The following is a 216,631-nucleotide window of genomic DNA, read 5'->3' on the forward strand; positions in this document are numbered from 1 at the left end:
GCGCCTGACCTCCGCCCCTATCTGCGCCTGACCTCCGCCCCTATCTGCGCCTGACCTCCGCCCCTATCTGCGCCTGACCTCCGCCCCTATCTGCGCCTGACCTCCGCCCCTATCTGCGCCTGACCTCCGCCCCTATCTGAGCCTGACCTCCGCCCCTATCTGCGCCTGACCTCCGCCCCTATCTGCGCCTGACCTCCGCCCCTATCTGCGCCTGACCTCCGCCCCTATCTGCGCCTGACCTCCGCCCCTATCTGCGCCTGACCTCCGCCCCTATCTGCGCCTGACCTCCGCCCCTATCTGCGCCTGACCTCCGCCCCTATCTGAGCCTGACCTCCGCCCCTATCTGCGCCTGACCTCCGCCCCTATCTGAGCCTGACCTCCGCCCCTATCTGCGCCTGACCTCCGCCCCTATCTGCGCCTGACCTCCGCCCCTATCTGCGCCTGACCTCCGCCCCTATCTGCGCCTGACCTCCGCCCCTATCTGCGCCTGACCTCCGCCCCTATCTGCGCCTGACCTCCGCCCCTATCTGCGCCTGACCTCCGCCCCTATCTGCGCCTGACCTCCGCCCCTATCTGCGCCTGACCTCCGCCCCTATCTGAGCCTGACCTCCGCCCCTATCTGCGCCTGACCTCCGCCCCTATCTGCGCCTGACCTCCGCCCCTATCTGCGCCTGACCTCCGCCCCTATCTGAGCCTGACCTCCGCCCCTATCTGCGCCTGACCTCCGCCCCTATCTGCGCCTGACCTCCGCCCCTATCTGAGCCTGACCTCCGCCCCTATATGCGCCTCACCTCCGCCCCTATCTGCGCCTGACCTCCGCCCCTATCTGCGCCTGACCTCCGCCCCTATCTGCGCCTGACCTCCGCCCCTATCTGCGCCTGACCTCCGCCCCTATCTGCGCCTGACCTCCGCCCCTATCTGAGCCTGACCTCCGCCCCTATATGCGCCTCACCTCCGCCCCTATCTGCGCCTGACCTCCGCCCCTATCTGCGCCTGACCTCCGCCCCTATCTGAGCCTGACCTCCGCCCCTATCTGAGCCTGACCTCCGCCCCATCTGCGCCTGACCTCCGCCCCTATCTGCGCCTGACCTCCGCCCCTATCTGAGCCTGACCTCCGCCCCTATATGCGCCTCACCTCCGCCCCTATCTGCGCCTGACCTCCGCCCCTATCTGCGCCTGACCTCCGCCCCTATCTGCGCCTGACCTCCGCCCCTATCTGCGCCTGACCTCCGCCCCTATCTGAGCCTGACCTCCGCCCCTATCTGAGCCTGACCTCCGCCCCATCTGCGCCTGACCTCCGCCCCTATCTGCGCCTGACCTCCGCCCCTATCTGCGCCTGACCTCCGCCCCTATCTGCGCCTGACCTCCGCCCCTATCTGCGCCTGACCTCCGCCCCTATCTGCGCCTGACCTCCGCCCCTATCTGCGCCTGACCTCCGCCCCTATCTGCGCCTGACCTCCGCCCCTATCTGAGCCTGACCTCCGCCCCTATCTGCGCCTGACCTCCGCCCCTATCTGCGCCTGACCTCCGCCCCTATCTGCGCCTGACCTCCGCCCCTATCTGAGCCTGACCTCCGCCCCTATCTGAGCCTGACCTCCGCCCCTATCTGCGCCTGACCTCCGCCCCTATCTGCGCCTGACCTCCGCCCCTATCTGCGCCTGACCTCCGCCCCTATCTGCGCCTGACCTCCGCCCCTATCTGCGCCTGACCTCCGCCCCTATCTGCGCCTGACCTCCGCCCCTATCTGCGCCTGACCTCCGCCCCTATCTGCGCCTGACCTCCGCCCCTATCTGCGCCTGACCTCCGCCCCTATCTGCGCCTGACCTCCGCCCCTATCTGCGCCTGACCTCCGCCCCTATCTGCGCCTGACCTCCGCCCCTATCTGCGCCTGACCTCCGCCCCTATCTGAGCCTGACCTCCGCCCCTATCTGCGCCTGACCTCCGCCCCTATCTGCGCCTGACCTCCGCCCCTATCTGCGCCTGACCTCCGCCCCTATCTGCGCCTGACCTCCGCCCCTATCTGCCCCTGACCTCCGCCCCTATCTGCGCCTGACCTCCGCCCCTATCTGAGCCTGACCTCCGCCCCTATCTGCGCCTGACATCCGCCCCTATCTGACCTCCGCCCCTATCTGCGCCTGACCTCCGCCCCTATCTGCGCCTGACCTCCGCCCCTATCTGCGCCTGACATCCGCCCCTATCTGACCTCCGCCCCTATCTGCGCCTGACCTCCGCCCCTATCTGCCCCTGACCTCCGCCCCTATCTGCGCCTGACCTCCGCCCCTATCTGAGCCTGACCTCCGCCCCTATCTGCCCCTGACCTCCGCCCCTATCTGAGCCTGACCTCCGCCCCTATCTGCGCCTGACCTCCGCCCCTATCTGAGCCTGACCTCCGCCCCTATCTGCGCCTGACCTCCGCCCCTATCTGCGCCTGACCTCCGGCCCTATCTGCGCCTGACCTCCGCCCCTATCTGCGCCTGACCAGACCATCCATAATCAACCTCACAGAGGCACTGCCTTATTATCAGGATGACCACGGATGGTCAAAAGACATAGAGGTGGTGATGTTCCTGTACTGGCTGCTTCTCCAACCACGACTCAACCCTTGATTTCAGATGTCTACTATATATGAAAAACAATACTCTGTGTAGTGTGTCAATCAAATGTGTTCATAAATGCTATACTGATTTTCATAAACTCAATCAATTGTCAACAATTTTTATATTAACGCTTTCAGATTCTGCATTCATTCCAATGGACATAATTAACTGATATTAACTATGGTGGACTGCGACAGAGGGTATAACTAAATATATGTCATAATATATATATAGGCTATATATATAAATTATACAAGCGTCTGTCGGTCTGTTAACCGCATATCTCTCGAACCGTTAATCCGAGGGATTTCAGACTTGACAGGTGTCTCGCTACGGGCACGAGTAAGTGCAGTGCCAAGTTTGAGATGGCGTTGTTTAGATGAGAAATGCAAAGGATATCGTTAAATATATCATTTTTAGAGGGTTGTGGTTTAAAATAAACATTCTGACATTAGAGGGGTGTATCTGTAAAAGAAAAGTTGTGGTTTAAAAATAAACATTCTGTCATAAAGACTCTGTCAGCTTAACATTAAGTCAGCTATACTGTTTACTTCTGAATATTATATTTTTACTCAATTTTCCACATTTATTTGCTGTCATTATGTCAGGATCAGTATTTGCTTTCTTGTGCAGAACTTTTGCTGTGTAACAATGAGCACTCAAACACACCAAACCAACAATTACTAAAAACACACTCAAAAACTGATTTTGCATGGGCATTTTGCACTAGTATATATAAAATGTATATTATCAATGGATTTTACATTACTGTAGAATTAAAGAATGGTCATATTTTTGATCCTGGAATATAATTTAAGCCAGAACGAATGAATACCATAATCACTCAAACAGAATGAAAAATCATACCAGAGATGGTCTTAATTTACAATTTGATTAATTTATTAATTCATTATAATAATTGATTAACTCTTTATACAAACTGATTAATTAATTACAATTATTTATTAATTAAAGATTTTGTCAGGACCTCCATCAGATTAAGGAGCCTCTCTTCCCTACAGTAGCTGCTACCTCTCTCCTCATCTCCTCATCCCTCATCTCCATTCTTCTTCTCTCTCTCTCCTCTCTTCCTCTTTTCTTCTCTCCCTCTCTTCAAACTCTCGTTCTCTTCTTTCCTCCCGCAGCTGTGCCTCTTCCTCTCTCTTAGCCTCCCTTTCCTCCGGCTCTCTCGAATAGGAAAGAAGCTCTCTCTCTCCTGACCCTCTCTTCCCTTGTGTGCCTCCAGTGTTGGAAGGGCCAGGAACAGAGGGAGAGGAACCAGCCGCCTCTCCTGGTCACCAGACTGCATTAATACTGGTGGGGTGATGGATGGCTTTCAGCCTAATGCAGCATCCGTCACCCCATCCCATGTTACCAAGTATCACCCCACTTAATCTGCATATAGAGAGCAATGTGGTTGAGCAGGTTATCAGACTTAGGGCCTGTCTGTCCCAATACCTCCCCTTACCCTAGATTTCTGCCCTAACCCTTGTTTTTGCGCGTTCTCGTGTAGGGGTAGGGTGTCCCAGTACTCTAAAGAGCAAGGGGGAGTGCTATTCTCCCCTTAAAATCAACCCTCAAAACATAGTGCGGTCCGATGCAGGCTTAAAACTAAGTGGAAGATGAAATTACCCAGGATACCTTGCGGACTCAGCAAGCCGGTACATTTTTTAAACAAGATGGCGGACACCGCTGGAAAGGAACAATTGAATTGTTAAGTATATTTTCGCAGATAAGCATGTTAAAAATTCTAAATATGTTGGAATATGTTAGTTTAATGCACATCCAATGGACTGTTGAGTTTTGAACACTAATGTTAGAAAATATTTCACGAAGCTATCTATCTGACGATGTTCATGATACCTGAGTGCTTCGAGAGAGTCTGCCCATCAAATATACATCTTACACTCAAAAAAATGATTCTTGCCACTTATTGAATTTAAGCAAACAATTTAAATAAATTATATTTAAAAATGTATAAAATAACCATTATTATTGTGAATTATTCTTACACAACATGAATGTAATGGATCCAAGTCCAAACTGATCAAATTACATAAACTATACTTGATTTGTTGCAATAAGGGACAAATGCAGATGTTGCGCATGCGCACTAGAGTAAAAAAAAAAAACCTGAAGGCGGCAAGGAGTCGTTGGAGGCGCGATACAAGACTCAGTATCAGCGATTTGCTTGAACAGATGTGGAATATTCGACAAGGTAAGATATTTTCTATATTTATAAATTATTTGGACTTCAACATCAACTATTTTTTATAATTCAATCAATCTGATAGTCGATTTGTCTTATTTTCGCCGTGACTGCACTTCAGACGAACTTTTTCGGCCTTTCCAGTTATATAAAGAGTAACGTTGACTGATATTTTTTAAGATTTATTGTCGACTGACTATGTGCATCATATTTGAATGTCTTCAGATTATGCGTATGATTTTTGATAACGGCTCCGTGATCTCGACGTGCATTTTACTTTGTAATATGCCAAAACGTTGCGCAATCGAACGTACTGGCCTATATGAAAGTTATATACAGGTAAAATTGTATAGGATGTCTTGTTAAAACAAATATCTTAAAACATATTTGTAACTTTGATCATTTTAAGATATAGGTAGGCCTACGGTCGACTGACTAAAGTTATATGTGCGTCATTTTTAATAACAACTTCTCATCTCGACGTAAGTTAGGCCTAAATTTTACTTTGCTTGAATTTTTTTTTTGAACATGCCAAAACGTTGCACACACATACTTAATCGACCGTATATGAAAGTTATCTACAAGTTATTTATATAATATAAGTTATAAGTATATAAGTTATTTCATTTCAAAAAAATAAAACTATGTCTTTGCTATTTCAGAGTCCTCATCGATGTGACATAATTTCAACATTTCTGACTCATTCTGGCACAATCACTCAATTACGGTATGTGCATTTTTTTCTTTGTAATAAAATTAAACTTGACTTTAATTTCTTTGCAAAAGTGTGATGTCTGTTGTTTTCTCTCTCTTTTTGAATTTCAGATATGTGAGTTTGGGGAATGTGGCAATGTAAAGTGTGTGGCACAGAATTATCCAGTAGGTATGAGTTATTGAAACATTCTAAGCTTAAACATGGCCATTTTGGGGCGAGGTTCAGGCATCCTTGTGTATACAGTAATTGTCCTTGCACTTTTAAATCATGGAATAACCTCTTAAGTCATATATACCGTGTCCACCGTGATCAGTCATCTCCAAAACAAGAACAGTTAGCCACCTTTTCATGTCAGCTGTGTGAGTGCATTGAGTCAAATGAAAGAGATTATTTCAGTCATATAAATGAACATTTGCGCAAACATGAAACTGTGACTTGTGTGTTTAAAGTATGTACATTTAAAAGTAACATTTATAATACCTTTCATTCACACAAAAATAGGAAGCACAATCCTCATGGTCTAACTGACTTTAAATTAGATGTTGTCACAATCACAACAGACTGTCAGGAGTCAACCAGTCCTCCCATTGATTTTCCCTCATGTTCAACAGAAACTTTGTTAGAGTCATGCAGTGACGATAATAATGATGAAGATATTTCTAAGGCAAGTGTGCTGAATATTGCCCTTGTTTTATTAAAGTTGGAAAACATTTTGCATGTCCCAGCCACAGCAGTTGATGAATTACTTCAAGAACTCCATTATTCATTAACCTCAGCATCAATTCCAGGCACTTGTGGCATAATTTCTGACATTCTTAGAAATCACAACATAGAAATTGATGAGTCTGTCATTCAAGAGCTTACTGAAGCAGTGGGCAGGTCAAATCCCTTGGTTAAAGCCATAGAAAAAGGTGGTCCCCTTGCCACAGCTTTTAAGCGGAAGCAGTTCTACAAGGAGAATGTAAGTGTTGTAGAGCCAGTTGAGTTTATTCTTGATCATAAGACTAGAAAGACCTATCAGTATATACCTATTTTGCCTTCTCTACAGCTGCTGTTTAGTTGCAGTAATATTTTAAAGTGTGTAACCGGTGACCACGAGAGACAGACAACTGATTCAGGGGTAGAGAAAGAACAGCAGTATAGGTCCATAAGAGATGGTCTTTATTGCAAGGAGAATTCTTTTTTTTTTGTGGAGAGGAATTGAAAATATCTTTGTCATTGTACATTGATGATTTTGAGCTCTGTAACCCTCTCGGAACCTCACGTAAGAAACACAAACTTTGTGGGGTCTATTGGATTTTAAATAACTTGCCACCTGGATGCAATTCAACACTTTCATCTATCTATTTGGCAGTTTTATGCAAGAGTGAACATGTAAAGTCACATGGATATGACACAATTTTAGAGCCCCTTTTACAGGAATTGATTACTTTAGAGAGTCATGGTGTTTATGTTCCAGAACTTGGACGATTTGTGAAAGGTACAGTCCAGTCTGTCATTGCAGATAATCTAGGGGCCCATGGTTTAGCAGGCTTCATAGAAAGCTTCTCTGGTGAGTACTTTTGCAGGTTTTGTGTAGGGAAGAGGTTGGAAATCCAGGCTGAATCTGTTCAGACTGGGGATTTTTCCCTTAGAACAAAGGAAATTCATGACGCACATGTTAGATCTGCAAAGGAAAACTCTGCCATAATTTGTGGAGTAAAAAGGGGGTGTGTGCTAACAGAGAAATTATCTCACTTTCATGTAACTCAAGGCTACCCTCCTGATAATGTGCATGACCTATTTGAGGGCATTGTGCCAGTGGAACTTGCACTCTGTTTAAGAGAATTTGTTTCCAAGAAGTATCTATCTCTTGATACTCTGAACACATTGATCTTGAACTTTCCCTATAAGTGGGGTGATAGAACCAATAGACCTCACATTATTCCATGTACATATGCCTCAAAGAGGAGCATTGGAGGTAATGCACATGAAAATTGGAATTTACTGAGATTGCTTCCATTCATTATTGGAGACTTGATACCAGAGTCTGAGCCAGGCTGGCTTGTACTTCTTGATTTGAAAGAAATAGTTGAGCTTGCTGTCGCCCCCATTCATAACGAAGAAACGATAGCCTACTTAAACAGCAAAATTACAGAGCACAGACACAGATTTGTTGAACTTTTTCCAGCACAGTTGTTACCGAAACATCATTATGTGGAACACTATCCGCAAATGATTAAATGTTTTGGACCTCTTGTTGGGCAGTGGACTATGAGGTTCGAGGCGAAACATAGTTTCTTTAAGAAAGTTGCTCGCCACACAAATTGTTTCAGAAACATAATGCTCACACTGGCTACCAAACACCAGCAAATGATTGCTTATCAAATCCATTCCTGTAGGCTTAAGAAGTCCACACTAGAAGTTACACGTGTCTCCACACTTCCTGTGGATGTCTTAAACAAGGAAGTAGTAGCAGGTTTGAGACAGAAATATCCAGGAATTAATGAGGTCCATCTTGCTAAAAATGTCACAAACAATGGGATCAATTATAGAACTGGTATGCTCATTTCATTTGGGTCAGCTGGTGGCCTGCCAGAGTTTGCCGAAATTCTTCAAATGTGTATCATCAAGAGCAGTTTGAATTTTGTTGTGAAGATACTATGTGCATGGTATCAAGAACATTTTAGAGCTTTTCAGTTGACTGTCTCTCCTGATAGAGAGGTTGCCCTGGTTGATCTTGAACAGCTAACTGATGCTTATCCACTGTATGATTATATGGTAGGAGGAAGACGAATGGTAACCCTGAAGAGGCACATCCTCATCTAAGGTAAAGTGTTTATTAAGTGTTTTTATTTACGGTAATACAAGTAACAATGCTAAAAATTGTATTACTGATGTATGTTTTTTTTTCTGCTTTGTTTCCTATTTTAGAAAAGTAGAGAAAAATGTCAAGTCCGGCCATTCTGAGGGTTGTTTTTGGTGGGGATGACGATGCAAGAAAACTTGCACTTAAGACAGGAATCCCTAAGTCTGTGGATGACCTTGTCCTTGAAATAATGACTGTTTTTGGGGTGAAGCAAAAGTTCAGGCTCCAGTACAAAGATAAGGACTTTGGAAATAAATACATGAATCTCACGTCAACCAGTCAAATTGAAAACAGGGATACCCTGAAACTGATTTTTCTTTCAACTGATGACTCCAGCATGCAAGAGACTGCACCTGATGCACCTGCCTGCTCCACCATTCCTGTTCCTTCACCCAGTTCAAACTGTAGCTCTGATACTCCTGACATGAGAGATATTAACACGTGTGTTATTGACTCAGTCCAGGAAGTCAATTTATCTGATGACTCGTTTTGCAGCAGTGCTGAGACTGTCATAATTACGTCTCCCGAGTCAAGAACCAGTTCTTGGCCTCAGATTTTTGTAGTTCCTCGTTTTTCATGTTCTGCTGAAATTCAGCTTCAGAGAGCTGACACAGAGTTCAGCAAAAGTGGAATGCTACTTATTCCACCACCAAAACTAAGATCGGACATTCTTGAAGGCATGGCTGAGGAGATCTTTAGATATGCAGCATACCCCACCGATAGTCAGCTTGATCAGGCAGCTGAAGCCCTGATAAATGCTCATCCTTGCTTGAGGGAAAAAGGAACTCGCACTGGCCATGAAGGATGGAAACATTATCTAAAGATTAAGATGTCTAATTTTCGCTCTAAACTCAGCAAGATTGGACACCCTGAAATCTCTGTGAATTCTCTTAGGAACAAACGTAAAGGTCAGGGTAAAGCAGCATCAAACATCAAAAAGCCAAGAAAAGCGGAGGTAAATTTCCTTCCTTGCCTCCCAAAAGGTGAAACAGCAGAGAGCATGGAGAAGGAAAGAATTGCTCTCTTAACAGAAGTGAAAAAGAAAAATAACGAGGCAGTCATTAAGGAAAAAATGCAATTGACCTTCTCCTATAGACGACAAGAGTTGGTTGAAGACTTGGCAGTTATGTCTGATTTACAAACCAGGTGGCCTGCACTGTTCACAGTAAATGAAGTAAGTGTTATTGATATTTACACAAGAATAAATTGTAAATTATTATAAATTCCTCCACAGTAGGCCTATATTTCATGCTCATCTTTATTTCCCTTTTTCTTTTTTTTTCCAGATAAATGCAGAATTCATGCGGATAACAACTGTGCCACTTCTGTCAAAGTTCTTGGCACAGCTGGACAGATACACTGTTAATCTACAAAAGGTTTTCAGCAGTAAAGGTGGTGCTTCTGGACAGAAGATATCACACATTATGGCAATTGCAGACAAGGTGTGGTAAACTGCATTTCATTTTTTATAACTAATTACAAATATTGTATATAAAAAATATACTTTAATCAGGGTTTTTTATATTGTCATAAATTTCAGTGTGATGACATACACATCAAACGAGACTGTGTCATAAAAAGTCTGTGTGTGTACCTCAATGAGGACATTGCAACACTCGTCAAAGAATTTCAGGTTCGTATATTAACATATTATTTACATTAACATATTGCCAGCCTGTATGTTACCAATATTTCAGTTGGTGTTAATTATGTAAAAATAAAAATAAACAATTTTTGATTGTTTTTTGTTTTGGCTTAGGACTGCAATTCTGAAGAAGCTGAGAGAGGAATTTCTGAGACCACTCTTGGGCTTTTTGTGATCCGTAAAGAAGGTGTTGGTGCTCAGGACGAGCCAGAGGATGTTGGAGTAGTGATAGAGGGCGTGCAGCTGCTACAGCACTTGAAGAGTGTTTCCTTTGGATTGGTAATTCTGTTCGGACTGATCTACGCTCTCAATTTAAGCTACCCACAGAGTCTCAAATTCACGTTTGAATTCTTTCAAAAGGTACTGATGAATTTGGATGGCAGTAAGCTTTCCTCAAAGGTTCAGGCACTTAAAATTAAAATGTTTCAGTGAATAGGAGATTGAAAATATTTCAACTTTTAAGACAGGGATGCCCTGACAAGAATTTTTCAATTGACTGATGACACTAACTCCAGCATGCAAGAGACTGAACCTAATGCACCATTCCTGCTTTTGTAGCTCTGATACTCTTGACTTGAGATATGTTAGCTGTTGCTCTTGTCTCAGTCCAGGAACTTATCCGATGACTCGTTTTGCAGCAGCACAGAGACTGTTAAAGTCAGAAACAGTTCTTGGCCTCAGGTTTTTTTTAGTCCTTGTGTTCTGCTGAAATTCAGCTTCAGGTAGCTGACAGAATTCAGCAACAGTGGAATGCTACTTAATCCACCACCAAAACTAAGATCGGACATTCTTGGTGGAGATCTTCATTAGGTATGCATCATAATCCACGGATAGCTTGATCAGGCAGCTGAGGCACTGAGTAGGACACTTAGTTCTGGTCTAAATGTTGAAATGTTAAAACGTGTTATGTTAAAAAAATGTTTATGTTGAAACGTTACATGTAAAAAGTGTTGAAAACCTGTTATATGTAAAAAAAAAAAAAAAAACTCCTGCCTGTTATATGTAAAGGGAAATATAATCCTTAAAGGGTTACTTTCTCTTTTCTGTTTCAAATGTTTGTACTTTTTTATTTTTATTTTTATTTTGTTTTAGTCCAAGTGTCCTGATTGTTTATTTGTTCTACAAAAATTTAGAAAGATGGGTACCAATTACATTCGTGTTTCAAGTTCCAGATCAGAAGAAAGCACAAATTGATTACTGTACTATGCAGTGATATCAAAATGTTTACCTTGAAACTGTGAAAAAAAAAAAGTTTGATGTTCAAAATTGGATCCCTGTTACTTGGCACACTTAAAACTAAAAAGTGTAACATGAGTAATAACCATTGAAATTACAGTTTGGGAGGTTAACTAAAACAGTTGCAATAATTTGTAAAGTGCTGTATTATGTCCTGCTTGGATTTTTGTTTATTTCTTTTGTCAGACTGGACAGACAGTTTCTTTTGACTTATGGAACAATTGCACACAATAAATGTTTGAAAATTTAATGATTTTGACTGTTTATTCAATAGAATTAAGGAAATGTAAGATAGTTATATAAAGCAAGTAACAACAATGTATTTGAAATGAGTAAAGTTTATTTAATACACAATCTTAAATCACAGTTTATCAGTTTACATAACAATTATTTAATTAATTCACGTCAACTGAACATGATGGTGAAGCTTAAATAAAACGTTAACTTTTACGTTGGATTTATGTGATTAAATTGGATGGAAAATTGACATGTAATTGAAATACGTAAGTTTTAACTTTTGGGGTTAAATATTTTTTTGAGTGTATCTGGGTAGTTCATCTAATTTTATTTTTCGATTTTGGCTTCCAAGGATTATAAAAAGAAGATGTGAGGTAAAACTATAAAAAAAACTAGCCGCGTTCGTCTAGTGCTTCATCTTTTTCTTCACAGCGCGCTGTCACTTCTCCCTAACGTTAAACCCAAACAGCACTAAACACAATCAGTGATTGTTGTAAAATGCAGTGTCTGCTGATTATAAATTGCGGGACGTGTTTGATTGTAAAAAGAGCTAAAATAAGCACAATAATCCGCGCAGACACGTTGATCCTGTTCCCATGGCGGCGCGCGTTCGGAAACGGACTGCAACTAACGTTAGACAAGCAATACTTTGGGTTTCATGTGCGCGTCTAAACGATCAAATACAGACAAAAATATGGCTAAATGACCGGTTTGGAGATTCACTTTAACACAGTGTATGTCTTAAATGGGAGTTAGTTGTGGAATAGTTGGGAGAAAATGTGTATTAGATCTGCATTCGGTCTTAAAGTGGCAGCGTCTAAAAAACCTGCTAATGATTACACTTTAAAGGTGCATTGCGCAAGTCTCTGAGTTTTTGCAGAACTATGCCCCCTTCTGGCGACACACGGAACTGCAACCAGAGTTGTGCACGCGGTTACGTGGAGTTTGCGTTGGGGTTTGGGATGAACTAGAAGCCGGTCTCTTTGAATCCATCTTCTACTTTTGCCAAAGTCGCTTGAGTTGTCTTCGCTGATGCGGATAATGGCGGCGAATACACAAACCTGCCAGACATAGCCAGGTGAGCGTGAACGCGCATGACGTCACGCCCAGTCGATTCCGTCCCGAATCCCTCGTATTTATTTTACTGTACAGGATTATAGAGGCAATCGCAGAGATCATAGAACGGCTCATTCAGCCCATCAGGCAATTGTTTAAGCATGTATGGGTTAGTAAAACGGGTATTTTTAACATGAAGGGTTGCTTAATGCACCTTTAATGTGAATAAAACAACTAAAGGCAAAGAGAAAATACTCCCAGCTCTTGAATGAATAACTTTAGCTTTAATCTATCTATAATAAACTATGCTGTGTTATTTTACATTTGATTACTTTATTAGATTTCTAGCATATTATTATGGATACTTATATCCTGATCATAACTGGGACAGTAATTTGCATGTAGTGGTGTCCCATTTCATAGGGAAAGATCTTCAACTCCACTTCCCCTCGTTGAGAGGACTTTACTTTCGAGGGCACTCAAAACCAAGTGGAAGTTTTAAGGGGGGAGAAATGGGACAGGGCCTTAAACTGCTGGGTGTTAGACTAGATAATTCATTATCTTGGTCAGACCAGATTGACCACATTGTCAGTAAGATGGGCAGGGGTATTGCTATGTCCCGAAAATGCTCTGTATATTGTCCAACTGCTACATTGAAAAATGTCGTCCAAAGTCTTGTTCTGTCTCACTTATATTACTGTCCAGTAGTTTGGACTAGTGCGGCCCAAACACATCGAAGAAAACTTCAAATTGCACAGAATAGAGCAGCCAGAGTAGCTCTGCACTCTTCTTTTCGCGCTAGTGTGCGTGAGATGCATATTAAATTATCTTGGTTAACTGTAGAGTCAAAAGTGAAATATAATCTTCTGTTATTCATGCATAAGGTCATGGCTAATGAAGCATATAACTTTATAAAATAAAAAAATATTGTTTAGTGGATATGGTCATGAGCATGTGACACGCTCAGTCAGCAACAAGATAATGATTACTCCTAGTCCAAGATGTAATTTTATGAAGAAAACTATTGTATACAGAGGGGCTGTAGAGTGGAACTCACTTCCATCCAGCGTCAGGGAAATCAAAAGACAATTTTCTTTTAAGAAAACAATAAAACAGATTACAGGTGTGAAAGTATTACCTATTTTTATTTTTGCATGTTTTGTTTTAAATTGTTTAAATTGCATGTTGAATAGATGTTGCTTTTTGCATAACTGCATAATTTGTACTTCTTTAAAATGTGTGTCATGGTAGCTAATATATCGTATAGTTTTTATAGATCTTATTGATGTACTGATTAATTTAATTTTGTATTTTTGTATTGTGATTTCAGTGGACCCCAGGAAGACTAGCGACCACCATAGTGGGAGCTAATGGGGATCCAAATAAAACAATAAAACAATCCCACTTCCAGTTCCCCTCCCTCTGTGCCGACCCCTGACTGTGGACACTGACAGATCCTAGAACATTTGTGGGAAAAAGACTCACAATTACTTACATTTTATTTAACTAATTATTTGGTACTATACGATTATCCGGACCTCACCTGACCACACGTGACCACAACCGCTCTTGGTTGGTCGTAACCCCAGTGACGGGCAGGTTTAGGGGCGGGGTTGGGGTAGGTCATCACATGTGGTCTAGATAACCGTATAGTTCCAATTATTTATATTTATGGCAAAATAGAAGACAACATACAACATCACATTTACTTACTTTGTACTTTTGCTTCAGATTTTCCCACTTTTTCTTCACCCATACTAAGTTAAAACCTATGAGTATCACTTGTAGACCGTAAAACAGTAATAAAACAGACATTAAATGAGAGTGTTTAGAGCTCCAATAATTCTCACACTAACTTACTCCTTTCTAAAGCTATTTAAGTAAACACATGTCCATATCATCTCTCCTACTGAGCACACTTTTGGACTTAAAAACCCAGAGGAACATTTTACAGGAGTTGTACAGTGGATGTATATTTAATTACTCACTATAATATTTCTATAACAGAGGGATAGACATTGGGACAGACTTTTCCTACATCCTCCGATAACATTTTACACAAGATAACAGCAAACATATAAGCCTATGACACATAACAAATAAAGTAAAATACCAATTACTACAGCATCTACAAAAGCATACAAATGTCAATGGCCGCTACTTACTCAAAACCTTTGATTGCCGCGTTTCTTTTCCCAGTGAAAAGGGCGTCATTGGCAATTCGCCAGTTAATGAGGCGCTCAGTATCTTCATCAGACCCTACAAGATAAACACGGTACTTTTTTTGCACAAAATAAACCCATTAATATTATGAGACAATAAAATATAACTTTAATTAGGGTTAAATATTTGAATTCTTACACTTAAAAGCTGAGGGCGCATCTCCGCTGCCATGTGTACATGACCACAAAGCTCCTCCCTCCCGCACGCAATGGGTTGTGGGCAATATTAGCGTTAGAGTGTGCATTGATCTGCACTTCGAATTCTAACCGGAAATAGTAGACCATCCGGGTATCTTTGGAATACTCATTTCAACATACTACGATTTGGGACGTACTAATTTTCGTTTCGCATACTATTTAGGACGGATAGTATGCGAATTGGGACTCAGCATTAGCCTGCCTGTCTGTCTGTCTGTCTGTCTGTCTGTCTGTCTGTCAGAAAGAAAGAAGGATTTTAGCACACCTCACAGCCTGTCACTGCATGGTATGCTGAATTCCAAAATAAGAGTCCCCCAAAACTCATATATTAGCTGTTTTGTTTACACGTTCAGAAAATCATAAAAATAAAAGTCCTAGCTTCCACAGACCAATTTAACCTCAGATGGAGAGGACACCTTCTCAAGGTGTCAACTACAATGTTTCAGGACATTCTGATGTTGTCTTCCAAAATAAGAGCCGTTTTGTCTAACATTCAGAAAGTTATAAAAACTAGATGTACCGCATCGCGGTACAAAATATGACCGCCGCTCAGGCCTGCACTGGCTTTCCACAAAAATAAATGACGTGGAGTAATTTGGCTGTATTGCGTGTTTATGTATATACCTAAAAAAAGTAATAGTATGTGCATGTCTGTCTGTGTGTGTGTGTGTGTGTGTGTGTGTGTGTGTGTGTGTGTGTATGTGTGTGTCTGTGTGTGTGTGTGTGTGTGTCTGTGCGTGTATGTATGTGTGCGTACATGTGTGCGCGCGTGTGTGTGTGTGTGTGTGTCTGTGCATGTGGATTTGTATGTGTGTGTATGGGTGTGTGTCTGTGCGTGTGGATGTCAGTGTGTGTGCATGCTTGCGTTTGTTTGTATTCCTGCATGTGTGTGTGTGACAGTATCATCCTAAACCAGCAACCCTTCGCTCAACAGCACCATCTACAGGCCGATGAGTGTACAGTCACTAAATGTGCACATAAATTAATTTATTTTATACCCCCCCATGGATGAAATTCTACAAAACTTAGCAGAGGATACCCCCAGAGGATGTCAAGTTAATCATACACATGAAATATGGTGCAGTTCTGAACATCTCCACTGAAGATAGGGGCGATTAAAGCAGAATAATATTGCATTTTCATTTTTTATGGGAGGGGCGCATATCACAAATGAGTGATTATGGGCTAGGTTGATGTGGGCCCTTAAGAGCAACATACCATAACAATTACAAATGTTTACAATTACAAATTACAAAGCAATAACAAATGCATTTTTTTGGGTTTGGGGGGGCCCAGCGCGGGGGGGGTGGCCCCCGGGGACCAAACGAAATTTTTCCGTAGAAGTCTAGTAGACCAACATACCATAAAAATTTCTTCATCCTCGGTGCCACGGTTCAGGTAGTTATTTAGGAAACCTGCATTTTTTTGGGTTTGGGGGGGCCCAGCGCGGGGGGGGGAGTGGCCCCCGGGGACCAAACGAAATTTTTCCGTAGAAGTCTAGTGGGGCTACATGCCCACCAAATTTCATGTTCCCCGGTGCTTCGGTGTCCCTGGTATCGTTGACGAAAAAGTCCTAGCTTGTTTCAAAAATGGTGGGGACAATATCGACCTTAGCAAAAAGTGGTGGGGAAACTACACCCATGTTAAAATAACACTTGCCTGATGGGTTATGCTACTGACAAAAATAACCACACAGGTAAGTAAGATAACATAATACACATAAATTGCAATGAAGATATAGACATAACATAAAAAGCAACAATTAAAATAAAGATTAATGAAGATTAACAGGAGCCAAAAATAACCCACCTCTTCCATGCATTAACAATGCCATGAGGAAGAGGAGGAGACAAAACAGGAAATGATGTAGGCTCATGATGACATCACACCAATTAAAGGGGAAAGATGCTCATTCAGGCAGGTACACCAGATATATGAAGAACCATTTTGTGTGAATTATAACAACCAATACATATGTTTTAACAGAACGCTTTCTGTACCTGTTACACTAGTTTGGACGTCGACGTCACTTCTGTGAGTTGAGAAAAGTCAGTAAGAGTCCTGGCAGAAGGCGAAGCATAAGGATGTAGTGTGATGACGATCCGAGATCCATGTGTTTGGCATCTTGTCCTATCTTTTAAGTCCCGCTACAGTAGTCTTAATTTAAAATAATGGTGCTGATGATGTTTAGAGACCCCCACAGGTGTGTGATACTACTGCTCATCCTCGCTCTATAGGAGCTCGGCTCCCACGTAATCCGAACCATGGTTATCACAAGCGCAACCATTTAAAAGTTATGAGCAACAGGTGCATGACATCTGACTGCATCAGTACACCTAACCAGAGCGGGTTTCATCCGCGTCTGAAACGGCTGGCCTGTCTGCAGTAGTTAGAGGAGTGTGTGCACACAGGAGACGTCGGGCAGCTCTCGGAGATCTCGCCTTGGAGAAGACTGATGATTTATACTCACGCAAAGCAAGTATTAAGATTACCCCAGAATCAATTGCATTACTAGCCCACCCCAACACACAATAATAATGACAAATGCTGACCAACACTTAATTATATAACATTTTCTTAATTCTGTTGTATTGTCATATGAAATGGCTATGCATGAATACACACCAGACAAATGCAGCTGACATTTTTATTCAAGCAATGATTAATGCATGAATTCATGAAATTAATATATTTTATTTACTGACAACAATATGAAACATGAATAAAAATAAGTAAATGAATGAATAAAAGAAATCATCACAATAAATTACGTTTTTATTACGTAATTACCACCTGCATTACGTTTCTTGCCACATGTCATTTTATAGGTTTACAATTACATGCAGATATGTGTTAGAGCTTCACTCCCTCTGTGGTGTAGTGGGCTAAACCCCTGAACCGGTTAGCAGAAGATGGTCGATCAGCGAGGCTCTTTACTCCAGGCTGGTCCAGGGTCAGTGTCCCTAATAAATGTATCTAGTCACTTTGGATAAAAGCATCTGCCAAATGCATAAATGTGACTGATTTTTTGTAAAGCTTTTTTTGAAAGGGTCTCGTGCATAAATGCTCAAAGCTGCTTATTTCGTCAAGGTATTACTAGAATACAAAATGCATGCATACATTTACTACAATTTCTATTTGGTGGGTGAAAGGGTTAGTTCACCTCAACATATAAATACAGCCATTATTTACGTGCTTTCATGCTGTTAGATCCCTGTGTTTTTATTGTTTAAACACAAAAGGGGATTTTCATCAAGTTTGTTCTGCTGGTTTCATCCAATATCAGTCACTGGAGCCCAACTTTCAGAAGCGTACTGGCATTAGATGATGCTTTAGAAGCTTCTGAATGTCTGAAAGACTGGTATTGTATTAAACCAACAGTACGAACCTGACCAGAATCACCTTTTGTGTTCAGGAAAACAAAACAAAAACACAGAGGGATCAAACAACATGAAGGGGAGTAAATAATGACTGGATTATTTGCTTGTGTTCACTAACCCTTTAGTCACTGTTTTACTGTGTGTCGTTAATGCCAAAACTTAAGGTAGTGTGTGTAAACAGTCTCAAGTTCATCTTAGGTCATGGAGCGCTATTGTCCAACCCTAATTATACACACCTGAATCAATTTAAACCAATTAATAACTGAGAACTTGAAGATTACAGACAGGAGTGTTGGACTGAACCCTCCATGACCTGCCTTGAGCTCTGTGTGCAGTTAGAAGTCATAAATACACTCCAATAAAACTTGTTTTAAAGTGTTTTTTTTTTTGTTTTGTTTTTTTGTTTTTTTTACATTACACCACACATTCACTAATTATTCATCACTTCATAAATATTTAATTTATGAATTTGATCACAATCTTAAAGTATCACTACATTTCTAGAAGTCTAAAATGTACTGTGAATGCCTAGAAATTGTTTGTTTTATAGTATTGTAAGTCTTAGGCCACCATTTGTTGTTGTTGCACAGTACTGTGTATGTATGTGTATATATAATTTAATTCACATTAACCCAAATGTGTAAATGATCATAAGATGTTTTTGTCATAGAATTTATTTTTTGGCAAGGATTTCAAGGACATTAAGAAATCTTTCATCCCTTTCTTTAGTTTATTTTTCTCTCCTTTCCTCTCTCTCGCTTGCCTCCCGGTGCCACCTCTCTTCTCACTCTTCTCTTTACTCTCTCTCCTCTTCTCGCTCCTCCATCTCCAGGAAAGGTCCTCTATGTCTTTAGGCCTTTTCCTGGCTCTTGCTGGCTCTGGCCTCACTGAGGATGAATAGGCCACAGCAACATCCGGCCCACATGAGGCACCGAGGGCAGGAGGAGAGATGGAGTGATGGAGGAGTGATGGAGGGCCTCATCCATGGCTCCACTTCCAGGATCAGCTCCGGCCTCTCCATCCTCAGTGCTCACCCCTGTCTGCGGACATTTCAGATCCTGCAAAAATGATTTTTATTTTTTATTTTATTATAATAAGATTCACGTGACCTCTGTGATTTATGAGCTCAACACTACATTTACATGTTGATCATAAATGTTCCACAATTTCTCAACAGCACTAATGGACAAATGAAATAGATTACTTATGTTTAGTTACTTTATGTAAATGTATTAAACATTCGTCTAATGAAAACAGTGAATTCTCCTACACAATAGTACACATACATCAGATGTCTATTTCATATCTATTAGACGTAGTAATCTGCTATTCTTAAAGAAGATTTCCTTGCCAGATATTAAATAGACATTTAGTTATTTATAATATTATAAATATATAATATAAATATATAATATTATTATTAATATTAATTAGGAAAGTCAGGGATGACTTTCCTAATTAATATTCATGAGTCTTCCCCTACCATCCTGGGAAAAAAAATATCGCGCCCGGGGCGGCATTTTTGGGGGGGCGACGCCGGCACGAGCAAAAAAAAAAAAAAAAATAATAATAATAATAATTTTGCGCCGCGAAGCGGTTTTCTATTATCTATCATTTCACTGTGTGGGGAATGACAGTTCACCTCTGGGTCTCTCCCAAATGGAACGGACAAGAGGGGGGTACGGGGGATCCATATAGTTATCTAAGTAAGTCACACCTTTGTACGGGGGATCCATATAGTTATCTAAGTAAGTCACACGCACATTTTTGTTTTTCTGAATTGTCTGAATGGCTAACAAACATAGGTAATACAAAACGATTAGCCTACTTGGTCACCACCACCAAGGTGAATTGGTTTAGTCTTGACTTCTGGTCGTGACTCGTCGTGAGTGACCGTTGTTATGGGGGGATCAGGGGAAATCTGTTGATTGTCGATGTCGAGTGCCAAATAAGAGATGGACAAGAAAGGTCAAAGCCATCAGGTGCCCAATTTAGAAACGAGCGAAAGATAAAGGTATGCAACTATGTTTTCTCTGTATGATTACGGTATCCATGTAATGAATGAAGGGGCAATATTAATTGGTGGGTATAACTCTTATTTGTTAGCCTTTTTGCTATGATTCTTGCTATGCTTAACAATAATTCGGTTTTAACTCAAACACGAGATCTAATTTCACCATAATATTGTGCTTTGCAACAAAACTGTTACAAGTTAAGTTATTACACTAAAATGCTTTTCTTACTTAGTATTTTTGTCTTGTTTCCAGTCCAAATATCAAACATTTCTTAAATAAAGATGCATAACGTTATTTTACTAAAGTAGTAAAATGACATAAGATATTAAGTCTTGTTTTCTGGGGAAATAAATAAAAGCGCTCGAAGGGGGGGTCTCGCCCAGGGTGTAATTCAATGTAGAACCGCCACTGCCTTCAACAGTTCAACAGTTTACTCTACACTATTTCAACACATGCGATGTGGTTTGTAATACTCACATTTGAAAACACTCTCATCTATTTCCCATAGATGTAATGCCATTCCATTTTATGTAGATCGATTTTTATATAAACATTCTCATCAATAAAAAATGACAATTAAAATGAAAGAAAAGATGGGTTCACATGAGTCGAGTCAAATAAGTGTTTTGTTGCTTTTCAAAATTGTCTAAAACACTCAAAACAACACCGGAGATCATAAGTTTAACTGTAGGCTATACACTCAGTTTCAGAATAGGAGAAAGTCTATAGAGATTGAGCTAAATGTGGGCTAATTAATACGCTATATCATTTGTTATCAACTTATAATTATTATTTGTAGAGCATTCAACGCTATATGAATAGATATACAATGTCTTCAATCATTAGAACGTTGATCTCTCTCTAGGGGTTTAATTTGCATTGTAGGAGCCATTTATGTTTATTGTTTGCATAATATTTTATTTTGTTTGGATATATTTATATTAGTATTTTGGACACTGGGTGACAGTGATTCGATGCACATGGTTGTATAAAAGGGGGCATAGGTGACAGGAAGTGATAGCCACAGGTAGGGGGAGCACACACAGTTCTCACCAGACCACAGAGCATGGATTACTGATCAGATACACGGCACGCTAACAACTGGGAACAAGAAATCAACTGGTATGTTCATCTGTTTGTACAATTTATTACAATAAACCACAAACCTCAACTGCAATAATCTCTGGAAAAACTTTGTGTGTCTGCGTAGAAACTTCACCCCTACCTGTGTGCATGATGGCAAACTTGGTTTAAATAAGATACGGATTGCCAAAACATAAGTGAGAACTATGCTCTATGAGTGAAAAAACAGACCCCACTATGAAACTTTACACTTGTTTTCTCCACAATGTCACACAGTGCTTTGATAAATTTAATTAGATTTTTCAAAACAAGACACCAGTTCTTTTCAAGTTAAATGACATTGTAGAAGAACTCCTGCATGACATAGCAAGCAGATTTATTGTGCCAAAGGTATTGAGAGAACTGAAGTTGCAGGAGATAGATGTGAGCAACCCTGAAATTCACTGTCCAGATGAAGAACTTTTTGTTGGGTTCTTGGCGAGGAGGCATTTGCAAAGTGAGGAAGCACTCTCCTCTCACAAAACGAAGCAATTCTTCAAAGATGCCATAGCATTCTATGTCAGAAGCTTTCAAAAAGTAAAAGAAAAGTTCCCAATGAGAGACCAAATCTTGACAAATCTGTCAGTGGTCAATCCAGAGAACCAAGATGATGTGAAACCAGAGCAAATTTTGACTTTGGCAGAGAGATTTCCAAATGTGATGAAGGCAGATGCCAGAGAACAACTCCATTTAGAAATTCCGGATTATGTCTCAACTAACCTGGAAGCACTGGTGCCAAATTACAAGAATTTACCAGTTGATGAGTTCTGGGGGAAGCTGTCCAAAGTAAGATCTGTGAGCTCAGAGCAGTTGAGATTCAGGGAGATCTGTCAGCTGATGAAGGTGCTACTGGTGCTGCCAAATTCTAACTGTGATGTGGAAAGGGCATTCAGCATTGTGCGTCACATCAAGACAGAATTTAGGAGTCAGATGTCTCACCAAACACTTGTGAATCTGATGTCTTGCAAGATAAACAAATTCATTGACACAGAGTGCTATGAGGTTGAGGTTTCTGGAAAGTTGCTCAAATCTGCGAAGCAAGCAGCAACAAAGTACAACGAAAGCTTGCAACAAAAGTAAAAGGCAAGGAAATAGGCCTAGGCCTACATGTAGGCTACATTTGGCGTGTATGTAAATAGTTAAAGCAGCACTCAGTAGCTTCGGGATTTCTTCGCTGTATTCTCGCTTTTTGCTCGCAGGTTTCTCTCTAGAGCTCCCCCCACAGCTTCGGAATAGATATTTGACAACACTGTTGTAAAAACTCGTTGGTGATTCTCAGACACCAGAGGCTAGTAGATCAACGACATCAAAGCAGAGGGGACATTCTTTAAAACGTCTTCTTCCTTCGGGTTCGGACAGCGTGAGGGAGCGCAATAATGGCAGCATTTTAGCAGATTTCTTTTGGCCGTAAAGCAATTGTTTACATCGCGAGACCTGATATCACGCGATACTTCCTGCCGCGGCTGCCGGCGGCCCACCGTCTCAAAGTTGCAAGTGCGAATTTTCCGCTCACGGGCACCAGGGGGGTGCGAAACGACCACCATTCAACCCGAAATAAGTAATATAACCATTCCAATGACTCCGAAGCTGTTTAGTTAAGGTAAAAAAGTTACTTAGTTCACCTTTAAATAGTTATTTTATTCATTCATTGTTCTGTTATATTCAGCTGTATTTTGGTATACAAGTAAAGTCATGTTCTGTACAAGTAAAGTCATGTTCTGTACAAGTAAAGTCATGTTCTGTGGTCAAATGTCATATCCTTGTCCTCCTTCCTCCTTTTTTTTGGGGGGGGGGGGGGGCCTTCGGGATACCTCCCTGAAATGACTTTTTGCAGGTTGGGATGTCTGTTGTCACGAACCGATCAAACGAAAGATTACACCATGTAAACGAGCTGATCCGATTACTTTGAGCGTCTTTCTGCACATGCCTGGTTTTGCGCCAGATAATTCTGACAGCTAAAATAATGCCTTCTGTTTGTGATCCGATGTGGATTCTGATCACCGTAAAAGGTAGGAATATTTATACCCGATGCAAAAAACTATGCGCGCTAACCATTACCATAGTAAACATGGTAAATATGTAGCCTACGCTTGAAGAAATCAGACAAATCAATCCTGTTTTTTATATGTCTCGGACTATCCTCTTTTTCTCTGACTGAAAATATAACTGTATCATTTTGGGAGAGGGTGCTAAAGCTCCTCAGGTCATATTTTTGGTGGCATATTTGTAGAAATTAACATTCTTTCTAAATGTGATGTAAATACGTCCGTTACTAGGCTACCAAATAAACAGAAACAGACGCGAATAAGTTGTGTGTCCTCTTTCTTTTGTAAACGTTCACAAACGTCATAAACGGTAAACCACTTTATTTCTGTGTGACTAATGTGCAATTTTGACACAAATAAATTCATTATGATTAATGTATTGCTTTTTACTGTAGGCTAAACCTGTGGTAAAACATCTATTCTTGGGTTTTAAATATTCAATTAAACAACAAAAATGCCAGCAAACAGTCGCTCTTGTTGTTTCCAGTGATTTCTTTCTGATCAGTTTTCTGATAAAACTTCCTTTTTTTTATTTTTTTATTTTTTTACAATAATGATATATATTTAATTATATGCTATAATGAGTGTGATATGAGTATGAGAATGAAAAACTGATGCAAATACAAAACAAGACAATAATAAACACAGAACAATAGCCTACACAATACAATAAAACGGCCCGTTTATGGCTCGCACTGGCCCGACAGTGGAAACGCGGCTGATGCCTACAACTAACGTGACAATTAAGTGATGCACCATCTTGACAGGATTGAAAACGTGGAAATAATGAGCTTCCAGATCCGGAAGACAAGCTGTGTGCGCATGTCAGAAAATGATTTCGATTGAAAGCTTCAGCACATGTAAACACCAGATCGGTTTAGATAACATCCCATGTAAACAGTCAACCGGAATCCGTCAATCAGAACGATCTCAATCAGAATAGCACAAAAGTGTGCATGTAAACGGGGCTATTGACGCAACCTGTGCGGAGCTGATTGACGGAGATTGGAAACTCCGAATGACAACGCGCAGGCAGAGGGGTATGTGCAACAAAAAATATTGGAAATATTGGAAAAGCCAGAAACAGCTACATTAATGGACCTAGTTGACTGAAGCATATACTGTCACCACAATATCAGCTGTCTGAAACCTTCTGTGATTGCCGTGTGGTTTACTGGATCACGCTAAAAGTGAAACAGATATGTCCATTGTCATGTCTGATGTTCGGTCACAAGATGGCGATGTTGCACTGGATTCTGAAAAAGAAAAAAGGGTTATTAAACACACTGCTAAAGGTTTGGAAATGTTCATTGAAAACTGTCAGAAAATAAGAAACTTGAAATGTAAACAAGCTAAGAAGTTAATGGAATTGTTGAAAGAGCTAATGAAATCAAAGGAGAATGCAAATGAAGTGCAATCTAACTTGGTTAAATTAATCAACATCTGTGATGAAGCCAAAAGAAATCATGAGTCCTTGGTAAAATTACCACTGCCTGAAAATGAACTTGAAAGGCAAAATCACTGGTTTCAACAAAAAATGGAAACTTTTGATGGTTTTATACAAGATGAAATGTGTGGTTTTCAGAGGTTGGGTGGCATAAAAAACACACCATTGCTGAAAGTGTAAACACAGATGACATTGGACCGGATGACAGTGTTTCTAATGTGTCAAAACCTAAATCAAACCACAAATCAAGTTCTTCATCACGTGCATCTTCAACATCCTCTGCTCGCATTAAAGGGGTGGTAAAACACGATTTCACTTTTCTAACTTTAGTCAGTGTGTAATGTTGCTGTTTGAGCATAAACAACATCTGCAAAGTTACAACGTTCAAAGTTTAAAGCAAATGGAGATATTTGCATTTAAATCAATTTCTAAGAACTACAGAAACGGCTGATAAGGACTACACGACATTCCTGTGGGCTTGCTGACATCACTAAGCCCAATATTTACATAAAGCCCTCCTCTGGGAACACAATACATACCCACATAGCAAACAGACTTGGCCCAAATGTGGCCTCATCATGGCACTGCTGGCGTGTTGCCGGCACTGGCATACATCATGTCAGCCAACTGTGGGCCATGCGTGGCAATGGTGACACTGCATGCATGACGGCAGACAACATTTGGGCCGATTGTGGATAGGAGGTGTGTGGCCCAGATCATGTCAGCCAACTGTGGGCCAAGTGTGGCAATGATGGCACTGCATGCATGACGGCAGACAACATTTGGGCCAATTGTGCATGGGAGGTGTGTGGCCCAGATCAGTGTAGCAATTATGGGCCATACTTTGTGTACTGGACAATTATAAGTATTTAGGCCGCTACTGTATATTCAAGGATTGTCCCCCCCACTACCACAATTTTTCATGAGAGAAATAAAACAGTTTAAAGTGTTGTCCATGGATGGTGCAGTTATCAAAACTACGAAAGAGATGTAAAGATTGTTATAATTAATAACAATAATAATATGAATTGACTTATGAGTCAGTGAAAAAAAGCTATGTCCAGAAAAAAATTATAAATAATTAATAAATATAGCATTTAGTTTTCAGCAGTGTTCACAAAATTCAAAAATCATTTAAAAATTCAAAAATCCATTTGACCTGAACAAAATATACTCCTAACATGACAATTGAGTTACATTTTTTTTAATTATTTATTTTAATCACATACAAAATAGTCTAAGTTTTCCATACTCATTAGTTTAAGCACCACAAAATCATGTTAAAACTATATATATATATATATATATATATATATATTAAATATGTACAGTTAACTGTGCAGTGAACTATTGTTTATTTTGGTGCGATCTCCACGGTAACAGCAGCTTTCTGGTTGGTGGATGAGGTTCACGTGATGCGTCGTTTGAAATTTCTCCCGCTGAAGGGTGAAGAAGACGTCTGACAACCGAACCGCTGTTCAGGTAAGAAGCTAAAGTTATTTTGTGCACGACACTATTTTATTATTTTTTTTACAGTCTATATATTGTGTACGACCTAACATTAGATGTAATCCATACAGCAGATATGCAACCACATGGGTTCTCTTTTGCACTCATGCCGAAACAGATCAAGCCTGCGATGTGTACAGCTCTCTTAACGTTATTTTTTTAGTATTTTTATTTAACCTTAACCTCGATTAAAAATCGACCGTGGCGGGTAACGTTACGAAGGTTATTTTGGCAGGATATGTAATGGCAATCTTTAAAAAATAGAAGAACATCTCTTTTTTGGAGCTTTTGGAACGTTAACTTACATGAATTCAAACTCGGATGTCAACTTCTTGTTCTTTATTGAAGTGAACTTTTGCCTAGGCTAACAGTTATATAATGTTACCATATAATTTGGTTTTCATTATAACAACAATTATGACACAAGTAAAAAATATAATACAAATGTAATATAGTGCACATATTTAGCAAAATACTATATAGCTATTTTTTCTAGTCAACTATAGCAATTGTTTTCTGGCCCAGCTCCGGGCCACACAATCACTTTTCCCTCGGCCCAAGTACCGCAAAGAATGACGGCCCTGAAGTGGCCCAGAACTGGATTAAAGACAAGGGTCACACATGGGCCATAACTGGCCCGAATCTCAGCCAGTTAGTCACCCTCAACTGGCCCTGAACTGGGCCAAAACAGATTTTATTATTGGTACCAATTCTCAGCCATAAGTTAACCATATCGACACCATTTTAACCGGCCTGCGGGTCATTCAGTAGTGCCACATTATAAGCAATCATTTCCTGTATAAAGTTTTACCTAAGCAACCTTATTTTAATTTGTTACCTAGTGGGTGGATGAATATTTGTATATGTAGGCTATTTATTAATTTACTATTTTGTCTTTTAGCTGCTGTGAGGAAAAAATCATCCGACACATGCCACTGATCAGGAGATAGAAGCAACAATACAAAGATGGCTTCAGCTTGCTCCTGATAGAGATGGAGGAAGGAGCGCTTGAGGAGAAGAGAGGGGCTGCAGAGCTGTACTTTACTTCCTGAGGACAGTCCTAAATAGCATCACTTTCTTCCTCAAACATACAAACATTCTTATGTGCAAATTTGTTTTAAGTATTTTTTTTATTGCTCTATGTTTGTTGAGAGTAAAATTACATCATAATATGTTTAAATTTCAGTGCTAGATTCATTGATAGATTAATTTAGTTAGAATTGAAAAATGTTGTACATAGTTGGCTGTTCAGGCAACTAAAATAGTGTTTGTGCATTACAACTAAAATAGGGGGCTTGTGCATTAATACAATAAGTAAACTACTGTTTAAGACAGACCAGAACATTTTGAAATTAAATGCACTTTGAGGTGGTAATAAGATGTTAAGCTTTGAATGTACTAAAAAAATAGAAAATAATAATAATTTATTATTATTGGCTTGTGCCTATTGTTAAATAAACTATTTTTGAGAATTTAATTTTCTTGTGCCTTATTTGTTCACATGGGTTGGGTAAGATTAGGCTGGGTTATGGCTCAGTTTTGGGGTTTCTGGTTAAAGGGTGGCGTCGATATGGTTAACTTATGGCTGAGAATTGGTACCAATAATAAAACCTGTTTTGGCCCAGTTCAGGGCCAGTTGAGGGTGACTAACTGGCTGAGATTCGGGCCGGTTATGGCCCATGTGTGACCCTTGTCTTTAATCCAGTTCTGGGCCACTTCAGGGCCGTCATTCTTTGCGGTACTTGGGCCGAGGGAAAAGTGATTGTGTGGCCCGGAGCTGGGCCAGAAAAAATTTGCTATGTGGGTAGAGGGGGCGAGGCCATTTATGTTGCTGCGGAGAAGAGTTGTTGTGGTAGTAGAGTGCTGTTGCCGCTATGCCGTCGAAACGCTGTTATTTTCACCTAGATTGCAGGTCCACTTTGTTCAGTCTTCCTAAGGACAGTTACAATTTATTTTTACCTCGGTCCCTCATAATTATAATCCAAATGTCGCTCTCTATGCTGCACATTTTCCGGAGGAAAGCTTCCTCAATCTACACGAGTTACAATGCAGGATTTACACAACGGCTTGTCCTGAAAGATGGAGCAGTTCCAACTTTAAAAACAGAAGCTGTTGTTTTCGAGCCACAACCTGTAAGTATGATTTTTTTCGTTGATGTGTTTTCCTGTAATAGTTCGTATTGTTAATTGTACGTTGTAGCGAGGAAGTAAACGAAGGACAACGCTGTTCGTCTCCACAAAACAGTTTGGTAAATGCTAATTCATACTTATCCGACAAACACATACAAACTTGTGTTTATTGTCTCCAGCGCAACGAACTTGGAATGTTCGTGGTTGTTGTCGTTTATGTGATCACTGTAAATTATTCTTTGATTATAGCTTTTGTGTATTGTTTATCTACAGGCATGCTAAACATGGTTTGTGTTTGATTTTGCTACTGTTGTAAAGCCAATGTTTAGTGTTCGTATTGGGTTAATAGTTCTGGCGACAGATATTTAGCTACAATCGTTTTAAATATACAATAGTAACAGTGTCATATATAACGATCACAATAGATCAGGGGTCCGTTCTTCATACGTTGCTTATTACATCCGAAATCAAATGACACATCCAAGATGATATCATCGTGCGAATCATGATCTGGCTAACTCAGTTCTTCAAACACACTTGCCGGATATGATTAGTATCGCTGGATTGAGTTATCTGAGATAATTGCGCGTTCATGCGCTGGTTAAAAGGGGATATGTATCGATAGTAGAAACATTGATCAGCAACGCTACTATTGGCTGTTCAGCGTGGCCAAAGAGCGGGCTCAGTTTTACTCAGCAGAGCAAGAACTTTTAGTCGAAGTTTATTCGGAATTTTAATGTTTAATCAAAACGCCAGGGAACACCTCAAAGTCTGCAAAAGCCAGGAGAGAGGGCTGGCAAAAAGTAGCAGACAATTTGAATCCGTTAGAAGTGGCCATGTTAGATGTTTTATCACTTATTAGCCTATATTTCTGTATTTTAATAATTGCATAATTACTTTGTTCATTGTAATGTCAGAGTCCCCACAACATGGGAACAAATAAAAGTGAAGTACAAAAATATTCTACATAATGGTAATTTTTTGTTATATTAGAGTCTCTTTTATAACAGGCACTGTTAAATAAATGGTGTTCTGTTTATAAAAGAAACCAAGAAAAAGGCTGAGGAAAAATAGAAAAGATCTTAGTAGCCTACACTGTAAAATAATTTTTGCTGCATTAAATTAAGGCAGTATAGTCATTTCAACTGTTAAATCTTGAGTAATGATGAATTGCTTTGACTTGCGAAAGTGAAAACTGATAAACTTATGTTAATGTAAAAATATTTTGCCATGAGTTATTGATCACATTTTTCCCCAGTGTAGTTCATTGTAATGACATTGTGTTTTCCTCTTTTGTGCACTTTTACACAATACACCAACACTTGTATCTGTTCCCAAGAAAGTGGTGGCTGAAATATGTGCAGTAAGTGGACATTTTCTAACTTTCCAAAGGAAAGAAAGTATATAAGACTTTGTAATGTCCATTTGTTTCCATTGCACTGGACAGTGAATAAACCCTCTCAGATAACTGTCATATGGAGGAACTAGCCTACCTGCAAGTGCATAAATAACTTTACTTCATTTATACTTGTATGCTTTATGGCTGCAATATAAGTTGCAGGATTGCACATCTACAGAAAGGCCTACAGAAGAGTCTGCACAGACAGAGGAGACATAGGCCTACAGGTGGACAGTGGATAGACAACTTTTCCTTTTTATTTGTTGCATGAGGCATGTGTCTAATATCTCTTGTTGCATGCACTTGGCCACTGGCTTTTCTTTACAAAGAACAATTGAAATAAAACTCAAGGAACTAAGCATATTTGTCTTTTATCAAACATTGAATGAAAAGTGTTTTTTTTTTTCCAATGTTGTGTAATATGGCACATGCAGCAATGTCACAGGCCCTGTCAGGTGTGCAACCCTCAGACTTCTCAGACACTGAAATCTTCCCTTTAGTTAGCCAAAGTTAATTTCATTGTGTGCCCTTGTTCTGGCTAGAGCTGCATTGTAACTGGTTTGGGTCAGGGAATGGGGTCATAAAACACCTGTCTGCAGGAACATGTCATAATCACCTATGAAGAAATGCAGTTCTGTGAGGATCAGCATAAGTGTATGTAATACAGTGAGCTTGATATTTAATTGTGGAACTTTCCTTACCACTTTCAAATAATGTGCATAAGTGTGAATCTCTGAAAATTCTTAAGTCATGCACAGATCCTGGCCATTTTGCTTTCACATTTGTGATATGGAAGATTTTAGTCAACTGCCTTTTTTTATTTGATATAATATTACTAATCTGGAATATTAAGAATCCCAATTGTAACTGGGCTGCACATTTACATTGTGAACCCCCTTTCTGTTCACATAATCCCCTTCATTGAGGCCTTGATGGCAGTCTATGGTCAGCCTATAGTCTATGGTACCAATCACATTAGTGAAGCCAGAGTGACATATCTGTAATCGGCATGGTCATGATTGTATGATCTTCATAAAAAATTATGATAGCCTAAAAAAAAAAAAAAAAAAAAAAATCTTTACAACATTGTGTCTTAAGTGGCTTGGAAATGCCACAAAAAAACTAAAACTGTTTTTTAAACCTAAAAGCGACAAAAAAACGACAATCTCACGAATCACGAGAAAAATATATATATCTCAGAAAGTGCACAATCGCACTGCGTTGGACTTTCCGAATCAGCTCCGCTTATGAACCCGGGATCTAATCCTGTTAACATGAAATAAGCCTCTGCTCTCGAGCCGGTTTAAGTTTGCGCACATGTTGCTTGACAGCAAGTCCAGGATGAGCGTTGAAGAACCAAACAATCCAAGATCATGCCAAATCGCCAACAATCAAACCCAGCTAACTGAGTTAGCGACGTAAGAAGAACGGGCCCCTGCAGTCTTAAAAAAAACAAACCTTTCTGAAACGTCCTTTAACAGCCGTTCTTGAATATGTTCTGCTCGATCCTCTCCACTGACATTCTCTGGGTCTGATTCGGGCTCAAACTGGTAGCAGCTATGGCAATATTAACGCCGTTGTTTACTGAAGCACAAACTACCGGTAAGTGTAAGGGGCGTTTCTGAACAATGTGCACTTGACGGTTAGCGAATCACAACACACTGGGCCAGCTAACCAATCTGAGCCCATTACGTATTTTTGAGGGCGGGGCTTCATAGAACCCGGAATCCATCCGAGTGTTTTTACAAGGAGGGACAGAGCAGTGTAGAATAATGGTTAAATATGTGAAAAATAATGCGAATTTTTAAAAACGAAGCATGAACAGATGTTACAGTGAACCTCACAAACACATTCAAGCCTTCGAAAAAAGGTTTTACCACCCCTTTAAAGCTCAGGCAGAAAAGGCTGCTCTCATGGAACGGGTTGCCGCTCTGCAGAAAAGGCATGACCTTGAGGCACAGGAAGAACAACTGAAAAGGAAGAAAGAACAACTGGAATTAGAGACTGAACTGGCAGCAACCAATGCAAAAATTAATGTACTTGAATCAATGGGATCAAGAAACAGCTCAAGAGTATCTGATGGGATGAACTCGTATTTGAGAAAAGGAACTGCTCAAAAGGAATGGAGGAGTTGAATGTTGCTTCCAGTATGAAGACCATTCTTCTGAAGCTGCCTTACAAGCTCAGAGACAAGTGGAGGAATAGGGCATGTCAGCTCCAAGAACAACATGGACGTCGAGCTAGTTTCTCTGACTTGGTAGACTTCATGGAGAGACAAGTGAAGATATTGTCAGATCCACTTTTTGGAAATATCCAGGATGCTAAGACAATTACATCTGTCAAAAGCTCCACCTTTGTCAAAGCAAGAGAAAAGCTGAGACCAAGAGGAAGCAGCTTTGCAACTACTGTAACACCTGTAGAAACAGAAAAACAAGAAACAATTACAACAAATGGAATGAAGAATGTATCTGCCACTAATTCTCAAAATTGCTGTTTGTTCTGTGATAGAGGTGGTCACACATTGGTGCGGTGTCCACAAATCAGGAAAAAGATGCACAGGGAAAAAATAGACTTCTTAAAGAAAAGGGGAGTCTGTTTTGGATGTTTGAAGGTAGGACACATGAGCAAAGACTGCAATAGTCGTCTGACTTGTGACGTGTGCAATAAAAATCATCCTGAAATACTTCACATTGAACAAAAGGACATTGGAAAGAATGCAGAACTGAATGAGAAATCAATTGGGAGCAATGCGGTTCTCTCACCTCATACATGTGGGCATATTGGGGCCGGTGAAGAGGCCTGTCTCTTCTCTATCGTTCCAGTACAAGTAAAGACTCCCAAGGGAGACACAGTGTTGCAAACTTATGCATTTTTGGATCATGGAAGCTCATCTACTTTCTGCACAGAAAGCTTGATGAGAAGATTGAATGTTACAGAACAAAAGGCTAGTATTCTTCTGCGTACAATGAACCAAGAGAAACCTGTGACCAGTCATCATATCTCAGGTTTAGAGGTATCAAGTCTGGGCAAAAATGATTTCATACAACTGTCCAATGTATTTACACATAAGACCATGCCTGTTTCCAAGCTCAACATTCCAAGAAAAGAAGACCTGACTCAATGGCCTTACTTGAAGGATGTCAAGATTCATGAAATAGACGCCGGTATTGAACTGCTCATTGGCACAAATGCTTCTAAGGTATTGGAACCTTGAGAGGTGGTCAATAGCCAAGGGGATGGACCATACGCTGTGAGGACCCTACTGGGGTGGGTCATCTATGGTCCCTTGAGAGGAGACAACGACGTCAGGGATGAGAATGGCTGCCCTGTTGCTGCTGTCAATCGAATGTCTATTGTGAATCTAGAGGAGCTACTGGTTAAACAATACAATCATGATTTCAATGAAGTAACCAGCAAGGAAACAGAGGAAATGTCCAGAGAAGAGATTAAATTCTTGGATATGGTGAATCACTCAATAAAAATGACAGATGGTCACTACTGCCTAGACTTACCTTTCAAGCAAAAAAATCCCAGCATGCCAAATAACTGTTGCATAGCAGAGCAGCGCATCCAAAGCCTGAAACGCAAGTTTGGTAAAAATGAGATGTTTCACAATGAATATACAACTTTTCTCAAAGAAATGATCGACAACGGCTATGCTGAAATGATACCAGTAGATCAAGTGAATCGTAATGATGGGGAACTCTGGTATATCCCACATCACGGGGTGTATCACTCAAGGAAAGGAACCTTAAGAGTGGTCTTCGACTGCTGTGCTGGCTTTAAGGGAACATCACTCAATGAACAATTGCTTCAGGGTCCAGATCTTACCAACTCACTCATCGGAGTACTCATCAGATTCAGACAAGAGCCGGTTGCCCTAATGGCTGACATCAAGGCAATGTTTCACCAGGTCAAAGTGTCAGAAAAACATATAGACTATCTGCGATTCCTATGGTGGCCTGATGGTGATGTGCAGCAGGATCTCGTCGAATACCGGATGAAAGTACACCTCTTTGGAGCAGTGTCATCACCGAGTTGTGCAAACTTTGCACTAAGAAAGACCGCTGAAGATAACAAAGCTCACTTTCCAGCAGAGGTTACAGACACCGTAAAGAACAACTTTTACGTAGATGATTGCTTAAAATCCATGTCCACAGAACAGGACGCTGTTCTTATGGTAAGAGACCTGACTGCTCTCTGCCAGAAGGGAGGTTTCGTATTGTCAAAGTGGATCAGCAACAGCCGTAAAGTATTGGCATCCATTCCACAAGAATACAGAACCAAAGAGACAAAAGAGTTGGACTTGGACAGGGACAACCTGCCGATGGAAAGAGCACTAGGATTGCACTGGTGCGTTGAAACAGATGTGTTCATGTTCAGAATTACTGCACAGCCACGAGCATACACCAGACGTGGCATCTTGTCTGTGGTTGGCTCTGTATACGACCCTTTAGGATTCCTAGCACCATTTATTCTGCCAGCCAAACTGATTATGCAGGAACTCTGTAAAAAAAACCTTGGATGGGATGAAAACATACCCCAAACTGTTTCTCAGCAGTGGACAGGATGGTTGGCAGATCTGAACAAGCTGACAGAGTTTAGAGTGGACCGTTGCATGAAGCCCACAAGCTTTGGTCAAATCAGAAATGCAGAGTTGCACCACTTTTCAGATGCAAGCGATCGGTACGGTTTCATATCTTAGACTGGAAAACAATGACGAAGAGGTACATGTTGCTTTCATGATAGGGAAAGCAAGAGTATCACCATTAAAACAAGTAATGATTCCCAGATTGGAGCTCACAGCTGCAGTTCTAGCTGTCAAAGTTGACAGAATGCTTCGGAAGGAATTACAGCTTCAGCTGAACAAATTCATCTTCTGGACTGATAGCACAACAGTGCTGAAATATATCAACAATGAAACCAAACGTTTCCGAACATTTGTAGCAAATAGGATCTCCTTTGTAAGGGATACTACCGATGTGTCACAATGGAGATATGTTAGCACCAAGGAAAATCTGGCAGATGAAGCCTCTAGGGGGCTAACAGCAAATCGCTTCTTAAGCTGCAAAAGATGGATCAAGGGACCAGAGTTTCTCTGTCAACCAGACAGAGAATGGCAGAAACCTCATTTGGAAACTGTAATCTCTGCCAATGATCCGGAAGTCAAGCAAGACATCACAAGCAACCTCATTGTTAAAGGTCCATTGAACCCCACCAGCTCTCTGATAAGTTATTTCTCTTCATGGAGAAGTCTGATGACAGCTGTAGCTTGGCTACTTAAAGTAAAAACAACCATCTTACTGCTGACTAGAAAAAGAAAGGAGATTCAGACTGCTGCGAGTAACTTTAAAGATGAGTCCAGCCAACTAAAGGAGATGCAAGCTTTTAAAGCAACACTCCAAAGACAGTGTTTAAATCCTGAGGATCTGAGGCATGCAGAACGTGCAGTTATTTCCTTCAGTCAAAGACAAAGCTTTGAAGAAGAACTATCTACGCTAGAGGCTGGTAAAAATGGGGTTAAAAGAAGCAGTCATCTGTACAAACTGGACCCGGTGTTGGATGATGGACTTCTGAGAGTAGGTGGTCGCCTGAGTTAGTCTCGCGTAGCCAGACCTCCAGACTGACGGCTGAAGGTCTGGAATTCATAGCAGCTTTCTTTGGCCAAGGCCCGCCCATAAGGCCGTTTGACCGACATGTCAAACAACCAATTACAGTTCGTTTCATTCAGCGTCACGTTTCGGGGCATGGAAATGTCCCCACAACAACAGACCGGCGTGCAACAAGTCAGTCAGCATAGAAAATCAAAGAAGGAGAAGAAAACAAGCAGTAAGTCATTGATCTGTTCGTGCACGTATACTACGTTTAGCTGATCTTGATAAATGCTCATTGTCACTCATGTAAACACAACAGTTTTTCTTCCGCAATCACACGTCTGCGCTTTGTTTCCCGGCTGACCGAAAATAAACGCGACACTCGCGCCCCCCGGAAATCCGATAAAATTCAACCAATCAGATGACGACTTCGACATTCCTGAAGTGTTTCCAGTTAAGTGTACCATATGCATCAGACGTTTAGCCAACGTTCCGTGGGCGTGACGTCTGAGGCTGAGACTACGCCTGAGTAGACTAGCGATGCCTGAAGAAGCCAAGCATCCAGTTATTCTCTCGAAAGACCTGCACATATCCACACTATTGCTACGACATATCCATGAACAACTTGGCCACGGTGGAAGAAATCATATGCTATCTCGACTCCGTAAAAAATACTGGATTATCAAAGCTAACTCAGCAGCAAGAAGGATCATAACAGATTGTGTTGTGTGCAAACGACAGCGGGGAAGAGCTGGAGAACAGAAAATGGCAGACTTACCTCTGGAAAGGATTCTACCAGACAAGCCTCCATTTACAAATGTTGGAGTAGACTACTTCGGTCCTATAGAGATCAAGAGAGGACGAAGTCTTGTTAAAAGATATGGCGTAATCTTCACCTGCATGGCAAGCAGGGCAGTACATCTTGAAATCGCATATAGTCTTGACACAGATTCCTGCATCCATGCATTACGAAGATTTATTTGTCGACGAGGTCAAGTGTTGTCTTTAAGATCAGACAATGGCACAAATTTTATTGGAGCTGAAAGAGAACTGAGAGAAGCACTCAATTCCTTGAATCAGGACAAAATCCAGACTGCTATGCTTCAGAAGGGAATAAAATGGTACTTTAACCCCCCAGCAGGATCGCATCACGGTGGTGTATGGGAGCGTTTGATCCGCATGGTTCGAAATGTACTGCACTCTGTTCTTAGCCAACAAGTTCTGGATGACGAAGGGTTGCAAACTTTAATTTGTGAAGTTGAAGCAATTTTAAATGATCGACCCATTACAAAGCTTTCTGAGGACCCAATGGACCTGGAAGCACTCACCCCAAACCACCTTCTTCTGTTGAAAACCAAGCCAATACTACCGCCTGGACTCTTCGTAAAAGAGGACTTATACCTAAGGCGCAGATGGAGTCAAGTACAATACATGGCAGATCTCTTCTGGAAAAGGTGGACACAGGAGTACTTACCTTTAATCCAAGAACGTCAGCGGTGGTCAAAGGTAAAAAGGAACTTTGCTCCAGGTGACATAGTTGTGGTGGTTGACTCCACTGCACCACGAGGCTCCTGGTTAATGGGCAGAATACTGGAGACGAAAGCAGATGCACAAGGCCTTGTGCGTACCGTTCGGCTTCAGACAAAAAACAATATATTGGAAAGACCAATAACAAAGATATGTCTGATTAAAGAGACTGAGATTGAGAAGGACTGATGGTAAAGACCAGATCCCACCATGTGCCATGTTCTGGACACCTCTGGCCCAAACAAAAACAAAAAAAAGTGTATAATGTATATAGCTCCTTTCATTATTTTTTGGTAATTGTTATTTGTTATATAAGACAATTAGGGGCCGGTGTGTAGGAGCCATTTATGTTTATTGTTTGCATAATATTTTATTTTGTTTGGATATATTTATATTAGTATTTTGGACACTGGGTGACAGTGATTCGATGCACATGGTTGTATAAAAGGGGGCATAGGTGACAGGAAGTGATAGCCACAGGTAGGGGGAGCACACACAGTTCTCACCAGACCACAGAGCATGGATTACTGATCAGATACACGGCACGCTAACAACAGGGAACAAGAAACTGCAATAATCTCTGGAAAATCTTTGTGTGTCTGCGTAGAAACTTCACCCCTACCTGTGTGCATGATGGCAAACTTGGTTTAAATAAGATACGGATTGCCAAAACATGCATAAAAATATAATTGTTTTCATTGTATTAATATTATTACCTGACATTGTCCCCAACAGTTTGTGGATTTGTTGGACATTGGGCTCAGATCAGATACCAGACACAAGATCATTTCTCTTCTTTTTCTTCATTTATTAAATCTGGTATGGTATTAAAAAACGATGTATATCCACATATTTTAGTATAACTCTAATAATCTGTCACGTTGGCTATAGCACAGCGAGTGAGAGAGAACATTAATATATTTGAGTCATTCATTAACGAATAAATGCTACATTACAGAAATATTAAACAAATAACAAAGAAGACTATTTAAGACAGACTATGAGTGGAAAAAATAAAGACAATAGTTATAGATATTTTCAGTCTATTTGTATTCATAAAGGACAAAATTAAATGAATTAAACAAATAATAATAATAATACATAGGTTATATGCTATTCAAACACTATACCCTTGATGCTTAAATACTCTACAGCTAGTAGTGTCTTATGAAACAACCATTGTTGGAGATTTTCCTTTGCCTCATGTAAAAAGTCTGTATTTCTGTGTCTCAGTCAGAACCCAGGTTAAATCAGGATACATCAGGTCAAATTAGGTCAAGTGGTCTGTGAGGATGAAAGAGTACCTAACAAGCTCAGAGAGAAGATGTGTATGGGTAGCTGATAAGATGGTACTAAAAACGTCAATTAAAAATGATGGATGGTATGACAACACTGCAGGTGCATTGAATCACGTGACCAAAGATGTTCTAGAAAATGGGTATGACCAAAGATTTTTCCACCAATAGAATAATGTCTCCGGAAAGGTGACGCTAACGGTAGCGAGATCTCGATAGCTGATTGGCTACCTAGTGATAAGAAAAGGTATAAAACCTGAGGTTCTGACCATTGTAGATCAGATGAACAGCTGCATCTCACTTTGTTGCTTGTCAATAAAGTTACTTCTTCTGACACCTGGAAATTTGACTCTTGAGAGATTTCTTCGAGACCCGATTTGAGGACTTAGAATTTGCTACAACATAATTGGCGAGCGAAGCCAGGAGTGGCGAAGGGGTCGAGGAGTGACCAGGGGAGCTCGCTGGCAGAGGCCTCACAAAACAAAGGCGCGCCATAAAATCAGGTAAGCAATTTTTGCTTATATTTGTTTTGTGTGGCTCCTGGTAAGCTAGCGCCTGGTTGATAACGGCTTTAAATAAAAGACCCCACCAAAAAGAACCTAAAATTGATAAGGAATCAAAAGGAGGGTAGTTTCCAGGTCTCAAGAAGGAGCGCATGCGTAAGTAGGCCTAAGGCAAGAAGTGCCTAAACGCAGGAAGTGCGAAACGCAGGAAGTGCGAAATAAAGCAAGAAGTGCTTAAAAGGCAGGAAGTGCCTAAACGCAGGAAGTGCGAAATAAAGCAAGAAGTGCTTAAAAGGCAGGAAGTGCCTAAACGCAGGAAGTGCGAAATAAAGCAAGAAGTGCTTAAAAGGCAGGAAGTGCCTAAACGCAGGAAGTGCGAAATAAAGCAAGAAGTGCTTAAGAGGCAAGAAGTGCCTAAACGCAGGAAGTGCGAAACGCAGGAAGTGCGAAATAAAGCAAGAAGTGCTTAAAAACGCAAGAAGTGCGTCAGTTAGATAAGATAAAGCGCTTAATAAATTCCGGAGTATAAAATTGGCTTTAAGGAAAATTTATAAAAGGCCAGGATCCAGAGATAAAGTTTCTTTTGGTTGTGCTGTGATCACAGATTGCGCTGCTGTAAACTGCTCTGCTTTAACACTAATCGCGCTGTGTTAAACTCTTTTGCTTTGCTACTAACTGCTCTGCCTGATAAATTAACCGTGTTGCTTTGAGCTGTTTTGTGCTGGCACTGACCACGCTGCTTTGAACTGCCCTAATTAAGAGAAGTCATTTCTGAGATAAGACTGAGATAAGTGACTGAGAGAAGCTGAGACAGTGAAAGTGTATGAGAATATTATGTTGGATCTATAAAAATGGAGAGACAAGACTGATAAAATTCTATGGACAATGAAAAGCAAATTAATATAAAGAATATAAGAAAATATAGAATTCATAAAAACACTCCCAGATACTGGGTTTGTAGACTGTTTGGTCACGTTCCAGATTGCAGATTCTGTGATCCAGATGGTGAAACACAGCCCATACTGACCAGAAATTGAATGAATTAACTTTGTCTCTCCATTTGTTATAAGGGAAAATAACTGTGTGTGTGTGTGTATGCATGTATGTATGTGTGTGTGTGAATGAAATCCCGGGTGTATGAATGAATATACTAACAAACTAAGTATATTTGGATTGAGATAAAGAAGTAGGGAGGGAGGAAGGTGATAACAATTAAACAACTGATTATATTTTTTGAAGCTTGAGGAAGAAAACACATGTTGACCAGGGCACGAGATCATTATGATGAAGAGAATAGGAGGAAATCGAGAGAAAGAAAAGAAGAAAATGACTTTAAACAGGCATTAAGACAAACCAAAGGCATCAAAAATCATTTTTGGTTAGAAAAAGAATTCATAGATGATGAAGGACAGAGACAAGAATTGACGACTCAGAAGAAAAATGAATTCTTACAAAAATTGACAAAAATCACAAATCTGAATCATCTTGAGGATGAGTGGCCCTTAGTGGATTGGGTTAAAGTGATCAAAAGACAGATAACCTCTGAGGTCTTAAGACCACACTTGGACAGATTTGACCTTCCCAAAACTACCCTTTTGGAATCATTGCTGATTAAATCAAAAATAAAGCTGAGTCCATTGTATGTCCCATACCTAAAAAGAGATGTGTGGTACACTTGGCCTCGGGGTTTGGGAGGAGCCACAATTCTGAGGAACATGCATATGGTAGTGAGCTCATGTCTAAGACCAGTACAGTGGGAAAGTGACATAGTCGTTGAAGTTAGAAATGGAGGGGAAATCAGACCAGCACTGGTAGACAATTGGACACTGGAAAGGCTAGAGGTAGAGGTATTTTTGAGGAGCAACCTCAACCAAGCCAGTCATATGTTGGTAGAAATCTATGACAACGAAGAAGAGACAGAAGAGCAGTCAGCTGCCGAAGAAGAGCAGTCAGTAACAACTGAGGATGTCGCAACAATGGACAACTAGGAGGGGCAGGAGAGGAAACAGGGGGAGAAAAATTTTAAACAAAAACGAAAGAAAACATTTGATTAATTTATTTGAGCCATTACAATTAGAAACCTGCACTAGAGAGGAATTAAACATTTCAATCACCATGTGGGGAGGCCATGAAGTGAAATTGACCCCATCTCTCACTTATCTATATAGGGCAGGAAGTGTAACTGCACGAGGCCGGTGGGTGAAGGAGAGCATAATCTGGAGTTTTGAACTGATGTGCCTGGGGGAAGACATAATTTGGAAACGCAATATACACGATTGGCTAGGAGACGTGACGCCGAAGCCATTGACTGAGGTACAAATACGAGCCATTTTGAAGTATCTCCAAAAAACTAAACAGGTACCTGAATTTCTCAACATAAAAGAAAAGTTAAAAAAAAAAAAAAAAAAAAAAAAAAAAAAAAAAAAAAATCATAATTTTTTAGCTAATTGAGTGGGGATATAGACAATTGGATTTAGGGCAATGGCTTCGACGTCACCTCAACAAGAGACCCCTGTAGAGCAGCTCATATCACAGTATCCGATATGCAAAGATACTATTAAAAACCTGTCTAGAAAATGGGAAAAGAGGACCAAAAAATTAAATACTAAGTGGCCAGCAGAGGGAACATTTGATTTGGCTATGTGCAGGGAAATGGGAGCGATAATAAAAAACCACAAAGCACACGATAAAAGTAAGAAAAGAGATGAGAAAAGGGAAAAAGAGCAGGAGGTGTTGAATTTATTTAGAAGTCAGGGAGCAAAATTGTTAAAGGAAAAACAAGCTAATGGAAAGATAGAGGAGAAAAATGAAACAATAGAAACCCCACCCCCTTATGCACCACCCTATGATTTAACTGGTAAACAACTGCCACTTATAAATGCCAAAGTAACAGTACAGGGCAAGGTGGACTTTGAAGATGACCCAGATGAAGAAGGAGATGGAGGAGAAAGACGAGGGGGTCCTGGCCACAGGGAGACAACTGGCTCAATCTTTGACACTCCGACTCTAATGAATCAAGACATCCCAAGTTTTGAAAGACACCAAGACAGTAGACCAAGTATGAGACATCGGGCCAGGGCAAACACAGACCCCACCCTAAAAAATCCCTATCACCATGCAGACCAAGCCCTCCGAGAACTCAAAGAACACCTGGAAAAGGAGAAGGAAGAAGACAGCCTACGGATCACAGCTGAACAAGAACAGCTAGAAAGAGACATTCACATAACTGAAGAAGCGATTCGACAAGAAGCTGACTCCATGCGACGAGCCCTGAAAGAAGCCTCACAGAGAGATCGTCAGAGACTTCAAAGTCGCTCAAGGAGCAGATCCCGCTCAGTCAGCCCTTACTACAAGAATGTATCAGGAACTCTCCTTCTGGAGGACCCCTCCCACAACCAGCCACATTGGAGAAGAGGGCATAATTTGAGGAACAGGTCAGTGAGCGGATTATGCCTGCACAAAGAAGAAGGGAATCAACAAAAAGAAGAACAGAAACAATGCCCCATCCTGATAAAAGGACATCAAGGACAATATGTGCCATGGGCGGGACAGGATCTGGACGGACTGATAGCCCGCCTCCCTGACATACATGAGGGGGCTGGCAAATGGATTCGACTGTTAGAGGAGGAGACGATGGGCAAGATCCTGGCCATCGGAGATATCAAAGCCCTGCTGGCGAAATGCGTGGGAGGTGCAAAAACGAATGAAATCCTTGCCGATGCAGGACTTAACCGAGCAATTGACTCCATAATAATGGACGCCATACCACTCGACCATAACAGAACCACAATGTGGCAGGCCCTAAGGGAACATTATCCAACTCAAATGGATTTAAAACTGTTAAGAGGTGAACCAATGGGAGAAGCAGAAAACCCAACTACTTATGTCCAGAGACAATCAAGAAGATGGAAACAAGACCTGGAAAGAGATCCTGAGCGGGATCCAGTGATAGCAACACTGTTCAGGACTGCCATACTGGAAGCCATGCCTTCTGCCGTGAAAACCAAATTGGAAGATGTGGTGGGACTGAACTCAAAGACAACAAAGGAATTCTGTGACCATGTGACTCATGCAGTAGAACAATACAGAAAGAACGAACAAAAGTTGAAGAATCAAGAAAGAGAACTTCAAAGAAGACTGACTCAGCTGCAGCTGGATGAATTAATCAATAAAAAGAAAAAAGTCCAAGCTGCAGTAAAGGACGTTGAAGATCAATCTGCAGTCATGGCAGCTGTAAATATACCACACCCAGCCACACAGGCCGCACAGCCGGTACCAACACCTGTGGGCCAGACTGCACTTAACACTGCAGGACCACCGCAGCAGCAAAACGCACCAATTGTGATATACCTTCCTGAACAACAGGACAATAGAAGTGGAACAATGCCAGGAAGAGTAAGAGGAAGAGGAAGACAATACAACAATCAACAAAAGATTACTTACCAACAAGGCCTGGTATGCTGGGGATGCAACCAGCCTGGACATACCAAGAGAATCTGCCCCACAAACCCATGGCCACAAAATGGGCCCCCACAGGATCAGATGCATCAGCCATGGCAGCAGATTCACCAGAACCAGCAACATCAAATATCAGGGCCTGTCAATCCATGGCGTGGCCCTGATCAAGGCTTCTAGGGATGCCCAGAGAATCCTACAGGGAGGGGTCAGCTTCCAATGCTATCATCTAATGCTGATCAAGAACCTATGCTGCGGGTCAAAATAGAGGACAAAATAATACCCATGATGCTGGACACGGGGGCAACGTTCACGAGCTTGAGCTCAAATTACGCCTCTCACCTCCCTAGGTCTGGAAAATATGTCAAGACAGTAGGATTCTCGGGACTAACGCAGCTAATTCCAATGACGACCCCAGTCAGCATAAAAATCAAGGACTCAGAAATAAAAATTCCTGTACTGATTTCCGAACAAACCCCAATTAATCTTTTGGGTAGGGACGCCATATGCAAGCTGAATCTACAAATATGGTGCTCCCCAGATGGAATATATATAGACAACACTGGCATAAAACAAATGGCAGTCGCAGGAAATAGCTCCCTACAGGAACCACAAGCCAGTATATTTTGGATAGGGAATCTAGATAGTGGAGTGAAGGAAATACTTGAGAAATGGGGAAAGTACATAAAAGAACAGCTTAGAAAACCACGCCTACCAGAAACTGAGTTTCATTGTACTATGAGGTATGATCCCCTTAGAAGCCCAGAACTGGAAAAAGACTGGTTAGAAAAGACACAGGGACAAACTGTACAATTGACCTCAGATTATTTGATTGTAGGATCAGCAGGAGCAGCATTGCACATTGAAGAGTGTGATTTCACCAAGAAATGGTTTAAGATAGAAGGCTCAACCCCACATGTTACTCTGTACCTAAATGAGGGATATCAAGCAAAAGACTTAGGACCAATGATGTTAAGAGTCAAAGGAAAACAATGGGAAGCTACTGAAAACCCTTACATTTTTCAAACAGCAGATAGGACACACCTTAAAATCTTGTGCACAGCTAACATGATAGGGACTCCCAAATTAATAGTAGATATGAAAGAAAGACAGGAATCAAGGTCAAAAATTGAGGAATTAATGTTAGAGATGGAACAGAAAGTACCCATGCAATTATGGTCCAAACATGATACAGATGTAGGACTGGTAAAATCAGCAAATCCTATTAGAATTAGAGTAAAATCAGGAATGCAGTTGCCAAGAAAACAACAGTATCCATTAAAACGTGAAGCAGTAGAGGGAATAAGAAAAACAATTGAGGGATTAGTGAAAGCTGGAGTATTGATTGAAACTACTAGTTATTGTAACACCCCGATCTTGCCAGTTGAAAAAGCCAACAAGTCAAAGTGGAGGCTAGTGCATGACTTAAGAGCAGTAAATGAAGTAGTTGAAGATTGGCCAGCAGAAGTCCCAAATCCACATACGCTGTTGACAAATGTTCCACCTGCTGCTAATTATTTCACTGTGATTGATCTTACCTCTGCTTTTTTCTCAGTCCCTCTAGCGGAAGAAAGCAGACACCTTTTTTCATTCAGATACCAAGGTAAACAATATACATACACGAGAATTCCCCAAGGGCTAAAACACTCACCCCATATATTTAATCAAGTCCTGAAGCAGGATTTGGAGGATCTGAGAATGGATAGCACATTGATTCAGTATGTAGATGACTTATTAATATGCTCACCAACGCTTGAACAGTGCCATCAGGATTCAATCAAAGTGCTCACTAAATTAGCAGAAGGCGGTCACAAGGCTTCAAAAGAAAAATTACAATATTGCTTGTCTCAGGTAGAATACCTGGGTCGAATTATTGCACATCAAACAAGAGCAATATCACCCAATCAATTGGAGGGAATCAGCAAAGCACCACAACCGCAAACTGTGGGACAGATGATGACGTTTCTGGGAATGACAGGGTTTAGTGCTGATTGGATAGAGGACTATACTGTTAAAACAGCCCCACTGCGAGCTTTAATGAAACAGGCAGGACAGCAGAATCTTAGAGCATCCCTGACATGGGATTCTGGGGCACTGTTGGCGTTTGAGTCTTTAAAAAAAGGAATTGCAATCTGCCCCAGCATTAGCCACACCTAATTATGATAAGGATTTTTATCTATACGTGGCGAATAGAAAAGATGGATTTGCTTCTGCTGTACTTATGCAGGAAACATGTAGCGGTAGGAAAAAACAACCTATCGCATACTATAGTACAAAGTTGGATAATGTTGCTCAAGGCTACCCACCATGTTATCAACAAGGCTTAGCTGCTGTTTATTTCGCATATGATAAAGCTTCTGCCATTACAATGGGCTATCCAGTCATAATTTACACCCATCATAAGATTGTTGAATTACTTGAGCAAGGAAGATTTGTTTTAACTCAAGCTAGATGTTTAGAATACTCCACCCTACTGACTTATCCTGATATCACAATCAAAAGATGCACCACAACAAACCCAGCAAATTTTGTCTTGTTAGAAGGAGAGGGAACGCCTCATGAATGTGTTTCTGCCTCTCTGGCTTTTACTCGTCTGAGACCAGACTTGGAATCAACACCAATTGCTGATGCAGATGTAGTCTACTTTGTAGATGGCTCTTGTTTTAGAGACCACTTAGGCAATCATGCTGGCTTTGCTGTTGTACAAAAGGATGGGGAAAATTTCAAACCTGTTGTGACGCAGCATTGTGAACAACCTTGCTCGGCACAATTGGCCGAACTAAAGGCACTTACTGAAGCCTGTATACTGGCCAAAAACAGAGTCGCCAACATTTATACAGACTCTGCTTATGCCCATGGTGTATGTCACCTCTTTGGTGCAGTATGGAAACAAAGAGGATTTAAAAAAAGTGATGGAACCCCAATCCAACATGGGAACCAAATTGCTAAATTGATTGCCTCTATGATGTTTCCTACCAAGTTAGCCATCATCAAATGTCAGGCTCATAAAAAAGGTAATGACTTTGTGATTAAAGGAAATAATGAAGCTGACATCCTAGCTAAAAAGGCGTCAGGGTGTAAATTGGCAGTCATGGCCCCGTCTGTCCTCATCCAGCCCCTCCCCACTGTAGATAGCATTGCCCAAATGCAATCTAGAGCCTCTCCAGCTGAACTACACCTATGGCAGCAACGAGGGGCAACGAGAGATGCTAATAATATCTGGAGATCACACGAAGGCCATTTGATAGCCCCAACCCCTTTACTTAATATTCTAATTCCAGATGCGCATAGTTTTGACCACTGCGCAAGGGGGGAGATTCTGAAAAAGATTAAAAGACAAGGATTCTGGTCACCATATCTGCAAGCAAGAGTAGATGAATTTCTAAGCGAATGTGCAATCTGTGCACAAAACAATGTCAGAAAAGGAACGGCGACCCCAATAGGCTCTATCCCAGTACCTGAAGGACCGTTCAAACACTTGGTGATGGACTATGTGGACATGATAAAATCAGTAAGGGGAAAAAGATATATGTTAGTTATAATAGACCGATTTAGTAGATGGGTCGAAGCAGAACCCTCGGCAGAACAAGGAGCGCAGACAGTGATCAAGTTCCTAACCAGAGAAGTCATTCCAAGATTTGGTATCCCATCCCAGATTAGTTCTGACAATGGATCTGCATTTATCCAAAAGACAGTGAAAGCAGTAATACAACAGTTAAGAATAAAACAAAGACTCGGCTGTATTTACAGGCCGCAAGCGCAAGGGATGGTTGAGAGGGTTAATGGGACGCTTAAGGCTAAAATCAACAAAATCTGTGCAGACACTAAACTCAACTGGGTAGATGCGTTACCTCTTGCCCTGATGAGCTACCGTATGCAAACTAATAGAATCACCAACTTGACTCCACATGAAATGTTAACAGGCAGACCCATGCCTGTGCCCCACCTGAGAGGTCCGTATGAAGGGCCGCCGTTAGAACAATTGCAGATGGAATTAAGGACATATATGAGACAACTGACTGCTATACATGGAGCTATTCATTCACAGGAACAAAACAGGGGGCCCAGGGAAGAAGAGGAAACTCCATGTCCAGTAGTTCCTGGGGACCAAGTATATTTAAGGGTCTTTAGGAGGAAGTGGAATGAGCCCAGGAGAGAAGGACCGTATACTGTAGTAAGAGCAACACCAACAGCAGTGCAGGTAGAGGGTAGCACAACATGGTATCACTTGAACCACTGCACCAGGGTCCCAAGACTGAGGCCTAGAAAGCAGGGGGAGGAACTAGATAGCTCAGAGGGAAGCAGTGAGGAAACAGAGCAAAATGCCCAAGAAGATCAAAGAGCTGAAGGAGAAGGTAATAATGCTGCTGAACCTCATTCTAGGGAAACTGAGCACACTGGACCAAGAGATGAAATGCCAATACAGAATGATGCACTCCTTCCAGAGGATCCAGAGCATGAAGGTGAGAGAGCTCTTAACACTGATCCTAGTATTGATACATCTGCTGCAGCAGTTGCCTCAAGCTCAAGGCCTCCAGAGGAACAGTCACCTGAATCCGGGCCCTCCACCAGAGAACCACACCAGCAGCAAGAGCTTGCTAACCTCAACCTTCAGGACATTGATCTCCCCAACATTGATTTCCCCGACATCAATCTCCCCGACATCGACTTCTCCGATGTTGAATGGGATGAGTTACCATAACATGACTGAACCAACTCAAGGTAATAAGAGAAGCAGACACAATGTAAAAAGAGATTTGAAATGGACTTGGGCCACTGATGAGAACTATACCAAAATTGAATATGACTTTGAATTGGAACTAAGAAAGGAGAAACTATTAGATACAGCCTATCACAATGAATGGTACAGGTGGGCAGAATACACAGTAAAACAGACGACAAAGAGTACTTGTGTGTTGTGCTCACCCTCGCCTTTGAAAAAGTTAACAATCGTGCCAAACCAGTATGACAACGTAGACTGTGCCAGATTCTATTCGCAGTATTGTGACAACCAAACTGGTCAAATAACTCCATATTGCCCAGCGGAATGTCTAGCCATGTTGGGCAGCCAATATTACCATAAATTTTATAATCAGAAAGGGTGGGGAAGTGAATGCAAAAAACTTGATGTAAGAATAGACCCAGCCAAACGAGAAACTCCAAAGAACTATGTACTAGATACATCATTTGAATATGAATGTTTTAATAAGACTAAGGGGCGGCACGATATGGGGAAATTCCAAGGCAAGTGTTCAATAATATGGCATCTAGACCGAGAAATGTATTATGACCCAGATGTGTATAAATCTTTCAGCATAATATATGCCACAGCAACAGTGAACAACAACATGACGATAACGACTGTTAAAGACAATTGTAAGAACGCTTCATTGACTTTTCCTTTAATAGAACCCTTTGAAAGTCAAAATGAAGCAATTGCTGATTACTTTTGGTTGTGTGGAGGCGGAAGACTGAGAGCCACCTTAGTCGATTGGAAAGGACTCTGTGTCAGAGTAAGACTGGCTCAGGAAGTTGGGATTATAGACTGGGATCTAAATGAAACAAAAGACCTGGAGAGCATCAACAAACAAAAACGCAGAGTTAAAAGAGCGTATACCCCAGACCCTAAAGTAACAATAGATTCCATAGGACAACCAAGAGGGATACCTCATGAATTTAAAGCCAGAGATGAGGTAGCAGCAGGCTGGGAATCCATATTTGTGTGGATATTACCAAACAAGAATCAAGAATGGATTAATTACATTTATTATAACCAACAGAGATTCATTAATTACACAGACGACGCACTTGATGCCTTAGGCCATCAATTAAGGTATACTAGCAAAATGACATGGCAAAACAGACAAGCTCTGGATTGGCTATTGGCAGAAAAAGGAGGAGTATGTGTGATGTTTGGAACTGATTGTTGTACCTTTATTCCAAATAATACAGCCCCTGATGGAGCTTTTACTAGAGCCATGAAGAAACTGAAGCAGCTAAGACAAGAGGTTACGGAAAATGCGGGAAGAGACAGAAACATTGGATACTGGTTAGACTCTTTGTTTGGTTCCTGGAAGGAATGGTTCATTAAGGTGGGAATGATAATAGTTGTGGTTGTTGTTGTTTTCTTTTTGCTGTTCTGTTGTGTTGTGCCTTTCCTCAGATCTATGATAGCCAACGCAGCTGCCAAACAGATGATTAATGTGTCAGTCAAACGTTCGGGAATTGACATCGGGTGCACAAACTCAGGAGTGTACCCTATTGGGTCAGGTCTGGATGAGTTGGATGACTTCCTGTGAACAGTACTGATGAAGGAGTAAAGAAGAAAGTGCCTTGTTACTTTTATTTTCTGAATATTGATTTTCACAATTTGACACTGTTTTTGATAGAAAGGGAGGTAGCCCCACTGTGTATTTTATTTTTGGGGTAAAATTAGGTAGATCATTAGGAAATGGGTAGAGTAGGGAGTTAGTTAGAGGGGTTATTTTTATTTTTTGTTTTTGTTTTGTTTTGAAACAAGGGCTCCTTCCAGAGTATATTCTTACATATATTCCTACATATATTCTTACATATAATCCTTCATATATTTTTACATATAATCCTACTGAGTATATTTTATATAATCACACTAATTGTTCACAAAATATGAATATGTGAATGAGAGGGGACGATACAAGGTTTAAAGCAGGTCATTGCCCGTGGTACGAGGTAATGCAACCAGATATAAAGGGAAAAGATCAGAATGTTTTTATTACTTTTAATCACTCTTATCACTTTTTAATCACTTTATTAAAAAGTTATTTTTAATATTTTAAAGTTTTCTTTATGAAATAAATGTGAAGTAAATGCCTTAGGCAACTGGAAAATGTTTTTACGGGGCAAAAGAGGAATAAATTACAAGCGCGGTCACCGATTGCCGGACCAGCAAGGGCAGACTCAACTGGTGGTTTAAAAACCCGCTGTCTGCTCCAACACCAGATAGCGCCCTAGGCAGGACCAGGGCACCTCTGGCAACGATGGAGCAACCCAGATAGCACTCCAGGCCACCGGAAGCGCCTGTGCAGTTCCTCTGGCACCGTGGGACAACTCTACCCTCAAGCCTGTACAAGAAATGTTGATTAAAACTGGATAACAGATGCTCATCTCTCCCTCAAGAATGATAATAGAAAAGGAAGGTGAGATCTTTTACTCCGCTCTAGTCAAAGGGGGGCGGAGATGTTTGGTCTCACTATTCCTCCAGAGTGTACCTTTGTGACAAAAGCCTATTGATAAGAAAGACGGATGGTTTATTTTTGGCCATGATTGATAGATAAAGGAAGGAGGCTTGCGCATGAAGATACGTTCTGGGATAAACATGAAGGTGGGACTTAAATAAGTCCCAAAGGGGGGATGTGTTGGAGATTTTCCTTTGCCTCATGTAAAAAGTCTGTATTTCTGTGTCTCAGTCAGAACCCAGGTTAAATCAGGATACATCAGGTCAAATTAGGTCAAGTGGTCTGTGAGGATGAAAGAGTACCTAACAAGCTCAGAGAGAAGATGTGTATGGGTAGCTGATAAGATGGTACTAAAAACGTCAATTAAAAATGATGGATGGTATGACAACACTGCAGGTGCATTGAATCACGTGACCAAAGATGTTCTAGAAAATGGGTATGACCAAAGATTTTTCCACCAATAGAATAATGTCTCCGGAAAGGTGACGCTAACGGTAGCGAGATCTCGATAGCTGATTGGCTACCTAGTGATAAGAAAAGGTATAAAACCTGAGGTTCTGACCATTGTAGATCAGATGAACAGCTGCATCTCACTTTGTTGCTTGTCAATAAAGTTACTTCTTCTGACACCTGGAAATTTGACTCTTGAGAGATTTCTTCGAGACCCGATTTGAGGACTTAGAATTTGCTACAACACCATTTGTATCTATTTATTCTATCTTTAACTCTGCATTACAGTTTAAATTACATTAAATATGAGATTTAATGTAAATAATGTAAGTACAGGAGAGTTATGGCACAATTATCCCCTCTTAATGTAGTGACTGGAACACTGGCGTGTTGTTGTTGAACGGTCTGTAATCGGACTTTGGAACAATCGTCACTGGTTCACAACCCGCAGTTAACCCCACGTCATATTTATATGTTGCCCATCATTTCACAGGGACCGCCTTTAAGGCCGGATGAATGTTCTCTGCTGTAATGTCTGTCCTCAATGGGACTATTGTTCTCACAAATTATACTTTATTGTTCTCATTACAACAAGTAGAATATGCATTCAAAGTTTTGTTAAATATTATACCCTGATCATAATCTGTCCAATCTTCAGATTCAACACAACTCTTCACAAAAGGCCCTAACTCAGACCATCCTTGGTTCACAGCCTTAGCTAAAGATAATGCAGATCACTAAATATAAAGAGCTTGTTCTTCTGTCAGACAGATAAGGCACACATATGATCATTCCTAAACATACAGCTAAACACAGATTATCACTGGTCGGTTCTGCCAGCCCTTTTCCTTCACAGTGTTCATCTCTGTCGACCACATGTGATGTGCAGTGTAAGTCAGTCGGAGTCATGATATGCACATCTTGTAATTCAACCCTGCCCTTTGGCCCTTTTGCACATTAATGAAGCCCACTTTCCGTGTTTGACGCCCCATTCATAAGCCCATTTTGGAGTTTCTAACAAACAACTTTGTTCGTTTTCATCTTTTTTAATATCCCCAGAAATGGCTATCAACGTCAGGCCCAAACTACACATTAAATCTCTTCCTATCAACGGAATAGGACATGTTGGTAGTACGCCCTGACTTGGTCTCTCAAAGTAGAGGTTCAGTGTTCCTCTCAGTGAGCTGATGTCCTGATGCAGAAAAGCACAGGTGAACATCATCAGTCTCGCTGAACACTGAAACCACAGGGATGCAGCAATAGTGCCGAGATGGGGAATTCACAGGAAAATCAGTTCAGACGATGGACCACAGTTTGTGAATGACGCATATGTTCTACATGTTTGCATTTTCTTATATTCATAGAATCTTAGAAGCACGATAGTAATGAGATTAAGGTCATATAATGCACAAGGTTTGTGTGTGGAGTCCCATGATCCTCTGCCACATTATTACAACAGAGAACTTGTATTAACCCTTATGAATGTGTGTGTGTGTGTATGAGCTTGTATACGTGACTGTCAGAAAGTTAATGTGTGACTAAAGCCTGTTTTATGCTTCTGCGTCAACTCGATGGCGTAGCTACGCCGTCACTCCTACGGCGTCGTGGCCGTTTTATAGTTCTGCGTCGAGTTGCGTTGCATCGCGGTACATTTCTCCGCCAGAACGCTAGGGGGGTGTGGGGTTCGCGAATCTCTTTGCTAGTTTATTTTGGTTCAGTGCGTCGGTTCCGCTTGTTCATTTCCGATGGCGAGCGAAAGAAAGAGAGAGTGTTGTTGCAGCTGGAGCTAATCGACATTGAACAACAATGTTCCAGCGTCTTTCAAAGCTATATGTGTGTGTATCAGCCAGAGAGCTTAACGAAATTATAGTGCAGTAATAAAAATAACCATATAAGAATGAATATTCTCCTCACAGAGCGTGTTCCTCATCTAACGTTATATTTCGGATTCACAGTGCGTGTTACGCGATCCATGATAAACATCATAGAAGCCTTATATGTATTTTAACAAATGATTTTATTGCAAATGTTTAATCGCAGGAGAAAAAGAAGTCTCCACATGGAGTAGTGTCCCGCGGCAGACTTTGGTTAATAACTGTATATCCATGATGTAACCATGAACATTGTATTGTAAATAAACAACAATCTTTTTTGCAAAACAAACGTTGATTTATTTATTGATTGATTAAAAAAAGATAAATGAATATGTAAATATATACATATATATTAACACAATAAAAAATAATAAAAAAACAACATTTTATCACCCATACATATGCATATATTTTTGTGGGTTTTATACAAGAATTGAGCAGTATAAAAATCTAAATTTTAGATTGCAGAAATAATATATTTGTGTGGTCAAAATATCTCACCTTGTGTATAATTCTAACTGCTCGTTTTTGGAGTAGTGAACTTTTATAATTATTGCCCCAAATTTCTATACAATAAGTAAGAACATAGAAGAATAAGAGAATAAGAACAAAGGGCAAAGTTTTAAGTACAATTAAAAATATAAATAACTTTAATATATAAAATATATATAAAAAAAAACCTGATCCATCGTTGAACACAAACAGTGCAGTGTTCACTTTAAAAATGTCGCTATAGCGGGAGGGGGAAACCGGAAAAGCTACACTTCGGAAATAATGTATAATCTGACCAATCACAGCCCTTGGGGTCTGCGTCGCCTCGACGCGTAGTTACCATTTTTTGGAGGTGCGCGTCGAGCTACGGCGGAGGGGTTGGAGAGGGGTTCGCGTCGACGCAGAGGGGTCCGCGGAGGTACGGCGTCGACTCGACGCAGAAGCACAAAACAGGCTTAAGTGTGTGACCGAGACAGAGGGTCTCTATTCAAGGTTGTAATATGACAGACATATCTAAATAATGTGTTAGTTATGGCTGAGAGATAACTATTAAATAAGATCAAATAAGTGTGTGCATGACTAGTCCTCTCACCGCCACTGTGTGTGTGTGTGTGTATTGTGATCCACTATACCCCTCATGGTATGCTGTCAGTTTATATCCCCTCTGTTAAAATAAAAATGTTTATTCCTTTACTTATTTTGGGAATGTTTTCATCATTAGAATCGTCAGTATCTTACTCACATGATTGTAAGGGTGCTTTCACACTGCAGTTTAGTCCGGAACGGGGAACGGTTCGCATGAAAGATCGCTAATGTGAACGCTGTCATGTGGACCCGGGTGCGCACTGGGGTCCCGAACCCGAGACTACCTGGAGGAGGCGCTCTGAGTTCGGTTGCTCCCGAGCCGTGCCGCGGTTATTAATGGACATCCACTGTCTCCTCAAAAGAGTTCGTTTGCAAGCAGCAGAAAACCACCTTATGCGTCTCACACACACACACACACACACACACACACACACACACACACACACACACACACACACACACACACACACACAGAGTAAACCTGTGTTGTTCACTCAGCTGTGCATAATAGCTGATTTAGTTATTTTAAACTTTGATAATAGTATGGCGAAAAATCAATGACAAAATTAACGGAGCGCACAACTGATGCTGGCGCACGCAGTAAATGACATTCATGAGAGGAAATTGGAAATTGTTAGATAAATATAGAGGACATATCTCACCAAAAAAATACACAACACAACATAATATTAAAAAAAAACTATATATATATACTGTGTTTCTGACACAGTATACACAAATGTATTCCAAAACACAGATTTTACAAAAAAAAATAAGAATAATATTTTTTTATATATATATATATATTTTTTATATAAGACATGTACAACTTCACACAAATACAAATCAGAATCAACAATATATTCCCAATTCCAAAACTTGGATTTCACACAAAACTAAATAGATATTTATAATAATGCATTATTATATTTATATTATAAATAATTATTATACATCCTAAACCAACATTGATCATTCAATATCATGTTTCTAAAACGCATGCTAACACACACACTGCTTTATTTAATTGTTAAGTCTGAGTCTCTTCCACCTTTATGAAACACATTTGCACATTTATTTCTCCTCATAGACAGCAGTGAGACTCTTCTGTGGATCAGCTGATGGTTTCTGCTCCTCTCATGATCATTTCACACTACGATATAACACATCTGTCAGAGTCTGGTGATCGACCTTTATCAGGGATGTTTGGTGATCGATCTTCATCAGGGATGTTTGGTGATCGATCTTCATCTACTCTGTAAAGTGGAACAGAAGAGAAAACAATCAGAGTTCAGTGGAACAAAGTGCAAATTATTATATTTCAATTACATGTTTTTTTTTAGTAAAAATAAGTTAAATTGAATTCCTGTAATCAGATTAATTACTGACTCTACATGATCTTGCATAGATATCTGTGTTTTTAAATATAATAGATGTAAAGCATGAATCATGTTCATATGTGTGTGTGTGTGTGTGTGTGTGTGTGTGTGTGTGTGTGTGTGTGTGTGTGTGTGTGTGTCGGTGCGACTCCTATTGAGTCTCTGTAAAGGAGAAACTAATGAATGTACGGCGTATTAAATAAACCACAGGGAGCAAATACAAATGTTATTTTGAGTTCAAACACAAACCTTTAGTTAAAGCCGTTTGTCCTCTAGTTTAAACATGTTTGTAGGCTCTTAGTAAATAACTGAGAGTAAAGTAAGTGTAAAGTAGTGTGACGTGTGTCTTGTCACAGTAAAAACACACTAGAGACAGAGACATTTCTCATGTGAGCTGGACGCTGTGAGCTGAAGCTGGAACTGCACTGATTTTAGCAGGAGTGCAGCGTTTACTACAATCTGACCAAGTCTGTTTTCACACTGAAATGATTCACTTCTACTGACACAGTTAATAAAGCAGGTGTTGATGTATAAAGCTGTGACAGTGAGCTTTTCTTCTCTTTCCTCCTTTGTGTTAAACATTTCAATAACTTCACATTCTGTTCTCACACAAACCCTTTGTTGCAATAAAGCTTAATGATGATTTCCTTTCACGAAGGTTTGAAAGGTTTGTTCACATATCAGAGGTAAATGAAGATCTCTTTAATATCTCAGTGATGTTTCCTCACCTCAGGACACAGTTTGAGTCTCGTAGCTCGTCTCTGAGCCGCTGCCGTGAGTCTCCTATCTTATTGTCTCTCAGATCAAGCTCTTTTAAAAACTGCAGTGCTTTTGAGTTCGTCAAAGACTGAGTTAAAGAAGAAACATCTGTAATGCCACAGCGATATAGACTAGAAAGACACAAACAGAGGAAGAGAGATTATCTTACAAACAAATCATGAATGTGAAGAATTTTACACAAATATAATGTGAACTCAGACTCTTTGTGAGATATTGAGAATAAAGTGTTTTAGTTTAAAACCCCAGAAAGTGCACTGCTATAAACAATGAAACATAAGCCCTGCTGTCTTCAAATAAATAAACTTCAGTCACACTGTAATTGCTGTACAGTATAATGATACTAACTGTAGTTTCTCCAGCTTGAATTGTGGGTTCATCAGTAGATCACTGAGGTTTTTCACTCCAGAGTCTCCTAGTTTATTCCTGCTCAGGTCCAGCTCTCTCAGGTGTGACGGGTTTGATCTCAGAGCTGAAGTCAGGATGAGACTCTGTTTCTCTGTAATTCTGCATCTATTCAGACTGAAGACAGAGAGAGAAAATGACTCAGATCTATGATGATCAACTAGCGTGTTCATCTTCATCCAGCAGACTTTTGCTGACAAATAAACAGGAATATCAAGGTAAGGGTCACATGGAGAAAGACTACACATTGTTCATTTAAATATACGACCAACATTGTAACAATACAAAGGTTGAAATCATTGATGTATTTATGTTTACAGATTCATTTCATATAATTTTAAAGGGTCATGAAACCCAAGAAACACATTTTATGATGACGTGACGCGTGACCTTTCCAACGTGATGATGTAATACGTGGCACATCTCAGAGATGGTACAAGACGGGCATTTGTGGTTAAAAAGTATTTATACCATGGTCTGGGTGAATACTCGATTCTGATTGGCTGCAGAGTGTCCGTTAAAAGTGATAATGTACACCTAGGAAAGGCGTCCCGTCAGTTTGCCTGATGACAGTTTTAAATGATTGCGCTGGCTCAAACTCACTGGTCAACTGCTGCGGTCGGGTCGCTGTGGCCACGGTGCTTGGCAACGCCTGTATACGGGAGATATTAAATAGTGCGCTCGACTTAATAAATAAAAACCCTCACGATTTTTACTCTAAAACACATTAAAGTATTATTAATTGATTAAATATTTCTTTCTTTCGTAAGTGACCATGTTATAAGCGGGTTAATGCCCTTCGAGGTGTCCATTGTCAGGTATTAATGGACTTCGGCGGAGGCAACGCTCCGCTGCGCGTCGGACAGTTCACGCCTCGCCGTCGTCCATTAATACCTGATAATGGACACCTCGAAGGGCATTAACCCTTACATACTGTATATATATATAAACCAAAATACAGCGAATAGTCTTCTTGGCACGCCTACTTCTGAAAGTCAACATTTAGATTATGTGAACAAAGTTAAATGCATTGTAAAGGCCTAGGTCACCCTGAAATAAATCACAACGTGTTTCATGATAAAAACGTGACTTTAGTTTACAGTCCGGAAAATACAGCAGGTTATAGTAAATTATTGTACGGACCCCCTGGCACTGGAGGACTGAAAGCCTCAGAAGAAAGCCCTGTCGAGGCTCTTCCCCGGTGCGGGTCGTGTCGAGCCATTAGTCTGGGTGTTTGATGAGGAAAAGATGAAATGTAGAAGTTGCAATAAACGCGTTCAGAATCCGTAGTGGAGCTGAGGAAGAACTGATGACGGGACAGTTTGATCTTCGGCTGACAAATCAGAGGAAAGGTGCGTTTCATTCCCGCGCATGTGTAGAAATCGATTATTCAAGCTGTTTATAAATGTTTCTACCCGAGAACGAAAAACGAAAAATCAAACTGAATACTTGTTTTTAGTTTGTTTGAAAAAATAAAATGACTTTCAATATTAAATCAAAAAATGAATGAACGCAACGTACACGGTCCGTGTATCATCTGATCATTTCATTTCCTGTTTGGAATGGAATAACGAGAAATGAAAAGACGGATCGTTTATTCGGTGTTTCGTTTAGTTTAATAAACGGAAAATGAGATTTCGGCTCGATTTCTAATTTTTCGTTTGTGGTTTACAAATCGGATTATGGCTTTGATATTTGTTTTATAGATATATTGTTTGCACATGTGGGCGGAGCCGAAAAGGCCCTTTCATCTGATTGGTCAAACCGCTTCGTCTTCAGTACAGCCAGAATATGGGTGTATTCACACCAGGAAAGTCCGATAGTTCACTTGCTTTGGTCCGGACCAAATTTTTTTTTTTTTTTTTTGGTTTAGTACGGTTTGCTTTCACACTGCTCTTTTTGAAAGTGAACCAAAATTTGTAAACAAAACCACACGTGTGCTAAGGTCGTCCATTCATTGGACAAGGATTCTCAAGTAGGGAAATCAGGAAGTGCAAAAAAAAGGCTCAGCATGGAGATATTTCGTATTGCAATATTTGTTCTTTTACTGTTTTTGTGTTATTCTGTACAAACGCAATATGAACAAACTAATGAGTATCATATGATACAATGTCATCTATACGATGTTGTAATTCGGATTTTGAGAAGACGGCGATGTGCTGCAAGACAGTTCCGGCGGAGAGAACATACTCTCATGTGCGCCTACCATGGCATGCTGACAGTGGCACTGCGCAGAAGACGGATAAGGTATACAGTTTTCATTCATAGAGAGGGGCTATGTTCACACATTCAAATAATGAGATTCTTATTGTATATACTGCTAACAAGTGCTGTCAACGTTAACGCTTGCGATTAACTTTGTCCAGTTTAACGTAAATAAAAGCAGCCCCCCCCCCCAAACAACAACCTTGTATTGTAACTTTCGTCACATTATATGAACTCGCTCGTATTCATGCAAATGCTTTTAAAGCATTTATGTGCGATTAGACTAAAGAGAACGCTCTGTATGTGAATGTCCTGATGCACACACTCACTCATTCATTCATTCCATTCCAATGATCCACACACGACGCGCAGAAAGACGCGCAACAGTATCGTGTGGCCAGACAGCGCGCCGGAATGGAATTCTCTTTCGCACTTGAACGAACAAACACAAACCATTATGCCAAAATGTCCGTTGTGTTAAGTATCCTCATAAGAGCATAAGATCAGTCAAATAATTAAATGAACGTAAAGACTTAAAAATAATAAAAAATAAATAAAAACGATTGACTGCACTACTGCTAACATTACTGCATACTACTATGTGTAGTGCTATCCTTAATAAGTCAATAAGTCATGTATTGGCATTTTCATCACCCCAATTTACATAGTAAAAATATAACCATGTCACACTTTGCACACTGCTTTTTTCACCAGATTTGTCTGGCATAGGAGATAGTTATCAGTGTAAATAAAGACACAATCTGCACTCTTGAGTATTGAAAATTCTATAGACTACCTATGGTTAATAGATAGGCCTGTTGTTGTTTCAGCATGTGCCCCTCTATGTGAAACTGTCTGTAGCCTATAGGCTAATTTCTATCTTACATTCCTTTTTTCTGCCTTCCCTACAGGAGAATCTGGGTCAATCCACGCTCTCAGGATTGGTGGCAACTTATCAATAATAACTGGACTGACAGAGAGTGGTTGCTGAATTTCAGAATGAGAAAAGGCACATTCATTCATCTCTGTGGTATTCTTCGGCCCTATTTGACCCGCCAACACACCAGATACAGAAGACCACTCCCTGTAGAGATTCGTTTAGCAATTTGTCTGTGGAGGCTAGCAACAAACCTAGAATACAGGTCGATTTCCCACCTCTTTGGTGTTGGTACGTCCACTTGCTGCCTCATCACCCAAGAAGTAGTCACAGCCATAAATACAATCCTGAAACCACTGTACATCAAAACACCCTCTGATGCTGATTTAAGAACAACAGTACAAGGTTTTAGAGATAAGTGGGGATTCCCCCAAGTTGCTGGAGCCATTGATGGCTCCCATATACCCATCAAGGCTCCACCCATCACACCAGCAGACTACTTTAATCGCAAGGGGCAATATTCAGTCATCCTTCAGGCTGTGGTAGACAACAAAATGAAATTTTGGGACATAAATATTGGACAGCCAGGAAGAGTCCAAGATGCTCGTGTTTTTGCCCTTTCGTCTCTTTTTGATCGGGGCCAGAGCGGCAGACTGTTGCCACAATGGACTGAGAACTTTGAGGGAGTAAATGTGCCTCTAATGCTCTTAGGAGATGCTGCCTATCCATTACTCCCCTGGCTTATGAAGCCATTCCGCGAAGGCAGAGGAGTGACTGCTGAACAGATCAACTTCAACCACCGCCTGAGTCAGGCAAGGATGACTGTTGAGAGAGCCTTTGGGCGCCTCAAAGGTCGATGGAGATGCCTCCTTAAGCAACATGAAGCACACATTTCTCTGGTCAGCCAAATCATTTCAGCATGTTGTGTATTACACAACTTTTGTGAAGTCAACAATGAAATATTCAATGACGAAGACTATGAAGAGGATGAAGGTGAAGAGAATGAATTGGATGACAGACAGAATTGTGAGGAGACCGGAGATCAGAGTGGTCAAGATATTAGAAATGCACTGTGTGCCTATTTTTCAAGGCTGTAAGGGTAATGTTAAGGTACTTATATAATTGTCAGTCAAATTGAAGAAATCTTTTGCTTGTAATTGTTTTGATTCTGATTTAAATAGTTCAATTGTTGTTCATCAAAGCAAAAGATACTTAACCAGCAGCCAAGGTTGACCACTGACAATGTTTTATGTGATGGTTGACTTGAATGACTACAACAGAGTTTTGTAACAAAAAAAATAACTTTATTGCTGAGATAGCAAAGTGTTATACATGTTTTGTTATTTATTTTACACCACTTTTCATTCTCAAGAAAGGTTCTTTATAGCATTTTAAATAAACATACCTTTATTTTTTTACATCCAAAGTTTTCTTTACTGAGAATAGATTTTTAGAAAAAATAAAATTCTTTGTGGATGAAAATTTAAATGCTAAAACGTCTCTTCTTTGCTCATCTTTTCAGAAATGTAAACTTATTTATAACAATAAAACATAGTTTGCAACACTACAGATTGCTGTGCAACTACACTCACAGTAACACATGCAGACTCCTTTACAACAATGAGCCTAACGAACAATTATAATACAAACCGATAACAGTATGAGGTAGATTGCTGTGCACCTTCACCATCTACAAGTTGTAGAAATGCTCACTGTCATTCACTTGATGTAGTACAGCGGATATAGGCAGGTTGCCATGCGATTCAACAGATGAAACATTTTGAGCCTCTTCACCTGGTCTGACCATAGATGGTCGCAAGAGCTGCAGGGCCATGGGCTGCTGTGGTTGGGCCCAGGGTGGCTGAGGAATGGACCATGCACTGGTAGGGGTTAAATTCATTGGTGCTGGTGGAATCAACTGGGTTGGGGGTGGAATAAAGTGGGTTGGCATCAAGTGAGTTGGGTGCTGCGAGGGTGGGTGCTGTGACTGACCAGAAGACAATGCATTAGCGAGAGTGGCCACTAGCTGTGTAAACGATTTGCCTCTTGCTGAGCTTGCATAGCTTGAAATCTCCTTTCCTCTGCCTCCTGATGTGCCCTCAGCAAATTCTCAAGGAATGCGTTCTCCTGTGCTTGCCGTTTTTGCTCAGCTTCATACATTTCATGTAGCTGCTTGCTTTGCTGAGCCATATAAGCCTGCAGCCCACTATCATCCAGACAATCTTTGGCCTTACGCTTCCTTCCCAGGTGCTTCCTAGCTTGAGCCCCAGGAATGGCCAGCCTTGCACTGCTTTCTCCATGCTGCTCATCACAAATGGGTGTGGCATCGCTGTCATCCATGTCAGTGGATGTGGCAAGAGGAGAATCTGTGGGACCATTCGATTCTGGATCGTTGGGCGTCATTCCCTTTTCTCCTGTAAATAAAAAAAAATTGCATTAAACTCAAAAAGGCAACAACATGCTACTGAATGTCAACAAGAATTTCAGCCGTGATCATGAAGCTTCTGATGGCAACATCATGAATGGAATACGCATATTAACATATTCCATTAGTCTATATAGCCTAGTCTAGAGTCAGAGACAGAGGTCAGCATTTGTTCACCCAGTTCAGCCTATTCTACTGCAGGCCTATAGCATGTAGAATTGTGTTGCTTCTAGGTATTGTCACTACATCGTTCAAAAGCAAAACGGTGGTGGCAGGTAATACCGTATATTTTTTATGATGTGCGTTATTCACAAAAATGATGGTTCCTTTCTACATAATACAAAACTGAAAAAACCTCATGTATTCTATGATCTTAGACTATACCAATAATATATAGTTTGTAACAATTACTTCAGATAGGCTATAAAATGTAAAGATTATATATATATATATATATATTATTCTGACAGTTTGCCCACCTATGGAACAGTGACAGTTAACAGATAATATTACTAATAATTCAAACTTTGTTAACGTTATTCATCCTCTGCATTGTACCCATCCCTCTCAGGCAGGGAATGGCAAATCATATGAATGTAATGAACAATTGTCACTTTTCGACCAAAATCATAAATCATAAATTTATTGCATGTGTGTGTAGCCATTCACTCACCATTTTCATCAAACTCGATTTCTCCAGAGTAGCTGCTAGAAGATGGTTGAGTCATTTGGCTTGATGAGGTCTTGTCTGTAGGGCTATATGACTCGACAATGTCAACGGGACAAACTGTTGGTCGCGTTCCTAGGATTTTGTCCAGTTCGTCGTACCATTGACATTTTTCTTTCTCTTCTCCTGAATTTCCACTCTTGTTTAGAGCATCGCGCACTTTCATATAATGCTGCCGAAGTTTTTTTACTTTAACGCGGCACTGTGCGGGAGACCGCTCATATCCCCTCTCCTTCATCCATTCAGTAAACATATTGAACACATCAGTATTTTTATGTGTCCTCTCCAGCAGCTGTGCTACATGGGCATCTGCCCAAATGTTAATAAGGCAGCTCGTCTCTTCGAAGCTCCAGGTCAAACCACGACTCATTTTATCAAGTAAATCAACAACAGATCACTTTCCCATAACGCAACTACGACTACGGAAGCCTGTTAACTCAAAGGCGCAGTGCTTTCTTGCAATTGGGTCGGTTCATGTTCACACCGTAAACGAACCGTACCAGAGTTCGTTTGGAACCGTACCGAGACCACCTCTTCAGCTGGGTCTCGGTTCGATTGTTTGGTCCGCACCCGAGTTCGATTGCTGTATTCACACCTGCCCAAAAGGTCCGCACCAAGGGGGGAAACGAACTAGAGTTCGATTCAATCGAACCAAACGAGGCAGGTGTGAATACACCCTAAGAGTCCGTACGGCACACTCACATCCCACTTTAACCCCCTGTGAGCAATAGGGAAACCCAGAAAGTGCACTGCTATAAACAATGAAACATAAGCCCTGCTGTCTTCAAATAAATAAACTTCAGTCACACTGTAATTGCTGTACAGTATAATGATACTAACTGTAGTTTCTCCAGCTTGAATTGTGGGTTCATCAGTAGATCACTGAGGTTTTTCACTCCAGAGTCTCTTAGTGTATTCCCGCTCAGGTCCAGCTCTCTCAGGTGTGACGGGTTTGATTTCAGAGCTGAAGTCACATCAGAACAACCTTCATCTGTCATATCACAGCGGATTAAACTACATTAGCAGAGAGAGAGAGCAGAAAATAAGACAGAAGAAAAGAAAACTCTTTATTCTGTAAAGTCACATCATCTTCATCAGCAAATAAAACAGAGGAAGAGAGATCTTCATCTTTATTTCACCAGATCACAAAATACTAAGTTTGCACAAATACAATATTAAAGTGTTTTAGTCTAAATAGATTGGTATCATGATGGTATAATTGGTACAGATCTGGCCTTTAAAAACGCGCGTTTTCTCCCGCGGCATTCGGCAATTCGTCTCGTAGAGTCTCGCAGAATTCTGCAAGTGCTTTCGGGGGGCGCTACTTACAAATTCCCTCAATGTGTTTCGCTTCACAGAATATCCACCAGGTGGCGCATAAAAAACAACTTTACATTAGATTTTTTCTTTTAATTCACATTACGTCATGATTGTGAGAAAACATCCACAATAAAATATAAATTATAAATAGTAATAGACACAAATATTTACAGTAGGCTACTGTATTATACAGACATTTGAAAATATTTGTAAATGCAAAAGGTTCATTAAGACAAGAAGGGGTATTGGACAACGTTTACGAATTTTTATATGCTTTGTCATTGCTGTGGTTTCCAGGAGATGAGTGCATGCAGACTATTTAACATTGCTTTTATTAAAACAGCAAAGTGACGTTCTTGCCAGTAGCCTAGCGCATAACTTTTTTGTACAACTATTAAGATCATATGGGGTGGTGATGGCGCAGTGGATAAGACACACGCCTTTGGTGTGAGAGACCCGGGTTCGAATCCACTGTGAGACACCAATGTGTCCCTGAGCAAGACACTTAACCCCTAGTTGCTCCAGAGGCGTGCGACCTCTGACATGTATAGCAATTGTAAGTCGCTTTGGATAAAAGCGTCAGCTAAATGAATAAATGTAAATGTAAAATGTAAAAATGTAAGATGATTGTGCATGCAATGCGCATTTATATAAGTGCAACAGAGAATTTAGTGTGAGCATAATACACGTGACTCTGCCTGTAAAAACCCAGCAGTATTTTTTATATATATACACAAAATAATCCTAACATAATGCAATTAAATAATGCGACTTACCCAGATTCTTAATTCGTGCAGATATTTCTTGTGAGGTAATGTTGCAGCTCAACGCGTAGCATTTATATTTTGGGCGCATCTGATTTGCCATTACATTATTAATAAATATTTTAATTGAACTGTCTTAATGCATTAAGCATAAAGATTTTTCCCCGTTAGTCTCAGAATGTCCGGGGTTGGTTTAAGGTCTTGCCGACAGTTTGTAAATCTTCTAAATATTCATATTCACAAATTCCATACAAAGGGTGATCAACAGTTATGACTTCTAAAATAAAATAAAAATGACCAGATAAGAGGTATCTGATTGACAGTTTGACAGATGTTGTTTTAAAAAAATAATTACAACATTATGGGGAAGTGGTATTAAATATTCGGTAACACATGGCCTAATACAATTATTTTAAGTATGCATTTTGTTCAGTTTTGCTTTTACAAAATGTTCCCTGTTTTTTATATAATTAATTTAATCTAAGATGTGCGTTATATCGCTTGTTGATCATTATTTGTGTTGTCGAATTTTGACACAGTTTCATTACTTGTTCATAATAATTTGATTCATAATTATGTCGTTTTTTTCTAAAAGTAAAATTAAAAAAACTAAAAGTTTTTCTAAAAGCAATATTCTAAAGAGATACAAAGACAGTGTACGTGTACCCACCAGATTTTGCCATGAGTCATTTTGTACCCACCACTTTTAACGTCCGTTGACCGTTTTCAGTGGTTATGAGGAGCAATATGAGAGAAATTTTTTGTAATCATTGTCTGACACAACAAAAAAAAATTATAATATTCATTTTATTTTAATTTTCGTGTTCGCATTTATGAGGGAAAAAACAATGTGTCAGTTTACGGTAATGGACGTGAGCGCTCTAAAAGCGGCAATAAAAGACTGCTTTAAAACTTTCACAGAGACCTCAAACAGAACAGCTGCCTTTCTTTAAATCATATTTCGTTTTGTATTAATTATATCTTAATTTTAATCAATGTTTCGTGAACCAATTGCCTGGATTTAAGAAGTAAATATAGCAGACAATCACGACATTGGAGGCGCCGGCGATATCTCATAAATGAACCGAAACTCAGCGTGTAATGCACATTCACATTTACAGTGTATTTAGACACATTTAGACGCATTCATAATCATTACTTTTACCGGTTCTTTGTGGCAAGCTTTATGCGTGCGGTCGTGCGCTTGAGTGCGGCTATATTATAGTAAATGCTCATTACTTAAAACAAAGCATAAGCCTCTTCCTGGCATGCAATGGAATCTACAATGTCAGTTGGTTATATCAACATATGTCAAATTAAGTTACGCGATATCAACAAATTAAGCTATAAACATTAATTTGAAATAACTTAAAGCGTATGTATAGTATATTTGCTTAAATAGCATTTAAACAAAGGAACTGCAAGGGATTAAAACCCTGCCCACACGCTGGTGAAAACTGGAAAAACGTACTCGGTTACTAACGTAACCTCGGTTCTCTCTAGAGAGAGGAACGAGTACTGCGTAGAATACGCTAGGGGAAAATCCTTTTCCACGAGAATACTGAAGCCAAAAAAATTATCCTTTAATTTTGCATTAATGTAAAACGCGTTGCGGCAGCATACAGACATAGGCGAGGCAGCTCGCGCGCCTATTGGCTGGTCTGCTGGCAACTGCTTAAGCCTATCGAGCGAGACCTAGAGTGACGTCAGACCCAATGAGGGTGCTTCGCGCCCTCTGCGTCACGTCCCGCCGAAACGGGCGTGGCTTAGGTCTATAAATACCGCTCGCAAGCATTATTTCTCTGGTTTTTCATAGTCGAAGCAACCAGAGCGCGTGCAGGCACGGCAGGATACGCAGTACTCGTTCCTCTCTCTAGAGAGAACCGAGGTTACGTTAGTAACCGAGTACGTTCTCTTACGAGAGATACTCTCGTACTGCGTAGAATACGCTAGGGGAACCTAATGTAAAACGCCGTGCGTGCTGGGATCTGATACCATAGACTCAAGGGCGACAGCCCGGAGTTCATACAGTACATAATCACCCAGGGGACCCACAGGGAATCCTGGAAGAAAGGGGGGTTAGCCACTATCTTCCTTATAGCAGCATAGAGCAAGGATTGCAGTACTCAATAGCTGCATAACTGACAGCGCCAGCTATGAGATTTTGGCCATACTAGACCGACAGTAGTCTGGCCTGTAGTGCGGGAACCTCTAGGTTGTAAAACCTTATAAATGTAGACGGAGAGGCCCAGCCTGCCGCCATACAAATATCTTGCAAGGCAATCCCACTTGACCATGCCCACGATGAAGCCATGCTTCTCGTGGAGTGCGCTTTGACACCCAGCGGGCACTGCATGCCCTTGGTTGTGTAAGCTAGCGCTATCGCGTCCACTACCCATCTGGATAGGGTCTGTTTCGAAGCGGCTTGTCCCTTAGAACGTCCGCTGAACGAAACAAAGAGCCGCTCCATCTGTCTGAAAACAGACGAGCGAGACACATAAGCTCTTAACGCCCTGACTGGGCAAAGGGAGCTTTCGTCCATATTTCCTTCAGTGACCGGCAGGGCAGACAGGGAAATGACCTGTGCTCTGAACGGTGTATTGAGGGATTTAGGAACATAACCGTGCTTAGGTTTGAGTATAACTCTAGAGTCATTCGGCCCAAATTCCATGCACGTCGCGCTTACTGAGAGCGCGTGTAAGTCCCCTATGCGCTTCACTGAAGCGAGAGCCAGAAGAAACGCCGTCTTGAAAGACAGGTGTTTAAGATCAATCTCCTGCAAGGGCTCAAATGGATGACCTTTCATGGCTTCCAGTACCGTAGAAAGGTCCCATATAGGGACTGTGGGAGGTCTGGGAGGATTCAGTCTCTTAGCTCCACGAAGGAAGCGAATAACTAAATCATTCCTTCCAATAGACTGGCCGAGCGTGGTCGAAGAGAACACTGCTATGGCCGCTACATAGACTTTGAGCGTGGAAGGGGACCTGCCCTTATCCAACAGCTCCTGTAGGAAGGAAAGAACCTCCGTCACACCGCAATGCAGGGGTGACACACCACGAGCTGTGCACCAGCTAGAGAACACTGACCATTTTGAGGCATAGAGACGTCGCGTAGACGGAGCTCTGGCCTGTGTGATAGTGTTTAGCACTCCCTGTGGGAGGTCAGCGGGTACCCATTGATGGCCCACACATGGAGGGACCACAGCTCTGGGTGAGGATGCCAAATCGAGCCGTTGGCTTGAGAGAGGAGATCCCTCCTCAGAGGCACTGGCCACGGGGCGGTGCTTGCTAACTGCATCGCGATTGGGAACCAAGGTTGGCTCATCCAAAGTGGGGCTACAAGCAGCACTGAGCGTCCTTCTTCCCTGACCCGTTCTATCACCTGAGTCAGGAGGGAGACGGGGGGAAAAGCGTAGAGAGGACGGCGAGGCCACTCGTGGGTCAGCGCGTCCTTGCTCTTCGAGAAAAATTCTGGACAGTGAGCGTTTTCCTGAGACGCGAACAGGTCTACTTCCGCTCTGCCGAATTTCTTCCACAGCAGCTGGACTGTCTGTGGGTGCAAAGACCATTCCCCTGTCGGAACTTGGTTCCTGGACAGTCTGTCTGGTCCTATGTTTAGGAGCCCTGGCACGTGCGCTGCTCTCAGTGAGAGCAGGTTGCTGCGGGCCCATATCAGGAGGCGCCTGGTTAGCCTGTACAGAGACAGGGACCTGAGGCCGCCCTGGCGATTTATGTAGGACACCACTGAGACGTTGTCTGAACGTATTAGCACGTGGTGCCCCTGTATGAGGGGACAAAAGCGCGTGAGCGCTTTGCTCACTGCCAACATTTCGAGGCAGTTGATATGTAAGAGCTTCTCCCGCTTTGACCATAGGCCAAAAAACGGTCTGCCCTCGAGCAGCGCTCCCCATCCCGAGGTGGATGCGTCCGTGGACACCACCATCACTCTCGAGGAAGTCCCCAGGCTTACACCTGATTGGTACCAGTCTTTTGCCTCCCAAGGTTTCAAAGCTGCAATGCATGCTCGATTGACCTTGACGCGAAGCCGACCGGAGGCCCACGCTGAGCGTGGTACTCTCTTTCTGAGCCAGAACTGCAGTGGGCGCATGCGCAGAAGGCCCAACTGGAGAACTGAAGATGCTGAGGCCATCAGGCCGAGCATCCTTTGAAAAGCTTTGAGAGGGACTATCGCGCCGCAGCGGAACGCGCCGGCTGCGCGACGAATGTCTAGTGTGCGCTGAGATGACAGGCGTGCTGTCATTAGCAGCGAGTTCAGCTCTATTCCCAGAAAAGATATAATCTGTCTGGGGAAAAGTGAGCTCTTCTCCCAATTCACTGCGAGACCGAGATTCTCGAGGTGATCGAGTAAAATGGTCCTGTGCTCTACGAGCTCTGAGTGAGATTGGGCTAGAATCAGCCAGTCGTCCAGATAGTTCAGCACTCGTATGCCCCGTATCTGAGGGGTGCGAGCGCTGCATCCATGCACCTCGTAAATGTACGGGGTGCCAGGGACAAGCCGAAAGGCAGGACTGTGTACTGATATGCCTGGCCCTCGAAGGCGAATCTCAAAAATCGCCTGTGACGTGACGCTATCTGTATTTGAAAATACGCGTCTTTTAGATCTATTGACACAAACCAGTCCCCCTGGCGGACGTGCGCGAGGATTTTTCTGGTTGTGAGCATCCTGAACTGGCGCTTCATAAGCGCTCTGTTCAACTGCCGCAGATCTAGTATGGGTCTGAGACCCCCGTCTTTTTTGGGCACCAGGAAGTATCTGCTGTAAAGCCCCCCTCGCTTTGAGCTTGAGATAGGGGTTCTATAGCCCCTTTGCTCAACAGTTTCAAAAACTCGGCTCGAAGTAGATGGGCTACTTTCGATTCTACCGTGGTCTCGACGCGCGCCATGAAGCGGCGAGGGCGTCGGCGAAACTGCAGCGAATAGCCTCCTTTATGATGTTCAGCACCCATCTCGAAAACCCCGGGAAGCTTTTCCCACGCAGGTGCGCGAGTAGCTAGGGGCCGGATGCGAAGCGCGCTCTGATCGGCTCGCGATACAGCGGCTTTTGCGTGCTGTGACATAAGCGTCGCGCTCATGACATCTGAGGCAGGGGGCGCGCTGATAACAGCGGGCAGAATGCCCGCGCTCGACTCCTCCGCAGTGTTTAGCTGAGAGGAGGAGGGCTGGGCTAGTTTCATGTCTGTGTGTGGGCGTGGGCGCAGAGCAGCGGGCACATACACCACTTTTACAGCATTGCTCGCGTGAGCAGAGCGTATGCATACTGGTCCTGTATTTACAGAGACCGTGAGACATGTGGGAAGTAGCGTTTGTGGGCACTGGGTAGTGTGCACGTTTGCTACGTTTAAAGCGCAATCGATCTGAGTCGATTTTATGTGCGCAAGCCCTGTGTGAAGGGCTGTGTTTGTGTGTAGGAATGGGCACTGAGTAGTAGCCATTTTTTCTACACATGAAAACACCGTCGGCCGTGGCCGGGACACCAGAAAATACACTCTTTAAGGGATTTATCTGGGTAGCCATAAAAAGGCTTTTTTATGCAGGCAAGCGGGCAATGGAACCGGCTTGTTGGCTGCTAAATACGCTGGACCAGTCACATTTCTTGGAACTGGACGAGCGGCAAGGTTTGGGTGCAGGCGAGGGGGTTGTACAACGCACTCGTTGGCTGCAAAATACACATCTGCAGTCGCCTCTTCAGGGAACTGACAGAGCGAGCATTGGCGGCATAATTTTATTTGCCGGTAGACCCGGGATCGAACACGGGTCTCTCGTGCGGAAATCTGTGATTCTGCCACTGGCCCACAGGGGATGACACATAAGATTTCAGTCAGCGCGAGTTTTATCAGAGAGCGTCAACATGCTGGCGTTTGATTGCAGGCGTGCGTGTAACAACAGGCTCGCTCACTGCAATAAAGACATTTCCAGTCGCCTGAATATCAGAGGGGAATGAGAAATGTGTAAGAGATTGAGATCGGCCCGGCCACAGCGGGACTAAAACACTCTTTTCTCCTTTCGCCAGTGACGCACAGGAACCATAGAAACGGTGTCTGGGTGCAGGCGAGCGGGTTACACAACGCGCTCGTCGGCTGCAAAATGCACGTCTGCAGTCGCCTTCCAGGGAACTGACAGAACGAAGCATTGGCGGCATAATTTTTCTGCCGTTAGACCGGGATTCGAACACCGGTCTCCCGTGTGACAAAACCTAGGTTTCCGCCACTGAGCCACAGGGGGGGAAACACAAAAGCTTTCAGATGCACGAGCATATAAAAGAGCGTCAACATGTTTACTTCGGCATTTGCTTGCAGGCGTGCGTGTATAATAAACAGGCACGTTTGCTGCAGTATAGACATTTCCAGTCGCCTGATCAGGGAACTGAGACATGTGTGAGAAATGAGGTCAGTCCGGTCTCGACGGGACTGTAAACACTTTTCTCCTTTCGCCAGTGACGCACGGGAACCATAGAAACGGTGTCTGGATGCAGGCGAGCGGGTTGTACAACGCGCTCGTCGGCTGCAAAATGCACGTCTGCAGTCGCCTTCCAGGGAACTGACAGAACGAAGCATTGGCGGCATAATTTATCTGCCGTTAGACCGGGATTCGAACACCGGTCTCCCGTGTGAAAAAACCTTGGATTCCGCCACTGAGCCACAGGGGGGAAACACAAAGGCTTTCAGATGCACGAGCATATGAAAGAGCGTCAACATGTTTTCTTCGGCGTTTGCTTGCAGGCGTGCGTGTATTAAACAGGCACGTTTGCTGCAGTATAGGCACTTCCAGTCGCCTGATCAGGGAACTGAGACGTGTGCGAGAAATGTGTTCAGTCCGGTCTCGACGGGACTGTAAACACTTTTCTCCTTTCGCCGGTGAGTGACGCGTGACGGTCCGCTCCAGACATCCCCTGTGAACGGCGCGGTTGCGCGGCTCGAACAGAGGGCGAGCAGGTATCATCCCCCAAGCAGGCAAGGCAAGCGGGCGAACCGGCGAGCTTTGCGGCTTGGAAGGACGGAGGAGCAGTCTCGGAGAAGGATGCCCGGTGAGTCCTCAGAGTCACCATAGGCAGTACCTAGCTCAGTGAGGGCAGTCGCCGTCAGCGAGCGCGAGAACTGCGTGATCCTCAGGAAAGGGGCGTCTTGAAAAAGACGCCCGGCTCTTTTAGTGCAATGAGAGTGTGTGTCGCGGTGGCGAGCACACACACAAGGCATAGTAAAAGAGAAAAGGATACAGCACCGGATAGCGCAGCAGGAAGGCGATGAAGGCGGCGCGGCCAGCAGCTTCTCGACTCGTCCCGCTGAAGTGCTTCTTCAACAGCGCGGCTTCTTCTCGGATCCAGCGATGTGAGTTGCTTCGCTGAAGGATGAAAAATCAGAGAAATAATGCTTGCGAGCGGTATTTATAGACCTAAGCCACGCCCGTTTCGGCGGGACGTGACGCAGAGGGCGCGAAGCGCCCTCATTGGGTCTGACGTCACTCTAGGTCTCGCTCGATAGGCTTAAGCAGTTGCCAGCAGACCAGCCAATAGGCGCGCGAGCTGCCTCGCCTATGTCTGTATGCTGCCGCAACGCGTTTTACATTAATGCAAAATTAAAGGATAATTTTTTTGGCTTCAGTATTCTCGTGGAAAAGGATTTTCCCCTAGCGTATTCTACGCAGTACTCGTTCCTCTCTCTAGAGAGAACCGAGGTTACGTTAGTAACCGAGTACGTTTTTCCAGTTTTCACCAGCGTGTGGGCAGGGTTTTAATCCCTTGCAGTTCCTTTGTTTAAATGCTATTTAAGCAAATATACTATACATACGCTTTAAGTTATTTCAAATTAATGTTTATAGCTTAATTTGTTGATATCGCGTAACTTAATTTGACATATGTTGATATAACCAACTGACATTGTAGATTCCATTGCATGCCAGGAAGAGGCTTATGCTTTGTTTTAAGTAATGAGCATTTACTATAATATAGCCGCACTCAAGCGCACGACCGCACGCATAAAGCTTGCCACAAAGAACCGGTAAAAGTAATGATTATGAATGCGTCTAAATGTGTCTAAATACACTGTAAATGTGAATGTGCATTACACGCTGAGTTTCGGTTCATTTATGAGATATCGCCGGCGCCTCCAATGTCGTGATTGTCTGCTATATTTACTTCTTAAATCCAGGCAATTGGTTCACGAAACATTGATTAAAATTAAGATATAATTAATACAAAACGAAATATGATTTAAAGAAAGGCAGCTGTTCTGTTTGAGGTCTCTGTGAAAGTTTTAAAGCAGTCTTTTATTGCCGCTTTTAGAGCGCTCACGTCCATTACCGTAAACTGACACATTGTTTTTTCCCTCATAAATGCGAACACGAAAATTAAAATAAAATGAATATTATAATTTTTTTTTGTTGTGTCAGACAATGATTACAAAAAATTTCTCTCATATTGCTCCTCATAACCACTGAAAACGGTCAACGGACGTTAAAAGTGGTGGGTACAAAATGACTCATGGCAAAATCTGGTGGGTACACGTACAATGTCTTTGTATCTCTTTAGAATATTGCTTTTAGAAAAAACTTTGTTTTTTTTACTTTTAGAAAAAAATGACATAATTATGAATCAAATTATTATGAACAAATAATGAAACTGTGTCAAAATTCGACAACACAAAGAATGATCAAAAAGCGATATAACGCACATCTCAGGTTAAATTAATTAAGCTCCTCATAACCACTGAAAACGGTAAAAAAAAATCGAACCAAAAGTCAAATTAATATGGACTGAAGTTAAAAGTGGTGGGTACAAAATGACTCATGACGAAATCTGGTGGGTGCGTACCCACCGTCCCCACCGAAATCGACGCCTATAAGGGAAACATGATAATATAAAAAGTACTGTACAGTAATGCAGAAAAGCGCATTACAACCATGTTAAAACTATTTAAAACGTTAAGATGCAAAAATGAACTAAATGTAAAATTAGATAATGATATTGCGCAAATGATCTCGGTCTCTTTAAAGGTCTTCGCAAATTATTGTGTTATAAGACTCAGTTATCATAGCCTACATCACGTCTCTTCTACTGTAAGTACACAGGAAAAAAAATAAGACAAATGATGCGCGTTTGAGTCGGATTTTTATGAAGAATATGTGACTGTTTATGTAACTGGCAAAAGAAAACATTGTATTCGTCATACTTCCTCAACTCAGTATGGCCACATGAAACACGACTGCCATCTACAGGTTTTAGTATTTCCTGCGTCCAACACCTAATCCCCCTTCTGCACGATCCCGCAGAATTTCGGAAGTGCTCGTGGCATTCTTTTCTCTGAGACGCGCATTTTTAAAGGCCACATCTGTATAATGATACTAACTTTAGTTTCTCCAGCTTGAATTGTGGGTTCATCAGTAGATCACTGAGGTTTTTCACTCCAGAGTCTCTTAGTGTATTCCCGCTCAGGTCCAGCTCTCTCAGGTGTGACGGGTTTGATTTCAGAGCTGAAGTCACATCAGAACAACCTTCATCTGTCATATCACACCGGCTTAACCTACATTAGCAGAGGGAGAGAAGAAAATAAGACAGAAGAAAAGAAAACTCTTTATTCTGTAAAGTCACATCATCTTCATCAGCAAATAAAGCAGAGGAAGAGAGATCTTCATCTTTATTTCACCAGATCACAAAATACTAAGTTTGCACAAATACAATATTAAAGTGTTTTAGTCTAAATAGATTGGTATCATGATGGTATCATGATGGTATAATTGGTATAATGATACTAACTGTAGTTTCTCCAGCTTGAGTTGTGGGTTCATCAGTAGATCACTGAGGTTTTTCACTCCAGAGTCTCCTAGTTTATTCCCGCTCAGGTCCAGCTCTCTCAGGTGTGACGGGTTTGATTTCAGAGCTGAAGTCACATCAGAACAACCTTCATCTGTCATATCACACCGGCTTAACCTACATTAGCAGAGGGAGAGAAGAAAATAAGACAGAAGAAAAGAAAACTCTTTATTCTGTAAAGTCACATCATCTTCATCAGCAAATAAAGCAGAGGAAGAGAGATCTTCATCTTTATTTCACCAGATCACAAAATACTAAGTTTGCACAAATACAATATTAAAGTGTTTTAGTCTAAATAGATTGGTATCATGATGGTATCATGATGGTATAATTGGTATAATGATACTAACTGTAGTTTCTCCAGCTTGAATTGTGGGTTCATCAGTAGATCACTGAGGGTTTTCACTCCAGAGTCTCCTAGTTTATTCCCGCTCAGGTCCAGCTCTCTCAGGTGTGACGGGTTTGATTTCAGAGCTGAAGTCACATCAGAACAACCTTCATCTGTCATATCACACCGGCTTAACCTACATTAGCAGAGGGAGAGAAGAAAATAAGACAGAAGAAAAGAAAACTCTTTATTCTGTAAAGTCACATCATCTTCATCAGCAAATAAAGCAGAGGAAGAGAGATCTTCATCTTTATTTCACCAGATCACAAAATACTAAGTTTGCACAAATACAATATTAAAGTGTTTTAGTCTAAATAGATTGGTATCATGATGGTATCATGATGGTATAATTGGTATAATGATACTAACTGTAGTTTCTCCAGCTTGAGTTGTGGGTTCATCAGTAGATCACTGAGGTTTTTCACTCCAGAGTCTCTTAGTGTATTCCCGCTCAGGTCCAGCTCTCTCAGGTGTGACGGGTTTGATTTCAGAGCTGAAGTCACATCAGAACAACCTTCATCTGTCATATCACAGCGGATTAAACTACATTAGCAGAGAGAGAGCAGAAAATAAGACAGAAGAAAAGAAAACTCTTTATTCTGTAAAGTCACATCATCTTCATCAGCAAATAAAGCAGAGGAAGAGAGATCTTCATCTTTATTTCACCAGATCACAAAATACTAAGTTTGCACAAATACAATATTAAAGTGTTTTAGTCTAAATAGATTGGTATCATGATGGTATAATTGGTATAATGATACTAACTCTAGTTTCTCCAGCTTGAATTGTGGGTTCATCAGTAGATCACTGAGGTTTTTCACTCCAGAGTCTCTTAGTGTATTCCCGCTCAGGTCCAGCTCTCTCAGGTGTGACGGGTTTGATTTCAGAGCTGAAGTCACATCAGAACAACCTTCATCTGTCATATCACACCGGCTTAACCTACATTAGCAGAGGGAGAGAAGAAAATAAGACAGAAGAAAAGAAAACTCTTTATTCTGTAAAGTCACATCATCTTCATCAGCAAATAAAGCAGAGGAAGAGAGATCTTCATCTTTATTTCACCAGATCACAAAATACTAAGTTTGCACAAATACAATATTAAAGTGTTTTAGTCTAAATAGATTGGTATCATGATGGTATCATGATGGTATAATTGGTATAATGATACTAACTGTAGTTTCTCCAGCTTGAGTTGTGGGTTCATCAGTAGATCACTGAGGTTTTTCACTCCAGAGTCTCTTAGTGTATTCCCGCTCAGGTCCAGCTCTCTCAGGTGTGACGGGTTTGATTTCAGAGCTGAAGTCACATCAGAACAACCTTCATCTGTCATATCACAGCGGATTAAACTACATTAGCAGAGAGAGAGCAGAAAATAAGACAGAAGAAAAGAAAACTCTTTATTCTGTAAAGTCACATCATCTTCATCAGCAAATAAAGCAGAGGAAGAGAGATCTTCATCTTTATTTCACCAGATCACAAAATACTAAGTTTGCACAAATACAATATTAAAGTGTTTTAGTCTAAATAGATTGGTATCATGATGGTATAATTGGTATAATGATACTAACTCTAGTTTCTCCAGCTTGAATTGTGGGTTCATCAGTAGATCACTGAGGTTTTTCACTCCAGAGTCTCTTAGTGTATTCCCGCTCAGGTCCAGCTCTCTCAGGTGTGACGGGTTTGATTTCAGAGCTGAAGTCACATTAGAACAACCTTCATCTGTCATATCACAGCCTCTTAAACTACATTAGCAGAGAGAGAGCAGAAAATAAGACAGAAGAAAAGAAAACTCTTTATTCTGTAAAGTCACATCATCTTCATCAGCAAATAAAGCAGAGGAAGAGAGATCTTCATCTTTATTTCACCAGATCACAAAATACTAAGTTTGCACAAATACAATATTAAAGTGTTTTAGTCTAAATAGATTGGTATCATGATGGTATCATGATGGTATAATGATACTAACTGTAGTTTCTCCAGCTTGAGTTGTGGGTTCATCAGTAGATCACTGAGGTTTTTCACTCCAGAGTCTCCTAGATTATTCCAGCTCAGGTCCAGCTCTCTCAGGTGTGACGGGTTTGATTTCAGAGCTGAAGTCACATCAGAACAACCTTCATCTGTCATATCACAGCCTCTTAAACTACATTAGCAGAGAGAGAGCAGAAAATAAGACAGAAGAAAAGAAAACTCTTTATTCTGTAAAGTCACATCATCTTCATCAGCAAATAAAGCAGAGGAAGAGAGATCTTCATCTTTATTTCACCAGATCACAAAATACTAAGTTTGCACAAATACAATATTAAAGTGTTTTAGTCTAAATAGATTGGTATCATGATGGTATAATGATGGTATAATTGGTATAATGATACTAACTCTAGTTTCTCCAGCTTGAATTGTGGGTTCATCAGTAGATCACTGAGGTTTTTCACTCCAGAGTCTCCTAGTTTATTCCTGCTCAGGTCCAGCTCTCTCAGGTGTGACGGGTTTGATCTCAGAGCTGAAGTCAGGATGAGACTCTGTGTCTCTGTAATTCTGCATCTATTCAGACTGAAGACAGAGAGAGAAAATGACTCAGATCTATGATGATCAACTAGCGTGTTCATCTTCATCCTGCAGACTTTTGCTGACAAATAAACAGGGATATCAAGGTAAAGGTAACTGTCATGATTCCTGTCTGTGCTCTTCTTCTTCTTCTTCTTCTTCTTCTTCTTCTTCTTCTTCTTCTGTTAAGTTTTTTGGCAGTTTACAGTCAAAGTGTATTACCGCCATCTACTGGACTGAGGTGCAACCAAATGGATGTCATTCACTTACACACACACAAAAAACAAAAGCAAAAAAAAAATTTCTTTGATAAATGCTATCATAGCATTAGTGATGTTTTCTGATCTAGGCTCACTTAATAAAGTTTCTAAAGAAAATGTTTTATTTACTGCATTCACTTCCCTCTTCAGTTTCTCTCTTTGTCTGGAAAATCTTATGCATCTTAAAAGAACATGATCTACATCCTCTCTCACTCCACAATTCTCACATTTCCCAGATGGATGTTTATGTAAAATGTATAAGCTGTCATTTAAACCAGTATGGCCTATTCTCAGTCCAAACCTCTTCCTGTCTGTTTGAATAACTATATTTGCAACTTGAGATATATTTTTGTATACTGTATAAGTGTCTACCTTTTTATCCTTATCCCATTCAGCTTGCCATATTTTATTAACTTTGTGATTAATGAGTACCTTAACTTCTGATTTACTGAGTGGAATGCTTACTTGAACTTCCTCTTCTTTAGTAGCCTCTTTTGCCAGCCTGTCTGCTTCCTCATTACCACCAACTCCTTTATGGGCAGGAACCCATACAAACTGAATTAATATTCCCTGTTGACTAATTGCTAATATAATATTATTAATTTCATTCAATAAGTCCTGTCGGCATGATGATTCTCCATTTTGAATGGATGTGAGAGATGACATAGAATCAGAACAAATAACTGCCTTTGGGGGCCTAACTTCTTCTATCCAATGCAATGCGATATTAATGGCTGTCATTTCTGCTGCAAATATGGACAAATGATCTGATGTTCTCTTTTTAATTGAGATTTTATAATCAGGGATGTAAGCTGCAATACCTGTTTTACCCTCTGGATCTTTAGATGCATCTGTATAAATCTGTGTTGTATTATAGTACCTACTTTCTAAATATTGCTCTATGTTCTGATACACATCTATCTCTCTGGTTTCCATGTTCACCATAGGGGAGCAGAACAGCCAAGGTGGATTTGATACCAGGGGTACTGTCTTACTACAAGTGATATCATCTATTTCCATTTGATTTGCTAGTTTATTACCAACCCAACCAAAGCTACTAATCTGGGTTCTACCATACTCCCAACACTCATTAAGAACTTTCTTAGTAGGGTGTGATTCATCATGTCCATTTAAATTAATCCAGTACGCCATACTCAATTTAAGACGTCTGAGGCTTAAAGGTATTTCTCCTGTTTGTACTTGCAACGCTGGTATGGAAGAGGTTCTAAATGCTCCGCAACATATCCTCAAACTTTTAGCCTGCATTCTATTGATTTCACTAAGCAATGTCTTAGATGCAGAAAGATACACAATACATCCATAATCCAAAACCGATCTTATCAATGCAGTATATATTATTTTAAGGGATTTCCCTGAAACTCCCCAGTTGTATCCTGATAAACATTTCAGAACATTAATGCCTTTTTTGGACCTCTCAATTATTTTCTGAATGTGTTCCTTAAATGTTAATTTGACATCAAACCACACTCCCAAATACCTAATAATATTAACTTGCTTTAAGGACTGGTTATACAGCTTAAGCTCTAGTAAGGGACTTACTCTTTTCCTTGAAAAACAAATAAATTGAGTCTTCTCTACAGACAAATGAAAACCCCACTCACATGCCCATTTTTCTACCTTACTGATTGCTAGTTGCATCTTAATTCTAATATTAAAGGATTGCGTCCTTTTATCCACAGCTCCATCATCAGCATATAATGCTCTATTGATTCTAGTGTCATCAATTGTATCAAAAACATCATTAATCATAATGTTAAACAGTACTGGACTGCATACACTACCCTGAGGTATTCCATTTTCTATTGAATAGATGTTCGAGAAGTTAACCCCAACTCTTACTTCTATTGTTCTATCCTTTAGAAAGTAGCTAATCCCGTGAAAACATCTTGCCACCAATACCCATTCTATTCAACTTAATTAACAGTCCCTCTTTCCATAGCATATCATATGCTTTCTCTATATCCAAGAATGTTGCTAAAACTGATTCTCAATTGGCTTGTGCTTTCCTTATTTCATTTTCTAAACATACAACAGGGTCCATTGTAGTACGTCCACTACGGAACCCGCTCTGATATGGGGAAACAATATCTCTTTTTTCCATTTCATATACTAGTCTTCTAGTGATCATCTTTTCCATAAGCTTGCATAAATTGGATGTTAATGCTATTGGCCTATAACTTTTAACTTCAGTCTTATCCTTTCCTGGTTTTCCAATAGGAATCACTACAGAATGTTTCCAACACAAAGGCAATCTTCCTTGTTCCCAAATCTTATTATAAAGACTTAAGATTACATGTTTAGCTACATCATCAACTTCATCAATCATTTTATAACATATTCCATCTTTCCCTGGTGAAGTATTCCTAACCCTGTTTAACACTCTCTTAAGCTCAAATAATGTAAAATCCTTATTAAGTACATTTTTATTTATTTCCTTCTTTTCCAGTAACCCTTTATTTTCATCTATTACTTTAATTCTCCAAGATAATTCTTCATCAGTTAAGTTTTTTGAGCTATGGACCTTAACAAAACCTTTCGCAAGCATCTCTGCTTTCTCTTGATTTGTTACTGCCTCCACATCATTGTTTTTAATCACAGGTAGAGAAAATTCCCTTCTAATGCCTCTCATGCTCCAAACATCACCCACTCTGACTTCTGCCCTTATTTTACAACAAAAGTTATGCCAATATTTCCTTTTAGCTTCTTTTATGACTCTTTTAACTTTTGAGTTTGATTTTTTGTATTCCATTAAATTGGTATAGGAATGATTTTAGTAGTATATATGCTGGACCTTGTGTCAAAATGATTAATGACTTTGACCTTTGTGACAGGTTGAACTTCCTGTGACCTTTTATGATTGATAGGTTGAACTTCCCGAAAGGGGTTATGGGATTAACCTATTGACCTCTCCCACGCATCGATCATGTTTTATGACAGGTGCTTAATCCGTTTTAAACCTAGTTAGTCCTAAATCATAATTTTGACGGGTAGTTTTGTCCTATATTAATAGAACAGATGTTTTTTGACGGAAGTTTAGTCGGATAGTTTTGACGGATAGTTTTGACGGCTTCAAACAGCCGGTGTCATGTTATACGGATGTATGTGTGTGTGTGTGTGTGTGTGTGTGTGTGTGTGTGTGTGTGTGTTTGTGTGTGACAGACAACAAGCTTTGTGTCATATGTGTGTGAAGAAGGGTTATATGGTGTCATGTTGTACGGATGTATGTGTGTGTTATATAGGACATGTGTCACAGATGCCTTCGGCATCCCCCACCCTTGCATTCCAGGGCAATGCAACGGTGTGAAGAAAGGTCGCTCACATTTGTCTACTGGCCCTCAAGAATAACTGTTCGACCAGACCAATTGGCTAAGGCTGGTTTTACTATGTTGTTCGTCATGATGACGTGAAGTGCTTTTCTTGCGATGGTGGACTCAGATGTTGGGAGTCTGGTGATGATCCATGGGTAGAACATGCCAAGTGGTTTCCAAGATGTGAATACCTGCTGCAAGAAAAGGGCCAAGAGTTTGTTCATCAGATTCAAGAAAGATTTCCAAGACTATTTGAGCGGCTATTGACTCATGGAGACACGAGAGAATTTGTGAGAGAACAAGAGAACAATCCTGTGGGTCCTGGAGAAGACCGTTCAGAAGATGCAGCGGTGGAGTCTGCTTTAGAGATGGAATTTGAGCGTGGCCTGATGGCCCAGACAAATGAAGCTGCATCACCGAGTCAAGATCTTTCAGACTTGCCTATGGAGGAACAGTTAAGAAGACTTCAAGAGGAGCGCACATGCAAAGTTTGCATGGATAAAGAAGTGAACATTGTCTTTATCCCCTGTGGTCACCAAGTTGTGTGCAAAGAATGTGCGCCTTCTCTGAGCAAGTGCCCCATATGTAGAGGCTTGGTCAAAGACGCCGTCCGTACTTTCCTATCATAAAGTTTTCCTATCATTTGGATTTGCAAATTTACATTTAACTTGATGCATAAAAACAGAGGACAAGTTTATTATTTTCACTCGATCCAGTGACAACATTTTTGGATTTACAAACATTTAGAAAGTAGTTAGGATGCGTAGGCTTTAAGTTAATTTGACCATTGTTAAAGTTCTTTAGCGCATTCCAGCGTATTGAGTTAAATATCTCATCATTATCGAATTCAGGGGTGTTAATAACTTCAATAGCACCGGCTGAGTTTTTCTTCAAACAAAAGTAATTTTGTTGTATGCACAGATTTTGAGGGTCGCTTATAGAAAGAGGCGTCCTTGTCTTTAAAAACATAGAACCAGAGATATAATTAAAATATTAAAATATAAATTTTAGCGCTATTTATGGTATAATGTAAATGTCTCTTGTATCAAATCAAGATACAAATCAAGCCAATTCATGCGAATACTGTCGTGTATGAACAAAGAGATATATAAAGAGATAAAGAAAACGCCATACAAAACATTACAATCACAACCGGCAGTACGGTAAGTGTTACGCTGGTGAAGTTAAACCATTTCAAAACAGGGTGTTTCAGAAGAAATGCAAACAAAATCTTTTAAAGTCTTGTTTCAGAGTCAGAACGCTCCTGTGAAAACTATGTGAACTTTGATGAGGCCGAGAACAATAGCGCTTTTATTTAACAATTATTTTCAATAATATTGAAAAACGGTTCAATAACAATGTTCAATGTGTGAATCCTATGTTTCACATATAATAGTTAGATGATTTATCTAACGATTGAAATTTACGATATGTTAAAACATTTCGGCATTCTGCAGAATTAAAAAGAAGATCATAAAACTCTGGTGTCAAAGTGTGGACGGAATAAAAAAATGAATCAATTTACATAAAAATACCACTTGTCAACCGTAATTCATTAGCTTAACCATTGTTTAGCTACGCACACACAAAATAAGTGTAATAGTTACACGAGTTTAAAGCGTAATAGGTAACAGAAAAACAGCCATACTCATCTTTCACGTCGATGTTTCGTAGGCATCGCAGAAAGATTTAGTCTTTTTTTTTAGTCATATTTTTTGTTTTCTTTTTTTTATAAAACAAAAAAGAACCGGTTAAAGGCCTATCGTGTAGAAGGACCTATAATGTATAGGATACATTCCTAACGTGTTTGACCACACTCTATGTACTTTTTGCAAAGTGTACAAAAAGAAACAAGATGTCAATGACAGACATTCAAAACGGATCACTATAGTGGCTTTTCTGTATTTGTTTTAAATGGCTCATGATGATGAAGAATTAGAATTTACTTTTGTGGAATTTTACCTGCAGGTTTTACCAAAGTGTGGAACTTTGCATCGCTATGCTGTGTAAAGATACAGCCAAAGATTTAAGCACAACTACTTACATACATAGGAGAATATCTAACTGTAGATTGTGATCTGAGATCTCTTTATTTTGTGCCGGATGTTGAAGTGTTAGTTAATAACAAAAACTTTAAATCACCATAATCAATAAAATAAAATTACAGTTTGAAAATGTTTATTTACAACGTTTTGCGTTGTGAGTGAGATGTTAGAGAAATCTGGTTGCACTATGCCTGAAACATTTATGACTGTCAAAAAATCATCAACATCTAAACTAAACATTATCATGGTTTAGTTGTATTTTTCTTAAAAATGTTTTTTTTTTCTTAAAAATTATCTTGTTTAATCGTATTCATATTTATCAGGTTGATATTTAGAAATAAGCAAAGTACATTTATAAAACAAAAGAAGAACCGGTTAATGGCCTTGTCTCAGAACACAACAGGTTATTCTAACTTTGAAAAGTGTCATACAGTATTTGATTTTGGGTGAAAATCTGGAAAACTACCTTACACATCGGGCCTTTCGCCAACGGGCCTAAACCGTTGACCCCTGAAGTTCTGACTTCTGAAGGTCTCTCATGTGTAGATTGAAAAAAATGGTATTTTATTAGCTAAAATCATTGTCTTTATTCATAAATATGTCCTCATGGGTGTAAAATGATCTGTGCCAATGATCTGATTTTAAGAAAGATCATTTCTTATCTTTTATTTACATGGGGCGGGTAAGTCCAAGGAGGCTTCCGTGTCGTTCCGCCATCTTGAAACACTATAATACCAGAGAGGTACAAAAAGCACTAGCACGTTTCATCATCAACACTACTATAGTCAACAACCAAATTATGACTTAAAAAACGTTTTAAGTATTACATTAACAAGGCGTTATTGTAATTCTGAATTAAAAAGTTGAAGAAGGCCTCTCATGCGCAGATTCGCTCGGTTGAAAAATGGTAATTTTAATATGTGCTTAATATCTGCTAACTCTTTATTGTGATGCTCTCCAACAGATATTTTATTCTAATATTACTTATTCTAACCCTACCAGTCCACTAATACTCTACTAACACTAATGAGAGTTTACTTTACACACTCTTACTCCCACAAGCGAGTTAGTGGACATGCAGGTGCAACACTACTATAGTCAACAACCAAATTATGACTTTAAAACATTAAAAAGGCGTAATTGACAAAAATTGTAATTCTGACATAAAAAATTTAAATTATGACTATGCGTCATGATAATGAGATGAAAAGTTGAAATGATGACGTACTAAATTGAAATTATGATAAAGTATTCCATAGTGAAATTTTCTGAATTCAATATAATTGTATTTGTGAAAATGATTCAGTACCGAATCTTCAAGAAACTGCTTGTTTCTGCAGTTCGTGTAGGCCCCTAAGACTGTGAATAACTAAAAATGATCATTGATGAACTTGAATAACTTGAATTTTGTTGGCAATGTAAAAAATTGTCTTCCCATACCGGGAGTCGAACCCGGGCAGCCTGGATGAAAACCAGGAATCCTAACCGCTAGACCATATGGGAGACGTTGATATTTCCCGCGGCACATTTGAAAGGCTGCACTGCACGGTACAATATAATGCAGGATCATAGTTATGCCGAGCCACAGGAGAAGTTTTAATTAAATTCAAATTTTATTTATCGGTATGTAAATAAATATCGGGATAGCTTTTCCCAGGTGGAAAGAGGGACGCAGTAGACACCTACTTTCTTCTCGACGGGTAAGTCATGGCTTGGTTGTGTAAATCACTATATAGAACGGTAGAACATGTACGGTAGAACATGTAACAAGTACTACATCATAACGGTAGAACATGTACAGTTAAACTCGATGATGTGCTATTGGAAGACATGTTGTCCTTTATTCACCTTTTTCTCATGTTTTCTCAATAAAATTAATAAAAGTATAAAATATAAAAGCATATTTCTAATAGGGGCACATTGTAACGCAGTGTTACAAAATTCCCCCGCCTGCACAACTGGGATTTAAACCCGGCTAGTGTCTTCTGCTAGTTAGCGAAGCATTAAATAACTATCTCAACTGTTAAATAACATCTTGGAGATTACAATAATATCAGATTTGTCTGATTTTAAATAAACACAAAAAATAGAGATGATAAAATTAACTTAAGTAAGAAATTTACTTTTACTATGGTTTAATAAATGTCTATGGATATCTTCCCAAAAAAAAATAATTTTGGCGGAATTTTTTTTCTATATAGTGTTGATATGGCAACTAGTAAATACACAAAGTTTTGTCATCCAAGCATGTGCGGAAGTATTTAAAACAAGCGTGTTACAACTAACCGTGCGTTAGGTTGTGCCCCGCGCTCCCCTACATCATAACGGTAGAACATGTACAGTTAAACTCGATGATGTGCTATTGGAAGACATGTTGTCATAGATTCTTGACACATTTACCAAAGTTGAAAAAAACGAGTAGATGGGAGAACCACTAGATGGGAGAAATCTTTAACAAAAAAGCCTCCAAAATCGAGGAGGTCAAAGGGCATGCTTCCTGCTATAGCTCCCCCCAAAGTCTGTTCATACGGCCACCATCAACAAATGCTAACATTTGAAACTTCTACATGTATTTTGAGTAGATGGCCGGTGGTATATTCTCAGTAAAGGGTTTCACCCTAGTTCGGGAGATACGAGTAAAAATGATCTTATACGATCTTATACTTATACTTTGAATTAAGACGATGTGTGATTTTTACTTATCACAGATTGCATCTCTCAAATTGTGTGGTGATTTTCCAAATGATGCAACTTTGTCTAAATAAGAGCAATGTAAAGTCCTAGGATTTCTTAAAAAACATTGTGACAAACTTTGACAACATGTTTCATGTTGTATGTTGTATGTAACAATCTAAAGTTTTTGGACAGACGCTGCTTAGTAACAATAATACATAAATCTTCTAAGAAGATATGATTTTAAAGATTTGATTTAAACTTTTAAGGTTATGCTTTTAAATGAAATTAGTGTAAACTCTGGATGTAGTATGCTCTGAAACCCAGACTAGATTTACTGTGACATTGTCCACCGAGACTCATCTGGTCTGTTGCCCTATATCCTGAAGCTTCAGGTCACACTGTAGTTTATCTCTGAAGGGTCTGGGGCTGATATGTTTATGACAACTTAAACTATTTGCTTTTTTGGATCGTTTTTATCATTGCATAAAGAACTACTTCGCCTCTCTGGAAATGTAAGGTGTTTTTATTTAGCTAAAACTTTGTTTACATTTTGAAAATGTAGTTTTCTGTGATGGTCGTGTTTAGGTGTGCGGGATAGCTATGGAAAGCCTCCCACCATAAAAATTGAAACCCCCAGATGGACAAAAAATGCTGATTGAATCTTTTTCATATAAATGAGATTTAAGACGACCAAGTACAGTTTTTGAACAGACATTGTTTAATAACAATTATACTTTAGGTCACCGTTAAGCAAAATAATTTATATCATACATAAGTACAGATAAATAAAAGATGAGTATGTATTCAAACTTTAAAGATATAATTTAATCAATCTTTTAAAATATCTAATGTAAACGTGTAAGGTTATGCTTTGAAATGAATTTGGTATGGAAAGGCGTTAGCAGACTAACATGACATACGCTCTGACACGATGCACAGAGGCTCATCTGTCATCCGATATCCTGAAACTATCATTATTGTCAAGTAACTTCTTTCTCAGCGCTGATCGGAAGGACCTTATTTCTGGAAGATTCCCAGTCTCTAAATGTTCTCATGGTTGCTCTCTCTGAAGATAGACCTATGTTGTCATTTTCTCACAGATTCAACTTAAGAAATTATTGAACATTTCACAGGCGTGAGATGACTTGTGACGCTTCAAATTATTTTACATACCCATGATAAAAAAATATATACTTTAAGTTCAAGTCGAATTTTTCCACAGACCATCGTTGTAGAATATTTGTTTTTATTAAGACTTTTAATAATTTATTTAAATTTTATTTTTAAAAGATGTCATTTAAACTTTTAACACAACACTCACAATGTCTCATCCCATCACTGAATACACTCCTCTGAGACGCTGGTGTGAGAGAGAACATGCAAGTTCAAGAGTTGTAACTCTAAACATGTAAGATGAATTTTATTCTTTTTACAAGCATTTCAGTATATTTTTGTAATATATTTATATTATTGTATATTATGTTATTTGTGAAATATAAAACATTATTCTCACTTTAAATGAGATATACTTTACTGGCTTTACACTTTCACTGGGCTCAGGAATGTGGAGTGGGGTCCTGTTTCATATGTCAGAGCACACACACACACACACACACACACACACACACACGTGTGTTTTACTTTTGACGCACATACATTAGAGGCGTGCTCCCTATGTTTTGAGACGGTGCTTTGAGAGACATTCAGGAATGACTATGTGAATTCAGTTGTGTAAAACAATTTTGAATCCATTCATACATTACATTTTTGTGGACATCAATGGTATATCAGCTGAATGAATTGGTTTTAGTAAGCTTTTTATTTTAAAAAGAACAGAATATTTTTTTCAACCTTAGTAAAATTATTTTATTTTATATTATACACTTTTAAAGGCATGTTTTCAACTTTTGTTAGTGCGAGATTGGTATGCAAAGGAGGGGGTCAGAGCTCAGACGGAGAAGGGGCGCGCATGCAGGCACGCGCACGGCTCCCTATGTTTTGAGACAGGGGTAAGCTCATTCAGGAAGAAAGTCTTTTTGTATTTCCACTTTTAATAATTCATTGATTTTAAAAGCATTATTACAACTTTAAAACATTTTTAAACTTTGAAATAATTTCAGCCACTGATATCTTGATCACTGAAGTCAGAGACCGTCCAGACTTACAAACATGTATACAAACATATATTGTGTAAGTATTCCATTATATACTTTTTAGTAAGATATATTGTGTAAGCATTTCATTATATATTTTTAAAAAGGACAGAATATTTTTTCAACCTTGGTTAAATTGCTTTAGATTATGTATATTATATAAAGGATATAAAGGATGGAATGTTTATGTAAGTTTTTCTAAAACTAAAACAATTGGTTTTAGTAGGCTTTTTATTTTATATTTTTTATTCATCTGAAATAATTGGCTACAATTTATATTTTACTTTAAAAAGGATGTGAAGTTGTTTCAGCACATGTTCAGATGTCAGTGCCCGATGCTCTGGAATGCAAGGGTGGGGGATGCCGAAGGCATCTGTGACACATGTCCTATATAACACACACATACATCCGTACAACATGACACCATATAACCCTTCTTCACACACATATGACACAAAGCTTGTTGTCTGTCACACACAAACACACACACACACACACACACACACACACACACACACACACACACACACACACACACACACACACACACACACACACACACATACATCCGTATAACATGACACCGGCTGTTTGAAGCCGTCAAAACTATCCGTCAAAACTATCCGACTAAACTTCCGTCAAAAAACATCTGTTCTATTAATATAGGACAAAACTACCCGTCAAAATTATGATTTAGGACTAACTAGGTTTAAAACGGATTAAGCACCTGTCATAAAACATGATCGATGCGTGGGAGAGGTCAATAGGTTAATCCCATAACCCCTTTCGGGAAGTTCAACCTATCAATCATAAAAGGTCACAGGAAGTTCAACCTGTCACAAAGGTCAAAGTCATTAATCATTTTGACACAAGGTCCAGCATATATACTACTGATTTTATTTAACAATTTTGAAAGCTTTATTTCTAACTTTAATTGCTTCCTTACAATCAACTGACCACCAAGGTACCATTCTCTTATTCCTCATCCCAGATGATTTACCAAACATCTCCTCTGCTGTCTTACACAATATATTTGTAATTATTGAATTTAACTCATCAACATCATTACTCAAATTTGACATTATTCCCATCAGCCTAGCACTTGCCTTCATGCAATATAACCCCCAGTTTGCTTCTCTCATTTTCCATCTTGGAAACCAATTCTCTTCAAGGCACACATTTTGACTCCTAATACTTAACCAAATAATATAAAAACCAAACCAACTTATAATCATCCATAAACTCCTCAATAGTGGTCCCATTTCCATCTATCTTAGTACCTCCCCACAAAGTGTTATGTGCATTAAAATCTCCACATATTACTAACTTTCCATTTCCTCCCTCACACATATCATCTAGCATCTCTCTTACGATTTTTTTACAAGGGTTATAGAAATTAACAATTTTAATTTTAGTTTTACTTACCCAAATCTCAACCATAACTGCTTCAATCTCTTTATCTATATTTAAGTTTCTGTAATTAATCCCCTGCTGAATGAATGTGGCCACTCCACCTCCTGCAGTATCCCTGTCTTTACGTATTGCTGTATATCCATATATTATGAAATCAAGTGATGGCTTTAACCAAGTTTCCTGTATACATATAATGTTTGGTTTGACATCTTGTTCCTCAATAAAGTGTTTTAATTCCTGACCATTAGCAACTAAACTTCTAGCATTCCACTGCAGAATAGCTAAAGTCATAATTAACTGCCACATGATGCTTGACTATCAGATACCCCTAATACCATGTTATGAATGGAGTCCACTGATAAATCATGAATATCTAGATACTTTCCGGCTGCTTTTTAAATTATTTTAATTCTATCACTTCTACTTGTCACTTGGGCTGAACAATTAACCACTTCCACCATAAAAGCAATGAATTTTTTTTTATCCACAATTAAAGTATCTTCAGATACTTTACAGCATTTCTGAATCGTTTGAACTTGATTAGGGGGTACATCTACAGGTGCCATACCTACTTTAACCCTTGATTTTTCTTGGTTTCCTTCATCAACCTTTTTAATGGCTTCAGCATAAGTAATACTCTCTTTCACCTTAACATTTTGCACTTGAACTGCTCTATTATGCATCTCACACCCTTTGTAGGCCGCACTGTGTTCACCTCCGCAGTTACAGCACTTGATTTTTGTTCCTTTTTCACATTTACCATATTCGTGCTCACCTCCACATTTAGCGCATCTAGTTTTTGACTTGCACGCAGAAGCAATATGCCCATATCGCTGACATTTAAAGCATCTTATTGGTGGGGGAATATAAGGCCTCGTCAAATAACTTACATACCCAATCATGATTCATTCAGGCATCTTAACCTCATCCAATATTAACAGGACAGACAAACTTGGTCCTTTAGTTCTGTTCCTAAGTATTAGCAAGCGCTTAACTTTGTTGATTCTCACTCCTTTTACATTGTTTTTAACATCATCTTTCGACAAGTCGGTCGAAACACCTGATATCACCACCTTTATTTTGTCCCTTTCTTCCCAGTCTTGGGCTTTTACGCTTTTCCCCATTAAGGTTTTAAGCTTCATCAATCCCATTCTCTGATCTCTATCTTGACAAACAACTAACAGGTTACCATCTTTTAAAGTTCTGACTGATCGAACTTAACCTACTTGCTTATAAATGGCTTTATTGTACATGGGGTTTGAAATCGGATCACAACTTTCCGGAACACATCATTCCTTACTCTTTTCACTTCATCTTGTTTAGTTTTCCCTTTTCTTTTCTTCGATGTTCTTTGAACCAAATTCCATTTACCTGACTCATCATCATCTACAGTACTCTCATTGTCATTCTCCTCTGACAACTCCTCCAAATTATTTCCACCTTCATCTAATCCTATCAATCCATGATCGCACCTCAGTCCACTAAACGGCATTTTCCCAGGCTCAAACGCCTGTCAGCGCGTCGGCCACAGGTCTCTCTCAGGATCGCTCGTTTGTCCGCCAGGGAAAATCTCCTCGAAGTACTGTCACCGACTGTGTCCTCGCATTCAATGTGCAGCGCTCTGTTCCCCCATAAGTCCCTGTCTGTGCTCCTCTGTCTTGTCCCGTGTTATTCAGTTCCCCGTTATGTTGATTAGTCTCCCCAGGTGTTTCTGATTAACCACACCCCCTTGTTATCTTGTTTAGCTTGTTTGCCCATGTATTTAAGCCCTGTGTCTAGTCTCAGTCTTTGTGAATTCTTGTTTCTGTAACATTGCTGGCTGAATGATAGGAGGAAGTGGATCCACATGCAGCAAACTTTATTTAATAAACCTAAAACTAGACAAACTCAGACTCAGGAAACAGGACACAGGAACCAAACAGCCAACATACAAAAACAAGAATTCACAAAGACTGAGACTAGACACAGGGCTTAAATACATGGGCAAACAAGCTAAACAAGATAACAAGGGGGTGTGGTTAATCAGAAACACCTGGGGAGACTAATCAACATAACTGGGAACTGCATAACACGGGACAAGTCAGAGGAGCACAGACAGGAATCATGACAGAAACATGAAGAAAGACTACACATTGTTCATTTAAATATACTACCAACCAGTTGATCTATTTATGTTTACACATTCATTTAATTGAATCTTTAAGGTTATTTCATGTCAGTGTTACCCTTGGTTTGCTCACTGGGTCAAATGTGTTTATGACGGTTGTTTTCAGACACATTGTCTACTTGCTAAAACTTTACAGTAAGGTTTCATTGGTTAATGTAAGGATGGATTTGACTAAAACTGAATTCAAGAATTCTAACCTGCAGTAAAACAATAAAAACTCACTAATCTGAAGAAGAGATCTATGGGACAGAGAGCACAACACAACTTCTCCAATCTCGTCTCGCCCCCCCATGCTGGGGTCCTGACTCCTCACACTGTCCTCTCCCCTCCAGGTCTCATTCAGTCATGCAAAACACACACACCTACTGTCTCCAGTTGTTTTATGAGAGGTCAAAATAAATACTTCTGGTGCGAATGGTAAAGAAGTTTCATTCCTGCAGCAGCAGAACAGTCAGAAAAAAGAAAACAATGCCTGTTCTTCTGTTGTGGGAGATGCCCCAATAAAGATAATAGATAACCATTTGTGTTTATCCCCCAAACTCAGGCGTGACCACTTGAGCACGAGAAAGGGTCAAGCAAAAGATGAAAAAATATTTGGGTGCAAGATGTTTATTGTTCTTTTGTTCCACTTGGGTATTTAAAGGGAATTGGCAAACCAGTCAAGGAAGCATCTGTAAACAGAACTTCCCACACTGTTGCTGTGTGTCTCTATTGCCAGGTATGCTGACTCTTTGAAACTATTTTTGATATTGCATTTTGAATGTTGTCTCTATTATATGCTGATCAGTTGTGTATTATGTATTCTTTTTAATTCTTTTTATTGGATGTTTAATTCTGCCTGGCAAAAATAAATGTTAACCTTGATTTATTCTCCATTCTTCTGAAAACATTCATTTTAGTAGATTAATGTGTAGTCTGGTGTTTCCGCAAATCTTTGTCCAGGATAGATCAAACTGAAGGCACCTTGAATGGAGCATGGGGGACATCTTAGGAACTTCTGATTTCTGACTATCTCCTAGACTTAGCATGTTGTACGCTGCAAATATTATAAACAAGTAATAAAAACTCGGTGAGTGTTTTAGCGCAATTTTCTCACCTCATGGGATCACAACACTAAGAGATAGTAAATCTTTTCCTGGATTTTTTTTGTGCGTTCCCGAGATTAGACCTTCCTTAACATAATGCCGAAAACCCGAAGTCTCTAGGTGGTCTGGTTGAGGAGTAGATAGAAGTGCAAGATTGGTGCGCACAGACGCACAGAACAGAAATCATGAGTTAACAAATCGCAATTTGTCCGATGGAAAATTGTGCTAAAAATTACACCTATGAGTCTGCAGTGAGCGGCTGCATAGGGTAAAATACTTGCAATGCACCCTCTGACTATTTCAGGACTGGCTAGTTTGTGATCGTGAGGGCACATTCGTGACGTCTCAAAGTGACACTAGGGGCCCTATTTTAACGATCTGAAACGCAAGTGTCAAAGCGCAAAGCGCAAGTAACTTTGTGGGCGGGTCTTGACGCTGTTGCTATTTTCCCGGCGGGATAAATGACTCTTGCGCCAGGCGCGAATCTAAATGGGTTGGTCTGAAGTAGCTTCATTATTCATAGGTGTGGTTTGGGCATAACGTGAAATAAACCAATCAGAGCGTCATCTCACATTCCCTTTAAGAGCAGGCGCGCTTGTTCTAAAGCGGATTCCTATCATAACGGCGGATTTGCCAGGCGCGCGCCAGGAGCGGTTCACAGCCAAGGAGAGCAACGCTCTCGTCAGGGACGTTGGGGATGGAGAAACACACCCAAATTAACTTCGGTTAAAAAGGCGTATGATAATTTGGGTAAATGTGTAAGCTAGATGTATGCTTTTATAATAAATTGTCTATCTATCTATCTATCGTAATAATGTATGATTTGCAAAAATGAAAACTGCTGCTTCTGTGTAGATGAGAGAATCAAAGTGCGCTTGTGCACACGCTATATTGATTATGGCCAAGCATGCGCCCTTAAAATAGCTTATGAATAACATGCGCAACGCGCCACTGACTTTAAACTATTTTTTCCTGATTAGTGGCGCAATTGTTTTCTAAACCTGCAAAATAGCATGAAGGAACGTTTGCGCCGGAACACGCCTCCTTTTTTGCGCTGAACCACCCAGGGAGCACAAGTTCATTCCCTAGTTTACCGACGTGCTTCTGTGGAGGGAAAAGCGCGCTTTGCACGGGTGCAAAATAGGAATGATACATGCGTCGGTGTACAAAGTCAATTGCGCTGGGTGCAAGATAGGGCCCTAGGTCTGTAATGAACGAATATTTGAAATTATGAGATGCCCAGAATAATCCTTGATCTAAATTAAATCACAACTAATCCGAGGATCAGCTGTTAAGATAGAAAATTTGAAAAAACAAAGAGTCACTTAAATTTGGAGTCAGATTAAATTATTCATGGAGTCAGAATTAAAATTGGAAATCAACTGTTTAATAAATTAAAGTGATTTTTCCAGAAGCGCCCGAAAAGACATACACGCTGAATTCCCTTCGAACCAAGACACCGGACACCGACTTTGGGCCGGTGATTGGAGCTTACATTAACATTAACTACATTAGTTAACATGAACCAATGATGGACAATACAGCATTTAATAACCTTAAGTTTAAACATTTACTAATACATTTTTAAATACAAAAGTTTTCTGTTAACATTAGTAAATCCTGTGTGAACTAACATGAAGAAAGAATAATTGTATAAACTAACATGATCAGATTAAGGAATAAAAGTATTTCCTTAAGCAGAAGACAATCAAACAAGTTTTGTAAAAGGTAGTTCCTCTGCTTTAGTGCTCCACCGTGAGGCAGTGTCAGTGTATTTTATGGATGGCTCAGCTAAACAGGCCAATAAGAGACTATTAACCACTATTATTCCTTTTAATTATACTAATGTCTAATTAAAACGTCTTCTTTTCTTCTTCTTTAATCCTCTTGGCCCCCTTGGGAGCATAGGGCGTCCACCATGGATCTCCACCTCACTCTCCTCTGTGCTAAGGACTTTACTTCTTGTCAGGAGGTCCCCGTCTTGGTCAGTTCATCAAGCATGGACCGCCTCCAGTTGGATTTAGGTCTCCCTAACTTCCTCTTGCCTTGGGGGTTATAGTCCAGAGCTTGTCTTGCTATGTTCCTCGAATCCTTCCTTAGTGTGTGACCGATCCATCCCCACTTTCTAGATTTGATTTCAATGTGTATTTGCTCCTGGTTCATGCGTCTCCACAGTTCAACATTTGATATTTTATTAGGCCACCAAATATTCAGTATGTATCTGAGACAGTTGTTAATGAACACTTGTAATTTATCAATGATTGATTTGATGGTTTTCCAGGTTTCACAGCCATATAGCAGGACAGATTTTATGTTTGCATTGAATATTCTGATTTTGGTGTTTCTAGAGAGCTGGGAAGAGAGCCATACAGGTCGGAGCGTTCTAAAGGCATATCTTGCTTTGCTGATGTGCAGCTTGACATCTTTATCAGCTCCACCATCTGTGCTGATGTTGCTTCCGAGGTATACAAACTCGACCACATCTTCCAGGGATTTATCCTCGATTGTGATAGGTTGGTAGGTTTTGGTGTTAAGTCTCGTGACCTTGGTCTTCCCGACATTTATCCTGAGGCCTATCTGTTTACTGTGTTCATGCAATCTTGTGGTCTTGCATGAATGTGTGTATGTGTTTCTGAGATCAAAGCCAGGTCATCTGCAAAATCAAGATCTTCCAGTTGCTCAAAAGGGTTCCACTGTAGTCCTGTCCTTTGACCATCCACTGACATTTTCATTGTCCAGTCTATTGCAATGAGGAAGAGGATGGGAGACAGTAGGCAGCCTTGGCGTACTCCTGTTTTTATGCGGAGGGTGTTGGAGAGCTTACCATTTGAGGTGACTTGACCTGTGAATCCATCATACATGCATTTAATGATGTTGACCAGTTTTATGGGTACCCACAGAATGTTTCTGTCTAGGCTGTCAAAGGCCTTTTCAAAGTCAACAAAGTTTATGAATAATGATGACTGCCATTCGATGCATTGTTCGACAATTATTCTGAGTGTTGCAGTGTGATCTGTACATGAGTTGTTTATACGGAAATCTGCTTGTTCTCTCCTGAAAATTTTGTCTAGTGGTTCTTGTATTCTGTCTAGGATTATTCGGCAGAGAATTTTGTTGGGGACTGTGAGGAGCATAATGCCTCTCCAGTTTTTACATTCACTGAGGTTTCTTTTCTTGGGGACTGTGACAATTAACCCCTCCTTCCAATCATTGGGAATCTCCTCTTTTTCCCAGATGTCATTTAGGAGCCCATGGAGGATATCAGTGGAGGCGCTGATATCTGCTTTCAGTATATCAGGTGGGATGTTATCCTTCCCCAGTGCCCTGCCTAGCTTTAGTTTTTTGCAGGCTCTCCTTATTTCCTCCTTTGATATCCTACCACAGTTGATGTTTAAGTATTTTTCCGCATCCTCTATGACTGGGGGGCTGTCTGGGGGGAATCTATTCAGGACTTCTTCGAAGTGTTCCTTCCAGCGCTCTAATTGCTGGGACTCTTTGGTGAGAAGGTTTCCCTGCTTATCCCTGATAGGCCGGCTTGTGGTCTGTTTTTTCACCGACAACTGGTGGGTTATTCTGTACAGTTCCTTGGCATTTCTATCTCTGGCTGCTTCTTCTGCTTCCTTAGCCAGCTCCTCTATTCGTGCTTTCTTGTCCCTCTTGCAGCTTTTACGGACCACCCTGTTTTTTTCTTGGTAGTCTTGTTTGAGGCGTTTCTTCTTGTTATTATCTGTCTCTGTGTTGAGTTTTGCTTTGATATCTCGTCTAGCTTCGATCTCACTCCAAGTTGCATCTGTGACCCAATCTTTTCTTCTGGGGTCACTGTAGCCCAGAAGAGATTCACAGGTGCTTATAAAGGCCACCTTGTATCTTTCCCATTTATTGTTTATGTTGTCTCCTTCTGCTAGGGCTTGAAACCGGTTGTGGAGGTGGATTCCCCATTCCCAGGCATATTTTATTATCCTTTAGTTTCCGTGTTTCAAACCTTCTCTGAACCCTGTTCCCAGGTTTCTTCTTCACTGCCAGTTTCATTCTGGGTTCTCCCATGAGAAGATGATGGTCAGAATATCGGCACCCCTCATGGCTCTGACATCAAGGAGAACTCTCCTCCATTTCCTGTCTATTGCAAGATGGTCAATCTGATTCTCAGTGAAGTGGTCTGGTGATATCCAGGTAGTTTTATGGATTTGTTTATGTGGGAAGAAACTGCCTCCAATCACTAGCTCATTGAGGGCACAAAAGCTGGCAAAGAGGAGCCCATTTTAATTTATCTGCCCCAATCCTTCAGTTCCCATTGTTCCTCTCCAGTCACTGTTATCTTTTCCAATTTTGGCATTCATATCTCCCATGATGATCTTGATGTCTATTTTGGGATTCTTCTGAAAGACAGCCTGTAGTTGTTGGTAAAAGGTCTCTTTTTCTTCATATACGGCATTGTTGGTGGGAGTGTAGCATTGGATAACTGTTATGTTACGTCCTTTTGATGTAAACAATTTCGTTCTGAAATTTTTACCTGCATCTTTTGAAAGAAGTATTCCTACTCCGTGTGTGTGGGGGTCATCTTCTTTCGGGTTTCCTGAATAGAGAAAGGTCTCTCCAGTGGCAGTTGTTAATTTTCCAAAGGTATTCCATCGGCTCTCACATACACCAACAATGCTTAGGTTGTATCGTTGCATTTCTTTGGTCAGTTGTGCCAATTTTCCAGTTTGGTAGTGTTCTGACGTTCCAATACCCAATTCTCGTTCTTGACTCCAGCTTCAGCAGATTCTTCTCTCAGCTTCAGCAGACATTTCCCCCCCTGGGGTCTCTGGTGAGTTTGCCTCAGGCGGTTCATACATCCCACACGTGGGTCGTCAGTTAGGCTTCGTTCAGTAAGGGATAGAGTTTCCATAGTTTCGGTTTCTGTAACCAATTTATTTTTTCCGGGGATGGGTAGTTAGCTTATCGCCCAACCCCCAACCTGGAGGGCCAGTGGGATCGCTCTTTGTCTGGTCTCTACCCTTCGACCTGTTCGACTTGGGTGACCCTGCCAGGAGTACAAGAGAATACAAGACTCCTGCCGACATAGCTCTAGGGGTCATGGAGACGTGCACAAACCGCTCCACCACGATAAGGTGGCGATCCGTCAAAACGTCTACAAATGTATAAAACTGATCAGAGATCAGGTAAAACCCACAGACCCTTGTTCAATCTCAGTGAATCTGCATGATTCATGGGTTCACAGAGATCATCGCCCCCCAGTGGTGAACCATTGATATTTCCAAACGTTTGGAAACAGTTATGACGTAACAAAGCCTCGTTTACTGAAATCACGTGACTTTGGCAGTTTGATACACACTCCGAACCACTGATTCAAAACAAAAGATACGTAAAGGTTTCATAGCTTCATGAAGCGTGTTTCGAAAGCGCCCATCACTAGCGTTCAGTCAACTTACCTTTAGTGGATCTTATTACAGGCAGATACTGATCACAGACCTTTAAAATGCACTTGTTCAATTTTTACAAGTTACAGTATATGTTGCACCAAAATTAGATATTTGTGAAATACAAAGATTAAATTGAAAGCAGTTATGAACAGTTCTGATTCTGATGTCTGAAAAAAACATTGTTCTGCCTCTACAGTAACTGAAATAATTATTGACCCATGATCAAACTGTCTGTCTGGAAATATTATCATCAGCTAACATTACAACTAAAATGAAAGTAATATAATAAATAAATGAGCAATACTCACGTCAGTGTGTTGAGTTGACAGTGTTTATCCTGCAGTAGAGCAGCGATCTGATTCACTCTTGTGTCTCCTAGTTCATGTCCACTCAGATTCAGCTCTCTCTGGAGTAACGGGTTTATACCCACAACTCTATTCACATACTGACAGGCTTCCTCTGCAGCAGGACTCACAAACCTGCAGAAGAGGCAATTCAGTTAAATAAATGTCCATTGCATTACAAAAATGATTGATATGATAAAAAAAAAGATTGTTTTAAAGACAACTTAAGTTAGTTATTTAGATGTTACAGTTTTCTTTTAACATTTAAATACACAAATAACTATATATTTAAAAGAAACTAGAGCAACACTCAGTCCTAAAGCAAACTCATAAGAACAGAAACGTCTCACAGAGCAGGGGTGCGTTTCCCGAAAGCATCGTTGGCCAACTATGGTCGCAAGTTCCGTCGTTACCAATAGAGTTCAATGGACATTGCGATGAACTTGCGACCATAGTTGGCCAACGATGCTTTCGGGAAACGCACCCCAGAAGGGCAAAAGCTCACTAGATCATGATTTTCAGTATGAATACAGAGTGTGAAATTAAGATCATTCTGTCTTTAACCCCCTGAGGTCGACGGTATCGCCGGCGATACCAGCTCGCTTTTTTTTATCAGTGTAAAAGAAACTCATGAATACTCTGTTGACTTTGATTTTCCATAGGAGTTCTATACATCAATCGATTCTGTTAAATGTGTATTATTTTTGTGTATACTCACAATAAAAACATAGTGTTGTGCTTTTCGACAAATAAAGAAAAATAAACACGAAGCGAGTTCTGCCTTCTCTCTGTCCGTGTAGTCCATTCTGAAACGCGTCCGAAAATGAACCATAACTCAGTGAATACTTCTCACACATACACGTGATATATGTCTGTATGCAGCTTGAAATCTCTTCTTTTAAATGAAGTAATTTATATAAAAAACAAATATTCTCATCTTGTGAAATCTGTATTAAAAGAGAGCGATTCCAGTCGACCTAATTAGAGCTAATTCAAATGTAATGTGACTCCGCCCACGGAGAGCGTGCGCTATTCAAACGCAAATGGCTGAGGTAATCCGCGCAATCCTGTGAACGCCCCCATCAGCTCGAGAAAACCAAAACACAAGTTTATTCAGAACATTACTTGCTTACACCGTCTTGCAGCGCTGTGAGGAATAATGAGGAATACGAGGAATACGAGCTGAGGAATACTAGTAAGTTTTTCCTTCTCGGGTTTCTGTTTATTGACGAATGAACGGCATGCGCTCTGTTTTTTCTCCATTATGGACGCGAGCTCTAAAAAAAAACACTAAAAGACTTTCAAACTTTCACAGAGACCTCAAAACAAAAAGTACAAATCCTTTCTTTAAAACGAATTTCGTTTTGTATCAATTGTATCTTAATTTTAATAATTTTTTCATTAACAACTTTCCTGGATTTAAAGTAAATAAGCCTATCGTCAACGAATAATGATGTTTTAGCAAACTGTATTGCTATACTGAGATGAGTAAAAATCGACTGAAATATGTTGAAATAAAATGTTGGCTATTTGTATAAGCAACGTAAACTGCAAATTAACATTTATATGCCCTAATATTTCATGAAAACAACTTTACAGTCAGGCGAAATATGAAAGACAACATTTTGTTTAGTAGATTTGGGTACAGTTTTTACTGTAGAATATACTGCCTCGTCAAATAAGCTTTTGTTTAGCAATTTCTATATATAAAATAGCCTAATATTTTTGTCAAAAATAAAGTCATCAACTAAGATGTTAGCTGTTCCAATGTTGGCTATTTTCAAAGTAATGAATACATAGATAAAATGTAGGCCTATAATCTTTCTCTTTTTTTACAAAGAAAGAGTACACTTGAAATATTGTTGAAATTGTAATTATTGTTTTTTATTACCTTTTTAATAAAATAGCACAACATATGTACAAGATAGATGTAAGCAAAATCTTAAATGGTCAATATAAGTCTTCTTCTAAATATCTTTTGTCCAAGCATTGTGGCTCAGCCAGTTTCACACCTGTGTGAATGGCTCATCATTATACAGAGTCATTATGCAGAGTGGGTGGTAATTCAGGTGAAAACCACTCCTCGTTCACGCCTCCTCGCATATTGGCTTTCCAAGCAAAACCTGTTTTACATCAATTTAAATCAATGTATGGTTTTATTTGAACGATAAAGCAAGACTATTTTCACATAATTTTGAAGAAAAAACTATAGGCGACGACATCCATTGGTCAAAAGTCTTATTGACACATATTTACTATGTGTTTTGTGGCCTTATTTCAGAAATTTTAGTTTTTAGTTTTTTCAATATCCACGCATAAACATTATTCTCTCAAAAATTAAAACATGTACATACACGTGGCTCACATATTATGGTAGCCCTGTTTGTGCTTTATAGAGTGAATTTACACCTTTGCCATTAATATGTTTATAAGCAACTGAAAAAAGCACAAATGTCAGGGCATGTCAGAACATCTCAAGGGCCCAGAAAACCGCTCAGACTCCAGAGGGTTAAAGCAGGAGGAGTGAGAAATGTCAGCACAGAGAAAACTGGCTTGTGAAACTGCATGTTTGTGAACATCTGGAGACTCATGGACCTGATGTAGAGAGATGCAGTGAATCTCGGCTTGATGGAAAACTATTATTGTTAATTATCAAGATATACTCCTGAATGTCAGCACATATACTGACCCATAATGTCTATTTGACCTGTAACTCATATCACAACTAAACTGTGTTGACAGTAATCATCATCATGACAGAACCTGCAGCATCTGATCTGATCTTGATCATTTTGATGCAACTAATTTCCAGCTTATTATGTAACTAAAATTATTAAAATTATTATTAGTTATGAATATTTAGCCTGCGTATAGCTAATTTAGTTAATTATTTGATCCCGTCTCACCTCAGTGTCTTCAGGTTACAGTCTGGATCCTGAAGTAAATCATTGAGCTGCTTCACTCCTGATTGTCCAGGATCATTTCCTGTGAGATCCAGCTCTTTCAGGTGTGAAGGGTTTGATCTCAGAGCAGAAGCCAGAGCTTTATAACCTTCTTCTGTCACACTGCAGTTAGAGAGTCTAGAACAGAGAGGAAAACATTCAGCTGATTAATCAGTTAAACCTGAACAATATAAATCCTTAAACTGAATTTTATTTTATTCTTTGTACAAATGTATTGAAAGTCAGTTGCAAAAACTGACACCTGAATATGGAGGCAAACAAAAGGCTCAGATAACATCTCTTTCAAGATTGCAATTAATTAAAACTGTACAGCTCTGAAAGTCTCTGATCTGAATGATCCACAACAAGCAACCTGAAAATGGTCGGAAAATTAGAAAATTAAAGTTTGGGAATGGACCAATAAAGTCCAGACTTCAATTTCATTACAATGCTGTGGAAGTACTTGAAACACAGCTCATGCTGGAAAGCCTACAAATGTCACTGAGCTGAAGCAGCTTTGCAAGGATGAGTGAGACAAACGGACCAAAATACCTTTACAGTGGTGTAAAACACTCATAAACTACAGAAAGTGTTTAGTCGAGACTAGCTGCAAAGCTGAAAGCAGAATCAAAGATGCACAGCTTCCTCAAAAGCACTAAAATACATTAATCCTGTTAGATAAGTGATTTCTACCAGATCTCCCCCTCCTTTCTGTGGCAGATTCACCAGCTCTACAGAATCATCTGAATTCTGACTCAACACTAGGTATGGAAATAACGATTAAATCACTAAATTATAACTTACTATAAACAAAAACAGCACAATTTAAAGGAGAACTCCGGTCAATTTTAACATTGAGCTCATTTTTTTGTACATTTGGAGTGCTGTCAATACAGAGAACAACGACAAAAATCGGTGTTGCCTACACCGAGTTATTCTATTTTTAAAATTTGCACCCTGTTGACTTCAATGGGGCAAGTACTAAACCTGCTTTTAGCCTCTTAACATCCTTGATGTGTCATTACAAGTGCACAGAAAATGTGAGTGATTCCTTCAGAGTGAACACGAGTGAGTCTGACTGCAGTAGATGTGAAAGAAATGTATAAAAATGATGTTATTTAAGCCAGCGCAAATACATTTGTTTACATCCTGTTTTTCGGTTGAAGTCCAAAGTAGTCGATTGTCGAGTTCACGTGCGTGATCATAGGTATTAAACCTATGCGTGTGAACTCTGCAATCGACTACTTTGGACTTCAACCGAAAAACAGGATGTAAACAAAGGTATTTGCGCTGGCTTAAATAACATCATTTTTATACATATCTTTCACATCTACTGCAGTCAGACTCACTCGTGTTCACTCAGAAGGAATCACTCACATTTTCTGTGCACTTGTAATGACACATCAAGGATGTTAAGAGGCTAAAAGCAGGTTTAGTACTTGCCCCATTGAAGTCAACAGGGTGCAAATTTTAAAAATAGAATAACTCGGTGTAGGCAACACCGATTTTTGTCGTTGTTCTCTGTATTGGCAGCACTCCAAATGTACAAAAAAATGATCTCAATGTTAAAATTGACCGGAGTTCTCCTTTAAGTGTTAACTTATAAGAAGTAGAATATACATATTTAGAAAATACTTTATCCCCTGTAATTATTGGCGTTACAGTGCAGCACCAAATGAATGCAGCACAAAATGAATGCTTAATGTCACTTCAGTATTACTCAGTGAAAAAAACACAACAACAATAAATGACCACAATGACAACCTCGCTTATATTGAACATCAAACTTTTATCAACAAAACAAATAAGACAGATGGCATAGTATACTCCCATTATAACAGTGGAATGAAGGAATGAAGGTCTTTGGATTTCCCCCTAAATTTAAAACAAATTCTTAGTTGCTGGTTCATTAGTATTAAAGCTCCAGTATGCGACTTTGGTATTTGACCACAAGAGGGCGCAGTTTCAACAATAACAAAGGCGAAGCTTGATGATGCTATGAAGGAGGTGACGATGGGAGATGTCGTTTTTTTTAATGCGTTTTCACCATCTAGCGATATATCTACATGGAATTAATGAATCATGATCACGGATGAGGTAATTTATTCGTTTTTGTATTACCTGTATGTCTGATCGTATTATTTTATTTCATCATAATTAATGAACTGCAAGGAACGTGAAATGTTATGCTATATTATCCCGTTACAACATACAGCTATTTGTCAAATGATTTGTTTGGTTAATGTTGTGCAGTTTTACGTTTTTATGGTTAATGCCGTGTTGTGTAACGTGTTCAAACCAATATCTAAAAGTAAATTTGAACGAACATTTGCAAGTAATGACTAAATATATTTTTTTAACATCATATCCGATTGTATTTAATTGTACTGCCATAAGCTCGGTCACCACACGTGATAAAAAGCCTTACCAAAGTACAAAGAGCAATATAACTTTGTTTATAAGTGCTATTATTGAAAGTTGCATGTCTTACCTGTCTATCAATACACTCGCGAGACCAGAGTCTCGGTCAAGTCCAAGATTGACGCGCAGCTCTCTCCATCTCGAAAACGCCTGGCCGATATTTATCTGGGTTTTATTCCTCCGTTTGTCACACAGTCTGAATGTATCCGAATATGGACGCTTTCGTTTTGTTGGCACTTCCATACTCGCCAAAGAGTTCGTGATCCATAACAGCTATAACCATACAGTCTATGGCTATAACGCTTTAACCACCACTTCCGCATTTGACCATGCGATATTCCGGTGTGGTGGGTCATATTTTTTATTTTATTCTTTTTTTATTTTTTGTCAGACGTCTTTATTGTTTATTGTGATAAGAAAAAAAAACCTCAATAAAGTTGTTGTAAAAAAAAAAAAAAAAAAAAAAAAAATCCGGTGTGGTGGAATATCCTATCACATGGTCCACACCGGAAAAAAGGGATATTGCGTCACTGAGGCGCGACATTTCTTTTCCGGGACGGCCAGTTATTTAAAATCGGAATTTCTCTGAAATAAAAAATCTTTGGAGACTTTTGAGATATTGTAAGTACACAACTGGAGGAAATATATCACACTGTGCAAGTTATTTTTGGAAATTTTATTACAAAATTCCTACATATTGGAGCTTTAATGAAAATACATCAATAATAAAATAGTACAATCAAAAATTCACTTTTTTTAAACATTGGACTTTTATTAACAAAATTGATAAGAAGGATGATATGCTATACCCACATTGTAACAAATAAATCAAAGATCTTTGGATTGCTTAGTTTGTGGCTCATTATTATTTTGAATGAAAAACACAAAAACAATAGAACAAAGACAAACCTTCATCAAATTCTTATTCATAACTTTTAGCCTCCAGGATCCTCCTGTCAGTCATTGCACCTTACTTTAGTCATGTGACTCCTGTGGCTTAACTTACCTCAGTATCTCCAATTTGCACATTACATTCTTCAGTCCAGTGCAGAGCAGCTTCACTCCTGAATCCTGCAGATTATTATTGTTCATGTTCAGCTCTTTCAGATTGGTATCTGATCCAAGAACTGCAGCAAGAGCTGAACAGCTTTTGTCTGTTAAGTTACAATCATTTAACCTACAATAAATCACAACACAGAATTAGACGGAACACATACAATACATTTTCTAAGTACAAATATTAAATACATGTTCCATTATTATTTTTTACATAAACGGCATACAAGCATTCAAACAGCATTCATCTACAAAAAAATACTATTTCCTGTACATTAGTATTTTTTATTCAGTGACAAATTTAATAGATAAAATGAAGCATGTTTGAAAAAAATATTTTTATAGCTATAGGATTTCTTCTCTATTTCTGTCACCTGATGGAGTTTGGGTTTTTGCCACTGTTGCCTCTGGCTTCCTTAGTTGGAGACACTTAATATTCAACAATATTATTGACTTGACTGCACCGACACTATTAGATGAGACAGTTCACACTTTTATGGCAAGTTAAAGGCCTTTCACTATAATTCTAAAAATGCCTTCATTCACATGTAAATGTCTTTTTGTTATAAAATCTTTAATGATTTAAGTAAAGCTAAGATTACTTAAACCTAAGAACCTAAGAAATTGTATTTGTTTTTATTATTTCAAGATAAAGTTTAACCAACGACTGATGCCGATATCTTAGAGAGCAGGGTGATCAATAGGTGATATATCATTAATTTAATGATAGTAAAAAAGCATCCATAATAATTACTGAAATTACATTTATCGTTTATTTTACTTAATATTAACTAAATAAAAAAAATATATATTTTTTTAAAAAAAATTGTAGAAAAAACATCTTAAAATGTGTGCATCAAAAATTATACAACAGGCTTTTGATAAATGTTTATTTGTAAATCTCTCAATCTACATATAACATTACATTATTATTACATTAAACTACAGAATTACTGATAAAAAATAAGCATTTAAAATGTCTAATTACTGGGAGATACAGAGGGACTGTCACGGTGTGGTGCAGGCAGAAGAAGACGAAGGAGAATCAAAAGTTCCAATGCAAACTTTTACTGACAATATAAATAATACAGGTACACAGAAGACGGGCAGAAGGTTCACACACACTAAATACGACGGAGATTGGACAAGAACTGACTGAACAGAATGGAACTTAAATACAAACACAGATTACACTGATTAACAGAACACAGGTGAGACAGATGACGATTAGTGGTCGACCGATATTGTTTTTTTGATGGGCGATATCTTAGAGAGCAGGATGGCCGATAGATTGATATTTTAATCAATATTTTATAAATTTTAAATAAATTAGAAAACAAATCTTTAAAATAAACATGCTTATACTTTAGATGGCAACTTCTTGAATCTGCAATCCTATTACAGTATTTTTCACAAATAAAGTAATTGTTTAAAAATATATGAATATGTGAATAAAAAGTAAGCAAACACTGTAACAGGGCACTCAGTAATCTGGTAATATTGTGCGCACTGGTAATCATATTTTTTCAAATAAAGACAAGGTAACGCTAATATTACATACAGCACACAGTGAAAACTATATGATTATGACACAGTGGATATAGCACAGCATCAGAGTTTCCGCTAGAAAAAAATGGTGCTGGTCAAAGTGACCGGCAGAGGTTTCGTTTTCCGGACATTTAAATGATATGCCGGTCAAATATCGCCTCTTAATTAGTCAAGTTGAGGAAAACTGGAGGCAGGCTATGTAACTTAAAAAATGACATAATCAGGCCGAATGCAACATGTTTATTAGCCTAACTTTAAAAAAAAAAAAAAAAAAAAAAAAAAAAAAAACATGAACGTCCTTTTGGCGTCAATCAACGCCAATTGTTAGGGTTTCAAATTCATAGTTTAACAAACCAATCCCCCTTCTCCACATAAAATATCTGAAGCCTATTGTTTTTACTCAAGCGAACTTCCCAGTGTCACTCTACAACTTGCAGTGCGCATAAGCCGCATAACCTTGTTCTCCGCAAGGCGACTTCACTGCTTCGTCTTGATCCGATTCTGCAGCGAGAACCCCCTCTCTGCAGGAACACTCGAGACCCATTTTATACGTTTCTTCATTCGGATCTATTTGCGATCCATTCCATTCTAAACAAACAACGCAGTTTATATGCTTCGTCCTTGTTTCATTATTCATTAAGATAATAATTAGCCTAATAAATGCGCGCATAATTATCAGTGAACTTGATAAATGTTGCAGATATGTTTTGCTATCCATGCACAAACAAATGCCTTTCAACTTATGTGTGCAAAGTTCAGAATAAAATGAATGCGCAGCAATTTGTACAAATAGAGAGTCTGTCTACTATACGTGTTGTAGCCATTAAATAAGCTCATTTAGTTTAATATTTGTTAAAATATTCTAATGTTATTTTTTTAATTTATGTTGATTATGAAAAGTGAACAGCACGAGTAAGATAGAATGCGCAATATCGAGAGACATGCGGGTCAGACATGATTTTGACCACTTAATTAAGTTTGGTTTTGTAGAGACTTTTTTGAAGTGAATTTCGTTTTGTATAAATTGTAACTTAATTTTAATAATTTTTTTATCAACCAATTGCCTGTATTTAATATATAGCTAAGCAGCAAATATAGCAGACGATTGGCCTAATCATGGAGGCACCCGCGCGGTCACTTGCATTGCTCGTGAACTGGAGCGCATCTCATCGTAATTGAACGAAACTCAGCGTAGGCCTCACAGACATGAAATATATCTTAAGAAAGCTTGAAACATCTTTTAAACAATTTAAAACGAAAAGAAATAGGCTACTCTCTGATTATGTGATCCATGATGTGCATTTCTCTCTATAGGCGCGTTCATGGAGATGGCGATCGTCAACTTCATCTTTACAGCTGTTGTTGCTGTTAATAAACTAAAAATAATAGGCCTATAATTTTATTAAAAATATATTCAATGAAATTGTAATTGTATTAAAAAAAAAAAAAAATCCTGTTCAAGTTTTTTTTTTCGCATTAAATTCAGGTAGGCTACTGAGTCGCTGTCCTCAGTGCCAAAGCGCTGAAACGGAGATGAAGGGCAACCCGTTTTTATTTATTTTTTGGCTTATTTTAACTGGCCCATTTTCTGGAGGTGCACCTCAAAATCCTGGTGCCGCTAGTGCTTCGCAGCGGTCTGATATCAAGAAATAACAGACCGCATTCCACATTGGAATTCAACCAAGCCATGTAATAATGTTTAATAACTTTCAAACGGTAGAGCCTGTTCCTTTATAACATAGCCAAATGTCGGTGTATTTTTGCTTTATACATTTTAGGCTTATTCTCAAATTCAGATTGTGTTAGGGGGGCGGGATTATTAGGCAATTTTAATCAGACAATTTGACCGGAGAGATTTATTTTTGTCGGACATTTCATTTTTTTTCCGGTCAATGTCCGGTAATTACCGGACAACGGAAACCCTGCACAGCATATTTTAAAATTAAGGATTTAAAGTTTTTCGATCGCAGTGTTTCCCCTACCATTATATAAGGGAGGGGTCAAAATAAAAGTCCCGCTTCCAACACATCGGCCAATCAGAAAAACGTATCGGCCAATGCCGATATTTTAAAAGTGCCAAATATCGGCCTTGGCGATATATCGGTCGATCACTAATGAAGATGATGACTAAACAGGTGACATAACTGAACTGATAATGACGGTAACCATAGAAACAAAGGAGTGGCGGGAAAAGAACAAAGGCCAACATGAACCAAGCAAAACTCAAACTGGAAAGTCCAAACAAACGCTGACACGTGACAGGGACAACTAATATATGATGTGGTAATATATATGTAATCTATTTATAGGGCTGTAACGATACGCGATATGAAACCGAAATCGCGACACTCAGATCCACGATCCTGTTTCACGGTGTGAGAAGGCAAAATCGCGTTCCAGGAATTCCAAATTCCAACTCTCAGAGTAACGGCCGTTTCACTCATACTCCGTTTGCAGTGCGTATGCGGTGCATATTTTTTTCCGTACCCATGTTAACAGGTCAGAGCTTTCACTGCACGCGGTTGCCGTCCGTCGATCCGTTCCAGTTGCAGTGCGTATACAGCAGTGCAGAGATCGTTTCCGCAACGAGTCTATTTCTTTTGTGCTGCACGCGCTGAATTAAAGTGACAGCGCATGGTTCGTGGTCAAAACGAAGACAGATTGACAATAAATGCGATTAATTAAATGAAATGTAGTAATCTCACCATGTATTTAATTAAATACTACTTTTTTCACTTTAAGACAGGGGAAAAGCAAGAAAAAACACAATTTACCTCAACTTGGAAGGTTTGATTGGTGGTTTGCAGCACAGGCAGTAAGCCTCAGTTACCTCAGTGTGAAACAGTAGCCATTTAATTTGCTTTGTAAATGTAAGACAACTTGATTGAAGGAGAATTTTCAACATGCTCGAATCATCACCACAATGGAGTTTAGTTCTGTTTGTTTTTCAACAGTATTTTGTTACAAAGAAAACAGAATAGCTTTGTTATAGCTTTGGCTATTTATTTATTTTATATATGGCTATTTATATTGTTAATAATTTGCATAGTCAATCTTGTTCTTTGGTGTTCAGTTCATAAAGGTTTTACAAATGTTATTTAATAAAAAATATTGTTTTAATAAAAATCACCCCCCCCCCCCCAAAAAAAAATCGTGATACGAACTGAATCATGGGTCAAAAATCGTGATACGAACCGAATCGTGGGTTTGGTGTATCGTTACAGCCCTATTTATTTAAGCCTGTTTTATAAAAATATCAATGTTTTATATTATAACCTTTCAGAATTTAATATTACTTGTTGGCAATATAAATAACCTCTGTACCAAATTACATTCTTTCCCCCTAGTTTGGGTATATCAATAAAATATGTATTTTTTCCACAAATATGAACATGAGCTAATATATAATTCTATATAAGTCATTAAAGTCTGGTGTATCATATGATAACCTTTTTACATGGTATTTTATATTTTGTCTAAAGGTTTGATAAACTGTCTCCAAAAAAAAAAAAAAAAAAAATCATTATTTCATATGTCAGGCTTTACAGGGATAAGTTCACGTTCATGATGAGGAATCACTATAGAGTAATGTAGATAAAGACATTTTGCAGATGAGAGCAAAACATGACAAAATATATTAAAATACTTACAGAGCTCTTCTGGAGGTTTTGATGACTGCCGATAATCTAATGAGACACTCGTCTGATTTCTTGAATTTCTGAAGCTCAAACTCCTCCAGCTCTTCCTCTGATGTCAACAACACAAAGGCTAAAGCAGACCACTGGGCAGGTGAAAGGTCACCAGATGAGAGACTGCCTTTGCTAAGGTGGGTCTGAATCTCTTTCACCAGAGTTTGGTCGTTCAGTTTATTCAGACAGTAGAACAGATTGATGGATCTCTCTGCAGGAAGATCATCTTCTAATTTCTGCTTGATGTACTGAACTATTTCCTTGTTGCTCTGGTCATTGCCGTCTTGCTGTGTCAACAGACCTCGTAAGAGTCGTCGATTGGACTGGAGCGACAGACCGAGGAGGAAGCGAAGGAAAAGGTCCAGGTGTCCATTGTCACTCTCGAGCGCCTTGTCCACTGCAGTCTTGAGTAAATCAATCATGGTTTCATTTCTGTTTTCCTGTTCTGTAGACTCATGATCAAACACACTTGTCTTGTTGATGTCTAGAAACAGATGTGCATAAAGGGCTGCAATAAACTCTTGAATGCTCAAGTGAACAAAGCAGTACATGGTACCAAGAACGATCCCTGTTTCTTCCATAAAGATCTGGGTACACATGCCTGAGTACACTGATGCCTTATAGACGTCAATACCACAGGCTTCCAGGTCTGTGTCATAGAAGATCAGGTTGTTTCTTTCCAGCTGATGAAACGCCAGTTTCCCCAGTGAAAGGATGGTGTCTTTATCCCAGGAAACATCTGGTGTGTATTCTCCATCATACTTTCGGCGGCTCTGCTGGATCTGAAAGCGGAGAAAGTGTGTGTACATTTGTGTCAGAGTCTTGGGAGTGTCTTCAGTGTTTGATTCCTGCAGTGTTTTAGAGATCTCATCAGCCTGAGTGTTTTTCACATCATTATTTCTTTTCTCCTCCAGAATGTTCTGGAGAACCGTGGCTGAAATCCAGCAGAAGACTGGGATGTGGCACATGATAAAGAGACTCTTTGATTGTTTAATGTGATCTATGATTGTGTTGGCCTGATTCTCATTCGTGAATCTTTTTTTGAAGTATTCTTGCTTTTGTGCGTCACTAAATCCTCGTATCTCTGTCAGCCGGTTGATACAGTCAGGAGGAATCTTACTGGCAGCTGCTGGTCTGGTGGTGATCCAGATGAGAGCAGAAGGAAGCAGATTTCCCTTCATGAGGTTCGTTAGGAGAACATCCAGAGAGGCTGGTGAAGATACATCACGCCACGTCTCATTACAATCAAACTTCAGAGGAAGGCGACACTCGTCCAGTCCATCAAGGATGAACAGCACTTTGAACTGATTCCTTCTTGTAAGGTTCAGTCCTTTTGTCTCTGGGAAAAATTGAGTTATAAGGTTCATTAAACTCAGTTTTTCTTTCTCCTTTAAGTTCATCTCTCTGAATGGAAGAGGAAATATGAAGCTGATATCTTGATTTTCTTTTCCTTCAGCCCAGTCCAGAACAAACTTTTGCACAGAGACTGATTTCCCGATGCCAGCGACTCCTTTTGTCAGTACAGTTCGGATCTTCTTCTTGTCTTGTTCAGGAGCTTCAAACAAATTTGTGCATTCAACCTGTATCTCTTGTGCTTCATGACGCCTGGAAGCAATTTCAATCTGTCTCACCTCATGTTCAGTATTGACCTGTTCACTGCCACCCTGAGTGATATAGAGATCTGTGTAGATGTTATTCAGAAGTGTGGAGTCACCTTGCTTCGCAATTCCTTCAAACACACATTGATACTTCTTCTTTAGGCCACATTTCAGCTGATGAATGAAGAACAGCTCATCTAAACACAGGAACAGAAAATAGATATATTTAGTCTTCTTTTTCTCTCCTACATTTATAAGAGACAATCAGAGAGATGATCATGAGTCTCTTACCTTCTAATCTAGAGCATCAGCAGCTTCATCTTGCTTCATCTCTCTCAGGTAATGTAGTGTGAGATCAAGAGCTGATTCTTTGATACTGGATCTGTTCTCAATAAAGTCCTTCACAAAGTGTTGTGTGTTCTCATTTTGTAATATTTTCTTAAATTTCTCCAGCTCATTCTTCAGAAACGTGATTATTTTGCTCTCAAGATCCTACAAACAAAAGTAAGAAAAAAGACACAATTTAAAACAAATTGTACATCTACATTTGGTCAACACTATTTATTCAATAACTATAATATCTATAAAAAAATCCAGTTATAAGATTAACATGTTAACCAGCTGATATTTTTAACAAATAGAAAAATTTGTGATTTAAAGAAAAAAATGGATCTGGAGGAATTAAATAAAATGTCTTTGTTCAATAACATATTTGTTTGTTAGAAATATTAAACATTTATAAAAATGTGTTTTCCTACCTGGAAGATTCCTAGAAGATTGTCTTTGAAATGCTCGTGGTTCCTGTGAGTCTGAACGTCTGAGTCTAATGTCTCATATTGAAGCCTGTAATCAAATAAATAAAATAAATACTGATTTTCCAGGCAAAATTTCACAGAAAGAGAAAAAGCATTAGCTGTGAATACTCTGATAAATATTATCAGATCAAATATTTATCAAGAGTATTCAATAATAAATATCATGATAAATGATTCAATGACAAATAATTATAAATATTGGATCTAAAAATGTTTCATGATTGATATTCACTGATACAACTCTTAAACACTTCTGAAAAAATTAGAAACTCATGAAATACCTTTCATTAGATGATGGTGTTTTCTCACTGAAGTCTGGTGGATATCCACCTTTAGACCGATCACTCTTCAGAGACGCAGAGCTGGACACATGTGAGCCTGATCTTACACTGATGACACAAAGAACAGAGAGAAAACTTTACCACAGGAGATACTTTAGTCTCATTTGAAAATGTTTAATGTTGCAAATAGTAATTAAATGCAGTATAGCTGTGCATTTGTCCATTTATTACTACAGTTGGATGGATAAACATATATACGGTTAGTTGCATGATCTATTTTCCATAGTGTATTTGTGTCTCCCTGTGGCTGCCTGTGTAATTGTGTTACTGAATGAGTTTCATAAGGTTCCCAGGAACTGAGTTTTATTGTGGCTTATTGTTTGAAAGAAAGAAGAAAGTTTTTTATTCACATACACATACATATATTCATATGCACTTGAGATAAAACATAGAACAAAGGAATAATCATGCATGTGAACTGGTCCCCAAAGAAGCTATCTAAAGCTTATACTAGGGGGCCATGACAAACCAGGAGAAAAGACAGATAAAAAAATGAAAAAATGTGTGGCCTACATAATACATTTCATACATCTCATTCATACAACAAAAAGTAGGAGATCCCATTTAACAGATACAATTTTGTTTACCTTAAGATTTAAAATTTTATACTGACATACATGCAGAGTGAGAAATAGTACATACATCAGGAAGATGCATACAAGCTTAGTAATTGTTTTTTGAGGTTTTGTTTAAAAGAAAAAATAGAGCTTGAGTTTTTCAAATTTTCATCCAGCTCGTTCCAGGTCCGCGGTCCCCGGCACACTACACTCATACCAGTGCTTTTTAATCTCCGTTTTTTACCAGTAATGATGTGTGTGTTTCTGGTGAGGTAAGTGTGCCGAGGATAGCGGATGGGAACAAGCTCACATAGACTATTCAAGCCAAAGACCACCTGATACATAGTACATGCATTGTGAAATATATTATATTCAGTAAGTCTTAAAAAAACGTACCTAGAGAAAATAGAACGAGTTGGAGCATTGAAATCAGACCTTGATATGGCGCTAATGATTTTTTTTTGTAGAATTTCAAATTTTTTTAGATGAGTGGGATAGGTATTGCACCATATGATATTGCAGTAATTTAAATGGGGTTCAAAGAGGGTTTTGTAAAGAGTAAGTAGTATTGCGTGGGGAAGCAGGTGTCTAAGCTTAAAGAACAGACCAACATATTTTGATAGCTTTTTGACAAGGTATTCAATATGGTGTTTAAAGTTTAGGTGATCATCTATAAAGACTTTATAGATGAAGAATTTAGTCGTCTTTACTCTCTTTAGTTCCTCTCCCTTTATTTTGATCTGGGAATTTGAATCCTCGAAATTAGATTGTTTTTTATTTGGACAGAATATTATGTAGTTGGTTTTACTGGTGTTTATGGATAGTTTATTTACTTTGAACCATTTATCCACATTCTGAAGCTCTTTGTTGAGTAGTTGTTGAAGTTCAAACTCATTTTTGTGTGATAGGAACAAGTTACTGTCATCTGCAAATATTACTTTATGGAGGGTCTTTGAGGAATTTTCCAGGTCATTAATGTAAATAATAAAGAGGAGAGGACCTAATATGGATCCTTGTGGGACACCATATTTAATGTGTTTGTTTTCTGATGTCTGTTCGTGAATAGTTACATATTGTTGCCTCAGGTGTAAGTAGCTCTTGAACCAATTCAATGGTTGGCCTCTAGTTCCATAATGGTGCAATTTGTACAGTAGTATAGTGAAGTCGATGATATCGAAGGCCTTTGAAAGGTCTAAGAATACACCGATACCATATTCCCCCTTTTCAATGGCATCATTGATCTTTTCAGTAAGATCAAGGATCGCCATACAGGTGGTGTGTTTTTTCCTGAAGCCATACTGGGGTGGGTTGAGTATGTTCAAGGTATTAAAATAATTAATAAGTCTATTATAAACCACTCTTTCCGATATTTTGGAAAGAGTTGGTAAGATAGATATGGGACGATAATTTGTTATATCATTTTTATCACCAGATTTGAAAATCGGAATTATTTTTGCAATTTTTGTCATTTTGGGAACAGTTCCTGTGAGCAGTGAGAGATTAATACAGTGTGTAAGTGGTTCAATTATTTCTTTGGCAATACTTTTTAATATTTTACTGCTAATTTCTTCTTCTCCAGCAGAATTTGAGCTCTTCAGAGCCATTATGATATTCTGCAGTTCAGTGGCATCTGTAGGCTTTAAGAAGAAGGAGTTTGGATAGTTGCCTGACATATATTGTTTGTAAGAGACACTGTGTGGTTGAGTGATGTGTTTTGAGAGATTAGCCCCTATTGATAAAAAATAATTATTAAATTGCAAGATCAGTATTATTTATTGTGTCTGGGAGCACGGTGTCTTTATGGCCCCTATTCAAAACATTATTCAGCACTTTCCATGATTTCTTGGAGTCTCCCTGCGCGGTTTTTATAAGTTCAGAATAGTGACTATATTTGCTTTTCCTGATTATGTGTACCAGTTTATTCTTGTAAACATTGTATTTAGTTTTATTCTCTATATTAGTTTTTTTAACATATATTTGGTAAAGTTTATTTTTTTGTTTGATGGAGTTAGAGATTGCCCTTGTTAGCCAGTGTTTGTGTTCTGCCCTACTGCGTGTGACAGTTTTTATAGGAATGGAACAGCAAATGGAATCTGTTATTTCATTTACCAGGGAATCATATGCAGTGTCAGGATCGCAGCAACAATAAACAGTGTTCCATGCTTTAGCTTGCAGACTTGCCTTAAGTTGATGCATTGTTCTGTCGTTTACTACTTTAATTTTTACCGGTTGACATGAAGATAAACATTTGTAATCAAAATTAAAAAACAATATTGTTAGGTAATGATCAGTTATATCAGAAAGTAAAACTCCTGATTCAAGCTTAACATTTCGTATATTTGTGACAATATTGTCTATAACAGTTGTAGAAGTATTTGTGACTCTAGTAAATATATTTGTATTTGGAAAGAAAGAGGAGGAGTGTAGTGTGTTAATGAAGTCGTTTTTGAGTGCATCGTCCTAGGAGACATCAATATTGAAGTCTCCAAGGAGGATGCAGTCTTTATTTAATTTATTTATGTGTAATAAAATTTCTTCAAGTTTGTTATTAAAAATGTTTAAATCAGAATCTGGGGGGCGGTAAATTACGCCCACAATAATGCTTTTACCTTTGTCATTTTTTATCTCAATAAAAAGAGAGTCTGTGTGATTGTCATTAACAGCAAGATCGCAAACATCGGCATGCATTTTCGAACGTACATAGAGCCACACCCCACCACCAGATCTGCCAAATCTGTCCTTATGATATAATTTATAGTCTTCGAGGTTTAAGGCATCTATGTACGATTTGTAATTTAGCCACGTCTCACTACAACCAATTATGTTAAAGCAGCTTTTAGTGTTTGAGAGTAGGGAGACAAGCTCATCCTGATGTTTATTCAAACTTCTTATGTTTAAGTGCAGAAATGAGAAGTTATTTACTATATTAAGACATTTTACATGCTCAGGGTCATAGTATTTACAGGTTATGTTGTTATCAACATCAATACAGTGATGTATATCATCTCCATCATATGTCAAGTCTTTAAATCCCATAAAAGATAAAACAAAAACATTTTCCCAGGATCACACGAAAGGAGACAAGCACGCACACGCACACACACACACACACACACAAACACAAACACAGCCACACACAAAACAAGCATACAAGACGAACAAAGGGAGAAGTCCTCTTTACGAGGGGCATTAGAATAACGAAAAAAAGAGAATAAAAAAGAGAGAGAGAAAAAAAAAAAGAGCACTCCAAGCGCCCGCCCGTCATTACATCCTTAAGATAATTAATTGGCTAGATGAAATAAATCAACGTCTACATTTCAATCAATGTCCAAACAAAACAAGTAATAGTCCGAGGCTTTCCAGCCACATTCCGACATAACAGGCTACTTTGATTAGCAGGAATAGGCATAAGGGTATTTTCATGAGTCCACTTGCATTATCCTTTGCAGGAGGAAGAAGCAATACTGTTATTCCATGATGTTAAAATAGAGTAGTCCTCCTATTTCAAAGTTCACGCATAGAAAAGTAGGCTATATAACCCAAACAGGGGGTCCTACCTTTCCAGCAAAGACACCCCCTTCAATTCGGCTGGACATCCGTAAATAAGAGATGTAACGTTAAGTCTAATCCAAGAAGTGTAAAAATCAGCCCCATCAGCGGAGAGAAAATAAATAAATAAAATAAACTAGTCCTTGAGTGTGGTCAAATATTCACGTGCATCAGCTGGGCTTCTAAATGAACGGCGATCTTCTCCGTGTGACAGGCACAGAATTGCGGGAAATTTCATGTTGAATCTGATGTTCTTTTTGATCAGCGCCTCACACACCTCATTGAAACCCCGTCGTTGTTCACGGACAGCTGGGGATAAATCTTGATAGATGGACAGCTTCTTATTCTCTAACATCAGTGACCCCTTGGCTTTCACAGCACGCATAATCCTGTCTTTGTCGCTGGGATTGTGTAATTTTATGATCATCGCCCGCGGTCTATCATCCTGCTTGGGTCCTACACGGTGAGCCCGATCAATCTTCACCCTGCCCTTGCCAGTCTGGAGGCCCAATAGTTTCGGGAGCATAGATTCAAGGAATATTTTCGGGTCAGTCCCTTCAATTCCTTCTTTTAGATTCAGGATTTTGAGATTGTCCCGACGACTTCGACTTTCCAGATCGATCACTTTGTCGTTTGCTGTTTTCAGCTGTGTTCCCATTACCGCCACTTTAGTTTGAAGTATCTTAACGGAATCTTCCACAGTTGATATCCGCTCTTCTGCCGATTGAAGTCTCTGCTCATTTTGTGCCACTACAATTGTAAGTTTATCAGTGATTTTTTTTAGCTTATCGTCCATTAGTGTAGAAATAACTTCAGTTAATTCAGCAATCAAGGCAGCGTTGTCAGCCCTCGGCGTCCCCATGCCTACTTGTTCCTGAAGCGACGCGGAAACTTTTCCTTTTAACTTTTTCTTCTCTCCTCTTGTAATATTAGGAGCATCCATACGCTGTACTGTTACTTTAGGCTATATTTCAACTTGCCCATGTAAATGCCAACTATACCATTTTAAAGCGCAGTTTTTGTTTGCAGACAAGCAGGTGCTTCAGGAGTGTTCACCTAATCCGCCATCTTGCCCCTACTGGTTTCATTCAGGTTTCATTCAGTCAAGTTCAATCATGTACACCACTGTAGACAAATAAGACAAATAATACAACCCTATAATGTAATGTAAACACACAAAATACCTTTTATTAGATGATGGTGTTTTCTCACTGAAGTCTGGTACTTCTCCACCTTTAGACCGATCACTCTTCAGAGACGCAGAGCTGGACACATGTGAGCCTGATCTTACACTGATGACACAAAGAACAGAGAGAGAGAAAACACTTTAGTAAAGGAGGATCAACTGTGTGGGAAAAACATCTGTGTCTTTATCTAATCCTCCACAGAAATACACACACTCACACAATTTACTGTTTTATAGTTAATGATCGCTTTATTTACTGGCTCACATTAGTTTAACGATTTCTTTAATATACATGAGAGAGATTTAATATGTTAAAAATACTTCACTCTAATTTATGAGAACATGTCAAGTTTTTGTTTATTGACAGAAATAGAGAGCAGAGATGTCTGTGTGACACAGTTGTGTTAGCATACTTGAATTAAATTAAGTGTTTAGTTGTTTCCTAATGTCTGTCAATAATTGTATGATCTAAAAACTAAAGTCATTTATTTGGATTAATTCAGCGTATAGAAGGTTATCAACAAATTATTAACTGTGATATTTTCTATAGAGCAAACTGGGCTTTATAGATAATGTCAGAGTTAATTTAAGAAGTTAAAAATAGAAATTGTACAAAGCATGTGCAAATATAAAACAATTCTTAAAGTTGTGTTATTGACAGGGAAACACAAAGTCCAGTGGAGTTTAAACTGATGAAAACAGACGCAGTCTTACCTGTGTTTCTCTGAGAGACTCATCTGAGAGAGAGAGTCCTTTCCTCTTTCCTCTGACATACTGCAGCTAAACTGACACTGAAAACTGATCAGCACTGCTTTCTGGAAACACTCAATCCTTCAGCATCACCTGGAAATGACACCATTTTACACAGATGAAGAACATCTTATTTAAGACAATAATGAAGAATGCTGAGTTATCATCAACAACAGCAACAGCAAAAACTATCTATAAAATAAAGTGAGTTACAGACAAATATATTGCCATGTAAAATAACCGAATGGTCTTAATCATTTCTGATTGATTAATGAGTTTAACTGACTCTAAATATTAATTCATTGGAGAACAGAAATTGTGTTTAAAACTTTGAGTGGGAAAACTGAAGCTGATTTGTTATATTCTCTATTACAGTTTAATATAATTTTACAATCATATTTACCCAATCTTTATTAATTGTTGAATCGTTTGTCATTTATTCATTACTTCAAGTTCACAATGATGATTGATTCATTACTTTCAAATGATCCTAAAATAACTGATTGATTAAAAGTAAGCAGAATTATAATAGACATACTGTATAACTACTAACCATAATTGCTATATATGAAAGACTATATACATACTATACATATTGCTATATTTAAAGACTCCTTTTGTCCATTATTTATTTCTAAAGAAACACGACAATGTATAAAAGGCTCCATTACCTTGTATCTTACGTTATGGCCCCGTAGAAGCAGTTTTTGTAAAAGTATGCTAACGATTGCGTCATAACCAAGCGACTCTCTGTCGCACAGTAGAGAGATTACCGTATGGACGGGAGGAGAAGCTCGCGGGCGATCGGGGGGCCGTAGAGGCAAAATGACAAAGTAATTAATCAGAATACTTAGCAAAAGTTGCTCCTGCTCCAAGCTCATGGACAGCTCCTACTCACACTCTCCATCTCTGCAAGATTCGGAAGGGAATGATTCAGATTTCTCTTGGCACGGCTACTAGAAGACAGACAGGTAGTTCACGTCACATCTACGTCGTCAAGCTCAGTTTGAGTCTGCGCAGTTGCTCAGCCATCAGGAAGTCAGTGCTTCTAACTGACTTCACTTGTCTCCGTTGAAACCTATGGGGTCGCTGTGTCCAGTTTATATACTGTCTATGCGTCAGACAGACCGAGCCGCTGTTCAGGTAAGTGAAGCTATTTTCTGAACGACCCGATTTTTTTTACAGTCTATATATTGTGTACGACCCATAGACTGTAAAAAATATGGACAAAGCGCCTGTGACGTCACCCATAGACTTTCTGAAGAACGGGTTTGAAGCCGTTTATGGGGGGTATGGGCGGCGCCATCTTGGAAAATCTTGGGAAATCCTAACCCCGCCCCCCTTCTGACGCAGCGCGCGTCACTCCGCTCGCTCTGCTACTCCGGTTATCTCTGTGTGTATATCAGGCAACGAAATATGTTATAAAACACCATACTAACTCTTTTCGTTTTCATTTAAAGAAATCTTACACATTATAGCCGCACAAATGTGGTTCAGGCAACGCATATTGATTATATTCACTGCACATAACGTTTGCCTATTTATAACAAAACTAAATATAAAACACAACCCTGCCTCTTTTCGTTTAAATATAATATAAAAATATTAAATATTTTAATATGGTCCAGGCAATATGTGCATTTGTACTAAACAACAGATGTTGCAGTAAACAACATTACATATCATCTTCGTTGTATTAAAATTTAAAATGACAAAACTCAACCCAGTCTCTTTTTGTTAAATTTCAGTTTTATCAATATTAGCTATTATAAAAGTATAAGTAAAAGGTACAAGAAGCTATACAAATAAAGCAAACAATTCAGTCAAACATACAAAGTCAGCGCTCTAGTCTAACCATACAACGGTAAAGTTAAATAGCTTATAAAGTTATGAAACTTCACTTAGCCCTCAGCCAAAACGATTGGCCAGGGAACAAATTATAGATTCACGAGACCAAAAATCGCCCATTAGATATAGACAAGACGAATTATATCTCATGTTTAACCACTACAGAGACGCCAGAGTCCGCGGCAAATGTCAGAACGACTAGCCGAGGAAAGGCTGTACCCGGCGGGGTACATCGCGCTAAGCGCCCGGTCAGGGGCGTCACTAGGCCCTTTTTAGGGGGGCTTCAGCCTTTTAAAAAACTCATTTGAAACGGCGGCAAGCTGCGTCAAGTTTCGGCTCCTCCCCTTATCTGAGTCTGCTTGGATTTAGCGCATTTTTCAATCTGCAGGGGCGCCGAGCAGAGCGAACATCAGAGAGTACAAGGTGTGTCGTGAGTGCATTTATTGATAGATTGCTATGATATTACATCTGCATCGGTGCAGTTCTTTGTCATAAATGCATTGCAGTTTACATAATGTTATGTTACTAGAGCATTGGGAGCAACACGGGACGGTTCGGTTTCTCATCTGAGCGCGAATTTTACGACTGACGCTTCAGTTTACGGTCAAGTGCGAGTTAAGAATAAGTAGCTAAACTAAACATTTTATATTTGACAGTTTTTTAGGTCATAAATGTTAAACGAATGACAAAAATAATTAGAAAACTAATAAACTTTTGTCTAATTTCGCCATTTTGAGCTGAAAATAGGCCTATATAACGTGTAATTATGTCATTGTGAGGGGACAAGAAACATTAACAAAGCCGTTTTCATAGGCACAAGAATAATAATGCATGTGTACATGTTGAGAATTAATATAATACAATTTGTAGCCTTCAGTAAATTAAAAAAGTTCAGCTTTAGGAGGGGAAGAGACAGGGCAAGATCAGGAAAAAGACAGAGTAATGGAGATGAGGAGAGAGCAGGTTTTAAATCTATTTCTTATCCTTTTTTGGCCTTCAAACGTCTTGAAATGCACATGTCAGAGAAATAAAAATGTTTAACCCCATAACAACTTCAAATTTATGACCTCTTTGATTATAAAGCCCTGTCTACGGCCATGTATTAGGCCTAGATCAATAATGAATGTGTACATATTGTGAATGAATTTAATAAACTTAGTTACCTAGCTTTCCTGGTAGCTTTGTCTGAGAAAATGATTCTTAAATCAACCTATCAGTTGACCCTATGTTTACTTTCTTCACTGACAGACAAAAATGAAAAGCCTATATCAGTCAAAGCTCAGCTTTAGTAGGGAAAGAGACAGAGCAAGATAAAAACAAAGAGAAAAAGAGTGTGATGCTGATGAGGAGAGAAAAACAAACAGCTGCCCGCACATGGTTTTAAAGCTATTGTTATCCAATTTTGTTGGCCTTCAAAACATCTTAAAATGCACATATGTAGATCAGAGAAATCTAAATTTTCTCGGGGGAGCATGCCCCCGAACCCCCCTAAATACCTCACATTCGGGACCTCAGTGATTATAAAACCCTGCCATATGCTTGTTACTGGATGAATGAAAGAAACTAGTTAATAATGAGCATTAGACCATAAACTAACTTTTTTTTTTTTTAAATCATACCCTCATTGGGGGCTGAGCCCCCCTAAAATGAAAATCCTAGAATCGCCCCTGCGCCCGGTCATCACTGGATCTCACAACCTGGATAAAATTTTCATAAATCTTTAAATAAACCACAGATTTGAGCTTTAAACAACTACATTCTCGCCTGAAAAACTCTTAAAACTACATTTCCTGATACAGAAACAGTAGTATTATATTTCAACTGTGGTAAAAAATGGCGCTTCTTATGTTGTCATTGGCGCTGCCTTATCAGCTGTCAATCAAGCTGTCAATCAAAGTTAACCACGCCCTTATTTGTCATACATTTTATAACTAAATACGATCTAAACTAACGAGTTAGAAAAAAATTCACCCCCCTCACAGTTGTCAGGCACTTGGAACCTATCGAAAAATACAATAAAAGTCCATGGGACCAAACTGTAAAAACATGAATTTATGCTGTGAAAACAGACATTTTAACATGGGGGTCTATGGAGATTTGCTCCCTTTTGGGACCTTCCCCTAGCGGAGTTTAGATGTATAGCAGTTTTTCGCACTTCCGGGTAGGCTTCATTTTTCAGATTAGAATGTTGCCGCTTGGTACGACCTAACATTAGATGTAATAGATACAGCAGATATGCAACCACATGGGTTCTCTTTTGCACTCATGCCGAAACAGATCAAGCCTGCGATGTGTTTACTGCTCTCTTATTTTTTTAGTATTTTTATTTAAAAAAATCGAGCGTGGCGGGTACGAAGGTTATTTTGGCGGGTTATGTAATGGCAATCTTTAAAAAATAGAAGAACATCTCTTTTTTTTGGAGCTTTTTTAACCCTCTGGGGACCAAGGTGTTTTTGGGGCCCTTGAGAAGTTCTGACATGCCTTGACATTTGTGCTTTTTTCAGTTATTTATAAACATGTTAATGACAAAGGTGTAAATTCACTCTATATAGCACAAACAGGGCTACCATAATATGCAAGCAACTTGTATGTAGATGTTTGTATTTTTAAGAGAATAATGTTTATGCGTGGTTATTGGAAAAAATAAAAATGAAAGTTGCTGAATTAAGACCACAAAACACATATTAAATATGTGTCCACAAGACTTTTGACCAATGGATGTGGTCCCTTTGAGTTCTAGCTTCAAAATTATATGAAAATAGTCTTGCTTTATCGTTCACAAAAAAAAAATACATTGATTTAAATGGTGTAAAACAGGTTTTGCTTGGAAAGCCAATATGCGAGGGGCAGGAGCAGTTTACACCTTGTCCCACCCACTCTGCATAATGACTCTGCTAAATGAGCCATTCTTTCAGGTGTGACACTGACTGAGCCACAATGCAAGGACAAAGGATGTATTTAGAAGAAGACTTATATTGACCATTTAAGATTTTGCTTACATCTCTCTTGTAAATATGTTTTGCTATTTTATTAAAAATGTTACAATTACAACAATAATTACAATTTCAACAATATTTCAAGTGTACTCTTTCTTTGTAAAAGAGAAAAAGAAAAAAGATTATAGGCCTACATTTTATCATATGTATTCATTAGTTTGAATATAGCCGCATTGGAACATCTAACATCTTAGTCTATGACTTTATTTTTGACAAATATATATATATATATATATATATATATATATATATATATATATATATATATATAACGTTAGATATGAGCAGAAATTGCTAAACAAAAGCTTATTTTATGTGGCAGTATATTTTACAGTAGCCTAAAAACTGTACCCAAATCTAGTCAACAAGTGACTGACTGTAGCGTTGTTTTTATGAAATATTAGGGCATATAAATGCTAATTTGCAGTTTAATACGTTGCTTGTACAAATACATTTTATTTCAACATATTCCAGTCGATTTTTACTCATCTCAGTAGGCTATAGCAAAGCAGTTTATTCTTTCACACACAGACGCGCGATTTATATTTAGGCTAAACAGTCTTTACAAATATGTACCCTTCATTCATCTCACAGAAAGGCGAGTCATATTATAGAAATGCGATTCATCTTTTTGCGGTTTGCATAGGCCTACACTAACGTTATTCCATAACGTTATTCCACACGTGAGAAAAGAAAACAGCCTAGCTCACTCCTCAGCGGGATCTGCTCCTCATATCAGGAGATATTGTTCCTCATATCAGCACTGTTCTGAGGAATCTTTTCTCCATAAGGTAGGCTATATTATGCCTCACTCGATCGCGACGCGCTTTGTTTACAGCTGATGTGGGCGTTTCACAGATCTTCAATAGTTCTCAGAATTTGCGTTTGAATAGCACGCGCTCTCCGTGGGCGTGTCACATTACTGTGAATTAGCTCGTAATGAGGTCGACTGGAGTCGCTCTCTTTTTATACAGATTACAGAAGCTGATAATATTTGTTTTTTATATAAATGACTTCATTTAACAGATGCGATCTCAAGCTTTATGCCCGTGGGTCTGTTTGCCTGTTTGACTGAATTTTCGCGGAGTTATAGATCATTTTCGAACGCGTTTCAAATGGGAGTTTACGGATAGAGAGAAGGCAGAAATCGCATCATGTTAAAGTTTCTTTATTTGTCAAAAAGCAAAACACTTTATTTTTATTTTGAGTATACAGAAAAAAAATAGAAACTGAACAGGATCGATTGATGTATAACACGAAAACTAAAGATCAAAATTAACAGAGCATTTTGTGTTTATTTTTCATTGCTAAAAAAAAAAACGAGCAAAACGCGCCGGCGCGTTTTTGGTCCCCAGAGGGTTAAATACCTGAATTCAAACTCGGATGTCACTTTGTTCCCTTTCGAAAGGGAACTCTACACTACGTCAGAATGACGCTATGGGGGAACGCCTCAGGCGTGACAGGTGCCTGAAATCACTATCAAATCACGGCAATCACATTGACCGGCGACAGCCCGTGAATCATTAACGTGAATGATTAACGTGCGACCTGCAAGTATAAAAGGGCGCCTTGCAAACATGACAAACATCTTTTCGTCTTCAGGGACTGTCTGTTTGATATCGCTGGAAAAGTCGGCAAAGAAAATGAAACGCACGGAGAAGGCTGAAAGCTTCAGGAGGTGTGCGGATCCGTGCCCAAGGTATTTGACGCCGGGTGATTCACACGAACTGTGCGTTCTCTGTCTGGGCAAAGAGCATGCACAGGCGGCTCTTGAGGGAGCTGTCTGTGCAAACTGTGAGCGTTTTGCGTTGAAAACGCTCCGCTCTCGTCTAGCCCTCTTCTCGAGGGAGGAGGGCTCACCATCTGTACCTCGTGGCTCAGGTCCCGCTCGCGCTGAGGCAGAGCGGCGACTCGCGTCATGGGGTTCCCAGAGGGATCTCGCCGATCGTCTTGAGAGGGGTGTTAACCTCTCAGATGATTCGGCGGATGACGAGGGTGAGTTGCAGGTGGATGACGAAGAGGATTTTTCTCCTACTGTGCCTGCAACAGATGCTCTTCAGGACGGGCAGGTGATGGATGATGAGGAGGTCATTCAGGTGGACCCTGAACCCTCTCAGCCACCCTGCCCCGTGTATGCTGAGCTGCTGGATGTAATGGAACGCGCCACTGACAGGTTGCAACTGCCATGGCGGCGCGTTAGGGGAGAAGTTGTTCGTGGCAGGCTGGACGATCGATTTCTCCCCGGCCATAGACCACCAGCTCAGGCGAGCCTTCCATTTCTTCCTGATCTCCATACTGAGATCGAGAGGGCATGGAAGAACCCATACTCTGCTCGGATCCACCGACATCAGCGGGCTAGTTTCGCTGATGTTGAGGGGATCGGCGAGTATGGGTATGTGTCGATGCCGCCCATTGACGAGACGTTTGCGAACCATCTCGTGTCTGGGCGGGCGTCGACACTGAGTGCTCCAGCCCTGCCATCCAAACCGCTCAAGACCACAGCGCGTTTGAATGGCAGAGCATACACGGCAGCGGGTCAGGCCGGTGCTGCCCTGCACACTATGGCGGTGTTGCAGGCGTACCAGGCCGACCTGCTGAGGGATCTCGACCAGGGGGCAGGGCTGTCCCCTGAGGCGGTGGCTGAGCTGCGCCGCACCACAGATCTTGCTCTCCGGGCCACTAAACAGACTGCCGCTTCGATTGGTCGATCGATGGCGGCAATGGTGGCCACGGAGAGGCATCTGTGGTTGAACCTGGCTGGCATCGGGGAGAAAGAGAAGGCCTTTCTCCTTGATGCACCGGTTTCGCCCTCTGAACTTTTTGGCACCTCCGTGGAGGCGGTGGTTGGAAAGTTCAGGGAGGCGAAGGCGCGCTCAGCGGCGTTTAAGACCTGTACACCGCTGAGATCCGGGTCCGAGCCCAGACAGGCGGGAGAGCCTGGCCCTTCACGACCTGAGGGCCGTAGACAGGGCCAGAGAGCTAGTGTCGCCTCTCGTGCACCCCCTCCATGTAGGAGCAGGTCACAAAGGAGGCGTGACTCCCGCAGGAAAAAGAAGGATCTGAGGGAGGTGATCCAGTACAAACGATCACAGCGTTAGTGATGGATCATCTCCTGGAGGGCTGTTACTATCCCAGCCCTCTCCTCTTTTTCCCGACTCCCCAGGCGTTTCTTACACCAGGCCTGGGGCTGGGTCTATGATGAGAACAAGGTTCTGATGGCCCGCCTCGGCTTGGTTGGTGAGAGCGCCTCTTTCAGGCATGTAAAGTGATGGACCCCAGGTTCATAAAGAACTCTCTGGCGAGTCTTCACTCCGCACGCCGCAGGTGAACTGGTTGGTTTTTAATATAATTTCTGTGTGTATACTAACACTGATTTGTATTTCTCTACAGACCTTGTTCCCTGTATAGACCTAGGGAGTCATTCTTAGAGGAGCAATGAGGTAAGGTATTGGAACTTCAGGGCCCTGAAGCCCCCCCCCAGCTTGTGGCTAGAACGATTAGGGAGAAGCTCAAAAAAAGAGTTGGCTCCCGTGTGAGTAGGTGATGGCCTTCCTGTCATGACATTTTTATGCGTGGTGGGCCACCACTCATTTCTATTTAGCCTCAGGGCTTTTAGCCACCTAGGGATAGAGTAGTTGGTCCTCCTAAAAAAAAAAAAAAAGCTTTTTTGCTTTAGGTTGGACTGACGCTGGTGCTTCAGATAGATCTTAGGTCTTACCTATTGGTTTGTGACTTTGGTATCCTGAGTATTTCGCTCCCCTGAGCTCTGTAAGGTGTCAGTAGGTTGAGTGTTTCACAGCCTCTCAAGCAAGTAGGCTGTGGCTCCTTCGAGCCCTCAGGTAGATCTATGCTTATAGGTCGGCCCTAACCCGGGCCGCCTCTGTAGCTGGCCTAGGCTATGTTTGGGATGTTGGAGGCGTTCTGCTAAGTATAGCTGCCGCATTCATTATGTGTTAGGCTTCCTCCCCGAGATTTCAGCCTCCTCCCTTAAATGGGAGTTGTTGGCCAAGGCTCGCCCCTTTCACTGCATTCAGGGGTGATAGAGTAATGCAGGGTGGTAGTTGAGGTATGATCCTTCAGGCGGGTCAGGCTGTCTTTCGCTCTGCGATGTGATAGTTTGCCAGACCCTGCCGAACAGAGCTACTTGTTTTTAGGCCTCTAGAGCTGGCTCCACTCAGCCCGTTGAGCTGAACCGCTCGAACGATGGGTGAAGGTTGGTTGGCTTGCAAGCAAGCTCCGCTCCCCCAGGCTGGGCACAGGACAAATCCCTGTCACCCTTTGGAGCCATTTGCAGGCCCGCTCCCTGTCTAACATTTCAGGGGCATTTGGTGTTACTCCCCCGCTAACGCAGGGTAGTTTTGAGTAATCCATTCTCAGCTCTGTATTATCTACCTCACACCATGATGGCTCCGGTTGAGCAGGGAGTTCTAACTACATTTCATTCCGGTATTTGAACTCCGCTCCCTTGAAGCCAGAGCAGTGCCATGAGCTGATGCCCATGCATTTAGTAGGTAGGCCCTTAAAATGGGGCCTCCACTAGGCAGAGTGGCGTATGTTGTACTCCCCTGCTATGAGGGTATTGCTTTTTGCTGAGTACACTGCCTTTGGCAATGTGATTAGGTACCAGGATGCTGTAAGCGCTGTAGTAACAGTTTTTCTGCCTTGAAGGCTGCACAGTTAGGTAGTAGGCCCCAGCAGGCCTCCTTGACTGGGTAGCCCCTAAGATAGGGCTCCTAGGCCAGCTCACCTTCGGTGGTTGGCCCTGGTAGTCCGGGCAGAAGACTCACTAACGAGTAGTAGGTCTTAACAGGCCTCCTCGGAGGTGGGTCACAACTATGTGGAGCATACACTAGGACAAAACTATAGGAAAAGTTTTTATTAGTATGGTTCCAGCAGTGTTCATTAAAGTAGCAGAAAGACTCGCTATCAGCTAGTAGGCTCGACCGGGCCTCCCTGTTAGGCGAGTCCCTAGCAGCAGTCACATCCAGCTGACTAGACTGTTTCAGGAAGTAGGCCTCTTCAGGCCTCCCTGTAGATGGGCTCCCACATTTTTTGTGGGTGTCAGGTAGTAGGCCTCTCCAGGCCTCCCTGAAAGTAAGCTCCTTCATGTCATGGTTCTCTGGTAGTAGGCCTCACCAGGCCTCCCTGGATTTGAGTTCCAACATAATTTGAGTTTCCACTTAATGTGGTTTTTCTGGTAATGGGTAGTAGGCCTATCTAGGCCTCTCTGTAAGCGAACTCCCATGTACTGTGGTAGGCTTCACTAGGCCTCCCTTAAGTTGAGCTCCCACGTTTTGTGGTTGTCATGTAGTAGGCCTCTCCAGGCCTCTCTGTAAGTGAACTCCCATGCGCTGTGGTTATCAGGTAGTAGGCCTCACTAGGCCTCCCTGAAGTTGAGCTTCCACATACTGTGGTTATCATGTAGTAGGCCTCTCCAGGCCTCCTTGGAAGGTTAGCTCCCACTTACTGTGTGTTTCCACTTAGCATGGTGTTTCAGGTGGTAGGCCTCGCTAGGCCTTCCTGAAGTTGAGCTCCCACATACCGTGGTTGTCATGTAGTAGGCCTCACCAGGCCTCCTTGAAGGGTTAGCTCCCACTTACTGTGTGTGTTCCACTGAGCATGGTTTTTCAGGTAGTAGGCCTCTCCAGGCCTCTCTGAAAGTGAGCTCCCACGTTTTATGGTTATCAGATAGTAGGCTTCACCAGGCCTCTCTGAAGGTGAGCTCCCACATACTGTGGTTGTCAGGTAGTAGGCCTCTCCAGGTCTCCCTGAGTAGTTTCACTGTGGTGCTGGGTTTTGTAAGCTAGTGGCCGCTTACTTTCAGTTTAGCAGACCTTATCAGGTAGCTACCGAAGGTGAGCTTGCGCCCTGGCTCGACTCAAGTTTGTATTCTCTGCTACAGGTTCCCTCCTGGAACCTCTTTATCCTGCTACAGCCTGGTTGCCTACCAGGTAGATCTAATGCTCCCCTCACTGAGGGTCAGTATGAGTATGTGGTCTCCTGAGTCTGATCAGTCGGTCGTAGGCCTCTCATGAGGCCTCCCAGTTAGATCAGTCCTTAGGCCCTCACAGGCCTCCTTAGTGTTTTGAAACACAAACACTGGGTTGATCCGTGGATCGAGTAGAGAAACTCCCCTCGCTGGCAAGGGTTGTAAAGCACTATGCTGAGTCATACTCTCCAGGATATCCCGTCTCTGAGATCCGGTCCGAGTGGTTCACTGCCTGATTCGCAGTCCCTCGGGTTGGATGCCTTCCTAAAGGCAAGTGTCCAGAGGCTCTGTCTTTGGACAGACAGGAAGTGGCCAGACTGTAGTGTCTTATATGGTGACACCAGGTCAGGCCTGCCTGGTGGCATTTCAGGTGGCACGTTCCCCTGAATAGTGACTGGCTGGGGTTCCCTCAGGTTCCCTAGCCACATTCCCTAGAAGGGACCCCTTCTAAGAAGTTGAAGTTGTGGTCCTAGGCCCTTGAGCAGGCCCAGGTAGACCTTTCACTAAACTATGTTTATGGAGGTTTTCTGTGGTATCATTAGCTTGGGCTATGACCGTAGGGAGTGCTGTCACTGACAGCCCAGTGTGACCTGGGGGTGAGTGGTTCTAGCGTTCATTTGAATTGCCGGTTCTGACAGTTGTCACTGCCTTTTGGCATGCACTCCCCTTAGCATGGTGGCGTTGGTATATCGTTCCCCATAGCGTCATTCTGACGTAGTGTAGAGTTCCCTTTCGAAAGGGAACGTCTCAGGTTACGACTGTAACCTATGTTCCCTGAGAACAGGGAACGAGACACTACGTCTTCCTGCCATGCCTCGGGGCCTGCCTGCAACAGTCCCTTCAGACGATAGGATGTTTGTCATGTTTGCAAGGCGCCCTTTTATCCTTGCAGGTCGCACGTTAATCATTGACGTTAATGATTCACGGGCTGTCGCCGGTCAATGTGATTGCCGTGATTTGATAGTGATTTCAGACACCTGTCACGCCTGAGGCGTTCCCCAAAGCGTCATTCGACGCAGTGTCTCGTTCCCTGTTCTCAGGGAGCATAGGTTACAGTCGTAACCTGAGACGTTCTTTATTGAAGTGAACTATAGGTAAGTAAGTTAAGTTAGCTGTTAGTTAAGTTAGTAAGTTAGCTGATTCACTGCCCTGAACTTGAGAACGCGAGTACAGACTGACGCGGCCGGGGTGCGATTGACCGGCCTGCGGGTCATTCAAAAGTGCCACATTTTAAGCAATCATTTCCTGTATAAAATTTAACCGAAGTAACCTTATTTTAATTAGTTACCTAAATTTATTTACAGTAGGTGGATGAATATTTGTATATGTATTTATTAATTTAGTATTTTGTCTTTTAGCTGCTGTGAGGAAAGAATCGTCTGACACATGCCACTGATCAGGAGATAGAAGCAACAATACAAATACACTATGTTGTAGCTGTCTGGAGAGAGCGCTTGAGGAGAAGAGAGGGTCTGCAGAGCTGTACTTTACTTCCTGAGGACAGTCCTAAATAGCATCACTTTCTCCCTCACACATACAAACATTCTCATATGCAAATTTGTTTTAGGTATTTTTTTTAATTTGCTCTATGTTTGTTGAGAGTAAAATTACATTATAATATGTTTAAATATAATATGTGCTAGATTCATTGATAGATTCATTTAGTTAGAATTGAAAAATGTTGTCCATAGTCGGCTGTTCAGGCAACTAAAATAGTGTTCACACTCTAGCAGTTTTTTATTTATTTATTATTTTTTGTTTGACTTGTGCATTACTACAATAAGTAAACTACTGTTTAAGACAGACCAGAACATTTTGAAATTAAATGCACTTTGAGGTGGTAATAAGATGTTAAGCTTGAATGTACTAAAAAAATAGAAAATAATAATAATTTATTATTATTGGCTTGTGCCTATTGTTAAATAAACTATTTAAATCTATTTTTGAGAATTGAATTTTCTTATGCCTTATTTGTTCACATGGGTTGGGTAAGATTAGGCTGGGTTATGGCTCAGTTTTGGGGTTTCTGGTTAAAGGCTGGTGTCGATATGGTTAACTTATGGCTGAGAATTGGTACCAGTAATAAAACCTGTTTTGGCCCAGTTCAGGGCCAGTTAAAGGTGACTAACTGGCTGAGCTTCGGGCCGGTTATGGCCCATGTGTGACCCTTGTCTTTAATCCAGTTCTGGGCCACTTCAGGGCCGTCATTCTGGTCCTCTTGTGTGGTTCAGATGGCAGTGTTCACACTTATATCACTATAGAGCTGGTAAGTCCCGCCCCTTCCGCTAACCCCACTGGACCTCTAGGTTGAAAAATCGTCAATGCAAGTGAATGTGAGAAAATAATTATTTTCTGGTCCCGTTTGAATTGTGCCATGAATGTGAACATATGTTGTCTGTGATTTTTTTATATAATTTTTCATGTTACGAGTTTGACAGTATATTGTATGATTCTTCGGCTAGCAGTTGTGGAAAAGACATAACGAGAAAGTCCAGTCTGGTTCCTGATCAAAAGAGTAAATATTTAAAGGGACAATATGTAGGAATTACTCCCATCTAGTGGTGAATTTGTATTTTGCATTCAAACTAATTTTGCTCTTCAGCGCCTCGCTTTTTCAAATGCGCGTTGCATCTACGGTAGGCGATATGTACCAAAAAGCTTTGAGCATTTGCCACTTGAGAACGTTTTGCCTTGAGGGGGGTTGATGTGTTCCTAATCCAAAGGGTACTCTCATAACTGGACAAATCAGATGGGAAAATCAGATCAAGGTTTATTGACCAATTAATCTTACAAAAAAAGAAAATTGACTCCAGCAGTTGTTGACCCTCTTCAACATGTTCACAAATAACACTATATACGCGTAAGATACATACATACTGAATTACTGTATGCGTCTGTATTATTCAATGCGAGGACACAGTATAAGTGATAAATAACAGAAAATGTCAGATAACATAAACTTGGTAGCCTTAGGTGTGCAAACAATGCAAGAAAAATCATATGCTCTATTAAAATATTTCTATAGAATTTCTAGGTTACAAAAAGTAAAACTTACAAACCTTGTTTTTAGCACCTTCGCTACTTTACTCAATAGCTGCTATTCATCAAATAGCCTGTTTAACTTTTAACTATAAATGTTCGTCTATCTATATAATAACAACCAAGCAAAGAAAAAAGATTGTAATTAAGATTGTAACACTGACTTACCTGTCGAGAAGAAAACAGGCCACTTCAGCGTCTCTTTTGAAATCTTTCTCCAGCATTAGCTCTTTCCACCTGGAAAAAGCTACCCCGACATTAACTCTTGTTTTCTGTAATCTACGGTCACGTTTCCTTTTACGTTCTATTTTTGACTTTTTGGCGACGATGTTTTCTTCTCCTGTGGCGCGGCATATGTATGGTCCATAATAACAATGCAATCCAGACTTTTAAACTTGCCGGTGCAGTTTCAAGCGCCTCTCACTGCTCTGCACCTGCGTTTCTGCAGGTTTCAGTCATGTCACATGACTGGCTGGCTCTGAACGAAAACGCGTTGTAGAAAACGCGTTGGCTTAGTACTTTTTGTCCCTCTCTGCTATTATAGTTTTGCAAGATGGCGGAACTACATGGAAGCCTCTGTGGACCTACCAAGCGGGAAGGAAGTCGACCGGACGTTGAAGTCGGCCGGGTGCCGCCATCTTGAGCGGAACTTCACATGCGTTAGCAATCCCATTGACTTCCATTCATTTTGGCGTCACTTTGACAGCGAATAATTTTACATCTGAGGCGTTTGAAGACTCCATTTGTCCATTTTTTATTTCTAAAGAAACACGACAATGTATGAAATGCTCTATTACCTTGTAGCTTATGTAATGGCCCCGTAGAAGCAGTTTTTGTAAAAGTATGCTAACGATTGCGTCATAATCACGCGACTCTCTGTCGCACAGTAGAGAGATTACCGTATGGACAGGAGGAGAAGCTCGCGGGCGATCGGGGGGACGTGGAGGCAAAATGACAATATAATTAATCAGAATACCTAGCAAAAGTTGCTCCTGCTCCTGCTCATGGACAGCTCCTACTTACACTCTCCGTCTCTGCAAGATTCGGAAGGGAATGATTCAGATTTCTCTTGGCACAGCTACTAGAAGACAGACGGGTTGCTCACGTGGTCCGTGTAATGCTTTGCTCTGTTTGAGTCTGCGCGTCAGGAAAGGAAGTGCTAAGAAATCGCTGAAAACGGGCTTCACTTGTCTCAATTGAGTTCCAATGGGGTCGCTGTGTCCATTTCTTTTACTGTCTATGGGACCTACCCGTCCCATGTATAGATAATAAATTCTTTATTTATAAGGATAAGTCAGATAATTGGCCGAGGTATTTGTACACCATTGAGGACATATAATAAAAATATTGATTTTAGATAATAAAATACCTAAAAAGATACATATTGTCCCTTTAATTGTAGTAGGCTAGATTTATTTCAAAGCACAATATTACTTTTTAGATCGTCATCAGAGAAGAGATGTCGCTGCAAGAGGGAGGGGAAGATATTCTGATTCAAGATTATTAAAACAATAAAGATGATGTGCACCGATGAATCATTTAATAAACACTGCAATATTCAATTAAAAAAACTATTGTCCAATTTCATGGGGACCATTAAAAATCAAGGGTGATTCATTAAACAGACAAATTGAGTATAAATGATATAGCCAACATTTCCCCCTTAAATTCAGCAAACAGGGAAGTTTCCCTAATTAAATAATAATATGTGGGAGAAAATAAAATTCTTCATTTAAAAAGATCCATAAAGCCGAAGTGTTTCATGAAAGAGGAGAGAAGGCCTGCGAATCATCCTCTGCTTATCAGCTGGCTATATTTCAATATCGTGTCGGCAGAGTTTATTAATGGTGTTTCAGTCACAGACTGGCCGTCTTAACACGCTGCATTAATGTACATTCTGCTTTCTTATCTAATGATATCGGCTGCTGGAAATCTGATCTACAGGAGACATGATTGTCGACCCGACGCTAAGATAAAGCGGTGTGGGGGAAATCCTTCAGTGTATGAGAAAGCCAGTCGTTGTTACAGTGTGTGTGTGAAGTGTTTTCTAGATGACAGGTTGATGTGAATTATCCACTATGGCGGAGGAGGATTTGCTCATGAATATTAAGCGCGTAACGGCACATTCATCAGGTACTCCTCACCGATTGGTTGACAGGCAAAGCCATTGGTTGGAGATCTGACCAATTAGCATCTCCTCCTCGAGTGAAGGCTTGGGCTATGAATATTAATGAGGTTTCGTGACCGAGCGCTCCAGTAAACAGAGCGCGCGACTACAGCCGGACTCGATTAATATTCATGAGCGCGTGATAGTGATTGGCCGCTGATTGGTTGCGTCCTGCGCCAAGTGCATCGTAATGAGTGCGGCTGCGTTGCAGGGCGATTAATTCGTGTTCGGAGAGAAAGACGACAGGATGAAATAGCGTGACATCCAGATGTGTGTTTTCCGATCTGCGACAATAACACGCGCCTGGGTTTGTGTCAGCACCAGTGACTGGATTAGGGTTAGCGCGTTAAGGCTGCTGCGGCTCTCAGGCGGCTCAGGTGGAGCAGGATAACGGTAAGTCCTTCCCTGCATCAATAATGCCAGTTTACATGCAGGCGACGGGCCGATGACGTATTCAATCATAACATCCACATCCTAATGTCATCCATATAAATATAGAGCATCCCTTATGAATGCATGCTCATCCCTTATCGTTCTCGGTTTGAATGCATCTTCATCCCTTATGTCATCAGTATAAATGCATCTAGGCCTGCATCCCTTATAACGCGTGTTTAACGCACTCAGAGATGTATATATCATGGAGTAATGCTGAGGATCTGCTGTTCTCAGTGCCCTTGACAATCTGTGCTCGCGGACAGGAACAGTTGCGCAATGTTTGTGTGTGTGTCTCTATCTGGATGCGTGTGTGTGTGTGTGTGTGTGTGTGTGTGTGTGTGTCTATAGCTGGATGCGCGTGTGTGTGCGCGTCTCCTCCTCCTCTAGCTCCTCAGACTCGGCCGCATCTTCATCCTCCTCCTCCTCTTCATCATGGGAAACCGGGGCATGGAGGACCTGATCCCGCTGGTGAACCGGCTCCAGGACGCCTTCAGCTCCATCGGGCAGAGCTGTAACCTGGACCTGCCGCAGATCGCGGTGGTGGGCGGGCAGAGCGCCGGCAAGAGCTCCGTGCTGGAGAACTTCGTGGGGAAGTGAGTGAGGATGATGAAAACATGCTGATTATAATTAAACTACTAATTAACCATGGTTTTATTAAAAAGAAAACAAAAAGAAAAAAGATGGTTATTATAGTTAAACTACAAATGAACCATGGTATTTGTTGTAAAACTCAGGTTATAAATGGTAATCAATCTGCCAAAAAAACTATGGTTACTACACTTTTACTATTATAAAACCAAGGTTAATTTTCGTATGGGAGGGTGCACACTTAATGACAGTCACATGACTCCATTTAATATATTAGTGGCTATAATATACATAAACTGCTACCTAATAAGGCAGTAATGAGTTCTGATTGAATGAGCTGTATCTATACTAATAGGGGGACAGTAAATTATGCAACAAATAAGTTAAATAACACACCGGAATGGTATGAATAATAATGAATAAATAATAATAAACGTATGGGTGATTGGTTTGAAAGTAGAGCTGCAAGATTTTAAAATAGAGATAATTTACTGGTTCAGATAGAATTGCTGCAGTCTATTTAAAAATATTAAATTAATTGGGATTATTATTATTATTATTATTATTATTTTAAATCGGATTAAATGAATGATTCAATTACTTATAAAGACATCACTTGTTTCATTACTAGATAAATCTGCATTTTTGAACAATGATTGTTCAAAAATGTGTCGCCACCTTCTGGTGGAATTCTGTAATGATACAATTTTTATTTGAAGCTCAGAGTTACTTTCAAAAGGTGATGTAGACATCTGTGTTTATATCCAATAACTAGTATAAACTATAAACCTTTATCTCAGTACTTCTCTGATAATCTGAATTATTGTAGCGCAGAAATAATGATGGTGTGTGCTTGAAAAGACAGTTTGTGAAGCTGTATATATGACAACGGCTCTGTCTGGATCAGAACACAGATCTCAATGTTCCTGTGATCCGACTTGTCAAAGGTGACGAATCTCTGTCATTTAGGAATAAGATCATGTGGGTGTTTGAATCAAGATCCGGATCATTAAACGATAAAACTGGAAAGAACGTTACAAGGTGGTTTATGTGGGCAATAAAATAGAATATCACGTTAAGGCCTAACCTGAGTGAGAATTTGGGCTCAACTAGCATGATTTCAGATTTTAAATCAGGAATAGGAGCGGTCCGAGGAGTGAACCCTGTGGTACACCTCTGGAAACAGAGGCAGCATGGGGCTTTTGTTTGTTAATACACATATCTGCCTTTCACTGATATAAGATGTCAGCTGTTGGATGACAGCAGTAATGGACAGATGAATGAGGGTTAAATTATGGCAAACAGTGTCTTAAACAGCACTAAGGTCAAGGACGACCATGGACTCCTGAATCAGGACATTTGAGAGCTCTCTCAGTACTATATGGAGTGGTTGAAGATTAATGGAAAACGTTAAAAGAGCAGTTAAGTTACTTAATAAATAAACACAGGGCTCCAGACTAACTTTTCCACTGGTTGCACTGGTGCTACCAACTTTCTCAGTTGGTCGCACCAGCATATGATTTGGTCGCACCTTTTTTTTTTTTTTTGCTACATGCCATGGGATTAATCAATGCATGCTGATGAATAGTGGTCTTAATCTGCATACCCTAGTTTTGCACTGATGTAATAAGACTGACAGTGACACAAGACTTCATGTTAGCAAAAAATTAATCTTTTAACTCTAAAAAAAAAACAAAAAAAAAACATTTATGTTCTTTAATGTTTGATTATAATTTTACTGTATTCACATACAGTATGGATGGGATGGGAATTGATAAGATTTTATCAATAATAATGCCACTGACGATTCTGATTATTGATCCGATTCTTTAACGATTCTCTTATCGATTCTTGATAGCACTGTGTGGGAAAATGTAGTCAAATGCTTTTCAAAAAAACAAGTGGTTTTATTTATTTTAAAGCTTAAGCTTGAGTAAGCAAACTGTACATTTTATGTAATATATGTAATAAATAGAACCTTATTGTAAAGTGTTACTGATTAGTACACCGATTCAGACGTCTCCTGAGTTCACTGTTGGAAAGATCAGTTGTTTTAACCATTCATTAAAATGAATCGGTTCAAAGGAGTCATTAGTTCGCGAATTGGACGTGTCATGCGCGTTGTGTGATTATCCCAGCAGTTAGGACATGGACATCCAAGATTTCTGTCAACACAGAAAACATTTCATCACTGGATAGTTTTTTTCGTTTAATTAGTGTTTTTTTTTTTTTTTTTTTTTTTTTTTATGTCAGCTGAATGTCCGGAACGCTTTTCAGAGAAGATAAGGCAACTTATTTAGCACAATTCACACCCAGCGGTAATTCAGGGGAAAAAAAAATCTCCGAATGCTCCACGGAAACTCTTCCGACCTTTTACCACCGTGTCGATTTATATTGATTAATATGCGCGCGGGAGAGAGAGCAATACAGCGCCTAGTTTGGAGACGGTGAAGTCTTGTTTACACACTCTCGCCTGACTCCGAAGAGAGGGAGAGAGCGCGCGCGCGACCGGGGCTCTCTCTCTCTCTGCTCGTTCTTTCAGTTAAACATGCGCAGCAGTTCATCTACATTACTCACCGATCAAATAAGCCTTTGGCGGGCGCTAAAACAAGTTCAATGCAGAAAAATTCATGCGTGAATTTAACTGAGTAGTACATGACCATGCACTCGCACAAATGCGACCACATCAAATTTTAACTCGCTCATTCTCAAAAAATGGTCGCATATGCGACCATTTTGGTCGCAGTCTGGAACCCTGAAACAATACATAACGTGCACTGCTACCTACTACTTCACATATGTTAAAGGGATTAAATATAAACAAAACTAAAGCCTAAAAGAGGAGAAAAGGAAAGAAAACAAATAGTTTAATCACATTGCACAACACACAAACACATATAAATAACCCAGATCATCACTAGTAGCTCTCTGGCTTGTTCAGTTGAAGAGAAGTTCAGCTGATTCCATTGCTGTGGGGAGTCCTTTTAGGGGAAGAAGACGACAGGATTTGGAGAATTGATCAATTATTACCAGGATGCATGTATTACCATTCGTGGCTGGGAGATCTGTCATGAAGTCCACTCCTAGGTGTGACCATGGCCGGTTGGGAATGGGCAGCGGCAGAAGTTTGCCAGATGTTAGAGGACTCTTGGCCCAGTCTGCACATCCTTGGACGAACCTTCTCACATCCCTGGCCATGTTAGGCCACCAGAAGCGATCTTTTAGCAGCGGGAGGGTGTTATTGACCCCTGGGTGGCCAGTGCCCAAAGATTGAATCAGGGGAGCTTTGTACTCTGGTGACATACTGACGACCGGGGGGACAGCCCGACGGAGTAGCGTTGGAGGCATTGGAGGAGGGAATGGAATCTGCTGACCATTGGATTCACGATTACTTCACTGGGGAGGATGGATTCAGGCTCTTCGCTGACCTCTTCTGGAGCGTACAGACGGGAAAGAGCATCAGCCTTCACATTTTTAGAGCCGGGACGATAGGAAATGGAAAAGTTAAATCGGGTAAAGAATAAAGCCCAACGTGCCTGGCGAGGGTTAAGTCTCTTGACTTCCCTTAGATACTGCAGGTTCTTGTGGTCAGTTATAACTGTGAAGGGGTGTTGAGCACCCTCCAACCAATGCCTCCATTCTTCCAAGGCCATTCTTCTTTGATGGCGAGGAGCTCTCTATTACCAACATCGTAATTACTCTCCGCCGGGCTGAGCATCTTGGAGCAGAAGGCGCATGGATGGAGTTAGGCTGGGGTCCCCTGCTGCTGAGATAACACCGCTCCTACCCCATCGGTGGAGGCATCCACTTCCACGATGAAGGGTTCCTCAGGGTCTGGATGGACAAGGAGCGGAGCACTGGTGAATTTCTCCTTCAGGTGTTGGAAGGCTTTGTTGGCAGATGGTGACCAGAATAGAAACTTGGGCTTGTTTCTCAGGAGACTGGTGAGAGGGTTGGTGATGGAGCTGTAGCCGTAGAAATGGCGGTGGCCAGTTCTTGATGGTTTCCACCTTCCCCTTGTCCATCTGGATACCTGTGTCACTGATGTGGTAACCAGGGAACTGCACTGAGGGTTGGTGGAAGGAGCATTTCTCAGCCTTGAGAAACAGGTGGAATTCCCTCAGGCGTTTCAGGACCTCTGCAACGTGGTGGCGATGGTCAGCCATGCTCCGGGAGTAGATGAGGATGTCCACTCGTCCCCCTCATGTATCCAGATGAGGTAATACGCGCTGAGGAGGTCCAACTTGGGGAACACCTTGGCTCCACGGAGGTGTTCTAGTGCAGCTGGGACGAGGGGAAGAGGATAGCGGAATGTTTAGGGAGTGGTAATCGATACCAGGCCACAAGCCTCCGTCCTTATTTGCCACGAAGAAGAAACTCTTAGCAGCAGGGGACGCAGAAGGGCGGATGTAGCCTTGTTGGAGGGCCTCTTCTATATACTCCTCCATGGCCTTCTGTTCGGGACTGATAGAGGATACATTTTTCTGTGGGGCACTGGCTTACCCGGCATCAGATTGATGGTGCAGTCCCGTGGCCTATGTGGAGGCAGCAGAGAGGCTCTTTTAGGGCAGAAGACGTCACTGAAGGGGGCATAGCAGGTTGGGATGTGGACCGACTGCTCATCGACGGGACTCTCAATAGAGGGGGAGTTCACGGGTAGCACCTCGGCCGGAGCCGGAGCAGGACAAGGGGTCAGAGGGAAGCAGTCGGGAAAGCCTTTCCTGCCCCACTTCAGGACTTGGCCAGTTCTCCCGGAGATGATGGGATCATGCTGCACTAGCCACGGGCGCCTAAGGATCACCTCAGTGGAATTCTCCAGGACCAGGAGATGGACGGTTTCTACGTGGGGTTTACCGACCCGTAGTTCGATGGGAAAGGTGTTGTAGCGAACATGTTTGCGGCACAGTGGTCGTCCAGTCACCGACTGGACCTGGTAGGTTGTCTGGGTAGCGGTCGTCGGGATGTGGAGTTGGCGGCAGGGGTTTCCCGAGATGAAGTTACCGGCTGACCCAGAGTCAAGGAGGGTGTGAACTGCGGAGACAGGATGCAGGTAAGTGATATGAACAATTATACTTTTGAGAGCGGTGTGCGGGTGATGATTGGAATAGTTCTTCTTACAGGAATGGAGACACACAGGAGAGACGCTGGAGACAATGGAGGTTTGTGATATCAAGGTAAGTAGTCCATACGAATAAAGAGACCGGACGAGAACTGAGGTGAAGAGTGTCTTTATAGTGCTGGTGATGATAGTGATGATGAGGTGCAGGTGTGTGTGTGTTTAGAAGGTGAAGGAGTGCGCTGTGATTGGCTGGTGTGAGAGCCTGGCTGATCTGACTGTAACAAAAACGTAATATGTAAGATGGTGTTTTAGGGTAAAGTGGGTCATTGAGGTCCGTCATAAAACCACCAGTACTGACTGTTAGCATCTGTAGGAGAGGCGAGAAACAAACCAGATCATGCTACTGTGAGTGATATTTGTAGTAAATCATGTCTCTAGAGTGTTTGTGATGCAGTGTTTCTGTCTAATTCTGTGTAACTGCAAGGTTGAGACAGAAGTTAGACATATGTATGGTACAGAGATCTTCAGTCTGAGTGTGTCTCAGTCTTGAACAGTTCCTGGAAGACAGTTCCAAAGAATCCCAATACTATAATGTTAGCCATCAACCACTGTGGCTTTTAGTGGCTGATGCCATATCTGGTCCGGTCAGGTGGCCGATATGCATGGATGACACACTCCAGTTTACTGATAGAAAAAATATTTTTACAAAATACAAAATTCACTCAAAAAACACTGGAAGTTTTGGAGTACTCTTCATTATTCTTTAACAAGGCCACCAGTGAGGATTAATTGCCCATTCATACAATGACTAAAAACACTGGAGACAGTAGATGTTCGTTGATCTTAGTGCCAGTAGATTTGGACACATCTGTGTTAACCAGACAAGCCGGCACAGCTATAATGTGGTCAGATTACCCGGTCCACTGATTTACCCCTGTAACAGTAGAGGATAAACTGCACAGACACTTCACACGGTTCTGTGTTTTCCGCAGGGATTTTCTTCCTCGTGGATCTGGCATTGTCACTCGCAGGCCTCTGGTTCTGCAGCTCATCAGCTCCAACACAGGTGAAGCCACATCTCCACATCACTCAGTGTCTCAGGCCCAGAGCGATTAACATGCGTGTGTTTCTGTGTGTCCTGTGCCTCTACAGAGTGGGCTGAGTTCCTGCACTGCAAAGGGAAGAAGTTCACGGATTTCGATGAGGTCCGTCAGGAGATCGAGGCCGAGACGGACCGCGTCACTGGGGCCAATAAGGGCATTTCCCCCGTTCCCATCAACCTGAGGGTGTTTTCCCCACACGGTACTGAAACATACTCATGAACACACATGTACTCCGCTGAAACAGCCATCAGTGCAGACTGAGCAAAGCTAGATCCCACTGCTTATGATGTCAATGCAAATCAGAGACCGTTTCTTAAAAAGCCTTTTGGGTTCAGGAAATAAACTTTTTGTAAAGCACGTTTGGATTTCACATAAAATATAACATAAACTGGGGTGTAACAATACCCTCATGTCACGATTCAATACATATCACCATAATGAACTCACAATACGATATTATTGCGATACTCCTAGACATATGGTAAAAGGTTAACAAAAAATTAACTTGATTAAAATGCTTCATTTGGTATTATATTGTGTGTGTAAATGAATATTCTTGGACTTGATGCTGGAAACCCAAAGCACAGGACAATAGAGACACCAGAATAACAATATTCATGATTCTGAAGATGAAAATACTCAATTAGTGTAGATGAATATGCTTTTACTCTGTCACTGACTAGATATATTTAAAATAATGTAGTCCACTTTGTACTGGTAACATCAGACATTCGGCATTACAGTATCAAGTCACACAAATATTCCCCCATTGCATTATTATACATTATACTCAACATTACATATAGTAGTTTAATGTGGTACTGACACTAAAACTCTGAAAACTTGAATTTTTCCTCACAGTAATTTTTTTTTATGTGAACTATATACAATACATTTTGTCACTATCCACGACACATATTGACGTATTTTTGTATTGCGATATATTGTTACACCCCTAAACATAACTAATCTTTCTTTATGGAAGTGTGCAGGCAGACTGAGTTGTCAGAAGACTGTCTGAATGTGTAGTTTGTCATGTGTAATGGTGGCTTGGAGGTTCCAGCATGACTCTGTCAGTGTGTGTTCAGTAGTGTCTCTGCTGGTCACGACTCGTCATCTGTTCATCGCTCCGTCTGTCCTCTTCCCCCTGTGCAGTGCTCAATCTGACTCTCATCGACCTGCCTGGCATCACTAAAGTGCCGGTGGGCGACCAGCCGGTGGACATCGAGCAGCAGATCCGAGACATGATCATGCAGTTCATTTCCCGAGAGAGCTGCCTCATCCTGGCCGTCACCCCGGCCAACACAGACCTGGCCAACTCCGACGCGCTCAAACTGGCCAAAGACCTCGACCCTCAGGGTGCGTGAGACACACACACACACACACACACACACACACACACACACACACACGGCTCAGGGTGCGTGAGACACACACACACACACGCGGCTCAGGGTGCGTGAGAACAGATTCACTGAACGGCTCATGAGCGTAGGGCCCCGAACAGGCAGAGCCCATGATAGTCAGGTGCGGGGGATGTAGATGAAAAATAGCGTGGCTTGGCAAACGACATGTTCAGATCATGTCTTCCGCTGGCAATCCGCATAAGTGAAGAGGAGTGGAGTATGGCAAGCCGTTTTAACTTTTATTCATTTCCAGGAAATGAATTCTTGATCAATTCAGTTTCAATTATTGATATCAGGAATTATATTTTTACTAGTAACAATGTAATTATTGATATAAAAAATTATATTTCTACTAGTAAGAAATACAAAGCTGATATGTGTATTCGGAATTTTAATTTAATTAAAAAATGTTGATATTTGTAATAGTTTTGTCGTCCCTTTTATGTAGGTGTCACCTTTTGGGTTTGTTCATGTCATGTTTCCATGTCTGTCATGTGTTTCCCTGTTTGTCATGTGATCCTGCCATGTGTCTTGTCATTGGTTAATTGTCTGATCATTGTTCACAGGTGTCCCTTGTCTTGTCATTAGTCTGTGTATTTAAAGTAACAACATGTAACTTTTCAACCTTCATAATATATTTCCAAGACCCTTGTGATAGTACATCGACTTACAATAGGTTGAATGAGACGTCTGCCAGATCCTGACGGGGTCTGTATCGCTTTTACTGGCACTATGTAACTTCGGGGTGCGGGTAGTAACCAGCGCTCAAAAAGAACTACAAAATTCGACTGCTTTACGGCATACGTCACTTCGCCCAACACTTCCTCAAATGTGGCCAACCAGCGCGTTTGTTTTCGTACGTCTGTTTTCGTCATGGCTGAAGCAGCAGCGAAACGTAAGAAGTCCAAGGTTTTGTCGGAGTAGAGTCAGAAGAGGAAAAGGGAGAGTGATAAACTGAAAGTCAGGACGAGGATCAATATTGGTCGAGCGTTTGCTCGCTGGCGTTAGCTAATGGAGGAGGAGAGTTACCAGACCGATGCTGACTAGGCCGTCATGCTGTTGAACTAGTAAGTAACTGTAAATTGCTTGCATACTATCTTTAGTTTTTCTAATCTGTTGTCTGCCTGGCTACGTTACGGAAACTATCTGGTCCTCCATTTATCTTCATGAATCAGCTAGTAGATGAGCGAATTATCAATCTGGTAGCTAGTAAACACTAACATGGTAGTTTTAGATGGTTAGGATGCTATCGCTATCATTCTCGTTCAGATTTGAGCATTGCAATCGACATGCAAATCGCAAATGTTTGAGTTAAAATGTTTAGTCTACCTAACATGTATAAATTATGAAAGGTGGAAGATTAATGATATTGTCATTGCCCATATGAAAAAAACCTGCTTGCTTCATACAGTAACCGTAAATCATTTTACGACAGCGGTAATGGACAATTCCGCTTCCAACCTGTAGGGCGACCGCTGAGGAAAAGTTCCATGTTGTTGCTTTAAGCCCTCATGTTTGCCATGTGTCTTTGTCAAGTATTGTTCCCTGTAACCACTGTTTGGGTTTGTTCCTGTTCATGTCTTGTTTTGAGTTTTCATGCCACACCATGTTTTTGTTTCATGTTTGGTTTTGTTTATAATAAACTGCACTTGGGTTCTCATTTACACTTGCCTTCAGTGGATCACATTTACAGTAGGATATGAATTGTTGATATCAAGAATTTATTTCTTACTAGTAGAAATGTCATTTTTGATATCAATAATTACATTGTTTTTAGTAAAAATGTCAATTCCTGATATCAATAATTCAGTTGTCACTAGTTGAAATGTCTAATCTTGATATCGACAATTGAATTGTTACTAGTAAAAATTTTCATGTTTGATATCTGAAAATGTATTTCTGATATCAGTATAATTTCAGATATCTAAAATGTCTTTCTTACTAGTAACAATCACATTCATGATATCAGAAATTAACATGGTCACTAGTGAAAATGAAATTATTGATATCAAAAATGAACATTGTTACTAGTAGCAATTCAATTGTTGATATCAAGAACAGACATTATTATGGCAAGCCGTTTTAGCTTAAAGGTCCCGTATTATGCCCCTTTTCAAAAGATGTAAAATAAGTCTCTGATGTCCCCAGAGTGTGTATGTGAAGTTTCATCTCAAAATACCCACAGATCATTTTTTACAGCATGTTTAAATTGTCATTTTTTGGGGCTCAGAAAAACGCGCTGTTTTAGTGTGTGCCCTTTAAATGCAAATGAGCTGCTGCTGGACGGCACAGGGGGCGGAGCTTCATGAGCTCGCACTCAGTCTCTCAGGACAATATCATCTCAGGGAATGATGATTATATCAGAAACTCTCAGTAACAGTGTTCATTTTGAGTCGGACAATAATGCCTACAGAGTCAGAGTGCTGTATAGAGTCTGGGTGAATACTCGATTCTGATTGGCTGCAAGGTGTCCATTAAAAAGTGATAGAGGACACCTAGTAAATAAACCGTCAGGCGTAACCAGGGAAACCAAGTTATTGTTTGTAAAAACTTTAGATTTCGGTTGTAAAACTAATTAAAATATAAACTAATGTTTTAAAAATGTGTTATTTGGCAAGTGTCACGACACACACAAGAGGAGACAGATCCAAGTGCAGTATGTTTTAATTGGGAAATTCCAAGAGAGTAAACAATCCAGGCATGAGTCGATATCCATTAAATCAGTCCAACAATAAACACAGATCTCACGGGCAAGGGAACAAGAACACAGAAGTGTCGTACATTTTACAAGGACTCGACAACACACACTGAAACGGACAGGACTATATACACAATCATAATTAAGGTGATAGAACGCAGCTGAGACTGTGATGGGAATCAGGTGTAGCGAACAGGATTATGGGAACTGAAGTTCATATGTGATGACACCGTGAGGGAAGGAGAACATCTCGTGGAAACCCGGGGAAAAGCAACCAGACACTGTGACATAACCTCCCCTCAACGGAGTGGCTCCCAGACACTACAAGACAAGGATAACAACAGAACAAGACAAGAGTACAGGGCGGGAGGCAAAACAGTAAAGAATCAGGGGGAGGGATGGGGGGCCAGGTCCGTGGAGAGGAACAGGGACAGGAAGTGACAAAAACCTAGGTGGCCGGGAAACACAAAAAAGTTTATCAGGCGGGTCCGGCTCCGGCCGCTCTAGGTCTGGTTCCGGCCGATCAGGGTCTGGGTCCGGCTCCGGCCGATCAGGGTCTGGGTCCGGGTCCGGCCGATCAGGGTCTGGGTCCGGCCGACCAGGGTCTGAGTCCGGCTCCGGCAGATCAGGGTCTGGTTCCGGCTCCGGCCGATCAGGGTCTGGGTCCGGCTCCGGCCGATCAGGGTCTGGGTCCGGCTCCGGCCGATCAGGGTCTGGGTCCGGCTCCGGCCGATCAGGGTCTGGGTCCGGCTCCGGCCGATCAGGGTCTGGGTCCGGCCGACCAGGGTCTGAGTCCGGCTCCGGCAGATCAGGGTCTGGTTCCGGCTCCGGCCGATCAGGGTCTGGGTCCGGCTCCGGCCGATCAGGGTCTGGGTCCGGCTCCGGCCGATCAGGGTCTGGGTCCGGCTCCGGCCGATCAGGGTCTGGGTCCGGCTCCGGCCGATCAGGGTCTGGGTCCGGCTCCGGCCGATCAGGGTCTGGGTCCGGCTCCGGCCGACCAGGGTCTGGGTCCGGCTCCGGCCGCTCTGGGTCTGGCTCTGGAACAGTTGGCTCAGCTAACTCTGGGTGTTTAGGGTCAGCTGCTGGGTGCTCAGACTCTGGGTCAGCTGCTGGGTGCTCGGGCTCTGGGTCAGCTGCTGGGTGCTCGGGCTCTGGGTCAGCTGCTGTGTGCTCGGGCTCCGGGTCAGCTGCTGGGTGCTCGGGCTCCGGGTCAGCTGCTGGGTGCTCTGGATGCTCGGCTGGGTGCTCTGGATGCCCGGCTGGGTGCTCTGGATGCTCGGCTGGGTGCTCTGGATGCTCGGCTGGGTGCTCTGGATGCTTGGCTGGGTGCTCTGGAACAGACATTGGCTCCGGCTCTGGAACAGACATTGGCTCCGGCTCTGGAACAGACTCTGGCTCCGGCTCTGGAACAGACACTGGCTCCGGTTCTGGAACAGACACCACTGGCTCGGAAACAGACACCACCGGCTCGGGAACAGGCACCACCGGCTCAGAAACATACACCACTGGCTCATAAACATACACCACTGACCCAGGAACAGACACCACCGGCTCAGGGACAGGAACAGACATCACTGGTTCAGGAACAGACACCACCGGCATAGGAAGACGCACCGCCGGCTCTGGAAGACGCACCGCCGGCTCTGGACGGCGCGACGGCGGCTCTGGACGGCACGGCGGTCGCTCTGTACGACGCGGCGGTTGTTCTGGATGGCGCGGCGGTCGCTCTAGACGGCGCGGCGGTTGTTCTGGACGGCGCGGCGGCTGCTCTGGATGGCGCGGTGGTTGCTCTGAGCAGCACAGCGGCTGCTCTGGACGGCTCAGCGGTTGCTCTAGACCACTGAAGGAGCGAGCAGAGTCCCTCCTCCCCTGCCGTCCTTGATGGAAAGCTGCCGGCTCCGGATCGAAGGGAGGCCATGATGGACAGTGGCGCCGATCCTCTCGGCTACCTCCCCCTCCGCGACCTCCCCGTGTCCCGCGGAAGATGACTTGGCGGGTTCCCTGAAAGGATTGTCTCTGGGGAGGGGTGTTGACCACCATGGTCTCCTCAGGCTTATGAGCCCATAAGGCATAACACTCAAAGAGTGTCATGCGAGGCTCTGGCTCTTTGGGTCGAAAGTTCGCTCTCTGCAGCCTCTTCTCCCGCTCAGTGGCTGGGGGAAAAAACATACCGCTGGATCTTGTTTTGGTCGAGTCCTTCTGTCCCGACACACACAAGAGGAGACAGATCCAAGTGCAGTATGTTTTAATTGGGAAATTCCAAGAGAGTAAACAATCCAGGCATGAGTCGATATCCATTAAATCAGTCCAACAATAAACACAGATCTCACGGGCAAGGGAACAAGAACACAGAAGTGTCGTACATTTTACAAGGACTCGACAACACACACTGAAACGGACAGGACTATATACACAATCATAATTAAGGTGATAGAACGCAGCTGAGACTGTGATGGGAATCAGGTGTAGCGAACAGGATTATGGGAACTGAAGTTCATATGTGATGACACCGTGAGGGAAGGAGAACATCTCGTGGAAACCCGGGGAAAAGCAACCAGACACTGTGACAGCAAGTGACCATGGTATAAGCGGGTTAATGCCCGACGAGGTGTCCATTGTCAGGTATTAATGGACTCCGCTGCGCGTCGGACAGTTCACGCCTCGCCGTCGTCCATTAATACCTGACAATGGACACCTCGTCGGGCATTAACCCTTTAGTAGTTTAGTAGTTTAATTACGGTTATAACGTATTTGTCATCTGCTTGTATGTATCCATTATTTATTAATAGCCTACAAGTCTGCTGTTTCGGACCAGGTCCGAATGATGATCAAAAATATACTGATTAGTTTAATACAGTTTATTGTACATCACACAAATGATGAAGCGTCAGTTTTACTTCAGAAAATCACCGTAAGAGCTGAGTAAATACAGTGTAAGAAATGCGTAAGTACATAAACGGATTTCGGTAGAGTTGAGGGAGCATTTTCTTTAAAAATTCCACCTCGTCTTCAGCGGCTGCCTCAGATTTCGGGAGTAAATAGAGAGAGCTATGTGGATTAATACATCCAGCCACACAACACCTACAACGCTTGGGAGACATTCTCATATATGGCTGTGAACTCAATCAGGACGGGGCTATGTTAGAACGGCAGTGTCTGTCAACACTCGTGGGCGGGGCCTGTGGATTTAGTGACGTCACTAAAACAGCATTCTGAACACAGGTCGTTGGGGGACACTGCTGATGATTTATGGGGATTAATAAAAAAGGAGTGAGTGGATTTTTATCACTATTGGGTGGTTGTGTACACACACTGCCAACACACATTTATGTCCAAACAGCATGCAAAAGTGAATTTTGCATTATAGGGGACCTTTAAATTGTACCCAGCGTTACTCGTCGTAATTGCATTTTTACTAGTAACAATTCCAATTAGAGAGCTCTACAATACAATTCTTATAGTAGCAATTACAATTAGAGAGCTCTCTTATTCAATTATTACTAGTAAGAATTACAATTACAAAGCTCTCTAATTCAATTGTTACTAGTAAGAATGCAAGAGCTCTTTAATTCAATTACAGAGCTCTGCAATTATACGTATCTTTAATTCGTTTTTTTACTAGTAAGAATTTAATTAGAGAGCTCTCTAATTGTAATTGTTACTAGTAATAATTGAAATGTAGAGCTCTCTAATTGTAATTGTTACTAGTAAAAATTCATTTGTAGAGCTCTCTAATTGGAATTGTTACAAGTAAGAATTGAATTGAAGAGCTCTCAAATTTAATTCTTACTAGTAAAAATGCAATTACGACGAGTAAAGCTGGGTACAATTTAAGCTAAAACGGCTTGCCATACATTTCAACTAGTGACAATTGAATTCTTGATATCAAAAATAAAGGTTTTTACTAGTAAGAATTGTATTTCTGATATGTGAAATTGGAATTTCAACTAGTAAGAAATCAATTCTTGATATCAACAATTGATTTTGAATGGCAGCCTATGGTGACATTTCACTAGTGAAAATACAATTACAGATATCAAGAATTATAGTTTTTACTAGTTGAAATTCAACTGTTGATATCAAGAATCAGCATTGTTACCAGTGGAAATGTAATTCCTGATATCAAAAATTGCCATTGTTACTAGTAGAAATCTAATTCCTGATATCAATAACTATTATTTTGACTAGTAAAAATGTAATTGTTGATATCAAGAATTCATATCCTGCGAATAAATAAAAGTTAAAACGGCTTGCCATAGTGGAGGAGATTCTCCCTCTTCTATCACACGCTCCCTGTTCTCTGCGCTTCCTCCTACAGCAACTATTGAAGCAAGTCAAGACCTAAATGGGTTCAGACATGCTTTTCTGGGTGATAAATAATGGCACTGATACCAGTCAACCTTAGTAAATCCTGTGTGTCTTTAGTAAACCCTGACAGTGGTTTTATAATGCCAAAAGAGGGTTTGCGCTGGACACAAGCTGTTAGTAAATCTGGCCCATGTTGAGTATCTTACTCGATTTTACAAAATTACAAATTAATTCCTTTAAGTCAATAAGATGAAGGCTTATTGTGTGGTTTAATGGTAAGACAGAGGCATTAATACCTGATAGAAAGGACTGAACAGTGGTTTAGTTTTAGTTGTATGCTGAATCAACACAGAAGTCATGTGATCTCTTGATTGTACATCTTTACAGGCCAGAGGACGATCGGTGTGATCACGAAACTAGATCTGATGGATGAAGGCACGGACGCTCGAGACGTTCTGGAGAACAAGCTCCTGCCACTACGCAGGGGTAAGAACCACCTTTCTTTTTTACAGTGACAGTCATTTATCACTTTGTGTCAGGAGTGCACATCAATCATGCTGAATCAAACTGGTATTTACCATTTCACACAAAAAGAGAACATGTACCTATTCAGTTGGACCTGTTTCATTTATTTACGATCAAAGGAATGCACAAAACAACTACATTAAGGCTTTTAACCCTCTGGGGTCTGGGGTTTTTTTGGGGTCCTTGAGATGTTCTGACATGCCCTGACATTTGTGCTTTTTTCAGTTGCTTATAAACATATTAAAGGAGAACTCGGCAACTCTAGCGAACTCTAGTCACTTCTTCGCTGATTTTCCCTTTTGTTGTCGCATGTTTTCCCCACGAGCTCCCCCTACAGCTGTGGGGGGGCGTATATTTCACAACACAGTCGTAAAAAACTCACTTGCGGCAGCCTCCTCCCCCTCTCTACCGCTGCTCATGTGCATTTGTTTTGATCGGAGCAAGCCAACTGTATCGCGTGGAGCTATGTCTACTGAGGTGGGTAATCTGGTAATACATCATACATGCGTGTGTTTATGTCGAATTGCCGTAAAGCAATTTGTGTTTCGCGCTCGTTCTCGTTCTCGCTTTCGCTTCTCACGAGACTTCCAATTTCTATCTTGCCGGGACGGTAGTGAACAAGTTGCAAGGTTGGTTTTCCGCCTGGGAACGCTGGGGGGAGCGGGGAAAGTCACTAAAATCACCAGAACAGGTTGTTTAACCATCCAAATGATTTCTAGACAGTTTTATTTAGTTAAAAAAGCTACCAAGTTCTCCTTTAATGGCAAAGGTGTAAATTCACTCTATTTAGCACAAACAGGGCTACCATAATATGTGAACAACTTGCATGTACATGTTTGTATTTTTGATAGAATAATGTTTATGCATGTTTTTTTCAAAAACAAAAAACTAAAGTTTCTGAAATAAGGCCATAAAACACATTCTAAATATATGTAAATAAGACTTTTGACTAATGGATGACGTTGCCTAGAATTTTTTCTTCAAAATTATGTGAAAATCATCCTGCCTAATCATTAACATAACACAATACATTGATTTAAATCTTGTAAAACACTTTTTGTTTGGAAAGGCCATATGCGGGTGGGCGTGATTCACACCTGCGGAGACAATGGGGCCCGCATAATGAGGCTGCATACGTAATGAGCCTTTCATTCAGGTGTGTGACTCAGCCACAAGAATGCAAGGACAATATATAACTGGTTTGTTGTTTTTTTCCACAAATTTTGCTTGCAAATTGTACAATATCCAAGGTAAACATTTCTAGTAATTGTGCAGTTAATTGTTCTCATACTGTATTTTCAGATTTGGAATATATTCTCTTCCCAAATGTGTCACTAATAAAGCATAATAAAATTATTTAAAGAGAAGGCTTAAAATGACCTTTTAAGATTTTGTTTACATCTATCCATATATATATATATATATATATATATATATATATATATATATATATTTTTTTTTTTTTAAGGTTATACAATTACAACAACATTTAAAATTGTAACAATATTTCCAGTGTAATCTTTCTTTGTATTCGCGATTCATATTAAAACAGTATTTTTGCCAGCTGTAGTAGCTCCACAACAGCGCGCATCTGTGCGTTCGTTCGTTCATTTATTCATACACAGAAACGCAATCAATATTTAAACAGTATTTTTGCCAGCTGTAGTAGCTTCACAACAGCAGCATCTTTGCGTTCATTCATTCAAACGCGATTCATATTATTTAAACAGTATTTTTGCCAGCTGTAGTAGCTCCACAACAGCACGCATCTTTGCGTTCATTCATTCCGATTAGAACAAAGCAAACAGAACTGACCTAATTCCTCAGCGGGATCCGTTTGCTCCTCGAAATGATACTTCCAGAACTTCTGAGGTAAATTTTTGCAGGATTATTATCAAGATAGTATTATTCCTCACAGCATCGTAAAGTACATAAGTCTGAAAGTGGTCCAGCTGATGTGGGCGTTTCACAGGTTTGTTTGGATCGCCTCACATTTGCGTTTGAATAGCGCGCGCTCTCCGTGGGCGGAGCACATTAAAACTTAATTAGCTGAGATGAGAACGACTGACATCTCTCACTTTGCATACATATTACATAAACTGTGAATATTTGTTTTTTATAAAAAATACTTCATTTGAAAGAAGAGAATTCAAGCTTCATGCCTGTGTGTCTGTTTGCCTGTTTGACTGAGTATTCGCTGAGTTATGGTTCATTTTCGGACGTGTTTCAGAATGGACTACATTGACAGAGAGAAGGCAGAACTCGCTTCATGTTTATTTTCTTTATTTGGCAAAAAGCACAACACTTTGTTTTTATTATGAGCATACACAAAAAAAATACACACTAAACAGGATTGATTGATGTATAACACAAGCATATAAGATAAAAATTTATATATTTTTTTTATTTTTTTTTGCACTCATACGGAAAAAAACGAGCCTATCGCGCCGGCCCGACAGCCGACCTCAGGGGGTTAAGTCTGAAGGCTAACACATTTAGAAAAATATTGATAAAATATCATATGTTTACTTCACATTTCTTTAGAAAGAGTGAGCATTTATTCATTTTCCACGAAATGATATGAGGATGTTTGAGCGATCTCTCTGTCTCATGATACTGTTACCCTTTCAGCCAGAGCAACAGAGGGAGCTCACGAGCAGCTTCAACTCAAGCTTAGATATACCCCCCAGTGGGACTAATGCTTGGATGATGAGTATGGCAACTCGAGCTTAGATATACCCTCCAGTGGGACTAATGCTTGGATGATGAGTATGGCAACTCAAGCTTAGATATACCCTCCAGTGGGACTAATGCTTGGATGATGAGTATGGCAACTCAAGCTTAGATATACCCGCCAGTGGGACTAATGCTTGGATGGTGAGTATGGCAACTCAAGCTTAGATATACCCCCCAGTGGGACTAATGCTTGGATGATGAGTATGGCAACTCAAGCTTAGATATACCCTCCAGTGGGACTAATGCTTGGATAATGAGTATGGCAACTCGAGCTTAGATATACCCCCCAGTGGGACTAATGCTTGGATGATGAGTATGGCAACTCAAGCTTAGATATACCCCCCAGTGGGACTAATGCTTGGATGATGAGTATGGAAACTCAAGCTTAGATATACCCTCCAGTGCGACTACTAATGCTTGGATGATGAGTATGGCAACTCAAGCTTAGATATACCCCCCAGTGGGACCACTAATTCTTGGATGATGAGTATGGCAACTCAAGCTTAGATATACCCTACAGTGGGACTAATGCTTGGATGATGAGTATGGCAACTCGAGCTTAGATATACCCTACAGTGGGACTACTAATGCTTGGATGATGAGTATGGCAACTCAAGCTAAGATATACCCCCCAGTGCGACTACTAATGCTTGGATGATGAGTATGGCAACTCGAGCTTAGATATACCCCCCAGTGGGACTACTAATGCTTGGATAATGAGTATGGCAACTCGAGCTTAGATATACCCCCCAGTGGGACTAATGCTTGGATGATGAGTATGGCAACTCAAGCTTAGATATACCCCCCAGTGGGACTAATGCTTGGATGATGAGTATGGAAACTCAAGCTTAGATATACCCTCCAGTGGGACTAATGCTTGGATGATGAGTATGGCAACTCAAGCGTAGATATACCCCCCAGTGCGACTACTAATGCTTGGATAATGAGTATGGCAACTCGAGCTTAGATATACCCTACAGTGGGACTAATGCTTGGATGATGAGTATGGCAACTCAAGCTTAGATATACCCCCCAGTGCGACTACTAATGCTTGGATGATGAGTATGGAAACTCAAGCTTAGATATACCCCCCAGTGGGACCACTAATGCTTGGATGATGAGTATGGCAACTCGAGCTTAGATATACCCCCCAGTGCGACTACTAATGCTTGGATAATGAGTATGGCAACTCAAGCTTAGATATACCCTCCAGTGGGACTAATGCTTGGATGATGAGTATGGCAACTCAAGCTTAGATATACCCCCCAGTGCGACTACTAATGCTTGGATGATGAGTATGGAAACTCAAGCTTAGATATACCCCCCAGTGGGAACACTAATGCTTGGATGATGAGTATGGCAACTCGAGCTTAGATATACCCCCCAGTGCGACTACTAATGCTTGGATGATGAGTATGGCAACTCAAGCTTAGATATACCCCCCAGTGGGACCACTAATGCTTGGATGATGAGTATGGCAACTCAAGCTTAGATATACCCTACAGTGGGACCACTAATGCTTGGATCATGAGTATGGCAACTCAAGCTTAGATATACCCCCCAGTGGGAACACTAATGCTTGGATGATGAGTATGGCAACTCGAGCTTAGATATACCCCCCAGTGGGAACACTAATGCTTGGATGATGAGTATGGCAACTCGAGCTTAGATATACCCCCCAGTGGGAACACTAATGCTTGGATGATGAGTATGGAAACTCAAGCTTAGATATACCCCCCAGTGGGAACACTAATGCTTGGATGATGAGTATGGCAACTCGAGCTTAGATATACCCCCCAGTGCGACTACTAATGCTTGGATGATGAGTATGGCAACTCAAGCTTAGATATACCCCCCAGTGGGACCACTAATGCTTGGATGATGAGTATGGCAACTCAAGCTTAGATATACCCCCCAGTGGGAACACTAATGCTTGGATGATGAGTATGGAAACTCAAGCTTAGATATACCCCCCAGTGGGAACACTAATGCTTGGATGATGAGTATGGCAACTCGAGCTTAGATATACCCCCCAGTGCGACTACTAATGCTTGGATGATGAGTATGGCAACTCAAGCTTAGATATACCCCCCAGTGGGACCACTAATGCTTGGATGATGAGTATGGCAACTCAAGCTTAGATATACCCTACAGTGGGACCACTAATGCTTGGATGATGAGTGTGGCAACTCAAGCTTAGATATACCCTACAGTGGGACTAATGCTTGGATGATGAGTATGGCAACTCGAGCTTAGATATACCCTACAGTGGGACTACTAATGCTTGGATGATGAGTATGGCAACTCAAGCTAAGATATACCCCCCAGTGCGACTACTAATGCTTGGATGATGAGTATGGCAACTCGAGCTTAGATATACCCCCCAGTGCGACTACTAATGCTTGGATGATGAGTATGGCAACTCAAGCTTAGATATACCCTACAGTGGGACCACTAATGCTTGGATCATGAGTATGGCAACTCAAGCTTAGATATACCCTACAGTGGGACTAATGCTTGGATGATGAGTATGGCAACTCGAGCTTAGATATACCCCCCAGTGGGACCACTAATGCTTGGATGATGAGTATGGCAACTCGAGCTTAGATATACCCCCCAGTGGGACCACTAATGCTTGGATGATGAGTATGGCAACTTGAGCTTAGATATACCCCCCAGTGCGACTACTAATGCTTGGATGATGAGTATGGCAACTCGAGCTTAGATATACCCCCCAGTGGGACTAATGCTTGGATGATGAGTATGGCAACTCGAGCTTAGATATACCCCCCAGTGGGACTAATGCTTGGATGATGAGTATGGCAACTCGAGCTTAGATATACCCCCCAGTGGGACTAATGCTTGGATGATGAGTATGGCAACTCAAGCTTAGATATACCCCCCAGTGCGACTACTAATGCTTGGATGATGAGTATGGCAACTCGAGCTTAGATATACCCCCCAGTGCGACTACTAATGCTTGGATGTTGAGTATGGCAACTCGAGCTTAGATATACACCCCAGTGGGACCACTAATGCTTGGATGATGAGTATGGCAACTCAAGCTTAGATATACCCCCCAGTGCGACTACTAATGCTTGGATGATGAGTATGGCAACTCAAGCTTAGATATACCCCCCAGTGCGACTACTAATGCTTGGATGATGAGTATGGCAACTCGAGCTTAGATATACCCCCCAGTGCGACTACTAATGCTTGGATGATGAGTATGGCAACTCGAGCTTAGATATACCCCCCAGTGCGACTACTAATGCTTGGATGATGAGCACGGCAACTCAAGCTTAGATATACCCTCCAGTGGGACTAATGCTTGGATGATGAGTATGGCAACTCGAGCTTAGATATACACCCCAGTGGGACTAATGCTTGGATGATGAGTGTGGCAACTCGAGCTTAGATATACACCCCAGTGGGACTAATGCTTGGATGATGAGTATGGCAACTCGAGCTTAGATATACCCCCCAGAGGGACTAATGCTTGGATGATGAGTGTGGCAACTCGAGCTTAGATATACCCTCCAGAGGGACTAATGCTTGGATGATGAGTGTGGCAACTCAAGCTTAGATATACTCTCCAGTGGGACTAATGCTTGGATGATGAGTATGTCAACTCGAAACATGTTTGCCTAGTGCTTTTAGTGAGACAGGCAGTAAATACATGAGCAGTGTCTGTCTGATCCCACAGGTTATATTGGGGTGGTGAACCGTAGTCAGAAAGACATAGACGGGAAGAAGGACATCAAAACGGCTCTGGCAGCGGAGAGAAAGTTCTTCCTCTCTCATCCATCTTACAGGCACCTGGCGGACAGCATGGGAACGCCACACCTGCAGAAGGTCCTCAATCAGGTACGGCTGCGGTCAGTGTCACCAGATGCTGAAGAACTGCTCTGAATCAGATCACCATTCATAACCTGATTATATGCTCTTGACTTTTAGTTGCAATGCAAAACTTCCTATTTAACTGTTAATTTGTGTTTGACAGCAACTGACCAACCACATCCGAGACACTCTGCCAGCCTTCCGCAGTAAACTGCAGTCGCAGCTGCTGGCGCTGGACAAAGAGGCAGAGGAGTACCGTCACTACCGGCCCGACGATCCTTCGCGCAAGACCAAAGCTCTGCTGCAGTGAGTGCCTCGACTCTTGACCTGACCGCCTCTCACAGCTCACAGGGTCTGCCAGTGACGCTAACAGAGCGTTCATGCTGAGCTAAGACCAAAGCCCTGCTGCAGTGAGTGCCTCGACTCTTGACATGACCGCCTCTCACAGCTCACAGGGTCTGCCAGTGACGCTAACAGAGCGTTCCTGCTGAGCTAAGACCAAAGCCCTGCTACAGTGAGTGCCTCGACTCTTGACCTGACCTGACCGCCTCTCACAGCTCACAGGGTCTGCCAGTGACGCTAACAGAGCGTTTCTGCTGATTTAAGACCAAAGCCCTGCTGCAGTGAGTGCCTCGACTCTTGACCTGACCTGACCGCCTCTCACAGCTCACAGGGTCTGCCAGTGACGCTAACAGAGCGTTTCTGCTGATTTAAGACCAAAGCCCTGCTGCAGTGAGTGCCTCGACTCTTGACCTGACCTGACCGCCTCTCACAGCTCACAGGGTCTACCAGTGACGCTAACAGAGCGTTTCTGCTGATTTAAGACCAAAGCCCTGCTGCAGTGAGTGCCTCGACTCTTGACATGACCGCCTCTCACAGCTCACAGGGTCTGCCAGTGACGCTAACAGAGCGTTCCTGCTGAGCTAAGTCCAAAGCCCTGCTGCAGTGAGTGCCTCGACTCCCCCGCCTCTCATAGCGAACAGCGAATGCTCGACTCTCACTGCTCGACTCTCGACTCCACTGCCTCTCACAGCTCACAGGGTCTGCCAGTGACGCTAAAAGAGCGTTTCTGCTGATTTAAGACCAAAGTCCTGCTACAGTGAGTGCCTCGACTCTTGACCTGACCTGACCGCCTCTCACAGCTCACAGGGTCTGCCAGTGACGCAAACAGAGCGTTCCTGCTGAGCTAAGTCCAAAGCCCTGCTGCAGTGAGTGCCTCGACTCCCCCGCCTCTCATAGCGAACAGTGAACGTTCGACTCTCACAGCTCGACTCTCGACTCCACCATCTCTCATAGCGAACAGCGAACTCTCGACTCTCACAGCTTGACTCTCGACTCCTCCGCTTCTCATAGCGAACAGCGAACGTTCGACTTTTGACTCTCACAGCTCGACTCTCGACTCCACTGTCTCTCATAGCGAACTCTCGACTCTCACAGCTTGACTCTCAACTCTCGACTCTACCCACCGCTCGACTCTCGACTCTACCCACCGCTCACAGCTCGACTCTCACAGCTCGACTCTCGACTCCACTGTCTCTCATAGCGAACTCTCGACTCTCACAGCTTGACTCTCAACTCTCGACTCTCACAGCTCGACTCTCGACTCTACCCACCGTTCACAGCTCGACTCTCGACTCTCACAGCTCGACTCTCACAGCTCGACTCTCACAGCTCGACTCTCGACTCTCACAGCTCGACTCTCGACTATCACAACTCGACTCTCGACTCTACCCACCGCTCACAGCTCGACTCTTGACTCTCACAGCTCGACTCTCGACTCTACCCACCGCTCACAGCTCGACTCTCACAGCTCGACTCTCGTCTCTCACAACTCGACTCTCGACTCTACCCACCGCTCACAGCTCGACTCTCACAACTCGACTCTCGACTCTACCCACCGCTCACAGCTCGACTCTCACAGCTCGACTCTCGTCTCTCACAACTCGACTCTCGACTCTACCCACCGCTCACAGCTCGACTCTCACAGCTGGACTCTTTTCTCTCACAACTCGACTCTCGACTCTACCCACCGCTCACAGCTCGACTCTCGACTCTCACAACTCGACTCTCGACTCTACCCACCGCTCACAGCTCGACTCTCGACTCTCACAACTCGACTCTCGACTCTACCCACCGCTCACAGCTCGACTCTCGACTCTCACAGCTCGACTCTCACAGCTCGACTCTCGTCTCTCACAACTCGACTCTCGACTCTACCCAGCGCTCACAGCTCGACTCTCACAGCTGGACTCTTTTCTCTCACAACTCGACTCTCGACTCTACCCACCGCTCACAGCTCGACTCTCGACTCTCACAACTCGACTCTCGACTCTACCCACCGCTCACAGCTCGACTCTCGACTCTCACAACTCGACTCTCGACTCTACCCACCGCTCACAGCTCGACTCTCACAGCTCGACTCTCGTCTCTCACAACTCGACTCTCGACTCTACCCACCGCTCACAGCTCGACTCTCGACTCTCACACCTCGACTCTCGACTCTCACACCTCGACTCTCGACTCTACCCACCGCTCACAGCTCGACTCTCGTCTCTCACAACTCGACTCTCGACTCTCACAACTCGACTCTCGACTCTACCCACCGCTCACAGCTCGACTCTCGACTCTCACAACTCGACTCTCGACTCTACCCACCGCTCACAGCTCGACTCTCACAGCTCGACTCTCGTCTCTCACAACTCGACTCTCGACTCTACCCACCGCTCACAGCTGGACTCTTTTCTCTCACAACTCGACTCTCGACTCTACCCACCGCTCACAGCTCGACTCTCGACTCTCACAACTCGACTCTCGACTCTACCCACCGCTCACAGCTCGACTCTCGACTCTCACAACTCGACTCTCGACTCTACCCACCGCTCACAGCTCGACTCTCACAGCTCGACTCTCGTCTCTCACAACTCGACTCTCGACTCTACCCACCGCTCACAGCTGGACTCTTTTCTCTCACACCTCGACTCTCGACTCTACCCACCGCTCACAGCTCGACTCTCGTCTCTCACAACTCGACTCTCGACTCTCACAACTCGACTCTCAACTCTACCCGCCGCTCACAGCTCGACTCTCGACTCTACCCACCGCTCACAGCTCGACTCTCACAGCTCGACTCTCGTCTCTCACAACTCGACTCTCGACTCTACCCACCGCTCACAGCTCGACTCTCACAGCTGGACTCTTTTCTCTCACAACTCGACTCTCGACTCTACCCACCGCTCACAGCTCGACTCTCGACTCTCACAACTCGACTCTCGACTCTACCCACCGCTCACAGCTCGACTCTCGACTCTCACAACTCGACTCTCGACTCTACCCACCGCTCACAGCTCGACTCTCACAGCTCGACTCTCGTCTCTCACAACTCGACTCTCGACTCTACCCAGCGCTCACAGCTCGACTCTCACAGCTGGACTCTTTTCTCTCACAACTCGACTCTCGACTCTACCCACCGCTCACAGCTCGACTCTCGACTCTCACAACTCGACTCTCGACTCTACCCACCGCTCACAGCTCGACTCTCGACTCTCACAGCTCGACTCTCGACTCTACCCACCGCTCACAGCTCGACTCTCGACTCTCACAGCTCAACTCTCACAGCTCGACTCTCGACTCTACCCACCACTCACAGCTCGACTCTCGACTCTACCCACCACTCAAAGATTGACTCTTGACTCTCACAACTCGACTCTCGACTCTACCCACCACTCACAGCTTGACTCTCGACTCTACCCACCGCTCACAGCTCGACTCTCACAACTCGACTCTCGACTCTACCCACCGCTCACAGCTCGACTCTCGACTCTCACAGCTCAACTCTCACAGCTCGACTCTCGACTCTACCCACCACTCACAGCTTGACTCTCGACTCTACCCACCGCTCACAGCTCGACTCTCGACTCTACCCACCACTCACAACTCGACTCTCGACTCTACCCACCGCTCACAGCTCGACTCTCGACTCTACCCACCACTCACAGCTTGACTCTCGACTCTACCCACCGCTCACAGCTCGACTCTCGACTCTCACAGCTCGACTCTAGACTCTAACCACCGCTCACAGCTCAACTCTCGACTCTACCCACCACTCAAAGATTGACTCTCGACTCTACCCACCGCTCACAGCTCGACTCTCGACTCTCACAACTCGACTCTCGACTCTAGACTCTAACCACCGCTCACAGCTCAACTCTCGACTCTACCCACCACTCACAGCTTGACTCTCGACTCTACCCACCGCTCACAGCTCGACTCTCGACTCTCACAACTCGACTCTCGACTCTAGACTCTAACCACCGCTCACAGCTCAACTCTCGACTCTACCCACCACTCACAGCTTGACTCTCGACTCTACCCACCGCTCACAGCTCGACTCTCGACTCTCACAACTCGACTCTCGACTCTACCCACCGCTCACAGCTCGACTCTCGACTCTACCCACCACTCACAGCTTGACTCTCGACTCTACCCACCGCTCACAGCTCGACTCTCGACTCTACCCACCGCTCACAGCTCGACTCTCACAGCTCGACTCTCGACTCTACCCACCGCTCACAGCTCAACTCTCGACTCTCGACTCTACCCGCCGCTCACAGCTCGACTCTCGACTCTCACAGCTCGACTCTCACAGCTCGACTCTCACAGCTCAACTCTCACAGCTCGACTCTCGACTCTCAAAACTCGACTCTCGACTCTACCCACAACTCACATATTGACTCTCACAGCTCGACTCTCGACTACTCCACCTCCCATAGCGAACAGCGAACGCTAACGCTGTCACATGACAGTTTAAGTAAGAGATAGTGTACATCCAGCCGGTTGTTATCTCAGAATCAACCTTCGACAGGGTGATCAGGATCAGGTCTTGCATCAGCCTGAAGGGGTTTATTCTGAGATAACAACCGGTGTGTACATTATCTCTCTTATTACACGGCTACTTGCCACATAAGTAAATAATTAGACACGAAATATTGATCTGAGTTGTAATATTTTATTAGGTCTTTAAACGCAAAGCTTCTGTAGAGAGAGCAGTTTCAGCGGCAAGATCAAACTAGATGGATCTTTAAGAGATACGGTATACAGTCATACCTAGCCTGGGTTTCCCCATTCTGCCTTGCGCGCAGCACGATTTTATTCACGCTGCTAGGCAGCCTGGACACCATGGACCAGATTTTCCCATCATAAAGGGAACCAATCACAGAACGGGGAGGGAGCAGCAAGACGATGACGACGTCTATGCGACACACCAAAGCAGTTTGTTTATATCTATGGGTCCAACATGGCATCAGACGCGAAGTTACCTTTCGATGCAGCCTTAGATAGTGTTCTAAGTAGTTTAGAACTCAAGTTTATTTCGTCTTCTTCCTCGTCGAATTTCTGTCGCTCTACATGCGTCATCTGGTATAATTGAATGATTGGCTATGAGCTACGTTCAGCGCATTTGATAGACATTCGTAGCGCCCAATAAACGGCTCTGGGCATTCGTAAACCACGCCTCAAATACGAGAAAATGAACGTGGTTCCCAGACCATGTATCAATGAGACGAGGTCTGACGTTAGCCAGGCTACAGTCATACCACTAATTACACAGCATTTCACCACATAAATAATTATGGAGATAAGAGATATTGATTTCAGATTAAACTGTTTTAACATCGTACCTGTTTCTTATAATACAACAGTGTACGAAACAATAGTCATAAAATGGCCGCCGCTGCGTTTCTATGAAACGAGAGAGCAAGTCCACGATACTGGATGGCATAATTAAATAACTGTACACAAAATATTGATTTGACTGAGTTTTAATAGTTTACCAGCTCACCAAAAGCAAAACTTCCACGAAGAAAAAACGCTCCTAGAAAGCGTATTCTGCTGACTTCAGTGACCCGGATGAGCCTGTGTTTCTGTTTTCAGAGAATAATAAACCGCTGGATGGTGCAATTGACCAATCAGAATCAAGCAGTCCACAGAGCCGTGTAATAATATAGGTTAATGGGAGTGTAAGAAAGCTTACAGCAAGTGAAAATAAAAGTGTTGTATTTTGTAATTTGGTTCATTCTTTGATCTAAAGACATACAGTATGATACAGTTCAGTCACAGCAGAGCGGCTCAATGAACAGATCAGACACACATGTGGATGTCAGGACACTCAGGCAGAAGTTGCAGATGTCTGTTTGTGTTTGTGACAGGATGGTGCAGCAGTTCTCGGTGGACTTTGAGAAGCGCATCGAAGGCTCTGGCGATCAGGTGGACACCGTTGAGCTGTCGGGTGGAGCCAAGATCAACCGCATCTTCCACGAGCGCTTCCCGTTTGAGCTGGTCAAGGCAGGTGTTAGCACACGCACTCTACACATGACGGTTTCGCATTTTCTTACTTCTTCATCCAAAGTTTTCTTGTGTTCTGTGACACAGATGGAGTGCGATGAGAAGGAAATGCGTCGTGAAATCAGCTACGCCATTAAGAACATTCATGGCATCAGGTGAGAGTTTGTTTTACTCGTTCATATGTTGATTGAGCGTGTTGAGATCAAGTATGCATGACCTGTCACAAATCCTCTTTAGTTTCTCACTTTTATTGTAGATCCATGGATTTTATTATCAGATGTGTATAATAAGTGAGGGCCCTGGTGTTTTTAGAAGTGCTGTGGGAACTTGAGCATAATTCTGTTGTTTGTGACGCAGGACGGGTTTGTTCACTCCAGACATGGCCTTTGAGGCGATCGTGAAGAAGCAGGTTGTGAAGATAAAGGAGCCGTGTATTAAATGCATTGACCTGGTGGTTCAGGAGCTGATCAACACAGTCCGTCAGTGCTCCAATAAGGTAAACAAGTCACGGCTGCTACTGAATATAACACAGCTGTCCTGACCAATCAGCATCAAGGACCGGAGCTACCCTGACCTATGACTGATATAGAAGGAGCCCTGGTATATACAGCAGCCACAAAGAGGATGTGTTCACTTGTGATGCTGTTTAAATGCCATCCAATGGGTCAAGTGTGTTTATCTCAAATGCTGCAGGCTCTTTTCTCAGAAATAACCTCACTTTTCTGCCAATTCAGGGCAGTGAATTGTCTTGCTGAAGTAAACTAGTCCACTTCTGCACTCCCGAAATTGACCAAATCTGTTGATATTTGCATGGCGACTGCACCTGAGAAGATCCCTGTGAGTGGGACTGGGCTCGACTGAACACAGAATGGAGACGCACTTTTCAAGGAAGACTCTCAGACCCAAATCCTTTATAAAACTAAGAACAATATCCCAGTGTTACGTAGCCAGTTGGTTTGAGCGGACTGCCGCCAACCGGTTGTGGAGAATTCAACAAGCGGATGCCCTGGAGCCCCAGACGGGCTTGTGCTGCGTCATACTCTTTGTGAAAGAATCTGAAAGCTTACATGGAAAGACTGCCTTGCCCTTGAAGGCCAATGTCAGAATTTGCCTGTGCCTCTGCACAATCTGAATATATGCCTCCTTCAGGCATCTTTCTGATCTGTCGTCAGAGCATCTAGCCTCAGTATTCAGAGACACCATTTCATAATAGTGAAATTCAACCGTCTCACATCCAAAATTGCGTGCGACTTTGTGTCTTTCTTAGATACAAGAAAATCAAACCACAATGGGGAAGAACTCTTAAACCAAGTGGATGATGTTGCCACTGAATACCATGTGCTTTATCATCCAAAATATCCATTTGGGAACGACTGGCAGCATTATCTTCGACAGTATGATGCACCATTTCTACATCTTTGCAACAGCAGAGATCCCTGCATAAACCAGCTGGTTTATTCTGGTATAGTGCTAGTCTAGCTGGTGGACCAGCATAGTTATGTTGTTTTAAAGAAAAACAGAGCTGGTGTAGCTGGTCCACAGGCTCTCCCACTTAGCATGCAGTTACCAGCTTATAAAACACACCTTATGTTGGTGAACAGCAACGATTTCTGCAGCACAGGAAGAAGGGGAGGATGAGCTCACTCTACAGAACCCAACAGTAGGGGATCCCTCGACTTTGAACTGTGACTCAAGAGTGTGGAGTAGGGGACAGTGTGTGAACTGAACAGTCTGACTGGTGGGAGGACAAAATATTGTGCTTGGGACTGTGTTTAGAGCAGGGCTCTCTAACCCTGCTCCTGAAGATCTGCTGACTCCTTTTCCAAACCTGCTCCACAAGACAGTTGCTGTTGTTTTCAAGTCACCTGAACACCTTGGTTAACTGGTTCAGGTGTGACTGTCATGTTGATCTTCAACTGTATTAAAACAAAGGCACAAATGTCATTCTCGTCAACCCAGTGCTTGCACAACAAGGGCAATCCAGATCAATCATGTTGCTTACAGTTAGTTACAACATCAGTTTCTACTATAAAGCGTCTCTCCAGTGTGTTCATGTTCTTACTCTCATCTGAGCTCGACCGACTGAACAGAAGAAATGAACCACACAAGTTCTAGAAGTATATTGTTCTTTATATATTGGGGTCTTGACATTATCATCACAGTAGTCCATATAATTATCATGCACTATATTTCAAGTCATACAGTAACCTTTTGCAGATCCAGATCTCCACTGAGTAACAACTTAACGGAGGTGTGTTTGTCAAGCAAAGCCATCACACTGGTCTGGTAACACTGTTGCAGTGTAGTTTAGTACTATGACATGCAGCCACTAATCCTAAAACTGTTGGTCAGATTTTTAATATTGTATTTTTGATTTTCTGCATATTCAGCTGGATTCTTTCCCAACCCTGCGAGAGGAAACAGAGCGGATTGTCACAACTCATATCCGTGACAGAGAGAGCAAAGCCAAAGAGCAGGTACGATATGCCTGGATATCTGTGAACGCAGGGCATATAATGAGATTACGGCTCTGTAATGAGATTACGGCTCTGTACTGTTGTGCAAACACTGTATGTGCATCTATATGTCTCTGCAGGTTTTGCTGCTTATTGACGTTCAGCTCGCATACATTAACACTAACCATGAGGATTTCATTGGCTTTGCGAAGTATGTACAACAGGAAATGTTTGTCTGAAAATGGAAATGTTTGTCTGGAACATGCTTAGACACGTTCTGATTGCAAAAACAGACATATTAGATATTAAATGTTTCATCTTTATGTCATATTCACCATTGCTTTCTCTCCCTCTCTATCAGTGCTCAGCAGCGAAGTAACCAAGCAAACAAGAAGAGTTCTGCTGGAAACCAGGTCAGTGTGTCCAAAATGTGCATATGTGAAGGCCATATACAAAGTTCTGTCATGAAACTCTAGATGGCGCAGGCTGACAGGTCCTTAACTCATTCTGCTTGCAATCACATCACTCTCTATAGGGCACAGCTGACTGGCTCCTACTGTATCTTAACTTTCAAATATGTGGTCGGTAGAGCTGTCGTGATAACTGCAAAATTGTAAAACCGCGCTACTGAGAAGCCAACCGCAGAGGAATGCAAGTAACCGTAGCAACCGCGATATTCGCATGTTTTCTTTTTTCATAAGGCTATACCCTTCTTGTTTTGAACTTTGTGCATGTGTATTGAATGTTAAATAAGTTAATAATGATAACAAGACTGTTTTTATCATGGTGATTTGTACAGAGGCTTCATTGATTTGCACTTAAGACTTAACAGTGAATGAGAGAGATCGACTGAGCGCGTGCGATTACCTGCATCTGTCTTTGAGGTCAAGTCAAGTCATATATATGCGTGAAAAGCTTTCCGTGTCCAAGGAAAGCGAAATATTTGTCGTGTCATCCTCTCAACGTTTAAGGGGATTTACCATGAATGGCATCAGCGACAGGGCTGGTCAGCATTCCAAAGCGCGAGGAAGCCGCGGGAATCAAAAGCAGCGAGTCACGCATTGAATCAGCGTTACCCATGCGACGCATTGCTGGTCAGCTCAGCCTTGAAAAGTGGAGCTTAACAACTTGTTTCATTACTATCTTTTAAAGCCGAACTCGGCAACTCTAGCGAACTCTAGTCACTTCTTCGCTGATTTTCCCTTTTGTTGTCGCATGTTTTCCCCACGAGCTCCCCCTACAGCTGTGGGGGGGCGTATATTTCACAACACAGTCGTAAAAAACTCACTTGCGGCGGCCTCCTCCCCCTCTCTACCGCTGCTCATGTGCGTTTGTTTTGATCGGAGCAAGCCAACTGTATCGTGTGGAGCTTTGTCTACCGAGGTGGGTAATCTGGTAATACATCATACATGCGTGTGTGTTTATGTCGAATTGCCGTAAAGCAATTTGTGTTTTGCGCTCGTTCTCGTTCTCGCTTTCGCTTCTCACGAGACTTCCCATTTCTATCTTGCCGGGACGGTAGTGAACAAGTTGCAAGGTTGGTTTTCCGCCTGGGAACGCTGGGGGGAGCGGGGAAAGTCACCAATATCACCAGAACAGGTTGTTTAACCATCCAAATGATTTCTTGACAGTTTTATTAAGTTAAAAAAGCTACCAAGTTCTCCTTTAAAGAATCAGCGTTTTTGAACGTGTTCGTTGAATGAACGGTTTAATGATTCACTCAAAGACAGTCCATTGCCGTAACAATGTAATGCGCGCTGATTGACAGCCTTTCAATGTGCAGAGACGCTGTTTAGTTTCGGTTACATTGGTTACTGAAAATGTAAGCTACTCGTTTTTGTGCATGCTGACCACATGGTAAAACCTATTTATATAGCAACAAATAAATATAAATATATCTAAATAAATAAATAAATGGCGATAATACCGGATACCGCGCTATTGAGCCACTCAAAATTACCTTAAAAGGGAAATTCCTTCACCGCGACAGCCCTAGTGGTCGGCATTTGCTGTAGTAGTTTGCAGCGTGCTTTCAGAAACCCTTCACCTTCCCCAGCTCCACCTGTATAGATATGCTACTGGTAATGATATGGGTAAATAATGTATGCTATATTGTACAGCAGCAGCATGTCTTACTTGCTCACAGCAGCGTGATGCATGTATTGGCAGTAGCAAGTCCCGTACTTGTTCTGCAGCAACAGCAATTACAGCAGCAACAACAACCAACAGAAGAAGCAATAGCAGCAGCAATACCCAACAGCGATAACAGCAGCAGCAGCAACAACAACAACAGCAGCAATAACAACAGCAGCAACAATGACAGTAGCAGCAGCAATAACAGCAGCAGCAGTAATAACAACAGCAGCAGTAATAACAGCAGCAATAACAGCAGCAGCAGCCGCAGCAGTAATAACAACAGCAGTAATAACAGCAGTAGCAGCAGTAATAGCAGCAGCAGTAATAACAACAGCAGTAATAACAGCAGTAGCAGCAGTAATAGCAGCAGCAGTAATAACAGCAGCAGTAATAACAGCAGCAGCAATAACAGCAGCAGCAGTAATAACAGCAGCAGCAATAACAGCAGCAGCAGCAATAACAGCAGTAACAGCAGCAATAACAGCAGCAATAGCAGCAATAACAGCAGCAGTAATAACAGCAGCAGCAGCAGTAATAAAAGCAGCAATAGCAGCAGCAGCAGCAGTAATAACAGCAGCAACAGTAATATCAGCAGCAGCAGTAATAACAGCAGCAGCAATAACAGCAGCAGCAATGACAGCAGCAGCAGCATCATCAAAAACAGCAGCAGCAGCAATAACAGCAGCAGTAACAGCAGCAGCAGCAGCAGCAGTAGTAACAGCAGCATCAGTAACAGCCGCAGCAGTAATAACAGCAGCAGCATTAATAACAGCAGCAGCATTAATAACAGCAGTAGCAGCAGCAGCATTAATAACAGCAGTAGCAGCAGCAGTAATAACAGCAGCAGCAGTAATAACAGCAGCAGCAGCAATAACAGCAGCAGCAGCATTAATAACAGCAGTAGCAGCAGCAGCAGCATTAATAACAGCAGCAGCAGCATTAATAACAGCAACAGCAGCAGCAGCATTAATAACAGCAGCAGCAGCATTAATAACAGCAGCAGCATTAATAACATCAGTAGCAGCAGCAACAGCAGCAGTAGTAATAGCAGCAGCAGTAATAACAGCAGCAGCAGCATTAATAACAGCAGTAGAAGCAGCAGTAATAACAGCAACAGCAGCAGCAGCATTAATAACAGCAACAGCAGCAGCAGCAGCATTAATAACAGCAGCAGCATTAATAACAGCAGTAGCAGCAGCAGCAGCAGTAGTAATAGCAGCAGCAGTAATAACAGCAGCAGCATTTATAACAGCAGCAGCAGCATTAATAACAGCAATAACAGCAGCAGCAGCATTAATAACAGCAGCAGTAATAACAGCAGCAGCAGTAATAACAGCAGCAGCATTTATAACAGCAGCAGTAATAACAGCAGCAGCATTTATAACAGCAGCAGCAGCATTAATAACAGCAATAACAGCAGCAGCAGCATTAATAACAGCAGCAGTAATAACAGCAGCAGCAGTAATAACAGCAGCAGTAATAACAGCAGCAGCAGTAATAACAGCAGCAGCATTTATAACAGCAGCAGCAGCATTAATAACAGCAATAACAGCAGCAGCAGCATTAATAACAGCAATAACAGCAGCAGCAGTAATAACAGCAGCAGCAGCATCAATAACAGCAGTAGCAGCAGCATTAATAACAGCAGTAGCAGCAGCAGTAATAACAGCAACAGCAGCAACAGCAGCATTAATAACAGCAACAGCAGCAGCAGCAGCATTAATAACAGCAGCAGCAGTAATAACAGCAGCAGCAGCAGCAGTAATAACAGCAGTAGTAGCAGCAGCAGCAGCAGTAATAACAGTAGCAGCAACAGTAATAACAGCAGCAGCAGTACTAGCAGCAGTAACAGCAGCAGCAGCAGCAGCATCAATAACAGCAGCAGCAGCAGTAGCAGTAATAACAGCAGCAGCAGTAATAACAGCAGCAGCAATAACAGCAGCAGCAGCATCAATAACAGCAGCAGCAGTAACAGCAGCAGCATCAATAACAGCAGCAGCAATAACAGCAGCAATAACAGCAGCAGCAGCAGCAGCAGTAATAACAGTAGCAGCAGCAGCAACAGTAATAACAGCAGCAGCAGCAGCAGCAGCAATAACAGCAGCAGCAGTAATAACAGCAGCAACAGTAATAACAGCAGCAATAACAGCAGCAGCAGTAGCAGCAGCAGCAGTAATAACAGTAGCAGCAGCAGCAGCAACAGTAATAACAGCAGCAATAACAGCAGCAGCAGTAATAACAACAGCAGCAGTAATAACAGCAGCAGCAGCCGCAGCAGTAATAACAGCAGTAGCAGCAGCAGTAATAGCAGCAGCAGTAATAACAGCAGCAGCAGCAATAACAGCAGCAGCAGCAGCAATAACAGCAGTAACAGCAGCAATAGCAGCAATAACAGCAGCAGTAATAACAGCAGCAGCAATAACAGCAGCAGCAGCAGCAGCAGCAGCAGTAGTAATAAAAGCAGCAATAGCAGCAGCAGCAGCAGTAATAACAGCAGCAACAGTAATAACAGCAGCAGCAGTAATAACAGCAGCAGCAATAACAGCAGCAGCAATGACAGCAGCAGCAGCATAAAAAACAGCAGCAGCAGCAGCAGTAATAACAGCAGCAGCAGCAATAACAGCAGCAGTAACAGCAGCAGCAGCAGTAACAGCAGCATCAGTAACAGCAGCAGCTGTAATAACAGCAGCAGCAGCAATAACAGCAGCAATAACAGCAGCAGCATTAATAACAGCAGTAGTAGCAGCAGCAGCAGCAGCATTAATAACAGCAGTAGCAGCAGCAGCAGCATTAATAACAGCAGTAGCAGCAGCATTAATAACAGCAGCAGCAGTAATAAGTCAAGTCAAGTCAAGTCATCTTCATTTATATAGCGCTTTTAACAATGTAGATTGTCTCAAAGCAGCTTTACAGAGATAAGCGTATAATTTAAGGTAACAGAGATTGTTTCGGCTTTACAGCAGAGTTAAGTTATTTCCATCTAAACTTAGTTTTAATTGATTTGGTTCCGTCGCAATGATCATTTGTTATTAAATTTGGGGCCGCTAAGACGACACCATTCTCTCTACACAGACTTTAAACGCGAACCTGTGAGAAACGCTGATGGCAGTCACATGCGCATTTAGAATGGGTTCTATAGTTATGTGCGTTAGAATATACGCAGGTTTGGAATTCCCTACAAGCCAAGCCTAAACAAAATACTTGTCTTTCCTTATAAATTTTGATAAGGAATTTTATTTTATTTGTTGCTTTGGGGTAGGACCGCAAGACGAATTTTCCCGACAACGCCTTATCTGTAGAGTGGTAGTGGGATCCTCCATAGGGAGAGACTAGTTGGCACTTCAGCACTGCGTTGTCATCGGTCCAGGTGAAGGTCCTTCGTCAGATCTGGATACGGCCTGGATCCGGCAGGCTGCGGAAAAACCTTGGGATAAACACAGACACTAAAATTAGCGTAGATGCCATTCTTCTCATGATGTAACGAGTACATCAGGATTTTTGGGAAGTGTTCCCGGTTCCGGCTGACCTAATCTATGCAGCATAACATTAAATTATAGAAGTCTATAATGTATTATGTGAAAGCTAGGTCAAAGAGATGTGTCTTTAATCTGGCTTTGAACTGACAGAGTGTGTCTGCTTCCCGGACAATGGTAGAAAGACTGTTTCAGAGTTTTGGTGCTAAATAGGAAAAGGATCTACCGCCAGCAGTGGATTTTGATATTCTAGGTATAATCAACTGGCCGGAATTTTGAGATCGTAATAGACGTGACGGACTATAATGCGTTAAGAGCTCGCTCAAGTACTGCGGAGCTAAACCATTCAGTGCTTTGTAAGTAATCAGCAATATTTTAAAATTTATGCGATGTTTAATAGGGAGCCAGTGCAGTTTTGACAGAACTGGGCTAATATGGTCATACTTCCTGGTTCTGGTAAGAACTCGAGCTGATGCGTTTTGGACCAGCTGTAGTTTGTTTATTAAGCGTGCAGGGCAACCACCCAGTAGAGCATTACAATAATCTAGCCTTGAGGTCATGAACGCATGAACTAATTGTTCCGCATTTGTCAATGAGAGCATATGACGTAATTTAGATATATTTTTAAGATGGAAAAATGCAGTTTTACAGATACTAGACACGTGACTTTCAAATGAAAGATTGGTATCAAAGAGCACACCCAGGTTCCTAACCGACGACGAAGACTTAACAGAGCAGCCATCAAGTGTTAGACAGTATTCTAGATTATTACGTGAGGAAGTTTTTTGTCCAATAATTAGAAACTCTGTTTTTTCAGAATTTAGAAGTAGGAAATTACAAGTCATCCAATTTTTTTATATCCGCTATGCATTCCGTTAATTTTGTGAATTGATAAGTTTCGTTAGGTTTTGAAGAAATATAGAGCTGAGTATCGTCAGCATAACAGTGAAAGCTAATTCCATGTTTCCTAATGATATCTCCTAATGGTAGCATGTACAGAGTGAACAGCAGCGGTCCTAATACTGAGCCTTGTGGTACGCCATACTTAACCTGTGATCGATGAGACATCTCATCATTTACTGCTACAAACTGATAACGGTCAGATAAGTATGATTTAAACCATTCTAGTGCATTTCCTGTAATGCCAACATAATGTTCTAATCTATTTAAAAGAACGTTGTGGTCGATGGTGTCAAATGCAGCGCTAAGATCGAGTAACACTAATAGAGAGATACAACCACGATCGGATGATAAGAGCAAATCATTTGTGACTCTAACGAGAGCTGTTTCGGTACTATGGTACGGTCTAAATCCGGACTGGAAATCCTCGCAGATATCATTTCTTTCAAGAAAGGAACACAGTTGTGAAGATACTGCCTTTTCTAATATCTTTGACAGAAAAGGTAGATTCGAGATCGGCCTGTAATTGACTAATTCTGAAGGATCAAGTTGCGTTTTTTTAACAAGCGGTTTAATCATAGCCAGCTTAAAGGTTTTTGGTACGTATCCTAGAGACAAAGACGAATTAATGATATTAAGAAGAGGATCTATGACCTCTGGAAGTATTTCTTTCAGTAGCTTAGTCGGTATAGGGTCTAACATACATGTTGTAGATTTAGATGATTTAACGAGTTTAGTAAATTCTTCCTCTCCTATAGCAACGAATGAATCAAATTTTTCCTCAGGGAGACTACAATGCACTGCCTGATGCGATACTGTAGTAGACGGTTGCATAGTTATAATTTTGTCCCTGATATTATCAATCTTATAAGTGAAGAAGTTCATAAAGTCATTACTGCTGTGTTGCTTGGAAACTTCGGTGCTTGAAGCTTTATTTTTCGTTAGTTTAGCCACCGTTTCAAATAAATACCTAGGATTATGTTTATTTTCTTCTAATAGGGTTGAAAAATAAGCAGATCTAGCAGCTTTTAAAGCCTCTCTGTAAGTAATTGAGCTCTCTTTCCATGAAATGCGAAATACCTCTAGTTTTGTTTTCTTCCAGTTGCGCTCCATTTTTCTGGCTGCTCTCTTAAGGGCCCGAGTGTGCTCGTTGTACCACGGCGTTGGACTATTTTCTTTAATCTTCTTTAAGCGCAACGGAGCAACTGTGTCTAAAGTGCTGGAAAAGAGAGAGTTAAACGTTTCTGTTGTAATATCTAGTTCTTCTAAGCTATCTGAGATGCTGAGATGATGAAACTGATTAGGAAGATTATTAATAAAGCAATCTTTAGTAGCAGAAGTGATAGGTCTCACATATTTGAAACACGGAGTCGGCTTTGCAGCCTTGGCTAAATGCAAATTACACGAGACTAGATAATGATCTGAGATGTCATCGCTCTGCTGCAGAATTTCAACGGCATCCACATCTATTCCGTGTGATAATATTAGATCTAGAGTATGATTACGACGATGAGTAGGTCCTGACACGTGTTGTCTAACTCCAATTGAATTTACAATGTCTTTAAATGCCAATCCCAATGCATCTTTTTCATTATCGATGTGTATATTAAAATCACCAACAATTAGTACTTTATCTGCAGTCAATATTAATTCTGATAGAAAGTCTGCAAATTCTTTGATAAAGTCTGTATGGTGCCCTGGTGGCCTGTATACAGTAGCCAGCACAAATCTCAAACGTGATTTATCGTTTACACTATATATTTTTACATTAAGCACCAATGCTTCAAAAGAATTATATTTAAAACTTGATTTCTTAGTGGTTTTGAAACTATTACTATAGATTACAGCAACACCACCCCCTTTGCGTTTCAGACGAGGCTCATGTTTATAACAGTAATCTTGCGGGGTTGATTCATTTAAAGTAATGTAATCGTTTGGTTTTAGCCAGGTTTCTGTCAAACACAGCACATCTAGGTTATTATCTGAAATCATATCATTAACAATGAGTGCTTTTGAAGTAAGCGATCGAATATTCAGCAACCCAAGCTTTAGCATTTGCTCATCTGTATTATAGCTGTTTTTTATTTGTTGAACATCAATTAAATTTTTAACCTTAGTTGGGTTTAAACGTTTTTTGGATTTCCAAATTCGGGGAACAGACACAGTCTCTATATGATGATAGCTAGGTGAAAGAGGCTCTATGTGATGGGATTTATCTGACCTTGGTGACGAGAGGCCGCTAGCAGACAGTCGGTTTAGCCAGTCTGTCTGCTTCCTGACCTGAGCCCCAGATTGTCATGTTTGAGCTCTAAGACTATGAGCCATATTACTAGAGAGAAGAGCAGCACCATCCCAGGAGGGATGAATACCATCTCTTTTCAACAGGTCAGGTTTGCCCCAAAAACTTTTCCAATTGTCTATGAATTCTATATTATTATTAAGCGGACACCACTTAGACAGCCAACCGTTAAGCGAACACAATCTACTAACTATCTCATCACTCCTGCGAACAGGAAGGGGGCCAGAGCAAATTACAGTCCTTGACATCGTACTTGCAAGTTCACACACCTCTTTAATAACAGCAGCAGCAGCAGCAATAACAGCAGCAGCAGCATCAATAACAGCAGCAGCAGCATTAATAACAGCAGTAGCAGCAGCAGCATTAATAACAGCAGCAGCAGCATTAATAACAGCAACAGCAGCAGCATTAATAACAGCAGCAGCAGCATTAATAACAGCAGCAGCATTAATAACAGCAGTAGCAGCAGCAGTAGTAGTAATAGCAGCAGCAGTAATAACAGCAGCAGCATTAATAACAGCAGTTGCAGCAGCAGTAATAACAGCAACAGCAGCAGCAGCATTAATAACAGCAACAGCAGCAGCAGCATTAATAACAGCAGTAGCAGCAGCAGCAGTAGTAGTAATAGCAGCAGCAGTTATAACAGCAGCAGCATTAATAACAGCAGTAGCAGCAGCAGCAGCAGCAGCAGCAGCATTAATAACAGCAGCAGCAGTAATAACAGCAGCAGCAGCAGCAGCAGCATCAATAACAGCAGTAGCAGCAGCAGCAGCATTAATAACAGCAGTAGCAGCAGCAGCAGCAGTAATAACAGCAACAGCAGCATTAATAACAGCAACAGCAGCAGCAGCATTAATAACAGCAGCAGCAGTAGTAGTAATAACAGCAGTAGCAGCAGCAGCAGTAGTAGTAATAACAGCAGTAGCAGCAGCAGTAATAACAGTAGCAGCAGCAGCAGTAATAACAGCAGCAGCAGTACTAGCAGCAGTAACAGCAGCAGCAGCATCAATAACAGCAGAAGCAGCATCAATAACAGCAGCAGCAGCAGCAGCAGCAGCAGTAATAACAGCAGCAGCAGAAATAACAGCAGCAGCAGTAATAACAGCAGCAGCAATAACAGCAGCAGCAGCAGCAATAACAGCAGCAGCAATAACAGCAGCAGCAGCAATAACAGCAGCAGCAGTAATAACAGCAGCAGCAGCAGCAATAACAGCAGCAGCAATAACAGCAGCAGCAGCAATAACAGCAGCAGCAATGACAGCAGCAGCAGCATCAAAAACAGCAGCAGCAGCAGCAGCAGTAATAACAGCAGCAGCAGCAGCAGCAATAACAGCAGCATCAGCAATAACAGCAGCAGCAGCAGCAGCAGTAATAACAGCATCAATAACAGCAGCAGCAGCAGCATTAATAACAGCAGTAGCAGCAGCATTAATAACAGCAGCAGCAGTAATAACAGCAGCAGCAGCAATAACAGCAGCAGCAACATCAATAACAGCAGCAGCATTAATAACAGCAGTAGCAGCAGCAGCAGCATTAATAACAGCAGCAGCAGGAGCAGCATTAATAACAGCAACAGCAGCAGCATTAATAACAACAGCAGCAGCAGCATTAATAACAGCAGCAGCATTAATAACAGCAGTAGCAGCAGCAGCAGCAGCAGCAGCAGTAGTAGTAGTAATAGCAGCAGCAGTAATAACAGCAGCAGCATTAATAACAGCAGTAGCAGCAGCAGTAATAACAGCAACAGCAGCAGCAGCATTAATAACAGCAACAGCAGCAGCAGCATTAATAACAGCAGTAGCAGCAGCAGCAGCAGCAGTAGTAATAGCAGCAGCAGTAATAACAGCAGCAGCATTAATAACAGCAGTAGCAGCAGCAGCAGCAGCAGTAGTAATAGCAGCAGCAGTAATAACAGCAGCAGCATTAATAACAGCAGCAGCAGCAGCATTAATAACAGCAATAACAGCAGTAGCAGCAGTAATAACAGCAGCAGCAGCAGCAGCAGCAGCATCAATAACAGCAGTAGCAGCAGCAGCATTAATAACAGCAGTAGCAGCAGTAATAACAGCAGTAGCAGCAGCAGCAATAACAGCAGCAGCAACAGTAATAACAGCAGCAATAACAGCAGCAGCAGCAGCAATAACAGCAGCAGCAGTAATAACAGCAGCATCAATAACAGCAGCAGCAGTAACAGCAGCAGCAGCAGCAGTAGTAATAACAGCAGCAGCAATAAAAGCAGCAGCAGCAGTAGCAGCAGCAGTAATAACAGTAGCAGCAGCAGTAGCAGCAACAGTAATAACAGTAGCAGCAGCAGTAGCAGCAACAGTAATAACAGTAGCAGCAGCAGCAGCAACAGTAATAACAGCAGCAGCAGCAATAACAGCAGCAGCAACAGTAATAACAGCAGCAATAACAGCAGCAGCAGTAATAACAGCAGCAACAGTAATAACAGCAGCAATAACAGCAGCAGCAGCAGTGTAGCAGCTCTATTCCGCCAAGACCAAACATATCACCATTGTCATATATCCATTAGCATGCCAAACACTCAGAGAGTTGTCATGGCAGAACTATGTTTATGACACTCCAGATATTAATGTTGTTTAGTTTTTTGCTGCTGTTTGATGTGGCTTTGACTTTCTTTCTGCTCTGCTTCTATTACCTTCATTTATCCACTGCAGGATAAATGTACTTCGGTTTTGATTATGTTATGGACATTTTAATTTTTGTGTGTTTCTGTTCTGAAAAACACGTGTCATGTTTTCTTCACCTCCCTCCTGTGTGAGCGAGCGGCTCCTGCATGACGAGCTGTTGTCTTTTCCCTCAGGAGCTCCAGGTAAGAGCGCCTGTGTTATTTCTGCTCTGTGACTGTGATGAGAGATAGGAACTCCTCTGGGGTTGATGATGCATGATTACAACAGCATTCACAAAGTTTTATCTCACTCAGTCCTGTATGTTTCCTCATTACTTTAATTTAGCGTGACATGTCACCTTTGTGTGTTATTTTTCTCATCGCCATTCCCATGGCTCTCTCTCACACACGACGCTGTGCTCTGTGTGTTAGTAATGTTGTACTGCCTCTTACAGCGTAGACCTGACGTCACACACACACACAGCGTAGACCTGACGTCACACACACGGCGTAGACCTGACGTCACACACACACGGCGTAGACCTGATGTCACACACACACATTATTATTTATAAGTTTAGTTTATTATTATTATTATCATTAGTATTATTTTTCAAGAATTCAACAGCCTGTTGTCAATTATTAACAATAATTATACAGTGAATTAAGAATGGACTTTTCTTATTTTTCCCATTCACACCAGAATGGATTAATCAGTAATAAAATATATATTTGCATTTCTGCTTTCAGAGAGAAGGAACATCTGAAGCATCAAATATGATTTAAAATCAAAAGATGCATTTCACAGAATATTTTATGCATAGAGGTGTAAATGTAGCAGTGAAAGACACAGTCACAGTGCAGGCTGTATAAAACACACATTATTCACATGTAGAACTGTAGGGCAGTCTCCCTCAGTTTCCTAATGAACCAGAAATCCTCAAAATAACATTAAAAGGAAAATGATGTATAACATGCACTGGAAAAAATTGGTGTATGATTTACTTTTAAACAATTTGCACTCAGAAATTGCTAGTAAATTTCACTAATAATTAGAAAGAAACAGCATGTTCTGGTTCTCTCTAGCTCATTATCTGAGGTTAGTGTGATTTCCAGCAGGTTCCAGCTTCTGCGCAGCGAGTCGCCTCGTCATGAGCAGATTTAAAGTGAACTCTTCCTCTGGTGGAGATCATCACTGTTCGCTTACACTCACCCGTTCATGTGCTGAGACTCCGATGAGTCTGACTCGTTCAGGAACATTCAGGAGTTTCCTGTCATGCTAGTGGAGATTAGTGTGTTTGATGGCCTGACAGGTTTCAGTGTCAGCTGTTCTCCGCAGCTCATGTGTAAAACACAAGCAGGCGTTCCTCTGTTCCCTTCAGTGTCGTGTGGTAAAGCTGCAGTGATGAGAGGTGAGCAAGGGAACTGGACGATCTCCACGTGTGGGTCAAGGTGTGTCTGTGTGTGTCTCTCTCCCCAGGCCTCGTCTCCTCCAGCTTCTGGCATCATTGTAAGCATCAGGTTCTTGTGTGTAATAACATCTGGAGGTGACGACCAGCACAGTTGTAGAGCAGTTCAGCACTGCATGCGTCAGAGAGAGCATCTGCTGTCGGCTCTCTCACACTCGGTTCACAGAGCCTTCAGAAAGCCTTGCATTTGTTCACACTGCAGCTTTATTCTGAAATGCTTTCCACATCTACACTCCACACCCTATAAGAACAGCAAAACCCGAAAGATTGCATTCAGACCCTTTGCTGTGACACTTGAAGTTCAGCTCTGGATAATCTCTGAGAAGGTTCTACACTCTGACTGGAGTAAATTTGTGGCATGATTTGGAAAGACGCACACCTAGGGTACGCTCTAGGAACATTTTGCTAACGTTCCAATTAAGTTATGAAAACTTTATTTCTGAACGTTCAAAACATCCAATGTGTTTTAAAAATGTGTTTTATTAAAAAACACTAAAAAAAAAACGCTCCATGAAGGATGTTTTTGTTCTAATGATTTGAGAACGCTATTAAAGACCAGATAACTTTGAACAAACATTCTTTTAAAGTTACTGGAATAACGTTTGTTCATAACTTTGAGAGAATGTTCCCTGTTGGCTGGACAAGAGCTAAACATGCATATCAGAGAAACCATCAAGGCCAGAGGTCAGAGGAGGCCTGAAGGTCTCAGAGACTGTGACTGTGGATGATGTCGAGGCACAGATCAGAGGGAAACACTTCATCTGCTTTACAGGTTCACAAGAGCCTCCTAATGAGATCTGAGGGGGTTTCTCAGGTAAACATGGCCAAACACAGACGTTCTTACTGAGACCTGCTCCAGAACCAGCCGAGACACACTGTCTTAATCAAACATCTGTGGAGAGATCTGGAAATCACGGTCATCCAGCTGGACAGAGCCTGGAGGAAGGGAAGAAAACCAGCAGATGTTCAAAGCTTGTGGTGTCAAACCCAAGACGACTGAGGCTGGACTCGCTGCCAGTGGCGCTTCAGCCAGGGGTCTGAATACTTATGCAATGAAATATGTCATTTCTTTAATAGATTTGGTCATTATGAGTGTAACTGAGTGTAGATGTATGGGAATGTGAAGGGCTCTGAACACTTCCTGAACGCACCGTACTGTAGTGTGTGGAGCTGAACACCGAGCACTGCACTCGCTCATGCTCACTGACGTCTCGTGTGTCTCAGAGACAAGAGTGCAGCACTTCAGACGCATGCTTGAGACCGCATTATAATCACTTTACCCAGACTCTGCTGAAAATAACTACCATTAATAACTGAATTACAGTAATGAAAGTGATATATCGGTCAGCTGTAATCCTGGATGCTGATTGGCCGAAACTGTGTTCCAGCTGATTCCTCCATATAGTAACAGCTTTGGCTCTTCACTCGTATCACTGCACATCTGCCTGAGCTGGTCAATACTGTGTTTGAAACATGCTTGTTTGAATATGAGTGTTTTGTGTAGTAACACAGCTACACCAGTAGGTGGAGACAAGTGACCGTGTGTCTTTAAATCCTCCGTTCAGCGGGAATGAGACACAAGACTGTCGGCCTCTGTTCTCTCATATAGTGCACTAGTCTCTATTTCTACAATACCAGTAGCTTGTGAAGTTTTTCATTTCTTGTCACAGACAAGTATTTTACACACGTCTTCTTTAACACACACCTCACCTTGTTGATTTCTCCCATCGATCACAGACTTTACTCATCCACACCATGCATTGATCAGTGTCGTATGTGTGTTGATCAGTGTTGTGTTTCTGCATTTAGCCGAGTTTGCGATGTGACGCGTCTCGTTTCCTCCGTCAGGTCATTCGTAAGGGCTGGTTGACCATCAATAACATCAGCATCATGAAGGGCGGCGCGAAGGAGTACTGGTTTGTGCTGACCGCCGAGAGCCTGTCCTGGTTCAAAGACGACGAGGTGAGCGATTTCGTCCTGATGAGGGACATTCAACCATATCGTCTTATGCATCACGAGCTGATGTGAAAAAGCAGACCTGCACAAACTCTATATAGAAACAGTCAGATCTTCTCCATTCATGTGTGCTCATTAAAGCTGTTTGTCATTTCCACCAATCAGAACTGCTAAAATAATCACTCGACTGGTTTGTAGCAGTAAATGAAGAGATGTCTCATCGATCACAAGTTCAGTATGGCGTACCACAAGGCTCAGTACTAGGACCGCTGCTGTTCACTCTGTACATGCTACCCTCACACACACACACACACACACACACACACACACACACACACACACACACACACACACACACACTCTGTACATGCTACCATTAGGAAACATGGCATTAGCTTTCACTGTTATGCCGATGATACTCAGCTCTATATTTCTTCAAAACCTAACGAAACTTATCAATTCACTAAATTAACGGAATGCATAGCTGATATAAAAAATTGGATGACTCGTAATTTCCCACTACTTAATTCTGAAAAAACAGAGTTTCTAATTATTGGACAAAAAACTTCCTCACGTAATAACCTAGAATACTGTCTAACACTTGATGGCTGCTCTGTTAAGTCTTCGTCGTCGGTTAGGAACCTGAGTGTGCTCTTTGATACCAATCTTTCATTTGAAAGTCACGTGTCTAGTATCTGTAAAACTGCATTTTTCCATCTTAAAAATATATATAAATTACGCCATATGCTCTCATTGACAAATGCGGAACAATTAGTTCATGCGTTCATGACCTCAAGGCTAGATTATTGTAATGCTCTACTGGGTGGTTGCCCTGCACGCTTAATAAACAAACGAGCGTTCTCGAGTTCTTACTAGAACCAGGAAGTATGACCATATTAGCCCAGTTCTGTCAAAACTGCACTGGCTCCCTATTAAACATCGCATCAATTTTAAAATATTGCTGATTACTTACAAAGCACTAAATGGTTTAGCTCCGCAGTACTTGAGCGAGCTCTTAACGCATTATAGTCCTTCACGTCCATTGCGATCTCAAAATTCCGGTCAGCTGATAATACCTAGAATATCAAAATCGACTGCTGGAATCCCCGTCAACCATTAGCCAGACAAACATATAGCCCCGCCCCCAAACTCACACCATTGGTCGAGTCAGTGTTGAGACAGTCACACATTTGCTGACAGTTCAACCACTTTAACACTCCAACATTTCACAAATAATTCTGTTTTTAAATAAAAAATATTCTCCTTCCAACTTTCTTTTTATACCTGCATTTACTGCTGTTGCTGCAGTTGAGTTTATAAAGAGCGCGTGATGACACCATGAATGAGTTTGCATTGCCGTATCAAACACTGCTTCTGATCCCACAGGAGAAGGAGAAGAAGTACATGCTGCCCTTGGACAATCTGAAGGTCAGAGACGTGGAGAAGAGCTTCATGTCCAGCAAGCACATGTTTGCCATCTTCAACACAGAGCAGCGGTAAACGGACTGATTTCTCTCTTTCCTTTTTTTATGGTAATGGTAAATAATTTCATGTCATCAGTTCTCAAAGACCACATCAGATTTTCATCAGCAAGAGACAAACATTGTGGACTTAAGACTGTGTAAGCAGTGAGGATTCAAGAAAACTCTTAAGGACCATTCACACCAAGGACGATGACTATAACTATAAAGATTCATTTTTTTAGTTTAATAATCATTCCAATTCAATGAGAATAGCAAAGCATAAACAGCAATAATAACGACACAATAGACAAGGAACGAAATCATTGGAATCACTTTGACGATTATTTTGGCGTTTCCATTAAAATTTGCGAATTGACCTTATGTGCAAAATTGGAATATCGCATAAAATGTTTGTTTCTTAAAGGAGAACTCCGGTCAATTTTAACATTGAGTTCATTTTTTGTACATTTGGAGTGCTGTCAATACAGAGAACAACTACAAAAATCGGTGTTGCCTACACCGAGTTATTCTATTTTTAAAATTTGCACCCTGTTGACTTCAATGGGGCAAGTACTAAACCTGCTTTTAGCCTCTTAACATCCTTGATGTGTCATTACAAGTGCACAGAAAATGTGAGTGATTCCTTCTGAGTGAACACGAGTGGATCTGACTGCAGTAGATGTGAAAGATATGGATAAAAATGATGTTATTTAAGCCAGCGCAAATACCTGTGTTTACATCCTGTTTTCGGCTGAAGTCCACAGTAGTCGATTGCCGAGTTCACACGCATAGGTTTAGTTACCTATGATCACGCGCGTGAACTCGGCAATCGACTACTTTGGACTTCAACCGAAAAACAGGATGTAAACAGGTATTTGCGCTGGCTTAAATAACATCATTTTTATACATATCTTTTACATCTACTGCAGTCAGATTGACTCGTGTTCACTCACATGACCTGTGCACTTGTAATGACAAATCAAGGATGTTAAAAGCCTAAAAGCAGGTTTAGTACTTGCCCCATTGAAGTCAACAGGGTGCACATTTTAAAAATAGAATAACTCGGTGTAGGCAACACTGATTTTTGTCGTTGTTCTCTGTACTGACAGCACTCCAAATGTACAAAAAAATGAGCTCAATGTTAAAATTGACCGGAGTTCTCCTTTAAGCACTGTTTCCATCCAGCGAGTCAACGAGAATAAAATTGTCACTTCCTGATAAACAGTTGCTAAATATCAGTAAGAAAAGTAGGAGAAGCCACTGTATGTAGTCATTTTCCTATGTAATATAAATGACTTGACTTGAAACGCAATAAATGCAGTCATGTCATCTTGTGTTGTAGGCAGATGCTGCTGTTTAGTCTGCTGGTCGGTAGAAATGTATCTGACTCAATTGAGCACATTCGTTTTTTTATGCGCATTTTTAGAATATATGTGCAGCTTGGATTTTCCATCCAGTGTTTTTTATGCAATATTCCGAAAAATATCTAATAGCTAATGATAAAAAATATTGACAGCCAATCAAAATCCATCCTGCTTTTAAGAACTTGTGCATTTAAAGCGGCAGACAACAAAACTGTTATAATAAACAGAACGATATTGTGAGTTTGTGTGGACACTAATGTCATTATAGTTATCATTCTTGATGTGAACAGACCTTTACTGTAGAATGAACTTCACTCATTCCTTTTTTTGATTTGCCTTTTTCTGCAATTCAGTTTAGACTCAAGAAATTTGGAAGTTAGTCTTTTTTTTTCTTCTTTAATCTTACTTTATGGTTATTATTATGATGATGACGCATACACAAAGCCTGACTGGGTTAATCTTCATACCACAGACCCAGTGAGAGCTGTCATGCTTCAGGCATCTGACTTGAGTTCTTCATTTTTGTCGTAGAGAGTTTCAAGAGGTCCTACAATGCTTTGTTATCGGTGTTGATTTCTGATGTAATCTGCAGATGTTTCTTCTTTTGGGATGGCCTTTCACCCTTTGGTGAATGTTGTAAGAGCCTGGCGGAGGCTTTCATCTGAATGACGGCTTGTTTTCCCTCAGGAACGTCTTTAAAGACAGTCGTTTCTTGGAGCTGGCCTGCGACACCCTGGAGGAGGTGGACAGCTGGAGAGCGTCGCTCCTGCGGGCCGGAGTCTATCCGGAGAGGGCCGTGGTACGTAACGGCTCTTGTCTGAGACGTCACTATACACTTAATATCACATACTTGAACCACCTTCCTCGTCACTTATCTGAACCGTTGGTCACTGTGTGTCCCTTGACTCCTCCTGCCAGGTGGAGAGCGATAGTTCTGGTCCGTCAGAGAACTTCTCCATGGATCCTCAGCTGGAGAGGAAGGTGGAGACCATCCGCAACCTGGTGGACTCCTACATGGCCATCGTCAACAAGTGCATCCGGGACCTCATGCCCAAGAGCATCATGCATCTCATGATCAATAATGTAAGCGGGATGCACCATGAGAGATTTGATTTCTGATTGCTTTGGAACTGAATTTTCCAACGTTTAGTATCTGAACCGTCACTGTTAACAAGATCAAATTCAAGACACTATATCTGAGAGAGGGTAGAAAACTGGGAATGTTGCCTCTGCTACTCAAGAGGGTTACCGTATTTACACAATCATGTATATGCTCCAACTGAAGCATTGTAAACATTGTGAACTCACTATTCGCTTTTATTTCATTGAAGCATCTGATGCTCCAGTACAGTTAATCAGAAAGAGTTCATTCTTGGAAAGTGCGTTCGATACACTCGCATGTCTGTGCTTCTGCGTGGAATAAGAGCATAACCTCGTAACCCCTGAGTGTACTGTATTTGCATGATAATATGACCTAATGAACATCATGTTCCTCTTCCTCAGGTGAAAGACTTCATCAACGCAGACCTTCTGGCCCAGCTGTACTCGGCCGGAGACCAGAACTCCCTGATGGATGAGTCTCAGGAGCAGGCCCAGCGGAGGGACGAGGTGCTGCGCACACACCATGCCCTGAAGGAGGCGCTGGCTATCATCGGGGATATCTCCACCTCCACCATCTCCACTCCACTGCCTCCTCCTGTGGACAGCTCCTGGCTGCAGGCCGGGCAGGGCGGCTCTCGGAGGTAACTCTCGCTCACAGCCTGATATACTTCATGGATGGCAGTTTAATGTTCAAGTGTCAAAAAGGTTGCCCTGGGGTCTTCTTTGCCTGTGCCTCACCCATAAAAGAAGCACCCTGCTAAAAAATCCAGCATTTCTGGTCCCCAGCATAAGGTATGATTTGCATTCTGATAGATCAGCTCAGGATTGCTTGAGAACAGCATGACTATGCTGGTCCGCCAGCTAGACCAGCACTATACCAGCATAAACCAGCCTGGACCAACATATAATTCATGCTGGTTTATGCTGGATTGTTCAGCAGGGAACTAGGGAAGTAGTGGGTCAACTGGAGGTGCAGAACAAGCCGTGGTGGGAGGTGGACTTGAGGTATTATCCACCGTTACCCCATGCAGACTGAACCACAGGACACTAGAAACTGCAGTTTGGTCCAGGCTGATTATGAATTGGGCCTTTCCTAGGTGCTCAGTCAATGCAAATGACTGCAAGGCCCAATTCATAATCAGCTGCAGGGTGGATCTGGTGTCAGAACCCTCCGGCTGGACCAGCTGTCCTTGGACTCCCATCAGCTACATATATAATCCTTGAAAACCTCAATGGGACTCCAGCTGCTCTTGTGAGGCTCTTCAGCTGTGGCTCCACTGCCTTTCATGGAAGTGGATGTGGTAGAGGCCAAGATGCCTAACATTGGTATGTTGACTTCAGATCATTCCCTCTCCAACTTCTCCACAACTCATAAAACAGGAAAGACAATTTTGCTATTTTCCCCCTAAACACTTTACCTAGTGATTACCTGGATGCCATAGTACATTAGGACAGCCACAGCACACCAGCTGTCAGCGGAAGGGACCTTTCTGACAGCAATTTGACAGTCTCTCCTGACTAACATTACATACAACAGAGAGGTAATCTGTTGTATGTAATGTTCTCAAGTTTCTGTTCTTGACCATCCCATCCCAAACTCACAGACAGAGCTCAGTGGAGACACAGCTGAAGTTAAAGCCCGCTGCTGTAAAGACATCAGTGTGTCTGTCCCACTGGGAGTCTCCCAGTGTCCTGCTAGAGCAGGGGTGTCCAGTCCTGCTCCTGGAGAGACACCATCAGGTATACACACGCCGGGCTGCAGGTTTGTAGAGATACTGAAGGCCTTGATGGGCTGGTGCAGATGTCTAATTGGGGCTGGAGCTACACCCGTCTGAAGGTGGCCCTCCGGGAGAAGGGCTGGATATCCCTGTACTACAGCATGTACTGGCCGGTCATCAATCATAACAGCCCGGCATTCTGGAAGACCTGGAAGTGTGGTTGAGCCCAGCTGTGCACTGCAGAGACTCAGAAAGCCCTCCTCTCCATGTGAACTTGAGGAGTGAAGTACAGCTCCTGTGATGCTCAGATTAGAGAGCTCGGACAGAAACTGATGACTGTGTTGAAGGCAGCGGTCAAGTATGGTTAGATGATTTGGAGTTAACAATTTTATTGATGGACCATGGAACGAAGCCAGTTTTTTCTGTGAAAGAAAAGATAGTGGAAAACAATTCCCTTGGGAGTTTTGGGAGTAAGTGCAAGAGTGTAACCGGTAGTACTGTGGGGTTGAGTATAGATAGCCACATGTGTTCTGCTCCTTCCTAGCTGTGAGCATCTGTTGTTCTGTAGGTCTCCTCCGCCCAGTCCCACGGCTCCGCGCAGGATGTCTGCAGGCCAGAGGCCGGCCGGTAGGGGCGCCCCTCTGCCTCCGTCCCGCCCAGGGCCTTTGGGGCCCTTGAATAACAGCGCTGACAGCCCACAAGTTCCCAGTCGGCCCAACAGGGCCCCGCCTAGCATTCCCAGGTGAGACCTGACCCCCCCGCCTTACCGTCTGTCCGGATGCAGAATAAGCCCTCAAACGTCTGCTTTTCTCAAACACCTCTTACCTCCTTCCTTACCACATTCTTTTCTGTTTCTAATCTTATTTAAGCCTTCCTCACAAGTACACAAACACATGCAAGTACATTCACACACACTTAACTCTTTCCCTGCCAGTCATGGCCCCCAGAATAATTTGTTGTATTAATATCTGAGCATCTGATATCAAAAGAAAGAACAGAGCCTCTGTTTTTAAACAAAAAAGTTGTATTCTAGCTTCATGCATTCTTCTTTTATTAATAGATAAAAACTTGTCAACAATTGAACAACCTTGAACTATGTTGCTCCATCATGACGCTTTACACTAATGCCCACTATACAATATATACTTGCGTTATGAATTGTGTTTTGACACATTTCGATCCATAAGAACACATTAATTAAGTGTGCGTATCTATGTTTACACCAGCGTTCACAAACTTGTCCCTAGACCCTATTTTCATACCCTTGTTGGACATTCACTTGTGACTTCCTGTTTCGAATGCGCATGCGTTGCGTCTGAGCGCGTTGTTGTCTTTGGAGCTCCATCGATTGATTTATAATTCTTGATTTCTCTTTAAACTCACTTACAACGAACATTTTCTACTTTTCCTCACCTCATAGTTATAACGCGGATTGTTGAGCAGACGCGTCTCAAGCCTAGTGATCCAACGCTGGATACTCTTATAGGTTACGTCCGTGGATCACGGCTGAACGCGTCTTCTCCGCACTCATTTACAAACAAACATTTTTTCGCCTATCGTGCGTCTACTCTACACCCGTACCACTGAAAAGACGGATTATATCCAAGACTTAAGCCATAAATTAGTATTAATATTGATAGCACCACTGGTAGCGTCGTTGCTAACTTAACTTACTGTCCATCTGTTAAAATGGCGAATATATCAGATGTATGTAGTCTACCTTTTGGTGCAGGTGAGGACACATTTGAGCTGCACGCGGTGCAGTCTGAGCTGGAAGCTGTTGAGAAACAGATCCACGACCTTTTAGTAAGAAAAGCCGAGCTGATAGACCGGCGTTTGGCTCTCGAAACATCACGTGCCGTGGCACACAAATCAGAGATTAATGTTACTAACCCGCTGACTCCGACCTCGTCTACTCCGTGCGTTCCTCAACATCGGTCCCGAACGTCGAGGTCGCGATCAGCCATGGTCTCGTTCACTCCGGCTCCAACATGCCATCACGAAGCCTGGATTTTTCCGCAGCGGAAGACGCGAGCCAGGTCTAGACCAAGAAAACTCTCTCCGACCCTCCCGGTTTTCGAGATATCAACACAAAACCGCTTCTCCCCTCTTCGCGAAACAGAACGCGATGCTGTGATCATCGGCGATTCCATCGTTCGACACGTACACGTTACGTTAAATAAAAGTAAGGTGCATAGTCACTGCTTTCCTGGTGCTCGTGTTTCTGAAATCGCTGCTCACGTTCCCGAGATTCTGAACGAGCGCGTCGGAACCGTTGTCCTGCACGCGGGAGGGGCCGACATCAGACTGCGCCAAACGGAGGTTTTGAAGAAAGACTTCAGGAATCTGATCGATACGGTACGCAGCACATCGCCTGATATAACGATTATTGTGTCAGGACCGCTTCCCACGTACCGACTAGGTCATGAAAAGTTTAGTAGATTATTTGCGCTTAATGAATGGTTAATGTCATGGTGCAATGAGCAGAAACTGCTCTTTGTAAATAATTGGAATCTGTTTTGGGAGCGTCCTAGGCTTTACCGTGCTGATGGCTTACACCCAAGCAGATTCGGATCAGATCTTCTGTCAGATAACATCTCCAAAATGTTAAATACCTTTTGACTAGTAACCAAAAGTCCAAATCATAGTCTCTGCTGCACCAATTTAACTGATATAAATAGTGTAGAACATTGCATAGAAACTGTGTCTATTCCTCGTTTAGTGAGATCAAATCATAAATCTACTGCAGGATCTAGAAAAAATCTAATTGTTATTAAACCAGAAAATGTTGCTATTGGTAATCAAAAACAATTTTTAAAGCTAGGTCTTCTAAACATTAGATCACTCACACCTAAGGCAGTTATTGTAAATGAAATAGTCACAGATAATAGCTTCGATGTACTTTGCCTTACTGAAACCTGGCTTAAACCAAATAATTATTTTGGTTTAAATGAGTCTACTCCAGCAGGATACTCCTATAAGCACGAGCCCCGTCTGAATGGTCGTGGCGGCGGTGTTGCAACAATCTATAGAGATTTTCTCAATGTTACTCAGAAAACGGGTTATAAGTTTATTTCATTTGAAGTACTTGTACTAAATGTTACGCTCTTAGATGTTCGAAAAACATCCCTATTATCTCTAGCCTTGGCTACCGTATATAGACCGCCTGGGCCTTACGCTGATTTCCTAAAAGAGTTTGCAGATTTTCTCTCAGACCTATTAGTTAACTTCGATAAAGCATTAATTGTTGGAGACTTTAATATCCATGTAGATAATCAAAATGATGCGTTAGGGGCTGCGTTTACAGATTTATTAAACTCCTTTGGGGTTAAGCAAAACATTACCGGACCGACTCATCGATTTAATCATACACTCGATTTAATTATATCACATGGAACCGATCCAACCGATATAGATATCATTCCACAAAGTGACGATGTCACTGACCATTACATGGTAACTTGCATATTACGTACTCCTGTAATATATCATGCTGCGCCGCGTTATCGATTAGGCAGAACAATCCTTCCATCCACCATAGATAATTTTTCAAACAGCTTATCGGATCTGTCTCAGCTGCTCAGTGAACCCAAACAAACAGATGAACTTGAGGAATTAACTAGCACTATGAGCACCATTCTCTCTGGATCATTGGATATTGTTGCGCCCATTAGATTAAAAAAGGTCAGAGAGAAAAGTAAAGCACCATGGTACAACAATACTACGCGTGTTCTAAAGAGAGAAACCCGTAATTTAGAGCGTAAATGGAAACAAACTAACTTAGGGGTCTTTAGAATCGCATGGAAAGACAGTATGTCACGTTATAAAAAGGCCCTAAAAGCGGCCAGGGCTGAGCATCTACGCAAACTAATAGAAAACAACCATAACAATCCTAAGTTCTTATTTAACACCATGGCGAGACTAACAAATAAACAGATGTCTCCTGAACAAAATATTCCATTACAGTTTAGTAGTAATGATTTCATGAAGTTCTTCACTGAGAAAATAGAAAACATCAGAACCACAATTGTAAACGTTCAATCCTCAATCGCGCCTTATAATTCAGCCTCAATTATCACCCCGCAAGAACAATTACAGTGCTTTACAACTATAGAACAAAAAGAGTTAAATAAACTTATCACCTCATCTAAAACAACAACATGTTTACTAGATCCTATACCAACTAAACTATTGAAAGAAGTGTTACCTGTAGTGGAAGAGCCTCTCCTCAATATTATTAACTCGTCTTTATCTTTAGGTTATGTTCCAAAAACATTTAAACTGGCAGTTATAAAACCTCTCATTAAGAAACCACAATTAGATCCGAATAATCTAGTAAATTATAGACCCATTTCAAATCTACCTTTTATGTCTAAAATACTAGAAAAAGTTGTGTCCGCTCAACTGGGCTCTTTCTTACAAGAAAATGACATCTATGAAAAGTTTCAGTCTGGGTTCAGGCCGCATCATAGCACTGAAACTGCGCTCGTTAAAATCACAAATGATTTACTTTTAGCTTCTGACCAAGGCTGTATCTCAATATTAGTTTTACTTGATCTTAGTGCTGCGTTCGATACTATAGATCACACAATACTCTTAGATCGACTACAAAATTATACTGGTGTTCAAGGACAAGCATTAAGCTGGTTTAGATCGTATTTATCTGACCGCTACCATTTTGTATATTTAAATGGAGAAAAATCTATCATAACTCCAGTAAACTATGGAGTGCCGCAGGGATCTGTGTTAGGCCCTCTATTATTCTCAATATATATGCTGCCACTTGGAAATATTATAAGGAAACATGGAATTAGTTTCCATTGTTATGCTGATGACACTCAAATCTATATTTCATCACGGCCGGATGAAAACGCTAAATTATCCAAATTGACAGAGTGTGTTAAAGATATAAAAGATTGGATGACGCATAATTTTCTTTTATTAAATCCAGACAAGACAGAGGTACTACTTATCGGTTCAAAAAACCACCCACAAAACCTCTTACAATACAACTTTAACATAGTAGGGTGTCCTGTTACTTTATCCTCTACAGTAAAAGACCTGGGTGTTATATTAGACTGCAACCTGTCTTGTGAAAATCATATTTCATATGTTACAAGAACAGCCTTTTTCCACCTTAGAAACATTGCTAAGCTACGTAATATGCTCTCTGTTTCTGACGCAGAAAAGTTAGTTCATGCGTTCATGACCTCGAGACTAGATTACTGTAATGCGTTATTAGCCGGTTGTCCTGCATCCTCAATAAACAAGCTACAGTTAGTCCAAAATGCCGCCGCTAGAGTTCTAACTAGATCAAGAAAATATGATCATATAACACCAATTTTATCATCACTACATTGGTTACCTATAAAGTTCCGTATTAATTACAAGGTATTGCTACTGACTTATAAAGCCCTAAACGGCTTAGCTCCAGTCTATTTAACGGATCTTCTATCGCCCTATAATCCATCGCGCTCTTTAAGGTCACTAAATTCGAGGCTTTTGGTCATACCTAGGATATCTAGGTCCACCAAAGGAGGGAGAGCATTTTCACATTTAGCACCAAAACTCTGGAATAGTCTTCCGGATACTGTTCGTTGCTCAGACTCACTCTCCCAGTTTAAAACTAGATTAAAGACGCATCTCTTCAGCCAGGCATTCATATAATACTTTTATTCCTACAGTTAAATCCGACCTCTAGTTCATAAACGCCAGAGGAGAACTGGCCCCCGACTGAGCCCGGGTTCTCCCAAGGTTTTTTTTCTCCATTAGGTCACCTGATGGAGTTTTTCGGTTCCTTGCCACTGTTGCCTTTGGCTTGCTCAGTTGGGGATATTTGGGGATATTTAATTGAATTAATCAATCAACGATACTATTGATCAGCATTACCAAACGTAGACGTTCCACTAGAAACAAACATTGATGTATTGTTCTAATTTATTACTGTGAAGCTGCTTTGATACAACCTGTGTTGTGAAAAGCGCTATATAAATAAACTTGACTTGACTTGACTACGGTCGTTCACTACACTACAGTTTCTACGAATAGAATAGAATGAATAGAATAGAATGAGGCATTTATATAGCGCTTTCATATGTACTACTGTACACCCAAAGCGCTTTACAATCATATCAGGGGTCTCTCCTCAACCACCACCAGTGTGCAGCATCCACTTGGATGATGCGACGGCAGCCACAGAACAACGGCGCCAGTGCGCTCACCACACACCAGCTATAGGTGGAGAGAGGAGAGAGAGTGATAGAGCCAATTCAATGTAAGGGGATTATTAGGAGGCCATGATTGGTAAGGGCCAATGTGTGGAATGTGGCCAGGACACCGGGGTTACACCCCTACTCTTTACGAGAAATGCCATGGGATTTTTAATGACCACAGAGAGTCAGGACCTCGGTTTTACGTCTCATCCGAAAGACGGTGCTCTTTGACAGTATAGTGTCCCCATCACTACACTGGGGCGTTAGGACCCACACAGACCACAGGGTGAGCACCCCCTGCTGGCCTCACTAACACCTCTTCCAGCAGCAACCTGGTTTTTCTCAGGAGGTCTCCCATCCAGGTACTAACCAGGCTCAGCCCTGCTTAGCTTCAGTGGGCAACCAGTCTTGGGCTACAGGGTGATATGGCTGCTGGCTACGAGAGATTCGCTAAATCTGCGTGTAATCTCCATGCTAGTGCAGCTGCGCCATCTGTATATATTAACATATATATATTACTGCTGTGTAACCGTATATTGAATCGGTGCATAAACTCTTAAAGTGACAGCAGCCTAATATTCCTGCTGCTGTTAATAAAAGAACAAGACAAAGACAATCACTCGCTGCTCTTGACTGAATACGTTTTATGACTTTAATTGTAAGAATTAATCTGTATTATTGTTTTTGTTTACAATGAAAACTATCCAGTGTTATTTTACATTTGATTACTTTAATTTCTGTAGTATTCCTCACCTGAATAATAACCTACCGTTAGACCCACCTGAAAAACTAAAGCCGTGTTTATTTCATATCTCTTATTCTATTGCATTATTTGTGCTATTGTTTGAAATTTGTTTATTTGTTCTTTTTTATTACTGACTCTTTACTTTTAAAAATCTTTAAAATTTAATTTTGCATTGAAGGAAAGTAAATGTGTGTTTGTATATGCTGTCAATTATAGTTCTTAAAAGAGCATCGGAATCGACAGGTCACACTTACAACAAAACAGCGGATATCGGAATTGGCCAAGAGAACTGCGATCGCTGCATCTCTGCTGTTTCCGTACCCTTGTTAGACGCCACGATCGTTCACTACACTATAGTTCTACGAGAGATTCGCTAAATCCATGTGCTATTTCCATGCTAGTGCAGCTAGCACTCTTAACATATTGTCTGATGGTGTTTTCTACTTCACAGTACTACAGATACTAACTCTGTCTTCTTTGTCTCTTACTCCTCCATCCATTCCAACAACCCTTCCTCAACGCTTCTGCTGTCCCCAACACCTTCTCCCTCTCCCTCCTCTTCTCCCTCTTCCTCCTCTTCCTCTTCTTCTTCTCCCTCTTCTTCCTCTCCCTCTCCCTCCTCTTCTCCCTCTTCTTCCTCTCCCTCTCCCTCTTCTTCCTCTCCCTCTCCCTCCTCTTCTCCCTCTTCCTCCTCTTCCTCTTCTTCTTCTCCCTCTTCTTCCTCTCCCTCTCCCTCCTCTTCTCCCTCTTCTTCCTCTCCCTCTTCCTCTTCTTCTTCTCCCTCTTCTCCCTCTTCCTCCTCTTCCTCTTCTTCTTCTCCCTCTTCTTCCTCTCCCTCTCCCTTCTCTTCTCCCTCTTCTTCCTCTCCCTCTCCCTCTCCCTCTCCCTCTCCCTCCTCTTCTCCCTCTTCTTCCTCTCCCTCTTCCTCTTCTTCTTCTCCCTCTTCTCCCTCTTCCTCCTCTTCCTCTTCTTCTTCTCCCTCTTCTTCCTCTCCCTCTCCCTTCTCTTCTCCCTCTTCTTCCTCTCCCTCTCCCTCTCCCTCTCCCTCCTCTTCTCCCTCTTCTCCCTCTTCTCCCTCTTCCTCTCCCTCTCCCTCTCCCTCTCCCTCCTCTTCTCCCTCTTCTTCCTCTCCCTCTTCTTCCTCTCCCTCTCCCTCCTCTTCTCCCTCTCCCTCCTCTTCTCCCTCTTCTTCCTCTCCCTCTTCCTCCTCTTCTCCCTCTTCTTCCTCTCCCTCTCCCTCCTCTTCTCCCTCTTCCTCTTCCTCTCCCTCCTCTTCTCCCTCTTCTTCCTCTCCCTCTTCCTCTTCTTCTTCTCCCTCTTCTCCCTCTTCCTCCTCTTCCTCTTCTTCTTCTCCCTCTTCTTCCTCTCCCTCTCCCTTCTCTTCTCCCTCTTCTTCCTCTCCCTCTCCCTCTCCCTCTCCCTCCTCTTCTCCCTCTTCTTCCTCTCCCTCTTCCTCCTCTTCTCCCTCTTCTTCCTCTCCCTCTTCCTCCTCTTCTCCCTCTTCCTCTTCCTCTCCCTCCTCTTCTCCCTCTTCTTCCTCTCCCTCTTCCTCTTCTTCTTCTCCCTCTTCTCCCTCTTCCTCCTCTTCCTCTTCTTCTTCTCCCTCTTCTTCCTCTCCCTCTCCCTTCTCTTCTCCCTCTTCTTCCTCTCCCTCTTCCTCTCCCTCTCCCTCCTCTTCTCCCTCTTCTTCCTCTCCCTCTCCCTCCTCTTCTCCCTCTTCTTCCTCTCCCTCTCCCTCCTCTTCTCCCTCTTCTTCCTCTCCCTCTTCCTCCTCTTCTCCCTCTTCTTCCTCTCCCTCTCCCTTCTCTTCTCCCTCTTCTTCCTCTCCCTCTCCCTCTCCCTCTCCCTCCTCTTCTCCCTCTTCTTCCTCTCCCTCTCCCTCCTCTTCTCCCTCTTCTTCCTCTCCCTCTCCCTCCTCTTCTCCCTCTTCTTCCTCTCCCTCTTCCTCTTCTTCTTCTCCCTCTTCTCCCTCTTCCTCCTCTTCCTCTTCTTCTTCTCCCTCTTCTTCCTCTCCCTCTCCCTTCTCTTCTCCCTCTTCTTCCTCTCCCTCTTCCTCTCCCTCTCCCTCTTCCTCTCCCTCTCCCTCTTCCTCTCCCTCTCCCTCCTCTTCTCCCTCTTCTTCCTCTCCCTCTCCCTCTTCCTCTCCCTCTTCTTCCTCTCCCTCTCCCTCCTCTTCTCCCTCTCCCTCCTCTTCTCCCTCTTCTTCCTCTCCCTCTTCCTCCTCTTCTCCCTCTTCTTCCTCTCCCTCTCCCTCCTCTTCTCCCTCTCCCTCCTCTTCTCCCTCTTCTTCCTCTCCCTCTTCCTCCTCTTCTCCCTCTTCTTCCTCTCCCTCTCCCTCCTCTTCTCCCTCTCCCTCTTCCTCTTCCTCTCCCTCTCCCTCCTCTTCTCCCTCTCCCTCCTCTTCTCCCTCTTCTTCCTCTCCCTCTCCCTCCTCTTCTCCCTCTTCTTCCTCTCCCTCTTCCTCCTCTTCTCCCTCTTCTTCCTCTCCCTCTCCCTCCTCTTCTCCCTCTTCTTCCTCTCCCTCTCCCTCCTCTTCTCCCTCTCCCTCTTCCTCTCCCTCTTCCTCTCCCTCTCCCTCCTCTTCCTCCTCCTCTTCCTCTAACCCAGTCGTCGCCCCCCGCCCTCCCCCACCCGACAGGTTCCCCCGTAAGAGAGGCCCCGGGCCCGCTGTCTGTGCTTCTGGAGCGAGTGTGATTCTCCAGGCCCATTCTCATGTGACCAGTACACCGGCGTCTGTCCTGTACCAAAGCTCCTGCATGTGCTCTCCATCTAGTGTCCTTCACACTGGCGTGACCGTGGTGGTGTCTGTGATAGCAGTGCTCGTTGTGTGTTGTGTGTCAGTGCCTGTGATTCAGTCTGAGTCTCCACCCTACACTAGTCTTCTTCATCCAGGCTCCTCTTCCCTGGTGAGATCATTCCCATTCCCGACAGCACTGGCCAGCCATGCATGTGTGTTTATTTCAGGGTGTGTGTGTGTGCGTGTGTGGGTGTCCACATACTTGTGTCATATAGTGAGTGAGTGATATATCTTAGTATAAGCCGGGAAGTGCGTGTGTGCCTGAATTAAAAGATATGTGTACAATAATTTAAGATTAAGTGATATTTGTGTTCTGATAGTAGATATTTAAATTATTGTTGTTTTTTATGTTAATGTTGTTTGTCGTTAAAAGGGTTTGATTCACTTTACGGTGTTTTCACACTTGGCAGGTTTGGTTCGATTAAAACTAACTCTGGTGCGATCTCTCTGTTCGTGAGGTTCGGTGCTAAGCGAACCGGGACTAAACGCAGCGTTTTCTTTTATCCGGACCAAAAGCAGCAGCAGAACCGAACTACGAGTGTGAACACACCCTTTTGTTGTTACAGTAAACACGCTCACATCTTTACATCTGCAAACACTTTTATGAGCAGTCTCAGATTCATCTTCTTGAATAGCGCCACCTGCTTGCAGTACTAGTTCATGACAGATCACGTAAATGTGCGACCAAAGTCCCTGAGCGATGCCGCTGTGTGTGTTTCAGATCTCTAAAGCACAACACAGTTCACCACAACTTTACTCTGCAATAAACACAGCCGTAGTTCTGAGTCATTGTGTTAGTGAGATTTATTTGCTTCTTTACTCATGTTCAGTAATTTCAACGCAAAACTCTTCGTTTGAGAATATTACAGGACTAGTTCAGGAATGTAAGACAAGCGGGCAGGACCTCATGGAAACAGCTGATGTATGACTTCTAAGTAATAACGTGAATATATGGATATATTATCTGTAGGTGTGTGAATCAGAGGCTGAACTGTGTACAACTGGATGTAATGGTGTGTGATGCAGTATTTCAGTTATTAGAGTCTGTGACGTTTAAACTGGTCCTCCTCATGTAAACACACGGGACAGAGACTGAACACAAGCAGGGTTCTTCATCATACTGAGAGTCACATGCTAAATAAGCGTTGCTCGTTGAGTTCTGGACAGGGATGGGGTTCGTCTCTCAGGCTGAGCTGGGTTTATACGGAAGCTCGTTTCCGCCACAGAATTAAACATTTTAAAAGATAATTGTGATAATTTTTATCTCACAATTGCAAAATTACATCTTTCAATTCTGACTTTATTTCTCACAACTGCATGTTATAAAGTCAGAATTGCGAGATATAAACTCACAATTCTGACTTTTTCTCACAATTCTGACTTTTTCTCTCGCAATTCTGACTTTATAACACGCAAATGACGTTTTCTATAAGTTAGATATATACTTGCAATTGCGAGTTATAAAGTCCAATTCTTTATATCATGCTATTCTGACTTTATATCCCGTAATTCTGAGATAAAAAGTCTGAATTGTGAGATGCGAGGTTGCGATGACCTTGTATTATTGTGTGGCGTAAGCGAGCTTGCACCGCTTCAGTCTCCGTCAGCGAGACCAGAGAACAGCAGATCGGCGGCCGCTTGCATAAACCACTAAGACTAGTCACGTTTTTCTTCAAGACTGTGGATGGCTTTTTTAAGCCTAACTGCTAGTGGGTCACACTAGACCTTAAAGGGGTCGTCGGATGCCGAAGTTGGTGTGATTCTTTAGGGTCGTCATGTAAAGACTGTAACTTACTTTGGTTAAACTCCTCAATGTTTGTGTAAAACAGCACAGCTTGACCTCCTCAAGAACAGCTCTGTCCACAGCGACCCGTTTCGGTGACTGTCTCTTTAAATGATAATGAGCAACTGCTCACCCCACCCCTCTCCTCCATGGGCGTGTTGATTGGCTGAGGGCAGAAATATGCTAATGCGGGACAGTCCGTCTGCGATCATGGGCGGAGCATGGGCATTATGACATCATAGTGCTCAGAAAATCCAAACGGCCTGATTATGGAGAGTGTTTAGACTTTCATTGTTTAGATTTTCTTCATTGTATGGTGGTTGTGTCCACACACTGCAAACACGCATTTATATGCAAACACCATATAGTAGTGAATTCTGCATCCGATGAGCCCTTTAAGACACGGGTTAGGGTTAGGGTTAGGGTTAGGGTCTGTGTTTATGCCCGCGGCCCCTGAGTTCACTATAGCGTTATTATAACACTGTCATGCGCTGGGACTGAGATGAACGCCTCAGCGTCTCACTCTTCAACTTGCTCTCTGTATGTGTCATTATGGCTTGATGTACTGTACCTCTATATGTATGAAATAATATGTATTAAGGAACATTCAATAAAAAGAGAACCTGCGGTGTCTAATGACTGTCCGTTTGACCTTTCTTTGAAAAGCTTCTGGACTCGCACACATATCAGACGCCGGTCGGCTTGTGCCTCTCATGATCACTGTCTCTGAATGAAAGTGTGTGTACTGAGAGAAGACGGCGAGAGTGAGTGTGTGAGCTTGGCTGATGTTATATGGACGAGGAGAGAAAGAGATGTTCAGCACACGGGATAAGTGTTATGAATCTATCAGGAATCTGCTGCTCTATCATGAGATCATTATAAGATCATTGATAGAGATCTACTGGAAACAGGCGGTAAATCACCATTATATTTACTGTTACTTTAGGATATGGGTTAGGCTACGTAATATTTATCCATACATGTAAATGGGCATCTAAATAAACTAGTTATACACATTTTAAAATAGAAATAGGTCAAATAAAGGCTTTGAAACATTCACAAACGGACATTAAAGTGTCAGTGAGTAAAGCAGAAGTAAAAGGGTTAATAGCAAATAAAATAAGACAGTAGTGTCAGAAGGAGTGGGACACTGGAACGAAAGGTAGACGCTTTCACCACATTTAAGAAGAAGTAGAAAGAAGACGTTTTAATCTCAAGAATGCGTAGCCTATTCCAATCAGCATAGACTGGGGAAACTGGGATTAGGAAATGGCTTAAAACAATCAAGAATATTTCATGAATTATTTATTTTCTTAAAAGAAACAAGACTGATCATTATTATTATTTGGTAAATAGACAAATGCATTGTGCGCGTCACACATCTCTCCAGTGGGTGGCGGGAACGACAACCGCCATTACACACCAGAAGAAGAAGAAGAAGAAGAAGGTAAACAGGAAGCGTGAAAGAGCATCTAAAATGGGCGGGCCAGTTCTTGCGGGATCGAAGTAATATTTATACAGCCTCAGGTTACCTTATGTTCTGAGTTCTGACTATGAGTTCAAGTTTGCGAGTGTCGTTATGAAGCTGTAGGTTATTTCCCACACTAGTGGACCGCTCGGTCACGTGACACATGTTGCTTTGGGATGTGATTGATGGATCATCTCTCTTTAAAGTTTAAACTCTTTATAGAGGAAGAAACGCGTTTGTGTTTCAGGGGACAATCCTTGCAGAGAATACATTCAAATGATTGTGCTTTTAAAGAGTATTAAAGTCTCTGTGTAACGCCTCCTGCCTGACGCGTGTGTGTGAAGCGGCGAAAGAGTAAAGTTCATCGGTCTCTCACACGTCACCGAAACACACACACACACACCCACACACACACCCACCCACACCCCCGCTGGAGTCGCGCGTGTCAGACCCACGGAAGACGCGATAATGTGTGTTAGTGGCGCCGGTGGATGATGAAGATCGAGCTACTGCTGCTCTGCTCACTCTCTTACTGGTGAGGGACTCTCACTGTCTCTACTCATCTGTGTGTGTGTGTGTGTGTGTGTGTGTGTGTGTGTGATAATAACCAACAGAAACACCATAGCAAACCATGGGCTGTTCTAGACCTTTACCATGGTATTATTTTCAATACCTCGGAGCTCAGTGTAAATGTCATGACTCATGGCAGATGAATGTGTCAGATCAGTGGAGGTTTAAATGTTGATTTGTGTGATTGTGACTCATGATGAACTTTAGATTGACTGACAGAGAGAGACCTGAGGTCAGAGGTCAGTCTGTGTTCTCACAGATCACTGCTGGAGTCAAAGCTGCTTCAAAACATCAGTGTGTACTTACAGATGTTAAAGTTTACTCTAAATCAAATAGATATATACAAAGTACTTTGGACTCTAAAATTGCTATAACATGTCTAACCAAGTTGTGTTCCAAGTGTGAAGTCCGACCCCGTTTCTCTGTGCAGGATTGCTGTTCCACACGGCCGATGTTCAGAGCAGACCCTGGGCGCTCCGCATCATGACACACACACCGATGAACAGGTCTGAAACACACCAGAGATCCATGTCTGAGGTCATGTGTGTGTGTTTATGATACGTGTTCGTGTCTGAAGTCATGTGTGTGTGTTTATGATACGTGTTCGTGTCTGAGGTCATGTGTGTGTGTTTATGATACGTGTTCATGTCTGAGGTCATGTGTGTGTGTGTGTGTTTATGATACGTGTTCGTGTCTGAGGTCATGTGTGTGTGTTTATGATACGTGTTCATGTCTGAGGTCGTGTGTGTGTGTTTATGATACGTGTTCGTGTCTGAGGTCATGTGTGTGTGTGTTTATGATACGTGTTCATGTCTGAGGTCATGTGTGTGTGTGTTTATGATACGTGTTCGTGTCTGAGGTCATGTGTGTGTGTGTGTTTATGATACGTGTTCGTGTCTGAGGTCATGTGTGTGTGTGTTTATGATACGTGTTCGTGTCTGAGGTCATGTGTGTGTGTGTTTATGATACGTGTTCGTGTCTGAGGTCATGTGTGTGTGTTTATGATACGTGTTCGTGTCTGAGGTCATGTGTGTGTGTTTATGATACGTGTTCGTGTCTGAGGTCATGTGTGTGTGTTTATGATACGTGTTCATGTCTGAGGTCATGTGTGTGTGTGTGTTTATGATACGTGTTCATGTCTGAGGTCATGTGTGTGTGTGTTTATGATACGTGTTCGTGTCTGAGGTCATGTGTGTGTGTGTTTATGATACGTGTTCGTGTCTGAGGTCATGTGTGTGTGTGTGTGTTTATGATACGTGTTCATGTCTGAGGTCATGTGTGTGTGTGTGTTTATGATACGTGTTTGTGTCTGAGGTCATGTGTGTGTGTGTTTATGATACGTGTTCGTGTCTGAGGTCATGTGTGTGTGTGTTTATGATACGTGTTCGTGTCTGAGGTCATGTGTGTGTGTTTATGATACGTGTTCGTGTCTGAGGTCATGTGTGTGTGTTTATGATACGTGTTCGTGTCTGAGGTCATGTGTGTGTGTGTTTATGATACGTGTTCATGTCTGAGGTCATGTGTGTGTGTGTGTGTGTTTATGATACGTGTTTGTGTCTGAGGTCATGTGTGTGTGTGTGTGCAGGGCTCCAGACTAACTTTTTTTATTAGGAGCGCTGTAGCCCCTGACTTAAAATTTTAGGAGCACAAGCAGAAAATTTAGGGGCGCACCTTAAATCATCTTACAATGCAATTATTCACATTTTCCCCCAAAATAACTGTATTACTGACAAATGCTTTGATAATAAATAGCCTTAACGTACAGAAAGTATGGTGCAGTTTTATTTTAAGATCACAGGCTCCAGACTAACATTTGAGGGCAGCGGCACTAAGTTCTACAGAAAGTATTTGGTAGCACTGTGGGATGACAAAGCACTGAGCTTAATTTGAGGTGTATAGATAAAGTTAACTTTAATTATTATCATTCATAATGTCTTAATAATTCAAAAGCAAAATGAGTGACAAAATAGATATTAGGGAGTGAAAATAGCCAATAAGCGTCCTCTGCAGCTATGTTTACAATAGTAATTTAATATTTTTTTCTTTTCTTTTTTTAAATAAGTGTGAGTTTTCCTACTTCTTGAAACTTTTAGTTTTATAAATAGGGACAATCTTTAAAGGATGAACAAAAAATGTTTTGGTCAACACATTAAAAATAACATTTAAATATGATATTATAGTTTTGAAGTGCTGGAAAAAGATGTGTAGGCTACTGTTATAACCACGATATACCATAGTTACAGTAAGTGGTGTTACTACATTAAATCCAAGATGAATGTTGCTGATCTGTGGACCTAAAGCCTTCTATAACTTGTTCGTTCATGGCACATGTTTCTCCTGGTTTCCACGTCAGCGCTGTTTGATCTGATATATGGTTTATAACAGAGAATTCTGCGTCAAATCTGAATGTTTCTCACTGGATCTCGCAGCAATGTTATTAATTCTGTCGCGAACTCAATGGATTTCTTCACTGGATCTCCACGATGTAACTGTTTCGCGTGATCGCGATCGGCCCGCGACTGGCGAGAGAAGCTCTGCGCTGTCTATTATTGGTTCGAACTATTAAACGGTCTATGAAGTAGAAATGAGTAGCGCAGCGCAGCGCAGTTTTTTTCATTTTATTTAATAACATGTCACGGAATACTCTGCTTGAGGCTGAGATGCGTTTTGTGTTTAAACTGCGAAGTGCCTGCAAACTTCTATTTCCCCGCAGTTCTGGGGTAGCGACTGCAACATTCGCAGCTCATGGAGTTCGTCACCTTACTTACAGTACCTCAACCAGCTGAATTTTCGTAGCCAGTCTTCCCGAAAATAGTGGGTTCAGGCCTTTATCATCATCCGACCGACTGTGTCTGTCCCATAGACTGTAAAAAAATAGGTCTGTCCGTGACATTGATATTTGTCTCCGTCTCCTTCCCACAGACGTTTAACTTACGCGCGCTCGCTTATCTCTAGGACCCTCCCCCTCCACACATTAGCCAGTTACAGTGGCCATTCCCTATTCTTCTCACACTCATTGGCCTGCTACACACAGTGTTGCCAACTTAGCGCCTTTGTCGCTATTTTTAGCGACTTTTCAGACCCCGTCAGCGACAATTTTTCAAAAAAGCGACTAGCGACTAATCTAGCTACTTTTTGAACAAACCTCAGTAACCTCCAAATGTTGCCAGCATGAGTCCTGCGAGCACGAGATTTGCTTTCTCCTTGCCGCCACACACCTCTCTCTGCGTCTTCCCTGTTCTGTGAATGGCTGAGGGCTGCAGCTGCAGAACGGCAGCTAACAGACGTGAATGAGCAGTGTTGTTTCCACGGACGGACTTATCACTTATCTTTTGTTTTATAGTTAAAGAATTTAGTTTGACCATTTTATTTTCCTTTCTTTTCTTGTGCTTATTACTTGTATTACTCACTATCACAGTGCTTTAGTTCACCCAGTTCCCGAACTCTCTCAATTCAGATAATTTTACACATATAAAAAAAAACAGTCATTCAATAGCTACTTGTTCTATTGTCTGACAAAAAAAAAAAAAAAAGTAAATGAAAACAGCTTTATTGGACATTCGGCTATAGCCTATATTATATTATATTATATTATATTATATTATATTATATTATATTATATTAAAATACAGTATGTGAGCATGATTTTAATGAGAAAAAACATTAGGCAGGCAGAACGCAAGTACGCCTCGATGACGTCATAAATATGCTAATTGACGTATTACGTCATCTAGCGACATTTAGCTACTTTTAGGGGAGGCGTTAGCTACTTTCCTTTGAAAATAGTTGGCAACACTGGCTACACATTCCGGATTCTTTGACGCGCCCCTTCCACGTTTAACGTAAAAAAAATAATAATTACTGGTCGCACATGTGCGACTGGATGTAAAATTCAGTCGCACATTCTCAAATTTTGGTCGCAAAATGCGACCATTTGGTCGCAGTCTGGAGCCCTGGTGTGTTTATGATACGTGTTCGTGTCTGAGGTCATGTGTGTGTGTTTATGATACGTGTTCGTGTCTGAAGTCATGTGTGTGTGTTTATGATACGTGTTCGTGTCTGAGGTCATGTGTGTGTGTGTTTATGATACGTGTTCATGTCTGAGGTCATGTGTGTGTGTGTTTATGATACGTGTTCGTGTCTGAGGTCATGTGTGTGTGTGTTTATGATACGTGTTCGTGTCTGAGGTCGTGTGTGTTTATGATACGTGTTCGTGTCTGAGGTCATGTGTGTGTGTGTTTATGATACGTGTTTGTGTCTGAGGTCATGTGTGTGTGTGTTTATGATACGTGTTCGTGTCTGAGGTCATGTGTGTGTGTGTTTATGATACGTGTTCGTGTCTGAGGTCATGTGTGTGTGTTTATGATACGTGTTCGTGTCTGAGGTCATGTGTGTGTGTGTTTATGATACGTGTTCATGTCTGAGGTCATGTGTGTGTGTGTGTGTTTATGATACGTGTTCGTGTCTGAGGTCGTGTGTGTGTGTTTATGATACGTGTTCATGTCTGAGGTCATGTGTGTGTGTGTTTATGATACGTGTTCATGTCTGAGGTCATGTGTGTGTGTGTTTATGATACGTGTTCGTGTCTGAGGTCATGTGTGTGTGTTTATGATACGTGTTCGTGTCTGAGGTCATGTGTGTGTGTGTTTATGATACGTGTTCGTGTCTGAGGTCGTGTGTGTGTGTGTTTATGATACGTGTTCGTGTCTGAGGTCATGTGTGTGTGTGTTTATGATACGTGTTCGTGTCTGAGGTCATGTGTGTGTGTGTTTATGATACGTGTTCGTGTCTGAGGTCGTGTGTGTGTGTGTTTATGATACGTGTTCGTGTCTGAGGTCATGTGTGTGTGTGTTTATGATACGTGTTTGTGTCTGAGGTCATGTGTGTGTGTGTTTATGATACGTGTTCGTGTCTGAGGTCATGTGTGTGTGTGTTTATGATACGTGTTCGTGTCTGAGGTCATGTGTGTGTGTTTATGATACGTGTTCGTGTCTGAGGTCATGTGTGTGTGTGTTTATGATACGTGTTCATGTCTGAGGTCATGTGTGTGTGTGTTTATGATACGTGTTCGTGTCTGAGGTCATGTGTGTGTGTGTTTATGATACGTGTTCGTGTCTGAGGTCATGTGTGTGTGTGTTTATGATACGTGTTCGTGTCTGAGGTCATGTGTGTGTGTTTATGATACGTGTTCGTGTCTGAGGTCATGTGTGTGTGTGTTTATGATACGTGTTCATGTCTGAGGTCATGTGTGTGTGTTTATGATACGTGTTCGTGTCTGAGGTCATGTGTGTGTGTGTTTATGATACGTGTTCATGTCTGAGGTCATGTGTGTGTGTTTATGATACGTGTTCGTGTCTGAGGTCATGTGTGTGTGTGTTTATGATACGTGTTCGTGTCTGAGGTCATGTGTGTGTGTTTATGATACGTGTTCGTGTCTGAGGTCGTGTGTGTGTTTATGATACGTGTTCGTGTCTGAGGTCGTGTGTGTGTGTTTATGATACGTGTTCGTGTCTGAGGTCATGTGTGTGTGTTTATGATACGTGTTTGTGTCTGAGGTCATGTGTGTGTGTTTATGATACGTGTTCGTGTCTGAGGTCATGTGTGTGTGTTTATGATACGTGTTCGTGTCTGAGGTCGTGTGTGTGTGTTTATGATACGTGTTCGTGTCTGAGGTCATGTGTGTGTGTTTATGATACGTGTTCGTGTCTGAGGTCATGTGTGTGTGTGTTTATGATACGTGTTCGTGTCTGAGGTCATGTGTGTGTGTTTATGATACGTGTTCATGTCTGAGGTCATGTGTGTGTGTGTTTATGATACGTGTTCGTGTCTGAGGTCATGTGTGTGTGTGTTTATGATACGTGTTCGTGTCTGAGGTCATGTGTGTGTGTGTGTTTATGATACGTGTTCATGTCTGAGGTCATGTGTGTGTGTGTTTATGATACGTGTTCATGTCTGAGGTCATGTGTGTGTGTTTATGATACGTGTTCGTGTCTGAGGTCATGTGTGTGTGTGTTTATGATACGTGTTCATGTCTGAGGTCATGTGTGTGTGTGTTTATGATACGTGTTCGTGTCTGAGGTCATGTGTGTGTGTGTTTATGATACGTGTTCGTGTCTGAGGTCATGTGTGTGTGTGTTTATGATACGTGTTCATGTCTGAGGTCATGTGTGTGTGTGTTTATGATACGTGTTCGTGTCTGAGGTCATGTGTGTGTGTGTTTATGATACGTGTTCGTGTCTGAGGTCATGTGTGTGTGTGTTTATGATACGTGTTCGTGTCTGAGGTCATGTGTGTGTGTGTGTTTATGATACGTGTTCGTGTCTGAGGTCATGTGTGTGTGTGTTTATGATACGTGTTCATGTCTGAGGTCATGTGTGTGTGTGTTTATGATACGTGTTCGTGTCTGAGGTCATGTGTGTGTGTGTTTATGATACGTGTTCGTGTCTGAGGTCATGTGTGTGTGTTTATGATACGTGTTCGTGTCTGAGGTCATGTGTGTGTGTCTGTGTGTTCCTGTTGAGAGCTGATGATTCTCCTCGTCATGTACACTTGTATCTGTTCATTCAGCTTTGGCTCTTATCCGCAGTGCCTTACAGATGTGTGTGTGTGTGTTGTTGGCAGCTGGTGATTGACAGTAATGAAGTCGAGTCACTGGAGTCTTCCTCTTCCTCACGGGTCCCGGATCCCGTCGGTGTGTCTGGATCCTCCGAGTGCTTCTCCTGCCGGTCAGTGACGCTCAGGCCTTTACTCGCTAGGCTTCAGAAGCGCAGAGCATCTACAGTCTCTGGGCTGAGTTTGAACTGAGGTAGTGTGCTGTTTCCCTCAGGGATTGTGGCGCCTCAGACCCCTGCTCTGCTGAGAGCCTGTCCGCAGACGCGTCTCCAGCTGCGTGTGATGCTGCAGAACACCTGCCGTTCGACTCCACGCTGCCCAGGTACTGAGACAGACCCCTCACCCCTCACCCCTCACTGAGATCAGCACATCTGACACAGGTGGACCTCTGCTCAGTCTGAGGCCCTGTGTGTGAAGTCGTCTTATGTGTTCCTCATCTGTGTCTGTCTGTCATGGAAGTTTTCCAGCGGTTCAAGATAACGCCAGTGTCCGTGAGACGAGGAAACCCACCAAAGACCAAACTGGGAAACGGAGCAACGCCTCCCTCATCCGGAAAGAACAGGTGACGCTTCCTTAAAGCCACAGACACACTCATGCAGAAGCTCTGCGGACTTTCAGTGTTACATCTCCTGATACAGCATCACACTCTGTGCCGTCCTTATAAAACATGTAATCCAACATCCCAAACTGTAAAGATATGCAGTCAAGACTACTGTAGTGTACTGTAGTGTACTGTAGTGTAGTGTACTGTAGTGTACTGTAGTGTACTGTAGTGTAGTGTAGTGTAGTGTACTGTAGTGTACTGTAGTGTAGTGTACTGTAGTGTACTGTAGTGTACTGTAGTGTAGTGTACTGTAGTGTACTGTAGTGTACTGTAGTGTACTGTAGTGTAGTGTAGTGTAGTGTAGTGTACTGTAGTGTACTGTAGTGTACTGTAGTGTACTGTAGTGTAGTGTACTGTAGTGTACTGTAGTGTAGTGTACTGTAGTGTAGTGTAGTGTAGTGTACTGTAGTGTACTGTAGTGTAGTGTACTGTAGTGTACTGTAGTGTAGTGTACTGTAGTGTACTGTAGTGTACTGTAGTGTAGTGTACTGTAGTGTAGTGTAGTGTAATGTAGTGTAGTGTACTGTAGTGTACTGTAGTGTAGTGTAGTGTAATGTACTGTAGTGTACTGTAGTGTAGTGTAGTGTAGTGTAGTGTAGTGTAGTGTACTGTAGTGTAGTGTACTGTAGTGTACTGTACTGTAGTGTACTGTAGTGTAGTGTAGTGTACTGTAGTGTACTGTAGTGTACTGTAGTGTACTGTAGTGTAGTGTACTGTAGTGTACTGTAGTGTAGTGTAGTGTAGTGTAGTGTACTGTAGTGTAGTGTAGTGTAGTGTACTGTAGTGTACTGTAGTGTACTGTAGTGTAGTGTACTGTAGTGTACTGTAGTGTACTGTAGTGTAGTGTACTGTAGTGTACTGTAGTGTACTGTAGTGTAGTGTACTGTAGTGTACTGTAGTGTACTGTAGTGTAGTGTACTGTAGTGTAGTGTAGTGTAATGTAGTGTAGTGTACTGTAGTGTACTGTAGTGTAGTGTAGTGTAATGTACTGTAGTGTACTGTAGTGTACTGTAGTGTAGTGTACTGTAGTGTAGTGTACTGTAGTGTAGTGTACAGTACTGTAGTGTACTGTACTGTAGTGTACTGTAGTGTTGTGTAGTGTACTGTACTGTAGTGTACTGTAGTGTACTGTAGTGTACTGTAGTGTACTGTAGTGTTGTGTAGTGTAGTGTAGTGTACTGTAGTGCAGTGTAGTGTAGTGTAGTGTACTGTAGTGTAGTGTAGTGTAGTGTACTGTAGTGTACTGTAGTGTAGTGTAGTGTAGTGTAATGTACTGTAGTGTAGTGTACTGTAGTGTAGTGTAGTGTACTGTAGTGTAGTGTACTGTAGTGTAGTGTAGTGTAGTGTACTGTAGTGTAGTGTACTGTAGTGTACTGTAGTAGTGTAGTGTACTGTAGTGTAGTGTACTGTAGTGTACAGTAGTGTAGTGTAGTGTAGTGTACAGTACTGTACTGTACTGTAGTGTAGTGTAGTGTGTAGTGTACTGTAGTGTAGTGTAGTGTAGTGTACTGTAGTGTTGTGTAGTGTACTGTTGTGTACTGTAGTGTAGTGTACTGTAGTGTAGTGTACTGTAGTGTAGTGTACTGTAGTGTACTGTACTGTAGTGTACTGTACTGTAGTGTACTGTAGTATAGTGCACTTTTCTCTAGTGCTGATCATCTGGATCTGATTTCAGGGCTCCTCAGACTCGGACCCGTCGCTGCCCAGCCGAGACCAGGAGATCCCCACCTTCGACGAGTGGACCAAGATCATGATGGAGACGGAGAAGAGTGAGTAGTGTTGAGATGGAGAAGAGTGAGTAGTGTTGAGAAGAGTGAGTAGTGTTGAGAAGAGTGAGTAGTGTTGAGAAGAGTGAGTAGTGTTGAGAAGAGTGAGTAGTGTTGAGACGGAGAAGAGTGAGTAGTGTTGAGATGGAGAAGAGTGAGTAGTGTTGAGATGGAGAAGAGTGAGTAGTGTTGAGATGGAGAAGAGTGAGTAGTGTTGAGACGGAGAAGAGTGAGTAGTGTTGAGACGGAGAAGAGTGAGTAGTGTTGAGATGGAGAAGAGGGAGAAGAGTGAGTAGTGTTGAGATGGAGAAGAGGGAGAAGAGTGAGTAGTGTTGAGACGGAGAAGAGTGAGTAGTGTTGAGACGGAGAAGAGTGAGTAGTGTTGAGACGGAGAAGAGTGAGTAGTGTTGAGACGGAGAAGAGTGAGTAGTGTTGAGATGGAGAAGAGTGAGTAATGTTGAGATGGAGAAGAGTGAGTAGTGTTGAGACGGAGAAGAGTGAGTAGTGTTGAGATGGAGAAGAGTGAGTAATGTTGAGATGGAGAAGAGTGAGTAGTGTTGAGATGGAGAAGAGTGAGTAGTGTTGAGACGGAGAAGAGTGAGTAGTGTTGAGACGGAGAAGAGTGAGTAGTGTTGAGACGGAGAAGAGTGAGTAATGTTGAGATGGAGAAGAGTGAGTAGTGTTGAGACGGAGAAGAGTGAGTAGTGTTGAGAAGAGTGAGTAGTGTTGAGACGGAGAAGAGTGAGTAGTGTTGAGACGGAGAAGAGTGAGTAGTGTTGAGACGGAGAAGAGTGAGTAGTGTTGAGACGGAGAAGAGTGAGTAGTGTTGAGATGGAGAAGAGTGAGTAGTGTTAAGAAGAGTGAGTAATGTTGAGACGGAGAAGAGTGAGTAGTGTTGAGATGGAGAAGAGTGAGTAGTGTTGAGACGGAGAAGAGTGAGTAGTGTTGAGAAGAGTGAGTAGTGTTGAAAAGAGTGAGTAGTGTTGAGAAGAGTGAGTAGTGTTGAGAAGAGTGAGTAGTGTTGAGACGGAGAAGAGTGAGTAGTGTTGAGATGGAGAAGAGTGAGTAGTGTTGAGATGGAGAAGAGTGAGTAGTGTTGAGAAGAGTGAGTAGTGTTGAGACGGAGAAGAGTGAGTAGTGTTGAGATGGAGAAGAGTGAGTAGTGTTGAGATGGAGAAGAGTGAGTAGTGTTGAGAAGAGTGAGTAGTGTTGAGACGGAGAAGAGTGAGTAGTGTTGAGACGGAGAAGAGTGAGTAGTGTTGAGATGGAGAAGAGGGAGAAGAGTGAGTAGTGTTGAGATGGAGAAGAGGGAGAAGAGTGAGTAGTGTTGAGACGGAGAAGAGTGAGTAGTGTTGAGACGGAGAAGAGTGAGTAGTGTTGAGACGGAGAAGAGTGAGTAGTGTTGAGACGGAGAAGAGTGAGTAGTGTTGAGATGGAGAAGAGTGAGTAGTGTTGAGAAGAGTGAGTAGTGTTGAGACGGAGAAGAGTGAGTAGTGTTGAGACGGAGAAGAGTGAGTAGTGTTGAGACGGAGAAGAGTGAGTAGTGTTGAGACGGAGAAGAGTGAGTAGTGTTGAGATGGAGAAGAGTGAGTAGTGTTAAGAAGAGTGAGTAATGTTGAGACGGAGAAGAGGGAGTAGTGTTGAGATGGAGAAGAGTGAGTAGTGTTGAGACGGAGAAGAGTGAGTAGTGTTGAGATGGAGAAGAGTGAGTAGTGTTGAGATGGAGAAGAGTGAGTAGTGTTGAGATGGAGAAGAGTGAGTAGTGTTGAGACGGAGAAGAGTGAGTAGTGTTGAGATGGAGAAGAGTGAGTAGTGTTGAGACGGAGAAGAGTGAGTAGTGTTGAGAAGAGTGAGTAGTGTTGAGACGGAGAAGAGAGTAGTGTTGAGAAGAGTGAGTAGTGTTGAGACGGAGAAGAGTGAGTAGTGTTGAGAAGAGTGAGTAGTGTTGAGACGGAGAAGAGTGAGTAGTGTTGAGATGGAGAAGAGTGAGTAGTGTTGAGACGGAGAAGAGTGAGTAGTGTTGAGACGGAGAAGAGTGAGTAGTGTTGAGACGGAGAAGAGTGAGTAGTGTTGAGACGGAGAAGAGTGAGTAGTGTTGAGACGGAGAAGAGTGAGTAGTGTTGAGACGGAGAAGAGTGAGTAGTGTTGAGACGGAGAAGAGTGAGTAGTGTTGAGACGGAGAAGAGTGAGTAGTGTTGAGACGGAGAAGAGTGAGTAGTGTTGAGACGGAGAAGAGTGAGTAGTGTTGAGACGGAGAAGAGTGAGTAGTGTTGAGACGGAGAAGAGTGAGTAGTGTTGAGATGGAGAAGAGTGAGTAGTGTTAAGAAGAGTGAGTAATGTTGAGACGGAGAAGAGTGAGTAGTGTTGAGATGGAGAAGAGTGAGTAGTGTTGAGACGGAGAAGAGTGATTAGTGTTGAGATGGAGAAGAGTGAGTAGTGTTGAGATGGAGAAGAGTGAGTAGTGTTGAGATGGAGAAGAGTGAGTAGTGTTGAGACGGAGAAGAGTGAGTAGTGTTGAGATGGAGAAGAGTGAGTAGTGTTGAGACGGAGAAGAGTGAGTAGTGTTGAGAAGAGTGAGTAGTGTTGAGACGGAGAAGAGTGAGTAGTGTTGAGAAGAGTGAGTAGTGTTGAGACGGAGAAGAGTGAGTAGTGTTGAGAAGAGTGAGTAGTGTTGAGACGGAGAAGAGTGAGTAGTGTTGAGAAGAGTGAGTAGTGTTGAGACGGAGAAGAGTGAGTAGTGTTGAGAAGAGTGAGTAGTGTTGAGACGGAGAAGAGTGAGTAGTGTTGAGACGGAGAAGAGTGAGTAGTGTTGAGATGGAGAAGAGTGAGTAGTGTTGAGACGGAGAAGAGTGAGTAGTGTTGAGACGGAGAAGAGTGAGTAGTGTTGAGACGGAGAAGAGTGAGTAGTGTTGAGATGGAGAAGAGTGAGTAGTGTTGAGACGGAGAAGAGTGAGTAGTGTTGAGATGGAGAAGAGTGAGTAGTGTTGAGATGGAGAAGAGTGAGTAGTGTTGAGATGGAGAAGAGTGAGTAGTGTTGAGACGGAGAAGAGTGAGTAGTGTTGAGATGGAGAAGAGTGAGTAGTGTTGAGACGGAGAAGAGTGAGTAGTGTTGAGAAGAGTGAGTAGTGTTGAGACGGAGAAGAGTGAGTAGTGTTGAGAAGAGTGAGTAGTGTTGAGACGGAGAAGAGTGAGTAGTGTTGAGAAGAGTGAGTAGTGTTGAGACGGAGAAGAGTGAGTAGTGTTGAGACGGAGAAGAGTGAGTAGTGTTGAGACGGAGAAGAGTGAGTAGTGTTGAGACAGAGAAGAGTGAGTAGTGTTGAGACGGAGAAGAGTGAGTAGTGTTGAGAAGTAGGGCTGGGCGATATGGAGCAAAAAATATATCTCGATATATTTTGCTATATCTCGATATACGATATATATCTCGATATCTTTACAGGAAAAATAACCCCCCAAAAACTACTGCAAAAACAAATATGCCAAATACCACAGTCTTTTTTTATTGAAGTGCAAATAGGTAGGCTGTTCATGTAGGAACAAAGTGCTTCTGCAGCATAAAAAAAAAAAAATCCCTGTATACAAAAATAATAATTTAACTGTAAAATAAAGGAAGAAATAATACATATTGTACTATTTTTAATAAACCTGTATAGAAATATCATTACTAATTTTGGCAAATAAATAAAAAAAAATGCCATATATCCCCCAAAAACTGCACAACTGTAGAGTAAAACATTAATTAAAAAAAAAAGTGATAAAAATGCATCTAAAAATTGACATGATTGTTACAAAATAACACTGTCTGGGGCCTCTGGGGAACTCAGAACAACTGCTAGCATAAAGTTTAAGGTAAAAATAACTGCCATTAAATTATAGTATCTGACTACTATGCAATTAGATAAACTGTTCATTCATTACATCACTTTACCTCTGTCTTTATCCACCTTTATCTTCTTCTCTTCTTTTCGGCACTGTATATAGCAGAATAGGTAACTTAGGCTAATGCTAATTTATAATGTGTCATGTAAATTCGGCCATCCGTCACAATCAGGAAACTTTCAACGTGTCTAGAGCTGGCGCGAGCTGCCAGGCCCGTTTCTAGGGGAGCATGTTAAGTGTGAGTGTTAAGCGCCCTCAAACAAAAGCAATGCGGCGAGAGGCGACGCTACACAAAAAAATACCAACAACAACTGATCGCGCGCGCACTGTTTCTGACGCACTTCAAGCACTCGCTGGGCGGGGAAAGATTGATGTGCCTGACCGGACTCGGGGGACTTGAATGAGACAACACGCGAGGGCGGGGGCGAGCACAGCACAGAGAAGGCAAACAAGCAAATTGGCGAAATCAGAATTAAATATAAACAATATATCGATATATACGATATGTCAAAATCCATATCGCGTTTAAAAAATATCTCGATATATCGTAAATATCGAGATATCGCCCACCCCTATTGAGAAGAGTGAGTAGTGTTGAGATGGAGAAGAGTGAGTAGTGTTGAGAAGAGTGAGTAGTGTTGAGACGGAGAAGAGTGAGTAGTGTTGAGATGGAGAAGAGTGAGTAGTGTTGAGACGGAGAAGAGTGAGTAGTGTTGAGATGGAGAAGAGTGAGTAGTGTTGAGAAGAGTGAGTAGTGTTGAGACGGAGAAGAGTGAGTAGTGTTGAGACGGAGAAGAGTGAGTAGTGTTGAGATGGAGAAGAGTGAGTAGTGTTGAGAAGAGTGAGTAGTGTTGAGAAGAGTGAGTAGTGTTGAGAAGAGTGAGTAGTGTTGAGAAGAGTGAGTAGTGTTGAGACGGAGAAGAGTGAGTAGTGTTGAGACGGAGAAGAGTGAGTAGTGTTGAGACGGAGAAGAGTGAGTAGTGTTGAGACGGAGAAGAGTGAGTAGTGTTGAGATGGAGAAGAGTGAGTAGTGTTGAGATGGAGAAGAGTGAGTAGTGTTGAGATGGAGAAGAGTGAGTAGTGTTGAGATGGAGAAGAGTGAGTAGTGTTGAGATGGAGAAGAGTGAGTAGTGTTGAGAAGAGTGAGTAGTGTTGAGACGGAGAAGAGTGAGTAGTGTTGAGACGGAGAAGAGTGAGTAGTGTTGAGACGGAGAAGAGTGAGTAGTGTTGAGAAGAGTGAGTAGTGTTGAGAAGAGTGAGTAGTGTTGAGAAGAGTGAGTAGTGTTGAGACGGAGAAGAGTGAGTAGTGTTGAGACGGAGAAGAGTGAGTAGTGTTGAGACGGAGAAGAGTGAGTAGTGTTGAGACGGAGAAGAGTGAGTAGTGTTGAGACGGAGAAGAGTGAGTAGTGTTGAGACGGAGAAGAGTGAGTAGTGTTGAGACGGAGAAGAGTGAGTAGTGTTGAGAAGAGTGAGTAGTGTTGAGGAGAGTGAGTAGTGTTGAGGAGAGTGAGTAGTGTTGAGGAGAGTGAGTAGTGTTGAGGAGAGTGAGTAGTGTTGAGGAGAGTGAGTAGTGTTGAGAAGAGTGAGTAGTGTTGAGAAGAGTGAGTAGTGTTGAGAAGAGTGAGTAGTGTTGAGACGGAGAAGAGTGAGTAGTGTTGAGACGGAGAAGAGTGAGTAGTGTTGAGACGGAGAAGAGTGAGTAGTGTTGAGACGGAGAAGAGTGAGTAGTGTTGAGACGGAGAAGAGTGAGTAGTGTTGAGACGGAGAAGAGTGAGTAGTGTTGAGACGGAGAAGAGTGAGTAGTGTTGAGAAGAGTGAGTAGTGTTGAGACGGAGAAGAGTGAGTAGTGTTGAGACGGAGAAGAGTGAGTAGTGTTGAGACGGAGAAGAGTGAGTAGTGTTGAGATGGAGAAGAGTGAGTAGTGTTGAGACGGAGAAGAGTGAGTAGTGTTGAGACGGAGAAGAGGGAGTAGTGTTGAGATGGAGAAGAGTGAGTAGTGTTGAGATGGAGAAGAGTGAGTAGTGTTGAGAAGAGTGAGTAGTGTTGAGACGAAGAAGAGTGAGTAGTGTTGAGACGGAGAAGAGTGAGTAGTGTTGAGACGGAGAAGAGTGAGTAGAGTGTTGAGACGGAGAAGAGTGAGTAGTGTTGAGACGGAGAAGAGTGAGTAGTGTTGAGACGGAGAAGAGTGAGTAGTGTTGAGACGGAGAAGAGTGAGTAGTGTTGAGACGGAGAAGAGTGAGTAGTGTTGAGACGGAGAAGAGTGAGTAGTGTTGAGACGGAGAAGAGTGAGTAGTGTTGAGATTGAGACGGAGAAGAGTGAGTAGTGTTGAGACGGAGAAGAGTGAGTAGTGTTGAGATGGAGAAGAGTGAGTAGTGTTGAGACGGAGAAGAGTGAGTAGTGTTGAGACGGAGAAGAGTGAGTAGTGTTGAGAAGAGTGAGTAGTGTTGAGAAGAGTGAGTAGTGTTGAGAAGAGTGAGTAGTGTTGAGAAGAGTGAGTAGTGTTGAGAAGAGTGAGTAGTGTTGAGAAGAGTGAGTAGTGTTGAGACGGAGAAGAGTGAGTAGTGTTGAGACGAAGAAGAGTGAGTAGTGTTGAGACGGAGAAGAGTGAGTAGTGTTGAGACGGAGAAGAGTGAGTAGTGTTGAGACGGAGAAGAGTGACGGAGAAGAGTGAGTAGTGTTGAGACGGAGAAGAGTGAGTAGTGTTGAGACGGAGAAGAGTGAGTAGTGTTGAGACGGAGAAGAGTGAGTAGTGTTGAGACGGAGAAGAGTGAGTAGTGTTGAGACGGAGAAGAGTGAGTAGTGTTGAGACGGAGAAGAGTGAGTAGTGTTGAGACGGAGAAGAGTGACGGAGAAGAGTGAGTAGTGTTGAGACGGAGAAGAGTGAGTAGTGTTGAGACGGAGAAGAGTGAGTAGTGTTGAGACGGAGAAGAGTGAGTAGTGTTGAGACGGAGAAGAGTGAGTAGTGTTGAGATTGAGACGGAGAAGAGTGAGTAGTGTTGAGATGGAGAAGAGTGAGTAGTGTTGAGACGGAGAAGAGTGAGTAGTGTTGAGACGGAGAAGAGTGAGTAGTGTTGAGACGGAGAAGAGTGAGTAGTGTTGAGACGGAGAAGAGTGAGTAGTGTTGAGATGGAGAAGAGGGAGAAGAGTGAGTAGTGTTGAGACGGAGAAGAGTGAGTAGT

General features: G+C 41.7%; 4 protein-coding genes across 4 annotated transcripts in view; 2 read left to right on the plus strand and 2 right to left on the minus strand.

The window, feature by feature from the left end:
• Nucleotides 1-55,018: 55,018 nt before the first annotated feature.
• Nucleotides 55,019-119,001, minus strand: LOC308695671 (uncharacterized protein; the record flags this gene model as incomplete). The annotated part of the gene is made up of 21 exons (XM_081373849.1): nt 55,019-55,254; nt 56,106-56,267; nt 56,503-56,676; nt 63,634-63,807; nt 74,239-74,412; nt 74,646-74,819; nt 75,053-75,226; nt 75,460-75,633; nt 75,856-76,029; nt 76,263-76,436; nt 76,659-76,752; nt 90,879-90,959; nt 95,920-96,578; nt 98,491-98,661; nt 101,433-101,606; nt 104,896-105,066; nt 110,144-111,977; nt 112,077-112,272; nt 112,539-112,623; nt 118,227-118,334; nt 118,943-119,001. 21 exons carry the CDS (start codon nt 118,999-119,001, stop codon nt 55,152-55,154), a joined length of 5,289 nt encoding a protein of 1,762 aa, XP_081229975.1. The 3' UTR covers nt 55,019-55,151.
• Nucleotides 119,002-135,884: 16,883 nt separating this feature from the next.
• dnm3b (dynamin 3b) lies at nt 135,885-196,625 on the plus strand (the record flags this gene model as incomplete). The annotated part of the gene is made up of 20 exons (XM_081373850.1): nt 135,885-136,045; nt 142,092-142,165; nt 142,252-142,401; nt 143,358-143,561; nt 151,002-151,100; nt 157,582-157,742; nt 157,879-158,021; nt 163,919-164,054; nt 164,142-164,209; nt 164,412-164,550; nt 166,445-166,531; nt 166,651-166,721; nt 166,872-166,923; nt 181,226-181,378; nt 182,759-182,868; nt 184,887-184,998; nt 185,118-185,282; nt 185,703-185,941; nt 187,587-187,760; nt 196,583-196,625. 20 exons carry the CDS (start codon nt 135,885-135,887, stop codon nt 196,623-196,625), a joined length of 2,541 nt encoding a protein of 846 aa, XP_081229976.1.
• On the minus strand, nt 195,888-196,338 carry LOC308696677 (uncharacterized protein; the record flags this gene model as incomplete). Its single annotated transcript, XM_081375573.1, has 2 exons — nt 195,888-195,989; nt 196,267-196,338. Coding segments are annotated over 2 exons (174 nt in total), but the record flags the coding sequence as incomplete, so codon positions are not given.
• Nucleotides 196,626-199,989: 3,364 nt separating the features above from the next.
• The window catches only part of LOC308695673 (SUN domain-containing ossification factor), a 29,115-nt gene continuing 12,473 nt past the window's right edge, over nt 199,990-216,631 (plus strand). Inside the window, exons 1-6 of the mRNA XM_081373851.1 lie at nt 199,990-200,558; nt 201,024-201,099; nt 207,215-207,318; nt 207,420-207,527; nt 207,665-207,767; nt 209,485-209,578. Coding sequence (XP_081229977.1) covers nt 200,515-200,558; nt 201,024-201,099; nt 207,215-207,318; nt 207,420-207,527; nt 207,665-207,767; nt 209,485-209,578 — 529 coding nt within the window. The 5' untranslated portion in view covers nt 199,990-200,514. The remainder of the gene's footprint in view (nt 200,559-201,023; nt 201,100-207,214; nt 207,319-207,419; nt 207,528-207,664; nt 207,768-209,484; nt 209,579-216,631) is intronic.

The sequence above is a fragment of the Scardinius erythrophthalmus genome (assembly GCF_964197995.2).
Source record: "Scardinius erythrophthalmus genome assembly, chromosome: 9".
Lineage (NCBI taxonomy): Eukaryota > Metazoa > Chordata > Actinopteri > Cypriniformes > Leuciscidae > Scardinius > Scardinius erythrophthalmus.